The sequence below is a fragment of the Sylvia atricapilla genome, chromosome 7, assembly GCF_009819655.1.
Source record: "Sylvia atricapilla isolate bSylAtr1 chromosome 7, bSylAtr1.pri, whole genome shotgun sequence".
Taxonomy (NCBI): Eukaryota; Metazoa; Chordata; class Aves; order Passeriformes; family Sylviidae; genus Sylvia; species Sylvia atricapilla.
The window spans coordinates 26,957,948-27,228,170 of NC_089146.1; the positions used below are offsets into that span (position 1 = coordinate 26,957,948).

General features: G+C 43.5%; 4 protein-coding genes and 1 non-coding gene across 7 annotated transcripts; 2 read left to right on the top strand and 3 right to left on the bottom strand.

The window, feature by feature from the left end:
- Window positions 1–20,890: 20,890 nt before the first annotated feature.
- Window positions 20,891–192,267, bottom strand: CLASP1 (cytoplasmic linker associated protein 1). 2 transcript variants are annotated; one of them, XM_066323059.1, is made up of 39 exons: window positions 192,154–192,267; window positions 180,185–180,659; window positions 146,002–146,080; window positions 145,671–145,774; window positions 145,105–145,196; window positions 144,943–145,018; window positions 142,197–142,294; window positions 140,830–140,897; window positions 110,719–110,871; window positions 109,697–109,770; window positions 108,961–109,053; window positions 107,498–107,643; window positions 106,609–106,744; window positions 105,814–105,884; window positions 104,818–104,877; window positions 104,022–104,099; window positions 101,917–102,084; window positions 101,069–101,118; window positions 99,725–99,895; window positions 91,599–91,706; window positions 88,470–88,637; window positions 83,195–83,302; window positions 75,677–75,780; window positions 73,191–73,214; window positions 72,044–72,288; window positions 68,343–68,406; window positions 66,614–66,777; window positions 65,639–65,717; window positions 65,221–65,364; window positions 57,417–57,512; window positions 53,053–53,196; window positions 51,715–51,821; window positions 42,915–43,065; window positions 42,028–42,274; window positions 41,070–41,263; window positions 39,284–39,412; window positions 29,000–29,206; window positions 26,725–26,841; window positions 20,891–24,994 (listed from the first exon to the last, which is right to left on the bottom strand). In XM_066323059.1, the coding sequence occupies exons 2-39, from the start codon at window positions 180,377–180,379 to the stop codon at window positions 24,908–24,910; spliced, it is 4,599 nt and encodes a 1,532-aa protein (XP_066179156.1). In that variant the 5' UTR covers window positions 180,380–180,659; window positions 192,154–192,267; the 3' UTR covers window positions 20,891–24,907. The 2 variants fall into 2 exon arrangements, with proteins under 2 accessions (XP_066179156.1, XP_066179157.1); XM_066323060.1 differs by lacking the exons at window positions 57,417–57,512; window positions 73,191–73,214; window positions 83,195–83,302 and having other exon boundaries at window positions 41,070–41,260.
- Window positions 147,353–147,469, top strand: LOC136363896 (U4atac minor spliceosomal RNA). The gene has a single exon (XR_010744084.1). It is a non-coding gene; the product is annotated as a U4atac minor spliceosomal RNA (small nuclear RNA).
- Window positions 192,268–203,037: 10,770 nt separating the features above from the next.
- On the bottom strand, window positions 203,038–207,622 carry NIFK (nucleolar protein interacting with the FHA domain of MKI67). Its single transcript, XM_066323061.1, has 6 exons — window positions 207,434–207,622; window positions 207,231–207,356; window positions 206,444–206,552; window positions 205,588–205,799; window positions 204,823–204,903; window positions 203,038–203,622 (listed from the first exon to the last, which is right to left on the bottom strand). Exons 1-6 carry the CDS (start codon window positions 207,575–207,577, stop codon window positions 203,440–203,442), a joined length of 855 nt encoding a protein of 284 aa, XP_066179158.1. The 5' UTR covers window positions 207,578–207,622; the 3' UTR covers window positions 203,038–203,439.
- Window positions 207,623–207,703: 81 nt separating this feature from the next.
- TSN (translin) lies at window positions 207,704–214,762 on the top strand. 2 transcript variants are annotated; one of them, XM_066323062.1, is made up of 6 exons: window positions 207,704–208,014; window positions 208,094–208,187; window positions 211,122–211,218; window positions 212,029–212,144; window positions 212,773–212,852; window positions 213,208–214,762. In XM_066323062.1, the coding sequence occupies exons 1-6, from the start codon at window positions 207,949–207,951 to the stop codon at window positions 213,442–213,444; spliced, it is 690 nt and encodes a 229-aa protein (XP_066179159.1). In that variant the 5' UTR covers window positions 207,704–207,948; the 3' UTR covers window positions 213,445–214,762. The 2 variants fall into 2 exon arrangements, with proteins under 2 accessions (XP_066179159.1, XP_066179161.1); XM_066323064.1 differs by having other exon boundaries at window positions 207,750–207,954.
- A 7,161-nt stretch (window positions 214,763–221,923) lies between these two features.
- On the bottom strand, window positions 221,924–236,530 carry LOC136363652 (uncharacterized). The gene is made up of 7 exons (XM_066323065.1): window positions 236,444–236,530; window positions 233,065–234,794; window positions 227,203–227,377; window positions 226,278–226,482; window positions 225,226–225,848; window positions 224,151–224,296; window positions 221,924–223,332 (listed from the first exon to the last, which is right to left on the bottom strand). The coding sequence occupies exons 2-7, from the start codon at window positions 234,630–234,632 to the stop codon at window positions 222,537–222,539; spliced, it is 3,513 nt and encodes a 1,170-aa protein (XP_066179162.1). The 5' UTR covers window positions 234,633–234,794; window positions 236,444–236,530; the 3' UTR covers window positions 221,924–222,536.
- Between the last annotated feature and the right edge of the window lie 33,693 nt (window positions 236,531–270,223).

Genomic DNA, 270,223 nt, shown 5'->3' on the forward strand with positions numbered 1-270,223 from the left:
GTGTGAGGGGCCGGGGGTGTGAGGGCTGTGGGGTGTGAGGGCTGTGGGGTGTGAGGCCGTGGGGTGTGAGGAGCCTGTGGGGTGTGAGGGCTGTGGGGTGTGAGGCCGTGGGGTGTGAGGCCGTGGGGTGTGAGGGGCCGTGGGGTGTGAGGGGCTGTGGGGGTGAGGGGCTGGGGTGTTGAGGCCGCGGGGTGTGAGGGCTGTGGGGGGTGAGGCTGCGGGGTGTGAGGGCGGGGTGTGGGGGCTGTGGGGTGTGGGGACTGTGGGGTGTGAGGGGCTGTGGGGGTGTGAGGGGCTGTGGGGTGTGAGGGCCGTGGGGTGGAGGGGCCGGGGTGTGAGGGCTGTGGGTGGTGTGAGGGGGGGGGTGTGGGGGGCTGTGGGGTGTGAGGCCGTGGGGTGTGAGGGGCCGTGGGGTGTGAGGGCTGTGGGGTGTGAGGGCTGTGGGTGTGAGGGGCCGTGGGGTGTGAGGGGCCGTGGGATCTGGGGGGGGGGTGTGGGTGACCGCGGGGTGTAGGGGGCCGTGGGGTGTGAGGGGCTGCGGTGTGAGGGCTCTGTAATCCCCAGGCAATCCCGGCTCTGCTGGTGCTGCCTCCTGGCCTCTGAGCGTGCTTTAAACCGAGCCGCTTCCATCCGACGCCGGTGTGAGTGAAAGCCCTGCTCAGGTTCCTCTGAGGTCCTGTTTTCTTTAATGAGCGACAGCGGATGGCTTTAGCTCGGTGCTGTCTCTTACACTGTGGCCCTGTGCCTTTGTTAATGCGACCTTTTTTCAGGGTATTTTCCAACTGAGAGGAGCAAGAGGCAAATTTTGCCAGAGGAGGTGGATGGAGAACAGTGTCAGAGACTAAAACCACCCCTAGCCCATCTGAAAACCCCCTGTCTTTCTATCTCAACACCTCCACACAGTATGGACAAATCTGTTTCTTTTCCATCTCAAGTTGCAGATCCCTCTCCTCCTTCCTAACTGCTCTCAGGGCACCTCATGTGCCATGTTCCCACCAGTCCTTCTCTGGTCTGATATTTGGGGGGCAGAACAAAAGGGTAGAGGTCCTCTTTTGGTCTTTCGTATTGTCTAGTCACCAGCAGAAAAGGAAACGGACCCTTAATTGCTCTGAGTCATTAAATACCTTTCAGTCAGTTTTTCAGGAGAGGGCTTCCTCTCCCTGAGGTTCCGGTCAAATTTCAGCTGAGAAAAAGGCACTTTATTCAGGGTACTTGACAGCATTTACTGTCAGATTTCACCATCAGATGAGTTTTTTCAGACAGATGAATTTTCTCTTCTCCTGCCATGATTATAGAATATTGCTATTGTCATTGCATTTATAGATCATTGTTAGGTCAAGCCCAATAGAGTCAGATCCAATATAACTGTAGGCATTGTTTTTTGTATCTTGAGGTAAAGAACAAGGGTGCCTGAAAGGTAACTAAGAAGCTTTACAGAGATGTTGAGTCTAAAAGTTTTTAGGATGCACTGTTTATATCTGCTTGTCTCTGTTAATTTCAGAGTAAGAAAGGGCACAAAATCAATGTGACTTTAAGGTATCTCAGTTACTACACAGTTACAAGCACTGGTTCAAGCAAAGCAAAATGGCTGGAGTTATTTTTTTTTTTTACTCTTGAAAATATTTAGCTCTGCTCACACAACATCTGAGACCTTGATTAAGCAAAGGCTATAAATAGCTCTTGGACAGAGAAACAAGGCAAAGTTTGCTGAGCTGTCCAAGGACTTCTCTAAATAGTAAATATCCTTCCACAGTTTTAGTAATTCGCTGCACCTATGGGGGAAATATGAAGTCCAATGTAAAAGTAAATTGCCACATTGTAAAACAAGGATCCCATACAAAGGATCCCTTCAAATCTGGTGTGATGTATTTCTTTACTATCCTTCTAGAAAGTACATATGTTGGAGTGAAAATCACTTTAAAATAATCCAATCTTTTCCTCTCTTAGCCTGTTGATGAATGTAGAAAATAAGGTGAAATCTACTAATTAATTTACAGAGATTGTGGCAGCAGCAGCTCTGTCTTCTAAATGTTCTTGTCCTTCCCATTCCTTTCTAAGCCAAATCTGATGAAGAAAAGACTTCTTTGTTCCTTGTCTACCTCTCCTGAAAGAAATCCCAGCCATTTTCTGGTCTAACTGCTGCTCTTCCCCCAATGCAGAGTTTGTACCACAGCACCAAATACCTTCTCCACGCCTTCAGAACCCACCACATCAACAGGGCCAAATCATCCTCTGCTCACCCTCTGGGGCGCCCACCATCTGCTCTTCCTCTAATTTTAACACAACCCCTCAGTGAAGAAGTCTCTCCACCACAGCTTTCTCACCCAACCTCCCTTTACTCTCCTACTTCCTCCCAGATCAAAGTAATTCTTTGCTGTGCTGATTGCTTTTCATCTCTCATTTCAGATGCTTGTTCAATTTGCCATGGTAAAATACTCGATCATATGATTTAAAGGGATTGATTGAATATTACATTGGATGGATTTTTCTACTTGAGGTAATGCTATGAAGGGACCTTAGGGTACTTTTTGTGTTGGAAAAAGGGTATAAAAGGTATTTAAAAAACAAGTGTCTTTTGCTGTGGATGTTGTACCTGGAAACCCAAGTAGCTGTGTCAGTGAGTTCAGTCCAAAGTTCAGAACAGAAGGTCTGCTGCTTCGCTGTTCATTACAATCTTTTTAGCTAAGCACTGAGTGGGAAACATCTTTCATCAGCTTCGCTGGAGAGTCGAGAGGGTTGATCAGCTTTCAGCACCCTGGAACCAAACTAGTAGAATTTGCAGTGAAGTGACTGAGATACAGTTCACATATTCAGTTCCTTTTCTGCTCTGGAAAAGCCGTGTTCTCATTAGCCAAGGGGCTAAAGAGATGTGAGACTATAACACTGTAGAGATGGCCACTGTTAGATCTGTAAAGAAGTGAAATGCTTCACTTGCATGAAACTGGAAAGAAACAGGATATCTCTATACCTTATGACCTCCATCATAAATATCTGAGTTGCTTTGGGAAGTATAATGCGATGTTCTATATCAGTTTGGCAATTTTGTGTTCACAGAGCCCAGATAACTTAAAGGATCAAGGGTGAACATATATCATATCAAAGAGCTTCCAAAAGCTGCCATTAGTCATTATGGCATTAGTCAAGGTTATTCAGAGGATTACTCCACCTCCCTCCTCATGCACAGGCCATAGAATCTGGATGAACTGCAGAGATCTGAAATGAGCTGCAGAGACTTACTGAGATGGTCACCCAAGCACTAAATAGGACTCTTAGGAAAATAGTCAGCATGTGCCTTTGTGTTGCCTTTCTGTGTATTTTAGCTCACAGGTTTCCAGCCTTTGACTTGGGAATCCTTGGAGGAGTTACATGAAGGAGACTCTGCAAGATAGCAAATAAATGTGACTGGGCTGTGACTGGCTAAATTTGCTCAACTTTCTCTGGAAAACACTGAAGGCACCAGAAACTAGAAAGGACTGGAAACCTGAGGTTTTAATCAACTGCCAATATTATGAATGTAGAAAGGAACATCTTTTACACAGCCCTTATTGCTCTACATTTAAAAAAAACAACATTGCTTTTGCCTTTGACAGGGTTTTGGGAACTGCTTCCTACTCCAAGTACAGGCTTTCACAGGTAGCCCCCTGACCCTCAAGGCCTCCTCATCTACTCCATGCTGGTCTACTTTTCAGATGGAAATCAGCCTAGATGGGTTCCCATTGCCCCTCTACTGACAGAAGCTCTCAGCAGTGGCTACCAACAGGAGTATGAATGTAGTCATGGTGTTACAGCCAAGAAGGAGAGACACTGAATCAGAAAAACTGAGTATGAAACAAGGTCTTGAAAGTGTGCAGTATACTGACAGAAACACGGAGCTTATTTTGGTTTTACAAGAGGAAGATTAACAGGTGACTCAAACATAATCTATAAATACTCCATGGAAAATCAACAGTTCACAGAAAAATGCTCCTAAACCTCACAACAGAGATACAAGAGCCACACAATAAACACTGCAAGTTAATAAACTGAGGCTAGACTGCCCTGAATGTAATCAACCATGTGTGTAACTCCTAAACTTTGTGGTTACAAGCCACCTCCCTCCATCCCTGTTTCTAGATATAATTACGGACTAACTTTTTTTTCAGGAGAAAAAAAATAATATATATATATACTATATTTTAAAAAATGAACAGAAAGGAATAATTTAGGTCCTGTGGCCAGTTTGACAGAGGAGAGAAAGAAGCTCACCAGGACTCTTTCTATCTTTACAATCTCTGACGTCTCCTGCCAAGGCTTCAAACTGCCATCTTACTAAAGTCACCTCCGTGCTCTACCTCGTGAGCATGAAGCAATGTGTCCCCTTCCCTGACAGTCAAAGTGCCCCAATGCTCATATGTCGTGATGTGCTGTCAACACAATCATCCTGACACAATGAGAACCACATTAACTGAACTTAATAGCAAAACAAATATCAGGAAGAATACTGCACAGACAGGCTTATTTTCTTATTCAAGTCATTCATTAAAACTCTCACCATTTTCTTACTTATCAGAGGTCACCATCAAATTTCCAGCTGCCACTCATTTTCCAGGCACAACATAGCACTGATGTATCCACGAGTCTTTTTGCCACAGAAATCAAGGCTCATTTGCAAGCTCTCCCCAATGTCATATTAATCATTTTGACTGTCCTGATTTATCACCAGAATCAAAATTTTCTTTCTTCCTGGTGAACATTTCTGTTTAAAGTCATTTTGTTGTGGAAACAAAAAAAATATTTACACAATGAGGAAGATGGATGATTGGATGACAAAATAAGTGCTTTTTAAACGCTCATTATACATCTATTGGCATTGGCTGTCTCATTGTGGACTACAGGCTGCAATCGTCGGGACACACAGTAGCCGTGTTTACATTGCTGAAAGAGAGACCTCTGGAGCCAACAGCACAAGTAGGAAAGCAGCACGTGGCTTGAAAAAAATAAAAAAGGAAAAGAAAGAACAACAGCAGGAAAAAAAAAAAATCATGTACTCTTTGGCCAGCAGCAGACACTGACTCTGCAAACAGCTGTGCCCGGAACATGACGGGGTTAGTTATGGTCCCTCAGCCCGAGGTCACTGTCTGTGCTGTGCTCCTGTTCTGGCTGGAATGGCATGAACAAATCACACCCTCACACACACCAGGTGTGCAGAGCAGGGACCTTCACTGCCTGGTGCTTTGTGGAGAGCAGTGGTGGGAGGTGAAGCATAATCATTCAGAGCTGACAAACAGCCCAGCTCTGCTCACAGCTCTGCTGCCGAGGAAGCTTTGCTTCATAGCTGAAAAATAGTAGCTGGCCCAAAATATCTGTGATGGGCTGAGTGTATCCCACATCCTTCCACCAGCCTGGTCTGCCACCCTGTCCCAAACACTGGTGTCAGCACTTGTAGGGAGGGGAGAGCAGGGAAAGGAGAGGCCCGAGCCAGGCTGCAGCAGGAACTGACTGCTTCAGCCAGCTCTGCAAGGGTGGGTGTGGGGGAAAGCAGAAGAGGTGCCAGAAGATATCTTGTCCATAGATCCCACAGACCAAGGCCGTGTTCTCTCTACTCATGGAAGGCGAGTCCTAAAAGCCTGAACAAGAGGCAGAAGACTCCCTCTGGAGATTTGCAGGCACTACCAAACTGGGTGGGGTGATTGTCATACTGAGCACCACTGCTTTGATCGGGGGACCTTAGGAAACTTGAGGCCACGAGAAACCTCCCTGAGTTTTGCAGGGCCATGGAAAGCACTGCACCAAGCTGGAATAACCCCATGCATCAGTTCAGGCTGGGAACCAACTGACTGCAGAGCAGACCCTGCTGAGGAGGACCCTGGTGTTATCTTGAAAGATTAAGCACAAAACAACAGTTCCCCCTTGCCACAAATGAGACAAACCATTCGTCATAATGCATGAGATCAAGGAAAGCTATTGCCCCTTCTCCTTGGTGCTGGTGGAACTGCACCTGTTTGAGTCTCCTGTTCAAGATGGAAAATTTGGACAGGGTCCAGCAGGTGAACTGCTGAAACACTCAGGGCAAAGAGCACTTCTGTGAGGAGAGCTTGAAGGCATTAAGCTTGCTGGGTCTGAGGATGATGAGGTCAGACAGGTCCTAATAGCAGCCCACTATGCAAAGGCATTAAAAAAGGTGCGGAAGCCAAGCACTTCTCATTAGCAGCAGTGATCAAGGCAATGTCCACAGGCTGTCACTTGGAGATTAGACTGAGTATTAACAAAAACTTCTTCACCAGAGGACTGGAACAGGCTACCAGACAGGCTGTGGCATCTCCATCCTTGGAGGTGTTCAAGATGACAGCAGTAGAGCCATGGTTGATGCAATCCAGTGTAGGCTCCAGCCCTGTTTTCAGGTGGAGTTTAGATTAGAGACATTCAGAGGTCACTTCCCACCCACATTTGAACAAGTCTATGAAATCCTGCAAGAGGAACTATGGTCCTGACCAAGGTTTTTGGGTACATGCCCCACAATCCCCTTCCCACTCAAGGCAATGTCCAGGTCTTTACCACACATCATCCCCTAGCACATGTGGGATGTCTACAGCTTCCCACTGCCTGAAGAGACTCATGGTAAAAATGTCTGCTTGCTGCTCTACTGCATGTACTGTCCTGCCCCAGTGAGACTGCTGTGCAAGAGCCAGCTGAAAAGTGGTTATTTTTAACTGTAGAGGAAAGGCTTTATTATAATCTGGAGCTGGCAAAGTAACAGTGTCAAGTAGCCACATCCTCTCCAATGTAAACTCTTCAGACATGAAATAATTCCAGGATAATTATTAGACACAGTTGAGCATGTAGAAAGAAGTAAATGTTCCACCCCAGGGCATTTATCTGTTGTAGGACAGCATAAAGCATGAAATACATTACAGTCTTTCATTTCCCCTGGAACACTTTAGAGACATTTTAAATTCCTTGAGAGGAAAACAATTCAGGATCCCTCATGTGCTCAAAACACCTTTCAATAGTCCCTCAGAGAATGCTTTGTACCTCAGCAGAATCACAGCTTTCAGCTACTAGATCATAGTCCTTCACAAACACTATGTTTAAAAACTCAAACTACAAGAAAACATTGGCTATTATTATTATTATTATTATTATTATTGTTGTTGTTGTTGTTGTTGTTGTTGTTAATATATTGGTTCTTTGCTTCAACATAAAGCTTCCATCAAACAAGGTTTTTCTTATAGAAATACTCTAGTTAGATGATTCACACAACAAATCCATAACTGAGAAGAAGACAGACTGGAAAAGAGAGTGTGGTTTTCTTTTATTAGCTACATGTAGTCTGACTGTAATTATTCCCAACTGGAATATTTGTACATAAAAGCAATTTTGCAATGACAGTAATTTGTACAATTATTCTAATAACATGTTATTCCCTTAATTTTTATAAACAAATTCTAAGACTCTTTTTATTGTGTTTGCACAGCAATTCCCAAGTCAAATAATGAAGCCTCCCAAGTTCCCGCAAGGTAAGGTAAGGTGAGGTGAGTGGAGAGTGACCTCTACTGCTAGTTACAAATGCATTTATTTCCTCAATATTCCTATTTCCCCCAGGATATCCCAGATTTCCTGCTTATGCAAGGTATCATCTCTTGTCTCTGCAAGTCCTGTGGGGCAAGTTAATACATTTGTATTAATGAGTTAATACATTTCTATTAACTTCTTATGATGGCATAGAGTGTGGATGCCCCTTACACATGCAAATATCCCATCACCATTAGGTAATGAGCAAGTCATCTCACGTTACAGGAAACCTAAGGGCAAACTGACATCACCAAGACAGTGATGGATGTGTGAATAAATCCCAGGGTGATGAGTCCTAGTGTAGCTCTCCTTGGCAGCCATACAGCAGGACCAGGGAGAATCTCTTTCAAAGTGGGACATGCAGCACTGAAGTCTGTGATTTCACTTTCTTCTTACACATCCAGGGATAAGCTTAAGAATTGTATGACAAAAAGTAGTGGAGTTACAGGAATGTCAAAAAAAAGGGCATGTGGAAGAAGAATCACAGAAACACAAAATATCCTGAGTTGGAAGGGGTGCACAAGGATCATTGAGTCCAGTCCTATTCCTTTAGAGGACAGCCCAAGAATCACACCATGTGCCTGAGGACATTGTCCAAACACTTCTTGAGCTCTGCCAGGCTCAGTGTTGTGACCACTCCCCCGGGAAGCCTGTTCCAGTATCCAGTCACCCCCTGGGGGAAGAACCTTTTCCTATCAGGCAGTGGTTTAAGATACTGTTGTTTTCAAAATTTTTAAGACAAATCACCAATTTCAAGTCTCTTTAATACACAAATCATCTGCCCACTGAGGTACTCTTGTGCTGTGGATAAAGACTTCCCAGAGAGGAATGGGATAGCATCTGAGGGCATGAACAGTAACCTCACATAAGACAATCCCAATGACCAAAGCACAAAACGGCTACATCTTCACTTGCAAAAGCAGCTCGTGAGTTTGTTTTCACAGTGCAATAACTAACCTCACTGCACAGCTCTCCTGGGGGCCATTATTTTAGCTTTTCCCATGATGTAGTTGGCGGAGGTCAGCTGCAGTTCAGATGCACAGTATTCAGTACTGTTGGCTACAGCATGGCAAAAATGACCTGTTTCTTGCCTCCTCTAGGTCAGACTGTTGAACAGCAGTTGGACTAAAGAGACAACAGATACCAATTATATAATTAAAGCTCACTGTACCATGCAGAAATTGCTGTCTTCAGTAGGATTTTGTCTCAGGCTAGAAGCACTCCTGTATTTCATAGCAAAGACAAGTGCAGACTTTCAGAGTAAGTTTTTTCTATTGTTCTACTATAATCAATCAGTGCCAATTAACCAATATTTAGTTTCAGCTCAAGGAGGGAATGACAGAAGTAATTATGTCCTGAGACAGACATCCTATCAGGTTCTCCAAATCATTAACTGCCTCAGATGAATTGGCAATCAATCAACTGAGATTAAAAAGTCTAACACACAAACCATTATTGTTCCCCTGTCTAGAACCAGGATGACACAAAGTTACTACCCAACCTCTGCATATGTTCATATAAATGCAACCTTACCGTGTTCATACAACAGTTTTGCTGGTTCATCTCAGGACGCGGGTTACTCTGACACTGAAATTCAGTGTGGATTTGCTTTTAGCTGACCCTGAGCAGGGAATGGAATAACCACTCGTGATGTGTCTGTTTATAAGGCATCAGCTAAACAACTGTGTTACCACAGAATAACTCAATCAAGAACCTTGCACTGTAGATACGTGTTGCCCATTGTAAAAGAAATTTGTGGTCTTCAAGACAGGTTATTGTAGATAGAGTAAAGATGTGAAAAACAGAAATACTAGTGTGAAATTGGCCAAGGTTGTAGTAGTTTCAGTGTGCTCTGCCTCCTTATTGACTTAATATAAATATTTGTTTAGTATATGGTTCACAGCATGCTGAATTCCCTGGATTGTGCCAGTGAGATCCCATTGCTATAAACACTGAAGATGAATCAGATGAATCTGCAAACATCTGCTTTCATTTATCAAACAAGGTTAAGAAACTTGGTCACAATTTATAACATCTCTTGGGAAGGGTCTTTTCTTGACACAAACAGAAGTGAGGTGGCAACACTGAAAGGGAAGCTGAGTGCATCCAGCAATATCTAGCTCATAACACCTGGTGTGAGCAGTAGCAGTCATGGAGATTATTAATGGTGAGACAGCATTGTTATTTTTATGATAATGTAATAAACCCAAAGTGACATCATCTACTTAGTAGTGTTGTCAAGCAGTCATTTATATCCAATCATCATAGCTGCTTTTCAATAGTTTCCATTATTTGAAGTGGCTAGCACTTGGATTTTGCCTCCTGTGCTTTTTATCTTCAAAGCATAAAATAAATTATTCTGGAGTTTTTCTTCCCATGGGTTTCTTGTTTGGACTGTTCTAACCTTAGCAGTGATTCAAATTTTCAAGTTTTTAATCCAGCAATCCAAGCGTAAACTGCATTGAAGACCTGTCCAAGCCATTGGTGCCAGTGTACAGCATGAATTGGAATCCATGGGGAATTCCAAGCAAAAGGCCACATTGTGATAATATTTACAAAAGAGGAGGGATGGCCTCCTTGGGCAGCTTGTTAAGTGCCCGGATCTAGGAATCAAACAGTAGGTAACATGATGGTATGGGGAGATCTCTTGGTGGGTGGCATACCAGCTGTTATCCCAGCCTAGCACCAGTGGGTTGGGAACAATCAGACTATGACTTTTCAGGGAAAAGAAATGTGCTTTTAGTAAAGGTAACTTCTTGTCCTGCTGTCACCCCTGTGGTGGTCTGAGGCTTTGTTTCAGCCTGTGGACTGCCCTTTGCTGTAGATCATCCCTTGTTTGCTGGACCCAGCCTGACACTGTATCTCTGCCAGGTCCAGCCCAACACAGCTGGGCATGGATAAATATGGCCCGAGGAGTTTTCCTCTGCAGACCCTCACCTGTGGGGATTTACATGCCAGCAGCTGCAGATGCAGTCCCATGGCTCCTCCTGGATGCAGGGGTCATGCTGCTGCAGGCTTCAACCAGGGACCCAGAGACCCTGCAAGGGCCCAGGTTGCTCTTGGTGTCAGTTCCTCTCCAGTGGAAAGTGATTGTACTTCACAGGCCAGCTGGCCATAGATGTGACTTTTGGGGGATTCCCATCTCTACTGGAAACAAAAAAAAATGGTTGAAAACCATTGAACGACACAAATGCAAGAGCCTTCCAGTGGCCTTGAATGTGCTATTCATTGAGGTCGGAAGCTGCTATGGAATTTTTCAATACATGATTTAATCTGGGCAGCCTGAGCTCCAGAAGCAGAGGGAGGAAACCCTTCGAGTCTGGAGCCAGGGGCCCTCAGGCAAGGAAAGGGAACATTTTCAATGGCTTTTAGAGGACACATTGGCCAAGTCATGCATGTTCCAGCAGTTCACTGGCAGCACTATAAAGCTAGAAAAGAAATGTCAGGTGAGCTTTCTTAAAGGACAAAGATTGCTCCGTATTCTGGAGCATGCTAACATTTGGACATTTGTGGGTTTTAACTGCATCATGGTTGGAAGGCAACCTCTTCGCATAGGGATTTTTTGGCCACCCTAAACAGAGTTAGCAGCAGCTCCTCATAAGGCAGAAACCTGCTGTGGCATCCACTTTTTAGCAACTGAGTTGTCCCTGGTGGGTTCTGGGGTGACATAGCCTTGCCCTGAGAGCTGCACCGCCTCCCCATGCATTTCCACTGCAAGACACACTGTACCTCTCCTCTCACCTGTACCAGCAGGGCCAGGAGGTGAGCAGCTCCCTCTGGGAATTGTTCTTTCTTCAAGAGAGAAAAAATGCCTTTTTGTTGTCTTCAGTTTGCTTCTCAGATGGATCAGTCCCTGGATCTGAGTCCCAGTGCAGAGTGGTGGTGCCAGCACTATGTGGGGAGCAGAGAGGGAAAAAGCCAAGAGAGGGCTGGGGAAGGATTCTGCCCTCAGCCTAGTGAGGTATGAATACCACTGAGGGTATAGCATAGTCTCAGCTCCAAAGAGACCAGTGTCTAAACAGCTTTCCATGAACCAGTTCCACATCTTCCTGCCCTGATGGCATTCCTTCCCTCCTGACAAAGTTTGCTGACACTTTGTATACAGCATCTTCTCTATTCCAGTAAATCTGGAACCTTATTAATAAAGCAGACTCATTAATAAACAAACTCATGAGTCCTAACCTTCACTGTTTTGTTTCATTCCATTCAGTCCCAATAACCCAAGGGAAAGTGAAACACTAAAATATTCACTGACTGGTTCCTGAAGGGTGTGGGAGCAACTCTCAGTAGGGAGAAGTGACCCAGAGCTGGGGAGTACCTGAAGGACACAGACTGTCTCTCCTCACCCTGCTCTTCCTAGGCCCTCTGGTAAGTGTGTGTTGGGACAGAGTTTCAAGGGTGATGTCCTCAAATCAAAGGAACACCATCACCAAAGAGAGGCCTATTCAATTTTCTGTCCTTCAAATGCCAGTGGCCTTTTTGTGGGTGTCTTTGATTTTAGAGACTGGTCGAGGAATTTGTACTTCACACTCAATTGCAAATGCTTTCAAGGCAGAGAGCATTGCCAGCCCAAGAAACACAATCTTATCCCAAGGCCTTGAGAAACGGGGTGGTTGTTTTTAAGTGTCTTCCTCCATCACAAGCAGCTCTTTGTCAAGGGCACCCAAGGCTAATGAACAGTGATAAGAGGATCACATCCCCCGCTGCTGCAAATGGTCCTGCTGCTCCAAGGGTATCAGGCTCTAAAGGAAAAAACAGCTCACTGAAAGGCCTTGTGCAGGCAGGGCTGAGGCAGAGCTCCCTGCCCACGTACCCTGGGCACCAAGGGATGGCAGTGCTCATTTCAGGTTGCAAAGCTTGCATGCTGGCTTTAGTCCCAAGGGAAGTGGCACCACCCTACACAGGCAGGGACCATCAGTTGCATTTCCCATCTCGAGGCCAGTTAACCTTGGAGGGCCAAGGGGAGGGAAGGCTGCCCCTGGCAGAGGTGCCTTCTGCAGCATCCATGAGATGGGGGGGAACCTGGGACGTAAGGTTAGAAAACAAATCCTCACACTAACAGAGCTGAAGGCATGGTTGGGTAAAATTTAAATGTGTTTCAACAATAGAGGAAGTCCATGACTGAACATGTGTTTTAACTCCCTGCAGATATGTAATAGGTGTGGAGGGATCCTGGAAGTGCTGAGAAACAGCAAAAAAGCAGAATCTTACCATCCCCTTGATAACAGGAGCCATGAAGGAAGACGTGCCCTATGTCCCCAAAAGATTTCCCAGTGACTGTAGTTTTTTTTGCTAGTTTTTATTTCTGGATGCACAGTTTGCAAGGCCTTCTCCTGAAAGGGACCATTGGTGCACCATCCCAAGCCTCTGTTTCCCCACCTGCATATCCAGGGCAACTGGACTGTCACCACATGAGCACTGGGAAGATGGATTAGTTAATATTTGCTTAGTGCTCTGCAGATAGCACTATATAAGTCTAATTACATTTTATGCCCTCATGTGATAAGGATGTCATCTTGGATTAGAGGGGATTAGTTGTTAATGCCATTCCTGTACATACCGGTCCCCTCCAGGGCTTTGATTTCTGCTGAGAAGGTTATTCACTTTGCTTTCAAATCAGTAAGGTCCTCCTAGTTATGATAATTGTGGAAATCAAAGATTTTTGGTGGATGAAAACAAGACTTGGTGGATATCCGACCATGCTGTCAGCCAAGCATAGGTGTGTGCTCAGTGAATGATGGTGTGCACTCAGTGACTCTCCTGCTTTGGCATCCCTAAGCCTTTAACAAGGCCAGGAGAAGGGGGTTGAGGCTGTCCTCTCCCTCTGCACTGAGTTCCAAACACACCACCAAGTTATTAAGTACCAATCTAAGTTAATGTTTAGTGCTTGCCCAAAACGGTGATTGCCAAAAGCCAAAACAGAGCGAGAATACACATGCTGCTAATGACTGCAGGGAAAAATGCTACTGAGGACATTCCCACATCCTAGGAGTGCTGCCCTCCAGGGAGTGCTCTAGGCTGCAGACGTGTCCCAGAGGGATGCAAGAGGCCTCTGGGAGCCGGGCAACTCGCAGGAAGCTTGCATCCCTTCCCCACAGTGACCCTGATGGCTCCCAGGGGACTCTTCCTGGAGAGCCAAGGCCCTTTGCCCTGGTTGCAGAGGTATCACAGATTTAGCAGAGATCCCTTTCAAGGTTCCCTTTGCAGCACTCCCAGTCGCTCCAAGCATTATTTTGGAGGAGGCTGGATTTCGGCTTTTAGGTCAGAATGAAAAGGGCTGTCCTGTCTCCATGTCCCACTAGCAAGGGTTTGTCCCAGAGGAAACCCTGGATCCATTGCCTATCGCTGACCTCCCAGGAGGGTAGGAAACAGGTTCCTCTCAGCAGCAGAGGTTAAGGATACCACCTCCTGGCTCTCAGCCCCCAGCTGACAGGAGCAGTTTGGCTTACCAGCGTGATGAAGAAGCTCATTGGAAAGGAAAACCTCCAGGGACTTCTTAAAGCTGCATTAAACTTTCAGAGACAGATCCCACCATGGTCCTTTAGCAGGGACTATCTGCAGGAAGGTATAAAACAGAGAGATAATGGGAAGTGGTGAATAGCAAAAGGAGCCCTTGATGGGCTTCATGGGGAACACCCAGGGCAGTGCTAAGAGGGCACAGCTGAGTGAGGAAGAGGGTGGTCAAACCTTCAACCCCACTTCTGGGGAGCCTATGAGGGTTCAGATGAGCACAGTTTGGGCTGATGCTGCTGGGAACCAAACTGGGTCAGACTGGAGGTGCTTCTCCATCATCAATAGAATGCAAAAGCAACTGGAGCTTTCTGCTTACCTGGGCTGGCATTACAATGCAAATACCCACCTCCATTTGTTTCTTATTGTTGGCCAGAAGAGCTGGTCTTTTGCAAGACAGGGACTAAATTACTACCACTGTCCCTCTGGGTGGATGTTCTCCATCTTCCCAGGGCAAGGGATGCTGGGGTGCAGGTAGGGTGTGAGGAAAAAAATGTTAGTTTGGTGTCTGAAACCAGACATGTTCCATGGAGGACACTCCATGGCCCAAGAAGCACCAGGGACAGCTGCAAGGCAGAGTGCTGGGGGAACATGAGGCTAAAGATGTCACCAGGGTGCCCGGGCTTGGCACAGCCTGTCCAGAGCCTCAGCAGAGCCATCACCCTGGGAGCCCTGAGCATCACATTTCTTTGGCTGCCAAGACTAGCCTCCCTCCTGGCAGCTACTCCAAATGCAGGGCACAGGGCCAAACTGTTAGGGAAGCCAGCAGGATCCCTTAGCAATTTTATCAAACTCAGCTTTTTTTGGGAGAACACTTCCATTTCAGTGAGTCAGCAGCCTTGGAAAGTGTCTGTCTGTTGGTAGCAATGAAGCTCGAGGTGGGCACACAGGGAATGGCCCCTGGGACATGCACCTGGCCCAGCTGTGTGGACACTGCTCGGGAGGAGACATGCAATGAACTGTTCCTGGTTTTGGCCAATTCTCCCCAGTCTGTTCCTTGTCCATCAACAGAGAAGCTTGTGCAAGCTGAGCTTTCAGGTTTAAGTGGACTGACATGCAACAGGTCAAAACAACAGAAGGATTCTGTTCCTCACATGCTTGATCACATCATTCCTTTGCAAATTTAGGAAGCAAGTAACATGTATTACTCTGTTATGTTTTCCTCATCTGAATTTTTCTTGCTAAGCCCAAAATGTCTTGTCCTATCTAGAGAAGAGATTACCACCCCTGTGCATTTGCCTATTGCATATTTGAGGGCTGTTCTCATGTCTCCCTGAGCCCCCTTCTGTTGCCTGTTAATCCAACTCAGGTCAAGCTTGCTGGAAGTCATCATGTCCTTGCTAATCTCTGGCCTCTCTCCAACCTGCCCATGCCTTCCCCACCCCAGTGGGAAGCCAGCTTTTCTTCACAGACCTTCTCTGCAAACCCCCAGTCTGTTCTTCCAGCAAGTCCTCACAAGGATTTACAGCCTGTCTCTCAGCAGGGATGGAGCTGTTCTTGTTGTGGGAGAGATGGAGGAGATAGGGCAGGGGATGCAGGCCTGGAGCTACCCAGCAGATCTGAGCCTTGCAAAGAGACCAAAATGCTGTCAGCCCCCACTCCCTGCTCCCTCTCCACCAAGAAGAATTTTTCACCCAGGAGCTGAAACAGGTCTACCACATCAGCTTGCAGTACTTGAACATCAGCTTGCAGTACATCAGCTTGCAGTACTTGAACCAGGGCTTCACCTGTCCCAAAAGGGGATGGCTCTGAGGCAGCTCTGGAGGGGCAAGGCAGGGAGTCAAACTGGACTGGGCGCTCTGAGGACAAATCTGGATCCTGGAGTCCCTCCCAAGGCAGGGCGGGGCTTGGTTTATAACTTGTTTGTTTGTTGGTTTGTTTAGTGTGTGTGTTACCGAGGATGGGTTGGAGTAGGACTGACACACGAGTCCCATCGGGCAGGGCTCGGCTGCTCCTCTTCCTCTCCCAGCAGTGTCTGCAGGGCTGAACACTGTAGCAGTTGCAGATATCTCCTTGCAGGAAAAAGCAGGAAAAAACTGGCAGGGAGTGGAAACAAGTGGCAAGCAGATTAGAAACCCAGCTCCTATTTATAGATCGGCAGTCAAGAAACTGCCCCTGTGACAGGGCCATCCATTTAACCCTTCTGGTCCCAAGCACCAACCCACCCAGAGCCCACCCAGCCTGTGCCATGAGGGAGCATTTTGGCACAGGGGAAGAAGGACCCTGCACCTGTAGAGTGCAGGAGACAGGTCCAGGCACAATGGAACTTACAGGCATTACTCCTCAGCAAGGCAGTGAGGAGAGAGGCGGGCTTATGGTTTTAAGAAGCTGGGTCTCCAGGACAAGAAAAAAAAAGAATATCCCAAGTATCCTGCTGTATGGCAGACAGAGAGAGACAAAACTATTTCCAGAGGGAGGTAATGAACATGTTTTAGGAGCAGCTCCAATGTTTCCAGTCTTTTGTCTCCCCTGGGCTTTGGTAAGTTTGAAGGTAATGGGGGCCATTCCTTGGAGGGCCACAGTGTACCCCCAGCCCAGGAGTGATTGTGGGTGCTCACGGCAGGGCTGGGGCACCCTCAGGAGTGCACTGTGACCCCTGCTCCCTGCTGCTCTTCACCACGGCTCAGACACTTCACCAGCCCCCTGCCACATCTGCAGTGATTTGTTAAATGTATTCTGAAGCTCCCTCCTGGCTCCCTCCACTCTTCCTGCTGTCACTTATGGGTGTTTTATCCACTGCCATGGCAAGACTTTTCAGCTGTTCCTCCACTTGCTTGTGTCAATAGCTATTTTTACAAGATTGCTTTTCTTCTTAATTGATCTAAATCCTTTCCCTTAGCTTTCTTGTTAAAGGTGGATTTAAAGAAAAGGACTTCATTATCTCGGACATTTTTGAGTCATTATGAATTTCATCCCTCTCTTCATTAATTACTCATTACCCCTCAGCTCTGGAGGGCTGCTTTGTCCCTGATGTGTTTGTGAGCAGCTTCCCTGGCACCCTGTAATCCCCCCAGCCTCACGTTAGCTCGGTCTGGTTTACACTGCCTTCACCATCCCCTGCGCTGCCCGCTCTGCTCCACTCCCAAACAAGCTCCTGCCTTTTCCTTGTGCCCAGGACTGTCTCTGCCCAGCCCTGAGGCCCCAGATCCCTCAGGGTTTGTACCCCCTGAGCATCACCATGTGCATCCTGCCTGCCCCAAGAGACAAGCACCCACTCCCTCCGTCCCTGAGCTGTGCAGAGAGCAGTCCCTGGCTCCTGGTCAATGGGCTGGCACTTAACTCTGGGTGTAAATAGCTGGGTTTTCGAAAGCAGAGGCTTTACCGGGCCTGTTTCAGTACATGCCAAGTTATGACAAAGCAGCATGAAGAACGGAGTAATGCTGTGTAAGGGCCTTGGGATGAATATTTCCCAAGACTTTGGCTGCGGTCAGATGCCCATGAAATGTGAGTATCTCCTGTGCTGCAGTGGTCCAGGGGGCACAATGGCTGCAAGGGTGTCACTGCCCTCCCATCCTCCCAGCACAGCTGTGCTCAGTCGGGCACTCGAGTACTGAACCAGCCTTCTCCAGCCCATTTTACATGCACATACTGGCTGCAATCCCGTGTTGCCCACAAATAGATCCATGACTGGGGATCACAATGAGAGATGGCCTTTCTCTGGACCTATACAAGCACCCAAGCACCCAAGCACCCAACCTCTGAGAGACCTCCTCCATGCCAGTCTCATGCTTGGGTTGATTTCCATGCCCCTGCTGCTTCTCTAAAGCTTTGCAGGGCTTTTTCCTCTGCCCAGAGCAGGGGGTGGTGGTTTATGGTCTGCCCTCTCCCCCCTGAGGTCAGTGTTACATCCACTCCTGCCCTGAGCCTCTTCCCAGCAGGCTCCTTGCCAGGGCTGGAGTCTGGTTGCTGGGGTGGGCCCTTTCCATACTTCATGCAAAGTGTATGAAGTGTATGAAAAGGCAAAGCAGGAAAAATGGGTTGGGTTGGTGAAAGGCAGAGAGGGGTGTGCAATATTTCCTCAGAGAGGGTAAAGGAGGGTTGCACAAGTAAAGAGGTTAGGTTGCACAATCAGAAGCAGTGGAATTATTTAAGTTACTACCACTGATCAACTGAGCTGCACTTTCTCTGGGGGTTTAAACCAAAACATCTTATTCTTTAAGTGAAGAAAATTGAGGTAAGACACCAACCTGGTCCAGGACTCTGCTGACATGTCCTGAGTCACTCCTTGGCACATCCCTTATTGGGAGGGAAGGGGTCACAAAATCATTTGAGGGGGAATGCAGAAGGAAGAAGTAGCAGCTCAGATTCTTCAGGGCAGGGAAATGATTGAGAATGAGCTGTAAATGCTTCCAGCAAGTCTTCACACTTGCCAGGAATCTGCTACCTATCTGCAATGGCTGGCAGCAACTCCAGTCCTGCTCCATAGGGGTGAGCTCAGCAAAACCCTCTATACCAAGGATTACAGCCCCTTCTCATTCCCCATCTGTGAAGCAGTCATGTGGCTGAGGACAAGGAAATTAACCACAAAGAGGATACAAGGGACAGATATTTTCGGGTGGTCCAAGAAACGAACTCTTTTCTGTCAATGCTGTTTCATCCCAAAGAACACATGAAAATCCATAGAATCATTTAGGTTGGAAAATACCCCTAATGTCACCAAGCCCAGCTGTTAGCCAGCACTGTCAAGTCCACCATGAAACCATGTCCATAAGTGACATATCTACATCTTTTAAATACCTCCATAGATGGTGACTCAGCCACTTCCCTGGACAGCCTGTTCCAATGCCTGACAACACTTTCCATTATTTTTTTCCCCTAATATCTAATCTAAACCTTCTCTGGTGAAACCTGAGGCCCTTTTCCTATCATTTGTTACTTGGGAGAACACCTCACTACAGTCTCTTTCAGCTGGTTGTAGAGAGCTATAAGGTCTCTCCCTGAGCCTTTTTCTCCAAAGTAAGCACCCACAGCTTCCTCAGCCACTCCTTGTAGTATTCATGCTCCACACCCTTCCACAGCCCTATTTCCCTTCTTTGGACACGGTCCAGCACCTCAATGTCCTTCCTGTTGGGAGGGGCCCAAACCACAGCATTTGAGGTGCAGCCTGGGCAGTGCCCAGTACAGAGGGACAATCCCTGCCCTGGTCCTGCTGGCCACAATACTGCTGTCACTGGCCTCCTTGGCCACCTGGGCACAGCTGGCTCATGTTTAGTCCCTGTCAGCCAGCACCCCGGGGCTCTTTTCTGCTGGGCACCTTTCCAGCCACCTTGCCCCAGCCTGTGGCACTGCCGGCAGTTTTGTGATCCAAGGGCAGGATTTGACACTTCACCTTACTGATCCTCATACAACTGTCCCCAGACCATCGATCCAGCCTGTCCACATCCATGTGCAGAGCCTTCCTGGCATCCAGCAGCAACACTCCCGCCCAACTTGGCACTGTGTAAACTGACTGAGGGTGCATTTGATCTCTTCATCCAGATCATTGATAAAGACATGAAACAGAACTGCCCCCCAATACTGAGGAACACTGGTGACCAGCTGCCAATTGGATTTGACTCCATTCATCATAATTCTCCAGGCCTGGCCATCCAGTTTTAACCCAGCAAGGAGTACACCTGTCCAAGCCATGAGCAGCCCAGGAAGTGCTGTGGGAAATGGTGTCAAAGGCTTTACTCAGGTTCAGGTAGAAAACATGCACACCACTCCTCTCATCCACTCTGTGGGTCTCCTTGCCACAGAAGATCAGGTCAGTCAAACACGACCTGCCTTTCACAACCCGTGTTGGCTGGGTCTGGTCCCCTCACTGTCCTGTACACACCTTGTGATGGCACTCAGGAGCATCTGCTTCATGCGTTAAGTACCTCAGCCTTTCCCTCATCCTTTGTCACTGATGTTTCCTGTGCATCCAATAAAGGATGGGGATTCTCCCTCTGGCTGTTAATTGCTTATTGTCTTTTACAGCAGTAGCCAGATTAAGTTCTAGCTGGGATTCAGCCCCTCCAATTTTCTCCCTGCATAACCACACGGAAAGTGCTCTGGGAAGACGCCAGGGTCACTGGGCAGGATGGACCTTCCCTCCTACTGTTGTGACACACAGCAGAGTCAAAAAAGACCCTGTCACCACAGGGGCAAGATCTGCAGCAGGGAGTGCCATCACTGCCCCTTGCTCCCAGCCTCTGAATCTCAGTCCAGGAGGGTCCCTGGGCTGACACAGGGCAGGGCTTGGTGACAGCGAGGAGTGTCAGTGCTGGTGTCCATGTTCTGTGACACTCTCCATATATTCTTCTATGAATATTCACACCAAAAGCCTCCCCTACAAAATCTGAGCCTCTTGTGCACTCCTGGCTTCCTTGCTCCCAGCACAAAGTATTTGAGGAGCTTTTGCCTTGACCATCAAGGTAAAAATCATACCTCAGTGTAGAGCACAGCTTCACTACAGGTTTTTAAATTGTGATGAGGTATTATTCCCACAGGAAAACGCACAAGTGCTTGAGAGCTCAGGTTGCCCAGACAATTCAAGTTCTTTGTGATTTGGAACCTGGCCTGTACAGTTTGCAGCACTCCTTTACTTCCCCAAATGCTTCATCACCCAAATTTCTACAGCCATGTATTTTAAAACATCTGTAATTCTCCCCAAAGCCTCAGAATACAGGTATCTTTGATGCCCTTCCTCCTTGAGTTAGATTTTCACTTTGCACCACCATCAGCTTTCAAACACAATCGTGTCAAATAAGACCAAATCATTTACAAGCACAGGTTGGAGTAAGGAGCTGTGTTGGACAGTGAATTTCTTCGATGTTTATCCCCCAAGAAGAAACCCAACTTCCACTTATTCTAGGGCAAACTCAAAAGGTTTTATTTTAATTTTTTTTTTTAGCAAATTCTATCACGTAAATGTTAACAAAAAACATCTGTACAATTGCCATGATACACTCAAAAGTGAAACAAATAAGATATAAATACAGATATGGATGTAACATGACAAAAGCGGAAAAAATAGAAAAAAATACATGCGCATGAACACGGTGCCAACAAAGTCATTTCTCATGGCTGGCATTTTTCAGAGCGTTTTTTACTTCCCATTTAAAACATTGTTAGCAACGTCCTGCTGTGTACTACAAAGGTCTATTTTTCTGTCCCTTAATATGTAATATTATGCTTGATAAATAAAGGGGTGGGGAGAAAAGGTTTTGATGACAAAGATGCAAGTTACGTTACTTATACAGGTTATTGGTAAGCTAGTAATAAGCAATTAAAAAGACAGTCTTGTATTGTATTGTAATCCAGGCAAGCACACATAGTGTACCTTAAGAAAGCCACATGCCTCGGTATTTCTGAACTACATGAGAACTACAGTACGTAGACCTGTGGGGCAGATGGAGCCGGGATTTGCCCATGCCCACGGAGCACTGGTGCAGCCAATGGCAGAAAAAACATCCACATCTGAGATTTCAGCAACCTTGCAGCCAAGAGCTGCTGTCTGCTGAGAGTTTTCTCCCATTCAGATTTTTAAAGCATGGTGGGCAAAGAAAATACAATTCTTTTTCTTTTTTTTTTTTTTCCTTTTTTTTTTTAAGGTACGAAAAATTGAAGCCCTGCATAATGGGCAGCAAGAAAAAAAAAGGCAGCTGCAGTAGGTGGCTACTGCCAGGAGAAGGTGAACACAAGCTTCACCGGAGCAGTGAGGCACTGCAAGCACGCAGACCTTCCTCTGCAAGCGTGTGTGGACACTGTGATTTGTAGCCAGAGAGACCTTTATGCTTGCTGAAGAGAAAACAAGAAGATTGTACAGCTTGTTGAAGTCAAAAGTGGAGATCAGAGAGGTGACATTCAGAGCTAGCCCTTTGAGTACTTCAAAAGAAACACAAAAACTGGGTCATGTTCAACATACTAAACAAGCCTACTATGTACATTATCCTCGATGATTTATAAATACCTAAGCAGAATGCTCCTACTGTGTACAGGCAGAACACATCCTAGAGTACTCAAAGGATGGACAGTCCTCGACTCACACAATGAAATTAAGTAGCACATTAATGAGCATCTGTTGACAAACAGAACTGAATCTGATTGAGGAAGTAAGGCCTGATTCTACCCTTTGCAGCCCCGAGTGTGCCAGTGGCCTTGGGAAGCGCTGGCCGCAGGCGCCTTCTCAAGGACCAGCTTTGACCCCGACTGAGGTGTCAAGGACGGTACAGTGCGTTCACTCTCAGTGCATACCAACAGGATTTTACAAAACGTATAAAATCATTTGAGAAGGAATTAAATTCCTGGAGACTTGCTACAGTGCGCCATTCAATGGAAAGAAAAAAGAAAATCAAAACCAACAAACAGCAAATGATGATAGACCAAGCTCCATCACAGCTGGGAGGGACTAACACCACCTGGTCAGCTATGCTGACCTTCTGAATGCCAGAATTGGAACAGAAGATGCTGAGCTGAGATGGGGAGAAAGAAAGGCATAAATACTAAGCAGTTATGAGCAGAAATTAAAAACAAAAAAAACAACACCCCAAAAAAACTCTAGCTCGCTACTAAAAATTCAAACAGGACAGCGTAACTGCTGCCAACAAGTCAACTGAGTATTTCCTCAAAAGGAAAAATAAATTCATATTAAAATCAAATTTGAAGCATTCAAAAAAATTTAAAAGAGCATTCTAAAACGCAGTCAGAAAGATGTGGAGAAGAAATGGTCCACGGAAAGGCAGACACGAACCATGGAGCAGCCAATCCCCCTTTCAAGTGAGGATGGCTTTTCTGAGCCTGTGGGAAGACCCTGGGGGAATCTCACACCCCAGGAAAGCACATGGTTTCTCCTGCCACAGCATTATTGGGTTGGGAAAGATGAGGGAACTAGCTCTGCAGCCAGAAAAAGCCTGCACACGTAGGTACCAGGAGCAGGGTACCCAACCTCCCCTGCTTTCAGGGGAGCAGGGAAAGGGACCAACAAGCTTTGCAGCCCAGTGCCACATAGTCCCCCACTAGCCCAAATCCCTCCTGAGATGAGGACTGGGAGAAAAGCCGGCACCAGGTGTCAGCTCCCAGCTTAGCTCCTTAGGGATGGGGCTGAAACACACAGGGATAATTGATGAAAGGGAATTTACCTTCCCCTGCTACAGTAATGGAGTCTCATGTTTTCAGTATGCAGCCAAGGCGTCCTTTCAGCTCCCTGAAGGGGAGATGGAGGAATCTGGAGAGACTCCAGGGGCACTGAGAGCAGCCAGGGAACACACATCCATCACCCCAGCAGCAGCCATAAGATGCAGGTTCACCATTCTCTTGCGTCACTGGGGGCAACACCCCAGCTGTGATCCATGGCAGGTTTGGGGTGGGCATCTCCATCAGCCAGGATCCAGCCCAGGGGCAAACACAGCGTGTTAATTAGCAACCTGCTGCCTTCCCTGGTTACAGGCAGAGGCAGGGAGAGCTCCCCCTTTGCAAACAGAGGGGTCTCTGTTCAGGGAAGGGCAGTGCTCTGGAGTATTTGATTGCTGCTGGTTTGCCTCTGACCTGGTCTGTGTCATTGTCATTGGGCTGCAAAAGGACCTTCTCTGCTATACCCTCACCCAGAGCACCCTGCTGCCAGCAGTGCCCAGTGAGGGACCCCCACTCTTCTGAAACACAGAGCACTCACCAAGCCTGTGCGTGGAAATAGCCACAAAGGAGGCTTCTAAAGGCAGTTAACAGCACTGCAGGGTCTTCAGGAACAGGAGGGGCTGTGGCAGGCAACCAGCACTGTCCCAGCTGGCTCAGAGGTGCTTCCATGTGGTAGTTCTGTTCAGATTCAGATACCCTTTCTGTCCTCTGGGATGAACATTTTGCCCGAAGTGCAAAGGAGTCGTGGGGACAAAGCCAGCCAGCATTAATGGGTCAGTCAGAGCAGCAGATCAGCCCTTTGATGCTACAGATTTCAAGGAAAACAGCTAGCTCTGAAGTACAGCTCTGCCAGCTCCCACTGCCCACCCAGTGACACACTCAGAGCCTAACTCAATCCCACCCACCTAACTCCACTATCCTATTTGCAGACATCGGTCCCAGAACTGCGTCTTGGGATCCCTTTGGGGAGTAAAAGGTAACCTGGAGAGTCTTTTGAACATATGAAAGAGCCAAATGGGTTGAGAGGGGGGGAAGTATTTACAAAGTCAATGAAAAGAGCAAGAGCCCAGCTGTTATGCACAGCACAGCTGGCTGGAGAGCAGTTACAGAGAGATCAGCCCATCTGGGGTCTGTCAGAACTATGTACAAAACTCAGATGTTTAAAAAGAACCTACATTTTCATTACTCACTTGGTATCTCTCAGTACTAAAGCATCTGAGGCTGGAATCACAGCCACACCTGCAAAGATCTCCCCATGGAGAGCCCTGTAAGTTAGGCAAGCTGCAACAGGGAGTACAAAACAGGAACACAAGACTTGAAAGAAGAGAAGGACCCAGCCAGAATGGGTGGGGGGAGGGAGCAGGTAACTAGCACACAGAAACCAAAACTGGGTATGAACTAAACCAACAAGATTTGCTTGACTTTTACATGTGTCCAGGTTCTTGGACTCAGTGTTAGAATGCTAACCTAAACATATTTCTGAGATTTCAGCAGGCTATACAAATATGTTTAAGTATGGCTTTCTGATGTTCACTTTTAATCAAGACTGCGACACAGACCTTGCTTCCCTTTACATTCAATACCAGTAAGATTCTACAGAAAAGCTTTTAAGGGACTAAAATACTGATTGCAATAAATATCTGCATGGCCTCCTTAAGCTGATGGAGCGCGCCAGTGAAGAGTAGCAGAAAGGTCTCTGAGAGGCACCGTTGATTGCTTCTAAGTCTACACATATGTCCACAGATCTCCATTAACTGTGCGTTGAAACATCTGAAGAGGAGCTGCTGTTGCTGTTGGTGGTCTGTGCCCTCTTTATATACAAGTTTAGTAGCTTCATCTGAAAGAAAGAAAGAAACATCAGAGAAGATGCCAGAAAAAAACAGCTGACTGCCAATGTAAAAACTCACATTCTGTGGTGAGCTCATTTTGGGGTGAGCTGACACTGGGCACTCTGGAGGAAAAGCAAGAAAACTGACCACCTTTCAGAACAGAGACAAGAGGCTATGCCCAGTCCACTGAAGTTAGACAGACTTAATGGGATTTAGGAAAGCCTTTTGCATTTCACTTCATTGGCCATCAGTTCACAGACCTCAATCCTACAGCCAGGTCAGAGAAAGCAGAATTCCCACAGATGTCTGTAGGGCTGCAGGCACACTGGTGATCCAAGAGCCATGGGTCTCCCTCCCAGGAATCACCCTGAACTTTCCCTGTTTTATAAAATGTTCTTTTTCAATGACACTTTATCTTGACTAACAAGGTATATCTAGTGCACCTGCAGTTGTTATGACTAAATACTTCCCTTGCATGGATTTGTTTTCTTTTACCTCCTTGCCACCTTAACTCCAGATCCTGTAATGACTCATGTTTATATTTAACTTTAAACAGGCAGGCAGTCTGCATAAACCCAGAAGAATTACTTACATGTTTCTAGTAAGTGATGTGGTGGAGTATGTGTGTGGCACTGAGGATACTGGGAAAATAAAGCCTCTACAACATTTTATAGGGGCATTTCCTAACATCCCAAATATAAAGAGGTAAACCTCAGCACATGTAGGTGTTCCTTTGCAGAGGAATTTGGAAGCACAATTTTAATTTGTTTAGTGACAAGACAGAAATAAAATCCAAGTGTCTTTAGTCTCAGACTATTTTGGCCTATACCACACTTCCTTACCCATGAAAGAAATTATGGCTTCAAAACGACAGAATGAAGCACTCTGAACTAAGTAGCTATTCACATGCACAGATTTGTTTCAGAAACAAAAACCTCAGAATTCATCTTAAAATTGCACAGAAATCTTGGATATGAAGACTTGAAACAGCAGGAATAAAAGCTGTGGTGGCTTGTTGAGCAGCTCTGAAAAGCAACCAAACATCAACATAAAATTCTTGTCTGAATGATGGAGCTGAATTAAGAGCTTCATTTCACTTGCAGCATCAGGTCAGGATTTGAGTTTTGCAGCTAGTCTGACTTCACGGTATAAAGTCCTTTGAAGGGTCATTTGAGCTGTTGTCCCAGAAGGAAAGGGACACATGTGCCCTCCTATTAAGAGTGAAGCTTTACCTGCATTTCTACCAGCCCTAATCACAACTTGCTGCTGAGAGGACCTGCTCTCCCACCATCCCCATGCATTCCCATCACTCTCTGCACAAGGATGCCTGTGTGGCCACAGAGCAGACTGAAAGCTATTTAATTTGTATTGCAGATCTGGTTTCCAGCTAGAGCAGCCAGCTGATCCAGCTCACTGCACAATCACCTCTGGATGTAATGCCAAAGGAGCAAGGCAAATGTGGCTGGAGAAGGACCTGCTCAGAGGCAGCTGCAGTAACACAAGATCAAATGTATCACAAAATGTATCTCTGAACACCATTAAATTTTTCCAAGTGGGATTACAAATGCTCACACTGCTGATCAAGTGTGGTGCTGCTCCAGTGGCATTTGTCAGGGCAAGACAGGATTTAATAGGGAACTTGACCCAGAGCTACAGTGAAGCCACTGGTCTTGCTGCTGTTATAGCCGGCAGAATGGCTTGCACTACCCAAAACACCAGACACACATTGCTCCTGTACCTTGCTTCCTGTGAGTTGTGCGAGATGAGGTTTCAGTTCTTCTCCAATTACTGAATAAATAGCCACTAGGCAAAATACACTGGCTTTTCGGACACTGCTCTCCGTGTTATCATAACCCTGGAAATGAGAGAAAAAGGTCAGAAGACAAACAGCACTCCCCAACACCCTTCCTGAGCAATAAACTACAGAGCTGATGTACATTTTGTTAATGTGGTTGACCTAAAAGATCAATTAAAAAAACCTCCACTTAACATAACAGTTTGCAACTTGAATACTCCAAAGAGCAGGAGAATGCAATCACCCTATCTGTTCCTTTATAAAAATAACTTATTACTGTCATGTTGTAAGTTATTAATATCCAGTTATTTATAGCATCAGGTAACAACACACGGTTTTCTAAAATGAGCTCAGGACTCTATCAAATACACACGCTTCTGTGTCCAGTTCAGATGACCATGAACTATCCTGAACAGTCAGGACTCTTTGGAGGGCAGCTTACCTATCAAGTAGGAAATACCACAGGAAAGAACATGCTGAAAGACCCCTGTACATGTGCTGATCTCTGGCAGCTTGGGCAGAGCTCAAACTAGCCACCAGGTCACTCAGCAGCTATGGACACCAGTCCAAACTGAGGCAGAGATGCATCACTCAGCAGCCATTCCATCCCATGAGAAAGACAGACACACTTCAGCCTGTGGAATGCTGGCTCCTCCGGATGCAGGGTTACCTCTGCCAGGAAAGCCAGAGGAGGGATGCAGCAGAGCTGAGGCTGTTCCAGCTGCAGGGCTGAAGTAAAGCCCGAAATGACAGTCTGCAATCCCACAAAGCACTGAGCTAGGAAAGCAGACCTCAGTGAGCCCAGAGAAACACCAAGCTATTGAGCATCAAGGTGGAGAAAAGGCTGAGCCTCCTCATCCAGGACCAGGGCAAGCACCACAACTCTCCTCTGCCAAGCCCTGCTCTTCCATGCCCCATCTGTTCATGGAAAGCCTGCTCCAGGCTGTTCAGCTGCACACTTGTGCTCACACTGCTGCTGACACTCCTCGCCTCTTCACCCCTCTGCCAGGACCTCAGCATGGTAAAACAAGCACAAAGGTGATTCCCTCCACACACAGTCCTTCAGCCAGGATCCCAAAATACTTCCCAAATGTAAGGAGTAAATTCCTTCAGTCACTGAGTTTCTAAGGTAAGGAAATATCTCAGGCAAACTAGGCTCTGAAAGAAGAACCATTTAAAGACATGGAAGTAATTAAAGAAGACAAATAAAACTGCCTTTTTGAAGGCATGCGGCTCTCAGAGTTCCAATGCATCAAAGCTTCGCTGTTCAGATTGTTGTCTCCAACAATGATGGCTAAAACCATTTTACAACAAAAGTTTAGATCAATACAGAATTGTCCAATTCCCAGAAGCTGAGATTTAAGAATTACAAGAGCTGACACTACAAAGTTGGGATGAATGCTAGGATGCGTAAGGGGAATTTCTGACTTTGCTCTTGTCCTTCCAACATTTTATGCTCACAATGAGGCCTCTTTATCCCAGTTCTCCATGGAAGTCTTACCCACCCAAACACATCTCCTCCTTTCACTCTGACTGATCTGTTCCTGTCACAATCTCCCCTCAGTAAACATACACATTTTCTCTCCTGTTTCACTGCTACTTCACCTATTTCCTTCTTTTGCAGCCCCATCGCAGCACCGCCAGCTCCTTGTGCAGGGGACCAAAAGACAACACTGCTACAGCCCGTGCTCAAAGGTAAATCCACAGTGTACAACCAAGCCTTAGCACTGGTAAAAACACAGCTCCTCACCCAGCCAGAGACGGTTATGAAAAAGGCTGAATGAAGTCATCAAGTAGTTTGGCCCTAATTTATAGAGAAAAAAGGAAAGGAGCAACCTGCCTTCTGGATTCAAATTCAACTGCGAAATACCATCAAAGCATGGAACAATTCAGCAGAATTAAAGCGAAATTAAAGGGGACTACTAGATGTACAGAGACATTATTAAATGTGGCTAACTCCTATCCTCAGATTTATTACATGGCTGCTACTGGCTTATTTAGGAGTCAGAAAAAGGCATCCAGTTGTGGAACATACACATAAGAATCTGAGTTTTCCTTTCCTTCAAAAAAAAGGATCAAAAAAATTTATTTTATCAGAAATTAAATGGTTTAATTTACCAAAATCTGGCCCCAGAGGATCCCTCATTCTCCCTTAGGGCACAGATCTCACAAATTAATGGTGGCTTGTGCTCAGGAGCAGTGACATGGCATTCTGTACCTGTAACAACCCAGGAATGATATCGGGTAGGAGTTGATGCAAAGATTCCTTGGAAATCCTCTCGATGACTTTCGTTTGCATTTTGATGGCAGCTAAGTTAATTGGATAATCTGCAGTCTGAATGATGGGGCAAAGCACCTTGATGCACTGCTCAGGGTGGATGGAACTCGCCAGGGTGGAAGCAGCTTCTTCAGCAGCTCTGACGACCTGAAATGAAAGTAGAGCAAACCCCTATGTTAATGAGGTCACACTTGACAGCCAACACCGCTGGTGTGTGCGAGGAATGACTGCCAGGAAATGCTTGGGGATGTTCATTAACAGATCTGCAGGAGGCTCTGTCAAGGGGCAATGACTCTGACAATTCATATCCTCTGTCTCCAGGGACATCTTTGTTACAGCCCGTGGCAAGAAGTCCTTCCTGCCTAATGTAGTTAACTGTGTCAGAGTTGTGGCTAGTTTAAAAAAATGATCTGTCACCCAAGACACACAGGCACTCCCATCCCAGGAGGATGACATCTCTCCAGTCACTGGCAAAGAACCCAAACCCACCAGCTCCCACTTAGACAAAATGTATCTCGTTAACCATTACCAGCAATGGCCCTGCCGCAGCTTTCAGTGCACACCTCAGCGCTGAGAGCCCCGTGCCCGTGCTGAGACACCAGGGCAGCTGTGTGCTGCCCCTGCCCAGCTCAACTATGCTGCAGTCAAATCCAGGTCACAGACACAAACAGGCTTTAGGGAGTCCCTGACAGGCACCTCTGCTCACAGGACATCTAACCCATCAAGGCAGCACTTGGATCACCATACAAAATGGGAGGAAGAACAAGTGGAAACAGCAGCAGCACTCACCCTTTGCAACAAGCCCATACTGTAAAGCAGTCACACAAAGCAAGGACGATGCTAAATTCAACTCTACCATGAGAGAAAGCAGATTCATAACTTTCACTCTTCCCCAGGAGGTAGGACAGCTAGTTCAAAGAAGAAAGACCCAAATCTGGTCTCTCTTCCCAAGAGAATTTATTAATTTTACATTCTGCAGTAATTGGATAAAAAAGAACAGGATGGGAAGGCAGGTTTTCTTTTTTTCAAGTGTCTGTGCTAATTGCCAGGCAACAAAACGAAGCTTTCTCTTGGCTGCACTCTTCCTGGCCACAAATAACACACTCTTTGCTCTTCATGTTCTTGTTACTACACAAAAGATGGAGGATGTTTTTCCCCATCTTCTCTCATCTTCTCAGGGCTTACTTTAAAGGCCAGGTAAATCCTGAGTGGACAGAGATGTTCCCATGGGTAGACTTAAATCCAACACCTCAACTTTAAGAAGAAAGAAGCATTTACAAATCTGCATGCTTAGGATCTTGCAGCTAGTCCCAGGCAGTCCCTAACTGAGCTCAGGAACACTAAAGCACCTCTCTTTCCTGGCTGTGTGGGAGGCTCAGGTGCCCAGCACCAGTTCTCTACCTTCTCCTAAACTGAACTACCCAGAGTTGTCTGAAGTCAATACTTTGAATCCAACACTAGGAAATCTGTCTCAGGCAATCTGCAAAACAGCAAATAAATCAAACCACAGGTCTCCTGTCACTTAGACTGAAGCCATGGCTGCTGAATTCACCTCGTTCTCTGCCACATACTATGATGGCATCAAAATCAGGAATTTCTATTTGAATAAGGCAACCTATGGACAGATGTAGCTCTACCAAAGTCTCAAAAGAAGGTGAGTTTTCACTATTTTTAAGCAACTACTGTGGATAATGTATGAAACAAGGAGTAGTTGGAAGCTTATCTTAGTCCATGTACTAAAAAACACAAACCAGACGGGATCATCTCCACTCAGACAGCCTGCTTCAGCCAGTCACAGCATCATAGCCATGCTGCTAACATTTATCTTTCACTCATGCTGACAGCTACCTTCCTGAAACAGGAATGGCACAAGACACTTGTATTCCCAGGAAACAGCAGAACTCATCCACTTGGCTTTTAGCATTCTCTAAGGCAGATCCCACAGTGAATGTGATCTCAGACACTTCACACAGCACAAATATTGCACGCAGGCAAGATATGGGCAGGATGGTGAAGCAACCTCAGATTTTGGACTGCTTATGTACCAGTGGCCTATTTACAGAACTAAAGCTGCCCAAGTGCTCCATTTACTTCAGGCCTTTCTCCGCATTTAATTATAACATTAAAACATATTTCAAAATGAATGGAAATCCACAATGTGGTCAATATTTTAAAAAAATTCTTCCTTAAAGATCTGTGAAGGAGTAGCCATGCAGAACAGAATGCTTGCTTTACCACTTACAGCAAGTTTCCCCTCTTCCATTTATTTCTTTGCTAATTTTTCTTCAATTTCACACATGAGAAGCATGGAAGTTAATATTTTCCCATGTAAGTTAGTACTAGCTTAGGAGCCAGCACTGTGTGATTTTGTTGGGAAAGAAGAGAAACACCCAAGTACTCAAGGGAAACCTAATGCCAGGCTTTGACAGCACAGAGTGGAATTGCTGGAGAGGATTAAGTCAGGAGCTCCCAGAAGGTCTGTAAGGAATCCACTTCCTGGTACTGCAGCTTCTGATGTCTGCTTTCCACAAATGATGGAAAGCATGAACTTACAAAACTTACAAAGGGCCGTGATATTTTACCATCAGTTTAACTATTCACTAGCAAACCACCAGCTAAAAATCCCCAAATATTACTATCTGAACACAGGCCACTTGGGATTTTGTTCTTCAAACACTGTTGGGAAACATTTTCAGACACTCTCAGAAAGAAAAGCTTGCACATATATCACATACACTAAAAGAAAATTGTAAAAAAAAAGTTAAACCTTATATCCTCTTGGTATCTTTGATGAAAAAGCAACAATATTTTAGTATAAACCTATAGCTAGACTCGGATCTCAAACATATTACCATAAACAAAACAAAAAACAAAACAAAACAAACAAAAAAAAGAGTAGGCAAAAAATTTAATGAATATTCTATCTGGGTTTCAGCTCCATATCCTGTTTGCAAACAGTTTACTATGCCTATGAAGTTGAAGGTATGAAACAAGTGCATGAGACAAAAAGCCTATTAGCCAATTCCATGCACAAGGAGCATTAAAATACAGTGATAATTTTTCACAAAATAAGCGAGGGTTCAACAGCAACAAAGGTCACACATATTCTGCCCATCAAAAAGCGAGCAAGGAAAGTTGTGAAGGCACAGAAATTATTTATGTCCTGGACAGTCCTGCTTTCAGCACTGGTTCCCAGTTCTAGCACAGATGTGGCTACATTTAGGTAGTGGCTGGCTATTTCAAATCTCTTCTCCCTGCAGTGCCTTCCCCCTGAACACAGGAGGACACATGTCCAGCATGATAGGAGCTTGTAAATGTGCCAACACCAGGGAGACTTCCAAGCCTCCCACGAGCACATCCAGAGGACAATGCCTGCATCTCAGCCACACTTCAGCAAACCCCCTGTGTGTGTGATTAACTTTAATAACATGCTCAAGTCTCACTGGCATCAACAGGATTCCAGCATGTGCTAACATGCTTATTTGGATGAGAGCCTCTGCAGGCAACCAGCTCCTGGCTCCCTGGGGAAGCACTGGCAGGTGACAGGGCATAGGAAGGGGTAGGGCAATACCAGGGAGCCAAAGGGAAAAATCCATACCTGCTGGCACAGGAAGCCAAATTGCCACCATTTTGAAATGCAAGTACTAGCCCTGTTGTTCCTCCTGGCTTTGGCAAAAACAAAACATTCAGCCACCCAGACAGACTCTGCATCTCACAAGGGGCTCTCAGTATTTACCCAACTGGCTCAGAGTCCCACTCACCTGGCACTGCCAGAGAAATCAGCAGCATTTCCAAACAGAGGGAAATGCATTATCAAATGATACAACATACCAGGTCATTTGGCAACAAGAACATGCAATTGTAATAGTTTAGCAAAGACATCTTGCCAGGAGGCACAACGCTTGTGCCTTGCAAATTGTACATACCTTACAATATCAAAAAATCAAGCATCTTTTAACCAGGGGTTTAACCTGACCAGCAGAGTGAAACAACCTTAAAAGAGTGGGAGAAATTAATAAACAGGATCAAGGAACAGGTCCTCCTCCCAGCTTTGAAGGCAAGATCAGCAGATACACATCAGGAAGTGGCAGGAAAGGCTCGTACTAGCAGTGACACCAGAATAAGAAGTGTCTGTGTAATCTATCCTTTAAGCCCATGAAAATGAAAGGGTGCTGTTTGCTACGTGCTCAGACTGGGAAGCTTGCTGTCACAAGAGGATTAGAAGTTAGACAAGTTAACCAAAGGGAAAAATAAAAAAAAGCCAACACACACAGGGAGGCAGGCAGAACCACTCACATGGAAAGGCTTTAAGACAGCTGGAAGGGGGAAGAATATCCACAGGGAAGCATCACTGTATGCTTGCTTCTTGCTCATCAGTCAGGTAGGGTATCAAGGGAAGCAAGGTTTTTCTCTGAACAAATGTAATTATTCTTAGCAATCTCAGATATACAAAAGAAAAGTAGAAAAGACACCAAATGATGACAGCATCTGGAAGCAGCAGGTTCAAAAGGGTGGCTATGAAGCAACATGTGCTACAGAGAGCCTGCAGCTCTTTAAAAGCACAGACATTAAGCTGTGTGTAAGGTATGTCACAAACATGATTTTACCTCCCAGTAAAAGCTTAAGAGCAAACCATGGCTTGAACTGGATAGTTTGACATCATTCAACACAGGGCAGGTAGCCCTGGAATGCAGATCTAAGAGATAACTCAGCCTTAAAGCAGCAGGTTTTTCTCCTTTCTAAAGTCTTAACTTATGCTCTACACACTGGAGACTAGATTCAGTCTGACTTTTGCTGGCATAACATAAGCTCTGTGTGCTGGTGGGTTCCTTGAAAGACATCTGTGATGCATTAAGACCTTTCTAGTGAGTCTCAGGAAAGAGAAGTTTTTATACTTCCACCCAGTTTGCTTTAGGGAAGGAGCCATATTCATGCACAAAGCCAACAAGGTGTAGCACACAGAAAGCTGTTCACCTCTAGCAATGTCTTCCTTAATGCTACCAAGGAGTAAACTTCAAAGTAACAGGTCAGGCAGTCCCAGGAATATGCATGGGAATTGTTTCCCAATTACAGTGTGAGGGGATATGCTGACGTGCAGTATTAGTGTGATCGAGACTGTGACTGTGACAGATCCTTGCTTTTTAATAGAAAAGCACACTGGAATCATCAAAGTTCTACAAAAATTGCTGGACAAACTTTGGATGACAATTCCCACTGGTTTACCTGGTTCAGAGCTCACTGCAGCCACAGGATCCTGTTCACTTAAGACAGCCAGAACTCAGACTCCATTTCTTCCACCCAATTTCTTCTGCTCAGCTATTACACACACTCCATGCATTAACATGTTGCATGCTGCCTGACGGCTGCAGCAACCAGCTTAGGAGTTTTCATAGTTTCATTTCTGCTTTAAGGAGACACAAAGTACTGGCAAATAAGGAAAGAAAAATGTCCTGACTCCCCTAAGGCAGAACATTCCAGATACACAGGCTACCCAGGGCATCAGTGTAACCTGCAGGGATCTCAGCAAAGCAGCATCTGAGGCACCTGGATGAGAGCTTCCCATAGAAGCTTAAGCTGGAGTACTTCGCCCTGACTGCTAGTTACAGTGTCTCTGCATAAGGTGGTAGAGGATGAGGCAGTGCAAGCAAAACCCCTGAAAGTTTGTACACCATTGTGAAACAGGCAGAGCACCAGAGAAGTTTATTAAGCAGAAGAACAAGGTTTTGTTTTCAGGCTTACGAGGCACGTGGCTGTGCTTTTGAGCCAATTTTTGCCATCTAGAGGTGATTACTTAAACTCTGTATAATCTAAGCTGGAGGGGATGGAGGTTTACCAGTACCTAGTCAGGCAAACTCCCATCCCTGAAGGCTTTACAGTCTGATCCAGACAGGAACAATTATGGACTTGGTTTCAAAGGAGGAAGTGGACTCAGCAATGGGGAGTGCTAAGCAGATGAAAAAGCAGTGTGATTTTTATAAGGATTCAGAGATGAAGTAGATTAGACTGCTTCTCCGGGGCACTAAACATCTGAAATGTGTTGGGAAAAAGAAAATACACATAAATATATATTATGAAACATCAGTGACTGTCCAGTTGCAGCACTTGGTAGCTTCAGCATGGGCTAGGTAACAATTAATCTTCAAGACTATGATCATTTACTGCTTTTCTTTTTGCAGAAAACTACACAGACCATACCATCATCAGAGGATAGTTACAATGTATAAATGTCAGAGGCCAATCTAAAAGCACCTCGCCAAGATAATAAAAATCACCTACAGGTAATAGATAACTGATTTCTTCTTTTTCTCCCTCTTTTAGAGGGTTACAACAAAGAACATACAATAATGTACAAAAAGCATCCCAATTATATTTATGGACCTTCTGTATCATAACATACAAAAATTAGATATCTAAGATACAGCACAGGATCCTTTTCTTATACACAGAAAATACACATCAGTTAAGTCTATAGGTATTGAGCCAGAGACAGAAGCAGGGAATTAGCTAAGCTATTTTTCTTCTGCTGGTTTCCAAGATATTAAACTACTTCTGTTTTAAAATACTCAATAATAAGAAATTATCCTCATTTTGCTGGCATGTCATATCAGTGGTACTGGGTCAGCAAGCAGCATCTCTCCTTAGTTATGGGTGAGTAACTACACTGGAACAAATGAGTTAATATTAACTAATTGGCGACAGAAAGATAGTTCTCTTCCAAATAACTCCAAACAAAGACTGATAAAAATCAACAAGATTTAATATCATCCACAACTTCAATAACGTTCTAATGCTCTAAAAGTAAGTGAAAGGCATTTACATGTCAACCTCCCTACATGTTTCCAGTTATGACTGAAGCAGGCTTGACTCTTCACATCACCCCATTAAATCAACAGCATCGAACAGACTGTTGTGCTACAAACAGTATAAAAACAGGTCAAAGTTAAAAAATACAAACTAAACATGAATCTCAACCCAGAGCCATCTAGTCTGTAGCCTAGGGTTACATTAATTTCGACCTGCTATTGAGGTCTGTGCTTTGCCAATCTCCTGCATTTGCACTCACAACAAGGTGTGACTCAGCTCCAACTCCATGTACCAACTTTTCCTCTCCCATATCCCTGGGGGGAAATGTGGTGCTCTCAGCTGTGCTGCTCTGCTGATCCCAGACCTTGCTTTCAGCAACAGAAGGCAGATTTTTAGCCATGGCAGAGACCCAACTGCCTGCTTGCACTCAGAAAAACAGCAAATTATCCAGGCAACCCAAAATATCTAACTATGCTACCACTGCTTTGATACTTCCAACTATGTAATCTTGAATAAAATCATAGACCTTTTCTTGTTTAAAATAAAAAAGAAACTTTAACTAGATATCAGTACTCAGGTGGAGAGGGGATGATATTTGCTGGTTGCTGAATATGTTGTTTTTGTCCTTTTATATCTCCTGGCCATTCTGAACAACAGCAACATGGGAATTTGCATAGGCAAACAAACCTTCCTGATTTCCAAAGAACTGCCTCTTACTGTGACTTCTTGGATAGAGTACCCCTTAACAGTTCTCTTCAAATTCTCTTTCCTTGGTCACTTTAGATTGAGTTTCTGTGGGTCACATAGAATTGAAAATGTGAGCAGTAGCTGGGAGCAATTAGCAGTCCCTTTGCTAATTTCCCCCCTATGTGAAGGTGAAATTCAGGTAAGAAAGACTGAATATATACAGCTTGCTCAAAACAGACATTTTCTCCTAACTTATACAGCCTGCTGGACACCAAATTATCAAATCATAACCAAGGATCACTTCTGTCTTCTGCTACAAGGCAGAAGCAGCCCAGGAACATAACAAACTGGAGTGACATCTTATCAGGACATCACTGACACAAAGATTAACCCTTTTCCAACTAAATTATATACCAGCTTTTTTAAAAATAGTTCTGACAGTCTAGAGGAGGATTTGATTTTAGGTATTTTAAGGACAGTGCACCACTCCCTTTAATACTGCTCTGATGTAGTGAGAAAGAAAGCTGTGGAACAGACTGCTCAGAACTTCCTTTTCCTCTTCAGCAATCCTTTGAAAGTGCCCTTCACTCACAAACTGGTGAATCCTCATTTAATCTCCTGCCCGGTGGGACCCAGTCAAAGGGCAGCTCCTCCTCCCCTCCTGGAGAGAGCAGGGCTGCAGTGTCAGCAGTGGGAGTGAGCTGGAGGGTCACCACGGGAAGGGAATTTGTGACCTTCTGGCTCTAGGCTATGAGTTTGACCAGCTGAGCCATGCCCAAATGATCTCTCAGTTAATTTTTCACAGACTTAACAGAATCAGCAAGTCCCAACTACAGGTAAAACTACTTTGAGGGTATTCCCAGGTATATATTTAGCCTAGCTCATGTGGACACTCAAATGCAGGTACCTTTCTTAACTTCAGGAAGGCAGATATGCTTGAACTACTGACAGACTTTCCCGTGCTGCATCATGGCTCTGAGAGCCTAATTTACACAGGAATCAGAAAATACTCATACACAGAATGAAAAATCCAGAACCAGTGCCCCCACTTAATACAGCTGTGCACGTGCTGATGGCAAAACAGGAATATACCTGCAGTGTCCTGCTGTGACAGCTGTCACCCAAAGGTCCCACTGCTGCACCTGGTGTCTCATTATGAAGATGCTGTGTAAAACCGTGGCAATCAAAGCCACACAATGTGCAGCACAGCAGCTACTTGCTGAGCACAGTCCAGCTCAATTATTCTATAAGTAAGTGCCAGAACTCCCACCTCTCATTCCTGGTTTGAGCTAATCTTTCTCTGCTTTTCCCTGGGAGGCCTCTCATGCAAATCCTAAAGAACTTTTCCACATCGCAAGGAGACAGAGGTATAAAGCATGGTGTATTCAATATTGCTCTTGATTTCTGTAAAACCCATCAGTCCTACAAGGACAGTGAATTCTGAGGGGCATTAAAAACAGTGCTAGCGACAATCTGGAAAGGCCCTGCTAGAAACATTAGCTCTGGAGGAGTCTCAGCCAAAAAACACGAAGGGCACTGAGTGAAGGTGAGCTGAGAAGCATGCAAGCAGGAAAACTTGCCAATAAAAGGCACTCCTTCAGAACATAATGTTTTGTCTGACTGCTTTATCAGAAAATCAATTTACAACTGCTTCTTACTACTCTGAACTGAAAATGACAGGGGTGCAAAGGCTCTAAATCAAGGAGAGGAGGGCAGGCAGAGTAGGGCGGCCCTCATTCACTAAAACATTAAATATTTTCTACTTTGCATTTTAGAGAAATCCAGACTGTTATTTCCTTTCCCTGAGAGTGTTTTTTGTTTTGCTGTTTTGATTTTCAAACAGAACAGTTTCTGCTACCCACAGTTAAAATAACCTTGTGTCAGTCACCCAATGCTCTGGAGCAGTCTGGTCTATTTCAATAAACTTTTCAAGGCCAAATATGTTCAGAGACGCCTAAAACTGCTGATTTAGAATAATCCTGTTATTGAGAAGAATAAATGCTTTAGATTTCAAACCGAGGATTTTGGTAACAACATCATCACAAACTGATAAGAAAATTCTGGTAGCACTTTCCAACCTGGAAATCAATCTACAAAAAACTTTAATTGTAATTTGAATTGATCTACTTAAAATATTATCATGTCCCTTTATTCTTGCATTACTTCAGAATAGTTTCAGTTTTGTGTATGAGTTCTCTGACAAGCAGGAAAATGCAATTCACCCTTCTCTTTGCTTCGTCCTCTGCCACTGCAGCATTTGTCCAATTTCTCCTGTTACTCACCAGTTCTCAATTTTCCGGCATGGCCTAATTTCACCATTCAGTTTTCACACACAATTCTGCTTGAACATGGCCTTTGTGTTCTCCAGTACATTTTGTATTCTTACCTGTACACACAGAGGCAGCACGGTGCCCCCAGCATGCTCTAAAAAGTAATTAAACATGCACATTTTTCCCACCGTGTCTCAACCTCTCCCAGAACGAGCAGGGAAATTAACAAACAGTGGCATACCACTCCAGACAGCTCCAAGTCCACATAAACAGCTCTGACAGTCTCCACTTTTTCCCTCACTGTTCCAGCTTGTAAAAATCTTATCTCTTCATACTTGGGAGACTTAATACTATTTGCTCCACTGTCAAGATGGCTCAACATGTTTGCCTGTTAAGGCCCACAGGTCCTACATCTCTTCAGCAGGTCCATATTGCTTTCCCAGTAGCTGAGAGGCTCACTCACCTCCTTGTGGGAATCCTTATGTGCTTCCAGTGTTTTCATGATAGTCAACTCTGCGTAATTCTTAAACCTCGCTGGCTGGTTCCGCAGGATCTCCCTCAGGACTCGCAGCGCCAGGGCTCTGATCGAATGCTGTGTCAAGAAAAACAGACATTAGTAAAAGATCAGGAAAAGATTAGAAAAAGTTGCTTCTCAAAATCATAGTTTGAAGTGAATTCTCATGGCTCATCAGAAATTCACATAGCTCCCTATGCCACCAGCTCCAGTGGAGTGAGCAGTGGGATCAACGTAATAAAACTTCGAATTGGGCTCCTTGCTTGCTCTTGGTACAAAAAACCACATAAAAATGACTGTTCTCACATACATGAGAATCAGAATGACTACTTTTCTAAATTCCATATTCTTTTGGCAATGAAGTACAAATCTGCACTCATAGGAGAACATCTGCATTACACGAATCTACAAAGAAGGGCAAATCATGTATGTTTTGCCTTTCCTCTTTTGCTCAGCTTGGCAGATATCAAACTGGGCTCCATCCATGCCACAAAGCTGTTTCTCATGTACTAAAGCAGTAAAATTGACTCCTCCTATAACTCCTATGGAAATTACTTGCAAGGACTGAAGTTACTGTAGTCAACACTGACTATCTCTTCATCTTCCATATCAAAAGATCATGAAGAGATTTATAACACCTGTTTCAATTTCATAACTTACATTAAATTTTTGACCTGTGGCCACTCCAAATAGATTTCATTATTTCAGGAGAGGAATGCATACTTTATTTCATCCTCTGCCTTTAAAATATGTGCTTTGCTATTCATCTGCAAAACTCACATGTACTTAAGACAAAGTTGCCAGACCTCCTGATACTTGCGCGACGGTGCTATCATTAAACACATAGAACTAGAGCAGTCCATGAATCCTTAAACTATGAACAATGACTGAGAAAATGCCACCCACCTACTCTGCTTCAGAATTAACATTTCTGAGAGCATGAGATATATTTGACAAGGAGTGTAAGAAATACAATAGATTTTTGAATCAGATGAAACAAAAAAAAAAAGAACTGTGAGTGCTCTGACACCTCAATACTGTAGATGTTGTTCAGATGGAGTGTGGCTCTGATGTGAAGGTGCAGTGGGGTGTTGAGCCTTTACAAATATCATTATGCTGCAAGCTGAACAAATATCCCCAGATAGAAAAAAAGCCTACCTGTAAGTTACCACTGTAATCAACTACCAAACATAAAGCTGTGATAACACAGTTTTTTTAACATTTCAAAACAAGATCTCCTATAAAAGCAGCTTGTTCTTGGCAACATTTTTACAAGAGACAGAGACCCATCCCATAAGGTCTAATACCCTGGGTCTTTATACCACACAGAGGAAAAAATTTAATTTATTCTAGAATGCTTTTATTCTCCTTGCTGGGAATAAACTCCTAGCTATATTATACCTAAGAGTCTGTAACTTCATCCTAACTCTGAAGAGAGTAACTGAAGTCATGACAGTTTTTTACTAGACTAGAACTTCTTTTCTGATTCTAGTAATTTATTAGCTATTTATTAGTAACACTGGAGGGAGGAGGAAAAACTGGAGCATTTTGGAGATAACTTAAAACTCATCACTGAACAGAGTGAAAACTAAAGTAGAGTTGTCAACCTTCAAAAGAAAAAATGAGCACTGCAGTATCACTGATGAGTGGCAGGTTTCATTTAAACTGGTGTGCAGGAATTTTTACCCAAGATAAAGCAATGTACAGGAGAGTTAAGACAAAATCTACATCTCACATCTTTGTCTCCAAGCGTTTCCAGCAGCAAGAGCAGAATGGTTTTGAAATGTTCCTCCCAAACTCCAAGATTATCTTCCCTTGTGATCTTTAGCAATTCCAGGAGAGCTCCTTTCCGCTCCTCCACACGCTCGTTGTGGTTGGAGAGCTCTTTCAGAAGGTCAGCCACCAAATCCGAATGGTCAATGGGAACTTCTAGGACAAATGGCAGCAAATCATTTGGAGAAATGGGGAAAAGATCAAAGATGCCAAGACCGCTCACCCTCTACAGAGTAAGGTTCATGTATGTACCAAGGGGCTCCCAAAAAATGCATCAATTCCAGGCAGCCTCAGTCAAGCAGGCAACAGAATCTGACTAGCCCATAATTTAACCTGAGTTCACAGCATGGCTCATGCATCTGCACATGGGTTCTAACGAACCAGGAAGAGACAACAATTGGATTTCTTCCAGTTCCAACAATTACTTCTACAAGATGAGAACTGCCGTGGTTTTTCCCAGACATACACACCCAAAACCAGTGGTCACATGTATGACCTTTAGATTAAAATACAGTGACTCATCAGTGTACTGCAAAAGAATAAAGATGATGTGTAGCTGCAATTAAATGAAGTCAAACACTCAATAACAACAAGCTGTTGAGTGAGGCATCTCAGCCATGAAGAGGGGAAGGTCCCAAAGCAGTGTCCCTACAGATGGATGTGGATGCTTAACGGAGTAGCTTGCAGGAAACCTCACGCAAACAAGAATCGAAATCACAGTGTAACATTTTTTTCTCAATAGCCATGGACGAGGTTCTGCTGGGACATGAGAACAAAGGATATTTCATACCAAGCCTCAGATGCAAGCTAATACACAACACATGCACAGGCAGGCACGTATCTGAGGCACTACCCATACACAAATGCACCAGGAAAGGCAGCTCTCTGCCTGCAGTGTCACAAGGTGAGCTGATACGAACCATCCCGAAGCTGATCCATGTCGTCATCGAACACTGCTTCCTTCAGGGCAGTCTTGTCATAGGTGTTAATGGTGTCAGTGTAAGGATAGGGGTTGTACTCCCGAGCACGGGGCCCTGAAAAGGCGCGGGGAGGCTGAGTGTTCAGGAGGGAGGTTTTGTTATCCAGAGCCATCCTCCCGCCTTCCACAATGTCACTACTTCCACGGACATCACCACTAGGGAGAGCAAGGCCACCATCTCGAGACACCTGGGGGAATCAGAGAAAAAAAAGGTATGTTTGAAATTCTATGCAAACTGTAGCATTTTTGGAGTTCACCCACCAATACGAAAAGCCACAGAATTATTTACATGTATTATTTATAATACTTCAGTAAAACTTTGATTACTACCTCTTTCTTTCACACAACTACATCTGCTCAAAAATATCTCATGATCACAGTTTCTGTAACCACTCTTGCAACGTAAGATACCATATAAGCTGAATACTTGAAGTGATCACAGGTCCTAAGCCTGTGAGGGAGACCATCCATGCATTATAAGAACTAACATTTCCCATTACAGACCTGACTACACATATTCCATGGCAAAAGCCTTCACTGAGCCATGCTGAGCCTGAGGAACACTAGCACTGCTTCCATTCTTCATGGAATTACACAGAAGCCCCAATGAGCACATTTCACAGGAGGCCAGAGTTCAAAGGGAGCCAAGGGAAACAGTCAATGAAATCCCATAATTAAGGTACAAGAAGTTAACAACCAATAAGCAGAAGATGCCTGTAAGAATACAGCAGGAATAGTTGGATTTTCTACACTAGCAATCCACAGAGAGGTTCGATCACAATGACTTTAAAACTTCTATCTGAGGGCAATAATCAATGGAATACTTACAATGTCACAGTCTTTCTTTCCATCACGTTTGATTGGCTCATTCAGGTCCTCTTGACTACGGAAACTAAATTTCTCAATTGCTTCTGTGACTCCACGAAGAGAGCTGTAGATTTCATCAGAGTTTAGGTTCTCCGTGTCATAATCCAGCATACTAAAGACCAAACGTATATGAAATGTTACAAATGAAATTGGAATCCGCTTCTGACTGTTAACAAAAACAAGCTGGAGACAGACGGTTTGGAGTAACCTTTCTAACAGTGACTTGTAACACAACATGGATGGAATCAAAGCAGAGTTCAGGTCTGAGTTTCCCCTCAAATGGGGCTAAAACAAGGAGAACACATTGCTGTAAATGAAGGGAAAACAGATCCACTGTTTCTTACACTCAATAAGTGTGTAAGAGCCATAAGAGCTACTTTCTGTAAACCAAAAACCCTATCCCCAGTGTGGCAGTGGTGTAATTTAAGAAGGAAAATATCAATCACTATGAGAACTCAAAGGGTTGTGACAGCTGGTGGAAATGAAATCAGTGAAATTTAAGTTTAATAATATATGAAACTATGACAGATTTAAATGGAAAGGAAAATGTAACTTGACATTAACCTTAGTCTACCACAACCCATTTTAATTTATAAAGCAATAAAACCTAACACACTTGCACAGCGCCTTGATAAAAAAAGCATTTCAGTATTTGGCCTAGCTTTGGGAATTCTCTCACTCAAATCTGACACTTTCTTGCAGTCTATCTGTTCCTCAGAAATTTCTCAGCAACATAAATCCTCAAAAGTTTTGGGATTCCTTGAGGAGCTATCCAAAATTCAGTCCTATGATAAAATGCCTTGCATGCAAGAGGAGATGATATTACTAGATCTGGCAAAAAGAAGTTCCTACAACCTTCAAGAAAATAAAAAAGCATTATTGGCAGGGCTTTGCTCTATCTAGGAGAAGTTGAGTTTGCATGACAGTCACTAAATTAATAGATCCAGCAAGAGAGAACAATTTCTGGCAAAATCTTAGACCTCAGTAGAGCCAGAAGCAAATAGACTGAATCAGACATTTACATCAAGTTGTTTGTCAATAAATGAAAAGAAGTGGCTCCCTACAGTGGTGAATTACTATTTCATAACAATTTGGGAAGAATGACAGGATGGGCTTGGAGGCAGATGGCTGAATTGAGTTGTGTTCCTTTTCCATAAAAGAAAGATTCCCTATGAGGTGGGTGGGGGGAAAACCCAAACAAACAAATAAGAAAATCCCTTCTGAATTTTGGGTATACAACTGTTGTTTTCAGTGGAACCAAAAGTAAGATATTCAATATCTATTAAATATCTAGAACCACAGGGTTTTTTCTGGAAGAAACTTGGGAACTTTAGACAGAGGATAAGATTGGCTGCCCAATTCCTTTGGGATTAACACCCTGAAAATAGCCATAATCCCTGGCTCCCAAGCAACGTGTTCGCACTACACTCACACAAGCATCAACACCATATACTTTGGCAAAGAAACCAAAGAACAACTCCCCCAAAGAGTGTCTGGCAGGCCAGGGAGAATGAGAAATCACTTAACAGGCCAAGATCAGGAAACAAAAGCTGTTCATAAACCATACAGAAGTCAAAGTATTTAAGGTTTTTCAGACAGCTGAACAACAGTAATGCACTGTGATGGCTTTCCAGACAGAAGGCAAGGCAGTCCTTAGGTTCTTTAGAAGTACCAGTCAGGAATAGGAAAATCTTGGTTTCATACAATCTCAAAAATATATGTTTTGAACTCAAGCATGTTTAATTCATACATCTTAAAGGGTTTTTCTTGCAACGTTTAAGTGGGCAATGAAATCACCATTTGAAAAGGTACACATGTGACTGTACCTGTATACTCACACCAAGAGATGACATGACTTACCAAAGGTCATACAATTAAATCCATGGCAGAAAAACCAAGAAATCATCACAAATATAAAACTGACACTAAATCTGCTTAAATCATCACTTCTTTCCTCAGGGATGAATTTTGCCCCACACTGTTAGCAAAGAACAATCAGAATACAGACTCTTCAGTGCTAAAGGACAATGGCAACTTCCCAGAGCCATCAATCTGATGCACTTGTCAAAGCTCAAACCCACATTTTAATAAAAATGTAAAGAATCCAGTGATTTCGTATGTCAGGAGTAAGCCTGTGTAGGAGGTCACATTATGGCTGTGCTCTACATGAATGAAAATTTTACAATGTGAACACGTCTCTACTGACAGTACGTGTGCTGGAATACTTCACAGACAACACAATGGAGGGAATAAAAGTAAAATGGAACTACACTCACCTTTCAGGTTAAAAAAAAAAAAAAGGGCACAAAAGGGAAAAAAATTAGGACCCATGCAGAAAACTAGAGGAAAGGCACAGGATGAATAAGAAGTGAGTAGAGATGAGCAGTGTTTAGGGATGTCACAACATTATTTTCCATCTGCTGCACAAATCCAATGCAGCTGTCTATAAGTTTATGAAGACAAAATTTGGCAGTTTTCCAGTCTGGCATGAAATACATTTTACTTCCATAAACTGTTGTTCAGTTTCCAATCCAAACTATGTGTAAGTAATTCACAGTTTAGTGTCTTCAAGCAGCACACAGTAACTCATGTCCTTGCACTTTCAGGCTCTGGGCTAGAATGTATGTTACATTATTTCAAACCTTACTATCTGGTGCCAGATAAAAGAAGACAGAATAAACACTCTCAACTAGTTTTATCCCAAAAATCAACAGGGATTTCCTCCACAGATATCTCCACAGTGTCCTAGCAGAGTCAGAATATTCATTTAAAGCTTTTAATGCTGCAGGTATTCACAGAGGTACCTACTACTGAATTCTGCTTTCTCTCTCAGATGTCACAGATTCTCAAATTTTGAGCCCTCAAAGAAAAATGTCCATGCTTTTCTTTCAGTATCTTTTCATTAAGACCTTTTGCTTTAAGGAAAGACTATATATATCGTCCCTCCTTAGGCAATAGACATATCTAAGTCAGGAGAAACCACATTTACAAATGGTCTGTTGCCAGGGTTTAAACTTAAAAAAATATCCAAGGATTTTAAGAGAGACCTGACAAATTAAATTTGTATTCAGGTCATGTTTTTTACTTAAAACTAGCATACAGCTTTAGTCCAGTGTATTGATCCAAGAGCTGTATGCAGACTGGAACAAAATGTGAGGGCACAGGAGGAGGAACAGATATTGAAACTGCAATTGATAAACTCAAAATCTTACGGTAAGGTAAGGAAAATTTTAATTTCAATACTACAAATTCCCAAGATGTTCCACAATTACATTATACAAAGGAAGTTCTATGTGAAGACACTCCTGAGCTGTTTGTGTCCATCTGGAGGTACTCGAGTGACACGTGCATACTGCAGCCAAATTGAAAGATCCAGCCCCTGGTATTGTAACACAACCAGTGCCTGCCAAAAGTGCTCAGCAACTGTGTTCTGCATTGGAAACTGACTGTGAAGCATCTTCCCTGCCATCTCCTTGAATGGGTGCAAGAGTCTGAAAAATCCACTTCTTTTATCCCACTTGCATGCTGTATCTTCCTCAGCGAGCAAGTGGGTGCCCGTCACCCCTCTCTCTCTGAAAGCTTTCATCATCTCTTTTCCTTTTCCAGCCAAAGCCTCTGCAAGTCCCACATCTGAACAAATCCCGTTTGTGAAAGGTAAATAATACTGTGACACCTCAGACAAAGGTTTAACAGGTAGCTTGTTACCTGGGAGAGTAAGAGCGTCTGAAAGTCTTGTGGGAAGGAGCAGTGGGGATGGAGTTAGGCTGAGAAAGGGGAGGGGGGTGCTTCGACAGCCCATCTGCACTCCAACCCCAGAGCCGACTGCCGTGACCAGAGGAGAAATAAAAGAGAGAAAAAACAGAGAAAGGAGAGGGAGGAAAAAAAAAGAAACTATAATCTGAGTGGCTTAGTGCTGTCATGCTGCCTTGGAGAGAGAAAAAAATTAATAGAAACAAAATTAAACAATACTACTCCATTGAGCCTCAAGACTTTGTTTTGGCCTTTATTATTCATTTCCATTTTTATTCCTAACATAGTATGATTCACAAAAAATCCAGTCCCTGCTTGTACTAACCAGCAGATCTTACAAATGGATATAAACTCCATTTATAATGTTCTATGCAAATAATCCCTGACCACACATGTATTCAAACTCTAAGCAGGTATTTCTAAGCAACAGGATTTCTCTGGAAGAAAGGAAAATTGGAATTTATATTTTTATTAGACACCTGAAGGTACCTTGTAAAGCTTGTCTCCTGGTGCCTCTATAAAAGCCTGAAGTCAGGCCCTACACAATCAGAAAACCTTTGCAAGGCTTAATATCTGATCCTGTTTCACTGAACCCAAATATGCAGCAAGTGAAAGGCAGTCTGGAGTATAAATGTACCACGGGGACTTGGCCCAGGTGTCAGCAGACAAAGTTGGAAAGACTGGGTGAAGCCAGCCTCTGAGTTGATTCAGACTGCTCCTTAAACTTCATAGGCCTCTTTAAGTTATTGTATGACACTGTTCCTTTAGGTCATGACATCCATTCCTGTGTCAATTTGTCTAATCTCTGCTTTTGTTCTTTTTCCCATTATGGTACATGGATTTTCAAAATCACTCCTCAATGAGAACAGACGCTTGAGCTGGTGGAGTATTCACAACACCACTTTGTTTCTATTACATTTCAGCACATTGTCTTGGATAGCTGTATTTGTATATACGCAAGTGAAAGATACTTTCACATGAGAAGTGACAAACAAATCAAGAACTGCTCCAGAGCAAACAGCAGCAAAGCCAGTTAAAAAACTCCTCTGAAGAGTAGTGTCAAGAATTTCACTCATTAACCAGCAATCAAATCCCACAGCTATTACATGCCAGTATTATCAAGGAAATACCCCAGACTCCCAGACTGCTGATCAGAAGTCTCACAGCTCAGGTCTCACCTACCTGAACACAGGCCACCAAACAATGCAGGCTTGTCCTTGTTGTATAAAGTGGGTGGCTTATTTCAGTTCTGTTACCATGCCTTTGCTTGCTCAACTTAATACTAAAAGCATCAAATTTTGTTTTTAACAGTATTTTTTATTATCACTGAAACAGCAAGCATGTTTACACAGCCAGATAAAATTATAGCCTTTTATTCTGATGCATTTTCTCTAAAGATCTTTGAAGGACTAAATTTTTTTTTTTTTTTAATTTTGCATGATTTTTGTTAATTTGTTTTTAATAATCAAAACTAAGCACAAGCTTCTGGGCTACTAATAATGGCAGAAACTCACTCCAAATTTTCATTTGATATTCCTTCAATTACTCCTACAAAATTCTAGGTGAAAACTTCTAACCTGAATGGAACATTTAAGTTTGCAGAAGTCAATTTACCATTCAGAACAGTATTCTAACACCAAAGGACTTCACAACTTAGCATTTTCCTTTTTGTACTACAACATAATTTATTAAATCTCAGAAGATTTTCTCTGTCCAACACAAATTTGAGCCATTTATCTGTGCTTTGCTTAGGAAACATTCTGTGCTTTCAGTATGAAATCTGAGGGGTTTTTCCTATTATCTTCAGTCTTCCCAAGTGCCCTTTCCTGTTTTCTTTTTCAGAATGCACGTCTTTCTTCCATAACTCCTCTCACCAAAAACTAAAACTGTTAAAGGGGGATTAAAAAAAAAAAAAAAAAAAAAAAAAAAAAAAAAAAAAAAAAAGGCAGATACAAATGCAGAAGTAACTCATAGATGTAGTGGATATGTTATAGTGACCGTGAAGCAGAACTGGAAGGAATAAATGAAGGCAGGAGAAAGGACTCTGTCCATGACCCTGAAAGCATGCTACCCTCTTGAAGACTTCAGGGGATACTTAGGTCAACTGGATAGGCAAATCAGCTGTTTGCATAGTCCACTTCAACTACAACATTCAAAACCTATCCACAGAGCCCAAATACATGTACACATAAATACACACACACACACACAACTCCCAAAAAAATCAGTCATCTGGAATACATACATAATACAGTAAATCTGTATCAATGAAACCTCGCTGACTAATGTTGAGGATATTGCCCACAAACCATTAGTAATATGGGAGAGCAGCTATGCTTAGCAGCATTTTTGTGTACCTACAGGAACAACATCCTTTCTACACACATCCCAGCTCCAAAGACACGTATACCTCTGGATTTGACTCCAATCTGTGAATCAAGAAAAAAAATACAAGGAAACCAAAACCTTCAAAACCAAAGCTGGCATTAAGAACTGGACATAATCCTTCCACTGATACACTCAGGCTGCCTGTACAAGACATGGGCAGGGACAAGGTAAGCACGGCCTGCACACAGAGCACCCCAGGGGGCAATGGGAGTACAAAACCTGATTACAAACCTTTGGCAGCAAGCCCCATGAAAATGTAAAGCCAAGCCCACTTTTGGAGGAGAGCTACACAAAGAAACGGGGAATCTTTACCCTTTTACACTGCTACCAGAATGACTTGGGCGTGCTTATGTTCCAAGTTTGTAGAGAGAAAAGCAACATTTCACAGCAGCAAATGACAAGCACTTGAAATGGAAACATGACACTGAGGCACCTATACCAAAGAATGCAATACTGCAGCATACCCTATTTACCACAATCTGTCAGCACATCTTTCAAAGCCTCTTCTCAGAAAGAAGGACAACCAGAGCTAAATTCTCCCTTTAAGTCAGGACCATGCCCAAACTGTGCTACACAAGACATTTTCAAGAAGGATGCAGTCCATCAGAGAGCATCAGAAGCTACTGCCCCTGATTTGCAGTACTTGCCACTGCCTTTTCTACAAACGGCAAAAATCTGCAGCTACTGTTGCATCTCAGACAGCACTCACTACAGGAAAGTACAGCTTCTCCCTTCTAAATATTTTAAACAGATTTCATAGCAGCTTCCACCTTTACCTATCACTGAAGTGTAACTTTTAAACGTCACTCTTGAATAACAAAATCCAGCAAGGAAGCAGGACACACTTCTCAAAAAGACATCAAAATTTTTGATTAAACAACTCAAAAAACTCTACAGAAAATGGAAAGAATTATTGTTTTCTAAAGGAAATTCCTGGCCAATTGCATCCATGGCAGAATGCTCTGGAATTATATGCCCTCTCAAACTAGTCCTTGAGAACAAATCATATATGGAAAAAACCCCTTCAGTTTCTAAACCTAATATGCTAGAAAGCAACAGCAACAATTGTACACTGGATGCTTTAATCAATACTTTGATATATGCCTCCTGATATCAAGAGGTGAGAAGAAAGCAAAGACAAATAGAAAACAGTGAGTGAAGTGGCAATAAACAATTGTGTCCCAATGGCAAAACTCAAAAAGCATGATAAAAGGTTGTGGGATTATAAAATAAGTGCCACATGCAAACATGGCAACAAAACCACAACGTAACCACAGGGAGACACAGTTAATAATTTCCCATGACAGAAATCAGCAGGGCAACAATGCTCAAGCTAGTCAAAAAGGAAGCAACATCATTGGAACCGTTCCCCTGAAACTCTACCACTTAATTTCTTAATGAAACCTTTGTGGAAAAATCTCATAATAGGCAACTCAGCTTTGGCTTCCAAACTCTTGGTTTAGTTTTGAATTACAGCAGATTTAGAAGTCACAAAGATGTATTTAGATATCCAAAATTTTCTCAGGAAATCCCAATGATTCCTATGCTGCTGGAATTAATATAATTATTCATTAAACCCTAAAGGCCTATACTTTTCCTGACATACTGGAATTCACAGTCTAAGCATCCCTTCAGAGGAAGTTCTGCAGGTAACAAGGGTAAATCAACAGATTTCAATGTAAACTACTATACTGCACCATGAATTGCAGTCCTCACCCAACATGTTTGTTTACGTTTCTTCCACAACCTGTCATGAAGAGGACAGGCAGACAAGGGCAGCAGAATTTAAGCCTTTCCAGCATGAACCAGAGCTTGTCCAGGTAACTGCTTGCTACTTTCCTCCCATATTTCTATGGTCCCCACACATCCTGTTTACAATGTCATCTCTCCTGCTCTAAGTTTTAATGCTGCAAAACATCTGCATTTCCAGCAGCCAAGAGTCCATGTTGGCTGAATGCAAGATTTTGGAGTGGAACAATATATTCTAGGGAAGCACCTGCAGCTTCAGCAGAACACCTGGTTGCAATAGATATGCTGGCCAAAAGACCAGGCCACTGCTCTGCCTGGTGAGGAGCCACATGAGTAATCTGGGAGGTATTCAGCACTGAAACACAGTCATCACCTCTGCATGTCCTGCATCCTCACAAAGAATAAGAGGGGAACAGCAGACACAGCACTTCTCTCAGCAGCACAAACCCTGTATTATAGTCAGAAGAATTACTGATTACAAGTCCACGCCTAAAAAACAGTCACAATCTGAAACTTTTGTTCTGATAGTCATCACAGACTTTATGCAATGACATATGCAATCTCAACAGGATCTTATTTCCAATGCTGCCAATTAATACTACCTTTATTATCCACAAATGTAATTCTGAAGAAGGCCACAAAAGAAAACTAATATGATAAGAAAAGACATTAAGATTACACAGACAGTATGAGGACTGTAACACTGAAGTCAATCACCAGCCACCTATTATCATGTTCAAACACTGTTTCTCTGCAGAACTGTAAACTTATTGTCTTGTTTTTGCTTTCAAAGTGAGTCATACTCTGCAAACGCACATTCAGTGTTGAAATCCTTTAGTATTTTGCAAGGGGTTTAATTAGCCTGCCACATTACCTTGGAGACAGTCCACCATGGGAACAGTTGGTAGGTGAAGTTAAGGGGCTGGTTCTGCTGCTGGAGTGCCGGGAAGGAGTCCGACCAAGGGTATTGCTGGGGGAACCCTGACACAGAAGCAGGAAGACAAGGATTAGCAACGTGTTGCAATGCACAGGCAGGAGTACAGCAGGTCCAAACAGTGCCTCTGTTTGCTCTAGACAAGCTTACTGCAGTTCTGATTATGCCTCATGACCTTAAAATCTGCAGCCATGGTTCATGTAGTCATTAATATGCTCCTGAAGATAAAGAAAGTGTGTGTGCACTTCTCTACAACCCACAGTACCTGCAATTTAAATACACAACATACATGTCTGGCCTGCAAATATTGCCATAGAAATGGTTCATCAATCTAGACTCTCAAACAAGATTTGCAAGGCTCCAAAATATGCTGACCATTACCCTGGCAATTTAGTATTCTAATTACACAGCTATTTTCCACATTGTCTAAAGCATTCTGATTATGCTTGTTAAGAGCATAAGCAAGGAGTCTAACTTACCATTTTTCCACTGGCCTGCACAATCTTTTATACCACAGTAAAACGAGTAGAAATTGCTCTCAATTCTGACACTTTTCACGTAGAGTCAAAAGTATTACAGAATCCAGACCATTTGCCTGGAAGCCTAATGCTGCAGTTCTAGCTTACACTAAATTCTACTTAGTCCTGTGGAAATGCAAAGATAGGAGGGCTCAAATTCCAGAAAGTTCACAAGATTTCCACATTAAAAAGACAAAAATTTCCCTAATCCTCGCTGCTCTGGGAAGTGAATGAAATTTCCTATTTAAATCTACTAACATATTCCTTCGTTGAAATAAAAATATGTAAGAGCTTCATATAAAAGCAAAACATAAGGTAATAGGCATAGACTGAGGTGACCTTGTAGGTCACATTAAAGACCCTGCAAGCTTCTTAACAGATAGTGTAACTGCTATTAAATCGATCTCAGTAATAGTTTTAAGCCCAGAAAATCTGTGGTATCAGGATCTGTTTTAGCCAAACAGTCATTACTGGCAGGACTTTCAAAAGCACCACCAACTTGAAAGCACAAACCCCACCAACTTTAATGCACTTCTCAGTCATTTTTTAATCTCTTCTGGTTAGGACTATAATAAATTTTAAAATAACTGAGTTTTTTATTTTAATGGTCCCTATTAAAAGCAACATCAAACAAAGGCCTCTCTTGCCATGTTGCTTCAAGACAACAGTTACAGATAATTCAAACTGAACATCTGCAACAGCTTATCAATGAGCTGCTGTCTCTGGGGCTCTGCTGTTCACAAGGACAAGGGCCTCTCACCACACTGGTGTTACTGGAGTTCTTGAGGTGGTTGTGCAGGAGCTTGGTAGCACCATCCTGGAATGTTTTTGGCAAGGCACCAAGTAACATGGTAAACTCAGGAGTGTTCAATTCAAAGAGAGAAATCAGGACTATTTGTGCTGCCTGAAAAGAAGAAGAAAAAGACACCATCAGTTTTTGCTCTTTGAAAAGGGCATGCATTCTCTTGGTAGTGATCCTTACAGTAAACGTGTGTTTCATTCAAAAAGAAGACTCCTCTACCAGACAAACCTTTGAAATGTTCTTTGTGATAGATCATAACGAATTACTAACAGCAAAAGTTAGTTTTCATTCTTAAAGCTTAAATATATTTCTGCATTTATATCACTATTTTCCCAGATGTGTAGTGTACAGCTGTTTCACAGTTAGTGAGAAACTCTTACCGTTGTCCTGTCTAGCACATATTTCAACCGAACAAGTTACTGCAAAGATTTACTGAAAACAAATAAAACCAGAAGTTCAAACAAGTATGAAGACTCTAGGACTGCAATTTGTCATTCCCGTGCTTTTTATTTTATGTGAATGGGATGAGTTCTCTTCCCACCCAAACCTCTTCTCTTCCTAGAGATCTCAAGTTTGTTTCATCAGATAATCCACCTCTCCTTGTAAGTCTTGACCACTCAGGCTGTTTCAGCAATAAAAAACTCCATCTGAAGTGGAAGATTTATGAGGATGGTGACAACCATCATTCTCTCAACCATGGATAGGCTAAACCAGATTTCTGAAATTTAGGAGAGTAAGTGAAATCGAGGTACCACTGAAACAATTGATAATTCTACCATTCATTTTACTGGGCAGGGTTTGCTTTATGTGCCTCAGAGAACTCCTGCCAGGAACAAGGATCTCTCCCCTAACCATTAGCAAACATACAGCTCTGCAGATCCTGAGCTAAGACAATGGAATCAAATGGGAATGGAAGCAGAATAAATCACAGTGTGCAGACCTGAAAAGTAATTAACATCACGTGTTCTTAACTAGACCTCCCCAACAGCATCCAACCTGTGTGGACACATCCATTCTGTGGGCTTTTTCCCTGACTTTACTTTGAAAGTATACAAACATTGATAAGAAGAACAATAAAAATGAAGCAGTGATGAAGGACCTCTGACAGTGTGCAGCAGCACCTTCTCCAAGGGAGGGTGTGGCCATTGACACATCAACTTCCAGAATACGTATCTGGACACAAAGCAGTGGGTGGCTTGGGCTCACAGAGCTAAGCAGCAAAGCTACACATGCTCTTGGAAAAGCATACACATATGATTAGGAAGAGCAGACATTTGGGGTTGACCCTTGCAGCAACTTTCTAAAATCTCCTGAAAATGAAAAATAACTTTGGAAAGGGTACAAATGTAATTCCCTGCTGGGGGGATAAATGTACATTCACTGTTCTCATCACTTTAAAGAAGCATTTCTTAGTAAATAATGTGCTTCTGAAGTTGCCATAATTAATTGTCTCTACAATTCCCTGTGGAGTGGAATTCTTCACAGATGATGAACTTGGATACACAAGCACCCTTCATAGTGGAGGGGAATCACAGTACCTCATTGTTTCAGTGTGCAAATTGCAATTCAAGCTATACTGTTTCTTCTGCCATCAGCAGCAACTAGCACAGCTTTATATATAAAACCATTTTCCATCCATGAAAGTTTGGTAAGTATCATCCTTTTCATATCACCAACAAAGGAACCAAGGCCCACAACACTCAACAGGCTTCCAAGGATGGCAGCAAACAACAGGTCTTCAGACTTCATTCCAGATGGATCATGCTGCCTCTCCTGCCAAAACTCACTGACTTGAACAGAAACACAGTATGTGATTATTCACTCCATTCTAAAGATCTAAGGATGAAAGAAGTGGGGAGATAGTTTTCCCCATGGCTTTCTCAACTCCAACATCTACCTTCCTCTGACCTGAAGTTTTGGACAACTCTGCCATGAAGCCTGCCTGGTATCCAACAAGGAACTGTATTTCTGTCCATTTTGATCCAAGAACTTTTAAGCTTTCACCAACACAGTATTTTCTGTAATAAAAATATTACTGCACACAAGAGATCTCAGAACAAGGAACAGCAAGTTGAAGTGAATGCAAAGTGACAAGTCATGCCAACGTACATTCCTGCTGGTGAACGGCATGCGTACCCTCGATAGTTAAGAGTGGACATGCAGATCCTCTGTGTCAGAACAAGCAGGTCTCACATTCACCGAGATTAAAAAAACAAACCAACAAAACCAAAAAACACCCAAACCAAACCCCACAAAAATTCATCAACCAGGTTCACAGATTGAGAGATCGCTTAGAGATTAGAATATCTGCAATTATCAACTGGTAAGTCAGGAGCTGCCCAACAGAGATATTTGAGATGTGTCTCAGAGATCTGAGAGAAACCTTCAGCAAAGCTCCACCACAAGCACTAATAGCACAGACACTGTCTTACAGGACTAGCTGAGAGAAGTTTCAGGTCTCAGAGGTTATTACAGTTCTGTTCCACTTTTGCATTTTGGCTTTAATAAAAACAGAACTACATCCGCCATCCCTCTTTGCACAAAATACAGCTTGTCTTCAGGAGTGTCTGCCAGAATTCTGTTTACTCAGTGCTCTTCAGCAGCTTTCCTGTCACCTGTAAATAGTCACTGGGCTTTGAATTAAGTGCTTAAAAGTAGCTCCCAATGCTCACAATCTTCTGTGGCCTCAAAGAAAACAGACCTAGAGTTTATGTCTTTTGAAATAAAGCCAAGGACTACTACATCCTGAGAGTGGTACTCCAGTAAAGGTCTCAAAGGCAACACTGGAGTTACATGGGTAAAACCCGGTCTATGTTCTTTCTAAATTGTCCTCAGATATGCAACAGCACTTCTAGGTTTATTTCAGGCAAAAGTCATTATTTGAAAGTCTGCCCATAATTTCCTACTTAATATTTAATACACAAAGGTCTTGGTCCCTACCACCATAAGGTCAACGTTGTTACTTAATGGCCTGAAAAGCTGGAAGCTTCATATCACATTTGTAACGTGCTCTAAGTTTCACTCCTGCAATGCTTCTGACACAAGTGATTTTATTTCAGTAATGAAGAGCATCAGGAGCAGCATTTCCACATCTGTTCTAATAGTTAGATCTGGAAAAACTTCATAATACTCTAAGTTTCAATTATCTAGCACATTTTTACCTAATCAAATGACATCTTCTACAGATAATGTTTCTAAGAATTTTAAATCTGTGGATTTTCAGCTTGTGACAAACCAGAGACATTTTCATAATCTCTGAATTTCTGGACGTCTTCTGAAAATCTTGCTTCATTAGATTTCTGCCAGAATAAATAAATGTAACAAGCAACAAAAAACCTTATTTCTGTATACAATGTACAAACATTCACCATGCAACACTCATGCTTGATGATATTTAGTCTGAAGAAAGTCGTATCTGAATTCTCCCTTGTCTTTGTGTCCCTGTACCATTAGTACAGAACACTAATCCATCTCCTTCAGTGACATATAACGTAGACCCTACAGATTATCCAATCTTAATTAAGGCATTCTCTGCTGGCTTCAGCTGGAGAAACTCTAGTCACTTTAGAGCCTGACTGTGCGAGAGAGGGGGTCTGGCTCAGTGTCAGGTTCTTGAATCATTTGCAAAGGACTGCTTATGTAACTTTACTATTTTCCTTATCACAATGCAGTGAGAGATCAGATTCCACAAGCCGGTAGCAGCTCCAGAAGTTCCACGCTTAGGTCACTGCAATTCCTGCTGTCCAGCAGTGTCAACTGCTAAAGAGACACAAATGCTTCAGTAATATCTGAGTTTTGTTTTTACCTACATGGCGGATGATAATCAGATTTATCAAAATCTCTAACTTTTTCAACTTGGCTGAATTATAATAAAGTGTCTTTGAAATATTTTGGGCTTATTAGGCTAACAGATCAAGGCTAAGTAGAAAAATCCATTAATTTTAGAAATGAAATGTGGTCAGTGACCTACGGTTAATAAAAGTTCCTTATGATTGCTGTTGCTGCTGCTCCAGTGGACCAAGCAAAATAAACAGATAGCTACTTGAGCTACATGAAGGCAGCTTCCAAATTACTCAAACATCTATTGGTGATGGGCTTCCAACACTGGCAGCCCCATAAAAAAAAGGGACTTTGTACCCTGATCCTTTATGAGGAGCTACAATAAGAGAGTTAACACAAAAAAAACACAGCAAAGCCAGAAATTACTTCAGACAGACACACTTTTTTCAGGCTCCCAGTCCAGGTCTCTTTTCACAGCTAGACAGTTGAGTTGAGACTGCAAACACAATTAGTGTGATTAGTGCACAAGGCTTTCAGTCTACCTGTTTACATTTCTCTTCCAAGTTTCCTTCACCAGGCCCTGAGGAGGCTGTAGATGTCCTAGCTGGCAAATCCTCACCCACCCAACTATGCATCGTCTGGGTTTGACAAACAGGAAAGTTGGTATTATTCAAAGAAAACACAGATTTCAACTCAATCACCTGAACAATACACATGCTGTATTTTTCAAGAAGAATTTTGATAAACTTCTTGCTTCATTTCAAGTAACGGAAACTAAAAACCATTATTTGATGTCATCAGAAGAACATTCCTTTTGGCAGAGGGCAGCTGAAATTGAATTTAGAATTAAATCTGGCAACAGCTCTCAGGCTTACAGATCATCCCTTAGTTCTTCTACAAGGCTTTGCTTTGGCAACCTCCTGGTGGCCTCCACAACCACTTGAAAACCTCTGCTGAGGTGCAGAGCCTAGGCAGTGCTGAAATTATGGCACTTGCATCAGGCCAGCCAGGAACAGGGGAATAGGTGCATCTCCCCGCACCTGCCCTCACAGATACCTCTAAGTTCAGAGGAAGTTACAGTTAAAAACTTGCAAACTCCTGTCTCCAGTTCTGGACATCAGTCTGATGGACCAACACTGCCTATAAATACCTTTTATCATGTGATCAGTCTGGGGAAGACTGCCACTCACTAACGTCTACTTGCTTTTGACAAACATAATCATATTCTGAATGCATCACACACTTCACCATTCAAAGAAAAATGTGGGTTTTAATAACTTACAGCAGAATAGAACAGAGAAGCTCTCTCTCATGTCACTTTGAATTATACTAAACTGCAGATCAAACAGAGATCCACTGAGATCAAGGGGCAGCACTTGTGCGTTAGGCAGCTTGTATTAGCGCGCACTGGCACATGGCTTCAATTCTCCGGCGAGTAGCTGGTGTTAAGTGAGTTATTCACATCTACTGAGAGTTTGCAAGCTCTAAACAAGTGTTATTTCAGTGTACTTTCCAGCGGACAATTAAGTATTTGCTGGCATTGAACAAACAAAAAATCTACCAAACCAAACCTTCTGCTTGTTCCTTTTTCAGGCCTAGAATCAGATGAGCAAGAACATCCGCATTACAGACATGGCAATGTGAATCACAGTGGCTTTAGCAGTTTATACATTATCCAAAAACATTAACTTGAGTACAAGTTTTAAACACACAGTTTGCCCACTTGTATTAGCATATGCTGTTCATATCCACATCCTGAAAAGGAAGAATTTGTTTAACAGATTTAAATACAGAAACAGATTAAATCCATACTGCTATTCTGTTTTACACAGTACATACTTTATACATCACAAATGGCTTTTACAAGTCAGAAATGGTTGCATTACAAGTGCCAAAGGCATCTCAGAAAAGTGAAGACAAAAAAGATGCAGCACCAAACCACCACATGTTTGGAATATTGTTCTATAGCAGATTATGACTCATGTCTGCTGTTGTTTTGTGACCTGGGCACAGAAAGGACCACGGCAAAAATGTTCATTATTTCTTGACAGACATTACCCTAGAAATCAAATTTGATTTCTAGCCTACCCTGAGTAACTTTGCTCATAATAAAATAGCAGCTGTTGCAAAAACAGGTTTCAGAAGTAGAAACCTAAGTTACCTGTCATTAACAACTGAGAAACTTTACTTATAAACCTGGCAAGATAGAAGTCTGAATTCTCAGGCAAAATTTCCCACGTATAAACTAAGAAAGAAAAAGAGCTACTGAAGTCCTATGGTTTGTAGTGAAAACATGCACTTTAAACTGCATGGGTTTTTGAAGTGTTAGAGAAAGTATGGCAGAATTATCGGTCACACTGCAAACAGCTCTGCAATGCATCATGTAAACATCACCTCTAGACTTGATTTTCGAAATAGACACATCACCTATACCTGTGTAGGTGTGTGTGTGTTTATATAAACGGCATGTACACACAAACATATTGTGCACAGACACATAATGTAAGTGTGAGTATACACATTCTGTGAAGCCATTTCTTCTCTCATATTACCAAGCCCTAGCTTTTCTAGCAAACAGAGTATGTGCTTATATTTAAGCTGTTTTCAGCTCAGAGAATCCCAGAAGCCTGTATAAAGCAGACGGACTCTGTTTAAGGAAATCCACCCCAGCACTATGCTTCCAACAAGCACATCATGATTTTCTAGCCACTAACACTGGGGGAAAGCCACTTTCCTTACACTGCGTACACTAAAAACATTTCGGCTCTCATAGCTCTGTAGCATCAAATTCAAAACAAACAGAAAATGAGGAATACTGTTTTGGAAACACAGCTAGGACACAGAGATCCTTTTTGTTAGCCTTAAATCAAGTAAACACTAGAGTCCACCAGGTGCCATTTTTCATGTATTACACTATTTTTCCTAATACTGACTATGTTTAAATGCCTGATAGAAGTTCCTCTGGGCATTTACACTGAGTTTGATTATTTTTGGAATATTCTTTGGTTGAAAGGCTGATGCCAGCAATATGGACATAGTCCTATTTAAGATTCCATAAGCCTGAAATTAAATCATAATGCCTGGTGCTCTGGTAACTTGGCTCATCATGGAGTCCATGAGATGCACAAATCTGGTGTAGGAATAATACTGCAAGAGTGCTAGAGAAACCTCTGACCCAGAAAGGCAAGGGTCTGTGGTCTAAGAGTACCAAAATCTTTTGCCGTTCAAAAGTATTTCTGCAAATGTCCTCTTCACCACTGCTACTGTAACAGGCCATGACCAACAGTGTTTATTGGTCAACACCAGTACAAACAAGCAACGCCATTTCAGCTCACCAAGAGGTTCTGAGAGTGCTCTTAATGTGACACATCTGTCCCAGAACAGCTGAAATCAGACTGATGCTAAACGGATGATTAAAACTTCCAAGAGTTTTTAGAGGTCTCATGGCATCACCATGCAAAGGAGTCTAATTTTCTTTCCGCAAGTGTTTGCTCTCCTGTAACTCACTGGTCCTCCTACAGATATCACAGCAATAGTTTATCCAAAGTTGCTCGATCTAGGCTTCACTGACAGATAGGTTTTGCTTATCAAAGTGACAATATCAATATTTCTCAAGGAATGACCTTGAGGATTACTAGTTAAAGATGTAAATACATCTTCAATGCCTGCTTCAGTTTATGAAGTGTCTGTTGGCCTGCAGTTTTCTCTCTGAAATCTTCCTCATCTTCTTCATAATTCAGAAACTGTTTCGCAACCAGTTTAAGTAAAAAAAAAATCTGACCCCAAACTCATTTTCTTTGGAGATCTCTCGACTTCACCTGCAAACCAGTGGCAGCAATCCAAGGATTGCTTCCCCAAGGTACTCTCAGGAGGTCTTCATCTTCATGAAAATTAGAGCAAGACAAGCACCCTCCTGGGCTTTTTGATACAGTGCAACAGTACTCGTTTCCAACCAAAGCCCATCGAACTGTCTGTATTCAAGGGCAGCTTGCAGTGACAAGTAGGGCAGTTGAAAGAAAAAGTTTTCCCAGTTACCTAAGTGGAAGGCAGAACGTGATGTACACGTGACACAGGGCTGCCCATAACACAATACAATGCCTTCAAGCTTGTAAAATAAAACCATCATAGGAATGTTTCATCAACAGAGAAGCCAGTCAGGATATTTGGAACAAAGGAAAAAAACTTCTGCCTTGACATTAGTATTCCAAATACCAACCATACAGGTTATTCATCTTGTTATTTATCAGATCTTGGTATTTATCATTAAGACCAGAACTGGGCTGATTAATAAGATGGTAGGAATTGTCACTGGCCCTTCACCTCAGGAGGCCTCATTCCCCTTCAGCCTGTACAAGGTCCTCCTAAACACTAACATCCTGTGTGCCCTCACAGCTGATTCCACACCCAGAAATTCTGGGCATTCATGTTAAATAAAAGTTTCCATTCAGACAAGCCTTGGACATGAGGTTTTTGTAGGCTTTGGCCAAAGTCAAATGAGAAGTCTTATTCTAATTTCCATTCTCAAACTGATGGCTCTTTTCCAGGATCAAAGTATTTTCCCACACAGAGCCCATGCCTGTCATCCAAATTCAATCAGCCCTTTACCTACGTAAGGATTGCACAACAACTTTGCTGGCAATATTACAAACTTACAGTGTCCTCACAGACCAATCATCACAGTATTGGCATTCCCACTGTGTTCCTTTTCAGTGTGGTAATTAACTGGCTTTTGTAAAATAATTTCATCAAATCTTAAACAATTTCCAGAGGACAATCAGAATTAACATCCTGCACCAGCAGGAAGTAAATCAGTGAAGAGGATGGTCAAGTACCTGACACAAGGTTAGATGCTACTGCAGTTGAAATTACAGCTCTGTTATCTGAAATCCTGATCTGTGCCCTGCCCACTGATAAACTCTTCTTAGGGAGAAAGCCACGAGCTGGCTGCATGTGCAGGAATCACCAATAGGTGCTCTCCTCACACTGGAATCACTTCCCATCCAGGTGCCCACACAGCACTGCAGGACCTGCTCCCACCCTGTGGCTTTTGCTCAGCATGGAGGGCAAGTATCTTCACCTTTCTTCCAGCACTGCTTGCAGGAAGTAAGCATTAAGCTGAATGCAGAGTAAACACTCACAAATACTAACAATCTTTAAAATGAGACAAATATTTACCCATAACACACTGCGTATGACTTTAATTTAAATCTAAAGCTTGACAATAATTTTAACTGCACATAGTTCATGGCTACTATCAGCAGTTTAAATTGTTTCTGCCCTGAGAGGGAATCACAACATTTTGTCAATGCACACTTTAGTATCAATTGCATATTCCTCACAGTACATCATGTTTTCCTTGTGATAACAGAGCTTATGTTCAACTACACATGTCATTCCATACAGGACCACAAACTGTTTTATGAAAAACAGCACTTCTTTTGACTTTTTCTGATCTCACTAGCTATAAAACATGAGCTGTAGTTCAAGTCAAGTCAGATTGGTTAAGTGTGCTCATTAAGTGTGTTTAAAAGTTGTCAAAGAATACACAAAGTTATTAATAAAACTGTAGCATTCAGTCTGGAATGGTTTTTGGGCTAAATGGATTTTTTTGTTCTGTTTTTTCCCAGTGCCTTAACACTTTGTGGCTGAGACCTCCATGACCACCACACACAGTAAGTAGTAGTAATGGATAGACTGTCACTAACAAAAGGATAATCTCAATATAGACTGAAAATATAATCAACTTCCTGAACAGATGCCTTGACTGCCATTACAGGATCAGATCTGCATGACTAATTGCCACGTGCACACAGCAGCCACATGCTTTCCTCACTGACAGATATCACCAGTGTGAGGAAGTCTGCTTTATCTGCCTCTGCTCAAAGGTAAACCCCAGACAGAACAGCGCAGCCACCACACACAGATGTTACCTGCGTTACGGCAGAATTCAGTAATTAACACTTGGGTGAAGAGGATATTGGCTATGGGACTCCAGTTCTTGGGGGAAAGAGTCCCTGTCTCCACGGCTTCCTGAGCAGCAGCAGCACTGTTCCACTGAGTCAGCCCCAGTCATACCTGTAAACTGGACTGCACCACCCAGGAGCCCTCGGAACCACAAATGATGTGCACTTGTCACTTGCAGGAGCTGAGTTCATTGTGCTGGTAGTCTTAAGACCAGATTCTATTGAAAAACTACCTATTTTTACACTTTTTACAGGTCTCTTGTGGTATTTCAACCACCTGAAGACAAAACTGATTCTTCTCCTTCTCCCCAGTAATCTCCACTGCCGTCTCTGTTTTCAAGCTGTCACAGTGTTTACAGGGCATGGTCTGCTTTGCATTTCAAAAACCACAGATCTTGAAGGCCACCATAAAACCTTCCACAAAGGCAAAATCTTCTGATGCTAAAATGAATCACCTTGATATTAAAAAGGCACTACTTTTTTTCTCCCCCAAGTCATATTGCCAAAACACCATGGCAATACCTAATTGTGTTCTTTAGAACATTTCACCTGACTAGATTGGCTTTTGATAATCCAATTCACTATTGCATAATCAATTTATAAGTCTGTTAACTACAGTCGTGACAGAGATAATGGCAATGATTGCATATAAATTCACTGCTGCACTGTTTCTTCTAAAGCCTCTGGTTTGTACTATGCTCTTAATAAAATCATAGTACAGCAATGGTATGATGAAATAAAGATCACCTGTGCATTTGTTTTTAGTGGCTTAAATTAGCTTAACTGTAATAATTTATCTGAAAACTACTGGCACCAAAGGCAAATCCAAGTCACATGCAATCTTAATAAAATGAATTTTGGTTCAGTAATCTCTTGTCAGCCCCAAGGCACTTGCCCAAGTACTACTCAGGCAGAGTTTGCTGGAAGTTCTGCCAGAGCTGTGCAAGCCATTGGAACAGAGAGAAGGACGGACACCACACAGTGAGCACCTGCTCCCCCTAGCCCACAGGGAACAGCAAACATCCAATTTTTCAGCTGCAGCAGATACCTCTGCTTCCCTTTACACGCAGCAATGATGACCCCTAATGGTGGAATGTTTCTCCTGCTGAGCAATATGAAGAGATTTTGCTTTTCAATGCATCTTTCTATCTAAAATAATTACAATTTCCCCTCACAGCCCAGCAGCAAGTCAACTGCTTGAGATTCACCTGAACTGTAACACAGAAGCAGCATCAATTATTTCTGACTTTGGACACCGAAACATTAAAATGCAAATCCATATTCCACATCCAAGCCCAGAATTTAGAGTACCCCTATTTTCCTGAGGGAGACTATCTTAGAGAAGCAAGTTTCAGCTACAGTGCTGTGAATAATCCCTGCAGGAAGTCCTTAGAAAAGAGCATGCTCCTTTTTCCCTCAGAACCAATCACTCTATGTGAGCAGGCAAACAGCACATGCTCAAACAGCTTCTTTGTAGCCTTCTTTCAGCTGCTGGATAATGCTGCACACATGTGTGTGGCTGCACATTTGATACCCAGCAATCCTTTCATCAGAATAAAATAGAAGTAATTTTATTATTTCCAAAGTCATAAAATTGCATGTTATTCTAGTATTAAGTCAACATTTTACGTGCGTAGTGTTAAGTTCACATACAATTTTTACATCCTGGAATTATTAAATTTGCTGGGTTTTTTTTTAAATCCAACTACATCTCAAAGCCTTGACTCCTACTGGAAATAGAAGGTAAATTTAAATTGTGTTACAGATACAGTTTTATGCATGTGACTACATAAAACTAAGTCTTGCTTTTCTCTTGGGAGAGATGAGTATCACTACCTGTCCCATTTTAGCTTGCCTGACACTTGCACGCAAAGCAAGATTAAGAACAAGGTAACTATTACCCAGGCCTGACCTAATTGTGTCAGTTTTTTCCAGGTAGAGATAAACACACAGCACTTAAAAGAGAAGGGTTGAGAGCCCCTGGCAGCTTACTGATTTGTTTACTTTCTTTTAACAACATTATAACACTGAAGCTGTGCTAGCTTTCAGGCTACAAAGCACAAAGCCTTCACCTAAACAAAATACAAACCCAGAGATATTTCCAGAATGCTCAAGAAAAAGCACATTTTCAAATCATGACCTCTTTTTGTATAGTAATTGTAGTTAAAGTCACACAAGTACTTAGTAGGAAAAAAAATGAAGACGTGCTTCAGAATTGCGTGTGGACTGAATTGACAGTTTTGTTTGGACAGTTAGGTATGTAAAATCAGGGCTGAAGTTACACTCTAATGAACTTTTCACTACCTTTATGACAGGACTGTTTGGTTTTTTCTCCTTCCTGAAGAGCAACAATTACTGCAAATACTTCACTGTCCTGGCTTACCTTTCTCACATCTGAGCTCTTTGGTTCTGTAGTCCAAGTAATAATTCTAGATACAGCAAGTCTTGTCTCACTGGAGTTCACAAAGTCTGTTGGATCCATTTGTCTTGCCAAGGACTCAATATACTTCAGGATAGCAACTTTGACCTGAGAAATAAAAAGCGATTTGCGAAGCTCAGGAGTTGGCAAAGATGCATTTTCTTCACAGGAACAGATCCCACTAATGATCCCCCCAGACTTACATCACATGGTGAGGAGGAAGCATCCCTGGGACATGTCTCCAAGTTGCCAATATAATTTCTATATCATGCACATAATGCAACAATTACCTTCTCATGAGTTCTGTGCTTTATGGTATGCCTGACATGACAAGCTAAGACAAGCATGTTGTTGTTTTAGTGAAATAGCTTTTGATACTGACCTTCAGGTTTGGTGTCTGGGTCTGATCTACAATAAACCTCATCAAAATGTTAAATTGCTGATCAAATGGAAAAGAATCCCTGTCCAAAGGAAACAAAAGCAAAAATGTAATACAAGATAAACTAAATTAACTCAATACCTCAAAACTCACATAACAGATTTCAACATGCTTTTCTTCTTGGTAACTTTACCATCATTATGAGAAACTCTAAGCTTAAGGATTAGCAAGTTATTGACACAATACTGTAGAAAACTGCTAAATCAGTATCTTTACACACTGTTACTCTACTGTCTGTACAGTTTTCTCATGCCTGTCCATTTCATTTCAGACCCTGCTTTGTTCCCTTATCTCTAGTAGCAGCTTGGTTTATCTTGTCCTTAGGGTTCATACCTAGTTTTGATCCCTCTCCTTTTTTTCCCCACTATTTTCTCCTAGATTATTACTACTTTTTCTTTTCTTTTTTGAGTATCCTATTCCTAGAATGAGTTGAATTTTATTGTAATAGTGTCCTGTGCTGGACATCCTTTGAAAAGGACATGGAGTACAAATTTGGTGTGAGCACTGCAGTAGCATTCAAGGTTTTATCCTGAGGTGACTGTTACTTGTGTGTGAACAACATGAAAGAGATGCTGAACTTTGTGGTAAAGCACCTTTCATATTCTGAATACTCCCATTTTTTTGGTACCTGTCAATCAAAAAAAACTGATATCTGAGCACACACCCCACAAAACCCTAAAATTAATCAGTAATGCGTTTTTAATTTATGCTTTAAAATTTATGCTTTAAAGGTATTTATTTAGAAGAGAGACAGGCCTTTTTAATTCAATACCTGAAATATTGTGACATAACTTTGTTCTCCTTTATTCTTATATTCATCAAGACTGAGCCCTCAAAATACACTGTTGGATTTCTAAAATCACACCTTCCTGTAATCCCGAAACAACTTCCACAACATTTGCCATCTGAGTACTCTACCTGGTGACATCCAGAGCTTTTTGAACTTTTGCTTGCACAGACCCCAACAAATCTGCTCCCATTTTCTTTAGCAACTGAGTCAGGAGAACAAAAAGCCAATCCTGCAAGTCATCTTTATGAATGATGATGAAATCAACCAGGGTTTCCAGAAACATGCTGAAGACCTATAAACAAAACAAGTGTCAGAAAAAGTAATACAGTTCTTAAAAGAAAAATATTCAAAGGGAAAGGGGGGTTACAGTCTGAGTTTCAGGATGATTTTGTTATAAAAGTTTCATGAATGATTTTTAGTGACTACATTGCTCAGGAAAAAAAAAATAATCAGACAAGACATGTCTAAAATGTGTTGTATTAAAGTACCACAGGTAACGAATGAAGGAAGGGGGTAGAAAACACTTACTCTCTGTTGTGAATTCCACGGCAAAGCAGGCCATGCAACAAAACAAACCACTCGTTAGCACACAGAGTGATCGAGGATGCAGTTTCTCAACAGATAAAAGACACATTCATTGAAAGTTTATGTTTTCTTAAAACACCATCTCTTCTCAGCAGAGTTACTTAAAACATTATATACCTTGGATCAGATTCAGTCTCCTCAGTCAAGAAAGTAACTCTGTATGTTTATATACAGTTATATGAACAAAGCTATGTGTGTTTAACACCACAGCTACTGAGTTTTTATCAGTAATTCTATAACAGCAGCGAAGATGACAGATCACTGCTGCCACAAAGGACACACTGGAGCCCAGCATGCAATAAACTCCCACCTTACTCAGAAACTGGAAATATTTCGCAAACAAATAATTACGCCTCCATCCTTTCTACTACACATACCTTGGGGAACCAAAGCATTAAGAACTTACAGGCAGATACCACAAGCTTGGTGAGACCTGTGGCACAACTGGTCCACAGCATAATTAAGGCCAAAAATGCACTTTTTGAGCATGACCTGCGACAGGCTACTCTGCCTGCCCATGGAATTTCCACCTGGCAATCATTTATTAAAACTGGTTTACTAAGAGGTCTTGAAATACAAAGATTTATACAACTTATTCCTTCTCAAACTGCATTCAACCCAACTGCTGATGTTTTTATACTGCCATTACTGCTTTTCCTAAACTAGCAAAACTCAGAAAAGGGCATGAAATTCCCTATTCCTTTCTCTCTGCTCCCCCTTAGCTGCCCACAGAAATCCATAGTTCTGAACATGCCTATGGGCCATACCTCCCCATTCTGTGGCCCCCTTCTTCTTAAGAAATGTCTGTAAATTCATGCCACAGCCTTTAACTTCAATGGTTGGTGTTTTAAGGAAGGCAGAGTAGCTATATAAAGACCTTGATTATGAGATTCATAATAGTATCCCGGTGAGACACTTGCTCCCAGGTGTAGAAACCCCAGTGGCTCATGACCCCTCATGAACCATTCCTCCCTTTCCATCACCAAAAATACACACTAGAGAAGGGCATATCAAACTGAACTTCTGGCTCCAGGAGGTGACCTCTGACAGGCATTAAGCTGTTCCTCAAGGAAGCATGGAGTAACCAACTCTTGGCAATGTAAGAGAGACTGAGACACATCCCATCCTTGTAAAAAAAACTAAGGAGATTTTTAAATGCCAGTTTTCCCCGGCAGATGGCAGGGGTAGAAATACAAACCACTCATCTTGGAACAGTGTCAAATGTGCACATACAGTAATGTAGGAGAGTGAGCCAAGGCTTTGTGATCTTACCTTGCTGTGTGGGTCAGCAAACATGCGAGTAAATATTTCACACAGCCTTTTTAACTCGACTCGGCTAAAATACAGAAATAAAACACGACATTAATGCCAAAGTTTTAGATGCAGAAAAAAGAAAAGCAGCTAATAAATCACAGTAAGCTGTCAGCTTAATTCAGGGTGAGGCTGCACAGTTAAAGATCTAACCTTCTTTATTTAAATGTTACTTCAGTCACACTTCCGAAAACTTTGTATATCTAGGCAAAGCCTTTACTGGCACTTCAGTTTAACTGCTGGGATCACCTGTTTTACATTAAGAATCTAATAAACATTTATTTTTTAAAATCTTTAACCAGACAATTGTATTTTCTGCTGCTTTTATTTTCTTCTATATTCTGGATTCTAGAAGACAACTTAAATGTGCACATTTGCAACGCACTTAGTTTCTGTCTGGGTCAAGCTAGATGAATCACTGAATCATGCATTTTTTTTCACCTTAAGAATAGGTTTTTCAACTCTCCTTTGTGTCAAGGATTTCAAATTTTCAAGTAAGATTAGAACTTTCTGGTTACATACTAATCAAATCTCTTGGTCTAAATTCCTAGTTGCTTCAGTAGTATCAGTCTAGAATCAGAGATTATTAACAGATGAGAACTGACTCCAAAGCCTGACAGCAGGCAGGCATATTGAGCAGCAAAACACATAGAAATGGAAGGGACATTAACAAACAGCAACCTATTAAATCAGAAGATAATTACATCAAGGAACAATCTAAGTTCCTATTAGTAAGAGATTATTGGGTGCTCAGTAGTGCTCTTTTTATGGCACGGGGAAAAAAGAATGATGCATGAGATACTGAGTTGGAGTCAAAAGCAGAACTCTTTGTTGCCAAAGCTCTTATCTGCAATGTACTGAAAAGTCTTAGCTTTCCTGCAAGGCAAACTGGCAAAAAATACAGCAGCTCTTCTTGTTTATGGTGCAAACAAAAACAGAACAAGGCAGTTAAGTTACATTTCCTGCATACTATGGATGCAAATAGACATTTTTCACAATTACTATAAAACTAGAGCAACTAGAGAAATGAACACTGACTGCTCAGAGAAGAGTTACTGAAGATTTTGACTATAGGGAACGTATTTCTAGACCAACATTAATTCTACAATCCACCAACTTCTCTCTTTCTAAAAATAACCTACAAACAGACCAGAATAAGGCAGTAGTCTACAGATATTTTGTGTTAGATTGTTTCTAAGTAACACAGGACTTTTTTCCCCCAGTAAATCTATGCATGAAAGGCTGATTAAATTTTAAAAGGGCACAAAACCAATGGGTTTAAGAGTCTGGTAGAGAGGGAAAAGTCATTGTAACAACATCACAGTAAGCTGTCAGCTTAATTCAGGGTGAGGCTGCACAGGCTCAAAATGACTACAACACTCTCCTGACATCGTGCAGATTGCAGCTCTCTGAATGAATCCCTATTTATTACTCTAACAAATTTTCTTTCTGGACAAACATTATATAAAGTCAGCCCATATACGCGTGTCTGTTTCTAAAAGCCCACAGACCCAAACTAACACTGCAAGTACTAAACTGCAACAGGCAGTGGAAGAACATTTCCTTAAGGGACTCTTTTGCCTTGTTTTATTTAGAAGACCTTATGGGGAGCCCTTAAAAAAGTAGGCCACATGAAGCTGCATGAACTAAAGAGGATGGGTAAGTGCCATTCCACTTTGTATGCATGTCTCTGGATATGCAAAACCCAGCTAACACAGGATCAGCCATCTTTCAGTTCACAATACTAAAGAAAACCCAGCCACATCACCGCCTCTTGTTAACTGCTACACCACAAGAGAAGGTGTCAGGTTTAATTAGGAGACAGACCTGCCCCTTGGACTAATGACCTTGATGATGTTCTCAAGATGCCGTGGGAACAAGCAGGGTGATAAAATCTAATCATTAGAACAGGCACCAGATCAACTCTGAACCAAGGAGGAAGCAGATCAAAAGGAAACCAAAACGAAATACTGAGAACTAAACACAGTATCAAATTGAGAAAAAAAAAAAAAAAAAAAAAAAAAAACAACCAACACAACAACAACTGCACAGAGGTGTAGTTTCTGGGACAGATTTAAAAAGTATTCCGGATCAAAGCTAATGCAACTTGCTACCTTGAGGGACTGGTGACAGCACAGTTCAAACACTACAGCCAGCAGGGTTGAAAACAAGAGTTTAATTCCACCAATATTTGTGCTAAGATCTACTGACCTGGATAAACAGCCCATCACCAAAACTTTTCAGCACTTCCTCCCTTGCAACTATCTCCAGCAGCACTCCAACCTTGCTTAAAATCCTCACACACTTTTGTGGCGAAATCAAAATCTCACCCAACTTTTTCATACAACTAATGAGGTGCCACAGTTTTTTCAAGACAGTTTGTTAAAGAGAAAGAAAAAAGACAGCATACGTGGTGGAAGTATCTTTTAAGAGATTCAGAAATAGACCACATCAAAAAGCATCTCTGATCTAGACACTCTAACTACCCATTTTAAAAACCTGTAGCACTTCCCATGTAAGGCCTGTATCACATCATGTGAAGTGCTAGAATATTTTTATGATGGCAAGAAACCAGCTTTTCCAGGCCTGCTCTCAGTACACTTTCATTCAGACTGTTACCACGAACCATCAAATTGTTTTCAGCCAGTGTGAAGCCCTTTTAAATGGAAACAATTGCACAAACCCAAGTAAGGAATCTCTAAACAACCACTTAAAAACCCGGCTATAATTTAAGTACATACAATTCAGAACAGAAAAATAAAATTGTCACAGCTATTTGTAAATGTTACCTTCAAAGCAGCCAAGAGATAAACAGCTTGTTTCAAACACTTTCTCCACATACTAAGGATGAAATGTCTATGGCCTGAGAGCCAGTTGTCTAGTTAACATGATCTGTGGCCATAGGGAGTTTCCACATGACTACTGAATAATTCTGAGACCTACTGGATAATTCTAAAGCATCTTTTAAGGTGTGATGTGCCAAAGGTGTTTGAAGGGATGTTGCGGTTCTCAGTAAGGGAAAAAGGTCTCCCTCTCCCACCATACGCAGTTTCAGAGTTGGTACACATACTTCATCGCCCTAAGAAACTTTTCTTTACATTACACACTACACCACTTATAGGATACAAGTTTCTGATACAAAGTTTTTCAAGAGTTACAAACAGAATCTCTAATTACAACTAACACAGCCTTCATAAAGAGTCAAAGTACAGCCAACGCCAGCACTATCTGATCTCAGCTTTGAAACACGCACCCTGAGTCTTTTGAGAGTAAATGCAGCGTTTGCTTCACCAACTAAACTGCTATGGGAAAAAATGTTGAAGGTTCAAACAGACTAATTAATGTAAATATGGCACCACTCCTTGAGTATGTTTACAATAGCACCACTGTGGGAAATATCACTGTGCTGCAACAAGCACCTACCATTGGAGGTCTTCATGAGACAGACGAGGGCCAAGAGAAGACAGCCCTTTCTACATTACTGCCACATATTATACTGATGACACAGCAGAAACCTTTCCAAAAGTTAACTGCAATCCCACGTTGTGGAGACAGCCTTCACACCATGGAAGACACCACCTGTCTTGCTAAGGCAGGTACATAATACTGCCTTCTGGCTGTAGCCATCCCTAATGAATTACTGACACCAGAAAACAAGTCACCTCAGCGTCCGTTGGCTTTTCAGTAAATTCTGAAGACCTATGAGCCCTTCTTTCCTCTCAGACCAGTTGGAGCTGGCGCAGTGGTTCAGCACCTCAGCCACATCCTCGGTCTGCCGCAGGTAGTGTGGAATGCCGCCGTTCCTGGAGCCATAGGAGCGCTCCGAGCAAGCGCTGGATGCGTCACTGTTGGCATCATCGTCAGAGTACATCCCATAGGGCTCGTATCTTCTTCTCACTGGCTTTTTCTGGAAAAGGGCAAACTCAGACTTACCAAGTTATATACATTTACATCGGTGCCAAAAGAAAAACATTCTATTTGCAATCACTAAAAGGAAGATTAGTGCTACTGTTATAGTGACTGAGGTGTTTTAAAGACGTCACCATGCATTGCCTGCTTACCTCTTGCAGCAGAGCAAGACAGACCCTACTGATTTGAATGAGACTGACTGACTCAGGGGAAAAGGGTCTACCTTCCCCAGCATGATAATCATTTATTTATGCCAAGTAGAATTAAGTTACTGGTAATGAAATGAAATACAATATATGTTCTATTGGCAATAATGGTCAGTTCCATTGTTAAAGATACTATGATGATACAACTTGTACTTAAAAAAAAAATAAAGATAAGGAAGAAATAGCTGTGCTGGCATGCCCAGTTATTTTGGTATTGATACTGAAGTGACTCTAGAAATGCACTGGATACGGGAGATGGCAATTTCTCTCTTACTTTGGGCTAGGATTCTTTCTAGAGACTGATAAGGGAGTTGAGTACTCAAACCCACTCATCTACATAGCATGGCAGTAGAGGACCTAATTCCCTTGGTACATCTTTGATGGCCTTGGTCCTTACAGAAGGAATAGTAGCCTAATTATGGCAGGAAAAAAAAAATCTTAAATAAACCTTAAAAGAACAGGGTTGACAAGATAATGTGTCAAAAAAAGACCATTATATTCTGAAGCATTTGCTACAGAATCCCTTCCAGTGTCCAGTCCTGCACATCTTGGACTTGTGAAGCCAGCAGTTTTGCTTCCACTAGGACTGGAGGACTGAAGCATAGAAATTAACTCATGTGCATTATCATGGGCGTTAGCAACAGGGTGGGGAGAGTTGGAAAGTAGAAATAAAAAGTCAAGAAAGCACTAGTACCTTGCTCCTGGAGTCTCCTAACAGCTGTAGGCAGGAAAATATTGAAGGGTGGGAAAAAGCATAGAGAATTATGTCAGAAGCTTATGTAGGGTTTGTTTTTGCAACAAAAATGTATAGCAAATGTGTCTCAGCAAATTAAAAAAAATACAGTTTTTGCAAAATAAAAGTGGGTATAATAATGCCTGACTTTATCTCCTAACTGTTGCACTACTCATACTGGCTACAATTTCCCTTAGGGAGCTTGGAAGTGAGAATATCTGTTAAAAACGTTTTTAGGAACAGATCTATATTCAGCAGCTCTTTGCTTACTTTTCAGAAACCTGCAATGAAAGATACCAGAGATTTTGGTAGTGATTTCTCTTTCCCCACATATTACTAGCAGCGTTTCATTTTGGAGTCTTGCAAAGAAATTCTGATGTGAGGAAGCCACTATCTACAATACAGCACATTTAATCAACTTCACTTGCCAAGTTCTCTTTCAACCCACAGTTCTTACACACACTGTTTTGAAGATTAGCTTCTTTTAAGACCCCCTGGTTGGCACCACTGGCTTAAAGACCTTACTTAACAGCAAAGTTTCCATCACCCTTAGAGCTCTTCTGACAGACCCAAGCACTGACTCCCAGTATAGACACTGTGGGTTTAGGCCAAGTCCAGCTCAAACAGAAGCAGTGGATCCAGCTGGAATTGTACAAAGGGAGCAGAGGTCACAGAATGACCCACCATGTTTTGTTTCAATTGAGGATTTGGCTGAAGCCATCTTTGGAGAACTTCTTTTAATTTCTTACTACATGAAAAAGACAACTCTCCGAAAACAAGGTTACCGGGTAAAAGCTGGCATCACAACACTCTCTCAAAAGGAGCCTGCACAGGCTATGTAAATTGCCTGTTCCCAGAAGGCAATAAAGAGAAAACTGGGGTGGTGGGAAAGAAGGAATCAACAAGATTGTGGTGCATCTCCTGAAGTCGTACAAATTCATACTGATCAACCAAGCCAGCAGCACCAGCTAGTTTCCAGCTAGACTTAAGTATTTCCCTTTTAAGTGCTCAACCCTTCAAAATTTTAACATTTCAGTTTAATGTTAATAAACTTCAAAGCTGGAATATTTAAAAGAGCTCTCTGTAAATCTACTTGAAGATTAAGTCACACCCAAAGAAACAGTCAATTAAAACAATGTGACACTCTCCTCCCTTAAGAAACCTGTATTCAGCAGCTGCTCACATGCAGGGATAAACCCTGATTTCTTTATACAGGCAAACCATCATCTGTAATTATGTCCTGAACTGCTCTGATAGTAAATCTGAGGTGCTGTGAGCAGAAACTGGCTCACAAGCTGTTACATTTGGTAATAAAAATGCTCACTAGTGATTCAGCCCGCTAAATCTGAAAGTGTCATCCATTACATACTGCTCTACCTTTCTTTGTTCACACTTTCTTTGTTTTGAAAGGTAAATTATGTAAAAAGGGCCATTTTTCTAGAACTACTCTAATAGGTGCCATGAGCTGGGTGATAATCAGACATAAAAAGAAAAATGCTAGCCATCCTTGGGGAAAGTGAAGTAGGAAATGGAGAAAGGCCATCTACCACAAATACTGGCGACAGGGCTCATCCTCCTTAAAGGGCATCTGAGACTGATTCTGACTGATCTGTCTCAAGATACATCAGGAAAACCTTCCCTCGTTCAGGTCTAGACCTGGAGAAGACCCATGGGCACCCAGCTAGCACTGTACAATAATTTCCTCTGCCTCTACACATCGTCTCTCCCCCAGATATAAGAGGTACATACAAAGGCTTAGCATGTGCCTTCTAAAAAGCAGAAGACACTTTCTGTGTTCTAACCAAGAGATACCATTATACAATAAGATTAAACAGGACAGCAACATTTTTTAAAATGACCTAAAATTTACTAGGAATAGCAGTGTATGTTTGGAAGTACAAGCAGCAAACCAGACAAATACAATTCAACTTACACCGTAACTGCATGAGATGGCAGAGATTCCATGCAAGTCAAGTTACGAGCTCTCTGAGTATCTACCCAGGTGCAAATAACACAGGGCAGAAACTTGTTCTCGCTGAAATCTGATCAGGAATCGACACTAACAAAGAACCCTGTTTTTCTGACGAAATCTTCATGCAGGTAATAGGACTGATGGGAATCTCCAACCCCACGAGTGCTGAGCACCATCACAGTGCTGGGCACATCCTCTGACAGCCTAGTGCAAGGCAAACAGCTGATTCAACCCGTCCTGCAGCTGTAGCACAAAGCCACAGCACTCTGTCTGACAACAGCTGCAGAGAACTGACATGGAATAAGGAAAACCATAGTGCTGCCAGTATACCCGAAGTCAAAACAGCAAAAGGTAACTCTACACCATCAGACACTGGCACGGTCAGAATAATGCTATTTAGAAAGAGGAGAACATACGTACAGGTAACTTTAAGCCACTTTGCGGTGTTGGAAGCATTTTGTATTTTTCCTCTTACCAGTGCATCGGCCACGGCAGCCTCCAGATCTGTGCTGGTGCTCAGGACTCGCATGGCATTCACAGAAGCAGGCATCCTGCCTGGCTGTCCGAGTCCAAACCGGTCTGCACAAAAGACAACAGTGAAAGGGACTGTTAAATGAATTCACATTCATTCGGAATCCTAATCAGGTGCCCAAGTAGTTCTCCCCATGGACTCTGGGAACTCACAGTGCTTTTCCATTAACCGCCCTTTTACCCAGAGCTCCAGAGAGTCTGCCATTAGGGTAAGAAATAAACTATTGTTTGTTGGGCGTTGGAGGCAATTTTGGATCCTCAGGGCAACTTTTTATTTATTTAAAGCTAGGAAGCAGGGTATCTATTTTCTGTTTCTTTATACTCAGTTGTCTCAAAGTTTTATTTTAATGTCAGAGGCAGACATGCCCATCCCAATCTGGCACTCTCAGAAATCAAGAGAGGTTCTCATTAACTTCAGAGAGACAGAACTATGCCCAGTGTCAGAACATGTAAATACTTGAGCACTCATCTATCCTGCAGCCTTTTCTCTCAGGCAAGGATGTGAGACAAGCAGCACTACATTAGTCTATTTTATGTCTCAAGGCTTGATTAACCAGTAGAATATACCCCTACACCTCCACAGTCCAAAAATTAACTTAATAACTCACTTGTGAAGTGACTTCAGTTTCTGAGCAGACAATATAATCTTTTTTTCCCTTTGAATTTGATGGCAAAGCTCTCAATGGCATGCAAGCAATGGCACTGAGTCTAAAATGCCATTTACACTCCTAACAGTAATTATTTACTTCATCATTTGCCCAGTCTACCAAAAATGTTACTGAAGTTGGTGTCCTTAGCAAAGCCAACTTCAGAAAGGTCCACTAGCAGACGTATGACAAAATCAGTAACTTAAGTATCACAGGCCAGATTCTGGCAGCTGAGTCCTTCTAGAGAGGGGCAGATCAGAGAGCAGATACTGGGATCCTGGCTCTGGTCCATAAGCAGGAAGACTGGTTATGACATCCCAAGCGGGTTTTTTTGAGTGTGGGCTTGTGCTTGCTCATGGAGGACTTAGAATATCCCTCCTGGAACAGATATTACACCTCTGTCCCTTACCCACACATGCCAACAGGAGATTTGCCAGCAAATTCAGTGGTGCACACATCAAGCTGCAAGAACCCATTTAAGAGACCTTCAGCTGATCCACATCAAGCTGCAGGAGAGAGGGGTCAGGTCACACAGGTCTTTTAACAGTCCATCTATATTTAATTTAACAGTGGAAAATTTGATACTCCTTATCCAATTGGTGAACCAGATCGTGGATTTGCTCAAAACTGAGCCCAAATATGGTATTCAGCAGCTTAATGTGTTTTTGAGGAAAAGACTGCCTATCACAAAATTTCACTGTTTTTTCCTTTTTGAACCTACTGCACTATCTTTTAGGGACTAGCTCACACTGACATGCAAAATTTAAATCAGAGATTGAAGCTGACCAGTTCTATTGTCCTAATTACAAAGCTTTATTCAAGATTAAGCTACTGTGGGGAAATAGGGAAGATTTTTAAAATCCGAAGTATTTTGAAAAGAAAAAAAACCCCTGCAGACTAATATTTATTTCAAACAGAAGTGATATCTATCAAAATTTACTGTTTCTTAGAGTTATGTACCCAGACAAGACATTTCTGATTTACAACAAAAGCACGTTTTCTACAAAACACATTACAAGGGAAAAAAAATAAACAAACTTCTTAGAACTACTGCCAAAAAGTAATCAAATCATGACACTTCACAAAGAAATAAAAGTTGTATGTGTTATTACTATCCCCTTTTTTAATGCACTTGGGTTGAATAATCACTTCAAATATGAAGATGGAATAGTGCTTTATTCCTAAAACGGAAAAACCTGTGCACTCTTAACAGAAGCACAGAGATGATAATGCATTAGGTGTGATCAAAACTAAAGTAAGTACTACAGAGATAGAAACACTATAAAACTGTACAGATGACAAGGATTTTCATAAGTGTAGAGATCTGGTAGAGTACAAGGGCTGTAAATGCTGAGGTAAGTTCTGGATGTGGTTTTATACATAAAACCAACTCAATTACATTAATCAAGTGTTATTGAGATCAGAATTTGGCTTTAACTTTTGAAACTACACAGCATGAAAAATACCACTGTCATTTGTTTTCAAATAAATTTACTAGTACATTAGAAAAGGGAAGATAGTTGTTTCGGAGTTTTTTTTAAAATGAAGAACAAAATGACAAAGTAATTCAATTGTAGATCAGTTTAAATACCGAGCATAAAGAAACAAAATTGAGCTTTTTTTAACACATTAAGTACAGCGTGGCATGCTGGCTTCTATCTCCACAGCTATCAGGCATCTTCTGCACTACTTTGTTCAGTGATTTTTAAATTTGCAACACCCAAGTTACTCTGGGCTTTTCCCCAAGACACTGTTGCCATACTTGAGTGCAGAAATAAGACCACAGGAGAGACCTCAGTGTATCTGTGATGTGGGGCTGGGAACACACCTGGCTCCAGAAATAACCACTACAGCCAAGCCTGGTGTTACTGGGCAAGAAATCTGCAGATTATGCTCTGGCCACATTCCCTTGTCTCCCTTGCTAGATTAATGCACTATACTTGTTACAAACTTGGTGAAAATTTGCAACCATCAGTATTAATCCTATTTTGTCATTTCTCAGAAGATTTTGGCCTTCTGTAGTACACAGGTAACAATACAAAATTTGATCATGCTTTGTAACAAACCACAGGAGCCAAACATGAAGTGACTATCACAGGAAGCCAAAAGCAAACAAAGCTTGAATCTGTATTACAGCTGAGCTATTTTAAATATTTTTAATTATTTTGGTTAAATACAAATTCAAATTGTTATCTGGAAAATGCCAGTCAAATCAGCTTGCATCATTTCTGTTGAGTAACATGATAAGGGAAATGTTTTGAGACTTTTATTTATGTGATAGCCATTTAACCAGACTCATGAGCAACAGAGCATTTTTCACTCCCTATTTGAAGGGTGCTAATTAAATAGCTTTCAGTATAACAGATTCCTTACATGATTTTAGCCTCCAAGGAAACACTGAAGCCCTCATCGTCTACATTATTTTTGTCCTCACAATTAAGTCTCTGTTGTCCCAAAGCTAACAGCCCTCATTCAATTCTTTTTAAGATTCCCAGTAAAATATCCTTATTTCAAAAGGAATTAGGTGTTCTCCATAACTGCAAATCCAGTACAGGGGTGGGACAAAAGCAACTGGAATTCGCAAATTTTTCTCATTACATGTAACCATCACCTTATGCAAAGCCCAGTGAAATTAAGGGATTTTTTTTTTCTTTCAGAAACTTCCCTGTACTTTGGACAAGGCCTTCAGAATTACATGAAGGATGGATCAGGATGTGTTATGCTCCAAAGTTCATTTTGAAAGCTCATCAGATGCTTAATTTTTGCTGCTCTTGTGTATTTTGGAGGGTGTCCCACAAAGAACTTTAATTAACAGAGACAGGAGTCCATAATATTTAGTAATAAATGGGATGAAACCCATTGGGATCCTGTCCTAGGCTCTGGAAAGTGCTACACTGCTAAAGAGTAAACAGAATTTGCAAGTACTCTGCATCAGTCAGGATTTAACCCATGCTGCACAACTGATCCAATTTACAGGAGAATTGAGAAAGCCCTGGATCACCCTTTGTTTAAACACTGCTCACGATGTTCCTAAAATACACAAAATTAAAAACATCCACTAAATGAAACTCAAAACAAAAAGCCACGTTGAACAAAACCAGAACAGAAAGCCCCGCAGTGGTGAGAAGCACATGCCAAGTGCTGGCTGATGCACACGATGGCAAATGTTAAGATGGTGTAAAACAAGACTACGTATAAGAAGCGGATTCATGCAGTTAGCGCTTGTTCACCTGACTGCCCAACAGAATCAGCAGTGGAGAGAGCACTAGTGGACCTGGAATGACGTCGAGAAGCTGCAAGTAGAAGGAATGGCAACACCCACAGGATTAACACACATTGAACCCGAGACAGAAAATGCCACGATCCAAAGGGGATGCGTGTGACCGCTACCGGCAGAGGTGTTTCATAGTGACAGGGAATGGCGCTTATGTGGATGCGTAACAGGTACAGTGCAAGCCCCACAGCGACGCCTCCGCCTGTAGCTTCCCCCCTTCCCCTCGTGACCATTAACACGATGCATGACAAAACTCATTTGGAACAGTCCCAAAGTGGGCGCGGCTCAGCAAAAACACCCTGATGCGCATCAGTCACGTTCCAGACCTGCAGGTCTGGCAGGCGGCCGTCACGAGAACGTGGAGCACGTAACTACAGAGAAGGGTTTAGATGTGTCTGATCTAAACCCTCAAGTGAAGCCATGAGGAATGGTTACGAATTGTGCTTGCAGGTATTTTTCCACAACATTCTAGCCTAGGCATAATAAAACCAACGTTAACAAAGAGAATGCGTAACCACATAAGTAGAAAGAGTCATACAGGGAGGTCACCAACCACTGTAGAGGTCCTCGGGTTGGTTTCTTTTCCAAGTAAACACACATACACACATATTCAGGTGTTGCTACTTCCAAAGGTCTCCTGCTTTTAACAAATTTTGCATACATGTTTCTTGAACCTCAGTATGTACATGCAGAGCTACTGAGAATATGCACATCACACACCCATCTAGAATGACACATGTATACAAATTGTTAAAAGCAGTGGAGCGCACACAGTAGCAGAGGAGCGTAAGCCGAATATAGCTCTCACTTCAATTCCCAGTTGTTAGCAGCACATCAACCACAAAATGCCTTTGGAGAGGTTTTCAGTTCTTGGATTCAGCATACAAGTGAGTTCTTTAAGAAAGCAAATGAAAAATGGGCCCAGTCATTCCCAAATTACAGAATTTTTGTCTTTCTAAAGAAGTTTTCCCTAGGTCTAGCAATGACATGCTCACCAGCTCAAAGCAACTGACTCAAGAAACCGATTGTTCATTTAAGCAATTCATCACCACAGACTCACTGAAGGCCTTGTTGCTTTAACATCATAACTAGCACTGTCAAGAAACTGAAAAAATAAAGCAGAATCACCTTACAATACAAATAGGTTTTGTCAATTATGCACATAAGTGTGCAGCAGAAAAATTCTAAGTTTTCTGTTTCAGTCAAAGCATTCATAAACACAAATACTAATATAATGAAATAGGAATCAGCAACATGAGAAAAATAAAATTTCGTGGTTTTTTGACTTTGAGAGCTTCACTAAAAGCTATATGCAATGTGGTCTTCGGCCATTGAGAACACATGCATTTATTCAAGAGAACAATTCCAGTGACATTGTGAATAAACTCATGAAACATTTACATGATCAGTGCAGGATTATGGACTGAACCTCACAATTAAGGTTTGTAGGTCACAATTGCTTTCTCCTCTGTGCCCCTGTGGACACCACTGCAAGATCAAGGCCCAGGGAGAAAAAAAGAGTAACAAAAAATAATTTAAAGCCCACATCCCTGCAAAGAAGTTGAGTACAGATTCACTTCTGACTGTTTTTACTAACTTAGGAAGCAGGGTACACAGACATGCATACCTGCACTGCAGCCCCAAAACAAGCTGTAAAAACAATAGGATGTCAGTGCTGACACTGACCATAACACCATTAAATGCAAGAATCCTGCCATTCACATTTAGTTACTCTGACTATAATTCACAATTATACAAGTTAATCTTTATAAGCAAAACCAGACCAGGTGCAGCAGGATTATATTACTTTTGCATTATTGTAAGATTAACTGAGTTCTAAAAATACTGTAAGAGAACCACATCGTTTTGGCTTAAACTGACATATATAAATTTGAGATTAATTACACACCACATAATTAACAAGTTCATGAACATATTTGATCTTAAAGCATTTCAATGAAAACACAAGAAAAAGTGAATAGGGTAACAACTACATTGGGTTACTGTTGTTACATTGGTATTTCCTCCCCATGTAACCTTCATGACCTAATAACAATGTATTTCTAGAAATGCATTACTCTTCAGGTAATTAAAAATCATGAGCTAAAATGAGATTTCTCTTTCCTCACAATGAAAGTGTAACACACATCTCTAACTGAGATTTTATAGTAAGAGCTAGACTCAGCTCTGGTGGAAGTGCACAAAGCTCACACCAACCACTGGTTCTGATCCACTGCATTTGTTTTTCAGAACAAGGGTTCAAGACAGTGCTTTAACTACTGTATTTTCAACAAAATAAACAAAGCACAGCACACTGACATAGAACACTGACAAGTTAACACTGAAATCAAGCCTACTTATATATTTTGGCTGGAGGAAAAAAGTTTCATCCAAAATTGAAGCTAGGCAGGGTAATTATAAAAATAAGCTCCAATTGTGGATCTACCATAATTTTTCTAGGTCTGGTTTCATTTAATCAGTAAAAAGTTCATCTATTTGTCTTAAAGAGCTATGAACCAAGTTAGGAATCAAAGTTTAACTCCCTCCATTTTCACCAGAAGTTGAGATATTAAATGTAAAGATTATTTTATAACTCAATATAATGAAGTCGTTGAACCCAAAAGCTTCTCCAATATTGAAACTTGTGCTACATTCCATTTACACACTATATCATATAACTGTATTTTGTCACTATGTGCAAAACAGATACTGTAACGCCATTTTTCATTAAATTACTACATAAATGAAGAGGGCCTGGAGATCAACTCGATTTCATGTCTGAAATGGCAAGTTTTGATACAAGAAGCAATGTATTTGGTTGAATATATGATATGGTATTTGATCAGAAACATTAACTATCTTGCTGTATTCAACATTGTGCAGAAAAACTGCATTTAGTAAGTGTAATGAGATTTTCTATTTGTACTGTACACTTTAACTGCAGTTTAATGATGCTCCTTTAAAATCTCAAGTCTTTCCTTGGTTTTACACTGCCTGATAAAGTTCCCTACAAAACACATGCAACTTAATTGATGATTGACTGTCCTGTAAAACCTCTAAAAAAGAGAGCTGCTATCTGCACTGGAGGATTCAGGATAGAAATTTTATACTGTAACTGTATCTAGCTGTAAGAAAATCGAATCATGAATAATTGAGCCACTCAACAACAGGCTACGATGCTACAGAACTACTTCACTGTGACCTAGAAAATCCAGGCTTGCCCTCCCATAGATTTCCAACAGTGTTATTAAGCGAAGCACAGCAGCCCAATACAAGCTGATTCAATGAAACTAAAAATTGCAGAAGATCAAACTAAGCTATTTCCCTGCTAACAGTGAAATGCTGAGAACCAGAATTGAAGCATGCAGAAGAAAACAGAAGGGGGGAAAAAAGGGGGGCTGGAAAAAGGGAGTGTCAGGAATCCAGAGGACAGAAAAGAGCTCATTCCACCTAGCAGTGTCTTGAAAGGGCAATCACAACAAGGGGAAAAGGAAAAGAAAAAAAACTGATCCTTAAAGCTCCAATGCCTACGTGTACTCACCAAGTGGAGGGAAGCCCCGAGCAGGGCTTGTATCTCGACTGCTCTCACGGCTGGTATCACGACTGCACCCCTGACTCATGCTGGGTCGGGGGATACGACTGCTCCGTGCTAGCATGCAGCATGGAGAGTTTCAGAGAAGGTGAACAAGTTTAATGACGACAGAAAGCTCAAAGTCAAGTCACAGTTCTGTTAGTTATGGTAATTAGTACATTAGTAATTACAATTTGCAGCAGCCTGCTCAGACTCTTTACAAAACAACTACCTTACATGCTGAGCTGTGTTTGTGATGTGAAATTTCGGCAGCATTAATGTCTGGCTGACAGTCTGCTTTTTTCTTAAGCAATCCAAGTTTTGTTATTCAAGTAGAGCAGGAATCTTCAATCATTTAGGGAAGCTCTACTGTTGCAAAATAGATGAGGCTGAAAGAAACCCTTCCGGAATATTTCCTCCTTAATGCTAAAATAAACACTCTTCTGGAACAAAATATCAAACAAAAATTTCTTTAAGTAATCACAATACCAATATGATATTTTTACATAGATTTGCCTTTCACAAGGAGAGTTTTTTTTAACAAATATCCTAAGGAAACAGAAGGTGTACTGCACAGACTTGCAGAGATATCTTTCTCCAATGAAAGATACTGAGAAAAAACATTTAGAACCTGAATACCTGAAAGACAGGTTAAAAAGTGATTTGAATTTGAAGAGAGCAGTAGCTTCAAATATTTAATAGAAGCTAATTTCTGCTCCTCAGACACTTCTAGAAGCTTATCTGTATGGTTTTATGCACACAGTTTGAGACATGCGCACACTTCAGGGGAGCTTCAAACTATTTTCTTTACTTGGACAAAACCCTACATGCTTGCAGATGTTTGAGACCCTCCATGTTTTAAACTTTGCAGAAAGTTACTTAGTAAGCTTTATGCCTGATAAAGAATACAATATTTTCTTAGGGCAAAACTAGCAGTTGACTGTCAGGAGAATTCAGGGACAAGAGGGAGTTCCCTGGCTGTTCTGAAAAGGCAATAGCATATTCCAAGTGTTTAGGAATCGCCATTGAGGAATTTTCTCAGGCACAAAGTAAAACCTAACCTGACAACACAGCAGAGGTACATATGCATAATATGAACGTGCTAATACTTTGTATCCTCGTTTTTATAAAAATAATGTCATTTGCATGCTTCAGAATATATATATATATTCTTATAAATCTCTATTTGTTTGTATACAGAACTTAAATGCCTAGACTCAAGCTGAAGTTCCTCTACAGTGCTTCAGTGCTCTCACATACACTGGATATATTAGCATCCTTCAAGCAAAACAGTACAGAACAAAATAGAAACCTTCATACTTAGGCTTTAAAATTCAAATAGAGACTTCTGCCAGATTCTTGGTTTGTCAAATCCCTCCCAGTTTTGCAAAACCCAGTTCACATCTCTCCAATGACTTAATGGTTCTGATGGTTGACCTCTGATGTCAGACAATGCAAGATGAGCTATCCACCAAGCGGATTAGATCACCATAATGTCTAATGGTACTGAGTTAGATGGTCTTACAATAAATAAAACAGACTAAATTATAAGAACTGGATGAAATTAGAGTCCATGAGTACAATAATCCCATCTCAAATGTACAAGGGAAAAAGCTGACAGGTGAACTACAGGTCAAAGTCACACTAAAGTTTTCCACACAAATACTTGGTTTGAAATTGCAGATTCTCTAGAAGCAAACTTCTCATTCTTGGGTCTCATGCTTAGATGTAAATAATGGCAGCCTTCACATTGGGTTTGCACAAGCAGTCATTTCTCTTAAACAGAGAAGATCTGCCCATCTTTTCTATAATACAACCCTACTAAAGGCTCTTTAGAGAGGGAGAGATGTGAATTATCAAAAAATTAGTGGATGCACACAATAGATTTTCCTTCCATACCAGCTAACAGCAGCAGCATGAAGTATGAAGAAAATGCACTAACTGCATTGTCCTACACTAGTAGGACAGTACTACAGATGAAGCATAATACTGACTGCACAAACAGAACATTCAAAGCCAAACACTGGGTACTTCAGGATTAATGGTCAAATAAAAGGGTTGCATGTTACTGGATACAAAAGAAAAGCAAGAAAAATAAATGGAATGAAAAGAAGCGAAGGATGAGTCTGCTGTGGACTCCCAGGCACCTGCCTCACATTTTCACCATAACGTTGTGTAGAGAGGATTTTGTATCAGCTGCTCAGTCTATTTCCTTTTGACACTGCCAGCAGTAAAGGCCAGCAGTGTTGTCATTTAGCTAAGTCTCTCATACTGTGACAGCCTGTCTCTGCAGTGCAGGGAGCAAAAGCAAAGAAGACAGACCAAGTCTCAATTTGAGAATTTTCAACCCCCAAAAGCTGGACAGAAATCAAGTGAATGAGTAGCAAATGGATTAAGAGGAGTAGGCAGCATGAAAGTGGACAGTGTATCCACAGCCAGTTCTGCTGTGAGAAAGTCTAGGACAGGACAAGGATGGGTTGTTTTCAATAATATTCCAACTTTCTAATGCGTACTGTATGTCTAAGTTTTACCAATTTTATCTGGAGCAAGTCAGAGCACTTAGACATGGCTCACACCATTATTAAAACACACTATTTATTATTCCACTGGCATAAGACTGGCAGTCTTATGCCAGTGGAACTCAACAGATGCAAATATCACCAGAAGAACATGAAAGTGCCCCTGTTTACCAATCTACCACTTGGAAGAAACTGCTATTTCACTAGGGTGTGAATTTTAATGATCCTTAAGTGGAGACTAAAAATCAGCAGACGCTGTCTTACATCAATACCAGCATTTTAAAGAGCCTGAAATTCTGCCAAACAGCCAAAGGAAAGCTCTGCAGTGGGGAACACCCAGTCAAGGCAAGTCAAGAACTGCCTGCAGATTTCCAATAAATGTACACAGCATAACCCAAACAAAAGAGTGCTGCTGCATGAAACTCATAGGCAGCTGTGCTTGCTCCACTTTTTGGAGAATGGTTGTCTTTCAATCTCTTACTTCTTTCAGATCCAGCCGTGCCACATGATCTGCAGAGCATCCAACAGAATTAATCTCAGGCTGATAGTTTTCAACCTGTTTGAGCAGATGATCTCCTTCAAGGGGCCCAAAGAAACACTCAAGATTAAGTGGACTGCACTCCTCCTTCCCCAAGAGGATATAACCACTAGTAAAACTCACTGAGCGGGCAGCAGAGGCAAGCTTAAAACTGAAGTGTCACAAGCAGAGCCATACAGGTGACCACACAGGATCTCAGCACACTGCATGTGTGCCTCGTTGTGCTGCCTCTGGGGAAACAAAACCTTCTTCCATGTTCCCAGGGAAAGGAAGGAAAGGAATCTACTTCATGGATGCCTGCAGTCATCATGGAAATCAAAGCTAGCAGAAAGGTATTGATGCTAACAGGCATCCACATGCAGAGGGCTCTATTATTGCTACTGCGCCAGAAGGGCCTCAAAAACTCCAGGGGATGGTTTCTGTATTTGGAATCAAGGTGAGTGGGAGTCTAATTAATGAAATGAACAAACAAAATAAAATATCAAGGAAGGAAATACAGATACTGAAGCAACACAATAAGAAAGCATAAAATACTGTTAGCTACTATGTTACAAAGTAGTAAGTACAATGGAATAATAGAATATAGCTGACAGCTCAAAAGCCATCTCCATCTGGGTCACAGCTTTCAAAATCCAATAAATATGGATTATAAATAAATATGGATTATAAATAAATCAAATAAATACTGCAACTGAACAGTAAAGTGTCAGACACTCCTGTTCCCATAACACCTCAACCCAGGCTGGGTCCATCAACCTGGGGGGAATAGGTGAAAGCCACACATCTGACACATGTCAGAGCTCTCTCCCACTCTCAAAGAACAAGCACTGATTGTGTTCTCAGCGAAACGTTCATTATAGAAATGAGATATAAATTACACTTTCAAAAGAATTCAAGGCTCTTGTAATATACCTGAAAGCAGGCAACCCAAGAGTGAGGATTCTACACAAGGCAATTTCCCTTCAGGCACTCAAGAATGTTTCAAATCAGACCACACAGTATGATGATCAGCTTAAACATGTGTGATGCACCATCCACCATTCTTTGCTTCCTCCTAAAAAACAATGCTCTTCTACACAGTGATAGCAGAACAATTGCCTCTAGTATTTGGGAGGCACTTTACATTTTAAAAGCAATGACAGAAAAGCACAATGTATTTATACAGAGCCCATAACATAGACCAGACAAGAGAGTAACACTGAATTTGGAAAAGCAGTCACAATGAGTATGCAATATTTTTTATGAATCATAATGGCATAAACAGGTGCTTTAAACTCATTTCAGTAAACTGGAAAGAATGAATAAAACACTTCTTTATTAACAACCTCCTCTAAATAAAAATGCAGCTCAAATGTAAAATATAAAACTATTGCTAAGGCAATAGTTATAAATAAAATTTAATTGCCAACAATAAGGCCACAATTTCAACCAATTTCTATTGACTAGTAAAGTCTTTGGAGATAAAAAATAATTTAGTAACAGTATAATTTAAAATGCTCTTCTACATTAGCTTCAACCTTATAAAATAATTTCTATTAAAAAATGAAAATGTTCAGACAGCACACTGAATACTTTTTCACTTCAACTCAAAGATACCCAAAGTTTTATATTTTTGATATTTACTCACCTTACTTAAAAAAAGGTCTGCTTATAAATTTGAAATTAGAAACTATTACAGAATATTTACATAACAGTCACTGAGATGAGAGTATCAAAACCAGAACAATTAATCTATAAGTCTAAAATGTGTTCTAAGAACATGGCTCCAGGATATTAGCGATGAAAGAAGCAAACCATTTAAGATGCAAAATTTATAAAATAATCCAAGAAGTGCCTTTTGCCCTTGATTCCATGTGACTATAAGGATTGCTCAATTCATTTTAGGACAAAGCTTAAATGAGGTCTTTTTGCTGTGATGGTTATTCACAATTGTTCTTGCTTCCTGATCTAATAATACTGCTCATGTTGAATTTCAAACACGAAACACATCATGACATCTTTAGGCTTACTTTGAAACCATAAGCTCAACCTGGAAAATTGAAATTACTCTCCTATAAACCACAATCACATTAACTTGTCAGCTGAAAAAGTCAGGAGAATAACAGTAACATGAACAGTTTCCCAGTCAACAGGAAAGCCCCTCCTTCAAGCACGCCGGCCAGCCCATCACTGCAGTGACTGCTCTTACCTAGGCCTATTCTGTTGGGACTCGTCTCCCGACTGCATCCCTGGCTCCGAGGAATCTTGCTGCGCTTCTCTGAGGATGATGGCACTGCCTGGACTCTGGATGATCCACCGCTCAGGCCACCATAGGAGCTTCCTAAGAGCTTACCCGGAGAACTAGACCGGCTACCAGCTACAAGAGAACCAGAAATAAGGAAAAAACAATTAAAACCCCAGAAGATTTTAAACATGCTGACAGCAAAACTGGAACACAATCAGCTCTATTTAAGAATTTAATCCAAATCCCTCAGGAACCTAATAAGAGTGTTCCCTATAAGCTTTCAAGAAGACTGAGGAAAGCCTGTGGACAATGAACACTGACATCAGCAACCTTCTGCTGCCCATGGAGATCAAGCCCAAATCAGACACTGCAGTGTATGAATACCCAAGCTAGCTTTAGGAGAGCTTGTGGAGGTGCTGGGGCAGCCTTGCTGCAGTAGCAAGGGATTTCCAGGCTGCTTCACCTCCTCATAAAGCAACACCAACCAGGCTGTGTGAAGAGCTGTGCTGCAGTGCCCTGGCTTCTGGCACAGGTCACCTGCTGCAAAGCAGCTCAGGCAGCTTCGTGCTACAGTGCAGTGGTGGCATTGCTTTTCTGCAATGATTCAGTGAAGGAAAATAAAAACCTCATCACGTCTGAAGAGATCAGCACAAAAATAAGTAAATCCCATGAGCCTCAGAGTCATAGAGATGCCGGCTTACTTAGGTCTGGCTGGTTAAACCAAAGTTATTTATTTTTCAGATTATGAGAACTTTTAGCAAGTTGAACACTTGGCCTGTTTTATTTTTCCTTGTCTGTCTGAATAGACCATGTCAACTTTACATTTCTTCTAAGAAATGAGAGTCCCTAAAAATCTGCTATTGCCATTACTATTTTTGACATTAAATTTATTTGCTGGAACAGCAAGGAAAAGTATATTTGAAAGGGTTGCGAGATCATACTCAAGCAAGCTTACATTTTGAACCAATATTCATACTGATTTCTTTCTGAAATGCATCTACACATCTCACAAAAAATTCATTTCCAGATACTATTACAACTAGTAAGAGTTGAAGGCTGTTCTTCTGTCTTAATTTAAGAAGACGTACAACTCTATTAGTCTCACAAACAATACCACAGCACATACATAAAATTACTTGCCCCCTCCAATTCTTTGGCTAGAGCAATTCCAAACCAATCAAATATACTCCAATACTGTACATGGTGCTGGGTCCATTCTCCCCACCCCAAAGTGACAGCTGCCAGTCTTCCACACAGCACCACGACCTGAAAGTCATTTCACTGGTGTCAGCAGAGATGTACTAAAGGAACTGAGGGAAGATTTCAGCTCCTGGGGTTTCAGCTGCAGCAGTGAGCCAGCTTTCACATCAGAACGTAGGCTTACCATGTCTGATTAGTGGGAGAAAGCAAAATCACCTGCCATACACATTTTGATTTGTGACTTCAACAAAATGCTTTTAAAGTCTTACAGTTAGGAGGGAATGAGGAAAGCTAAAAGCTTAGCAGTTAAAAAATGTGAAGGAAATAACATGAAAAAGCAAGAAAGGGAAAACGTTTCTTACCACCAGCAGGATTAGCTGATCTGGATCCTTGATTATGAGGGCAGACCAAGGGACAGGCAAAAAGTGGATTAAAAGACAGCAAGACAATACAGCGTTCAGCATGCGGTTTGTGCTATACACAATACAGACAGCTTTATTTACAAACATGTCACTCCTAAAGCCTCTGCAGAATCAAGTGAGTTAATGTGCAGATGGCAACTAAACCTCCCACGGTTGACTGACTTCTCAGTAAAATGTCAACCAAGACACCAAGACCCAAGTTCTGCTCTAACTGCACCCCAACCCAGTCTGTGAAATGACAACATGGTTAGCCACCCTGTGGGCATGGAGAATTTGGTCCTGTGACTGACTCATTACATTTGAATGTGTAAATTATTCCATGAACATTTGGTTTAAGAATAAAGATCATATCTGGCTGGGCTAGGCTGGGAACTCAGCTAACTAGACCAATGCAACAGGTCCAGATATGACCATCCTAAATCTTCATAAGGCATGCTATAGAAAAATTAGGTAATCTTTGAAACCTTTAAAGAATAACTATTTTTTAAATACTTCTGATACTTGCCTCATCTGGTCTGATTATTTTTCACCAAACTAAGTTTAAGGAAAAAAGGACATTTCTGGCTTTGGATCAGTTCTAGCTTCAACACTGAAGAAATCAATTAACATTAGCATCCCAAAGCCCAAATGTATCCTTATGACCTCCATGTAAACATTTCCATATGACCTGATGCTCAGTATACTGTCTTTCTGCAGTTCTCCCAGTCTAACACAAGACTATAAATGGTTTTTTCATCCCTCCAGCATGACAGAGCAAAGCAATGAAAGAATGAACAGAGAAGGGCTTTCAAATAGGGGTACAAAGCAAGACAAGTCCTCAGAACAGACAGGTCCTTCCACAAACCCAATCTCCTATTCACAAAGCTGAAGGTCCTCATAACAGGGAGTTTCTCCCTCCTCCCAGTTCCTTTTTAAAATCTGAGTAACAAAATTCTCCTCAGACACACATGACAAATATGCAGCAGCACCATATGTGTGGCTCCTAGGAGAAAACCATGTCTTGCCAGGAAGCCAGAGAGTACAGACGTGTCATGTGAATCAAAGCAGAACCCTTTTTCCCATATCTACACAAAATAGGTAGTGTCCTATTTTTAACTGATGCCAAACCCCATTAATTTTAGACAGCTCACGTGTTCACACATACAGAAATAGAGTCACATAAGCAGGAGAGGCTTGGCAGGGCAAGCAGTCAGCTACAGGCACAGGGGGTGTCTCAGCAAGACACAGTGCCAGTTATTTAGAGCTACACATCACAGCGACATGAAATTCTGCTGCATAACTGGTAAAAAAAAGGCCACAACTGAGCACTCAGATTTGAGGCCCTGTCTGTCAGCAGGAGCACACACTGGCTAGGTGGGGATCCGTTTTATTACATGTCCAAAGTGAGCCCAATTCCTGAAGGTTCAATTTAAAAGAAACACATTAAAAACTCTTTGTTCTGCTCTCGGGAATAAAGCAAAGCAATTCTTACGTTGGGATTGGGAAACTACTTTAGCGCGGCTGCGGCCTCGAGTATCAGCAGGCGTTGAGGTGACACTTGTGGCACTGCCAGAGCTCTGTCTCCTGGTGCGAATTCGACCTGGAGGAATGCAAAGACAATCAGACTGTTAACACATTTCTTACAAAGGCAGCAGCAGTGTCTAACACACTATACACACAATTACCCGGGGTACAAAAGAAATTTATGGGGAGAGGCAACACATTTTATTAGGCTGGCTGAGATACAGGGGAGGGAGTGAAAACAGTCACAGTCCATAGTCCAAAAACTTCTTTGCTTTCTGTAAAGCTATCAGCCAGTTTAATTAAAAAATATTACCTCTGTAGCCTTTCCTCCTGTTCTACAGTAGCTTTTTTACAAAGGATCAACAACAAAAGTCTCCTACATGCAGTTTCCTGTATCAAATTATTACTTTCTGACAAGGTGATCACCCTTTCAGAGACAGGTGTGACAGTTGCCTTCCCAAATTCCATCGCTGTGATTTCTAACGAGCTGTCTGGTGCTTTATATCCTGCTCCACCTGCACAGGCTGGCATGCACTCCTGTGACACTCTGTCAATGCACTCTGACCACACTTTTATTTCAAGGCTCACAGGATTTTCCCTGCTGTTTACAGGTCCCTCATACTTATCCAGAGATCAGTGCAACTTTACTTGTAATGGAGAGCCCTATTTAACATCATCAGTTTTGAGGAAAACAGATTCTGTGTGCCTTCTCTTTATTTAAGCAGAGAATGGATATAAAGTCTCAAAGTGTTCTCGCTTCTTGTTCTGTCCTTTCCCAATGGAAAAGCCACAGAAATTTGAGCTAGGAAAGCTTACAGGGTCATCGGTTCATCCCCTTCCTGGGGCAGGCTTGTTTCCTACAGAATGTTCTTTCCAGTGCTAAGCTTCAATTATCTGTCTCCAGTTAATGGGAAAGAAATGATAATTAAGAGTAACACAAAGAAAGTCTCCATCAATACTTTTCAACACATCAGTTCTTAGCCAAATCTCAAGTTTTTTTTCTCAGGACTCATGCCAGTGCTATCCTGCATTCAGAGGATGACTTCAAGTTTCAGGCACAATAATGAAAGGAAAAAACCCACAGCAGGTGATAGAAGTCTAGACAGCTGCACCCATTGGTTATAGATACACATCTCCTGCCCTCTGTCTCCACCATAACCATATAGAGAAATAGGAACAGGGAGACACACACTTCCCACCCAAAAAAACCCACTTCACATAAGGCACACATGCAGGACAAGACAATGGCAAGCAGCCCAGACAGAGTGATTGGGAGCTGTGTTCCTCCTCTAAGCTCTCAAAATATTCATAACACTGTCTGAAAGCTTCTGCTAGACACAAAGCGACAAGGAGATGCCTAACTTTGAGAAGAAAGGGCAAATTTGTTTGCAAGGGAAAAAGCCTACAAGACAGCTCTACTTCCAGCCTCACCACCAGCACCTAGCTTTAAAACAGCTCAGTAGGCAAAGTACAGGTATGTACATTCAATCAACTGTTTATAGACGAGACATGGAAGCAACCATCAGCATAAAACTAGCAAAGCAAAAACCAAACTTTTTTTGCTCTGAGCACACTCATGTGGGTTCAACAGCAATAAAACTGGTTGATGTCTTCTTTACCACCAGCAAGGCTGCAGATTCCTCTGCTCTGGGGTGTTCTTGCCCGTTACACAGGGTCAGCCTGATGCACTGCCAGAGGCAGCTCTAGAGCTCTCTGCCAGCCAGATCCCACCCCATGACAGTTTGGCACAGCTACACACAGGTGAGCAGAGCCACTCTGTCACTTATGAGGTATGGACCCAAAGGACAGTCTCCAAGGCAGGTGGGCACGGGGAAGGTGGCAGGCAGACATCACATCATGCTCCTCTCAGAAGCCTCGAGGCTTCCGTTCATTTCTATCAGGAAGACATCACAGTAAGACAAGAATTTAAATCTGACTAGTCTTAGGAACCAGTAATGGAATTCATTTACATCCTTCCAGAAGGCCAATGGGAGGCCTTGGCATTGCAGGAAGTCCTAGGGGGAAATCAAGCTGAAATTCAACACAGTAACAAGCAGTACTGGAAGGCACATTTAGTGATGTGCATGGGCCGAGAATGGGTGAGAAGGCACTGATGTCTCCTCCTCTTAAATAAAGGCTACTTAAGATCCTCAAAATTTCCAGGATTTTTCTGCACCTACAAAAGCTTTTTTCTTTCCTGCGTCTTCATCAGTAGGTGACTAAGAATGGGAAAACTGGGATAAGAAGTGTGACTTTTCCAACTTAAGAAATATAACGCCTAAAATAATATATGAAGTGAAACTGAGATTAGCCTCTGAAACCAATTCTAGAGGCTTTAAAAAATAAAACAAATCTAATGCAAACTTCATTAACATATGATTATCAGCAGGTTTGGAAGAAGAGAACTCAGCCCTATTTTGAAACTCCTGAGGGCTGGTGGACAGATTCCTACCAATTTCAGCAGTATCTGAATGAACGAATTAATGCCCAGGAACAAAATTCTGATTCCTTTTGGACTGGTACATTTGCACACTGGTTTAGGCCTCCTTGGTGTAAGAGAGAACAGTGTGAGAGAAGCTGTTCTCCCACAGGAGGAAGAGAGTCCCAACACTGATACATTTTTTCCCATCCTTTAAAAAATGCTGACAGGCATTTGAACTAACGCTGCACTGGACCTGCACTATGCAAATGGATTTTTAGTATATATTATACCAAGTATAGCATGCATATATAGTAGTTAATCGATACAATACAAATGCGTCTTCTACATTCCCCCAGGAATTTTACTTGCAAACAAGAATCTGCAGTCACATCCAAGAGTTATTTGCACAAAGGACTATGTGTGTGGCTTTATCTCTATCATTCTAACCCAGACAGAAAAACTAATTCCAAGTAGGACTGGAAATAAAACATCAAATAAGTTATTTAGACTTTTTTGTTGCTCTTTAATTCAAGCAAACACCTCCCCTCCCAAAACTTCTTTCAAGTGGGTTTCCCTCCATATCTAGCTCAAACTACAGATGTAGCAATCCATATTTCATAACCATTATTTTTCTGATGCTTTTAAAAGGATTACTGCATCCTAACAACAACACAGCAAAGGAACAGATAAAGACTGCCCCAGCTAGTTTCCAAAAACCATTACAGTATTTCCATAAAAAAGCCCTTGATCTAAATTTGACATGTGACACACTGTTGTTGGTACAGAAAAGATTTTGAAAGACTCCATACAAAGGCATTGTGCTAAGAAACCATTTCTGGATTTTTAGGAGGTTTTGGTTTTATTTTTTGAAGTTGTCATTTTTACAACAATGGTTCATAATCAACCCTGAAATGTCTACCAAATGCATAAACCTAGAAAGATTATTTTGTTTGTTTGCGCGGTTTGGGTTTGTTTTTTTCAGAAAAGGAACAAATTAAGGAAGATTTTATGATAACACTTTTGCTTTACAAGAGGCTTCACCTGGCAGGTTGAGCCCTCTGGGTGGATACTGCAGCATCCCCTTCCTCAGTGCTCAGAACAGTCATAGGCTTTATGACACTCAGTCCGCATATCACACTGAAGAAAATGGTTTTCTCATAGTCTAGGAATGGTCTGTAACCATCCACAACTCACTTTAATCAATACCATGCTGTGAAGAGGGACACCTACAACCACACAATTTATACACGGACACACCGGGATGATGGTGGTCTCCCCAGGGATCAGGTTAATGCATTTAGGTTACCCAGCACCGTGATTTCTGCCCCACTTGGAGAAAAATATTCCTGAAAGAGCCTCTAGCCCGAGCTGTAACACTGCTAAATAACACACGGGAGATACACAGAGATCAACTTAAAATATGTTTTACAGATAATATTTAAAAAATGTTTTACAACCACCATCAGATGGTTTCCATGCACTCCTTCAACGCTACAAATTCCTGACTCTGCAGCATGATTTTTCCTGAGAGGCACTTGTTCCTTACTGGAAGCCATCAGGCTGTGCTGCCCCAGGGTTTTACATGAGATCTCCCTCCGAAGCAGAGGGCTCAGTGAACAGTGCCCTGCACAGAAGACCTGCACAAACCTCACTGGCATACAGACTCACCTACCTTTCCATAAGAAAGTGTATTTCTACAGCATTTGCCAGTTGTTGGGAGGTCACAGCTGAAAACCAAAGGCCTGATACTCAGCTCTCAGTTGGCATTCTTGCCACCAGCCTCACCTATTCCATCCTGCTCCTTTGTTTGAGCTGCCTGACTGCAAACCAAACCACGAGGAGAACCAAGGGCAAAGCAGATGGGATCTGCCAAGTCCACACAATGCTGGCTCCCAGCTGAGGGGAACCAGCAGAATTTTACAATGTAGCTACAGAAAGCCATGATGGGAACCAGACTGCAGATTTAATGTCAAGATGAACCACACAAAAAGACACAGGATTTTTTTCTTAAATTACTTACTGGTGACCTGCAAAAAACCAAAACAAACCACAGGAGCAGAACTGTAGATGACATTTCTGCTTCATGTTCATTTCCTTCTGTTTCCAGAGCAAGAGGATGTTTTTCTCTACCCTCTTAATTTTTACATTCATGTCAAGAATACAAAGTTTTATCTTCCCTGTAGTTCCTGACTCAATCTGCAAGATCACAGACTTGGCAGAAGACCTTACTCAGCTTCATTATTCAGTGAAGGACACAATCCTGAATAAAGGATTTTTTCCCTGAACTATTTCAAAGGAAAAAGATGAAGAGCTTCAAACAGTGATTAAACTCATCCTTGAAGACTCTGGCTATAGTGTACTCTGTAGCTTTAATTCTCCCTGATCCTCCTCCTAAAAAAATGAGAAAATCATAAAGCAAAAAGAAGGTCTAAGACTTGGTATTTAAAACTTAGGGGATAGCAAACTCACTTTCCGAAAGTTCATCTCAATCCTCCCTGCCCCAAGCAAATTGTTGGTTTCCATTACAGATTTTTACCAAAACCAATCTGCTCCTAATGTAACTGAATTGAAAACAGTAACCAAATAAAATCCCCACCCTTTTGCATTATGACAATAGAGTATTTAATAAACTAAAATAGAGGTATTATTCCACAGAACAGCTGTTTTAACAGGCCTCTGCAAACATTATTATAGCCAAGAAGAGAACTGAAAGCTGCATATGGTATTTCATATAAAACATTAAACCTTCAACATTTCAAATGTAGGCCAAATATAGATAGGTTTGAGAACTAAGATCAAAGAATTAAAAAAAAGGTCAACAATTAAAAAAAAAAAAAGAAGGAAAAAGATCAGTTATTACAACAACCTGGAATTTTCATCTAATTCATGACCAGTTTAGAAAAACAGGTCTCAGACCACCTTCATATTCCTTATCACTGACAGATCACAAAGCACCAATACTTCCTGCTCAAGATGCAGAGGTCAGCCCATCTCTCAACATTAAGTACCATTTCCAAAAATGGTACAGACCTTTTCTTCCAAATAATAGATCAATGCATCATTAATAGTAAGGAAAACAGATGTCACAACAGCACAGTGGCACTTCTCAGGCCACCACATCCAAATGCAAGCAGCCATCAAAGATACAAGCACAGTCCCATAAGACAGTAATAGATCCCTTGAAAAGAGACTCTCACTGGGAAAAAAAAAAAAAGCTTTGCTGGAGCATGTGGTACCTTCATTCTCTGTAGAAAACATTCTTGTTTTCAATTCCTGTCTACCTCAGAAAAAGTGATTTCCCAGTGATCTTTTTTTTGCTGAAGAAATAAGAAATAAAGAACAAGTTTTGACAATGAGCCAGAAAAACAGACTGGGATCCTTCCCAAACTAGCAGGCTCAGTGTTATGGTAAAAAGACCCCTTCCTTCAACTGTCTTTGGTGTAAGCCATCTCACTCAGATAGTTAACAATAAAAAGAGAAGGTCAGGTTTAAAGAGGTTGAACTAAATATTCCTTCCCTAGAGATCATTGTTTACTGTCCTCATTTTTCTGCCATGTGATCATCTAATTCAAATCTCTCACTACCCGGTCTCTTCCCGAAAGCATTTGGCAGTTGTGACCTGAGCTTTGGATGGAAAAACACAGCAAACCATTACACATCAAGGAGAAAAGAAATCACAAGCCTTGTGTTGTTTGGGAAGGTTTTTTGGGTTTTGTTGGGGTTTTTCTTTAGTCTATACACAGGTCACCTTCAACCAAAAGCAGTGCTTTAAATAGAGAAACTCACATAACAACTTAGTGACCAGAGCCACAAAAGCAGACTTATGTTACTAGCAGGGAGGAGCTCAAAGAGAAAGTGAAGAATACCCCATGGCATCAAAATGAGCAGGACAACCATGCAACACTTCATGCAGGTCACCAGTGAACATGGATGAGAACCAGGTAACACTGTGAGAACAGAGACCAGGGTAGGGTAGTACGACCGTGGACACACCTCAGTTACACAGAGAGACTGCTTACCCTCGGTTTTACTGGTAGTACCATCTTTAGGCAAATCAAAGAAAAGTAAGGACAGGGTTAATAGGGAAAAATCAGTAACATCAACAGAAGAGGGCACTATATATTAGCCACATAAATATGCAAAATTTTTTAATACAATTAAAGAAATTTAAAAAGTTGGACCAAGCAGCAAATCAAACCTTGATGTATCAGAAGAAAACACAGGTTTTCCCTTCTGCAAAAACCAACCTTTGCCCAACTCCATTTTCATTGTTTGCCTCATCATTTCTCTCATGGAAAAGTGCAGGTGATAAATGTCCCTACTATGTAAAAAGAAAGCAGGATCCTTCAGGAGCAGCCATGTTTACACCACTTAAGAGTGAATTTGCTACTTTTCTACTAGAGCCTGGTTAAAGAACAAGATTGACACTGGATCCAAGCTTGAAGGACCAAGTCAGTTTTAAGTAAATACTTCCTCCCTCTTCATTCTTCCTCATTACATAAGACTGTTTGAAGCCAATTTAGCCACCGAAGCCAGAGTGCAGCACAACTCAAAAGTGGCTGCATCTGTAAGCTCGCCATCATGTGATGAACTTCACATTCTGTAATTACACTTCCACTACAATGTATCTGCATCTTGAACCAAGTATGAACGATTTAAATCAGAGTGAGAATTCAGCTTCTGAACTGAATACAACCAATGCATCTAAGCCAAGGTAAAACATTTCAGATATGAAAGAAACTCGTCCGAAAAAGGAATCCATAAAAACCATTCCTATATAGTCCATCACTTTTTAACAGGTTAAAGAGCAAATGCCCTACATTAAAAGAAACTCCTCAACTGACTCAGTGAAGACAATGTATACAGCTTAAATCAAGAGCACAGACCCCTGAGTTTCTTCCCTGTTGTAAAGGTAAATTGATGACAAGTCTAGCATTAGATTAGTGTGAAATCACCAGAATGAGAAGTGAGCTCAGATGATCAGCTCTGCTCACAACCAAGATGAAGCTCAGCAAATAAGGTGTCATCACTGCCTTGCATTTCCTCCTCTGACTCCTTCGACGACAACTCCAGGAGAGAAAGATCCAATGCAAAGTTTGTTTTAAGAAACCCTGAGACACTTGAAGGCGATATACAATGCTCTGAGGGAATAATGTGACACGTGGCCATAATCCAAAGAGTCAGCATAAGGAACAGATACTTATATCCTGTCTGGTATGGCAAGGCTGATCTCCTCTTTGCTTCTCTATCTTTCTCCTTTGTGAAACAGAAAGGGAGCAAACTCAAGATGTACTACTCAAAGCATAAAACAATTAATAGAAAACCAGTTTCAGGGAAGGAGGGAAGGAAAAGAAGGAAAAGAGAGGAACACGTCAAAAGGAATTGGGTAGCACTGTCCTCAGCAACGTCCCAGAGCCATAATATGTTCTGCTTTTCCCCAGAAAGAAGAGTGAGACACAGATTATTACATAATTCAAAACTGTTGCTTCAAGTCCGTTCTGTTGCATTTTTTTTTCCCTAATCCCAAAGGGCAAGAGATCACACTCTGATCCGGGAGAGCTGGTAACTATCTCAGAGGTTCTTCTAGTCAGAGTTTATTATTCCAATAAAACTCCAAGGCACCTTCTGCTACTAAAGAACGCTAACTGCAAGAGTAGAACATGTAGATTTACCTAGTGATGCGTATGACCCTGGGGGCAAGGCTGCAGCAGAACTGAAGGGGGTGGATGCTCCAGAAGACGTCACTTTTGACTTGGCACTAGCTGCTGCATTCACATCGACGTCACTGCGGGATCGCTGCAGAGATCCTGGTGTTGACACAGATTTTGTACTTACTGTAGATGCTGCAGATGGGAGTGGGAGATCCAGAATAAAGCAGATTAATTTTTTGAGCTGTGTGCTTCAAAGAGCCTGACAAGCAGTTTAAAGTACTATTTTTAACACTCCCTGCTGGCACTGAAATTCTCAACTAAGAATGCTTTATCAGGGCGATGTGGGCTTCCCCACGCTGCCTGCAAAGATACTTCATCAATGCTGCCCTGATGCTATCTCTAAGAACTTTATCAAGTTCTAAAAGCCTAAATGATAAGATCAAAAAGGCTGCCAGGCCAGTAAAAAGAAATTTCTAACAGAGTCTAGATGGGAAAGTTCAACCACAGTACCCATCACTGGCGTGTGAGAGTTGCTGGCCAAAACAGACCTGCAGGTCCTTCAGTCCAGGTTCTAATAACTTCCTTCCCAACACCTCATCTTCTCATGAGGATCGTTGTTCCCATCATTTGTTGATGCTCACCCTCTTAAGCATGAAGCTTGACTACTCAGCTGCAAGCAAACATGCATTTGTGTGCATAGTCAAGTAGGTTACACAACAACATCTTTAATCAAAGGTCTCAGTAGGGTGTAGTTACAGATAAACCAGCCAGAACCCAACCTTGGTCAGGTATAAAGTGCAGCTTATCTTTGACCAACGAAGTTTGGTCTATTATATTTCATATTAAAATGTAATATTTAAATTATTGCATGCATTTACTTAGGACAGAAAAGCTGTATCTAAATATTCCATCTGACAAGAAAAACAGATTAATAATGAGATGGAATTTAACAATGTAGGAGTTCTCTGCAGACACCTCCAGTAAGCGCTGAAACCACAGAGAATAAATAACAAAAACTGTAAAACTGAAGGCACTATTAGACTATGTAGCTGCATGTCTTAGCATCAGCAGCAGTTTATTCAAGGCATAACAAAGCTAAACATGCCTTGGCTACAATTTTCAAGGCTTTTCAGGGTTCTCTTGAGGTGTAAGGAATTACTGATTTAATAACTTCTGTTTAAAGCATTATTTCATCAGCAGCTGATGCAAAGAATATGGTGTAAAAATCAAAAAGTAATTAAAATTTCTACATCCTGAGCTGCCATTTTAGGGAGCAGTAAACAGCAATCCAAGTTAGACTTTGCATATCACAATGTTACACTTCCTCAGCAACACCTGAGCACATTTTTCAGCTCTTGTTCTCACCTCTTGATGTTGTACTTCCAGTAGGACTTCTTTTGGCAGACAGTGGACGGCTGGAAGTTAATACAAACTCTTATTAAAATAAAACTTGTATTTCAGTCATCAAGAGCAGTACAATTCTGTTCCCTCAGTACACAATTAAGTTAGAAATTAGAAATCATTTATATTCAGGAATAAACTACCAAAGGCGGTTGTTTAGGAATAAATACAGCACCATCATGAAATTATTTATAAAAGCATTAAGAAATAAATTAGTATTCACATTATTTGTGCAAAAAGACATTTTAAAGAATACTTTTTGTAGATTTAAAAAGTTACACCAGTAAGTTATGGATATTTTATGGATATGTGAGATACACATCTTACGCTTAAATCACAGACATTTGGAGCATAAGTTGACTGTATATCTGAGAGTAGCTAAAATACTCAACATAAGAGTTACACATTGACTATGCAGTTACAAATCAAGTTTAATTTAGTATTTTTTTTTTCTTTTGTCTGGAAAGAGACAGACTTACACCCCTAGGATTAATGCTAAAGGCAGAACTTTAATCTAAGCACTGTTCTGAGCACCTGAAAGGAATAACTAATAGTATCTGCTGAGCACAAATGGCTTCCTAGAAAATTATTTATGGAATCAAGATAATGATTGTATTTTAGAGCCAGTACAGGGTTTTGTTATTCTTACAGTGTTAGATAAAAATAATAAATAAATCTATTATGGAGTAACCAAGTGTAGAGTCCAAATAATGACCAGATGAGACAAAGCAATGTGATGGCTCCCTTCAATTCAGTGGAGCTGTCTGTCAGCAATTGTTTAAATGGAGAGGAAGTGACCCAGAAAGCCTTACTTGAGACTCTCCTGGGAGCTGGAGGAGGAGCGATCCGACTGTGGCAAGGACACGATGCTGTCAGAGTTCTTCAAATGTGACTGCAGGGCCTTCTGGTAGGAAGACTCCAAGGTGTGGTACAAGTGCTCTGCCTCTCGGCTGAAGTGACTGTGGAAACCCCAGTAGCACCTGGAAATGACACACAGCACTGTGAACACATCCTTGGCGTGTTTTAGGGGGCTGTGGCACAAAGGCGCAGACAGAGCCCTTCTTGCTATTCCCATTAGTGGGCTCATTAGTCCAGTCTTTCAAGCACCTACTGCCCTGACACATTTAAGACAACCAGCTTTTTCAACCACTGTATTGCTCAAACAGCTGCACAAACGACAAAGCAGTGAAAGAATCATTTGGTGCATTTGCTGTAAAAACAGGAGTAGCCAACAAAGCTGTATTAGGGAAGAAATCCTCATCCGTCCAGCTGTACTGTACATGGGAGACTGCAGGCCCATCAAACTGATACTAGTTTGGGACTGGGTATGCAGTAGCTATTTCAAAAACATGCCAAAGGCAAAATACACATAAATGGGCCTGATTCAGGAAAGCACCAGCTGCTGTTTTCTTCCTCAAGTTTAGCAACAGCTCTCCAAGAATGCTGCAGAGACTTGTCTCTGTACCGAGTTGAGGCTGCTGCCTGTCTTTCTGAAAAAAAAAAAAAAAAAAAACCCAAAAAAAACAAACCCAAACCAAACCAAACCAAACAAAAAAAAAACAAAAACCCCAAAACCAACCAAACAAAGAAAAAACAAATAACAAGGAAAAGTAAAGAGATGATCACATAGACTTCAAATCAGTGCCATGATGCAAATAAAAAAGCATTTTAAGATGAGGGAAGAATTCCTCTATGGTCCAACCCTCCTGGCCGGTGGTTAACACCATTCACTCTTGGTGCATAAAGGAGATGAAGATTCTCAGTACTTTTCAGGGGACAACTAATGGGCAGTTTAAGAGTAAGATCATTAGCTCAAATGAATCAAGAATTGTTTGTGTGTGACAGCCAGTCCTCAGAGAAGCCACACGCATTCTCACATCACAAGAAGAAAACAAATTTCTGTCTCACAATCAGCCACACTGCTACTTAATAAACATGGGAAGAGAGAATTAAACATGCTCTCTGAAGTCCCCTGCCATTCTCCTTGCTGTCTATTCAGCTTAACTAGTCACCTGCTGTGAAGTCTCAGTGACTGCTGTAATTTTCAGTAATGGACATGCTGCCTTTCAAAAGGATTTAAGTAGTCCTACTGTGAAACACCACTGCTTAAAACACAGCATTTAGATTAATAAAATTTATTGTTCATTGTTTTCATGTTTTACACCATCCTCTTTCTGCAGAAAAATGTTCCTGTAGTGCTCTGTTCAGAAGAGCATGATCCTGGTACACCAGCATACTACTATGGGTAGGATCGTATTAATGGAAATGTGTAAACAACAGGATGTGCCCCAAAAGAATAAAATTAATGGCAAATATTAAAATTTCCTATAAATATACACAAAAGAAATTTCAATGTCATAAAATACTACCTTAATTTAGGACACCATCTGGCAGTGTACTAGCACAAGAACTTTTATTTCAAGAGTAGCAAATAGCAATAGAGTAGGATACTTCAGTGGGATGGGACCTGCAAGAAACATCTAGTCCAGCCACCTGACCAATTCAGAGCTGACCAAAGTTAAAGTCTCTTGTTAAGGACATTAGCCAAGTGCTCCAAAACAGGTCTGGGGCATTGACCATCTCTCTAGGAACCCTGTTCCAGCGTTCGACCCTTCCCTTGGTAGAGAAATGCTTCCTGATGTCCAGCCAGAACTTCCCCTGGCAGTGTTTTAAAGCATTCCCCAGGTGTCTATCACCAGATCGCAGGAAGAAAGAATCAGCACCTCCCTCTCTGTTTCTTCTCCTCAGGAAACTGTACCGAATGGTCACCCCTCAGCCCCTCTTTTTTCCACCAACTGGGACACCAGGAGAATGTATCTTGTCTGGATTTTTGTCTCAACCATGCAATATCACTGACTGACAAAACAGGGGCAAAGAAGTGGAGAAAGAAGAGACATCAACAACAGCTGCCACTTACTTTCTTGCCTCTATCCTGGCTTCAGAGTCTGCATCATGAATTCCCTTCTTTATTGTTTCAGCTAACACTGATATGTGTCTGAAATAAGAAAGAAAGTATTATCCAGCAGTTCAGAAAGATGTGCCACACTTATAAACAAATTACTAATTTGATTTTGCCTTGGTTTCTGAGAACAAACAGTTCACCACATCCTTTCATTTCCATCAGGGATCTTTTGTGACTTTTATTAGTTTGTTCTTACAAGTCAGTTTCATTTCATCCACACTGCTGTCTAGGAAACAGCAAGCAGCATTCTTCAGAGACCTGTACTTAGCTATCTAAACTGCCTGGATTCAAGAACAGTCTCCTAAGCCCTAAATAGTCTTGTGCCATCTAGGGCTAAGGAAATCGTGTCCCAGTCTCTCCTCACAATTACTTCAGCTGGTCACTGGTTTGAAGTAATGTAGAAGCCTCAGAAGCTCCTGATAAGACATGCAGCCGACTTCACCTCATCATCTCACTTCAGGGTGCAAAAGGAAAAACAAATTGTTGAACAAAAGTTATTGTGTTCAGGGATTTGCTCAGCCAGATTTTCCAAGGCTGGCACAGGAGACATACTCACCAAACTCTGACAGAACGACAGAACAAATTATGTATGTGCACAACACATGCTTATTTTGGGTGGCAAAAACATCTCTACTACAGCTACCTAATATAGTCTCTCCTAAATGATCCTTTCTCCAGAATGATACAGAAAATGATCTCCTTCTCCCCAAGTAAGTAGGAGAGAACAAAACCACTTGTATTCAGAACTTACCTTTCTAAGGAGTGCGTTTGCCACTCCTGCAACAGCAAGTCTAAAAACTCAAAGCAGCGCCTGAGAGGAGAGAGAAGAAATGCTGAGTTTAAGTCAACTGACTTTGCCATACCTGACTCTGAACAACATCTTTGCTTAGGAAACTTTTTGGGACATCAAAATTCAGTGCTGACCCAAATAAACATATCAACAGCTGTAAAAAACCCATTAATAAACAGTCTGAAGTATTAATTAGAGGCAGCTTGCTATAGAGAAGCTGAAGAGAGGGGCTGCCATAAAGCAATCCTGGAAGCTTCCTTTTTCATTAAACACGATACAGGAGATTGACACTGATATTCTGTACCTGTTAGTCCAGGCTTCACACAGAAACCTCACAGTTAGCCTCATGTGAGGGCAGACCTTTCCAACTTTAATCTCCCTTCCTCATTTTAAGAATCTTAAGGCACAAGTGTGCTGACGTGTTCAAGGTTTGTCACTAAATACAGCAACCATAAAGCTCTTCTTTTGGTTTACCTCGAAGAGAACCAGTTAATGTATACGGAGGAGGCAAGAGTCTCCCAGTGAGGTAGTGGACTGAAGCACTTGGATTTCAAGTGCAGACAGGACCATTAGACCATTCAGTCCAACTTCCCTTCCACATGATGTTTTCACTGATTTACTGGCTCAAAGAAAACAAGTCACTGTAACAGCCAGCAGTGGGGAATAGGAACGTGTGTGTAAAAATGCCAAAATAATATGTTGTTATAACAACATATAAGGACAACAATTAGTTTAAAAACCATTTGTCCTTGTGGAAAAATGCCTTTTCCTTTCTGCAGTGAGGCAGTGTTTACAGGTTAGCTGACTTTGAACTCAAATCATGGAGAAGAATGATATTCATGTTATAATAAGTAAGTGCGTTTTCAATCCTTTTAACAAATAGCAATAAATACATTCACATTTTCAGAAAGCACTCATTTCCTAGTAAAAAACAGTAAATGCAAACTAAATTCTCACCTTCTAACTGCAACAGACTTGGAGGTACAATTACTGGTTATGATGGGTATTAACCGAGGGATGTGCGTGTGCTGGAGAAAACAAACGAGAACAGGAAGAAATCTTTACACAACAGCTCCAGAGAATGAAAGACCATCTCCTTCAGCCTCCTGAACTCAGTATTCAGATCTTTATTGTTGCTCAATTCTTAAAAATAGAACCTCTAGAAAAAGGAACACTAACAGATACGGACAGATTTTTAATATTAAAAATATTTTACAATTTATCAGCTAAAATACCTTTAACAGATACTTGATTTTCTTCTATAATGACACACTCTAGTGAGTGAAGGAGCTGAAGACACTGCGGGAGGATCTAAACTGTCAGTGCTGACAACCTGAGAGACATCAGGCTACCTACAGCTTACACAGTGAATCACTAGGCAGAAGTCACCACTGTGAACTAACAGTTTTAAGAAACATGGACAGTCTGTGAGGTATTTTTGAGCGTAATTAAGAGGATGAGTCTGCTGCAAGGCTGGTCTAAAACCCTTTCAAAGAAAAATGTTTGCTCAGCTCTTAGAGGGATGGAAGTATCTTGCCCTGCAAAAAGAACCATTTCTCCTACTATTGTGGCAGAGCTTAACAAGCATCATCTGCACAAGGCTGCACAATATCTAAGACAGTCAAGCCCAGCACTATCAGAAAAGTAGATTAGGCACCTAATCTTATTTTCATTGCAGCAGCATTCATATTTCATCAGAAATGCTGCAGTGTTTGGAAATTATAACACTGTTCTCTTTTGATGCATACTTACTCGAATGATTAATCTAACTGCTACTACACCAGAAGTGGCCATGACTTTGGCACTATTTGGAATTAGATTAAAAATTGTTGGCATGATGGCTTCTGCCCCATGGTCAAACTTGTTTCCCAGAACTGATGACAAATGTCTGAAAAACAGAATGAAGTCATGCTGGTAAGTGAGCTGAAGACAAAGCGAGTCAGACTTGTACAGAACATCTGACATAAGCACATCTGACATCTCAATCTTTGCAACTGTCACGTCCTCTCCAACTCCAAAGGACAGATAACACCATGTTTCAAAAAACAGTTCCTTTCTTTTCCTTTCAAACTTGTGTCCTATATTCATCTGAACCCTGAGAAATAGTAAGGTCAGCATAAAATAAAGTAACTAGCACAGCTAAAAATTTATTATCAAACAAATGGGATCAAGGTGACAGAATATTTTTTGTTAGTTTATATTACAACTTCTCTGAAGCTCCCTATTTTGCCTTAATACATACATAATAAAAAAATCCATGTCAGAAACACTGCAGCACCCTTTTTCTTGAAGTATTTCACAAAGGATAGACTAACAGAAATAAAAACTAGCTCAATTCGAACCAGAACAAAATATCAACATTTTCAGCTTTATTGTTCAATGCTTCCCTACTTGTGCACGAAGGCATGGCTTGCTCATTCATTCTGTGTATCCCACACCACCATCGTTCAGTACCCAGGAACACGGCTTGGCAGGATTACAATTAGTGGCCTGCATGATGGGGTTTGAAACAGACGCAGAAAAATCTTGTTCTACCTTTAACTATACAGCACTAGCAGCACAAACTGCATCCTAATTGTGTTTTAACCAGTGCCTGATCCTTTTCTTCTACATTTCAAATACATGCAGAAAATAAACTTACCCCAATGTGATACAAGCCTCTCGTACAACTTGAGACCGCAGGTCTTTAGCAGATAATTTAAATGCTCCATCCAGAAGTCTTAAGTGTTGGAAGAAGTTATCATATTCTGCAGCTCCAGCCAAAAGTAAGGAGCGGATCTTTTTCAACTGTTAGGAGCATAAAAGAAATCAGCGACTGTTAATGAGCAGCAAATAGAGGCACAGTTATGTTCAGCACCAATACCTGGTTCCAGGTTTCTTGTGCAGTAATTCATCCACATGCACCTAGGAAGTTGATTCTTGATGTCCAAGTAATTTTATTATTTCCTACCTTATATTCAACCCATGGTTAGCTAACATACTATGTACAATAAGCTAAACACCCTTGCTAACTTACAGAAATCCAGAAGTGTTGCATACAGCTACTCAAATCATACAGTTAATAACCCAAACAATATTTTTTAAACCAAAAGGTATCTTAAACACTCCGCTTTGTTCCCTTATTTGCAGCAGCTTCTAATGTTTAGGTAGTCTCACAGCTGACCCTTGTGTTAAAAATATATCTAGACTTAAAGGGCATGGTTCACATTCAGGCCCGGGTAATACTGACACATATCCAGAATGTGTCTGTTGACCTCATTAAAACAGTTATCTGGCTCTAGCAGAAGTGGAACTCTGACCCTATCAAAATGGAAAATTTCCTATTAGCATTACAGTGACCACCATCTCATCCTACAGACAATCCTCTGACACCTTCACAGTCCCTCCCGTGCACCAATGCATCTGCACATGGCCTCGATTTCAGCTGCCTGTTACTCAGAAATAAAATTAACAGAAGTAAGCTGAATCAGCCCAGTCTGCCACTCAGATCTGGAATACAGGGTTTGACAGACATGGCAAAGCTGCTACACCAGTGATGAAAGTCTTCTGTGTAGACAAAACCATGCATCTACATCATGAAAACACAGCTCACCTCAGTAAATAATACTCAGTCTTGACATGCATATACCATCCAATTTTCCACTTCCACACCTCCCACAGTCATATTTGTTTATTCAAAACTTAAGTGTGTACATTCTTGCTGAATTATTTTACACCTCCCTTTGGCAGAAGTATAAATAAGTTCTCTGTAAGCAAAATAATTTTCTGCCTCATCAAGTTAGTTTTAAGATATTCTGAATGAGACTTGACATCTTGATTTTAAGCACCTGCTAGCAAATATATTTTTTTTTTAATTTTCAGTTCAACCTGATGCTGTCTCAACAGACGCCTGTATATCAAACAGCAATTTCCTTCACAAATGCGGCTTAAATTCAATCTCAAAGGTAACATTTCCCTCAAGGTTGGGGGAACATAACAGGAACATAACATCACTAAAACTACATTGCAGCCTTATTCTGAGGTTCTCCCAGTACCCTCAGTGGGTTAAGCTCAGTGTAGAAAAAGCTTGTATTAATAGAGATCCTATCTAAATTCACTACTTACCGCAGAAACTCTCTGTTCCCAGTCATGTTTATCATCTGATAGTATCTCTCTGATCTTGTTTATGGATTCCTCAAGATCCCGGCTGGAATAAATCTACAAATTGAAATACAAAGTAGCACCATAATGCAGGATTTACTCCATAAAATCAGATTGATCACTTGTCAATTACGTTCTTATGTCCTTGGCTCCTCAACGCTTAAATATCATGTGCTAGCCTTGGACACAACTGGCTTTGCATAATGCACAGAATTTACACCTACTTGCCTGCAACCAAAAAATATAAAATTATCACAAGGTTATCAAAGGATCATATTTCATTATTTTACTACAGTTTCACAATTTTAAACAGCATTCCTGCAGCTACTAGTGGCTATATTAGTCAAAACCTACAGAAGATCGTGAGTGGACACATGTGCTGTTCAGCTGTCCCAAATATGAAGCTCCAGTGAAGGAGAGATACATGATGCATCTCAGCAAACGTGCATGGTCCAGTTGTCACACTCACAACAGCAGTGATCCCTGAGATACAAGTCATCTTTATTGCTTTCAATTCCCAGAGGGTTTCACATAAACTACTGGCACACCCCAGCAGTTAAAACTTGCCTCCCTTCAGTTTCTAACCTGCTTCCCCTCCTAAAGATGTGCCAACGAAGCACAATTTGTCAGTGAGTAGCATGAGATCCTATCCACACCTTCTGCTTATAATACAGCATGGTTTAAAGGTAATTCAACTTACCTGAACTGTTGGGACATCTTCAAATGCCTTAATGAAGTCTTCTTCATCCACAGCACCTGCTCCCTCTTTGGCTGCTGACACACAAATGAAAAAGCCTTTTCAATCTTGTTATCAACAAGAGAATCAATTAAGGAACCACCAGCTATCAAGGCACTTAATCAGGAGAAAGTTCACTACCCATGCAGCCTGGGAGTGCTGCAGATGTAATGAAAGCAGAGGCAGGGAAATTCAATGCCGGGCACTGGTGAGACATTCATGGCATCCTTCAACTCATAGGCACAGAGGGCACATTAGGGAAGTCATTACAGTAGTCACTCAACAGTTAGGGGACACAGTCTGAAAGATGAAAGGGAATACTTACTTTAATTACATGGGAGACTTTATTTTAAAGGATTTAATCCCATCTATAATAGATGAAGGTGGAGATCTGACAGGTGCACAAACAGATGAATGATAAGGAAGATAAATAGTCTCTGGAATACTAATCAGATTAGAGACTGCCTGATAGAGGGAACTTTCTCCCTTTCCCTAGGACACATACAGAATTAGAGCTACATGCAGGATTATAGCTAAAATTCAGAGTGACTGCTCAGTTTTATTTCTGCACCTTCATTACCAGCAATGCCCAAAGGTCTTATAAGAAAACCAGTGTGTCAGGTTTAGACTGTAAGTGCTGAAGTTTGGCATGTAGCTATAGGCAGTCTCAGGTCAGAGAGAGTTAGAACTACAAAGGCAAAAATCTACACACTGGAGCACCAACCTGATTTACTCATAGCCCTCAGTGCACAACCACACAGGTGCAACCTCTCACAAAATGCAAAATAAATTATAGGGATGTGGGGATTGCCTGGAGATTCATCCTACCAGACTTTGGTTGCAGAACGCAGAGAATGCAGACATAATGACTGCATCAGGAAAAATTTTGGATTCTGGGGGCCAGCCTGGAAGTGCTTGCAAGAAGCTCAGTATGAACACTGTAAACACTTCACAGACACATCAATTCATATAGGCTATTGGCTTACTTGAAGACTTGGAGCCCAGAGCTGCAGAGCCAAGTCTGCGGGTAGTGCCCATCCCAACTCTGCGTGAGTTTGCAGGGGCCTTTGAAGATGTAGAGGAGCTGGCTGAGGAAGGTCTGTTCCCATCCACGGAGTCTTCATCATCAAAAATTTTATCTGCCAAAAAACCCACATTCAGCTGTAAGTCTAATGAAGCAAAGGGATGTCCTGAGGAACATGTCCGTATTACAGCAAACATGCTACACGTTTCCAGCCTGCTCTGCCAACCCTCCTCTCAGCAGTGTCCTCATGCTAGAAATCCAGTCAGTTGTGGAACGGCACCAGCTCACTGAACCCAATCCTTCGCTATTGCAGCCACTGTGTAATAAACCCTTTCAATGAACGCATTCAGATGAAAAGAACAAACTTCAAATCTACAGCAGAAAGACACAAGCCCCAGATAGTACTTGGGTTTTTGACAGTCTGCATCTCTCACATTTATGCCTCCAAGAGCTCCTTTGACATGGACTGTAGTGAAACTAAGACCACAAGCAACTGCAAGATCCAAGTGTGGAGGGCACCAGCAGCAGAGGCTGCCCTGTCCCGCCTGCCAACTGCCTGCACCAGGATAAACAGCATCACCCAGGAAAGTTCACATGGCAACATCCATGTTGTTGATGAGCCAAAGGCCATTAATCACAGACCCCATATGGAGCTACCAATCCCATTTAACTCTTTAAATTAACGGGGGAGATTCCTTACAAGGAAATACAAGAAGTTTCCTCAAATTCATAAAAACATAAATATAAGGTGCATGAAACCTTACAGAACCTTCTGTCTACATCCAACTTTAGCCTCTACCACCAAATGTGAATATAAATTAACTAAAAATGAATTACAGCTGCTTTGATTTTCAGTCAAGGTTACTTCAATTCCAAAGGACTGCTTATATTGCAGTTTTACACAGATTAGCTAATTCACTTGAAAAAACAGCCTTAGGTTGAAAGGTGACAAAGCAGCTGAGCATCTGATATAGATGGAACATGTAATTATTGAGGCCAGAAGGCCAGCTCAGCCCTCATCACTCAGCTTCTCCGCATGAACACTTCATTCATGATTTGAGACCTGCTTCATGTCTGTTCTTCTCCATCAGCCCAATATACACACCCACTCTCCACCAGATTAGCAACATTTCCTTCACAATTCTCACTTGGCAAAAAGTCAGGCAGGTGCTTCAATCCATCTCTGCTCAGGAAAGCATCTGGGAATGTCTAGTAACAAATACAAGCTCCTAGCTAGACACTAATGAGTGAAATTCAATACCAGCTGAGCGTTCTGAAAGTTTAAAAAAAAAACAAAAAAAAAAACAAAACAAAACAAACAAAAAAAAAAAACTTTATAACAGTATAGGCATACTCTATGGAAGGCAAAAGAACAGGAAGAAAAGCCTGTTTGTTCTCAGCTCAACCACCTTCAGTTTTCTCTGCCCTAAGTGGCACTGGCTTATTAGCAGCTGGCCACAGGACGATTGTCACAGGTCATCCAAAAACCTACACACCCCATTTTTGATATGCAGCAGTGCACATGATGCCATACTCCAATCACAACTCAATACTGACACCACAGGTGCACCAAAGCATCCAAAAAGTTAAAGAAGGCAGATATGGACATCTCTCCTCTTAATTCTGATGTTCAAGGTGCCTTAGAATATGTGAAAGGGCTAGGGAAAAGAGCAATTCTAAAGGAAAGGGGTAAAATAATAACTGGTAGTTGTGCTGTTGTTCAGGAAAAAGTGAACAAGGCAAAAGTGAACCTAAGAACTTGAACTTGGATAAATTTCAGGTCACACAGCTGAAGAAAATACAAGCCACAATTAGGATATGGGCTGTGTCTTTAACACGGTGCCTGAAGGCAGCCACGGAGATTGTGCTATCTCCCTACTGACACCAGTCTTGCTCTGACATATGTAATTCAAAAATAATTTGAAAAGAGCTCAGGGAACAATCATGAGAATGATTAAAGGATTAGAAAATATGGTTTTAATTCAATTAAGTGAAAATTCTTTGCAAGAGACTGTTTAGTCTAGCCAAATTCCTAATAAGTTGCTTGATTATATTCTGTGTTAACACAGCTACTGAAGATTTATTAACACAGTTTTCCAACGTGATTTATTAATATTGTTTCTCACATAACAGAAAAATATACAACAAGGCAACTGGCTGGAGGTTAAAAACAAATTAAAATCTGAGTTGCCTTTTTTTTTTTCCCCTCTTTTCCTTCCTGCTCCCCCCTCTGTTTTTTGCAATAATCACAGGGCTGACCCTCTGTGAGGTTAGGAGGTGCATCACCCAGTGAATTCTATCATAGGCAGTTCTTTAAAAAAAGACAAAATTGATTTTTTCTTTTTCCAAAACACACAGGCTAGTTGGAACAGGAATTATTTCAAAAACACTATTTGGTGTGAGTTGCACCAAGGTCAGGGCAGACCAAACTAAGCTTTAAAATTTATAATCTCTGAAGCCTCTAGGGCAAGGTTTAAGGGTTTCAGAAAGACCTGGATAGCCATTCAATCCAAAAACTTCAAAGTAAAACTTGTCCCAGTTGCACTTATTTCAAAAGCTCCTACATAAATATTTAGCAAATTATTATTTGTCATATGTGTATTAACAGCCAGGAGAAAGTCGGTCATATTCGAAACAAAAAGATACTTTTACTAGTGCATAACCTCTTTCATCAGGTAATAAAATTCTCCATCAGCTGCATTTCAGGCTATCTAGATGCAGCCGTAGTTAACTCATTTCCTCTTCTGTATGCATTTTTAAAGCCTCAGCCCTCTGAAAGGAGAAGAGGGTGTGGTTTGCTATTTCATATAATAAATCAAAACTCAAAAAAAAAATCCAGATGTCAAAAGGATTGCACTCTTGTAGCATTTTACTAACTAAACAGACTATAATTTTTTTTCTAAAACAGGCTTTTCTGAGCCCTAGGAAAAATACAACACCTCAAAAATCAAACCAACCCATCCACAGTTCTAGGGATGACTGGATTACAATCACATCTTCCTGTTTATTAAGTCTGCAAACTGAGCACTACATATTTATCAAACCGGAATATCCCTTCAATAACCCAACAACATTTTCTCATCTGAGCAGTGCGGAATGACAGCACCACATTCAGAACTGCACATCAAGTCTGCCAGCAGCACGTGTGCAGAACAGAAAGAGAAACAAAGAACAGAAAGGAACCTGCACACGGGAGTACAGAAAAGAATAGAAAACCAAGCTACTATATATCACTATTAAGAAAACCCTTTTTTTTTTTGCCACCCATTGATTCCTGCTCATAATAATCATTTGAACTGGGATAATATTTTTCAGCATATCTGCAAATGGCAAATTCAGCACGGTGCAACTCTCAGGACACCAGCTGAAGCGGAACCAGTGCCCTGTTTTAACATTAAATAACCACTGATATTCTCCCATCACAAGACACCCCCAGTGCTCTTTTATAAGGACCTTACAGTACTCTCTGTCCAAGACATGCCCTTCTAAAAGAGGCCTTTGTCTGCCCGCCACTCTGCTGTCTCAGAGACAGAGACAACAATCTGCTTTACATTTTTCAATTCCTTTACGTTATTTAAGAAGAGAAAATTACTTACAAGTACATATCCTCCTGCAAATAAGCTTCCTCAACATTCCTTCATATTTTCCATAGCGTGCCCAGATGTAAGAGTGCTTCACGGAGCGCCGCAGCTTTCAGTCCAGAACATAATCAATCATTGCCCCTCAGATTCATTAAGCATGCTGTCTTCACACGTGGATTTAAACAGCCATGGCCTCTATCCTCTCCCTACAGCTGCAGATCTGCACAATTCTTATCAACACACACTTCAGCCCGGGAAACTTCGGTTCACTTCTAGGGAGGAAATTCCTCACTAGCGAGGGGAACCCAGGACAAATAATCCGGGATGACGATGAGCTGAGTCTGCCCGGCTCGGCTGGCTTGCACTAGGAACCAGCCTGACTTTATCCCCTGGGAAGCGCTAACAGGAGCATCTCAACAGCTGTCATCATTTGTCCATGACGAATAAATTTAGTCATTATTCATTTTAAAATGTAACCCCTTCAGGTCTGGGCAAGGTGAAAAGTGGGGAGAAGAGGCTGCACTAGCTATTCATGAACCATGATAAACAAGGGCCAGCACTTCCTTGCCTGCACCACCTGGGACCTTTTAAAGCAGTGCCTCAAATGTCCTTTCCAATGAAAAAAGATGCTTTCCGGCTTTTAAAAGCTTTAGGATGTCAGATTCAAATCTTTTAGTTATTTGTCTGTAAGCTTTAGAGAAGACAGCTACTCTGTAGAGATGACAGACTGGGAAGAGACCTTCCCATCATACAAAGATGCCCCACTATGGTTTTCAGATGTGACTCTGTAAAGAACTGAACTTGTCCTGGGCCCACCGTGTCCATTCATCATCTGTTCCATTTCCAAGCATCAGAGCAGCTGAAATAGTGAGATGGGTACCCCTTGCATGAATCACCTGCATCACTCTCAGAAGAACCCCCCTTTTGGGCACAGATGAAAGTGGATGACACCAGAGTAACTTGCCTCCCCACCATTCCTATGGCACGCTCCAACCAGGAACAGACAGGTAGCTGTTAAAGCTGACAAACATTACAGCACTTCCGAATTCCAGGTTCAACCCCTACTAGGAGGGCAAAGCCCAGCTCCCTGAAGATCTGGGAGCCCTTTACAAGCCAAGAACACACACCAGCAAAACTAGTGATGCCAAAGAAAACAGGTGTGTTCCTCTTTACTCCTTTCTACCAGGCACAAGTCCATGAGCACTGGACCACATTTCTGAGAAAGACACCCCTCTGATATCTCAGCTGATACCCTCACCCCAGGGCAGCATCTGGCACCTCCATCTCCAGCTGTGACTTCTGCTGTCACCCTCTGTGGGTGTCCAACTGAGACAGCTTCAGCTGAGGTTAGATGCCTCTTCCCATTAGCACACACAAAACCCATGATGGCTTAGCTGCAATCCTGTCCAACTCCAACATAGGTACTGTAGAGGTTTCCCCAGGAAAATGAGTTTTAAACCCTCTAAAGCTGAAGTACTGTGTATACGCTCCTCAGCAGGATTAAGTGCTTAAAAACAAAGGAGTCACAGCTACAAGCAGAAGTACATGGGCACAGCAGATCATTAAGGTCTCCTGCTTGGCCATCTCTCAGTGTCCCAGCTGCTCTCCCCGGCCCCAGACACAGCTCCTCCTTCCCACTCTCCACACCAGGCAGTGTTTTGAGACTTTAAAATGCCACCCACTTGGGCTCAGTGACCTTGGTCAGCCCCCTCCCATGCCACCTGCCCCTCTCTCTCCCATCATATCCAGTTATCCAGGCTCACCCAGTCCCCAGCTCCAGTCCCAGCCCAGCCCTGCTCCTGCCTTCTGGCACTATGTGTTGAACCACCTCATCTCCTCCACAGCTGCCTTTGGAGTGGAGTCCCAATAACCTGACTTCAGCACGAACTGCTCCAGAGGCTGAACAATGACAAGGACCTATCGTTCAGTACCTTGGCATTTTTTTTTTTTTCTCTTATCTCACATGTCTCACTCTATTTGAACTAGAATCTCCATCATTATGGGTGGGAGTTTTTCTGAATAAGGTTTCAACATTGCAAATCTAGTCAATGTATTTGTGGCCATAATAAATACAATAAACAACATGGTTGCCATCAGTGAAAGGTAAGGTGGTGCTTAGAGACCCAGACCAAGAATGTCAAGCCAGGTAGGTGAAAAATGCTTTTATTTTAATTCTTATAACACCATGTGCTCTCTTTAATTTCAAATGCTTCAGTTTTCCTTCCTTAGACTCAAGCATGTAACTAAAGCAAGTTCAGAATATTCATGCCTGCCATCCCTCCATAAGCAGAACATTTAGGCAGTAGAAATCATTTGAAGAGCGCATTTCTGTTACTGAGGAATCCTCTATTTATTAAACCCATACCAGTACGATAAAATTAACTTTACCAAACCAGTATGAGGAAATTGTTGCACACTTTGCCCTGACCACATCCAACACCAGAGTAGGCAAACAAAATAACCATATGCAGAGTAAACTCCAACTTCAATCTGCCACTATAAGCAATAGCCCTGGCAACATTCAGAATCTGCTCTCAGGGACTGGCCTGGTAAGTCAAACAAAATCATCCTGCAGAAGACTCATCTGAAATCATGCAACTGATGAGGATTTAAGTTACTTTCCTGAGAGACATTAAAATTTTCAATCCTGGAACCAGATAACTCCAATTTAAGATATAGCGGGGATGATTGAGAACAGGAGCTTTAAAGACTTGAAAACAAGAGACAAATAAAAAGGATTTAATGAGCCTGTTTACCTCAAAACACAAGTTCTTAAACTATAACGTTGACAGTATTAATGCCATCACGTCAACAAGTCACAGCATATCCCCTCTAACAGCATCTATGAGCATTAGCATAACGAAGAACACAGCAAACTAAAGTTTTAAGAAACTTCTGTATGTGAAATTAACACACCTGGAAATGGGAGCTCTTAAGAGTTAGTGAAACTGTCACTTAGGCTGTTTTCAGCCATATGAAAGTTTTCATCAGTTTTAAGCAGATTTAGGGAAGAGGCGGTACAAATGTTACATTCCTACAAGCTTTATTAAATTAAATAGGAGACAACTTAATAACTATGATAGTGAGTGAAAGAGCACCAGCTCTAACAGCCAGAAGAATTCACAAAAGCATCAAAAAGTGAAATAAATTAATTAAGAGCTAGGATTTGCAAGCTTCACCAATTACTTTACTATAGTTCACACAGAGACCTAAACAAAAATCAAACACCCGTGTGCAAGGAGCTGTGCAGACACAGCCTTTACCCCGTACTGACTTTAAAAAAATTAAATACTGGAGAGACAGATGCAGACATGTACATAAGGCAAAATCAAAGTGGAGAAGAGACAGAGATAAGGATTTACTTTCCTCAAAGTAATCCTTGGAAATACAATATTCCCACAGTGCTTTTTCTAGCCAGCCACACAGACCTTCTGCCAGACCTCAAGAGCGCCAGGAAATCCACAGTGCATACCTTGGAAAAACACACCCACCCCCAAAGCCCATGCATTTACATGAAGTTTCAATTTAAAGAGCAAAAGCAGCTTTTCCCTGCCCTGCACTTACCCCTGTGGCTGCCCAGAGGCTCCTCATTATGCCTTGTGGGACACCCACCCTCCATTCACTGCCAGGCTGTCCATACATCTCCCCAGCCTTCAAAAGGGCTGTAACAGACTCCACACCAGGGTGTTGCTTCTGTGTCACTGCTGTGGCATTCCGTGCTGACTGTGCTTGGGGGTGCTGCCCCAGTTTTGTCCTAGACCCTTGCAAATACCCTTTATATTGCATTGCCTTATTACTCCCTCCTCACTGTGCTCTCATTAGCATTACCTTCAGAGATGAAAGACACAAAGTGGGTCCCTGAGCCCTAGAGATACCAAACAATGAGAAAGGCTGTTGATGCAGGATGGCTCAGGATCTTGTAGAGTGAGAAAACACCTTCTGACAGAACTATGGGAATCAGCCTTGTCTCAGCATCCTGTCACACCCGAACTGCAGATAAAACATACTACTTCCCACTTTAATATTAATCCTCTGTGCTGCACTGCAGTGGCAATGTAAAGATTTTGCCTCAACCTTACTGAAGTTTAATTATTCATGCAAATAATTATATAAAAGAAAGAGAATTATTCTGCCTTCATTCACAAGACAGAAAAATTCCATTCTACAGAGGCACAGGAACTCCCTCAGGCACCACTTCCATATGCACACATAGCAGGGATGTGTTAGGTTAAAGAGCAATCAATGAACCTTTCCCCTCTTTGCTCTCACCTCCATTTCTGCATTTGCTGGAAAACTTACAGCAACAGCCTGGACTCCCTGTGTTTGGAGCAAGCAAACGTCAGGATTCAGGCAGCAGACCACGTGGGCATCAGCATCACCCAGCTGCTGGTCATCCACACTACACCCAGCACCCCAGGCAACAGCCTCCTTTGCCAGGTCTGTGGTCAGCTCTGCAGATTATTCACTTTGAAAGTTATATAAACGTGACTACAAGGCAGAGCCATTCAACGAGAGCAGGAAGTATTTGTTGTCAGTGTGTGAGTAAACTGAAACAGAGCTGAGGGACACTGTCAAGGGCATTTAGAAGACTTCAGGGCATTGCCAGATAGATTAAAATCCATTCCTGAACAGTTTTTTTGTACTGATCCCTTTCTCGTTCTCCTACTAAAGATGCAAGTAGTGCCACAAATGTTTTCTTATTTTCCTGATTTTATCATCAAAACAGCTCTACGCATATTCAAAAAGGAACATTTGCAAATGGTTTGGGAAAAGTAGAAATCAAATCACAACATATTAGAAAAAAAAATTAATTTAGTTGCTCTTGGCAATTGCTTGAAGCTTAGTCACACCTGAAATTGAATTCTCTCTATTTCCCAGGGTTGGTGGTACAGGAAAACAGCAACCAAGATTAAACCAAGCTCCCAGGGAGACACCTGCTGGCGGTGGCCTGGGGCTTATTTGCCAAAACCCGAAGGAATAAGGAGATACCTGTGGAATCGATAGGTGATATTTTGTCTTACCTGGACTGCCTATACCCTATGTAATTTAATTAGCAGGCATACCAACAATCTGAAGCCTTGAAATGGACCAGCGAAGGGCAGGAGCCCTGTGTGCAGACAGGGCAGGTGACTCCAGCCCCACAGTCCAGGTCCAGATTTCCAGCCATTTGCACCATCTGCTGCCATGACATCACAGGGTGAGGCACTTCTCCAGCCTGCACTCCCCAATTGGCATTCCCTGCACAGATCCCTCTGCCTCCTCAGGCAATTATGACCAGTGCAGCTCACCTCCTTGCTGATGCCCCATCACCCATCATTGTCAACACAAGGAAATTGCAGTTTCTGCTGTTATCACTTATCACTTCTTGAAGGGCTGCTTATTCTCTACACACACATCACACTTAGGTGTAAAGCACTGACAACCAGCATGCAGAGTTGTGTTCAGAAGGAAAGAGCATCCTGGCGCTTTTAGGAACAAGTGGTGTCACAAGAAAAGGCAAAGGCATCTTTATTGCCTCCAGTTACACAGAGCACACTGAGGAGGGCAGAAATGCTGCAGATCCCACTTCCAGCCCCCACAGAACATCCTGCAAAGCCTGCTGATGCACACTAGTCCTGCAACAGAAAACTTCCTAGAGATACCTACAAGGAGATACAACTGCCAAGCTGCAGCCTTATTTCCTTTTGGGTTACGTCCCAGAGGATGGCTGCATTGGTGAAATTAAGCCAGTAAGCTCTGCTGGAGGGACCTGGGGAAGCTACAGAACCAGCCCTTTCCAGTACCTTCATTTAGGTTTATTTACAATCATTGACAGGGACATGTTGCCCAGAACCTCATATATTGCCCCTCCTGTGATATGGTGGGGCATCCTAAATGTTCCAAGCAGCTGCCTCTGAGCCAAGAACCAAAACAGGTGCAGTTATCCCAGAACAATGAAGGAAAGAACAAGGTTGTCAGCCCACAGCCTGTACAGCCACAGAAAACAGGAGCCTTCTGTCCCAAGACATTATCTGTCTGGTTAGAGGCTAATGCAAGAACATGGGTACACTGGCAAAAACTGTACAGTGTTAACACACATCACACATCAGTGACTCCCATCCAGAATGCCTGGTCTGATGCATAATTAATATACTTAAATTAGATGACCATTTAAAATACTGTCAAATGCTCAGTGAGAAATAATTATAAGAAAAAGATGTCTTACACGGAAGGTGGTTGAGACAAAAAAAAAAAAAAAAAAAACACAGAAGGAAAACTAAGGAGCAACTACTTCCCAGCCTACAAGCCTTTTGAGAAAGATTATCACTAGTAAAGCAGGCATGACCAGCATGGTAACCTGAAATTTCTACCATAAATAAATGCTTCATCTTTATAAAGATGCGTATTACCACAGACTGTGACTGACACACATCTACTACAGACACATACACAAGCAAAGTTTACAGATAAGTTTCATTTATTTAAGAATAATTCAAGGTTGAATTGTATAATCCAGGCTTTGCTCTATAGCCAGAAATGGTTACCAACCAGTGGTGTGAGATGCCTCTGAGATCCTGTCACAATGTCTACTATGTTAAAGAGCTGACTCTCTGATCTGCAGAGCATCCACTGCAGCTGTCAGCAAAGGAAAGGGATGGGGAAGCAGACTTGATGCTGATGCTCCTCTCGAGTACTCAGCAGCACTGCCTGCCTGCCACAGCACTTTCCTGATGCACTAAAAAGCACGAGTTTCTGCCAACTCCTAACTAATAAAAGTAGGACTTTGGAACTTTCTTGTCTCCCCACCACTTCAATTCAGCTCCCTGAGAGCAAGCAGAGCCTTTGAGAAACTGCATGCACACAGGATCTTACAAACCAGGCTTCAGCACCAGTACACCAGTGCCAACGTTTGCAGCCCATGTCAGCTTTTGCAATGTCTACACGAGCACATTCGATTACAACCAGAGCTCAGAGCAGCAACTCCTTAGAGCTGGTGAGAAATACCTAATCCCTACTCACACCACACTTATTTTGGCAAACACTGGCAGAGGGAAGCAATGGTTTCCTGACAATCAAGCCCATTTGATTTTTATCCCAAGTGTCTCAAAGAGAATAAACACAGCAAATGAAAAGCTAGCATTTCACTTCTCTCAGGATCATCATAGAAAAATCTTGTTGTTTAGAATGGATGTTCGCTGGCAATAACTAATAATACTACTCCTGCCCAGATTTGTGTATGATCTAGATACGATCAGTTCCACTTTTTCTGACACAGTGTAAACAAAGGCCAAGTACATATGAGGAAGCTGACTCCAGGTCATGCAGAAAAGTCAAAATTAGAGCACATGCCAGAAGATGTATCTGAGTATAGGATTTCCTTTATTTAATCACCATCACGTGAGGCTAAATTCTGTTTCCAGCTCTATACATTTGAGATGGAGGTGAATCCAAGAACAAGCAGAACTTTGCAGGATTTTTTTTTAAGTTGCTGTTATCTCAGATTTTATTCTATATGGTTTTAAAATGCGCATGGAGAGGTTTTAGTATGCCAATTAGTAGCTGATTTGACAGATACTTCAGGACAGCATATGGTATCCATGTGGTTGTCTAACAGAACCTAAAAAAATCAGACTGATACTTAATGCAGCTTCAACTATAAGCACAGTCTGAATGCCTGATTTACAGGGGGAAAGCTCAAATTCCTAAGATACATCCATTTCTTGGGCCTTCTTCACCCATCCATCAAAACCTCAATGTAAAAAAACCATGGGCTCAAGGAAAAAAGTCATGGGAAAAAAGCACCAAAACCAAAAAAATGTGTCACAACTTATAAAATATTAACAGTCAACAAGGCTTCTTTTTCCTGAACTTGTTTCGTCCACTCCCCAACACCTTTAAAACAAAAGGTAGACCTAGGTTCCTTCATCCACATTCTTCCCAATAAAGAATCATTATTAGGTATAGCAAACAGAGCAGCCAGACTCAGAGGGAGAAAAGCAGGTAAGAAGGTGGAGTCAAGACATTGCTGGAACTTTTATTCTTCTGTCATTAACTGCTTCAGCCTACTAAATTTGATATTCATATTTCAGAAGCAAGATGAAACCTCAGGCAAGCAGGGGAACTTTAATGTGGCACAAAGAAGAAAGCATCTTTCCTGAAGTGCTTGCAATATAAATAATGCAGTCACGGCACAGATAAAAATAATTAATATTATTCAGACTTTATAAAAAAAAAAAGCACAAGAAAGAGAAGTTAAAGAAATGCAAGTAGCGTGTGCTAATCAGTCTAACATAATCTTGCCCAACCCATTTTTATTTGGTCTCAAGACAGTGCTGCTGTTCACTTTCTCCCCATGGCTCAGCACCCTTTTTCAAACATCCTCAGGTCCCTGCACCTAGGTATAACTTAAGCCTGTCGTCCAGCCATCCAAAACCATCTGGACTTAATAATTCATTCTGATCATAGCTGATCATTTGACTTCTTCTGTAACCATCCTGTTTCCTTCCCACTGTGTGCATGGTAGCTGTTCTATCCAAGTAAGAATGATTGGAGAAATCAGTTTTCCCATATAAAGCCACATACTGCATCAAATAACAATGTGTCAGGATCAAATAGGAAATTCAAATTGAAAAAATGTGTTGTGGCAGATGAGTAAAATCTCGATTTGTCTGATCTGAACTCTATCAGTTTTCCCTGCTGCACCACTTGACTCTAACTCCAGACCATCTCATCCACAAGAAGAGCTAAACAAAGGGAGTAAGGGCAGACTAGTTTTGACCTTAATCTCTTAGTTTTAATCAATTTCATAACTTGGTAAGAGGTGGTGGAAGCTCTGAATAAACATGTACAAGCAAGCAGAAGATTTCCTCTGGTTCAAGGGCAAAGTCTGTCAAGTGAAAACGAAGGATGAATTCGCCTCAGGACTCAGACGCGCTATCAAATTATTGCTGCTTAACAAGTTATAAGACACCAGCTGAGCCAAAGTAACAGCCCTTGAGATGCTATTAAATTATGGCAAGTGTAAGGTAACACAATTCAACTTACCCCTAAAGAAAGAAAATTAAACCAAGTAGAGTCATTCACATTTACCAAAAAGAATATAAACACTAACCACAACCCAGCTAAACATCTTACTCTGGATCTACTCATTAAATACTTCACAAAACAAATACTGACCTAAATGGAGTTGGAGACATTAAAAACCAAAGAGGTTCCCATGTAAAAGCTGGGAACACTGCAGAAAAAGCCTAGCACAGCAATTTTCACCACTACCAGGGAAAAAAAGAAGTCAAAATCACTCATCTTTCCTTAGCACTGACATCTTCTCAGAGGTGATTCTGCCAGCTTAGAGATGCTGATGAGGAATAAGATCGAGACAAAATGCTGAGCACTGCTGTTGTAAGTCCTTTCTCATTCAGAAAAGTTACTGAAACCATCATCATCACAGTATACCAAAACCCAGCTGATTTCCATCTATATAGATTTCTGACTTCAGACAGACACACTTGCTGCCTCCATGCAAGACTTAAAGAAGCAAACAAGTCAAAACTAAAAAGAAAGCAATGCTTTATGAATACAAAGAACCCTTTTCTAAGCAGCTTGAGATGTCTCTTTTCCCTAAGGCAAATCTGGCTGGCACAGCGACTTTGTACATGTGTGACCCTGAAAGATCACTGCAATGATAATTCAAATGGACAAATTAGACAGCAGCTTCTTCCCCCTTGCACTGATTTGTCTGTGCTGTAGAGAGCTATGTCCCTTCATGTATGACATTTACACTTTAGTCTTAAACTGCAAGCTGTAAAGTGTAGTCCTTGAAAAGCTCAGCTCCTAGAAACAAGCTGTCCCCTTTTCAGCAGGCTGCTTATGATATAAACATAGAAGTCACCGGGAGAACCACAGGCCCTGCTACACCGTGTTTCTGCTCTGTTAAATTGTAAAGATAAGCCTAAATATACCTGTTGAGATGAACAGTTCCTACCCTTAGTTCAGTTCTAGGATATACAATTCACTCTAAAGCTTAAACTCAATAACCTTAAAACTTACGAGGATTCTCACTACTTGTCTGAAACACAGATTACCCAACAGGGACAAAAATCTAGGTAACCAGAGTACTTAGTATGATACTAGATGTACACTGCTCAAGTTAAAGTTTGGGAAGATGGAAACAGGCTCTCCAAAGTACAGAGGAGAAGTACAGATAAATTTCTACAACACACAGGGAAGGACAGACAGTGAGTAGAGAAGGGAATAGATAAATTCTTAAAAAACACACATAACAGGAATTAACACCGTGTTTGCTTTGTGAGCCATCCCAGGAACTGGTGCATATCATCTTCTTACTTGTCAGATCAACTCATATCATGCTCAAAAGCAAGAGTCAGGCATCCCTTTCAGTCCAGCAATTCATTTAAATACTTCCTAGTGACTGAAGCCATGATTCCTTATTCCTCATTAATATAAGGTCACTCTCCACAGTTTGATGTCAAAGTAAAATACTACTAAAACAGTACTAGCCCAAGAGATAATTTAAATGTCTGATATTCCCACTAAAAATCACTTCTCGAGTGGTATTTTGTAAGGTGCTAGACACAAGTTCAAAGCCTAGCATAACTATCTAGGGTGGTTCAAGGATGACCAATTTAGACCTTCCTCCTGTTGAGACATGTTATGGCATGTACTGTAATGCAAGAAGACTTTTAGGTTCACCTGCTCTCTGGGACTTAGAGGGCAGAAACTTTTGTATTCAGGGGGTGTGGGAGAACAGACAGAGAAATCAAGATTAAATGGATTTGTATCACTGTAATAGTCTACCAGCTAGAAACAGAAGAGAACACATGGGCAAACCAGCCAAACTGCAAAGCTGAACAGCACAACATTTCTGCCTAAATCTTAATCAGGAGTAACAACAGAAACTAATAGATTGCCTTAATCCTAAAAAGGCTTCTTTCAAGGTTGTTCAATTAAATAAAACAGGGATGAAGTCTGAGACATTTCTATTTTGGAAAGTCTGCAGCAGGTTCCCAGGTTGAGATAATGGTCTTCAAGTACTTATTAGGCCTTTTACAGTGCAGTAGCACTGATTGAATCTTTCCCTGAACCCAGGTTTACTGTAAGTGATAACCGGGAAGAAGAAATCTGTTTTCTAAGTTTGCTCTGAAGATACTGATCCCAAGACAAGTATCTGTAGCCATCAGGTCACTGAAGTGGCAAGAGCTGAGAGAAGGAAAGCTCTTTGAAGCACCTCTGAAATAAAGGGTACAATACAGCCTCACATTTGCATGATTTCTTATATACCCATTTTATTAAGTCTTTATTTTTAGACACTTTGTTGTCATCTTCCACTCACTCCACATACTTCTAAAGGAGAAAAGGCATGACTCAGCGAAGAGGAGGGGCAGAAGAGCATAATTTCTCTTTCACAAGAGGCAAAATGGATGATTTTTCTTTGTAAGAGTGAGCTCATCCAGTGAATCCCCTCCTGTCAGTCCTCACACAAATTACGATGCTCTGTAACACATCTGTGTACTGCGTGACAAAAAACAGTCTTATTTAAGGTATTAAGGTACCTTAATAAAGGTACCTTTATTAAAGTTATTAAAGGTATTTTGTCTCTCATGGGCTGTAAGGCGTGTAGACACACCTAGAATTTACATTCCAGAGCAGGACCAAAATAAAATAACACATGTCAAAGAATTTAAATGTTTTTAAATACATTTCATTTCATACACAGGAAGGAAGAACATTTTAAAAATGAGACTAAGTTGTTAAAAATGAAATGTGGGTTACAGAGTAAAATCTAACAAGGAAAACAATGGTTCTTCCACATCATTCATTTCACAGCTTCTCACTCACATATGCAAAGCAAAATACACTCATATTATATACAAATAAAATACATTTGGTGGTTTGTATTTATTAATTGTGTAGCAACATCAGGATTCCAGGTGAAACCAAGACCTTCCTTCTACCAAGTGAAAGAGACACTGAAACCAATCTTCAAATGATAACAACTAGTCCCAGACTTTATCTGAGAGTTTTATTTCTGAACCTTCAACTTTGGGGCTTTCACAGTGACTCACAGGTGTGCGAATACATTTGTCCCAAAGCACACTTGACTAAGACTCACTATTTCTACTTATTCATTCACAAGTAAATGATCTTGATGCACAAGTAAATTCTTTTAAAATTATAATACTGCTTAAGATTATCAGTCAGATTGCAGACTCTTATGCATTTGCTTTACATTTTCACAAATCAGAAGCAGGAGAGACCATGCATTACACTCCATGTAACAGAGTGTTAATGCTCACTTTGACAGGCAGGGTTGCTGTCTGTTGACACACCAAAAAATGCTCACAAATTCCATGACTTAAACACTATCAGGTATGAAAGTGATAATAGCACAGAGACGTGTGAAAGCAGAGGCAGATATGAGCACCAAATAAGCAAGTTTTTATTATTAGGTGTTTCCAGGCATTGCTCAGACTATCTGAAGAACCAGTATGAGCATTAAAAAAATTTGCAAGAACAGCTGACTATAACACAAAGAAAACAAGTGTATCAATAGTTGCACATCACAAAATGTCAAGCAGACCAAGTTGCACAAGAAAAAGCCATACAAATCTTTCTCCACCCACTCCAGTAATTTTTGGCAGACAATATAGGCTGCTGCTGCCTTGCTGTTTAACACAAATAACAGGGAATGCTCACAGGGCACTGCCATCTGTCAGCAGCTGTTACTGAAAACCAAACACAGGGGGCAAGTGAGCAGTTCGCAGCACCCCGCCTCCAGATGCAAACAAAATTCAGAAGAAATATGAATAAAGTGTAGGGGAAAATAATGTCTTATCAAATCCCTAAACCCAAATTCCATGCTCAGATGTACACAAACCTTCAGCATTTCTGGAGAAGGCAAGTACCAGTCACAGCTTCACCACTTCACTCTTTTCACAAGCAGGAGTGTTGCAGGTCCTGTATATTTGCAGGTACTACAGAAATAAAAGATCTCTGTCTAGACATGATTATTCTTCATATGTGGCCAACTGCTTTACCAGGAATCAGTTTATTCAGAAAGAAAAAATATTTGAGGCCTCCCAAAATGAGAGCAGGATCAGCTTGGTGCATGTGAAGCGTCCACCGTTCACCAGCTTGGGCCACCTGAATTGCTCATCTCCATGACAGATCACTTAGCTTAACTGCAAGTAGTAAGAATTATTATATTGTCCAGACTAGAACTGAATGTCTCAGTTACACAACAGCTCTTTACTATTCATACTGCTGAGGCAGCCTGCCGCCATCAGTGACCAGCAGCATCCTGGTTCACTGGATATAGTGCACATCCCATCAGATCCCTAGATGTGGTCAAACACTGAATCCATGCTTAAAAGCCACAAGTCAGCCAGGGAAAAAGGCTTTGAACCATTAGCCTGCATATTAACCAGCACTCAGGGCCTTTCAGTCCAGCTACACCACGTCAGTTGGGCTAAAAAGATAAAATTGCACTCACGCTGCCCCTCTGGTGAGAGTTTCTTGGCATGATTTAGTCTGAAGAGTCTGTGGAGGGATAAGAACTGCTTTGCCTTCCAGCACAATGGAGAGAAGAACCCATACATCTCTCATGGAATTAATGCATGCCCTACATGAACTTCTTGTTCATGTCTGATTCATCATGTCCCATGCTCACTTAGGCTCAACAGGTAACATGCATGGCCTCTTAACAACAAATGACTGAAAGGTCAACACACATCTTGCTAGAGTTAAAAACCCAAAAATGAACCACACCACAAACTAAAGATGGTGTCCAAACCTAGGAATTTCAACTTCCTAAATGAAAATTTCAAGTTCAAAGCACTGACAACAAATCAGCCTTAGGCCTGTCCAAGTCCCACTCCTGCAAACACACCACCACCATGCTGGCGAATCATCTGGCTCTCTTTAGCAACCATCTGTGCTTGCCTTCACTTAAAGAAGAATTAGCAAACAGAGGAGCTGGCACATGAGAAGCACAGCACGTAACAGACAACTATAGATTCACTTTAAGTTTTTGCTCAGAGACTGAGAGCAAGTAAGATGAGGGTTTTTTAACTGGAAGAGATGAATTTCAATAAAACCTTTACATAAGGATATCCATAAGAACTAAGTGCTTCAATGAGCATAATAAACTCAAACTGTTTGCCCTGCCTCTTTACTCATGCAAAGCTTCAAGGGTCCCCACTACATACTTCCTCCTCTTTAGAACCTGGAGACTGAACTGATGAAGTCTTCACTGAAAAGCAGAACCCAAAAGATGGGCTGGAGGAACTTCCAGTCCCTCTTTCTTAATAGTAATTTTGTGTTTCGTTTTTAAATACTTGAAACAGAGTCCTTCTAATTCATCTAGAAAGCTTCTCCCACAGACACAACCACTGACAATTCCTGCCTGGAACAGGGCTGCATTTATTGAGGTGATCTAGGTTAGTAATCTAGATTACATTTAAACCAGGCTAACGTAGCTTCCTTTTCCAAATGTTACAAGGAAAGAAGGTAAAAACCTTACTGAGATGAAGAAAATTAATTCAGACATCCTGAGTTACGAGAAATATTTTGGTTGTCTACGAAGAGAAGAGGAACACAGAGCTCTGTCTGCAAAACAAAACTTACCACTACAAGTTTCAGAAGCCTCCTAATAATAATATTTTGAAGAATGGCATACAGATTAAATGGAACAAAATACAGCTCACCTACTAATTTGCAGCAAACTGCTCCTCGCATAAGCAATTAGAATATAGCCACATTTAAATACCAAGCTTTAAATTCTTAATATTAAAATCAAAGAGCAATCTGCGTCTTAATGCTTCACTGAAAATGCCCATGTGCAACTTGACAGCCACATTGATGACAGACCAATAAACCAGAAGTGAAGCATTATCACCCATTCTAGCATAACACCAAATCAGCAGAGGATGTGCATTAAACGATACAGGCTGCCACTTATAGAAGTGCCCCTGTTGTGGCTTGGAGCCTTTTCATGCTGACATAAGGTTGTGTTGTTGGCTGAGGTCACATTCTCTTCTGCCTTTAGCCCAGTTACCACTGTTGATAAACTGAAGGGCTGAATAACAGACACAATCTCAAATGACACTGGCAAACCTTGCCTTCAGCTTACTGACAAACACAGCTAGAAAGTACTGAGTAAAAAAACACTGAATCAGTCTGAAGATCTTCCATAACTACTGCATCCTACAGGAGGAAAAGTGAAATAATGGGATAATTTAGGTTAAAAGGGACCTCTGAAGGTCAAGTAACCCAATCTCCTTCCAAAAGTAGGGCTGACAAAGTTGCATTGCTCAAGGCCACATCCAGACTCATTTTAAAAAACTCCACGGATGAAGATCCTCTGGGCAACCTCTTCCAGTGCTTCACTCACTATCTTAAAACAGACAAAAAATATAAACTCATGGGAAAAGCCCCCAAGCTGTACTCTCAGTGCCTCAAGTGTGTGGACTACTGGAACTTGCATAAAACCAACTGAAAACCTCTTGATGAAAAATATCTTACTTGTAATTCATAGGTTTTCCAGGATTAGTGGTCAATGCATTATAGGTATAGGAAAGTCAAGATCCCAGACCAAAATTTATAGAATGAGCTGCTCATCACAGCCTTTTACTGGCATTTGTCCTGTGTGTAGTTTCAGAGAAACCCCTTCCATGCCATGAGGGAGCAGAGATCACCTGCTTTCAAATACTGGTCAGACCATGAGTGGCCAAGGGTGCAGAGCACCATCACAGTTCAGGTACATTCTCAGCTCTAACTGAAGTTTTTGGGGCATTCAAAACATGGTGTTTCAGATGGCTCTGTGATCCCGCTTTCCTGGGAAGAAGCTGTGGAAATCTAACACGTTCACACTGGAGACTCTGAAGGGAACATTCTGCTGCAGCTGATGCAGGGCCTGGCATGGTTTATACAAAAGACACAGGCACAGTCCACCTCTGTCACAAAGCTCTGAGCCCCAGTATTCTGCCACCTCTCCCACACTTTCAGGGAGAGCGAACAGAGCTCCTTATAATGTGCTGCTACAAACAAGAAAGAGTTAGGACAAAAATAGGGACAAGACTTCTTTAGAGCCCATGATAATAAATAGGCTTCAGGGAGTGCCACGAAGGGAAGCAGCAAGCACAGAGCACAATGTGCATACAAAGACCCAATATACAGAGTCTTTGGAGAAATCCCACTGCAGTGAGACAAAATCTAGCACACACATCAAAAAGAAAAGAAAAGAAAACAAAAAAAGACATCTAAGGAAAGCACCAGAGACAAGTATGGAGCTTCCTAAGGGGGAGGGAGCAGAGAATAAGTTTCAGTGTGCTGGTGCATAAATATTTTGCCTGTAGAAGCTGGGGATCAGATCTTATTTAAGTCTCCAGTGAAAAAAAGCATAATTGTCCCTCCACATCACAGAAGCTCCATGTGATTGGAACCCTCTGCAGATTCAGCTCCTGCCCAGCACAGAGCTCAAACAGCAGGAGCATAAATCAGAGTTGAAGTACACGGGCAGAGCTGAAGTGTGCCCAGCCCTACCTCTCCAGGGCTGCCTCCAGGATTGTTCCTGATCCCAGCAGGAGCTGGGGGGAGTTCAGGGGAAGAAACATAAATGATGGAGAACAGAGTTAGACCCCATTCTTCACAAAGCAGCCCTAATTAGAAATGTCATGTCTCATTATGAGCCAGCGCTCCACTAGACAGGAGTCCCATTACTCAGAAGAGACCTATGTGGAAGACATGCATTTCTTAAAGACGTACACGTCTTTCCTCTACCCACACCACAGCCAATGGGAACAGTCTCACTCCATGGGGAAGGCAGCACCAATGCTGCCAACTGCATAAACACTAGCAGAAGCAGCGCCAACACTGTTTCATACCTAAAATTTTATCTCCTCCTTCCCTCGGGAAGGCTAGGAGCAGTCATGCCTAAAATACTCATAACAAGGCTTTTTACAACATGGTCTACCAGCAATTTACATAGAGGTCTCTGCATTTCCTATTGATATCATTAGAAAGAGTCCATTAGTACCAAAGGGAGCAGATCTGGAGTAAAAAAAGTAGTGTAAATGTCTCTCTTCTACCTCTGCATTCAAGCATTCATCTTCAATGAAGCCCAGATATGTCTCATAGTCCTTACACATCAACATCTGCATTTCATACCAAAAACATCCATGTAAAGCATGTAAAGGATTCTGTAGTGCACTGACAAGCTCTGACAGAATGCAGGTTAGGTATGTCACAGGAAATGGAACAGTTCTGGAAATAGGTTTTGCCCATTCTTGAAAAAAGCAGTTCAGGCAACACTTTACAGTGAATGAAGGTATTTCTCTCTTCCTCTTTAGTGCATTGTTTCTGACAAAATCCACCTGGCTTGACTCTGAAGGCCAACTGCAAAGCAGCAGCCATTTGCAGCTTTCCTCATGAAGATTTGTCTGCAGTGAGATCCCTGCAGGCTACACGTGGGGTGTAAAAACCTAGTCAGGATTATTCAGGGCTGTCTGCAGCTTTGGGGCTTCAGGGGAATAAAAAAAAAAAAAAAAAAAAAAAAAAAAAAAAAAAAAAAAAAAAAAAAAAAAAAAAAAAAAAAAGAGATACTCAAACTGCTTTGCACAATGCAACAAAAGGATTCTTTTGACAAAGCAGCAGGGCAGAATTAATTCCTTCAGCAGGCAGAAGAAACCCAGTCATTATGCAGTATTTGCCGTCTTAATACTACAAAAATAAGATGCATTTACTTTTTATAGCTCAGTTTTGTTCTATTTCACATCACTATATCTGTGCTACAAACAAAATACTTCAGCCAACCATAACAGAGGAAGAAGGCAGTGTAATGCCAGGGCTGAGTACAGACAATGCCTTCCCTGTACTTCTCTCTGAAGTAACAAACCAGCACTTGTCCACTCCTGCATTTTGAAAAAAAGCTCCTCTTCATGCCCCCAACTCACATGGCTCTGACGGCAGGTTTTGTTCTACCACTGCATGTAAAAACTGCACATGCCATATGTATTATTAAGTCCTCCTCAGAAATGGGCTCGGCAGTCTAATCTCATCCAGCCTGAAGTCAATGATCTGAAAAAGAGAAGTAACTAGGTACAAGAAGACCTTCAAGCCTCCAAGCATTTCGTCTCAGGTTCTTTAGAAATCAACCAGGTGCTCTTCAGTCTAGACACTTTTATAATAAAACTTCACGGCTATGGAAGCTGCAGCTACTGTGGTTACAATACACAAGGACGCGAATGTTATTTGTTGCTGGCAGGAGCACATGTTTCATGTACCCTAAAAGCCTATCCTGTATTTCACCAATTACCAAAGAGTGACTGCCATCGGCAGAGGCTGCTAATTACAGCAGCTAAACTCAGTCTGCTTGTTACATGTTCAACCTGAAAACGAATCTCATCAAATAAATGAGAGCAGCAGCACAGAATTCATCAAAGTGCTCCACAAGAGGTGCAAGAAATTTCATCTCTTCCCCAAGCACTCTGTGGCCACCACTGAGGCAGTTGATTAAGGACAGCAATTGAATTCTAACTGGGACAGTGATTCTATATAAAAACAGCCCAGAGCATTCATTTAAAAGTAGTTTAGTAGTAGACTACTCTCCAGCACCCAGCCAGCATACAGGAAGGGGAAAGAAAGACACCTAGTCCTCCATGTCAAGAATAATTTTTTAATTATTTTCACAGGAGCAGAAAGTTTGTGATACCTTCACTTGTGCTCTCTGAAATACTCTACTGTGTATCCCCAGCAAGTGTTGAAGTCAGTGTGTGTGAGACACAAATAGAATCCAAACAAACTTCACAAATCTCCACAGTGTACAACTATAGGATACTTTTTCTCCCACCAGATTGCCCTTTAGTGTGCCATATGATATTTGAATAGCTTGTACTCCCATCTCTTATTGCTGAGAATTAAAAGGCTGACATAAAATCACTGCTCTGTTCACAGTGATCAGTATGGGTGTGCATGGGCATATGTATGAACCATCCTACTGATAACCTTGCCCCTGGAAGATTCTGTGTACCATAAATGACAAAGCTAAGCAATCAAAACCACAAGATTTAGTTAGTCCTTTCATGTAAAAATGCCACTGGAGTTAATATTGCTCCAGCTTTGGCCACAAGCTCTTTCTGACATAACATCTACAAAAGAGAGCCAGCTGGGAAAAAGAGCACAGAAGATATCAAGAAACTGGTGCAAAGATTTCAAAGATAATGACCAATGCAAATTTAAGGCTTTGTTTTAGAGGTGAAATCAACCTGACACCAAAACACATGAAAGAATTTGACAGAAAAGACCACAGCGGAGAAAACAGCAAACTACTCAACATTCATGAACTGTGATCAGCTCTGCAGCTGTACCAGATGTTACTGCAGTTTCCATGGGAGAAAAGGGTGTAGCATTTTTTCATTCTAATTCTTTATGGACACTGGACTATAAATTCACCTTTGCCATGTGTTGAAAGTTGCATGTGTTCTCTGAGGCAACCACTGAGGTTGCTCAGATATACATGGTACTTTACCAATGGGGAAGACCAGAACAGACCCTGCACGAAGAAATTAATCTCCAGATGTGCAGGACATTCATGCACTTAACTTTCATGAGTAATAATGGAATGCTGCACGTTAATCTTCTACTCATGAAGCCCACCCTGAACAGCAGCATCTCATCCTTTAACTGTCCTCTCCTTCAGCATGCATTTTATGCACGTCTGTTAGTGATGTTGGCAGTAAAGTGGTTCTGCTTAATTACACCAAAGCTTTGCAAAAAGAGCATTTGTGTGTTCATACAAAACCATCAGGCTTAGGGGAGGTGACGAAACAACCAGAGTAATTCTGGTCTCCTTGCAATGAAATCCTGGATCAAGGTACTTTGGAGTCGATACAGAACTCACAATACACCAACAACTTGCACAGTTATTTTTCTTCTGACATTTGCTACTACTATAGTTCAGAAAACCAACAGTGACCTCGAGGTCAGACATTTCCCAACTGATAAAATCAGCTGGACCACTGCCCCAGGCTCTTCATTCCACCAGCTCATCTTTTAAAGCTGAGAAGTTCCCAGCATGATGAAATTATCATGCTTCACTGACAACAACAAATACATGCTTGTTTTCTGTAATAAACAGTGAAGTACATAAATTATTCACAATTCCAACTTTGGAAAAATCGTGGATTATTCTCAGCGCCTCTTTGGACCTGGACAGAAGGAGCCAGAGTGCAGAGGTCTCTCAGCTGTAGATGGTGACACTATCCACTGACAGGTGATGCAGTTCATGAGGAGAAGAACCAGCCCAGACAGGTTTCTGTATTAATTTCCTGGCACTGGAAAGCATTTAATGCTGGTGAACAAGGAACACCACACACATGCATCCACTGCTTCCTCTGAAAATACAAGCAGTAATTGCCTTGGAAAACAATGTTCCAACAGGACAAAACAAAGATCTGTCCATAGAAATGGCACATACTGTAGCATGCACTATTCATTCCACAGCATTCAATTTGCCCAGATTTCCACGTTCTGTTACAAAAAAAGCTGCCAATTGGCTCGCACCTTGAGACAGTAAATATCAATACAAACCCAAGGTCTATAAAACTTGGATACTGACCGACTCAGACTTCCTAACATTAGTCTACCACACCCACAGTACAGTAAGGATTTCAAAAAGACAACAGGTACACTGAATCGAGAGAAAAGGGGGAAGAAAGAAAATGCAGCTCTTGCAAAGATGGCTAACAGAAATAATCTCCTCTGAAAGCTCAGATGAAAAGCACAGGCTTCTTATGTACCAAAAAAAAATCCAATGTATGCATCCCTCCTGTAAATTAATTCTTCACAGGTGAACAGATACAGAGCTTCTCTGCCTTCCCATTTCACCTAGCCCCAATCCAGCCTCACCGACTACCACAGATACCCTGTTACAGAAATTCAGTAAAAACACAAAAATACATGTTTTTTAAAAGAGTGATGTCTCTGTTTGGCACATTCTTGGAACTGTGATGCAACACTAATTCAAAAGTACTCATAACCAATTTAAATAATCTTCCCAACTGATGCTGCAAAATAAAACAGTGAGGAACTGGAAGTCTCAAGGATCACTCAAAAGCAACACAGACCAGTAGGGGTTTTGAAAATTCATGTCCTACACCTCTCTCAACCTGTTCTGGTCCCTTATATAAGCACACCTTCTCTTTCTTCACCCCATCAAACAGTTCATTTATCGTATTTTATAGAATTTAAACTGAGCTTGATGACACCAGGCTACAGATGCTTGTAGAGCGTGTTTTTTAAGTTCCATTTTTACTGCAAGATTGCTTCAGTCTCTTCACACCGTTAAAAAGAAACAGCAGTCGATTACTCAGACATTAACAAATAAACCCATCCATCCCTGTGGTACATTCATTAGCACCTACCTTTCCCTGTAGTCATTCTCTGCAGTGCTGGGGAGCTGCTGGGGAAGGGCACTGTGCTCGGGAGCAGCCCCACGGCACACGTCTCTCAGAACATGTTTCTCAGCAACTTAATCGCCAGCAAACTCGCCACCCTCCTACACCACTTTGCTGTGTGACCTAGCAGACGATTGCCACCTCTCCTCCAAAATAAAAGCCTGTGCAGCGTGCAGCTGAGCTCCATGTGCCCCCTGTGCCTGCTTGCTCACAGCCCTCCCCTTCTACATTTGAGAATTTAAGCAATATGCTTATTTACAAAGCTGTTAGAAAGGGAGGAGAGCTCCTCTTGTCCATTTATACCTTCCACAAGGATGTACTATCAGTTAATGGTGGTTATTCAAGTATCACTCAGACATTACTGCTCTCTCAGCTCTCCCACAGGTGAAGAGGTATTTATTTGCGTTTTTCATGCCCTAAAAATGCTGAGTCAATTAAATCAATTTCACTTCGTATTTCAACTTGAGAACTGCATTGCTAGAAAGCAAGCCATAATGGCAATTTAATTGCACAAGGAGGCATGAATGCAAAAAAAAAGCACAGTGCAGCATTTACTGGCTCAAAATATCTGTTATCCTGGACAGTTGTCCCTCCTTCTCGTCTGCAATTCTGCTGCTTGCATGTGTGTTGACAAACAAATAATATTCCACCCTCGTATGCATGGCATCACTTGGCAAACGTGGGTGATTTTCTTTCATATAATAAATATCAAAATAGCTTCCAATGACTCAGCTTTATTACCAGCAAAACACAGGAATCTAAAATAGTTCCAGTTTTCATCTATTTAACTCCAAGTTCTCAACTTCACAGATGAATTCATTTAGTAAATAGCGTATTTATCTTACACACCCTCCCAAATATATAAGTAGCTCTACTGAAAAGGAGCATTGCTCCTTCTTCATAGGTTTTCAGTAACTGAAATTATCGCATCTTTTATTTTAGCACTGTTTTAATTAACTTGCTTACTCTTAGAACACACACTCATGCAGTCAGCTACCAAAATTGCATCCTCCCCTCACCTTACTCCACGCAAGCATCCGTGGGGGAGACATCTCAGCTCCAGAATTCTGGCTTTAAGATCTCCTGCTTTGCTTTCCCTCCAGCCTGAGAACACTACCACCTCCACCATCCCTAAATCTTTTTCTTCTGAGCCAAAAATTCAACATCAACAACAAAGTTCAATACCCTCCTTGCCCACAGGAATACCACCACATTATCCCTTCATGCACAAATATAAATGCATCTCCCAAAAATTTTGTGACCGACATAAAAGAAATGAAAGTTTACATCAAAGAATGTCATATTAGGATATCACAATGATCAAAAGCATAAAAAACACACTTTGAAACATTTTGGTCGCTTATAGCTTTGGTTTTGGTCATTGATCCCTATCAGTCTGTATTTTTCAGTAGACAATTTATTTTAATCTTAATCTGTACTGAAACTTGATTATAAACTCTTCTGGAGTCCAAGTCTGATTCAAAGTCAACTGAAATCCATGGAAAATCTGCAGAGTTTATGTTAAGGTCCTTCCAGATAATATCAAGGAAAATCATACAGCCTGAATTTCTTGGAATCTCTGTCCAATAGTCTCTTTGTATCATATCCAACTAAAGATCATCACACAATGCCACTCAAAGACAACAGCTGACTAGCTGGCAATTACTGGCTCTTTCATGCTGAAAATGTATTTGTCCCAGGGGAATAAGGCATCTGCATAATTAGCAAAAGCAGTTACACAGAAAATAATTAGCTTGCTGAAAGCCCAAAGGGGGAAAAACTATAATTTTTGCTTCAAGAGGCTGACTAATTATATGCCAAATAACAAAACAGAGATGCACTGAGAATCATCGAGAAATCCAGCATGGATTTTAACTTCCTATTCTAGCTATAAGGGCTGCTGGTAGCCTAGCAACAAGCAGCATACTCGGGCATGCCAAAACCTCCCCCGACTTAATGAAACACCTCAGATTACTATGCAAACCTCCCCCACCACACTATGCATTTAATTCTTGTGTTACTAAATGATAAAAACAAAGCCTAGCCAAAAAAACCCCATCAAACAATTCAAGATAAACAAGCACTAATGGACTACAGTATAGAAAGATAAGCAAAAACAAAACATGAATTATTTTCAGAGACTTGAAATTCACAGTCTGATCATAGTTGATTCATTAGATTTCTTCTTTGGGTTAAGAAAATGTCCTATTATTTTAAGCAATTTTTCTAGCAGTCTAGAAAAGATTTCTGTTCATTTGTGTCTTGGGAACCACTAGATATGAAACCTTTAACAAATTAGAGCAACTCACTAATCTCCAAAGTACTCCTGATACACCAATAGTGCTGCTGCAATTCCTTCCTTTTATTTGAATCCTCAGTGAACTGGTAGAGGAAACTGTTATCCCAAACAGTAGTCTCAGAACCAAGAGACCAGTTTTCACTGTGTTCCACCATTCTAAAAGCCCTAGCTGCTGTCCCAACTGCCCAGTACCACTGTGTTCTGCGATAAGAGAGGTCTGACAGTGACTTTGAAGTCTCGTAATTAGCACAACTCTGGTGCTCAGTTAGGAGTGACCTTTCAGCCAACAGCCTGCTCTTGGTTACCCACAAGAGAAGCACATTCACATAGTCACCTATCCAATCACTCTGCCAGATTCAAAGGGTTAACAAGACTGAGGTATTTCTACTATTTCCCGAGAAAGGCAAATCTTTTGCATGAGCAGTATCTATCACTATCCTCCCTGGTGACTCTGACAACTGCTGAAAGTGTCACCTTTGTTCAGAAAGTGTCAGGGACACAAGAAACCTGACAAATTTAGCTTGTCTTTAGGTCACAATAAACTTGTGACCGTGGGTGAAGATAAGCCTCTTTTTGCTGGCTTACACAATCTCAAAAAGATAAACTGAAAGTTGCACAGAGCTGTTGACACACGAGATAGGACGACCATGTAACACCGTATTTGTGCTGCGCTTGGAGGGCAAGGAAGAAGCAACAAACAAGCCTATGGCACTAAGGGAAACTGAACCCTCGCCTCAAACACACACAAAAGATATTAGTAAGTCATGTTATCATTACTAACTTCATGAATGAGAACGACTTTAATTCTGCAACCATAGACTTTCATTTCTAGGGAAGATGAAAAGGTTCTGGCAGAACAGTAGCAGATCCTAGGCTTTGCTCTCTTTGACCCTTAACACTCCTCCACTCTCCCTTTTCCCCTCAAGCTACTTTTTTGTCTCAATGTTCATACAGCAGATTCTACTGAGGAGAAATCCTACCACACGCACAGACTCCAGGGACTGCATCCTGCCACAGCACAAGCAAGAACAGTGAGACATCAGAAGATCAGGTTAAACAGAGTCAAGAACACAGGAGTACTTGCATTGGGAAGTACTGAAAGCCTATCCATGGAGTCAAGGACAGAAGATGGGGATCCTGAGGTCTCAGGATCTCTATGCACAAAGAGGATAAATCTTTCACTGCAACAGTGACAAAAGGGTATAAAAGAAAAAAATAATTTCCAATGAAGCCTAAAAGTAGAAGATCTGACACACACCAATTTAGGCATAGCAATGCATCTATCTAAGATCACAAGTCTGCCTCCTAGAAACATCAAACAAAAGCAATCTACATAGTACAGCGATGCATCAAATTGCTTTATCTTTTTTTGAAATCCCATTCTATTCCACTGCTAACAAGACAAAAATTCCACCTTAGCCTAGCCAAGCTGAAAGCAAGGAAGTTGAATCAGCAGTAAATCTGTTTCAGTTTGAGTAAGGGTTTCAGAGAAATCACCTGGAGGTTGGGAACATAAACAAATTTGCTACAGGATTAAATATTTACTTCCCCTCCCACCTGTTAAAAAAGAACAAGGACATTTGTTTCTCGGCTGCACTTTTTTTAGCCCTGTAAGCCACATTCACCTGGTACAGACAAAATACTCCCATGTTATGCAAAAGTGTCATTTTAACGCATTCCATCACAGAGAAACCTGTACCAGGTCTTCATCACTCCAAAATGTACAAGATAATACATCACATTTCTGAATAATCCAAACTATAATTTCAGGATTTTCAAATCAGTTAATTTTATTGTTTCTGCAGGGATGAAGTTTACTGTGCTGTAAAATGGTTATGGTAAGAAGAATGGTGTCCAGAGGTGAAAAAGGTATTTTTTTCCTATTTAAAAGAGAAAACACCTCTCTCCTCTCTTAACTTCCAAGACCATGGTGGGAATGACTAGGACATCATCTCCCCTGCTCCTGGCATTGCAGAGGGTGTAAGCTTGATAGGAACTCACAGTCCTGAACTCAGGTTTATCTACTCTACTCAACTGTCAGCAGAAACATGCATTTCCTCACCAGGAATTCTCACAAAAATCTATTGTTAAACAAGGAGTAATACCTATTAAAATTACTTCCTAGCTGGTAAGCTTATCTCTAAACACAGTAAGAAACACTTGTTATTACAGTAAGCAAAATACTAGACAAGACAGACAGAATTAAGGCTCTGATAAGGGTCCTTGGCTATTAGTCCTAAACATACAAAATATGCAAAATTAGTGTCCTGGTTTGGGACAGATTTGGGAGGAACTCCAGGACACTTAGGAACTGCAAAATACAAACAACATGAACTATAAACAGAACACTGCTGCATTATTGTGTACACTCTTTGTGCCTTTCAGGGCATTAAACTGAAACGGTAATTCTTCTCTGAAATTACTATTTAATTTAAATTATGAACAATTTACATGCACATGGACTTGAGAACATGAGATGCATTTCCCTAATGTAACTCAAGAGGAAAAGAAGATAGCTATAGCACCACCTTCTCTTCTCAAAACTTAGGCTTCCTTCTCCTTCTGATACTACAGGACAGAAAACTAAACGTCCATTTATACACAGTGCTTTTGCAACAAATATTTATGAACAATCACCCTACTTGCTTCCCCTAACAGAATGCCTGCTGTATACCCCTTTGAATGCTTCATCAACTGAAAACTGCTAAAAGGACCAAAAAGAGAATACAAGTACTTCTACTCACCAACTGAAGTCTGGACCATGTTTCCAGATTTTTGGACCTCATCGAATTTTGTAAAAATTACATTCAAGCTGTTGAAAGTTAAAGAAATACACAATGAAATTAAATTTTAGGAATACGAGAATCATAAAGTTGCTAGGGTTGGAAAAGACCTCTAAGACCATTGAGTTCAGCCTTTAACCCAGCACCACCATGTTTACTACTAAACCATGTCCTCAAATGCCACATCTTTTAAACATTTCCAGGGATGTGATTCCACCACTTCCCTGGACAACCAAATTCTAACATCTTATGATGCTATAAAACAGATTTGGCTTCCCCTCAGGTCATTGGGAGCACTGTCAAAAATGGCAGCCGAAAATGTCAATGCAATGAAGTTATTTTAAAATTTAAAAAACCAACATCAACACAGCTGAAAGGAAAACCTGACATAAAACTGAAAATACTTCATTCCTGAAGATGTGATATGGCTAACTGTAGATGCACTTTCAGTTTATCACCACTTTGTCTATCTTAACTATTTGCAGAAATACCACAGAACATACCTCTAAAAACCAACTTGAAACAACTTTTGTCTTTGGCCCTGACACCTTCCCATTTCTGTCACAGGTCTAGCAGAGCAGAAGATCCTTATCACATCTCATCATTCCTTCCCAGTGAATTTACTACTTTAGAGTACGTTGTGGGAGCAGATGTTTCCACTGGAGAAGAATGAGCAACAGTGCTGCCTCCACCTGCATGTCCCCCAACTCCAAAACCACCTCTTCCCTCTGAGCACTGACAAGCTGCAATCTACTCCACTCCATCTTCAGGTCTAACCATGCTCTGCCCTGAGATTTAGAGCAGCTTTCTAACACACCTGAAATGGCAGAAGCACAGGGACCTGGCTTTGTGTTAACATAGGTTTGGTTGCTTTTTGTTTGAGGTTTGGGTGGGGGGGTTTTGGGAGGGAGGGGGGCAGGAGAGGGAAGCTGCTTTTGTTTTAAATAAAATCTTAAAACTGATTATTTTGTTTGTGGGTTTTTGTTGTTCATGACAGCCTAAATTGCATAAACACAAGCTATTCTGAAGTGTCTCCTCTCTACATATGGAGAATACAGGAAAAATATTAATTTCCTTAATCTTAAATCAGTAAACTAAACATCTGTAATAATTTCTGTGGTTTTTCCAAAGATACTGTAGTATACTTGGCAAAGGTACAAGTTCTGAATTAAGTAAATCTGAGTGTTTATCAGATTAAAAAATAAAAATAAAAAATGAAACAGTGATCCCAGAAAAAGGTTCAATCATGAGTCTCCTGAAATTTTCTGAAGGAAGGTAATAAAAAGCAGCCCAAAAATAGTGAAGACCTAAGGACATTCTCAACTTACCGAGACTGGGGTAATCCTTTTTTACTGAGATCAGCCCTTACACGTTCACCAACGTGTCTGTAAATTTCCACAAGGCTGTTTATTGCTGCATCTCGAACCTGGACGTGAGAGATGAAAGAAATCAATCATCTTTACAATTTAAATTAATAAATCCCCAATAAGTCTGACCTTAGACAATTAAATTTGTGTATTTCTCAGCAACAACAGTTGCCACTAACACATGACCACGCAGTTCATGAAGCAGCTTCCAACCCTGCCTTTCACATGTTAACAAGTATCAGCAGGTAATTGAATTGAAAAGGGCAGTGAAGGTGTAAGATGAATGGTTTCATGCAGAAGGAGTTTGGCTGCCTTTGCCAAACTCCTCCCATTGTGTAAAATGTGTACATTTTCTGGATGAAAAAAGGATAAAGACACAAACAGACTTTATATTACTGGGATATTACAAAATAAACTGACTTTTAATGCTATCTTAGAAACTATGTTGATAGCAAAACAGGGAGGAAGGGAGGAGTTATCAAGCACCTGACTCACCATGAATTTTGCATATTTTCCAAAGTGATTTGCAAGAAATTGCTGAGCACATCCTTCCCTCCAGCCAACAGAGGAGACATAAATCTGATTAAAGTGTCACCTTTCTGTACTTAAACCCTTCCTCCACTAAAAACAGCAGGCAGAGAAGGTAAACAAACTATCTGCTCTGCCTACAAAAACACCTACAGAGCTGTGCACTTTTGCTTCTCAGAAGATGGCCCAGCAGCTACCCACAACCCTCCCCCCCCCTAGAACTAGACATGCAATAATATCCTGAGGACACTAGGATAAGCTAGAACTGCCTACAGGTGGGAGTCAAAGGGCAGGAACACATACCCTGCCTCCTAGCCAAGGAAAACCCTGACACCTGACTCACACCCACCTCACCCTGTTCTCCTGCTCTGCAGCCTTCCCACTCAGGTCACTGCCAGCCTCCAAACACCTCCTCCACTCCTGCCAGCCCTTACTCAGAGCTCTTGCCTCTCATCCTGTCCATCAGCTCGTGTGGCACCAATGCTGCTGGGCACAGCAGTCTGTGGGGGCTCTTTGGTGCCCCCAGTTTCTGACCCCAACCCAGCCTGTGCAGAGCAAGGACTGCCTCTGTGTGTACAGTTAGGCAGAGGCACAGCTGCAGGACTGTGTAAATCCCAAGGGGCAAGGCAAGGAGGACCCACCATCCTACTTGGTTAAGTCTACCACAGCAATAACAAAGCTTTAGTGATTTTATTTTTGAGAAAACGATGAAAGTTTAATTATTGTTGTCACACCAGATGCACATTGGGTTACTCAATCACATCAGCCGAAAACAAAAAAAGGACTGTTTCTGGAAAGGGCTCTAATGGAGCAGCTTCCACATCCACAACAAAAGAAAAAAATCTGGACTTGACCTGGAATTGTTTCTCCGTCCTCTCTCCAAGAGAGGGCAGCAGTGACCAAGCCCAGCAAGTCTCCCAGCACTCAGGAGGCACCAGCAGCACAGCAGCAGCTCCAGGGGAGCCCAAGACCAGCCCCTGCCCCAGGGAAGGCACTGTTTCACCCAGAGCCACTGTCACAGCCATTTTTGTCTGACCAGTTCAGGCACGGGCTTTCTGGGGGTGAGAAACCAGACCCAGGAGAAAGAGCTCAGCTTTGTTTCCCCCTGCAGTTGGATACAGGACAATGAGCTGTGCCATGCACAAGGAAGAGGCAGCATAGAGGGAAAATATCTCAGTGCCCTCACCAACTTTCCAATTCATTCAACAGTTCACCTATGGCTGGACCGAGGCACCTGCGTGTTTAACAAGTCCAATCCTAAACCCAGGATTTCCTTGGAGAGTAACAGCTTGCTTAGTCCCAGCTCAGAACTACAGAGGACTCTAATTTTTTAAATTTCTTGGAGTAATGGGTTAACCATCCTGCACTGGCACAAGCAGCAAGAGAAGGCTGCTTCACTCTCAGCTCTCCTCTTAGCAAGGGGATGCCCTCACAGCCACGGAAATATGGCCAGCCCCAGAGCAGATGTAAACCCATTCCCCAGCTGGACACCCCACACCTCCTTCCAGCTGAACGCCCTCTCCAGATCTGGATCACACATGTGCCACCTATACTGGCAGAGCAACCAACAGCCTTATTGAAAAACTGCTAGTACACATTACACAATGAGTTTGAACACTACTTCTCCATCTCCCTCTTCTCACTAACCCCACATACTTGCATCTAAATCCAAACAAGACAGAAAGCACTTAGGAGCAACAGATTTTATTCCACTTATATTTTCATCTGGGCTACACTGCTGGTTAAAGACCTTGGTACAAATTGTCTTCACTCCCATTCAGAAGCTGCCTGTACAACATCTGATAGTGCACATGGCCAGGCTGACTGGCCCCATTTGCCCTCCCTGCCCAGACTGGTTTCTCTCTGAAGGTGTGGGGTGCTGCACTGAGCCTAGAGGGATCTCTGCAGCCTCCCCTGTATTCAGGCTCCAAGGCACAGGAGTTCCCATAAAGGTTTCCCTCTTTTGTTCATCTCACCTGCAGATTCACAGTGTTCTGCTGAACCCTTGGAGTAACTGTTATGCTGCTTTGGACATACTTCAAATCATACCTCTCCAAAACCAGCTGAGGGTTCTGTGTGCACAGCATTGTTCAGAGCTCACCACCAGCAGCACAGTTAGCTCATTTAGCAACAAGGCAACCAGCACAACCTTTAGATGTGACTCACAGCAAAAGCTCACCTGGCTGTTTGGATCTCCAAGTAAGTTACATATATGTGGCACGATCTTACTTAGTGTTAAACTCTGAGCTCCAGATCTGGGAACAAAGAACAAAAAGCACCATTATGAATCACAGAGCAAGCTCATGGACACAACACAGGTTTGCAGAAGGCTCTGACTTACGCATTGAGTGTTGCAATAAGGCAGAGGCAAATCCCTTCTCTTGTCCGAAAATTCTTGTGTTTGAATCCTCCCAGCATCCTGTCCCACACATACTGCAGACAGGAAAGAGAAAAAATGAGATGGTGTAAGAAACAGATTCTGTCTTCCAGCAGACATATACCACATCACCTCTGGAGCTCAAATGTAAGCTTTACACCTATCCAAGCAACACAGGACAAAAAGGAGCAAGATAGTTTTAGATTTGACTAATTCTTTGCTTTGTGCTGACTTCACAGTAACTCCCCACTACCTAAAACAATACTCATAAAAAGCAAGTACTTTGCAAAAACCTAGAACAATAACTCTTGACATATATCCATGCCATCCTTGGGAAATCCACTGACATTCTCCCATGTGTATCCTGTTAGGCAATAGCCTTCCTAAGTGAAGCAAATATCTTATAACAAGGTGTAGGGAGATGAAGCCATTTCAGACAGAAAAATGGCAGAGAAAACCTTCTGAGAGAAAAAAGGTTTCTTTTTTTTACATAGCCAGTCACTCATGCTGTGGAAGGCTTTTCAACTTACCTGAGGGTTAGCAGCTTGTTCCATGATTTTCAGCAGCAAGGTCTGATCCTGCTCCCTCACTGAGTCCTTAGAATCTCCCAGCCTATCAAGTAAACTTGGCAGCACTAAGGAGAGAAACAGGAACATTCAATTCCCTCAGGAAAAAACAGTGGCAGAGCCCTTCTGCTCTCCCACCAAAGGCCAATGGAGGCACCGGCCCTGCTGCCCTTCAAGCAGAGTCTGAAAATCACCAAGAGTCTCCCAAATGCTCTCCTGGGAAGACAGCCCTGAGTCCAGCAGCCAGTGCAGGTGCCGGCAGAGTGACAGTGACACTCACACACAGACCCCTCACCTGTGCCAATCTGGGCCTTGAAGCGATCTTGCAGGCGGGACACCAGTGCAGAGATGATGTCAATCCCCAGAAGAACCACCTGCAAGCACAACACAGGCAAAGAATTAAGAGTGCACTGCAACTATGGTTGCTGCTCAGGGCTAAATTCATATGTAGAGATGTGCAAGGTACACAAACCATGTGCATAAACCACTTCAGCAATTGCTGTAACCAGCATTTCTAATTAATTTCAATTATTACAATTATAATTAGATAATTGTACACAATAAGAGTTGTTTAATTATTTACTGGTCGAAATTAAAACAAATATTTTTATGACATAATTGGAATTCCAAGAAAGACACGTAGTTTGAGAGCAGCTTCATGACAGGCTTCAGATCAGAAAATCTGCTCTGATTAATTCTGCTTACTTACCGAAAAAAGGTACATCACATACCAAATATACTGTGTAGCCGTTCTGTGAAAGACTTTGCACAATACTATAGATCATGATAATGCTGGTACAAGACATTTCTCCCCTAAGTTTGTGGATAAGCACTGAGGTTAATCACGCCTGGAAGTGTTAGGGACGGCCAGGCTTCTGAAGTGGTGCCACTGGGGCTGTTCCAACACCGCCCAGCTCGCTGCACACACACACAAGTGTACATATATAGGCATATCAAAACTCCCTCTACATATACACAAGTGTACATATATACACAAAGAACCAGGGCAGTGCTTATGGCCCCAAGCCTGCCAGAGGAGTGTTTGGACACGGCTCTCAGGCACATTGTTGGGGTTTTCCTATGCAAGAGCCAGAAACTGAAGTTTATGATCCTTGTGAGTCACTTCCAGCTCAGGATATCCTATGATACTGTCATGCATACATATATTTATACTCCCTGTACATTCACACAAGTGCGTATGTACACACGTATACAGCTGTACTCGTCGTACACACACAGCTGTCTGTACAAAGGCCTCTCTGCACTGCTGTTGCACACTGTCCCGCCCGCGTGTGCACGTACGGGGAGCAGATATCCCGCAGACTCGCGTTACCGGAGCGTTCCCCGGCCCGTGCCCTGCAGTGCCACGGCCTCTCGGCAGGGGGCGCGCTCCGTCGCCGCTGCCGCCGCGCGGCGGCCCCGCCCTCTATGCAAATCTGCGCCAGCCTCGCGCGGAGCACTCTGGGTAGCGGCGCCACCGAAGGGCTCAAACCGGGGTCGGAGCCGCCCGGGCGCGCCGGGCCCCGCGCGGTGCGCGCCCCCGAGCCGGGCGTCGGGCCGCGGGCGGGCCGGGGGCGCGCCGCCCCTCGCCGGGACCGAGGCGGGGTTCGCGCTCCCCGACCGGCGGCGCGCCGCAGCGGCCGCCAACCGTCCTTATCTGGGGGTTGCGCGGCTGCTCAATGAGCGTATGGCGAGAGCAGCCCTGCTAACGCCTTAAACAACACAGCAGCGCCCGCTCCGTGCGCGGCGCAATTTTTGGAACCTCGCCCCGCGGCGTGTGCGCGGCGCGTCCTCAACAACGCTCGCCCCGAGCCCGACCGGGCAGCCCACGGCACCTTGTGGGAGTTTTGCGGTGCCGCGAACTCCTGGCACCGCTCCCGCCGCCTGCCGGCGCCGCTGCCCGTCACGGCTCCCCTGCTCCGCCCCCTCCATGAGCGGCGCTGCTCCAGCGGAGCCCGGGCGGGGCGGGGCCGCGCTGCGCTGAGCCCCTCTCGGTACCCGCGCACCAGCGGCCAGCGCACAGCCCTCACAGGGATTCGGCTCCCTAACAGCCGGTGAACTGTGCGTGCTGTGGCAGGGCAAACAGCCTGCTACTCCATGCCAAATCTCCTGTGAAAAAACTCTTCCTAAATACAAACCACTGGATCCTAACTTCTCTCAACATGCTACTTCAACTTCTCCAAAGAGCTCCTGCAGTCTTCTCCCCTCACAGTAACAGACCCTCCAACACCGTTAATTTATAATTCACCATCATTTATTCATACACCGAAGGAGAATTTTCCTCGTGCTTTTATTAAGCTGTGTTTCGTTTTCACATTCATCTCGCACACTGGATTTAATCTACCATTGATAAATGCTCCGCCAGTTTCCCTAAGCCCTATCGGTGCCTCTGTCTGCCAGCTCACCGGGAGCCTCCCGGCTGGGCTACGGTAGCAGCGCCCCAGCAAGAGGGTGGGCTTCAGATCCTCATCAGTGGAGAGAGAGATGCTTTTAGGGAAAGTCAATGGAACCCTGAGTGCCAGTCACCATTCACAGCTCTCTGATCAGAGTCCCATCACGGCAGCATCCTGCGCAGAGATAAGTGTGCTGCCCGCAATTACAGAGATGTGCCCCAGGGATAAATTCGATCCCGGGAGAGGAAGGAATCCATCTCTTCTTCAAACTGCCCGCAAGCCAGGAAGAGTGAGGGGAACTCATCATTCAAATATGAAAGCAAACACATGCACAGTGCAAACATACCCTGCAGTTCACCCCCAGGATAAGGCCAGAAGGATGAGCTAAACCTTGCACGACTTTTTACTGTTGTCCTTATAAATTAGCACAATGATTGCAGTGGTACTTGGACACCTACTGAGGAAACAGCAACTGAGCTAAGTAGATGTTATTCCCGACTATGCTGGATTCATTTATCAAGCCCAATGTGACACCTGCCTCAGAAGGTCAGAGGCAGAAAGCAGAAATCATGTATGGATTGACAGAGTCAACAGATCGGCTACAGACAGATAACAGTCAACCGAGGGCATGGCTGGCAAATGAACAAAGAATTAATTGAATTCCAGCCCTGGCTGCACTGGACTGACTGCACTGAAGAGCCCACCCGTCCACTGCTGGAAAAGTTCCTGAAGCTCTGCCTGAATTAACACACACCAAGGTCCAGGAGGAACCTCAGGAGCAGTGACGGGCCCTGTCAGCAGCCACCCCACTGCTGTGATCCCAACACAGGCCTCTCCCCAGGAAATCTAAACTGGCAGGCACGGCTCCACACCAAGGCACAGGAAGGGCAGCTCTCCATCCGAAATTCCAGATAGTACTGCAATGCTGATAACTACAGAGCTATTCCAGGCCTTTACAGCAGCACAGATCTTTTAGACTCCTATTTACACAGGCCCCCAAAAGAGTAATCTCAGAATCAGTGACAGCCCTCAGCCTGGGGGTCTGCCTCTCTGTTCATCTGACTCCTGAGGTTCCCAAAGACAGTCAATAAAGCAAGTTGTGCCACCCAGTATTCAGCTCATTTGGCATCTGCTGCTGCTTTGTCTTGTCTCAGACTACTTTCTGTAGGCGCCAAGGGCTGTCAGCAAACTTTCTCCTGTCTCTCTCCAACTGCCAGGTCATCTCTCCCAGTAAAGAAGTCTCTTGTTGCATCTCCCTGGATGCAACACAGCCTTTCCCAATACAGAGAGTACTTTTTTCCAGAGGTCAATAAAAACAACTCAGTGCATCTGTCCTTTAATATCTGGGTGGTGTTGAAAGACTTGCAGGCAGCTCCCCATATCAGAAAGCAGACAGCCCACCATCATTGCTCCAGCAGTACATGATCACCAAGCATGGCAGACAAATCCATCCAGTTTAAAACAAGACACACCTAAACACACTTCCATAAAAGGGTAAAGAAGCTGCACAATCCAGTAACAGCTGATTGAGCACGAAGTTACCAGAGTGAATCAGCCTCAGGCTGCCCTGATGGCCTGGACAAACTGGGTGGGGAGAAGAGAGACAAGCCCTGTGGCTGCATGAACCTTCATCCCCCTCTTCGCAGGGAAACAGCAGTGGGCTGAGCATACATCCCCACTGCTGGCCTCCTGCTGAACCTTCCATACCTGGCAGCTTGGGACCTAAATGGGAATGCTGGAGAGATTCTACAGCAGCTGTGACAGCAGCTTGCTGCATGCTGCTTCAACATGCTGATTGCCACCACTGGTGACACAGCTTAGCTATTTCACTTTGAAGTCCGTCTGAGAGGTTTTTCTTGGATAAGGGATGGGAAATGGAATACAAGACTTCTAAATCTCGATATAAAAAAAAAATAATAATTCAACCAGAGGTTTTTTTAACAGTTTCTTAGATAATCTTTTGGATTCATAAGCAAAAACATGGAGAAGTGCTTGCATGCTTGGAGTAAATTTAATATACTTTCGAAAAAAGAAGGACACTTCAGATTACACACTGAGATGTCCAAGGCAAGTGCTGATGGCTCACTTCAATGCCAGTCTGATCAGTGCTGATCAGCCAGAGAGGGAGCAGTTCTAATTCCTTGTGACATGAAACATCTCCCACAACTGAACTGGGCACTTAAGACCAAGCTGAAGTTAGATGATATTGGCAAATTTAGTTTTGAAGTCAGGTATTTTGGGTCAGCAGCAGTAACTAAAGTCCTGTCAGAAACACGGAATCAGCTTCTGAAATGCTGACTGCTTTATCACACCTGCATATGACTATACATCCACTCTGGAATAGTCAATCTCCTTCTGCCATTCCAGGAGTTAACATTTCATTCTCCAAGGCAGCAGCACATCTGCACTGGAAGCATGAGTCCATCTTCCCAGCCCAACAATCCTCACACAGACGCTTAAGTTTTTGTACGACAATTTGCAAAAACAACACCAGTGAACAAAAAGGCAGCAACAGTAGCTGTTTTTACTGGTTTTACTGGCATGACTACAAGCTATGGTCAAAGAGCTAAATGGGGGAAAACTTTAAATACATATTCTTGGGTTCTTTCTCTAGATTGATGAGATATCATCCACTCTGTTGCAGACATCACCTTTAAAATCCTCAAATTCCCTAATGGAATTAGGTAAACTAAAACACCAATGAAAACACAAGCACTTGTAAAATAAGCAAAAATCTGGTTATTGAAAGTTCTTCATTTACAAGCCTGGCAACAGAAGAACAACTCATTTAAAATTGCATAGTTCTACAGTGAAATAAATTCCAGGAGAACTAAGGTCATTTAAATGTTGGGAGACATTAAGAAAAAGTTGTCAGAAATGATCACTACAGAGATATATTTTGACCACTACTGTTAGGACAAAAGGGCACCTTTCCTGTGCAAAAGCAAAAAATTCCTATAACTATCTTCTGAATCCAGTAAAAAAAACCCAACAAAAGCCCCTCAGTTGTCTCTTGATCTAAAAGCTACAGATTTGGTAGAACCCATGAGAAACTCAAAGCAATTTAAGGAGATGCACCACAGATCAAAAAGTTATCACTACAAAAATTCCACAAAGACAAACAGGGTGATGTTTAAAAGAACATGATCACCCTGAAATGCAGATATCTGCTTGCAGAAGAGCTGACAAGTAAGTCCTAAGTGAAAGAGCTGGTCCAAGTCAGCCCTCAATCACACTGCTCCCTACCCTGCCTCTGCTCAGGGGAACCGAAGGGGGAAGTTCCAAAGTACGTAATTCACCCTATTTTGCAAAGATTATAAGCTGGTCCTTGAGTGGTTGTGTATGTTGAGAAGAGGAGCAGTCACTGGACTCTCTCCAAAGGACATGGAGAGAAGCACAAGTTGCAGAGTCACTGCTGTACAGTACAGGAGGCTTTTCTACCCTGAGCAAGGTCAAAGCTACAGCACAGCAGGTAAATCACCACTGACACAAACTACAGTCTGCTAAGTCTCCAGGGAAGCAGCACTCATGGTAATACAACAGGAGACCTTGCAGCTGAAAGCAGAGTTAGAACTTCACATCTCAATTACCCAAACACTATTGGAAAAACAGCAGCAGCACCATTGTTTCAGAAAGGTGTTCCTGCTTATGCAGCACCTTACAGCTATGGCAGCACTCAGTACTTAGTGTCTTCACATGAAACAACATCAAAACAAAGCACCTGCACTACCAACTGCTATTGCCTTTGGTTCCTCATCACAAAGCAGTTAAATATCTTAGTCACAAACACTGCCATTATTCCTGCATTTCCACTGCCTTCAGCTGAGCATTTACACTTACAGCCAGGTTCTCAGCCAGGAAGGAAAAATTAATACAACTGTGAGCACTGATGAGAACTTGCCCTGGGACCAGCTTTGGATCAGGACCACTATTTCTGTGTAGCTTTGGTAACTAGTTGCATCTCAGAGCTCAAGGCATAATGAAGCCTCATACATTGAAGGCTATTACAGAAAAGCAAAAATAATATGGCAAGGAAAATAAAAAGACCGTTGCATTGTGCTGGTTTTTTTTTGTGGGTTGGTTTTTTTTGTTTGGTTTTTGTGTTTTTTTTGTTTGGGTTTTTTTGGGGGTGTTTTTTGTGGGGTTTTTTTTTTTTTTTTTAAGGAAAATGGAAAGCCTTTATTATGGCAACTAATCAATTGCCAGCACAGCAATGTGCCCTATTAACAGACCAGGCTGCTTTGCCTAATAACATTGCCTTCTCCTCCATTAGCAGCAGAAGGCTGCTAGTGCACAGAGCAAGTGAGAAATCATACTGGGGATCCGCCTGCAGGCAGAACCATATTAGCTGGAGCACCTCAAAAGCTCCTAGCACAGTAGCACTGACCCCAACTCCATCTCTAACACTACAGGAATAGAAAAGGTCAGCACATTTTGAAATTGGAACAGAACTGTTACTGAGGGTTTAGACAGCATCTGGAAAAAAACAAGGCAAGCACACAACCAGCAGATAATCACCGACAATCTTCTGCCCCCTTAGGGCTCACAAAGTTACTAACAACTGTGAGGATATTCAAATATCCAGATACACCCCTTGATCACTAGTTCCCAAGCTTCTGAACATCTGCACTTCCAGATTACACCATTCAACACCAGCTTTTATGAGGAACAGCAATACTACAATGCAACGATGACAGGATGCATGGACAGCCTCATGAGGAGGGCACCAAAGAGGTGCAGACACACCAAAGTCCCACCAGCTGCTGGGAATGTGAAAAAAGCTGGGGATCAATCAGGAAGGCAGAGCAGCTACTGTAGTGAGGAGTAAGCAGCAGCCAAATTGAGCAGGAAACTTAGTCAATGATGACAGCTCTTGCTAGATCACAGTTAATGAAGCTTTGTTCTTGCATTGTTTGGAAAGAAAGGAACACATGCAATTAAAAATGCAATAGCATTTTCAGTAGCCACAGTCTTTGTAACACTCTGGAAAACACCCTAAGACCCAGAGCTTTCACAGCACTTCCCACCCTGCACAGACAGACTGCCTGCTCAGCATGCACCACACAGTCCTACGCCTTCAAAATGTGTCTCCAGACACAATCAGCAACAGCTTAATGGTACACCAGTGAAGAACTCCATTGAGAAAAGAAGAAAGATTTACAGTGCCTTTGTTAGCCACAGAAAGACACAACAGCCCAAGAAAGTGAAGAGATGGGTATGAGTGCTAGGTAAAGAAAGGGGTGAGAGGTGGGAAATAGGAATTCCACAGCCAGAATCCTACTCATACTTTCTGACCCTTTCGGGAGAAAGCCCAGAGAATGACCTTTAAAGGCACAGGTTAAAACACTTTCCAGTCTCTCCTACACCAGTGAGAGGTGCAGCTGAGCTACATCTAACCCAGCATCTACAGCAGCCACAAGATCTAGCACAGCCCATACAGCGTGATGCTTCCCACAGCTTACTGTTCAATAAGGTCAGTGAAGACTGAGAGCTACTGCCGAAGCTGTTGACTACACCAGTTTCTTCTTTTGCCATTCTCTCTTACTCCCTCTCCAAGCTACTCTTAACAGCTGGTTTATAATTCATGTTGAACAACTTAAAGTGAAAACTTTCAGAGGCTTACCATCAGTGCTATGCTCCAGCTAAAACCAGGACCCTAGAAAAAACAGTGCCACAAGAACATGAAGGGGACAGTCCCAGTGCTGACCTGGCTCACCTGAGTGTGCCTATGCAGGTGGAACCAAACCTCACATCAGCAGATATGCACCAGTGCACATCTGCAAGCACCCTCTGCTTGAGCTGCTGTGTGATCCTGCAAGGGACAGGGACATCTGAGTGAAGGGGCACCACTGGCCAAAGCCTAGCACTCTGCAGACTTTCTTACACAGCTTTTGGCTCAGCAGCTTCAACCACTCTGCAGCCATGCATGCCTCTTGCAACTGTGTCTTAAATCCAGCTCTTAGCACAGTTCTTGATCAAGTCAGGCATCATTTTTAATATCTTTTAACTTTTGGCAGTTAGATCTCTTCCAAGACTTTGATCTATCTGGTCTAGGAAAGCAATGAAAAAAGATTCTGTCCCTGCCCATTTAAAAGCTAATTCTAGCTTAGAGGGTAATGCTTTCCACATGCTTCAGAACCAAACCCCACATGTCACGTAACACAAAGGAAACAGTAATTATTTAATGTTGATCTCCTTAACTCCTTTTGACCTGTGTGTCTTTCCCTTTGCCTTTTTGGCTGTCATCATTGAGATCTGGAGCAACAGCTGATGCATCACTGTGAGCTCTCACAAGAGAATAAAACATCTGTTTTCCTCCCTCAGACTGAAAACAGACGCCTTTTTAGTTGTGTCCAACAGATAGTCAATTATATGACAGCACAGCGAAGCACAATGCATCTAAATCAGGGCACACCCTCGGGCCACATGGGTGCCTGCCATGTGGTCAGGAACCCAAAAAGGCTTTGTAATGTCAGGCAGGCTATCTGCCCACAAGTATCCAGGGTCTGGGACACCTGCACATATCAAGGGCAGTTTTCTTGCCTTGGCAATGTCAGCAGAACTGCTCTGGAGCAAACAGCACATGCACCAAATGCTGTGCAGTCCCACTGCGGATCAGCTGTGTACTTGTGGCTTTTCTAATAAGCTGTCTGGAAAACCCAATTCCATACAAAAACCACTCCTCATCAACTGACTCACCTGACATTCCAGATCTGAAAGAGGTGATAGCAGCCACCATGGGACAGCTCTTCAACAAAACCTGCCTGGAGAGATTTGACTGGCCGCTGTAGTTGTGTTAGAAACTTACTGCTATGAAAAACTCCTGCAAGTGGCACCTGGGGAAGCCCAGCCACAGCAGAGTGAACAACCTGGCAATATCTGTTCAAAATTCAGCTTGGGACACGTGGGCTGACACTGGTAAGACAGCTCAAGCAGTGCCTGTTCCATGTCTGTTCCTGTGGCTGAAGCAACCTAGTCTCCAGATCTGTTCAACTGCAAGCATTTTACAGACCAAAAAACCTCCCGAAAAACAAAGAAACAAACAACCAAACCTCCACACCCCCCAACAAAACAAAAACAGAGAATAAAAACCCTCAGCCAAAGCAAAACAAACACCAAAAAAAAAAAAAATCGACCACAAACAAGGGAAAAGAAGGAAATTCTGCATCCTGCACTGCTTGAGGGAGCCAGCATTTTGCTAAGGGAAAAGAACAAGCCATCTGAGCAGCTGACAGCACAAGTGGAAAACCAATTGGAAAATTATAGGGACAAACCACATACATTTTGGCTTCTATATCCAGCTCTAGAAACACATTTAAACAAGTCAGGCAAATAACTCCTATCAATGCTCTAGTGCCACAGCTACACAAACAAGCATCCCTCGCGTTAAGAGGTTTCCACAAATTCTTGTGGATTAATAAAAGAAGGTATTAATTAAGTGTTCAACTAAATAATTAGTTCTTGGAATAATTATCTTAAACAGAAGTCTTTAGAACTGAAATCGATCAGAGGAGCAGAAGCTGTAAGTGTAACAAAAGAAGCCACTCAGGGTTCAGCACAGGTACACAAAGAGCTGATACCCTGGGGGAGCTCAGCCAGACCAGGGAGGTACCTCCCGGGCAGGATCTACTCACCTTTCACAACGCTTTTAATACATTTTTCTCCTTCACAACTCTTATCATTATTTTCAACGTAACAATGGCTAAGCTGGATCAAGTGCTTAAAATAATAATTTCTACCATGATTTTAGAAGACTGATGCCTTGTTTTGTAATTCTGTTATTTTCCCAGAGGTTTGTTCTGACTGGACACTTGCTTACAAGACCAGCCTTCTTGCTTTCTGCTGAACAGGATATACTATATATATTCATCAAGCAGTTATTAGCACAGTGTATCTCTATAAAATGCAGAAACTTAATTTAATATAACTCAGTAAAAGATTTTGTGCTCCAACATCACAAAACCTTGAAGCAACACTGAGGAGAAATTTTGCAGAAGAGTAAATGTAACCTGCAGAATTCACGTCACACTTCACCTCAGAGAAGAAAGGGAACAACCATTTTCTGAATGTTTCCATAAAGCAGGTTTTATGGAAGAAACATTGAAATAATTGCAATTTGCCAAGGAACATGCTATTGAGACTCACCTGTCCCCTATGGTCATCACACATACATTCAAAGGTAGATTTACTTACTTATTTTTGTCTCCAAGAGATTTTAAGGGAGGCATGATGGAAACTTCTAAAGCACAAATTAGATGCCAGCCCTAACTAAAATATGCATCAACCAGAGGGAACTACACCTCTAAAAATGTGCCCTCCAAGCCTTTGAAAACTCTTCATTCTACACCAGCTCATCTCTTTTTATTCATACAGGTTGGAAGTTAGTCTTCCTGCTCCTGTAACTTCAAAAATTATTTATTTTCTTTGAGACACATATTCCAAACTGAAACGTCACATTACTTTTATTTTTAGTTTTAAATAGAGTAACAACTTCCACAGAGATGGGAAAGCATGGTCACTCTTAGAACCCCAAAACCTGATGTCTTGTGAATTCTGAAACAAGACAGACAGAATGCTGGATGTCACAGAGTGCCATTGTTAACCTGACATGAAAAGCACACCGGACTTCCTCCTCCCATCCCAGGCAGCTTTACTGCACATGCCAAACAGATTAAAATGAAACAGTAACTCTTTACTTTTAGCATAAGAATGAGCTTCACCAATAAATTCAGGTGAGAAGTTATTTCCAAAGGCCGACTAGTTCAACATCATCTCCATCCCAGTGCTCAAATTACGTCAGTCAGGCCACATTTCTAAATAAAGTGCTTTGTTTTACTTGATTCTTAACATATAGGTCTTCAGCTGCAACTGACTTCAACTGTTCATTAAAACCTGCAACACTTTTCTATATTCTAGTTAGAAGCATCCTGTCAATCCGAAAACAGGTTTAATGAGCTTCTGTGTCGCCACCTGTAGGACCCTGCTGACAGACTGTGAAACAGAAAATTTTACTTTATTTTTGTAGGGGATTAGGTTTGTTCCTTTTTTACTCTAAAGAATTTTTTTTCCCCAGAAGTTACCAAGGAAACTACGTGTTGAATACTTTAGGACTACTTGACCAAAACAAAGAGGTGGCCAAAGCTCGGAGGGAGAGATAACGTGAGTTTTGGGGGCAGGTAGAGGATGGAGCTTGAGGCAGCTTCAGGCTTTATTTTTTTCTTTGGTGTTCGGGAAGAGAGGAGTCCACTGTTGCCAAAGGGGTCCAGTCCTGGGAAATCTACCATCATCTGCTCACCCTGGAATTCGGAGCTCCTCTGCCGCCCTGCGGGCTCTGGGCCAGCCCTGCCCTGCCGTCGGCTTTTTTCAGCACTGCTGCTCTTGCTGCAGTGTGACCCTGCACGTCCCTGTCCTGCCGGGACACCCTGCCATCACAGCCACCAGCCCGGGACTTTACACTGTTCCAGCTTGGCGCTCTGAGGATCCTGCAGGGGCGCTGAGACTAAACCGCCCTGGGTTTTTGTGAAGCAAAGCCCTCAAGGTTCTTGGTACTGTTCTTGTTATTAATGCTGTAGTTGTTGTTTTTGTTTTGTTCTACATACTCGTAAAGAACTGCTATTGCTATCCCTGAATCTTTGCCTAAAAGCCTCTACAAAAGAGCAAATTTGTAATTGGGAAAATGGGGGGTGTACACTCTCCATTCCAAGAGAAACTCCAGCTTCCCTGGCAGATACCTGTCTTCCCAAACTGAGACATTTTTTTTTAATCCTTCTCTACGTACAGTAAGTATAAGCCAGGCAACAATTTGTAGTCCCCAAAGACTCTTGGTACATTGGACCATGACAATCTCGGACTTCAACAGTGTTTCATGCACACTAATAAAGGATCTGCAAAATGGATCAGAGAGCAAGACACACACACACACATCAAATTCAAATACTGCCAGTCATAACAGGAATTCAGTTACTCTATTCAGCAAAGAAATGGCATTGGTTCATTTATCTAGAAGGTCTTAACTTGACATTATCTGGTAAAAGTATAAAAACTTCAAAGTCACACAGCAATAGGCTTCAATTACTATTTCTCTATCAGTCCGTCAGTGGCAAAGTGATTCAGGAAGGAGGAGGGATTGCTGCTGGCAGGTCACTTGCAGTCTATGGCACAGAGGCTATTTCAGCTGAATTGGAGATTGAGTTTCACAGATAGTAACTATGTCAGGCTGGAGAACATAATTTAGAGGATTTAAAATATGACAATGCCCAAGGATAACACAAAGAAACATAATATGCTTTCAGATAACACTGCTTGTAGTACAGGTTAGAGATCAAGTGGCTGCTTTTTCTTAAGAACAGACATTGTAAGAGAAGTCAAGCAGATAAGTTGCTAAGTATTCCACATAATCAACACCACAAACTGATTCAGAAGCAGATGCAGCTACAGTTATGCCTCTTCTTGTCCTTCATCCTTTTCCTCCTGTAAGCTAATAGCACTTTCCTGCACTATAGCAAGACAGGAAATACAAGGTAATGTTTTTCATGAGTTTTCATATCCTCATCTGGAACTACAGAGCAGTATTACTATCATAAACTTGTCACACTGAGCCCTAGCAGTACTGTATGTTGGAAAGAAGTATTATTTGGCTTCTTCATACACATCTGCCTGCAGTGTTGGGACTGCGCCAGCATGCAGTCCAGTAACAAATGTAGCTCAGTCTAAGATCTATTGATGCAGGAAAAAAAAACCATGCAGACCTACTCATATAAGCACATCACCATTTAAAGAGATTTCTCCACCATCTTTCAAAGAATTGGGGATTTGAGTGTGCACATGTACATTCTGTTCCTTGTCTCCGAATTCATACATCAAAAAAGATGCCACAACCACAAAGCAACAGGAAGACAAAGCACAGATTCTTTATTAAAGCTTTCTTTAAAAAAAAAAGTAATAAAACTTCAAGAGATATGCATCCCCTGCAGTGGTTTCTGCTGCATCTTGACATTTTCATCAACCAGAAGTGAGGAATTTGAATTAGCTGCTACAGGCCAGATTCTGACCCATCAGACTAGCACAGAACCAGAACCTTGAGCCAGCTGTCTACATTCACATTCTCTCCAGAAAAAGGACAGGGAATTCAGCCATCACTGAAAATTTCTCTCCTTTTGATGACTTAATTCGGAGTCACCTAAATTCTATTAGGTAGGGAAAAAACAATTTCAGAAACAGATTTTTAGCTACTAAGCTACTTCAGTCTACGGGGGAGATCACATGCTCTTTAAAGAGTTGCCCAGTTATGTGCTCACCTTACATGGGCTTTGATGGTTTGAGTGACTCATTAAATAATCCAAGATAGTGAAAACTTTATTTTGCAAGACAGGTTAATGCAGTTACATTATTTTTCCATAAAATTCTTCTTGATCACTTGATAATTAGGACTAGGAGTCAAGATACAGCAGCATTAACACTTCCCTTTTATCACTTCTCTCCAGCAAGAAATACAAGGTCCTAGGACAAATACCCATGGAAAGCAATCCCAAACTCCTCCTTAGGACTTAGGACTGCAAGAGACCTACCAGCAGCAAGAAGGTTTGAGAAGGCATGTAAGACCAATCAACATCAGCAGTGGTTTTATTGCTCCTTTCACCTGTACAAAGCAGCATGCAAGCAAACAGCACCCTTCCAGCCTCCACTGTCTCTGCAAGAACTTGAGAGACATTCTCTGACTTTACAGAAAGGAACTGGTGCATTCCCAGTTGACTCTAAGCATCACAAAACAGAGCTGTAGCAGAGGTGGGACAGGTCTCCCAAGTCTGCCCTCCAAAGCCTTTGGTCAGGGCCTCTTCCCCCACACAGGTGATGTGGGTCTGGCCACATTGAGCAAAGAGCAAGCCCCACTGCAGCTGTGCTCAGCAGGGAGCTGACAGACAGCTGTCCCTCCTCACCAAGTTAGAAAAGAGCAGCACAAGTCAAACCAGTTTTCTGCTCACAAAATAGCACCTCAAGAACTTTTTCTGAGGGAAGCCTAAAAGCCATTGCTTGCTTTTTTGCAAGTCCTCACTACAGCAACACGCTGCAGTGCAGCCACAGTGCATGTGAAAGGCACACTCTTTCTCAGGCTGCAAAGCTAACCAGGAATACAAAAAAGGGAGCTCCACTAAGCAATGGACAGGAAAGACTATGAGTATTAGACAGACACAGTCACATGCTACAGCACCATTAACACCACACATCACTTCTGCCATGTACATCAGATGACTGTAAGACACTGTAAGCATGGTGACCACCAAGGGAAACTACAGCCCAGCTGACTTGTACAGGACATTCCTGCTGCAGCCTCCAAGACAGTTTCTCTTCTCTGCTGTTGCTTTTTAGGCTGTACATGCAAGTTCATCCAGAGGAGACTGACTTGAATCCTCTGTCTCCACAGGCAAAATTCTCCATGCACAAAGATCAATACTACCTCTTCTACAGGTCCCCTTCCCAGAAATGCCCTTAGTTCATATAATCACATTCTTGATCATAGCTGAAGTTCCTAGTCAGAGTGACATATCAACATTGTGACCCACTTGTCTGCCACAGCAAGAAATCCTCACAACAGCATCTTCTTGGTATGACTCTAGCTGCACTCACCCCATCTGCCAGCGTGCTCTTTTCCCTGCCACATGCTGTGCCTTTCTAGAGATTACAAAAACTATCTCTTCCCACCACAATTCCTTTAAAGCTTCAGCCCACATCTCCCCCCAGCTCTTTGTTAATGACACTACTACAGAACTGGAGCTGGAAACCAGAGCAGCTGCCATAAGATAGCTAAAGATTCCTTTAGATCTCCGTTAAATAATGAAGATGTTACATTTCCAAGGGCATATGACCCCCTCAATGAAAAGGAGGTGTAAGCAAGGCCTTTACCTTTGAGCACGCCTACTTATAGGCAGAGAAGTGCTGTTCTTCTCTACCCTTCAATTATTTAGCACCGTTCTGGGATGAAGAGTGGTGTGCTCTCCTCTCAGAATCCCACCAGATCCAGCAGGACAAACAAAGCTCTGCCAACACACTGCAGAACAAGGCACAAACCACCAGCCTCATTTGGCACACGTTAACAATTGTAGTGAAAAACCACATTGAAGAGATTTTGCTAGCATGGACTTGAACAAAGGTGGTGATCATCATTTCCCATATCCTCCAGGAAAAGGATAAAGAGAAATCCTCTTAGATTAACTACAAAGAAAATTAAACATGCAGAGCAGAGGGGCACTGGAGCAGACTAATTCAGGAGACTGTGAAATCTTCAAAGGATGTATTTTAAGCATAGGTTGGATAAATATCTGACAGAAGACATCTGGGCACATTCATTTGTCTTTTGTGAACAATAAACTGGATTTGAATATTTCCTGAAGTCCCTGATATTACAATACTGACAAAGCCTCAAAAATTCCTCCTTGCCATTAGAAACACATTATCAGTAGTGTAAATTATTAGTTAGTAAGCATCCTTTATGAACAATAAAAGGCAGAGTGATAGACTTTTATTAGCAATCATCTGCAGAAATACACTACACGGGCTAATAAAAGTTACTCCCCAGGGTAAGGTTGACACCCTGGTTAATAAAACTCTCCAATACTGGCTTAAATCAAGATTAATGTACAGTCAATCATGAAGCATAAAAGGGCTATGCTGAACCTTAAGCTCCCTCTCCAACGTCTGAAATTCAAACCATATCCATCCTTTTTTACCCTGCAAGATCCTTAGAAAATTCTACACCAATTATGCCAACTTAAATGCACACAGAAATACAACTTCCTTCTTGACAAAACTTACTTTGAGCCTAGCTTTGAGAAATATGGACCATGTACATAATGAGATTTCTTGGAATAACATATTAGAGAAGGGCTCACTCAGAGAACATGAATGAGCTTTCTCCTCACTGCAAATGAGATACAAGTAAACGTTTGGATTCTACCATGCTGAGCTGCTCCAAGACCCAGTAAAAGTCCTCACACTATTCAACAGCAATCAATAGGTCTTAACAAACTTTTGGCTCTTCAAAACAACTTTCTAACTACCCATATACCTAACTTGACAAAACACACATGCTGGACACTGCATGAAAAGGAAACAAACTTTAGCATATTCAGTATGCTCTGTCTTGGGTTCTGTATCAGTATGACTCAGTTGTGCTGCTTTGCAAGACCTGCTATCAAAGCCAGAAAAACACACAGACCAGCCCCTTCCCAATTAAAACAAACTCATTTATGCCAAACTGAGTTAAACGTTGTAAAAAAAGTCTCCAGGCCACTCAAAGCAATTGAAAATTTACTTTAGGCTTGCAGCATTTTACTTATTAAGGAGAAGTTTAAACTAAATTGCATGAAACTGTGTCAAAACAGAAATTTGCACCATTTCCCAGACCACATGGAAATCGTCTTACCACCATATAGTTAAAAACCACCACATCATCTTTAGCTGTTGGCTCTGGAAGGGGCAAGAAACAAGCTGATCTTAAGTTAGACATCCTCCCCTAACCTCAGATGTCCTGACACCACCCCCATTTTCCAATCACTATAACGGGACAGTATCCTCAATTTAATAAGCACAAACACTTTCCCTAAAGAATGGCTAAGAGACTCTGGAGGAAGGGAAGACTTTACAAACTTGGACAATGTGTATGAATCCAAGTCCATAAGAGCCCAGTTCCTGCATGAAGCACAAGCCCTGCCCCTCCACTGACTCCAGCTGTGAGGTTCACAACTTGTGCTCCCAGGTCTTGCAAACAGACTCACTGCTCTTCATACAAGAGAGGATATTAAACAGACCAGGTTACCTGCAAATATAAACTGTATTTTAAAACCTTGGCTCAGGAGATTTTTTTTTTCTTCTGTGGGTAGCCTGAATACCATAAAGGCAGAGACCACCAAAACACATTAGTTACTACAGTCTAGTCTTACACATTAATGTGTAGAACTCATAGCACATTATTGCAATGCTTATTCATCCTAAAACCACAGGGAAAATACGACCTAGCTTGCAGTTAGGGCTTCCTAAAAATTCATATTCAGCCTCTGAAACTCTTCAACAATTTTCCTCTAGAGCTTTCCTCTGAACACAGATTAACAAAATGGGCAACCAGCTTCCAAGTGGGGCACTCTGCACTGCTGCTGCACTTCTCTTGCAGCCTTTAAGCAGAGCACAACCTCTTACAGGCAGGGAATGCATCTCCTTGCTGACTGCAAACACTTGCAAGCAGGAGAGAAAGAAGCCCAAAAACTCTGCTGGTGTCTGCAAGGTATCTAAAGTGTCATGAGCCACCTGCAATATACAGGGCTGCCATTCTGACTCTATACACAGAAGAGCTTGGTTGTGGTGCAGACCTGTGGGTTGCAAACCTGGCTTTTATCAGTACCACCTTTTACAGCCTTAGCACCCGTGGAGGGAGAAGGGTTTGCTGCAAGCTGAGTCAATAGCATCCTCTTCATTATTAACCACTCGCCACTATCACTCTCCTCTGACACCAAACAAAATCCACACATCTCCTTCACTGGGCAGATTGGGAGCAGTAGAGGTTGACAAGGATCTGCAAGAGAAGTTTTCTTCTTTCAAACCTAGACTATACAATATGCTTGGGAAGGGGAGAATGGCAAGGTTCTGCCCTCCAGTCATTTCCCAAGAGCTGAAAATACTGGAGGCACAATTGCAATTACCTGCTGCAGGAGCTGCCAGCTCAGCACCAACTAAGCCCTTCCCATGGCTCCCAAGTGAATTCACTGTGGTGGTTTGAGGAACTGGGCAAACAGACCAGACTCAGCAACTGAATCCTGTCAATGTACTTCTCTCTCCTTTAAACAACCTCCTTGAGACCTGGGGGAAGAAAGCACCATTAATCTGGAACGAGAAGCATCTGCATGTGGCATTAGCTAGAACACCTGCATACAGCAGCAAGAGAGAAAACACCTTTTCCCCTGGAGCTAATCCCTGCAAGGGCACCTGCTTTCCCAGCAAACCTTTACACCAGCAGAAACACAGTTCCCACTCGGTAATCACCATTCAGCAACCCAGACAGATGGTCTTTAACTTATAATTGTAATCTTCTGACACACACAAAACCCACCTGCAGTAGTTTAATCATGTTTTTACATGGAAGGGGCCAAAGCTGGCAAGCAACTCAGCTAGATTCTGATCCACACAGTGAGGAATCCTCAACAGGAATTGTGGAGCAGCCTCCATACTTTGGGGAATGACTTACAGCTTCATAGAAACATAAGGCAGAAGATGAAGAGCATGAAAATTATCCAGGGATTTCCTCTTCACTATGGAGTCACCTTGCCTGCCAGCCTATTTCAGTCATGCAGTCAGAGGACGTCTCCCTCCCACTATGCCTGGTACCAGGGAATTCCTAACCCTGGCTCTGTACCTCTCCCTGTGACAGCAGTGCACACCAGGTTCTGTGCTCAGTCACACCACAGCAGGCCAAGGAAGCTCCAGAGCAGTCTGGTAGCAAAAGCCTCAGATGGCCAGAGCTGTGGTGGGCAGAGCAACCCCCAGGGCCAAGCTACCTAATGCATGTGCTGGTGCAGCAACCAGGGGAGGGGGAACAGCTCCACATGAGCCTCTAGCAGTGCTGCAGTGAATACACTCAAATCTTGAGAGCAGTTTCCTTCCCATTCAGTGGGAAGAAGGGAGGCACTGCAAGCCCACTGCCAAACTTTCCCTGTAGTATTGCTTCACTACTTTATCTTTGAACTAGGAACCAAATACAATCTCTGCCTTAACAACTGGTGACTAAAGAACATAGCATCAATATTTAAACCAGTCAAACTCCCTTGACAGAAAGCAACACATTTATGCCATGTCTATTGTTCAGGCAGGTAGGAGCAGCAGGCTTCAATGACGGATTTTGTTAGTCTGAAAAGTAATTCCAGATACTTTCAGATGAAATGCACTACAGAATTTAAACATTTATATTAATCTCATTCTTCCAAAATAATTTTATTTTCTTTTGATCCAGCATCAAAGATTTTTGGGATATGTATATCATTAACTATGCCAATCAGAAAAGCGGTCAACTTCCAAACCAACTAATTACAGTATATGTAGCAAAAAACATGCACTAAATATTTCTAAATCAGATCTTGCAAGATCAGGGAAGAAGCAGGGAGGTTCCTCACAACAAGCAGGACTTTCAGGAAGTTCTGTACAGATTAGTTCTAGTGAAAGCTTTAGACATCAAGCATCAAACAGCATTATCTCTATTGAAGGAGTCCATGCTCCAACCGAAACACTCTGGACAAACACAGCCCCCACTGAAAGATGGCACCACACAAAGCATGGGCCACCACCACAGCCTGAGACCCACCAGGCCTAGAAAATTACAGACTGACACAAGGCTCAACTATCCACACTGGAGATCACTGACTGCCCACCACTAACAAAAGAGCATAAGGAAAGAGGGAATTTACAGCTCCCCAGGATCTGAACATTTATCTCCCTGTGATTCTCCCCTTTCGCAGACTCCTGGTGCATATGCACAAACTTGCTTCCAGCAGCAACTTGAAGCTCACAGCATTAAGGAGAAAATTAGCTGTGCAAGTCAAATAAAAGCACGTATGCCTCTTTTCAAGTTTCCTTTTAATCTTTTGATGCTAGATAAAAGGAAAAAAAAAAAAACAAGATTCATCTTACAGGTATGCAACTGTTCCAAAAATGAGCACTGAACAGCAGAGATTCAAAACAGGCACAAAGATGAAAACAATATCCATATGCAGGTTAAGCATGTCATCCACAAACACTGAACCTGTCAGTGAGAAAGAGAATGCTTGTGGCAAAGAACCTCTTTTAGCTCTATGTGGGTTCAATCCTTATCTCCTCCTCCCTGCCAGGCCTCAGAGGAGGATGCACCCTCAAGTTCTTGCAAGAATGTGGACACCACCACAGGTCCTGGGACAACCAAGTATCTGCTGATCAGCTTTTCCAAATACCTCGCTCTCAGCTCTTGTATTTGCTACAGAACAGTAATCTTTCAATAGAATGACACAACCCTCAACTCATCACCAGCATGAACCCAAGCAACCAATGTTCTGGACAAGGACAGCTCTGCTGACTGAAACCTTAATTCCAAAATCGCAATCCAGCTTGTAATCTTGGTTAGTCAGCTGCTCTCCTCAGACGCTTGTACCTAGAATGATTCTATTCAAGTCAAATGAGATTGCAGATTTCCCCCAAAATAACCAAGAGCAGATTTCATAAGGTCAAAACAAACGTTGTCTGGAAGCAGAAGGAGCCATCCTTCTCACACCACTGATCTAGGAAGTGCAAAGGAAACAGCAAGAACAAGAAAAGAGTTATTGAAAACAGCAATATCTGTCTAGCATCAAGCTACATTATTTTAAAGAATACAGGCAGCAAAAACTATGCTCCCTTTATCCTACATTATTTGCACCAGTAACAGACTTTTAGAGGCAGAAGGGCCTCATTAGATTAGTTACTGTGATATCCCTGTACCACAGTCCATGAAATCCCAAGCAGTTCTGCACAGAAACCAATTATTTTCTATGAATAAAGTATTTCTTCTGAAACAGTATTAAGGTTTAACCTGATTTAAGAGCTTCAAACCAAATAAAGGAAGAAAATCAGAACTAAGAATTCTGACTAACAAATTTTTTTTATTATAGACACAGACACTGCATACACCACAGTAAACTGCAGCAAAACATAAGCATTTTTGTCATCTGCCTAAAAAAGACTCCCCACCCCCAATTCACAGGCAATAGTTTTCAGCCTTCTGAAATATACAGTGATCTACGTACTTTCTAATAAGGATGTAGATCTCTGCAGAGCAAATGGAAGCCCACAGACAACAGCCTCACTTCCTTCGAGTTATCCTTTATAGCTCCCTGAACAATAAAGCAAGTTCCACATGGCTGAGAGCTCACAGCTCCAAAACTGGTGTGCTTTTGCAGAGTGCAAAGAAGCAGAGAGGGCTGGAGCTATTCCCATATTCACTCCTAGGGCAGTACAAAAAAAAAAAAAAAAACCAAACCAAAAAACAACTGTAATAGCCCAGGATTTTTTCCCCATTTTCTATTGTATAAGCTTTATACAAAATAGCACATTTAGAAGATGCCACATTCACACAATACCTAAGTAACTAGCACAGAAGCCAAAATTTCTGATATAAATTCACATAGAATCGACTATAAAAAGAACTATCAATGTGTTGTTACTTTAAAATCACTGAAACTATCACATGGAAATACAGCTTCAAAAGCTTCAAATAGTGGGAGTGGAAAATCATAAATTTCAAACACAAACTCTGACTTCCGTAACAAAAGACTAAACAAGATTAGTTCCCCCCCCATCACCCATTATTAAAGGTAAGCCTCAAAGGAATGTCTCCCAGAAAAAAATCTCCACAAGAAACAAAATTCAGTTCTAAATTAATCCTTATTAACATGCACACAAGTATCACAGGCATGTTATTAACAGCATTTGAAGAGCTAAAACTAAAAATAAACACACAGATCTTCCCCACATTAGAAGTGGTGTTCATCCAAAATTATGTCCCATCTCTGGAGAGCCTGCACATGGCACACTTCAGCAGTTGGGGTCAATCTGAGTTTCTCCAACTTTAGTGACAGCAGGATCTGGCCCTTAATTAAGTTCCAGACTTCCTATTGTCCCAACCCTACCACACCTTTCCTGACTAAAACAGGCAGTTTTTAGAGCATTTTTGTTCTAATTGTTCCTCAGCCAAGTTCAGCTGTAGAGCCATTTCCTAGCACACGCTCACTTTATCAGAACTGCTGCTCTCATTTATCTTAAGTGCCCTTCTGATCCCCAGAAAACAGCCCCCCAGTAACACATTTAATTTCCATCCTCCTAGTTTGAAGATGTCGGACTTCACTGGTGATAGCCATGAAGTAAACAGAACGAAGATAAACAGGCTCAGGGCATCTTCTTGACATCCCAGAAATTCTTGCTGGCTTAACTCCCACCCTGATGAACACCATCAAAGTCCTGCCCGTACCCTACTTTACAAAGACACACCAGAATCTCTCCTCCTGCTCTCTTCCTGTCAGACTGCCACATGAGAGTCACCATTGGATATCTTCCCACAAGGACAGCAGAGTCTATCCCACACTCCTCTTTCCCCACAGCAGCTCCTTTCTCCTCCAAGCTCCTGGCTCATGCACACCTTCAGATTCCCCAGAGGGCTTTATCCAAGTCTTCTGAACTAATGGCAGCTATCTGCACAACAGCTGGTTCTTTGAGACATGGACACTTGCACAGCTCCCCACTCTTTCTCACTCTGTGTATCACCCATCCAAAGCACTTTGACTGGAAACATGAAAACAGCAGGACCACCCAAGCGACCCTTTGTGCCAATGGACTAATACTGATGTTTGACCAGTGATCTTGGAATCATCATAAAACACACTCCTGCAAAACAATTGTGATAAATATGGATTCTAGTTAAAACACAGAAAACACCACATGGAGTATAAAGTACATATTCCAGCAATTCATCCTGGTTCTTCTGTCTAAATCAACTTTTCCTTCACCTTATTTCCCTCCTTTATGTTAGCTGAAAGAACTGGGAAGCCCATGGGACCCATGTGATCTAGACAACTTCACTACTACCTCACGAGAAACCTGCTTTCAACAGACCAAAAAGCCAGCAAGCCACCCTCACACCAGCTTTCACATGACTTAGTTTTGTAACAGAGCTACCACCTAGAAAAGTCACCAGCTCTCGTTCTTAAGTGTTAGTCCAGCTTCAGAACTCTGCTACAATTCTCATGCACTACTTCCTTCTGCAAACGGCCACCAGAAGATTTAGACATGCCTATCAGAGAGCCATCAATTAGCAGCAACCCCAGATACCTCACTGATAGCACAATGAAGAATCAACAGCTGAGAAAGGACCATACTAGTACCCAGTATTCAATTAAGATCTCTCCCTGACAGAAATCTGAAAGATACTTTTAGAGTTTACTAAGTCTCTAAGTTTGCAGTATTTCATGCAGACGTAAAATACTGCACATTCATCCCATCTGTATTAAACAGCCTGAAGTTCTCACATGGTTCTCAGCAGCTCAGTCTTCTGCTATTATATATCCTCTCTCTTCCACTTTTCCCAAATATAAGCCCCATTTGTATCACTGCTCCTGTAAGGGAATTATCTTACAGATACCTTTTTTTCATAAATGATCCTTCTTTTCACATCACCATCTCTCTCTAGCTGTTCTGCAAACTGAAGTTTCAGATCTCCACCTTCAAAGCACTGTCATTTGGTCCAAGATGTCAACTCCTGCCTTCCTATGCATCTGCAGTAGCAGTTCCTGTCACACCACCTCTAGGTGCAAAAAAAAGAAAGCACCTCTAGTGCTTTTCACAGCACTTTTCTCCACACATGCCCTCCTGCTTAGGAAACCTTCTCATTAACTTTTAGCAGGCTTATAGAACAGGAAATTCCGGAAGGAAACAGATGAAACTGCAAGGAAAGAATGGGACCTGACCAACATGAAGAAAGAAGCAGAGCTCTTTGAAGGCAACAAGAAAGTTCAGATCTTGATGGGGATTTGAAGCTAGTAGTCTTTCACAAGCAGATCTACTCACATAACTTACTCCAGCAACATTATGCAGGTAACAACTTCCCAAAGACCTAAAGGGAAAGAAAGTAGACAGGGCAGGCAAGAAAACCAGGAAAGCCACCCATACAGGCTAGAGCAGAAAGCTCTAGGTAGACAGACAAAATATTTCAACCTGTAAGAGCACACACCTCCTAAAACCCGTGTGGAGTTTGAGCCTTCCATGCCACATCCAGTCAGTGGGTGAGAAATTCCTTTTGGAGGTCAAGCAGTCCAGCCACGCACACAACAGCACACAAGGTACACAACTGCCTTCTCTAAGGGGTTAACTTACAAAAGTAGGAGTGTACTGCAAGTATTTGCTCAGCACTCCAAACAGATGAGAGCACACACAAACACACAGTTTATTGAGGAGTACTGGATTAAACAATTTGGTTCATGAGGACAGACTCCATCAGCTACAAGCAAACAGAATTCCCTCCAAAACTCAGATTCACTTTTTAGGCCAATAGGAAAGCTAAAGCTGTGTCTATTTACAGAACTATTACAGAAATTGGAGTATTAACAAGTCTGGCTCCATCAGACAACTCTGGTGATGGGTGTACAGCAGTAAAAGCCTGTAATGTCCAGCTCTGCACCACACTGAATGAGCGGCGACCCTTTGTTTAAGCTCCCAACAGTGAGACATGAAGTCCTCCCAAACTGTTAAAAGCAGACATTTGTTCCATGTCACTGCACAAGCGCTGATGCCTTCATTTGCTGCAGGATTTCCAATTAGACCCAACACAACTATGTCACTTGACATTAGTCAAATGGAGAGTCATGGCAATACAAGGCAAACTCACTGTCTTTTAATGGAAGTTCTAACAGACACAAAGAAAATTAGCACAAAGAGCTGATTCCTAATATACATTTCACAGTAAATACAGATACTACTCAGACAATATAATTTCATAACACACTGAATTGAAGCAACGTCATTTCCCTCTTGTTACTACCACGTTCTCAACTATCAGCTAACTTGTACAAACACTCTTAACACTGGCAAGGTGGTACCACCACAGTTCACCTCAGTGCTTCCACATCCCAAAGAAACCCTGTTAGACTTTGTGCTTGTCCTGCCTGTAGGAGCAGAGCTGCCACACAAAGGGCATAGCCAGGCTGGATGAGCCTTTGAGCACCCTGGTCTAGTGGCAGGGAGGCTGGAACCAGACGATGTTTAAGGTCCCTTCCAACCCAAGTCATTATGTGGTTCTAAATCAGAATGAGGCTCTACTGTGCAATTTTTGATCATTTCCACAAACTCCTCTCCAGGACGTTACTTTTGGTGATAAAAAAGCATTAGTACCCACAAAATTTTTTCTCACACTTAATGCAGATTCAATCCTACACAACTCTTTCCTCTGGCCAAAATCCCAGTCACACTATAAAAAAATTATCAGGCTCTCCATGGTCTGATAACTGCGAGTCTTTGCTCTGATTCTTGAATACTCAAATGTTGCTTTGTTTTAAAGTTCCATGTTTAGCACAAATTAAGAACTCAGTAGGTTTTGCCTAGTTAAAAAAAAAGAGAGAGAGATCTCATCTAGAAATAAATTATTTGTGGGAGGCAACATTCATTTGGAGAAATTCAGAGACTACATGTCTCCACTGTGTTCCCTCCTGCATTTAATGATATGGCCACAGACCAGACAACACACGGCATACAATTACATGAGGCAGCTTCATACAGACTCACACAAAGCACAGTTCCAGCCATCAGCTCTGAGCAAGGCAAGCTGACTGTGCTCAGGCTCAGTTAAGCTGTTATTGGTACCCTGGGAGACTCAGAATCACCACACAAAACTGCTGGCGTCACTGGCATCCCAGAAACATTTACACGGGAGTCAGTTCATGTAAGCACCTCTGACACCGGGACACTTAGCACTTACCAGCTAATAAATTCTACTAAAAAAACAAGAAACAAGTTTTAGGGCCTTGAAAGTATACAGTGGTATGGTGGATGAAACTAGAAGGTGAGTCCAGAGCCCCTTGCAACCTGATTACCCTGTGATCCTAAGAGCTGATCCAACTGCCATATAGCTAATGCTTCCTTCCTGTTCCAAAGTGCACCTGCTGAAAAAGGAGCGCTTCCAGAGCCAGAAATGCATATCTGAAACACAAAGATAACCCTGAAGCAGACTACCTAGTCCCATAGGCTGGTCTTCCAGAAAAAAACCCATAGGCGCACTTAATACTCAGAGCACACTGGAAAATATTTTAAAAAAGCATTATCAGGTATTTTTCAGTCCTGTTTTTAAGGAAGAGATCATTAATTTGTTGTTCTAACATTCATCTATTCTTTTTTCTCCCCAACTTCTTAATTCTTTAGCCAATTTCAGCAAACTTCAACCTAATATGGTAGGGAAAACAGGGATACCAAAGATTAAATGCATTTACAAATACAGTAACCAAAAGAGATCCCCCTAAAACACAGATCTCAGCATGATGAAAACCAAAGCGTGAGATACCAGCAAACCCACAAAGAAAAAGGCAAAGGAAATGAGGCTTCATATAACTTCCCTGCTTACAAAATTACTTAATTAAAACTAGACCAAGTCAGAGGCAACCAGAGTCCACTGACAGTGGGACTTTCAGTAGACAATTTTTTCATGTTGAAGTTCAAAGGGTGAGACAAGGATGGCTTTTAAGACAACTTCAAGGAATATCCCACAAAGAAGACATGGAAGAATGTGCATACTTTCAATGGAGAAGCTAACAGGTTGGTGCTGGTGGGAGGACCCTGGGGGCTGATGAATATTTCTTTCAGAATCAAGAGGATTCAAAAGGACAAAAAACTCCACTGAACAATTTAGAGACTAGCAAAAAAAGTCAAGGTCCCAGTAAATCCAGCACAGACACTAACTTTCCATTCAGGTCATGTCAGGGAAAGTGAGGATTCACTCCTACTCAGCCTGCTGCCTACTAAACATGAAGGGAGATGGGTCCCACACGCATATAAATGACTGCTAATTTTACTCCAGAGAGAGGTAACAAGCACAGTATGAACAGTCTCTGTAAGTCACTTTGGGATTTCTGAGGACCAAAACCAGTACACTGTTTGAAATATTTTATTTAAAGTGCTCAAGCAGTTTAAGGCACAGTAGCATATCTGTTCTACCACATAAAGGACTGAAACAAAATTGCCCTATCACTGTGCATAATCCTGTTACTCTACACTGTACATAAACGATTCAAAATCATCACAAGATCTATCCTAAAACCAAATATCTTGTCCATATCTATTAATCCCCAGGAGTTTTCCAATGTTCTTTCTGCAGGCAACTTTCATCTGACATGCAGCCTAAATTTACTCACAGCCACTTTATACCCATTCGTTCTTGTGCTAACCTTGCCCTTTAAGAGTTCTCCTCCCTGACGGTCACCCTCTGATGTATTTATAGACAGCAATCATACTCCCTGTCAGCCTTCATACTGTAAACTAAACAAGCCAAACCTCTTCGTCTCCTCTGGTTAGCCAGGCTCTCCAATACCCTAAACACCCCACTAGCCCTTCCCTGCACCTGTTCCAGCTTGAATTCCTTCCCTGCAGACAGGCAACTAGAACTGTACAACACATGCCACAGAAGGGCCCAATAAGGCACTCTACAATAGCATTAGTACACCCTTATCCCATGAAAATAAATCCCCAATAATCTGCCTTTTCCACCAATGCATCAGCTGTGACCCTTAGCCTGCAGTGAAGCAATACACACCAAGGTTTTCTGAGAGCTGGCTAACTCTGTTAGACCTCTGATAAACCCCGGTGACAAGCACTGAAGTGCTGCAAACGAAACACTACACCAGCATTAAAGGAATAGCTTTATCCTCTCAATTTAGTAACCACAATGGTTCAGTCTGTTGTGTGTTGAGCCAGACTCACAGTCCCAAACGAGAGCCTCTTGGCCTTGCCAATGCTGAGGCAGTCACTCTACCAAATATGCAAGTGAAAACATATCTAACAAAACAAAAATGTAACAAAAACACCCAAACAAACACACACAAAAAGCACCTCCATCAAAAAAACATACATCAAAAAAACCCACAACAAAACCATATGCACCCAAAAATTAAAAAAAAATAGCCCCTGACAACTTTTGTTAGTCCCAGCACTGAAGTCCATGGAGAACTGAATTTGGTCAGCGAACAAAACCAGGGAATCAAATCTCCACAAGCCAGAGAAATATGCAAGGAAGACTTTTACTTTGTATCCCATATTCCCATTTATTTCTCACCATCCACTATGGGCCACCAAGAGACAGGATATCGAGCTGCAGTTTAATTAAAACACCATGTAAGTGTTGCAATTAGACTGAGGCTGCTTTGGTGAAAACAAGAGAGAGGAAAAAGGTTGGAGAGGTTTTACTGAATGTCAAGGTCTTGGTTGCTTTAAAGCATCTCATTATGGTTTGTAAGGCTGCTGTTTTGCAGACACTTCTGGGACACCTGAGGACTCCACTCCAGGCTTCAACTACTTCTGAAACAAGTAACCCAAAGGAAATACATCCTGGTTTGCAAAAGGTACCTTTTTTCCTCAGGAATGGGGTTATTTTCCCCTCCACATCATTAATGAGCTTTGGATATTGAGCTCTAAAGCCAGTGAAAAAGAGGTTAGACCTTGAATGTACCACTATGGAAACAAACTTCTGTCCCAATTATTTCAACACTGTCTCTCCACTCTCCATGCTCCCTTGGGATCCTGTAGGTACTCATTATTTGTATTTGATTTGGTAATACTTTGGTAAACAGCTCACAGATACTGTTCTTTGGTACACTCAGGCTCACAAACCCTTAATGCAACCAGTAGCACATCCACTTTGTGCATAAAACAAGAAAAATATTAATGCTCCACTAGAGTTCTTCGCACTGCAGCCAGAAAAGGACAATCCTTCCTGCTACACCAGGCATTATTACCTTCTAAGCATGAAGAAAAAGCCACAGGAAAAATTTAAATGCTGACTTGCTAGAGCAGGTAATTTTTCCCTTGCCCTGAATCCAAAGGTCTGAAACTAGCACTGAATTTGATCTATTCCAGCTGCTACAATCTTCTATTCTGCACTGTACCCTCTGTGGCACCCTCCACACTGCTACCACAGAGGTAAGAGCTGCACCATAATCCAATCAACTTACCACAAAGAGCAGTTGAGTGTTGGGAAGGCAGGTCCAGCTACTAGACCCAGAGAAAAACAACTGATCGGCTGGACTGGGAATTAACATCAATGCCTACAGGAAACTGGATATCCTGGAGGCAAAACTCTGCTCTTCCATATGTTTAAAGCAGGAAAACCCACCTATTAGGAACATGTGTCAGCACAGAAGCCTAAAAAAAAGGACTGGGCACACTCCACAAATGCAGTTCAAACCAAATGAGTTTTCAGCCTTTCCTAAGGTAACTCTTTTCCCTACAAGGGAAGTCATCAATAGCAGTTTCTGCCCACAGTACCTTTTGCAAGGAATGGACTCTACTCTCAAGTCCAGATCTCAAGATCACTTTTCCTCCATAGTCCTTTTCTCATATCTTTTGTGTATCAGAACTTAATTAATTAATTCATTTTTATTAGCATTTTCAGCTTCATGGTAAAGAGGGATGAAAGTGTTAGATGAATGTATACTTTACTAATCTCCATGCACCCCCAGCAGCTCAAAACTCAGCAGCTAACAGCAGCTGCCTAGAAACCCTTTACAAATCTCTTTTTCTTCCACAGATGGTGAAGTCCTTTCCCTCTGTGCATTAAATACTCAACAAAACACACTCATGAAATTATCATATCAACCCATAACCATGCATGATAATTATGTCTTAAATCAGGATTTCTTCTACCGAATTTCAACCAAAATAAACATGGGATAGAGAACAAATGTATGCGTATAGTGAACAACCATTCATCAGCTTAAGTAACTCTAATGGATGTCACTTTAAACTAAGCCTGCACCATCTGTTCTACCCCTCAATTAGCAAGCAAAAAAAAATTATTCGATACACAGTTTAAGAAAGCCAGCTAATTTATGTAAGTTTTATTTCTCTTCAGCTCAGTGAAACATTCTCTTGTAATGCTTGATATTCAGAAACAGATCAGAATGGAAGGTTGCTTTCTCTAATGCTATTAGGAATTTTGTCAGGGGAAATAAAATATCTATGCAATATTTCACCATATCAAAAAAAACCTTGTTAACATCCTACATTTTACTTTAAAGAGCATGATGTCTCTCTCAGTACCTAAATCAGCTGGGAACTAAACAAATCAAATCCGAAGTGCTGAATACATGAAGACAAACAAAGCTCAGGACACAGCCCTGCCCTGACAGAGTCCACCAGCACAGCAGGAGGCTGTGGATGTGTCCTCAGACCCCGGGGTCTGTTAACCATGTCAGTTCCTAACTCTCCTCTCAGAGGCAAAACCCAGTCCTGCAGGCTGCTGGGCACAGAGCCTCACACAGACCTGGCAGCACCAGGACAAAGCGACCACTCCATGCAAGGTGAGATACTCTCCTTGGAAAGCAAACCCTGTCCAGTGAGAGCAGTGCAGTGCCAAAAAATCACTACTTGCAAAAGTGCGTGAAAAAAATACAAAGGAATTCATTCAATTCCTTACTGCAAATTCCATCCAGTTTCACTTCAAACTGGCCTCTCCTACACTCTGCAACACGTGAAAACTCTCAATAGAATCTCTCTTCAGTATGTTGGACCCCGACCTGCTTGAAGGTTCTGTCACAACCAATCTCCAATTCCCTCTTGGATGTTTATCTAAAAAAAACCCTGCAATAACAAGGGCTATTTCTGCTGGAAACCTCAACTTCACCAGCACAGGCAACACATCCTAGGGAAAAAAAAGGTGCAAAAGACCTCATCTCCCAATACTGTTGAAGAGAATCAGGCAAGAGAAGGTCACTGCCAAACACTCTCAGTTCACCTCTTGAATAGCAGGTTGGTTGAAAATTACTTCAAGATCCTGAACATATTACTTTACATTACACCTTCATTTGTATCACCGTTTGGGTACTTAGAAAGGCTCATCAGCCACAGATGAGCCAGGAGATCCTGTACACTTAACATCAGCATTACTAAATACTGCAGAAGCAGCTCAAACTGAGATGGCTCACCAAGGGATTACTGATGATTTCAGCTCTCTCCCCTTGCCATGGGATTGTGAACCTGAGAGGACATGCTGAAGCCCCTGACACTGCTGTGCTGTCTGCCCTCATGGTTTAAGACCGACAGTTCTGCACAGGCCTTAGTTATTGTTCAGAGATTCAAAGCTCAGCAAAATAACTCTCTTTTATGCTTAGCAGGGGAAGAAAAGGAGTCAAGCAGAACCACCATCCTGAAACAGCACAGACCAAGCAAACAAAGCACAAAATGAAGAAACAGAGCAGAGGCAGAATTCCTGTTTGACCTAAGCATCCTGCAATACCTTCCCCAGCCCAGCCTCACTGGTGTAATCCACAATTCCTAGTGCCCACACAAACACAGGCTGTCTGTTCCAAGCAGCTGTGCTCCAAAGAGGAGTAAGAGCTCTCAAAGAGAATTCATCCTTTCATTCTGCACCATTCTTATGTCTTTTACACGCCTGTAAGTACTGCTGAGAAAACTCGAGTTTGCAATGGCTGTTGGGTGCAGTTCAAGCACACTCCTGGCAAGCATAAAGGGCCAGCCACGCAAATGGCTTTGCACTGGACTTTGCTCTGAAGCCTTGTTTCATACAATCACCTTTATGTTTACTTGACTTGAAAAGCATCCTGAACTATCCAAGTGCCTTCTGCACCTAAGGCATCTGTCTGCTGCAAAGCAGGAACCAGTGACCAGGTCACAAGATGATTTGTTAGAGGAGTTTTAGAGTACTGAGTGCTATCAGAAGTATGTTAGGCATCACTATGTCTTACACATGCTGTTTATAACAGACTTGAGACAGCACCAACCAAAGAAATGCATTTCTGCCCTCCATCATTCTTTTTTCTCCTGAATCTCTTGAAAAAGAAGACTCCTTTGTCTGCAGTCATGGTGCTGAGATCAAGGACATGAAAAAATGGAAACAATGTACAGAAAACCAGCAAAGCCTAAAAAGGTCAATGATGGCCATGACATACACAGATCAGATTATGCAAATGATCTAGGAGATAGCCCAGAGATAGCTTGAGCCCTTCCTGTAAAGGTGCAATTTCATCATCAGTTCAAGCTCCTTTTAACCCAAACTAAAGTGGTTTTCCTCAGAGATGCCTCTTCTCTGGTTCATGGATGGTTCCTTGGTGGTAACATATAAGCACAAGTGTTTAGTTAGAGGAGTCCTAGACAGGCAGGAGCCATGAATCAACTGGACACTGTCCCAATATAATGGGTCTTGTTATCCACACTTGCTCTTATTCTGAAAGCACACACTTTATCACTGAAGAGTTAGGAAATTTCAAATCATGCAGATGATCTTAATCTTTGTTTTAAGCTGATACTTTTTCAAATGAAGAGACTGCGTTGAGAAGAGAAACAGACTACAAACATTTCAGCTTCAGACCGTTGCGCAGTTTAGCTCTCCAGATGGCTATCCTAGGGCAGTGATGCTTGCCCTTTCACTCCTAAAGTTGACACACTAATCCATGAACTGGATCAGATGACACCAACTCACTCCCCTGTGCTCTCTCACACCAGACAAAGCTGAGCTTCCAAACCCCTACTCCACAAGCAGTCTGAGAAAAAGGCAACAATAATGCAGATGCAGGCATTAAAACAAAATAAATAGATTGGCATAAGAGGGTGCACTAAGCCTTGGCTGGATCCTGAAGCAGACTCCACCACATCACTGACCTTCACATAGCCAGCTTGCCCCACTCTAAGGCTTCACATCTCCTATTATACTCATTCACTGAGAAAACACCCTCCAGACATCTGAGACATGTCTCTGTTATGCTTACTAGAACTTATTAATCACATCAAATGCTATCTATAGAACACACACATTAATGAACAGCCAGCTCAGCAGCATGAGTTCTGGAACAGAGTCACTGCAGTACAGAAGTGCCACCAGTTTGTTACTGGGAAATGAATACCACAGAGACCATTGTAAGTGTGTAGTTCAACAGACAAAAGACTGGGAAGACGAGCAAGTCATCTGAATAGAAATTCTGCAAAGTGTGATGTTGGGATTGCAAAGCACTGCACAGCTCTGTGATCCACATCACTCCATGAAATCCACGCAAACGGCACATTTTGTAACAATTTCAATTTTATTGTGCTCGGGTTACTCTTCCACTACGAACCATGGAAGTTTGTAAGAGAAAGCCACTTAGCAAGAAAAGGGGCAATAGTAATACATAATACTCTCAGAAAATTATATGTACACTCCTTGTTCACAACAGCAAGCTAAAAATTTCTTCATGTGTTCCACCAGAACAGATCCCCTGTTGAGACCATATTAGATTTGGTGAAAGTTTTTAGTGTTTGTGTTTTGCTTTGTTTTTTTTTTTCCCTACGTGCCAAACAGCTTCTACAACAAAATGTTGTTGACAAAATGAAAAGAAAAAAATGCAGTTGTGCAAAACACTCTGCAATGTCACAACCACTTCTCAATCAAAATTTCAGTTAAAAATAATTTTAATTAAGTAGGCTGAGCTCCAGAGCACTTAGAACCTATACAGCCAGTCCCTCCTTCACTTCTACAGGTGTGAACTCCAGTACAACCCCCAGTTAAACATCTTTAGGCTCAGTTCTGTAGGAACTTTCACTCTGAGATTCCCCTAGCACTTGTCAAAAAGGAACATTATTACATCTCATACAATAGTACTCTATTAGACTTTTCAGAGAGCCTCATGAACAGACCAGGACGGGAGTTTTCCAAGTCACAACTGAGAATCCCTCCCCACTCCCACAGTACCTGGCTGTGGTAGGACTTCCTCATTAAACCTGAAGGAAAATGAAGTAACATGACAGGGATAACAAGGCAGTGGACTTCCATGTCCTCCTACCAACTCATCTCAACGCTATCAAATTCAACAGAAGACATATACACACATTATCTTTTTTGAGCTAAGTATAATTGATCTACTGTGTTGTCCACAGGAAACAGCAAAAGAAGTCTAGCAAGATTTAATGACAGTGAAAGCAAATGCACTTTATATATGTTTTTTCCAGTTTGGTAAACTTTTTTAGTACGGCAGGAAATCATGAACATTGCTAAACTATTGGGACGATCAAAGCTTGCCATCAGCTAACAAAGTACACACAGAAACCAGGATATCACAAACTATGAAGACCAAATGTAAACACACTTGTGCTTGAAACACCATTCACTGAATTTTTACTGCCTCGAGTCCTCAATATCATAGCAGCTATCAACTACTAAGATATGGAACAACAATCATTGATTCAGTCTAATTACCAGCTTACAGAACAGTATAATAGAATGTCTGCTATACAGCTTTCATCAAGTAGCACTTGACATCGAAACTTCTGACAGTAATCCCATTCCACACGACAAAGTCTTACCTTATAATTGCTGGAATTGACCCAAGAAGTGGCCAGTCCATCAACCATTTTATCCAGCATAGTCTGATCATGTTCAAGATCAGCTGACTTCTGTTTATCTGAGAAATAATCTATCAATTCCTGGCCAACCTGAAGTCTTTTTCCAACGTCCTTCTGCAGCACCTGCGCTAAGCAGTACTCCATACTGGGCTCCATAGTGTCTCAGAAATACAGCACCAGCCAGAAAGCCAGAGGGCAGCAGGGCCAAAAACTCCCTCTACAAATGGACACAGGAGGTCGCCTCTTTCTTCGATGAAGGTTACTGAGGGCCTGGGTTTCAAAGATGCAATTCTGAGAATGGCAACAATGCACCATGTGTGTGTGGACAGCAGCTGGCAGGATATTAAAAGTCCAATTTAAATAACTAGTAATAGATGAAGCAATGAGCAGCGCCGTACAGTTGAGTCTGCAATAAATCCCAATTCAGCAGTCCATTCTGAAAGAAATGAAAAAGAACAGTATTACAGGTTAAATTAAGACTGGAGAAAAGAAAAAAGTATTGAAAGCATGTCACAAAATAGGTTATTCATATACAGCTGCAAAGCTGTGTAACTCAGATCCTAGCAGCATTGGTCTATTTTAAGGAATCAAACAAGGTAGGTCAGGACAAAAACCTTATCCTTTACAATAGCAGTTACCCACTGGTTCCCTGCATGTTTTAGTGACAGACAGTAAATTTGTGGCTTAAAGTAACAGCTGATTAATAATCAGTATTATTGCAACTGCCACCATCCACCCGAAAAGGTGGGGACAAAATCCTTAAGCAGGTCACCAGGAAAACCTATCTACTTTAACTGAAAGCAGGAAGAGGTCTGGATCCTGTTTTGACTGTTGGCCTTCTGCATTCAATGTCATCAGCTGGTCAGCAAGATAAAGAACTAACACAGGCCTCCAGGAATGTAAAATCATCAGTTTTCAAAAACTAGGTGCTCAAGCTGTTTTCAGGATGAATTCTGTTACATCCCAACTACACATGTCCAGGCAACAGCACTCACTGGCACACTCTAAATGCATTTCTGACAACCAAGGCCACACACAAGGAAGGTCAGGCCAGACTCTGCTGCCACTCAGAGGCACAGCATCACCTCAGAAGCTTTTGCCTTACGCAAAAAAAAAACCAAAAAAACAAAAAACCACCAAACAAAAAAACCCTGTATGTTTGGTCTCTGGTTATGTCCTTGAACCCTAGGAACCCTCCTGTCCCTTCATTAGGGACTTTTTTGTCCCTCATCTGCATCCAAACTAATCCCTCCAGGCACCCAGGGAACAGACTAAGGGCCTGTCCTCCACCTTCCCACAGACCAGGGCTCCTGGCATCACCACAGTGCTTCCTGAAGCACTCCCTCATCACAGGTCAGCTCTTTTAGCAAGTGGGTGATAAAACCCCAGGGTGTCTTTTTGTTTCCTGGCTAATAATACCCAAAGCTAGAAATCTGCCCTACTTTTTCCACCAACATGAGGAAAACAGGTCAAACTCAGAGTAAGGGACGAGGTTGTGCAGCAGATACCTGGTTCAATAAACAGCTGGAAGGAAGCTGGAGGCACAAGTTCCCTAATTGGAACCACTGGGCCAGCAAATCTAAATACCTTCTGTTTGAGCAAATAAGGCCTTCACAAAGGTCTTAATAAAGCAAAGTGGACAGCAGGTGAGATGCACGCAAGAACCCCAGCCTGGAAACAAAAGCACCCTTTGCACAGCAGCCAATTCAGTTCATTACCTCACCCTTATCTTCCTTGGCCACATCTTACTACCACCAAGCACAGCATGTAGATTCAGCTCAGAGGGCTTAAGGCTCCCTAACCCTACAAATATTGCCACACATGTCCCAGCTTCCCACACTGGTTGTGCAGGAGTCACCAGAGTGCAGGTCCCTCCATTCCAGGCAGCCAGTTCAAATCCCTGCTGGCTGATGGGCATCAAAACTGGTTCTGAAAACCAATGGTCTCACCTCTACCAACTGCTAGGCAAATCCTACTCTCAGCCAGAAGGGATTGCCCATGTTTGTACACTAAGCTCTCTCCTTGTCAGCAAAACCTCATCCCTAGAGCACCAAGGAAGCCTTGGCTGCTACTGCACACACAGCATTTCAAGATACGAGTTACTGCCGTGACTGATTACTGCCCATGATCCCTACCCCAATCTAAACCATCTCAAGGACACACAAAACTCCCACCATTTGAAGTCACCTCAGGAGGGATTTGATCTTAAATTCTAAAATTGTCAACACCCCTTCCAGTCAGTACTCTTAACACCCTTTTCCTTTCTCAAAGAAAGTTCCAAACTAGAAGGAAGCATTGCCTTTTTTATTGCAGTTTCTACTGATGCTACAGTTTCTCGCTTGGTCAATTTAGCACCAAACCTGAAAGAAGCATTCTGAGCTTTCCCATCCTCAACCAGAATGGTTCATGACATGGCACTCACTCCCACGGCAGCACAGGCACAAAACCAGAGCCACTTCCACAATTGTACAAGCACAGCAGATGCTTTCATCCAGGTCTCCCTGTCTGCAGCTTTGAATACTGGCCCCTGCCCTGCCCTCCAGCACAGGCTGGTCTTGCTCTTTGCTGCAGACATTCCACTTAAGAGAGACAGTCTTACACACAGCAGTGTCTATCCAGTGCAAGGATTTTCACGTAGTAGGGAAGCACTTCCCTGGACACCTTACTGGCATGGAACTACTGGAGAAGGGACAGGGAACTGGCATCAAACTGCTACCACACTCTAGCTGAAACCCTTCAAGTTAGCTCAGGAGTTTGTTTCTGGACTCCGGAAGCTGCACACATGTTCAAAAGGGGACTCTTCTGTTAAACTGGGTAGATAGTGAAGAAAGTCTAACTGCTTTTAAAATGGAAATGTAGAACTTGCTTGAACTTGAAAATTCACATTACAGAAGGGTGTGAATGAGGGCTAGTTACCACAGAATAGCCATTTTTTATTAACATCACACAGAGGCAAGTCCCAACACATCCAGAAACCATCAGCTGGCCATACTGCCATGAAAAACAAGCATTCAAAGTTTCAGGTCTGTCTTCTATGTGGTTTTCATTAAAGAGTTTATAAGTCTCTGCCTACAAGCACAGAAACAGTCTTTAAAACAAACTAACATAAATTTCTCTGCACTTTCCTTGCTTTTTAAACACATGAAGGAAGGCATAGAATAAAAATCATGGTGCAGTACAGAAGAACAAATTTGTGTCACAACCTCGAAGACTGTAGTCTAAAGAAGATGCAGTATACATTATGGCCCTGCTATCAAATGCATTCATGGAAGAAGAGCCAGAAACATCTTTGAATCCTGGGGAAAACAGTAATAGGAAGCCAAAAGGAAAAGCTCAACGTGGCTTACATCTACTAGCTAACAAGCATTTAAGTAGCATTTTTCTAAAAAAAACTCCAAAGCTATCCTACGCGTTAGGAAGTCTATTGACTCCCCTCTTCCCAAAAGGAGGAAGTGGAAAAAACATCACCTGAGAAAAACAAGGCCCAAGCTGACAAAAAAACTAACATGCCAGACAAAGAAGCATATGGCTGCCGCATCCCATCAAGTCTGCAATCATCTGGACAGATGTTCCCCACCTAAGTTTTGATAAACACAAAGCCACAGTCTCAGCCCTAGTGGTCTACTTCTATTCCTGTACTTTTTGGGTAGCCAGTGTTACCAGATATAAACAACTTTGGATGGGGATGTTAAGTACAACCTCTTCCCACAGACGAACAGTGATGCAGAACTCAAAATTAATAATTCAGTGGCACAGGTCCTATGTTTGGAGCCCCTCCAAGTTTTGAGAAGGGTTGCCAGTATAAGCTCCAGAGCAAGGGTTTTCTCCAATCCTCCTCCAATCCTCTTCTCCAAGAAGAGACAGGCTGGTTTCAACATGTAGACAAAATAATCCAAGGGAAAAAGCTACCCCAATTCTGTCATTGAGAAAAAGTTCTTTGTTTCACTAATAAGCCATCCAAACTATGTGCTGCATAACACCCAAATTTTCCATCAACAGCTATCCAGCAGAAAGCCACTGCACAAAGGTTTATGTTTAATGCCACCTTGGAGCTCACTATTATGAATTTAAAAAGGAAAGCTGACAAACCCAAACGGCCGAAAGTTACTCAGCTTAGATACTACCATCATAACAGCATAAAAGCTGATACAATTCATAGTAAAGCAACTGGCTCAACACATAGAATAAATTAATCCAAACAGTAAGAAGAAAATACTTGTTAGCTGTGGCAGTATTAAACCTAAGTCGATGACTTTTTTTCAGCACTAAGGAGAACATCACTGACCTCAGGCTAAGTGAAAGTGCATAATTTGCAATTCTCAAGTAAGACTTTATCTCAGGATAACTTCACAGGAAATTTTGAATCTTCTTCCACTTGCAAGGAAGAGAACCTGAAGCACATAAAAGTGCACTATCACTCTCTTGGTGTCCTGCCTTTCCTTGGGAGTTCTTCCAATATAACTATTTGACTTCCAAAATTACGTTCCGCTCTCTACTGCTCTAGACATCAGGTTATCATCTTTGTCATGTTTCACTGTCATCTTCGTTTGCCAAAAAGTCAGTGCAGCCCACAACCTCCCCAGACAACTGCTCCAGACACAAGCATGCAGAGACAAGCCTTTCGCTGCCACTCACCATCACTGGCAAGAGCCAGCACCACTCAATAACCAGTTCTTTCCAGTCATCTTCCTGAAGGTCTCTCAACATCCAGCCACTGAGCTTGATTTGTAACCACCCTGTAAACACGACCACGCTCCTTTGGTGCCTTTTTTTTTGTGTACATGGTTAGCTGTAGCCCAACAGAAATAACACAGCAGCACAACTGTACCAACAATTGTGCTCCTTCTTTGCAAAGTCTCAGGACTTAATTGCACAGTTACTTCAGCTTAAAATTAGTTCAAGGTATATTCGACAGACTTCTGTCAACAACAGACCTCTGATCCTTCACGAGAACTCCACCCTAGCCAAATGGAGTAATTTTTTCAAATATAAAAACAACCAGACATCCAACCTGCAGCTGGTCACCACTTCTGCAAGGTGGGCAGCATATACACATAACTAACTTGGTTTGCCAGCCAAGCCCCCTTGGGCAAGAAATTCAGAGCTATTAGAACAGCACTAGGAAACCATGTGCTGCAAAGACTAAGTGGAGATCTCATCAGCAAGGCAGTGTCAAATTGCAGCTCTGCAGGGTGGAAGTTCTCAGCCCTCTGTCCACTTCTCTATTTTTGCTTCCACCAGTACAGCCATACCCTCCCCAGAGGGGACTGGTGTCAAGCCTCTACAAAGAGTATTACTATCACTAAGCAATCAATCAAATCTACTCTTCCCTTGGGTGTGCAAGCAGCCGTGAACAAAGCAGCTCAAAGTGTTCCTCCTCATTCCAGCTCTGAGAGAAGGAGGTGGCAAGTATAACATCAAGTGTCCTACTTGAAGAAGAAAGCAACATTCTTCTGGAGCCAAAGGGAATGTGTAAGAAACACCCACCAAGCAACTGACAGATGGGCTCTCTCCATTGTTCACCTGTATCCATAAGAAGGCAATAATGTTTCTTTAGTGCCAGGGAATATTACACAATCACAGTGATTGTTTTTAATCAGTAATTAGTGTTGCCCTGTACTTGAGCCTTCCCCTAATCCAAAGATGGTATCTTAGATTTCCAGACTGACAACTCATGCTTTTCTAATTAGCTGGCGGGGCAGCCCCGCGCTTATCTCCCTGTACCAAGTGTCTGTGGCAGCACTTGATGCACTCCTTCCACACCCCATCCTACCCCATCCAGTAACTTTTAACTGTCCTCGGACAGTGCCATGCCGCCACTTCTCAGTCCAACCCTGCTGATGGGCAAAGCACTGCTAGGTGGATGCAGTTTCTTTTCAAAGGTGGATTTCTTTGTCTAGTTTACTAGTGTAAACTAGTGCTGCAAGCATTTCATCCTCAGAAAAGCCAGGTCTGGCTGAAAGCTCGCTAGGACTCTGCTAAATATTGACTGGTCTTCAAACTTGTCTGGAGTCTGTTAAGGGGTTCGTGTTCACAAGTACAGACAGTAACCAACCTACGGCAGGGCACAACTCCACTGTCATCAGGAAAACGGGAGCAGATTTCTAGAATGAAGATAGCTGGAAGATTTCCAGGGCTTAAGCTATGGCCTTCTCCCTCATATACAATCCTCCTAGGCCAGACGCTGGCTGTGAAAGTTGCATTACCTAGCCTGAGTAAGATAAGAGATAAGCTTCAGATAACAGAAATTCTTATGCCTGCATTAAAGGTTTACATTTCTGCCTGGGTAACTGAACACCTCACACAAAGCTACCGATTTCAGGCAGTGCAACAATCTTCAAAAAAATCCCCTCAGTAACGAAGCTGCAGCAAATCAAGGCCACTCACAGATCACCCCAATGTGACTCCAATACCCTACACTAATGAAGCCACTTTGCAGAGTGGGAGTAACCCTTCCAGAGTAGGGTGGAAAATGTGATGAGCTTTAACATCTTTTGTTTTCCTAACACAACCCCTCTCTGAAATTAGTTTGGTTTTAACTTTGTCTGAGACCAAGGACAAGTCTAGAACGAGCTTTCAAGGTCTCCTTCCTTTTTAACAGTTTGAGTGCCAAGATGCAGCTCAAAATCCTACGAAGGCAGGAGCTGCTCTGTACAGACTCCCTCTTGTAGACATCTCAGTTCATGGTTCCAAAGAAATGTACTGCAAGCAACTTATTAGGGGCCTATGGGACCAGTGGGGAGGAAGGGACACATAACTATCATCGTGACACTGAATTCTGTGAATAGCACTCGAGTTTTGGGTTTATGCGTATGAAAATATCCTCCCTGTCCCTCACTCTAGAGATCTAACCTTATCTCAGAGCCTGCAGACTGCAGCTGTGACACTGTGGGACCCTGGCACACAAACCACACAGCACTGGCTCTACAACTTCCAGCTTGGCTCTGCAAGGTGACTCAGTCAATGGTGCACAAGGTTCCCCCCAGGAGCTGTGGTGGCATCCCAGAATGGAAGTGGCATCAGCCCCCTTTCTACAGCAACTAGGAGAGTAGGACAAAATTTTCCAGTCACATCTTAACCCCCTCCTCCACAATCCAACAGCAATATTGGATCATCTGGAAAAAACAAGGGAAGAATAGACTTTCACCTGTAGCCTTGTGGGTAAAATGCTTAGCAAGGTTTGGAAGTAGAACACTGAGAATTAGAGCAGTGACCCATCATCACTTGCAGTTTGCTGGCAGGACAAGTGGCTTCACAGAACATCTGAATCTTGTAACCTCTCTTTGCATTGTGATTGATGAAGTCCCTCGGGCTAAGATTACTAATTTAGGCAGTCCTGAAGATGGAAAGCATCTGCTTTGTGTACATCACTTGAAGAAAAAAGTAGTATAACACCACCTTCCAGGCAGGTGTAGGGTAGGAATTCAGTGCCTTCCCCAGAATCAATCTAAAGCAAGTCTCCAGAGGCAGTGGTAACTGAGGCTGAGATAACCCCTATCCGTAACACTGATACCATCACATGCTGGTATAAGATCCAAGTAACTGAATTTTAAAGAGAGTAATGGGTTTGACGTAAATTTCTTACCCCAGTACTCAAGGACCTTGCTATTCCTATTGATAAATAACTGGCCAGTGACACAGAAGTCAGTTTTTGTGTAAAAGTCCAAGCCAGAAATACCCTGGAAGGAAGTACTTGAGAGACAAGTGCTTATAGTAAAATGACAGGTTGGAACAGGAAAATAATACAGAAGATCAAACCTTGGGTGCAAGCCCTCAAGGGACACTGGCTGTGGGATGCAACAGCAGCAGTTAACAAGTCAACAGGTTTAGAAAAAGGTTATTTTCTTGGTCTCTCTTCAGGCTTCCCAGCTAATACCCATTTCTCTTCCACAATTCTAAGCACAAGTTTTTTGCACGGCAAAACAGGGGTCTTTGCCTACCCCTGTTTTCCCGGGCTGCCATGGAAACTCTCGGCCAAGGAGAGGAGAACCCAGCAGCAGCAGCAGGATTTCAACTGCTGACAGGCAGCAGGGGGGTGTAGAAGCCAGCACCTAGAAGCAGCTCAGCTCCAGGTACGGGAAGGAGGGCTACCCTCTACACTCAGGCATAAGCAGATTCTACTCAGCCTGGCACTTGCACAGAAGCAGATGGACAAGGAAATCCTTCAGCACAGAGAGCAGAAAGCCACCACAGCACTTTAAGATATATAAAACAGTGGGTGGAGGAAACACAGGACAAGGAGAAGCAGAAGGAGGTTTTATTTGACAGTTCCATTAATTGGGCTGAACTCTAGTAACAGTTGAGGGAAGTTCTGGCCTATGAAACCACCTGCATGTAACAGGCAGAGACGCACCTGCAGTTCCTCCCTTCTGCTCAGCAGCACTTCGAAACACCTGTCAAAATCTGACTTTATTTTGATCAGATCTCCGCCTCAGCAAATTACTGTTGGTTCAACTTGGCTTTCTGAAATATCTTGGAATCTAAAGTATCTACACTCAAAAGGTAAAGAAAGAGCCACAGACTAAGCCTGAAATACTGAAACACTGCATCAGGGGCTGGCCTGATTCGGCTGTTTAGTCTGTATCCTGCTGGCAGTGGAAACAAATTAGAGATTTTTACATCTTCCCACTCACAATAAACTAATGATGATGACGCTTCTCTAATAATTAATTTTGTGGCTGCTGCTTGGCATACTTGTTTCTGGATGCAGAATCGACATCTCCCTCATTGCAGAGCCAAATATGCAGAGATTTGATTAAAGGGGAGAACAGGAACCCAGATGAACTCAAACACTAACCATGAACTCAAACACTAACCATGAACTGAGATCAAATTTCTTGGGGAGCACCTGCAACCTCTCGGACAAAACCCATTTGTTGCCCTTCTACAACTTGAACAGCTACAACTCCATACAGCTCATTTGGGTTTTGTGGTGCAGCTTTTTTTCCAGGTGTAAGAGTGCTAATGCTGCCTAAGAGAAGAGAAAGTGAACTCTCCCATGTATGACAGAGCCAGACACCAGTGCAGTGCAGAATGCCAAGGAACATGCATGTGCTCAGCTCCTCAGCACCCCACAGTGCAAAGCTCATAACCAGCTCACATCATGCTTTCACACAGCTTTGAGAACCAGTAGCAGGTTGATCCAATGGACAAGATCCAAACCACTGAATGAGCTCTAAAGAAACACTTTAATGCAAGCTTCAACACTCTACAGTGTGACAGAAATGGAGGAACTGAGCAAAGCACAACATCAAACAGCAAGGTAAAGCTAAAGCTGCACATCACTGTCACATGAACCTTCCTTGATAGGAAAGAAGCAAGCCCCTTCCCTCACAGTCAGACTGCTTAGAATTTACTCAAGTCACAGTCTGAAGAAATTAATAGACACGGACAGTCTATTTTATTCACTCAGGAGACAGACCTTTCTACACTTGCCAGCATTTTCTCCACTGCACTGGCAGTCACTGCTCCAAGGTGTGCTGGCACTGTCAGAATCCAGGAGAAGCTTCAATTACAACTGCCAGCCAAGGAGGCGCGAACAGCAGCAAGCCCCATCCAGGCACACCAACAAGATTTCCAGCCCTAGTCTAGGCAAGGCCTGAGATAATGAGACGCTGAGGGTGACACATGAGCCTGATCCAAAGTCATCTGAGGCCAGAAGGGACCTGTAATGGCAGTCCACAAGCTTCAAAGCCAGATTGCTCTCACAGAAATACACGTGTATGCTGAAATTGTGAGGTACATGCAGGGAACTACTTTATCCATCTGAACATTTTGTGTCCAGCCTCTTGAAATGTCTTCTAACCTGCTCCTGACACAAAGGTTTTGAGGGCTCCTCTGAAGAGGACACCTTGCCCCCATCCTCCTCTGTGATGTTGTAAACCACTACAGGAGTGGCCAGACCTGCTGTCAACTCTCATCCTCTTAACATCCAACAGCCCTGACCAAACTGCCTGGTGGATAGAGAAAGATTGATTAATATGGGAGAAACAGAAAGTTCACTTCAGTTTGATTTTTGCTATTTAAATACATGGTTTTCTTAATACCTAAGTTGTAGCATAGATTCAAGATTCCTATAGAAGTTCAAAGATGCCTGGAGGACCAACTAATTCAATCATAGGCACTCTCTGCAGCTGTACTTCTGGGGAACATCTCTAGCAGAGAAACATTTCCACCTTCAAAATCTGCTCTATCACTTTTAACACCACTTGTTATCAGCTAAGTGAAGCAAGATGGAAGTGTATAATGCCATAGCATTTGTCTTCTTGAAACAAAGTTTTGAAGCTGCCTGACAAATTGTTAGGACTTCACAGGAATGTTGCAGACACCAGTATGAAAAAAAAAATCTATTTATGTTGGCAACAATTAAAAAAAATTAAGCAGGTGGGACTATGAAATACAGAGAGAATCACCCATGGAGACATGTCATTCCTCTGTCCCTCTCGTAACTTCCAGGCTTCATTCCCACTGACAGGGTTCAACAGAGAAAACAAGCAAAGGCTCAACTTTGCCAAGCTCAGGAATGCAGTACAAAGGCTTGCTCCACACAGCAAGCTGTGTTGCCAAGACAAGGAAGACCCTGAATATGACAGTACTGCAATTTCATTCTGCACTTGGGTGTAGTCCTTTAATCGAGAGAAAGCTGACTCCTATTGCAAGTTCTCAAACATATCCCTTTTCCAGCTGCAAACCTCTTAAATCCAATTCACAATCCTTCACGGAAACAAATACTTGCACTTCCAATACCTTTCTGAGAACTATCTAAACACTACTGATCTAAATGACAGGTCTGTGTCTCCAGGTATCAAGCGACAATACTTTGATTTGTCTTCAGCGGTGCCAAGGGAGCATCAAGAGGAGCACAGAACAAAGATATAACTGCTCAAAAGATGCAGAGAAATGGGCTACACTGCTCAGCAGCAAACTGGACTAAGACACATTTGTCTCTGATGCTGGCACAAGTGCTGGGCTGGAGACCACATCCCTGCTCCATTAACCCTGGCTTGGCACATGCTGCTTTACTCAACCCTAGTCTCCTTTACTAAACACTGACTTATGAAGTAAGTCCACATGGGGCGGAGAGATCTACTGGTCAGAACAACCCACACACCTGAGGAGCCTCTGTGCCACTCCACCACAGGCTTCCCAGACAACCCTGAGCCTGTCATCCTGCCTCAGTTCCCCACATCCTTCTCCAGCGGCTGTGCAGCGTATCGGGGAAGGAGGCAGCCTTTCCCTTCCTCATCAGTATCTTGAGACATATTACATTTAAACTACCTTAAGCAGAGCCCACACAGGCCTGTAACACGCACAATTACATTTTATTTACTCCGATCCAGTATCACTCTGAAGCATCTCCGCAGGATTTGTCTAATGACGAACCCACCCCTTTGCACAAACTCATAGTTCTGGCCCAACTTCCATTAAAAATGCTGCCAGAAATAAACGAAGGAGAGCACGGCACGTGCACAAAGGGGCCAAGCACAAGGGCTGAACCCACCCAAACCACACGATGCTTTCGGGAGGCAGCAGCCTCCAGCGTTAGCAAAGCCCGGCGCCGCTCGCTGAGCGCGGCACGGCCGCACCTCCCTCCTTCCGCCGAGCCGTCTGTCCCAGTGGGGACCCTCTCCGGGAGCCCCTGCCCGGACACGGCCCCGGCCCCGCCGCTACTCGGCGGCCCCAGGGCGGGGGGCCGAGGGGCGGCCCCGCGCCAGGCCCGGCAGCCCCCGCGGCCCCGGGCCGCCCTCCCCTGCCCTTCGCCGGACCGCGCCGCCGGGAGAGCCGGCACCGCGCCGCTCCCGGCCGGTGCCGCGGACGGGTCGGCCCCGCCCCGAGCCGCGCTCCCCGCGGTCACCCGGCGGCAGCGGCACCGCACACAAAGCCCCCCGGCCGCGCTTCTCCCCGCGGCCTCCCCGCGGTGCGGGCGGTACCTGCGGGGCGGGGGCCGGGCGGACGCGCTCCCTTCTCCCTCTCGCGTCTCCCTCCCTCAGTGCCGGCGGCGGCGGCGCCCGCTCCGCTCCATGGCCGCGCGCGCGCCCCGCTGACCACGGGAAGAATGGGGGATCCAACGCGCACGCGCCGCCCGCCCCGCCCCGCCCCGCGCGCCGGCGCGGCGCCGCCCTGCGGCCGCTGGTACTGCGGTGAGGTCAGCGCGCGCCGTGCGCATGCGCGGGGGCCGTTACAGCGCGCCCCGTCGCCATGGCTACCGCGCCCGCCGGGAGCGTGTTCCCGGGAATGCCGCTCGTGTTCCCGGGAATGCCGCGGCTCCGTCCCCGCTGACCGCCCTCCCGTTACTGCCGCGCCCCCGGCTGCTGCTCCCACCGGGGGCAGGCCGAAACGCTTTGAGAGGAATCCCCCAGGCTGCGCGCCGAGAGCGTGAGGGCTCGGTGCTGTGACCGCGCACTGCCCTCCTTCGGGGAGTCCCCAGGGAGGAACTGCTCCACAGAGCCCCTGAGTGCGTCAGGATGGAGCGCTCCAAGCTCCCTGCTCCAGCAGGGCCATCGCAATGCGCACGGCACAGCACTGGGCCGTGACAGCTCTGCGATGAGGGAAACTCCGCTTTGTCTCTGTCCAGTGCGCCGTCACTGCGCACTAAAAAAGTTCTTCCTCGTGTTCGGGTAAATTCCTGTGCATCAGTTTCTGCCCATTGCCTGTTCTGTTGCTGGGCACCACTGAACAGAGCCTGGATCCATCCTCTTGACATCTCCCTTTAGATATTTACACACATGGATGAGGTCCCCTCTGTCACCTCAAGGCCAAAGCCCAAATTCTCTCAGCCTTTTCTCATGCCAGAGATGCTCTAGTCTCTTAATCATCTTTGTTGCCCTCCCCTAGACCCACTCCATGTCTGTTTTGTGCAACCTTAATTAAAAAGCTGCATTTAAAAGCAACTAAATCTTTCTCCTTCATGGAAAAATTCGCAGTACTCCCACTCTGTACTGGGAGAGATTGGGAGATAAATGCCAATTTATCTCCCAATAAGATAAAGAGCAGAAGCTTTTTACCAAGATGAATTTGACCATCTTGTTCCCTGGGCTTTTCTCTTGTTGGCTGTGGGGAATGAACTTTGGTGCCCCCTCAAACCACCGCAGTCCTTGTCCTGTGCACTGCAGAAGGCAGCTGACCTCTGTAACACTGCAGTTCCCACCCAGTCTGAGCCATCAAACATGGGAGAGCTGTATGTGGAACAGATGATTGATTTTCATTCATACCTTCGTGAAATAATAATGCCCTTCTCCTTGGCTCACAGCTCTGGCACAGCAATGACTTTTGGCAAGCCCCCTCCAAATAATCCTAGACTTTCCAGTTTGTTCTTTTTTGCCATCAGGTTGCAGAGTAATACCTAACTGCTGCTTTGGGCGAAGCCATCAGTATAGGCTGAGTGTAGTCTGGAACAGGCTGCACAGATGTCAAGAGAAAGCTGGGGATATTAGTGCTTAAAAGGATGCCAGCTCTGAGTGAACTGAAAGCAGGTGATTACAAACCAGCTTTAGAAATTACCGTGGTTCTCACCCCAGGCAGTAGCTAATCTCCTGAGAGCCCTGAGTGGCTAAGCACTACCCACAGCAGAGACACAACAGCCCTGCTTCAGCACAGCCCATGTGCGAGTGTTTTCCCTCCCTGGTTGGGCAGTTCTACAAACAGGACTCCTCCAGTGGTTTGCCCTTCTCCTGTCTTGCAGTCTCCCAACAGCAGCTGAGGACAGAGATCATGGGTGCATTTATAAAGGACCAATCATTCTACTTCATCTGGATCCGCTGGAACTACAGGCAAAATTCTCTCAGAGAGTCTAGATAGCTCCCTCTATGTTCTCAAAATACCTTCACAAAATACCTTGCTCATTTTGAGCAAGAAAATGAGATAAAAACTGAATAGTAGTAAGTTAAGTGAATTTTGATAAGCAGTATTTAGTTTAGTGTTAGTAAGAAATCAATAATTTTGTATGACACATTTATTATTTATTGTGTATCACACATTTGCTGTGAATTTATTCTCTTCAGTACTACAATAAAGAGGCATTTACTTTGGAAATCTCCCAAAACTGCCTTCTGATATAATTATATGTTTGCCCTTTTTTCCACAGATTCTTACTTTTGGTGATTCTACATTCACTGTTAGGCAGCCTAAAGCTTTGTAAAGAAATGCTGAGAAATGCAGCTGGCATAGGTTAAAGTATTTTTTTCTCCCCTCTTAGGCAAAACTTGGACAGAAAATATGGCTTTTTTTCTCTTTTGTTGCAGGACTTCGGGGGACAACAACTGCACAAAACTTAGAAGCTTCCTTGTTGTGCAACTGACAGATTGTGGACATGGCCTTTATGTGTTTTCTTCACAGTTTTATTTTAAAGCAGGCAAAGCCTGCAGAGAAATAAATTTGTCACATAATCAGCTCTAATATCTGGATTTTTTTTTTTTTTTGCCGTTACTACATGATTGTTTCCTTGCTCCCTGCAGAGACTTTCAGAACAGCTTATGCCTATATTCAAGACGACCAAGTTGTTCCACGAGCAGCAGCACTAATGATGCCTGGTTTCTCACAGGTCTGTGGTCTTTGTCCCTCTAATCCGCCCTTCCCTCTCAGCAGTCCTACCTCCCTTTGTGTGTCCTGTGCCACTCCCCTCCAGGGGGACACGGGCGGTGGGGTTAGTCCAGGGCCGTATCCCTGCGCAGTGGAAGGGCAGCCTTCCATCACAAGGGACCACACCACGCCCGAGCTCCCTCCTGCCTTCCCCTGAGGCCAGTGATGATTATTTCTCTCCTCCACGTCTCATGAAACTTGAGATTGTTTCTTCCCCCCTAAACACTGAGAAAGAAAAAGCAGGGGGTTAGCCTGACAGCTGAATGGAAACAGACAGACAGACTGGTCACATAAGCCCTGTTTTCATTAGGAAAAGACGTCCAAAATACATCGTAGTCTGCAGGTTTTCTTCCAACTTTTAAAAAGTAGGAGGTGAAAGCCCTGTTCTGATTCTCACCCTTTAGATTTCTTAACATTAATCTCAGTATTCTTTAATTCTGCTCTCGATTCCACGGCACAGCCCTTCAGCTTTCCCAGGGCCATCACTCTGCATTAGTTCTGGCACACGTGTGACAGACCTGCACAGCCATCATCTGTGACAGCTCCCAATGGAAACCCACCGTGAAGGCACGGCAGGATAGCCCAGGGGCAACCAGATCTAAGCTTCTGGATGGAATCCAGTCTGCAGGGATAACTCAGCTTCTCCAAAGTTATGGTTAGGTAACAACTGTGCTATTGCTAAGGAGTCCTTGGGGGATCATCCTGGGGTGCAGGGAGGACTGTCTAAATGGAGAAAATTCAAGTAACCACTGGAGGAGTTGCTACCATCACATGAGACTACTTGACCAGCAGTCATTTGGCAGTACCTCTATTCATAACATACCTTAAAAAAAGGTACTTTTTAGTATGCTCTCATTTCTGAAAGATCTTCATTTACTTACCTGTCTCCAAAACAAGAGACCAGTGCAGCGGAAAAGTCTCCTGAGAGGAGGATACCGTTCCCAGTGAAGGATGGGAATGAACTCTAATCAGTCCACCTGCAAACTACACTGTTCCCTGCTTGTTGAGAAAGATCTGGTTGGACACAAGGAGCTGTGTGCTTATACACATGCAAAACAAAGCACAACCTATCTGCAAGGTGAAAAAAAGACAAACTTATGGACATCTGCAGCAAGGACACAGAAAGCTCCAAGTAAGGGCAAAGGAAAGTCAGAAAGCTTTTTAAAATAAAGAAATGTAAGGATAGTCCAGCTTTCAATTACCAGCACTGTTCTTTCAAATCAAAACACATCAATAAAACCAGTGGGAAGCAGATGGATGGACTGGCTCCATTTCAGCAGAAACACTGACTATACCTGAATGACCTGCTCTTCCCCTTTCCTTCAGGGCACTTTTGCACAACATCTGCTCAGGAATCTGAAAGCCTGGTGCTTCAAGGAGAAATGTTTTTATTTATGAATGACAGTATGATGATGTGGCTGCCCATAACAGCAGAGGACAGCAGTGTCAAAGCCTGGCTGTCCCTGGGTTGCTTTCCTAATGTTGAGCACACTGCTATGCAGACTTAGCCACATTTCCTTTATGTCCTTTCCCAACTTGACTACTTGCATGGCTAAGGGGGAGGACAACTTCACTTGACTTCATGCAGCAATGGATCTCCCTCTGCCATCTCCTGGCACGCACATCTCCTGCACACATCACCTGCACAGCCTCGTGCCATGCTGAGGAGAAGGCTGGACTGCTGCTGGCACAAATACCATGGGCCAACATGAGGTGAAGTCCAAGTACCCAACTTCTGGGTGCTGCTGATCCCACTCTGGCACAGGTCCCCTCGCCTGTGACTCACCTCTCCTACTCCTCACTTACCTGGAAACAGGGAATAAACTCCTCGTCCATACTGCATGAGAACAACACTTGAGACAGGGAAAGAACAAGTACTTCAGAGCAACATGAAGTTTCATAATTCCTTGTTCTTTACTTTGCACATGACAGTTGTCACAGCCCCAAATTTGAGCACTTTCAGCTCACACAATGTGCTCCTGCGCCGCTATCTTTAATTGGCACTTTCCTGCCAAGCCTCAGCGTTTTGCATCGGACTTTTTCCACGTGAGAATTGCCACGAACAAAGCATCCCACTGACCCACTTAACTCCCACGTGAAGGCACATGAAGCTTCGCTTCAGTCACCAAACAGAAAAGAAAACACAAGAGCAGAAGGTTTTGATTAAAGGGAAATAAGCAAATGGCTTCAAGGCCCATTGTGTGCACATGGGCTCATCCGCTTGTGTTCACTCCTTGCAGACATTTGGCCACCCAAGGAGAAACATCCTGCACAAAGCAGGTAGTCCTCAGGCAGTGTGAATGGGGCTGGATTCGAGATTTCCCGTTGGCAGGAAGGTCCTATGAGCCATGCGACATCCCCACAGGCTTCTTCCCCTGACCTGGAGTGACTGCCTCCAGGAAGGCAGGGAATGGCTCATTCTCTCTGACCAAACATCAAGGAAGGTACCAATTAGTGTTAATTGTGGCATCCTTTGTTTTGTGACCAGAGCCTGAGCTGAACCCCCCAAAACTGAACACAGGCTACCAGCAACAGTTCTCCATGCTTTCTGAACTGTGCTAGATTTAATGCAGCAGCCTGGAAGATCAGCTCTGGTCTTACCAAGGCCCCAGATCTTATATTTGCATCAGAGACTGCATGTTTCCTGGCTGCCCTCAGGCCTCTGGGAAGCCACATTTACAGGTCAAACTTACAAGAGTCCTATTCTGTCTTGCATTTAACTTTATATTAAACAGCATTTCATCCCCCTTTCCACTTCCCTCATTGTTTCCCATTTACACTGTTTCCAATGGATTTACCTCTTCCTGTGCTTGTTCTCTGTAGCCATCTGCTGATATTATTTTATCTTTTTTCCACCATCCAAACACAATTATGTTCATATCTCTTTTTTGTTTGTGGGGTTTTTTTTTTGTTTTTTTTTTGGTTTTTTTGGTTTTTTTTAAATACTTGCACATCACACGTGCACATACCTTACCAGCATGGCTTCTTTCAATATTTGAAAAACATTTCCTTTTATCCCCACTCAAATATTAAGCCAACTGGAAAGTGACACATCAAGGTTAGGAATGCAGTCTGCTCCTGACAAGGAAAAAGTGCTGAGCTTTGCAATGGAGGCTAAGTGGATTAAGATCCTTTTTAAAGATTAGGTCACCCTTCACCCCAAATGCAGATTTCTACTGAAATTAATGGAAGCTCTTACAGAATGCAATGGGAGGGCTGACACTGAATGGCAACACAGCAAACATACACTGGCAGCCTGGCCAAACCCAAGTGTCCAAACCACCAACTCCAAATGAGTCTTAAATATCAACGGGTTGACTCTGTACTATATATTAATAGGCAGGATTTCATCTTGTAAAATTATGAGCTGATGGGGGAAAAAAGATGAGGCAGTAGTTCCCAGGATAAAAAACTTAGGCTGTGATTCATCTGATGGGGCTGCACTGACATTACACCAAGAGACACATTTGCCTTAGGAGGATCCATACTGTCTCTGGAACTAGTCCTTTGCACTTGCAGAGCTCCTGCCAGACCACTCATGAAGCTCCAGCAGTTCCAAACCTGGAATTTGTTTTTAAGGATACAATTCAATAGAACACACTTTAAGCATTGCCCTGTTAATAAACCACAAACAGCATGTCTTTGTGTGAGATAGCTGAAGGAAAACTTCATAGATTTGTCTTACATTTCCTCACTTCTGGGCAGATGAACCCAGCCCTCTTCTAGCAGACAGACCTGCAAATGCACCCCAGTACTTGAAAATCACACAAGAGCCCTTCCTGCTCTCACATCCACAGAAATAAAAATACTGCAGGTGATGAAGCAGCTTTGCTGCTGCTGCTGCACAGCTGGCACAGACCCTGCTCACTCCCCACTGCCTTGTGAGAAACAGTAACTGAGCAAGCACAGCAGAGGCAAGTCCTGCCTTCACCCTCAAAATGCTGCAGTGCTCTCAGCCTTACAAAACCACCCTGACAGAAGTAACTCTACTTCCCTGCTTGTTTAAAAAAACTACACAAGCAAACTGGGAGTTTGTGCAAACCCTTGTGGGAAACTGGCAGCAGTGCCTCACTGCAGACAGAGCAAGCAGCCCAATTTCCACATCTGCACCTGCTCACTAAGGCTCCTCTCAGTTAGCACTGGAAAAACACACAGAAAAAGACACCCCTTTCCAAAATCACTATCACAACAATGAGATTTGTTCCTCTCCTTCCTGTTCTTTAAAACAACAAGTTTCAAATCCAGGCTGAGCTCCAGATACATGTTGATGTATCAAACGGACAGACAGGGAAAGGAAGCGCCCCCAGTGCCTATGGCTCACTGCAGACCCCACCTCTCTGTCAAACTCCTGCAGAGTTAGTCCTCACAGTTCTGCCTCTCTTCAACACGTTTGAGGACTATCATAAACCAGCATTTTCTTTCCTGGTCAGAGCCAAGACTTCTGTAGGAGCTTCTCTGTAGCTTTTCCTTTCCCAGCACAGGAGAACCACATGGTTACTGGCCATGGACGCACAGGTGTGTAACTACTCCAAGCCTCTCAGGACAGCCAAGATCTCTGTTCATGCCATATGTTTAATTAATGCTGGGTGTCAGAAGTGATGAGAAGCTGTGCTGCACCCTGCATGGAAGAAAGTGTTTCACTTTAGGAATTCTCACTCACACAGTTAACCATTTCCTCAGCTTGCTCTGACAGCTGCTCTCTTGGGCAGGGAGGGATGTGCTTGCATTAGCAGTGCCAGCAGCAGCCTGACACACAAAATGGTCTCCCCACAATTCCAGCAGCACCCTGGGGTGGTCCCCAGCATACCTTTGGCTAAGAAGTGCAGATTATTGCTGCCTAGAGTTAGACATTTCAAAAATCTGAGGGTTAGATGGAAAACTCAGGAAAAAAGGATGTGTTTGAACAGCATCTTGGACAATGACGGAGTCTGGTCCAAGAGGATTTGTGGATATTCCTGGAAAACATGTAATGCAGATCACTTTCCCTGTCCTCCTGTTCCCTGCTCACCCAGCTTTCACCTGCAGCACCCAGCCCAGGGCAGGGATGTGCACAGCACCTCACACAGTACAGCCCACCCCAGCTAGCTGCATCACACTGCAAGTGAGAGCCAAACTCCCCAGCACTCTGAAGGGAAAGCTGGGAGAGGGGAATTTGCTGGAGCTCCCCTCTTCCTCACTGGCTACTTGGGAGAGGAGAGCATGTCACCCCTCAGAGCCATGCCTAAGTTCTCCCTTGCACCATGACCCATTGGCAGACAGGTTTTAGCCTTGCTCCCTGGAGCTGCAGCCATTTCCAAAGCCAGGTATGAAAGCAAAGAGGCTTGGTGCTGGCAAGAGCAAGTGTCACTTGCCCAGCCTGCTCTCCTCCTTCACTTGGCTCCTGAGCAAGCACCAGCACTTGGGCTGTGATGGCAGCACACTCCTTATGCTCTGTGCAGCCTGGGCATTGCACAGCACATCCAACAGGCAAAACAAGTAGGGAAACATAAAACTGCATCTTTAATTTTGAGCAGTCTAACCCCGCCCATTCACCAGTATCTTTGTCTAGAGAGGTGAGCATTGGCTTCATCATTCCTTTCTCCCCTGTATCTTGCAGCCAATTCTGTTTTTGTCCCCCACTCTCCCTACCCCTCATTCTTCTTTTACTTCCAGTATTTCATGTGCCAGGAAATTGTGAACACTCTTAGACCCTGCTCCCTCCTGCAAAACAGAGAAATTGTAATAAATAAGTGTAAATTAGCAGGCTTGGCTAGCACCTAAGTTTATCAAGCTTGAAAACAGTAATACATATGTGAGTGTTCAGCAAAACACCTCCACAACATCATTCATAACTGAAAGGCAGAGCACTTGCAAGTCATGCCTAGAAACCACAGCCCCAACACTCCTAGCATCCCAGTCAAAACAACTTGGAGCCTGGCCTAAAATCAGTGGCCAGGAGGTTTGTGTTTGTGCAAGATGAACAAACAAATTACTGGAGAATGAGAAATAAAAATCAGTGCAGGTCCGGGGGTATAACTCATGACACAGCACATCTGTCCACTTGCTATGGAAACTATGTTTGGCAAGTATCAGGTGTCTGAATTTCTGCTTACGTACATCTCCCTGGACAGCAGTGTATTAATAACACAGGCAGCCTAAAAACAGAAACTATCACCAAGAAAAACTGCCCTTCTGCTCAGAATTCCCTGCTGTAGCCTGGGTATTGTGCTTTCCTCAAACAACACAGAATTTTGCTTCCTTGCTTTTCAGAGTTGCCCTCTAAGTTGATCTCAATTGGAGGAAGATGAACAAACAAAAGGAAGGGAAAGGAAAATTATAGCAGGAAGCAACCCTTATTGTAAGCAGTTTTCTTGAACGTCTTCCCATCAAGGCTCACATTGCTGCATGACTCCAGAAAGCCAGCAGCAGCCAGGGGTTTACCTTAAGGACACAAACCTTTCCAAGAGACCTCCAGAAGCCAAATCCCTCATGCAGGGGACATGCAGGAGCTCATGCAGCCAGACAGAATGGCCCCAGCACTGCAAGCAGCATGAGAAGCCACTGAGTCAAAGACAGAAAAAAGAAGCAAGTGGACACAGGCAGGGACAGAACATTGGGCACAGAGAGGAGCACAGCAACAGAAGCAGAGGGGGAAGAAAGCAACTCCAGGCTCAAAATGCAGGCCAAGACACTGGAATAGGAAACACAGGAATGGAGATGCTCAGGCTTTGGGGAAGGTGGAGCTACACCAGAGGTTACTTTGGATAGATTAAGTTTTCTAAAGAGCGGCTTTAACTCGGCAGCCTAGGAAGGAGCACTTGTGGCAGCACAGAAACGGGCATTTTTGGCTAAGATCAGTGTCAGGTTTCTCATGTGCTCTCAAGCCGTGTTAGAGACGCGTGAGTCACACCAGTGCAGCCACTCACTGCTCGCTGCCTGGAGAGACGGCTTTCCTTACAAACGCTTTTCCTTACAGGCGTCGTTTCCCAGGAACCCTTGTGCTGCAGCACGGCCACACAGCTGAGTCGTGCTGCCCCCCGGTGTCAGGAGATTCAGTTCCCATCAGGAGAAACGCAGCCACATTTCTAGTTCATCCTGACCCAACAGCCATCTTTATGTGCCCAACACAGAGTCAGGAACATGGACTTCAAAAGAGAACTGTCTATTTTGGGCACATGCATTTTGTGTCTTTTCTGCTGCTCTCCTGCTGCATGATGTTCAGGTAGAAGTTTTTCAGGAACTGCTCATCAGATATGAACAGATAAGCAATTTCTGCCAACCCTTGTGGTCATGTGTATCTCAAACCTCAACTGAGCATGTATTTCCCACAGGTTTGGAGTGTAAGCACTGCCTGTTTCTCATCAAACAATGCACAGGGAAGAAAGCCTGCAGATGTACAGAGAGCAGCATTTCCATTAAAAGGCACAGACTGTCCGTGACCACTGGGCTGGTGAAGGGACTCCCCTGGCCTGCTCAGGGTGGCAAGCACTCAGTATGAAGATGCACTCATCCAAGTGGCTTCCTCAACAAAGAATGATCTAATCTGAGTCACCTAGACAATGTCATTATGACCCTACGATTATTCCAAGGACCAGGTCAGATAGATCAGAATCAGCAAGATCAACGGTTTAGATTAATTTTTCTCTGCCAGGACTTCAACTCTTAAAACAGCCAAGAAATTAGTGCCAGCCACCTACCTAGCCAGTTATTATCACTTGGGCTTTCCTCTAAAATCTTCTGACGAGCCTCACCGGCAGCCAACAGCATTAGAGTCTTTAAGACAACAAAAGATGAAGGCTAAGTATGTGCACAGAACCCGAACTGGGATTTCTACAGATCTCACACTTGCATTAAAATCCAAATTCTGACTGCACAATCAAACTGCCTGTTCAAGGAGGACTAGATATCTGCCATCTGCAATGACAAGCTAGTTGGAACAAGAACGAATCTTAATGTATTCCAAAAGGCTACACTTAATTCTCTGAACCCATACTACTGCTGACAAAACCCTGCCTTTGCACTCCTGGTTATTACAATATTTTAATGTGTTATCACCCCTTGGAGCAGAAGATACCCTTGTTTCATGCAAGCAGTGAAACTAAAATGCAATGACAAAGGACAACAGAACTGCCAGCAGAACTCAGACTGCTCTCATTATTGGTGCATTTTTTTGAGAGCCACAATCGGTGCAAATATATGAGAACTTACACCAAACACAGACATTCAGATAAACACAAGAACCATTACCAATAGCCAAGAAAGTTGAAAAATGGTAATTTTTTTAATAACCTGTCATTAATTATAAATTTGAAGTACAGTTGTTTGCATTAGCAAGCTCTGAATGGACAGCCTCACATTTTCTTTCCAAACAGGGAGTTCCAGCCATGAGTTACAAAATTAACTGATGATTTTGGACTACTGTAGCTGTGTCACAGCACAGGCACTTGTGAGCACAAAGTCAAGAATACCTTCACAGGCAGAGAAGATCATAGGTTCCTTGATGGCTAAACCAGAGGGACAGGATTTGTGAACAGAGTCCTTGCCTAAGAAAAACTGAATCAGTCTAGGCAGGATGAACCAAGCCAGGGCAGCAGGTACAGTAGAAACTCTACCTCAATAGTTTTTAAGTTGAGAAAAATACGGCTACAGCCACAAAAATTTTAACTCTGTTTCTGTTTCTTCAGCTTTGGTCTTTGCCTTGGCTGCTTCTTTGGACTCTGTGCAGTGTTCTTAACACTGGCAGAGGGAAACTTGAGAGTTATTTCATTGTCCTCTGCGTCATCATCCATCTGAGCAGCTTTCCGGCGCTCAAGCACTGCTGGAGTACAGACTGGAGTAGGATCCTGAAGAGATCAGAAAAACAGGATTCACTGCAAAGCCATCTGCCAGAAATAGGTGCCACTGCCTCTGTGGTACCACAAGACACCTCAGCCCGGCTCTCCTTCAGAAAATTATTTTCATTTTATAACTAGCTACTTTTGTAGACATTATTTCTTTCGACAGAAGTGTCACCTTCAAAGAAGTGATTTAATTTCAATTTGCCTTTCACATACACATTTTCTATCGTGTTGTTACACACATTTGCTTTCTAAACTATGTATTTCCTGACTCAAAGCATCACAAAAATCAAGTGGAAGAGAATCAGGGCAACAGGGCGGGCAGTGAGGGAGCATATTTGAGACTGGCATACAGAAATGCCACACTGAAGTTTACAGCAGAGCTGAAACATCCCAGCTTTGTTACCTCAGAAGCCCTCAGAACTCAGTTGAGAGAATGTATTAGTTATCCTGTCTTCCTCACAACAGCCCTGCCCCAATTATCACAAGTAAACCCAGTAATAATAAAAATCTCCGAACACACACATCCCCCAACTCACAACAATGATGAAACAGAACTGAAATGTTAACGCCTTACAGATTGTTTAGACTGTCACTATCTCAAATCTCAGTCCTGATGACATGAACTTCCCTTTCATCCTACTGCTACTTTTCCTGGCATTTGTTTACAAAACACCAAATACCATGCCTGGAGAGCATGGGGCAGGAGTACCAGGATGGAAATGGGGACAGACAGCACCAGACTGTATTAACAGTTCAACTCCCTTTTTATCAGAACAGGCTGGCATTGAAACATGGTCCAACAGAAGGATCCCACCAAGGAGATCATGTCATCCCAGTGTAAAGCACGGTGCAGGGGATGTACAGGTGCCTGGCCCCAGCACCCTGCACTACCACAGCCTCAAGTGAGTGCTGGCCAGCAAGGCTGACAGCAGACACAGCAAGGGACAGGCACTGCTGCTTACAGCGTGCTGAGCAGAAGCCTTTGCTGATGAATACTCTCACACGAGAGGGAACCACGAGGATTCAATCACCCTGCCCCGTTCAAGAGTGTTAATACAGCTCAAAGGGGCCACTTCTGGAACAAACATCTCTCAAGCAAACACTGTCAAGGTTTTTGTGTGTTGAAATCAGTATAAAGGTGCCATGTGAAGACTTCAAACACCCGCCCCAGTATGAACGTGGTACTGGACTGGTCCATCTTACCTGGCTGCTCAAAGAAACGTTCAGTTTTGATTTCTTGGATGTTTTCATTTTTTTTCTCTCTTTGCAAAGTGGTTGTGCAGCCTAGGAAACAAGATAGATCAGGTGGATCACTATACACTTGTGTGAAGATGCAGTCATTTAACGGTACACAGATTTCTTTGTTTCTTAGCTACAAAATCTTTGCTACAGCAAACAGGTTTCAAGTAATAAATTGACTGACACAGAGGGGATCTCATTTGAACAAAAACACCCAAAGCAACACAAGAAAAGGTGAAAAGGTGCTCCAGTGCACTTTAAAACATTCCACATGTAAGAGCATTAATTGCTTACAACTCAAGTACTTGACCCAAGCACTCTGCAGAGGAAGAACATGCAGTGGCTGTGGATGCAAGTTCTGGTCTTGGGACCTGCCTTCAAACCCCCAACCTGCGAAAGCCTCTCACAGGGCTCAGCAAAACCCCTCTGCTTTTTTGGTGATCCGCACTCCAGTATTAAACCACAGAATATCCAACTGCTTGTACCAACACAAGAAAAGGAACATCTCCCCTTTGCTGTTATCTATTCACTTCTCTACAAGCAAACACACAGGCACACGGAGTGCAGCCCAGCAACAGCACCATGCTGAATTCCTTGAGCTTCTGTACAGCTCCTAACACACGTGAGCCTCCCTGGGGCTGCAGCTCTTCTGCCAGTTCCACACCAAACACGACTTCCATGTATTCAGCACAACCCTAGAAACACTCACGGGAAAGATGCCAGACTTACAAATCCTGGGAAGTCATACTGGAGCCCCTTTTCAGCCAGCTTTTTCTGCAGCAGCCTCTCCTTCCGCAGCAGGCGCTTGGTCATCCGCGCCTTCTCCAGCAGGGAGCGGATCCTGTTGTAGCGCCGCACGGCCGGCTGGGACGGCCTCCGGAAGATCCTGTCACAGTCCTTGAACAGGTTTTCATGCACCTTCTCGGGAGGCACGAACTGACCTGCACCAAACACAGGGCACGGGGTGACAGCGCAGCTCCCCTGCCTGCCAAGGGCACTCACACAGCACAGCTCGTGGCTACAACACCGCGCTGAGACAGCGACTGGGGACACACGGAAAAGGTCACTGCATCCTCAGCCAGTATGAGAAATCGATGGATGGATAGATAGATGAAACACTTTTAACAGTTTCACCCAGAAAGAGAAAATTGTTTTACAACATGTAACTGATAATCCTTTACAAAGCTTTACTTTTACAATGACTGAGAAACTCAGTGATTTCATCAATCTTTTACTCAGGAAAACTCTTATGTCAAACCTTACAGACAACAACTGCAGCAGTTACAAATGCCAAGAAGTTTCCATATAAAAGGAACTATCTCTACAGTAAACCAAACCTTTCCCTGACATTTTACAAAATCATTAAGAGCAATACCAGCCCAGAGAAAAAAAAACAGTACTAGTGACCAAAAGCCTGCTGAGCACATTCTTTACACAGGATAAAAAGCTCAGCCCCACAGAAAATACTTTGGGATAAAACTTCACTAAAAAACCCTAATATTCCAGGCACAGTCAAACAGGATAACTGAAATAACTACAAGTTTCCCTTCCATACTAGAGGACTTACACTGCAGCTTATACTTACACTTCAGCAGTCTCTCAGAAAACAAGTAGTTATTCATTGTGTCTGCAACAATCTTGGCCACATCATCAGACTCAAACTCCATAAATGCATAGCCTTTGCTGCCTCCAGTCTGTGAGTGACAAGAGAGAAACATGAAACAGTGCTTTGGTATCTGAAAGGCTCTATTAAAATTATTTTATTCACCCAAAGTCATAGCCCATTCTCAGCTAACCATAACTAATTTCACGAAGTTCATTGAAATTGTGAAAAGCATCAGATTTAGTTCAAAATTGGTATGACGTTATTTGTAAAATATTGTCATATGACATATTTGCACACAAAACAAACTGCTCACATGCATCTACTTGCTAAAACAACAAAGCTGCCCTGCACTGCTGCTGCCCTGCTGTTTCACGCTTACACAGTAGACTTACGATGTGACAGCAAACCGAGAAGTGAGAAGAAATTAGATTTATTGAACACAAAACAACAATCAAGTTAAAACAGACTGGTGGCACTTCAGGTGTACCTTGAGCTAGTGCACTCCAGCATTTGCCACTGGAGTGAATTTACTTAGGGAAAAAAAGGACCACAAGAGCCGTGGCGCGGCCGCCTCGCAGTCGAAGACAGCCCCGGGCCCCGCCGCGTCCCGCGTGGGGCTCCCAGGGCCTCAGGGCGCTGCGGCCGCTGCGCGTTGCCTCGCTGGGCAAGGGGGAGCCCCAGAGGTGACGGAGACTGCCCGGCCCGGCTTCGGGCACCGGCTGCGAGCGCTCCGCCACACCACGGTACTGCACAGGCCGCTCCTCACCTTCTTACTCCTGGAGAGCCGCAGCCGCGTCACCTTCCCGAACTGCCCGAAGTACTCGCGGAGCTGCGGCTCGCAGAGGCCCCGCGGGAGATGCCCCACGAACACCACGCCCGGCGTCAGCTCCTCCTGCGGGCACAGAGAGACCGTCTCAGCCCGGGCCGGGACTCGCCGGGCCCCCCGCCCCGCCAGGCCGCACCGCTCACCTTGACCGTCCGCTTGCTACGGGCCCGCTGCACCTTCTGCTGGAACTGGCGCTGCAGGCGCGGCTCCAGCGCCAGCAGCGGCGCCGCCTTCACAGCCGTAGCAGACGCAGGCACCTCGGCCGCCATGGCCGCCTCCGCCGCCATGCTGCCTCCGCGCGGCCGCCGGAAACGCGTCACTGCCCTCGCGGCGGCGCCGCGCGGCCAGACGCCGTCTCCCAGCAACGGGGCCGACGGGCCCTCGCGCGGCCCCACCGGGCCCGGGCCCCGCACCGGGAGGGCGGCCTGAGACACGGACACCGCCGGCGCCACAAATTCACCCCTGGGAGAGACCACCCGCCCCACCCCGAGGCGATCAGCACTCTCTGGGCACCCTGCCAGCTCCTCCTCCGTGCATTGCTGGCTGCTCCGGCCGCTCAGGCGGTGCGCGGGCAGCCCGGCGCGGCGCGGTCAGGCGGAGCGGGAGGCAGCCTTGCGCCGGCGGCGCGGAAGGCCCGTGGGCGGGAAGCGGCGGCACCATGTCGGTGAGCGAGATGTTCGCGGCGCTGCAGGGAGCGCTCGGCCAGGACCAGGACATCCGAGAGGTGCCGGGGCGGGCGGGACGGGCACGGACACGGGAGGGGACGGGGCGGTGCCTCGGCTGACGGCGCGCTGTGCCCGCAGGAGATCCGGAAGGAGGTGCAGGCGCTGGAGCAGACGGCGCGGGAGATCCTGACGCTGCTGCAGGGCGTGCACCAGGGGCCCGGCTTCCAGCACAGTGAGTCCCGCGCCGCCGGCCCGGGCAGCGGCGAACAGCCGGGGGGCGGGACTGCCCCTCGGAGCACGCAGGGCCCTGTACCGGGGCACCTTTCAAAGTTCCAGTCTCTCCCGGGACCTTCAGCCTGGGGGTCCCGGAGGTTGCTGGGAACAGGAGGCCGCAGCTGGGAGGTTTCAAGCCAGAATAGTAAAGCTGCCATTCAGCATTATGGAACAGCGTTCTGTCCCTTTCCCCCCTTCCTAGCGTGGTGCTTTTCTGTCTCGGTGCAGAGGAGTGTATTCTTTTCCTGGTCTTCACGTCCTGGGCTGCTGAGTTGGCTCTTAGGTCCTTAAGCCCTGTAAGTGGCTTGCACATAGACTGTGCTATCATCACTTGCTGGGTCTTTCTATCAGCGTCCCCATCCCATCTCTTCACCCCGCACCCCGAAAAGCTGTGGTCCTGAGCGCTGAGGGGGTATTCAGGATGGACTGGGATGTTGGGGAACACACTTCGATTCTCTGTGTATAAAACCTGCTTAACATAGCAAAATATAAAATGAATCTGCAAAGCCTGAAACAGCAGAACCTGCCCTTGATATCTGTTTGAGTGACAGCAGGAATAGTTCTGCAGCTTGGGAGGGAGCTTTGGGTTGTTGTCAGCCTGGTTCCAGGCTGAGGAGGTGTTGGACAGAATGTTTCTGGGCCAGCCCATTTCCTCCAGGCCACGAGAGCAGCTCTGCAGGCCCAGGAGTCAGATCTGCTCTTTATGCCCCCTCATTTCTCAGCTTACTGGTGAAACTACTGGGATAAACTTAACTATGTCCCTTAAGAGCTGTGTGTTTTTCCAGTCAATTAATACCTTGTGAGAAGAAACAACCATTCCGACTTCACTGGAAACTCTTGAGAGGAATTTGTGCAAGTCACCCTATGAAGGGAAATAGCACCAGCCTCCCCAGGTGCTGTTTTACTTCCTTGCAGAGCTGACTGGTTGTTTTCAGCCAGGTGAGGTTCCCCAGCACGCTGGGGCTGGAGGCCTGGGGTTCCTCTGGCCTTGGAGAGGGTCTGTGCTCAGCAATGAGCAGCACCTGAGGTTTGACCTGTGCATGCAACTTTCCCAGTTCTGCCTGCTGGGAAACCCAGCAGTGCTGGAAAGCAGAGCTGCTGAGTGGTTATTTGCACAAGCAGATGCTCAGTTCTCTAACCTGGGAAAATCCACAGTCATTGTGTGGGTAACAACTTCAGAGTCATTTTGCAACATTTAATTGTAGAGGCCCATGTTCAATTCAGTGTATTTTCACTTGATTTTTAATTCCTAGACAGAGCTGGTCCTTGAGGAGTCTGAGAAGAGATTTGGAATAGTTAAAGAAAAAAAACAAACAACAAAACCAGCTAAAAAAATGCAAACCAACAACAACAAAAAAACCAACACCCAAACTAAAAAAAAAACACAAACAAACAAAAAACCAATCAGACAAAAAAATCCAAAGCCTCATCTTACAATTCTTGCAAAAATAATGAGTTCATGCTTAATAGGTCAAGAGTTAACTCGTGATAACAGACCTGTGAATTTGTCACCAAATTCAGCTCTGTTAGTAAAATCATGGGATAGTTGGGAGTTTGATGGAGGACAGCTTCCTCTACGACCAGTGGCTTTTAAAATGTCATCTTGCACAGGCTTCTTTGGCTGCTTGTCCCAAATGGAGTTGGGGAAAGGCCAGGCAGGGCAGTGCGTGCTGCATGCTGCTCTTGTCTGATACCAGTCAGGGTGACACCTGAGGATGTGCAAGGGTAGTCAGAATTTGGGGATTGTGTGTGTCACTGGGCATTGTCTGAGCCTTTGCAGTAAGGGTTGTTTATTTTTGTCACAGGTGCCTTTGTCACAGTCCAAATGTGAATGTGTTCCTTACTCTGTTCCCCCAGCCACGTGATGCTTACAGAACTGAGGCAACCCTGCAGCTCTTAGTGAGCTTCACACAGTTCTTGTATCCTGGCTGCCACGTGGAGCACTCCCACATTCTGCTTTCTGAAGTTTTTAATTTTTTTGCATGTCATTCTCCTCTTTTTTTTTTTTTTTTTTTTTTTTTTTTTTTTTTTTTTTAAGCAGAAATGATGTGTTATTAACTGAAGCTTTATAATCACACTTATGTGACTCCTAGTAGGTGTTTGGTCAAAACCATCACAGCTTTCACATTTAGCTTCTGTGAATAACCCTGGCTTCTGTACACGAAGATACAGGAGGCTGATCTTTGGCCTTTTTTTGGCGGTGAGCAGGACGTGTGGGAGGGCTGCAGGGAGGTTGTGGTTTGAGCCCTTGTGTCGGTCTGGAGCTGCAGGTGCAGCGGGGCTGTAACTCTGCCGGCAAACGGGAGGTGGCAGTGGCTGCTGCAGGAACAAGAGATGGTTTCTCTGCAGAGCTGTAACACACTGGGCAGGCTGGAACCCAGACTCTTCAAATACATCGTAAAAAGCAGGAAATGCAGTTTCCTGAAGGGATGTTGCACCTCATGTAACCAAATTCTGATGGACTCGAAAAAATAGGACAGTATTTTAATACAGAGAAAAAAAAAAGTTCTTCAGCTCTTCCTTTGACTGTGAGAGTTGTCTGGCAGCAGTGTCTGGTGAGTGTGTGCTTCCTTTGGGGCCAGCTGCTGTCTGCACTGCTGTTCCATTGCTTGGGATCTGGCTGTTGCTGGGACATCTTGGCTCAAGTTCAAAGGCCCAGAGCAGATCAGACAGCCTGGAATTCCAGAGTCTTTCTGCTTTACCTCTGTGGCTCATGGTGTCACCAGGAATACTTCTCAGATTGATTCCAAGTGTCAGTAGCCTATCTCAGACAAGAAAGAAGCATAAACAGCGCTGTCTACATTGGAAACTCTGTTTACAGACTTCTGTTGCCTGTCAAATATCCATTTCCTGAGTGTATTCATTCCCATAAGCTGTGCTGTTTCTTTTGCAGTTCCAAAGAAGTGTCAGAAGGCTCGTGAGCACTTTGGTACAGTGAGGACACAGATGGAGTCTCTGAAAACCAAGTTTCCTGCTGATCAGTATTACAGGTGTGCAAGATCATACACAGCCAGACATATATATATATGGGAATTGTTTGGGCATTTTGGCATCATTGCTTTGGAATAATGATGTAAAGACTTACAGGCTGAATGCTTCTTTCTCTTTGAAAAGTAAATCATGGTAGACAAATGTGAGTTTTTTATCAGCATAGATAAAAATGCTTTTGCCCAAACACCATAATTTTTTTACTAAAAATACTCAGTATAGAATTATTTCTCTAGAAACTTTCTTAAAAAAAGGAAATGGGAAGGTTAAGAAGTTGATGTTCTGCTGGAGCTGCCCTTGTATCTGGGAGCAGGGCATTTGCTGCTCCATTAATTTCAGTTAAGTTGTTCGGTTTGGGGCATTTCTGGAAGCAGAGCTCTAAATCTGTCATGAAATGGCTGTTTGGTTCTGCAGACACTAAATGAAGTTGTCACCTTTGTGTTCTGTTGCTGCCAGAAGGGGACAGTGCCTGGCAAGAACGTTTCAAAGAACAAGAATCTTGTCAGCTCAGATCTGCTGAGGCAGGGTGGCAGGGAAAGCCCTGGCTGTCTGTGGGCAGCACAGCCTGGAAAAGTGTGGGAGCTGAGGAGGTGTGTGACAGGGGCAAGCAAATGTCAGCAGCCAGTGTGGCTGTGGAGTTCTGGAGTACCAAGGAGATGTCTTTTAGCTGGTGCCATTTTGATAAACCGAAAATACTGCAAAGTGCGTGTGTTAAGGCAGCAATACAACACACACATAATGTGTGGTTGTTGCCTAACACTCCAGTGATAAACATTAATTATTAATACCTTGACCTGGTGTTTCTTCTGCAGGTTTCATGAGCACTGGAGGTTTGTGCTGCAGCGGCTGGTGTTCCTGGCAGCATTCGTAGTCTACTTGGAGTCAGAAACATTAGTGACCCGAGAAGCTGTTGCAGAAATACTTGGGAGTAAGTTAATGTTGTAACTGAAGAGAAAAAGCTTGTGACCTTAGACATTGTAGCTTCCAGAGGTACAGGGAAATGGCAGAACTTCATTTCTTCCTGAGAAATCAGTTCCAGAGCTTACCTGGTATTTGATTTCATTATATAAACAACAAATTCTCAGAAGACAGAAATCAGCAGACCTAATGTTAACAAAAATATTTATTCATTAATAAGTTCTTCATCAATGAAGGTAATTCCTTCAAAGTGTGTAAATGCACCAAAAGAACAACACAAAGATGAGGGCTTGTTTCTTTAACTTCTTGGTTTTGGTATTTAAAAAGTGTGTAAAATAGATTCACTTCTTTGCCATAAAAGAATTTTATCTTCACAGAGCAAAAGATTTGGAAAAAAGCAAGGAAAACACATCCTGTGTATAGCTGTAAATCAGTTAGCCTGTTGGATGTACAAGATGCTGAATCAAGAACTGAGAGTCTGTAATTACATCACATACAGGAAAAAGCTAGCTTTTATTTTGTAATAATATTTCATAAATTTGATATTTCAAATTAGCACCAGTAAACAAATTCAATTTAAGGTGGCTGGGTTTGTTCATGCTCAGCACTGCCTCATCCCTGCTCTGTTTTTGTCTCAGTTGAAGCTGATCGAGAACGGGGCTTTCACCTGGACATTGAAGATTATCTTTCTGGTGTATTAACTCTGGCCAGTGAGCTGGTAAGAAAGATATTCATGCATGTATTTGGGTCGAAACTGTACTTGAAAACAGAAGTAAGGCATTTTTTAGCTTTCCCAAGTTGTTCCTGGAGGTTATGATACACAACACCTTGATCTGAACTTGTAGCAAGATGCTTCTCTGCGTGTTCCTCAGTGATGCTTTTAAGATTTAAACTCATCATTTGATTGAAAATCCAGAGCTATGGTCAGTAAAAAGGTAGATCTAAGTACAAATAATCTGACTACTTGGAATGTAAGTGCTTCATTTGGTACAGTAGCTGATGGGGACTGTGATGTGGTGTGGTGTGATGTGGGTGGGTGCTGTGCTGACGTTCTTTGGTGTCTCGTCTGGCAGGCCAGGCTGGCAGTGAACAGTGTCACAGCTGGGGACTATTCTCGCCCTCTCCGCATCTCAGCCTTTATCAATGAGCTGGATTCTGGCTTCCGCCTCCTCAACCTGAAGAACGACTCCCTGAGGAAACGCTACGATGGCCTGAAATACGATGTCAAGAAAATCGAGGAGGTGGTTTATGACTTGTCCATCAGAGGACTCAATAAGGAGGCAACAGTTGGTGCAGGCGGGGAGAAGTGAAGGGTGCTCGTTTGAGCAGCATCATCAATTACCTCAGATGGTTGCCAATTTAGGAAGTACCTAGAGAAGCCTTCCTACAGTAGTTTAGAAGAACTGCAGCTCAAAGCTGCTCTCTATTTTCTTACAAAAGGTGTAGTACAGGTGTTAGATGTTTTGTAAAATCTTGTCTAGAATAGGACAGTAGACTCTGTTTCCAGTGGAATTCCGCTGTCAAACACACGGTGCCGTTCTCTGCACAGCAGCAATAGTAGTCAGTAACTCCCATGAGCTGAGATTCCCATTAGTTCTGTAGTGTTGCTTTCCTGCTCTGTCAGAGAAGTGCTGTGGCTGTCTCTGCTCACACCCCCTCAGAAGTGTGTGCACGGCACGCAGCTCAGTGCAGACACATGGGATCTTTTAAGAAAAAAAGTGTGTAAATACCAACTTTTTTTTAAGACCTTTTTTTTCCCTTTTTGTTTCTTAAATTTTCACCTATGTAAGTTGAACAAATTTGCATAACTGTTTATGAATCAGATCTCTTTTTTAATGGTTTCTGTTAATGTACTCCCTGTAATTAAGGAATTAGTGAAAATACTCCTGAGAATTCCTCTATTGGAACTGGTGTCTTGCACCCCAGCATATCTCTCTCTCTCATTTTTTTTTCTTTCCACTAAGATTTCAGTTACCGGGGAGAGCAAGGTTTTCTTAGATACCTGGTTTCTCTGATATTTGTTTTACTGGCATGAGTAAATGCAGAGTTTTAAATGATTATTTGCCTTGAGAACCCAGTGTAACCAATTTTTATGTTTTTTTTTTAACTTCCAAGTTTTCTGAATATAGAAATGTAAACTGATAAACTGTAGGTGGTGTCCTAGTTGTAACAACCTGTACAGGCCACCAACTGTACCTGTGTCCTGGGATTAAAAAAAACCAAACCACCATAAAACTATAGCTTGTGTAGTAAAACGTTTGTATCTCCAGACATGGGGAAGTTACTGCTTTCAGGTAAGTATGTAAGATGTTTGCAAACACCAACAGCCTCTTTCATGTCTGTAAGTGGACAGACTCATGCCTCCCCATGTGCTTGTTCTCTGGTCCTAGATGACTTTGAGTTTTGCCATCTCCTGCTTTTGGTGGTGCAGGAGGGTTATGGAGAACAGCTAATTTAGGAGGATGAGGAAGATTCAGAGGATAAATGGGAACGGTGAAGTTTCTGTGGAGTTTGTTAGTGTTTTGGTTTCTTAGTGCAGATTTACTGCTGAGTCAGAGGGTTGTTTTGTTTACCGGGAAAAAATGGTTTCGTGGTTATTTTGGCCAATAAAAGCCACTTGGTACCTCTGCCTGTTGTCTAATCATCTGCTCTTACTTGCTTCCCTTGCTGAGAGCCTCTTTTGGAATACCAGCATTTAAGTTCATCCTTCAGTTGTCCTTGGACAGTAATGAAGTTCCTCCCCTTGGCTGTAGTTGTTCAGTGGCACACTTCTAAACACTGCCAAGTGCAAAGTCAAGCTGCAAACAGATTTCATAGGCTTTTTTTTAAATATTTTTTTAATGTCAAGCGATTTCACCAAGTAAAATAGGAGAGCTATGGAGTTTATCCTTACCAATCCAAGAGGTGGCAAGATTATCTTAACAGCATCTCATAGTCCTTCATATTTGTCCTCATCGTTTGTAACTTATGTCACTTAACACAGGGAGATGGCAACATCCCCCTTTCACAGCTGAAGAAAATGAGGGTGTGACTTCCTGAGCCCTACGGCAATTAACAGCTTTCAAAGTATTTCTTTGTTCTTGCCTGTGCCAGTGTTTGCTCATTTCTCGACTTAATGCTGTGGCAGTAGGAGGAAGGAAGGAGCTTAAGCCAGTTTTACTGCCCAAACCAGAGATGGGGGTGGTAAACCAACATCCTAAGGCTGTGCAGACACAGCTGTGCACTTTAAGGTCACGCAGGAAATTCATGGGAGCAAGGAATAGAGAAAGGTTTCCTGAGCATCAGTTTGGTGTGTCTTAGGTTAGAGGATTCCTGGCATGTGGGCCTGGGATGTGAGGCCATGTGGCAGGGCAGCTGCTGGTTAAGGCTTTGTGCTGACTTGTGTCCCAGGTGCTCCGGTTGCATTTGGTCATGCAGTAGGTCTGCTTCCTGACATGGGATCCTGTGTGCCAATGCAGCTGTTCACTAGATCCAGATCTGCAGCTCTTGCTGGTGGCTTCTGAGAGCTGGTGGAGATGAAGCAGTGCTGTGCCACAGGTGCAGGTACCATGGGAGGGACAACTGGAAGAGCAAGGCTCTTACTTAGGGCATACAGAGGTGCAAAGTGTGAGATCCTTCTGCCTAAGGCTCTGCAAAGAGCAGGTTCCCAAGAAAGAGACGCTCAGTATTGTGTACTTGGAGGGCATTTAGCAAACACCTCATTCTTTCCTGTTCTAGGTCTTAGGGGAGCCTAGCATCGTCCTCTGGAAAAGCAAGAGCCTCTGTTTTCAAGAGCCAGGCTACACAGCCCATTCCCAGCCTGGGTCTAGAGAAGGGAAAAGAAAACCGCTAACTTTCTCCCTAGGCAGCAGCAGGGGAAGATGGAGATGCTTTTTGAGCTTCCTCTGCACTGCACTAGCCTGTAGGATCTTCTGACAAGGAATCTGTACATTACTCTGATCCTAAATGATAAGTTATGTTCCTGTCACAGAGCTCGGAGAAGAGGGAAGAAGGGAAAACCCAGAAGGACTTGAGTAGGGCCGGGGGAGCAGGGAATGGCAGTGAACTGCAGAAGCTTGATGGTTCATGGTGAATCAGATGCACTTGAACTCTGAACAAGTGACTCCTGCTGGCGCTGAATGGCCTGTGCAGCGTTGCTGGCAGCTGGGAGGGGAGTGAGTCAGCGCAGGAGCACTGGAGAGTCTGACTCAACACCCAGCACGGCTGTTCCCTGAGCCACTTCAGCCTCAAGTGTGTTCCTGGGAGTGCTCTCGAACCGTCTTTGTATTCACTAACTTGTTTGTTTGGATTTTTCCCGTCTTGATGTAATTTCTGTGGGTTTTCTTTATTTCAGTAAAAAAGGGTACTTTAATAGTTGATTAATGGCTCTTTATTTATAGCCCTGCCTGTTGAAGCCCAGCAGCTCAATGAAAGTGCTGACCTGGAACAGTTTGGGAAGCGGGGGTGAGCAGGACGCTCAATAGACCTTGGGGCTGGCTCTTGAACTGCGCTCTGCCCGCTGGAATTGATTAACTGCAGCCAGCCCAGCCACCTCTTTAAAATGGCACTTGAGGACACGTTATCACCTCCAGACTGCCCTTTCCTGGTGCCAGCAAACCTCTTTGTGCAGTGGGCTGGATCAAGGAACTTGATTTTTCAGCAGTGTTTGCTCCTGACCTGGTGCATCACACAGTCCCCCCTCCATGCTGTGCCAGTGTGTTGGAGGGAGACTTCTTCCTCTCCCTGCAGTGCCAGCTTTCAGTATTCTCTGAGCTGTAACACTGTAAATGGTTTGATTTTTTTCTTGCAGTAATTTAACTGCTTCCTGTTTTGAGAGGATTGCCAAGGATTTTCTCTCTGAATAAATAATATGCCTTCATTTCACTGCAAAGTGAGTGAGCTACAGAGCCTCACCCAGGGTTTTCAGCCAGCAAGGTCATTGCACACCAAGGCAATTAAAGGGAGCAGAAAGTGAATGTGGATGATGCTGGGGGTCTGTGTGTGGATCGTGACCCGTCACCCACCTGCAGTCCATCTTCTCTTCTTGAAGAACCGTCACTGGATGCAGGGCTGCAGCTCTGCTAAAAAGTGTAGGGTTTGTTCAGAGTCTCCTTCCTGCTTAATTCATGAAGTGCTGTGAAATGAGTGTTTGGATTTCAAAAGGAAGACTCAACATTTCAATTCAAAGGAATTTAGAAGGAAGACCCCCTATCTGTTTTGTATCTTTCTGTCTGTGTGTTGTGGGTCAGGCATGAGTTAGGTAAGATGGGTATCTCCTTGCAGGCTTCACTGCCTGTTTATTGTCACTTCAAACTGGCACTTCAGGTTTGCACTGGTTGGTCAGCACTGGGGGCTTGCCCTGCCCAAGGAGAACACGGCTGTCTAAAAACCAGCCCTTGCTTGAAAGAAGGAATAAACCCCTTGTCTGAGTGCTTGTTCATGTGCACATTCACACTCTGGGTGTACAAACATCTAACCTGGGGAAAATATAAGAGCCTGAGCTCTGCAAAGTGCTGTTCCCCCCTGGAAATCTTCCCAGGGATGTGACGGGCACTGCAAGGGAAGTTCCTGTCCTAGGAAGGAAGGGTTCCAACCTGAGCCTCCACTGCAAACAAATAATTTGCCTGATTCCATGTAGAGAACTTTCCCTGAGAGGGCTGTTTGCAGACTGGGTCTTCTCAATTGAGAAAAGCTGAGATTATTTCTCAAGGATGCAAAGCCTGCACTGGAGGAGATCACACTGGGGCAGGATTTGAGCTGTAAAGTTGCAAATTATTATTATTATGTTAATCCTTGCTAATGGATCTAGAGCCTAATGCTATATTTTCAGCTCTTTCCAGCTGTGTAACTGGTCCCAGTCAAGTCTGGGCAGTGACCAGTGCTGGAGGATGCTCTGCCTGTGTTCTGATTGCCCCAAGGCGTTCTTTCATCTCTGCTGAAAAATAGGAGCTCTCTTCCTATCACTCAACCTTTCCATCATGAAGGTTTCCCTTAGGGGATCACCTTCAGCTTCCCAGGGGAGGTGTATTCTTTTCTAACGAGTGCCCTTAGGGCTTGCCTGGAGTTCTCTGACTGTACAGTGTTACTGTAAAAACTTCCTTTTTTCTTCATTGCTTGAACCCGTGTCTGGTCAGATTGCTCCTCTGCAGCAGCATGTGAGAAATAAGGCAGTTCCTTTGTCTGCCTGATCAGTAAAACATTTTGCTCCTTCATACTCCACTGTAGGGACAGGTCACTCAATAATGACAGTGAGAGCTTTGAATATTTATCTATCTCTGTGAGGACAGCTTCCTCAGACACTTTCAGTTCCAGGTTTTTCCAGTTTCAAGACAGAGAATGTCAGCCTAGTTCAGCTAAATCTCACCCAGTTCCCCAGCATGCTCATCACAAAATGAGCGTTACTACAGCTGCCTCATCCATGAACCCCGAAGGGATCTTTGACAGGGTGCTAGAAGATTTAAATTTTCTTTTTCCCTCTGAACAAGGCAGGGGCAAGCAAGACAGTGCAAGATTCACCAGAATCTCCTGCTGAGGAAAAAAGTATTTTGGGGACTTGTCCTGCATTATAAATTCACATGGAGTAAAGTCAGGAGATCTGAGGTGATCTCAGGGCTTTTTTCAGGATTTGGGGTATGCTGAGGTCAATCTCAGTCTCCAATGACAACTGCTTGCTGCCAGACCAAAGCTGGTTCTCCCTCTCAGATGTGTTCTTGATCAAATAGAGGAGACTCACACTGAGCACCCCTTCCCCATCTGCACTTCTGTTAAGGACAACCAGGAAAGTACAAGGACACCATAAAGGAGAGGATCTCTACTGACAAAAGCTGAAGTATTTGCTGTTCATCTCCATGTGTTTTCTTCAGGCTTTCCCATCCAGCCTCGTGACTCATAAAGGAGCTGTTCCTTCTTTCCTTGGGACCTGAGCTCATAGAGGGCTCTAAATCCAGTGTTTTGTCATCTTTTGTGTCTGCCTTCAGAGCTCAAAACTGCATGGACTCTAAAAATAAAGACTGTCTTTTGTTGTTTTCCTGATAAATAACTAGTAAGGCTTATAATAAATTCTTTTTAAAGGTCATTTATGAGTTCTGATAAATCAAGGGAGTAACCAGCTTTCTCTTTTTCCCCCTGACAAGGGGTACTTCCAGAAAGGTCTGCTTGTACTGCCTGGGTAAGTCCACTGGGCAGGAGTCTTGAAAAGTAATCTTAGTATTGTCAGTCATGACAATGAGAGGCATAAAAATATTACAGAGACCTACGATGGCCAGCATGGAACAAATAATTGCTTTCTTGGCTTGCAGACAACCCCATTCCAAGTACCCTGGGTTATAATAGCATTTTGTCAGTTTGTTAATCAGAAATGGAAAAATACAGAACGACTAATCTCCATGGCTGCCAAGTGAGATGTGTACATGTGATACTGAAAGACCTGGAACTTCCCAGGAGAGGGATTGTCTAGTTCAGAAGGGAGCCTGAGGATTATGGAAATCTACTGCCTTGTCAGTGTACTGACACTCTTGCCCTTCCCTGTGCTGCTTCACCCCACAGCTCAGGCACTCACATGGCCACAGGGATTGTTCCCTGCTCGTGCCCCCTTTCAACACCTGTCACTTACAGGCAAATGAGCAGCCGCACACACTGGGTACATAAAAGGAGCGCGTGTATGAAGCACAACCCCTGTCCAGTCTGACAGGTTCAGCAATCCTACTGTTGCTTCTCATAGCTGTCCCAGATCAAAGGGCTTGTACTTACTGTTCTTTGGCCACAGGTTTTTTAAAACAGGGCTACAGCACCAAGTACACGTCCTGCTCATATACTCAATACCCGGTGATTATTCATGGACCTTCTTCTGGGGAGAGTTTGGTTCACAGGAAATAGGCCATGATTACAGGAGCCTGGCAGGCAGGTGCTTCCTGTGATACCTAGAAAAACCCTGAATCTGACAAATTGAACAATCAGCCAAACATAAGATTGATGCTAAATATTAGACCTTTTACGTACACTTATTGTTCTCTAACCTTTTTGAACAGCCAGGCTGGCTGAAGGTATCTTGATTTAAAGATATGACTGTACAAATGGTCCACTGATGGTTTCGAGCATGAACTGATGTGGAGAAAATCACTGTGCTGGAAAGTAATTGAAAACTTTCCAGCAAGTAGCAGCTTTGTGTGGCTGTGAAAGCCACTTGCTGTTTGGATAAATTGGGCGGTTATTGTACTTATGCCTTCTCTTGTCAGAGGTGACCCAAAGAAATGAAGAGAAGGTGGCTGTGCCATTGTGGTCTTGGGAGAGAAGACAAAGGTGCTACAAGCTGTTAGATTTTGCATGTGAGGTGAATGGGGCTTGAAGGCTCATAGATGAGATCTGTCATGACAACATAAGAGAAATCTTCCTCCAGCAGTGCTCTGCTCAGGCATCTGTCTCTGTGAAAAACAAATGGCAAACTAAAAGCAATGCCTCGTGCTCTTCACTGGCTGCTCAGTGCATATTTTGAGGGAACAGTTTATTGTCTAGTGATTTAGAAAGACCTGGACAGAATTCCAGCTCACCTGAGGGAGCCAGGCTGCTGCCCTGGCAATCACTCAGACAGCTATTGCTTGCTACAGAGCTCAGCTGTGTGTGGGCATGCTCATGTTGTGGGTACCCTCCACATGATGCACATCTTCCCATTTCCTCAAGGACAAGATGAAGCACTAAATGCTGGATGGTATAAGAGAAAATACAGCCAGTAAGCAAGCACATGTGAGTGATGTCTGCCACAGTGCCCAGAGCAGTGCAACAAGCCTTGGCAGCTGTGGCCAGAGGACAAAGCACTGGGCACAGTCTGAGGCTTGCTCAGATGCTGGGTCAGTGGTGACTTTACAAAACTAGGGCTACCTTTGTGGAGATGGCTTCTGTCTGCCTTCATTGGTGACCTTTGATGCTGGTTGATCTCTGGAGAAATACACAAATGTGCTTGTGTGAATCCTCCTGTGAAATAAAAGCCTGTAACAAAGATATTTTGTTGGTAGTGAATAATACTGATTGGTTTTGTCTTTACCCTGTGGCCCTGAAAGAACATTTACAGGTTGTCCTCCCAGATCCATGGGCCAAAATTTAGGCTCCTTTAATTCAGCCTCCAGGTTGAAATCTGGCCTTTGCTGTGTAAGTCACAGTGTGACATTTTGCAAAGCAGCAGTCAGTGTTAATGTCAGGCTGAAAAGGTTAAACCCTGTTTGCCTTTTTACCATTGTTCAGCTTTGAGTCACTTCCCTTCTGGGCAACTGAGAGAGGCTGGACCTTATGGGGCAGTTATTTGTGGCCTCAGTTTTGGCTCCAGAGCAAGAGGGTTTGTGCCAGTCTGTTGCTGCCTAGTGAGAATTTGAGCAGCAGGTTTGTACCATTTACCCAGTCTCATTTGGAGTAGCCCTGAATTCTGTTCAGAGGATCCACAGGGCAGACAGAGGCACATGGCTCATCTGAATGCCACCCATATTAAATGAAATGCATACTCCAGAATACTAATATTAAAAAAATACCCACCTAAAGTAGTTGAAACATAATTATTAAAACATTTTATGTTACTCTACAATACAATGTAAATTGTTCCTTTCAATTAAATTTTGAAATACACTAGATTACATAATTTAAATAATTGCAAACTCTTAAATTCACTATTAGTGGTAACAGAGCTGTATTTACATATATTTCTGAGACATTTCAGATGCAGCTTTGTGTTCCAGTCCCTAAGTCAGTTAAATAACAGACTCTCACTGGGGGTCTGCTGCTCTTCCACAGGTTCTACACATATGTGGGGTTTATGTGTTTGCTCTTTTCTTTTTCTTTTTCTTTTATTTTTTTTTCTGTATGCATGCAGCTGAATCTGAGCAAATTGATACCTACTTGATTTGGATTAAAGATGAAAGGCCTTTCTTTTTAAACAAGTGTTGTGACTGAATATACAGAGGTGAATAATTAACACAGTCCTTAGTAGTGGTGGAAAACATGATTTTTTCCAGCCTTTATCCTCTGTTGCATAATACTGCACCTAATTTTGCTGAGTACCCAGACTTTACCTAATGCTGATGAAATATAGTCAATAGTGGAAACCTCTCTCATTGTCAAGACTGGCTTTCAACACAATCCATGCAACGGCAAGCATCATACATCATTCTCCCGCAGTGCAACATTAACAAGTTAACTTATTATCCTTCTGTGATCTCCTCAAGAGGAGCCCATCTCTGTATGTACATGAGCCACAAACTATTGTGAGTCCAGAGGCTAGAGACCAGCACCAGGCTATGGTGTTTGCTTCCAGTGCTAGTCCCCAAGAGTCTTTGGGGACCAGGCTCCTCCCTGTGTTGTCCATGGAACAAGCTCAGGCCACTGGGGCTCTTGATGGTCTTTGCTTGTGGCACTGATCAAGCCAAGCCTGCCCGTGCAGGACTCAGGGCCTGGTGTGAGGAGTGCTGATCATGATGTTGGGCAGCGCGTTCCGCCGCTTCTTCCAGGAGCCCAGCTCCCTGGAGTAGCGCCTGATCTGCCTGAACCAGTGGTGAGTCCGTGCCCGGTCGCTGTCCCGGAACACAAATGCCTCCCGCCTGATCTCAATGAGTTCGAAGGTGTCGTCGCAGTCGGGATCAGTGGAGACGATGCAATTACTCAGCCTCAAGGGCTCCCTGAGCAAATGGAACTTCCCGTTGTTTTTGTCCCTGATGAGAACCAGCACCGCATCCTTCACAGGCCCTGGCTCAGCTGAATCCAGGCTGGACTCGGACACACGCTTTATGTTCACCAGGAGGAGGACCTGCATGTTCTGGAACTTCAGGGTCTTGCTGCCTTTCTTCACCCACTGGCCATCGGGGGGCTGGGCCAGCTGCAGAGACCCCTCCATCACAAACCGCGTTTCCTCCCGCAGCCAACCAACAGTTTTGAGAGCAGTTTCTCTCATCTCGATGTTGATGACTTCCCTCTTCTTCTTGCTGTCCTGGCGAAAGGATCGGAGGGTCCACGTGTTCCCCTCCTGCTTGGTTTTCATGTTGATGTGCTCCAGGTGGGACTCGATGCGGCTCTTGGCCTCCCGCAGGCTGCCGTGGTCTGGGTGGTACTCGGTGGTGGCCTTGATGATTCTGCTGAGCAGCAGGGGGTACTTGGTGACCCTTTGCAAAGGGGCCATCAGGAACGACCTCAAGTTCATCCGCCGCAGCGCTGTGTTGTCATTCTGGGAGACATTGAGGAATATTCTGCAGGGATTTAAGAAGACAGGATGAAACAGTGGTTGTTCTGCTGGCAGATGCTGCAATCCTAAATGCAAATGAACAGCATGGTGCTGACAGCTGCTGGGCATTGCAGCCCCCCCATTTTTAGCAACCTTGTGAATTCCATCTTATTAAAGACTAACAACCATTTCTGCAGCTGTGCTCAGCTGTGGAACCCTAATGAGGTGCCTGGGACACTTGCACATAACATCCTAACAGTCTTTTATTAAATCATAAAATAGCAAGAGTGTGATCTTTCTCTGGTACCCACTGACGTAAACATGAGGCAGATACATCAGTTTGTATCAGACTGCATTAATTTGTAATGCCTTTCATCATTAGATTACAAAGCATATTAAACAAGAATTTGGCTGAGCAGTAGAAAGAGAAATGACTTGCCTGACATTGCCCAATAGATCAAGGCTAGTAATGGGAACCAAATTCAAGTCATATGTGCCACAAAGTGGTTTTCTGCAGTGGAAATCCAACCTGGACTCTAGCACGGGGACTGAGAGCTGATCTCAGCTGAGTATCATTTGGTGACAGTTCAGTGCAGTGGTCACAGGGCAGATATTGCTAGCACAAAACACAGAGTACAGCTGGGGACCAACTGGTTGCCTTAGTTGCCAAGGTCCGAATATTTTTTGAGAATAAATTACTGTCTTCACCCCAAGAGGGAGCAGTGATAACTGAAGAACATTAGCATCAAACTTTGACCTAGATGGGTTGGGAAAGGCTTCACTGTCAGTGTGCTGCCTTTCTGTCCTCAAAGCCTGGATGAATATATTCATCCCCTTTCTCACCTGAGCAACTCCTTCTCCTTCTCCAGAGCGTTGAGCATATTCACAGAGGAGGACTGCTGAAGACAGTATGTCTGAAAGGCTGGCAGCATGTTTACAAATTCCAGGAATATTTCTCCGATGCACACAGTCATCAGGTCATCATCCCCCTGCAAGTATGCAATAGAGCCTTGGTCAGCTCAGGAGAGGCACAGCCACAGGGCCTGCCTTCAGTCCTATCAGCATGAACTGCTGCAGCATCTGCTGAGCACCAGAACAAAGGTGCAGCTGGGCTCAGCCTGCCCGGTCAAAAGGCAGCTCCTGCAGGTCTGGGGGGAATCAGTGCCTGGGAAGGGGAAGGAAAGCTGGTCTAACTGCTTGCTCTTCCACATTCAAAGAGCTGTCTGCCTTCCTCCTGTGGGCTCAGCCAGCTCATCAGAGCAAGGGACTGAAGGCCAGCGCAAGACTCTTAGCCAACAGCGTGTATTCTGGCCTCACAGTCTTATTTCTATTTCTCTGCCCTCTGACCACCATGCTGGTGGGGCAGGAAAGCTCCTTGTGAAAGGCAGGGTGAGTAAGTAGAAGAAGCCATACACAGCAGTAGAGCAGGGAGCAGCCTGCACTGCCTGGCCCCACAGACAGCCTAGAGCCAAGCTGCAGTAAACTGCAAGCCAAGGCCAACACAGCCAAGCCAGCATGAAGCCAGCCAGCTCAGGGCTGCAAGAGTACAGCCTGAGAGACAGAAACCTGAGCTCTGTGCCCCTATGGTTGCATTCTTACCAGCATCCAAGCCAACTGGCCTAAAAACTAACTTTGGTAAGGGGACCATTAAGACCATTTATCCCATTTAATGGGATAAATGAGCAAGACTGCTGATGTGGCATCACCACAGCATAGTGAGTACAATACCTGTGACCTGGCACAGAGCTACTGAAATCAGAATAGCTGAGAGAGCAAGCGACTAGATAGCTGATAGCTGACCATAACCCATGAGTCCTACCTCCCGTTCCTCTGCTCTACCTGTGATGCTCCCCCTAACACAAAACCTATTCGAGTCTGCCTGGTCCAGCTCCTTTAGAGGGCAGAGGCAGCATCATACCTGCTCAAAGGCCTGATCAATCTCTTCTTGAAGTATCTCCAGGAAGCTCTCATTGAGGTCAATGAGCTCCTGGATGTTGCTGAAGATGCACTGGAGCTGCTCCTGGCTCAGCAGCCCAGCCACCTGCATGGGGAGGTAGAACTCCTCTTTGATGATGCGCAGGTCCTCTCCGTAGCTGGCCTCTGTGTTGACAAACTCCAGCACAGACTCCTTGCGCTCTGTCCTGCGCTTGCAGCACTTCTCGCAGAGATCAGCCCGCCTCTGGTTGCAGTTCTGCACATCTGTCTCCACCGGGAGGTCCCTTTCTCCACAGTCAGTGCAGGGACGGTGAGCCTCCCAGGCCTGCAGGGAGCTCAGCATTTCAGAGGCCCTATTCCTCCACTTTCTGGCTGGCATCTGGCCAATGCCACTGTCTGCCCTCTCCACATCCGCTGACTTGGTCCGGGTGGCCTCAGTGGGATCCAAGTCATCCCGGGCATCATTCACCCCCACAATCCCGCTGTCTGTGCTCAGACTGCTGACGTTGCTCCAGTGATGTCTGGAGCGCAGGGAGCTCCGTGGGGTGCGTCGGGTCTCATCAAAGCTGCCACCATGGCCAAGGTTGGCTTTTGCTACCACTGGACCTGAGAACAGACACAAACTGTTACAGGCACTGCCAGCTGCACAGAGCTCACCCAAGGAACTCATGCTGGCACAGCTATGAATGACAGGAACCCTGGGGGGACAGGCTGGTTCTGGTGAAGCAGGGCTGTGAGCTGCCTCCCCACCCTGTTTTGCTGCTGAGACTGGTGCAAGTCAGAAGTGAATGGCTCACAGGTGAAGTCTGGGATCTGTCATCTCTGCACTGCCCTTACCTGTGAACTCATTTGGGCTGCCAATTCTCCTGCCATCTACCACTCAGGGACAGAGCAGAGTAGATCCTGATTTCCTGCACACCTGGGTGCAACCCAGGATGCTTCCCTCCCCTGCTTTGTAGAGTTACTCCACATTTTCAGCAGCACAGCAGGGCCCAGCATCTGGCCCATGAGCCCCTGAGTGTGCAGTGTGTGTACCATAGTCTCGCTCCTGCCGGCGCTTCTGCGCGTGCTGCCGCGCTGCAGCCGCGATCTTCAGCTCCAGCTGCTTCCTCTTCACCGAGTCTGTCGGCATCGGGTCACTGAAGTGTGGCCGCAGCCGGCACTCCCGCTGGGCCTTGGCACCATCCGTGCTCTCATGGACAATGTCGGAGCTGGACCGGCGACAGGCAGGACTGGGGATCTGCAAGAAAGGCAAGAAAGGGTTTGGAGCGAGGCTGAGGTCAAAGCGTCACCTGGTTTTGCAGACACTGGACTTCAGTTGCCAAAGGAGAGAAAAGGAAACTCATCAGCAATGGGATCGTAAATGTAGCTCTGATACATGATGATTAAGAAATCTGTCCCCGTGAGTCTCTCTGTCTTGCTCAGCCCTAACAAGTAAGGACCCCTCTCCTTTTGCTGTTGTATAGCTTTGAGTACAGCAGCTCTGAGGTGGCTGGATCACGGCTGTCAAATAACCATGAAGAAGTCAACAGCATAGCCCTGGCTTATGGGTCTGTGCTCAGGGACCTGAGCTCGCTTGCAGCTGCTCTGCAAAGGTTTCAGCATTGCAGGGTCAGGAAGTCCAGCCTCTGTGCCCCACTTGCACCAGCAGCTTGCCCAAGGGAGCACTAGCAGGGAATCTGTCTGAACCCCCAGACACACTGGAAGCCATGAAGGGGTTATTGCTGAACCCCCTGCGTGAAATGCAGCGGCACATAGGCAGGAGCAAAATCTCACTCCTGTTTTATTGAGTGTAATTAAAAAGCTTCTGATGCTTCTTAGAGTTTAATCAATCATGTGAGTTGGCACCAGATTGCCTTCTCCCAGCCTGCCCAGTTCCTACAATGCAGGGATCCTTCAGAGCTTCTAACAAGGAAAAAATCATAAACACATGCATGAGAGGGGAATTCCTCTCCCTTACATTCCCTGCAGGTGGAGTGTCACTGGATGTCTCATTGCTTGGCTTGTCCTCCCAGGTCTCTGTTGCCATGGACATCACTGTGGGCTGCTGGCCGTTCTCCAGAGGTGGGAGATCAGCTTCCCTTAGATCACACTGCCCCTTGGAGGGGGATTTGGCAGCAGTCTCAGCATTGCAGCTGCAAGGGAAGAAGCAGACTCCATTCAACATCACATATGCAGTTCTCCTGCTGTTCCTGACACAGATGAGACGGAGCAACAAGCCCAGGTTCAAACAATGATCTGCAACAGTTCAGGGAAAGTGCAGGCAGGGATCATGACTGGTCAGCATGGACGACAGTGCTTGTGTTTCAGGGGCGCTAAGCACTGCTCAGTTAAGACAGTGCAAACTGGGTAGCTGCACTCATGCCAACATCAGTCTGGGTTATCAAATGTCGTCTGCTCACAGGGCATTTTCGTGTCCATAAAACATGAGGTGCTCCATAGGGACCAGAAACACTCCTTTCTAAGTAGGCCACATCCATATTTGCTACTATTTAAGGAGATGCTGCCAACACAGAAACTATATTGCTCATCTGGAAGAAAATCACCTGCTATAAACCATAATACTTTAAAGGGATTAGAGGATTAAAGGAGTATTCCCTCTGTTTTTCATCTCATTTGATCCCAAGCCCACTGAAGTCACTGGAAAGATACTATCTGTTTTCAGTGAACTCAGGATCAGGTCTTTTGGTGCACTTGAGACCTGAAAAGACTGGCAGTGTCTGTTGCTCTCACTTGGCAGTTCTGGGATGCCCTCATTCATGGCTGTCCGGTGCTAACAAGGGCCTGGCCTGGCTGGTACAGGCAGCCTGTCCAACACCACATTCCCCTCTCTGTAGACAGCATCACTCTCCAGACAGACACAGTCTGGTGCAAAACCACTGACTTGACAGAGTAGTTGACAGGCTGTCATTTGTGATACTATTTGTGATACATTTTTTTTAACAGACTCTCTAAGACATGTTATTTACACGCATAATGAAGCCTGTTGGGAAGAATATTATTATTTTTTTTTTTTATTTTGGGTTTACTTAATTTTTATGAACTTGGATTCCTTTAAAAAGAAAAGTTGTGAGGACTGAATATGGATGCTTGTATATACAGGAAGCCAGTGTCTGGAACATATTTCAGGTTCTGCATATATTTTATGCTTAACAAAAATCTCCTATGAGAAAAATCTGCTTCTTCTTAAAGGCTTCACTTGTGAACTTATGCTGGTAGGTCACACTGCTAATGTGCAATTCCAACAGTGTCAACTACAAGCAAACACATGAGACAGATGGGCATTCTCCTTGCAGTGAATGACAGTTGGCTCCAATAACAAACCATCAGCCAATACTAAAATCACTGAAGAGGAAACAAGAGTCCCAGAACACAAACTGGCTCTGTTGTCAGGCCAAAAAACTTGGTTTGCATCTCTCCGGCTGATGCTTTTCATCTTCCTCCATTTATGTTTCCAGGTCCCCACTGACACAGCCAGTTAAAAAGGGTTTAGCTGTGATACGCGGCAACAGCAACAATGCCAACAGCAGGCTCCTGGCATTTGCTTTCTGCTGTCCCCCTTTAGGTCTCCACTCCCCAGCCTGTAGAAGGGGGACACCAACATCACTGCTGGCATAGAGTGGTCTGTAGCACTTACAAGGTGACAGTAGGAGCAGCACAAGCACACAGCAAGGCTGCAGTCCCACCGTGGTACTGGCCTGGCCTGGTCTGGCTTGAGAGGTTCCTGTCTCCTTCCTCCCTCCTGTCCCCAGCCATGCTTGGGGTACCACCCCTTAAGTGTGTATAACTATCTGGGTAGCTATGATCTAAAATCAGTCTTGAAATTATATGGGTTTAAAAAGCCCCTCTCACATATTCTCAGATAATTTCATCCATGTTTCATTGAGCTGTGTAAAGTACAAACAGATCAGCTGGGCAACCCATGGGAAGGAAGACACAGGTTAAGGATCAACTCTTGAAGAGGATGTGCCACTGCCAAAAACAACCCTCTCCAAAAGCTGCTCCTGCTCAAACAGCTCCTGGTTAAATAACACAGAAAAGGGACTATGCTGGGGCACAGAGAGGCAATGGGATGCATCCAAGGTTAGTAGCAGAGCTTGTAATTGGAATATTATCTTCTTGATCATACCATCTCCCACTATACAGAACATACTCTCAAGAGAGATGCTGAGCTTTCATTTGTCATTTTCACAGTACTTCAAGATCATCTGCTTAAATATGGGAAGCACTCCAGAGTATTGCTGCTCCTCTAAGTGAAGCTGACAGCAGCTCTCTGCTGATAGGGTCTACAGACCAGATGCCACCACTTATTGTGGTTTCCATAGCCCAAAATGAATATTTAAAAAAAAAAATCTCCAGACATGATCTGCAGTGGGAATAAGAGCCAATACTACTCAGAGAGCTTAGCTAAGGAAACATGACTGAAGATTGAGAAATTCAACCCTCCCCATGGCTGGTCAGCTGGAGGTAAGAAAGGCAATGATGCAGAGCCCACATTGTGTGAAAAGAGATTTCTTCATCCCTGGTTTGACTGTCCTACTTCTTGTTATGATTAGATCCCTCCTGCTTGATGGTCTTGGGGCAAGTGCTACTCCACACACCATAAGATCAGAGTGTGATATCAGGGGGATGTAGGCAGAACAGGGAGGATACAAACAGTTTTGTGGAACTACATCTTAGGGCTGCTCCTTTAACCTTTGCCTCTGGCTTAGGAGGAGTAGGGGATATTGCCAAGAAAACAGGATATTGCCCCTTCTCTAGTGCCCTCCTCCTGGCAGAGATCTGTGCTGCCAACAGGTTCACACCATTGCCTGCTCAAGCAAGTCAAGTCCCCTCTGCCCTCATAGAGCAGGGCAGAAGTGGGGACTCCAGCATCTTTCCTTCTGTTGGATTAAATCACTTCTTGGGACAGGAGTTTGTGCCTGGGGTTGGTGACAGTTTTTCCTGTTCTCCCCAAGAGAGGTGATTCACTTAAGCCAACACAGGGAGGACCAGTTCTTTTTGAATGTGTTTTTAAACCTCTGGCCATCAACTCTGAATTTCATGGAAGTGGAGGTACTGGGGATGGTGTATAACTGGAAATGCATCTGCTTTCCTTCACTGTCTCTATGGGCCTCTTAACGGTTTTATGATTGTCTCAGCCAGCAGTTCTCAGCCCTTCCCACATGTTCTTGACTCTTTCTGACTAATGGAAACATTTTTGTGCATGCCTTCCCTGCTGTCACCTGCCTTCCTGACTTGGAGTCCTCTGCTAGGGAAAGTTGGTATTGTACATTGTACTCACTATCCTCTTGTCATCCCACATACAGCCCATTAGTCTTCTCAGGAAACCTCATTTCCTTGGCTAAATCATGCAGCCGTCTGTTGTCACCATGCTCCTAATTTCATAGACACAAACCTGAGGTATTTGCATGTCCTTATCCTGAAAATTCCCCACTTAAGCAATTTCAGAAAGTGGACTATATACTGAAAAGCTTACAGGATTTTCACCTAGATAGCAACATCCCTTCCTAGCCAGGACTACAACCTAAGTTAAAGGTATCCAGTGACTCACAAGGGGGCTAAAGCCACCACAATTATGAAATTGACAATCAAATCTTCACTGACAAAATATTAAGTCAATTGAATGAATCTTCAGTAATTAACAATGAATTACTATGGAAACTGCTAACTCACAGACAAAACTGCTTTGTAAAACTGACACAGAGAAGCACTAGAAAGAGAAGACAATTTTAGCTATTTTACTCTGTGATGCTCCATCAAAACATCTCTATCAGAAGTTTGCTGAGCTGAGTATCTGTGGAAATGGGACCAAATACCCAGCTTTCAGCTAATTTCATTTGAGTGAGACTTAGAAAGAATGTGGCCTGGATACCAGCAATCATAATTTAGCACCCAAAATGAAGACAAAAATCTCCCACCTCTGCAGTGAAAATTAGCTGGAGTAGTGAATATTCAGTACATTACACTCTCTTGTGTGAAAATGATGGAAAAATGGTAAATTTCTAAACAAAGGAAACTGGAGTTTTCCAATAAACCAGGGCTTTGGCAATAGCAATTACCATTAATTGTTTTTACTCTGGAAAATAATAAGGCCAGTGTATAGAATTTCACATATAAAACTACCTCTCTAACAGTGGAACCATTATCATTCACATTTTTAGATCAACTGTCATTTTGGTGTTAATAAAAGATGCTTCATAGATTTTAACACAGCCAACTAGTGAGACTGAACACATTCACAGAAACAAAAACCACTGTGGATATTAAAAGCACAGAAGCCACACACAAAAGCCCTGGGGAGGAAGTGTTTGGAGGCTGGGAGAGAAGTGGGAAGGAAGATCATATGCACTCTTCATTTCCTGTACTTTGCTCTGCATGCAGCTTGGGTTCCAGATACCAGTGAAATCATTGATCTGCAAAGAGACAGCTGTTCTTACACCCTTACTGCTTGTGCCATTCTGTGTATTTCATTTCACATTCATGACAAAAATAGCCTAATCCATTAAAATGGTTGCATCCCATAACATTCTCATCTATCTCTTCACTGGGTTTTCATACTGTAGAAGAAAAGCACAAAGGCTGGGCTGGACAGCTGAGGGAAGCACTGAGGGCTCTGACACCACCTACTTTCCTTTGGCTTATAAAGTTATAAGAAGTATTTTTTATGTCACTGTGGCGTCAGTTCTACTTGAGTTCTTTCAGATGACTCTCATTCCCATGCAGAAGTCACTATTATCTCCTCTGAAACCAGAGTCCAGTCTCAGCCCGTGCATTCCAGAAATAAAAAGGCAGCATACAAGGTTGATGTCCTGGCATTTCACACATCCATCTGTGGATTGCAGAAGCAGCCAGGAACCAAGTCTAATGCAATTCTTGGCAAATCCAACCATGAACGCCAAGTGCATGGAAACAAACCACTCTACCAACACTTACTCTTCCTTTCCCCATCAGCTTCATCCTGTGATAAGACAACGATAACTTCTCCAAATTTTTAGCTTCTAGAACTTTGCTGATCCCTACTGTGTCACCCAGCACAGAAAGGAATCCCCATTTCTTTGGCAGGAGGGAGGTAACAGGACTGCAGTGTCCAAAACTAGGATAGAGAAAGCAGTTGTTGTGAACATCTTACCCAGAGAAGGGGAAAAACCCTGGATGGAGAAGGAGGAAGTACAGAAGTATTTTCTCTGGCTGCCTACATGGGGATGGCAGAAGGACAGTATTTACAAGTACTTTCACTCACTGCCTGTGCAGGTCTCCAAGATGGGGTTAAAGACTCAGAGCAGCCATCTTGCCCTTGTGTGCCTGTTCACTATATACAGCCAGCAAGCGAAAGCTCTTGCTGCTGCATATCACACTATCTAAAGTCATGTCCTGCACTGGTGGGACAGACTCTACATCTTTCTTCAAAGGAATCACATCAGTACTTTGTATCCTTTGGCTGTCTTCTACTTTAAACAGATGCTAAAGAAAAAAAAAAAACAAAAAAAAAAAAAAAAAAAGACATGTTGACAATTTAATACAGGAATAGAATGGGTGGGAAACTGGGTGTCAGAACTACTAATGGCTGTTGTCTTTACAGGATTAAGGTGCACAAAAAGGCAAAGCCTAGATGAAAATACTTTTTGATGTTTAATCCTCTGCAAGGTGGAACTTAAGCTGAACAGCTTTAAAGACGTGTCCATGTGATTATCAGAGACTCCAAGATGAAAGGCTCTGTCAACAGCACATTTATGCTACAGGAATTAAATGTACATATCAGAAGAAAGACCAGATCATTAACAAGGAAACTGCTTTCAGGTGACCCCACGGAGCATGTTACCTTTTCTTAATAAGTTCCAAGGCTGAACCTATGAATTCATCCTTCATTTTTTGTAGCTTAGCTCCATAGCTGGATAAGTCTGTGGCTTCTAACAGCAGCGATGAACAGCAAGAGGACTGGGCTTCAGAAGGCAGCGACTGCCCTTCAAGGTGGAGGACATCATTTAATTGTCTTGTCTCTCCTTTCTGCTGCTCATCACTGAAGATCTCCTGCCCAGCACTGTGTATTGCTCCTGCCTGTAGAGGTGATCGTGGAATAGGACTGGAGCAAATAGGGGCTGGTGATGTATCTGGGATGCAGGTCTGGAAGGTTCTGTCCTTCACCTCAGGACTGCTCATCTTGAAACCATCCCATGTGGCTGGGTTTTGGGAAAAGCCAGCAGAGGTGTGGTTTTCATGAAATACATCATCATCCTCCTCCGCTGTGATGGCAGGTTCATTCACAGCTTTGGTCTCTAAAGCCTCTGGACAAACATTCTTACTGTTTTCCTCCTTCAGTGTCTGGTTTGCAGGCAGACCCTTTTTCAAGCAATCTGCTGGCCCACTGCTGCTGCCAGATGAATTTCCCTCCTTACTTCTCATTTGCTTGAACTCCTCAAAGGTCGGTATGTAGAGCTTCCCTTTGCAGCGGCCTTTCTTGCTCTGTCCCAATGTGACTTTGCCATCTGTTTCCCCACTGTACTGTTCTACAGTCTCTGCTGTTCTGGATTTGCTCATCTCATGGCTTTCCCCAGCATGCTGCAGGGGCAAACTGGGGGAGCTATTCTGCCTTCGGAGCTGAAGCCTCCTTTGAGCTTCCTGCTTGATGTCTTCTGGACTGATGATGGTGTGTGCAAAGCACAGCCTCTGCCCTGCTGTGAGGCTGTGCCTGAGAGCACTGTGTTCCACCAGAACTGTGCAGCAGTTCACAGCACAGCTGTTTTTGCCCTGCTGGCACACCTGGCATTCAAAGCACTCCTGGGCCATCAGCTCAGGCAGGGCCACCTGTGGGCGCACAGGCTTACAGGGCTCTGCCACCTTACTGCTGTGCAGCCTCAGCTTCTCCTTCAGCTCTTTTCTGGCATCCCCGTGTAGGGATCTTTCCTCTGTGGAAGGGAAGAGCCACTGAGGCACTTTGGCAAAAGGAGGGAGGAGAACATTCTGTGTGGATCGGGATGTCCGTTTAGCATGGAGAGAAAGGTTCCTCAGAGAGTCTGACGTGCTCTGTACTGGGGCCACATCCACACAGCCTTCTGTCCACTGATTGGTGCCTCTATAGCGAAAGATGATCTCGTTATCCAGGCTCCGGCAGTGAGAATACAGCCCACAGTCAGCAACTGTTTCCCAGTGTAGGTTTTCCACACTCCGATACATCCGGTTTTCCACAGGACTGGCCAAAGGTGCCTTGCCTGTGTGGCAGGCAAGAGTGTGGAAGTCCCCAGAAAAAATATGAGTGTCTAGGTTCTTTAGTGGATGCATGCTGCTAACTGAAAAATCCTTTAAGCCATGTTGTGCACAGAGCTGATTATTTTGGCAGCTCGAGATCACCCAGCAGTGTTCCTGTCTCTCATCAACACTGATGTATGTCATAGCAAATGCACATGGAGGCTCTAGGACAGTGGCGTCTAGGGGGAGAGGAGGGAGCTGGGGTGTCGCTTAGATGCCAGTCAATGTCCACAGACAGCAAAGTGTGCTGCTGGGCACACACATAAAAGAGCTCTCACATGGGTGGAGTCGCCATGCGTAGAACACCTGTGAATGGAAGGAAAGATGAGTTACTGAAGCAGCCTGGTGCTGACTTGCAGGATGCAGCAGCAGGTCTGCTTCCAGGGTATGCAGAATCCAACACCAACAGCTTGTGTAGGAGCAGAGCAGCGTAACTGGCGATGAGCCATGGGGCTTGGGGCAGGGAACCTTTTCCTTCTCCAGCCAAGCCAACAGTGGCCTTACACTACCTGTCTGAATTTGGAGAAGTTCATCCTACCTACCCTCAGCAATTCTCTCACAACAACAATGCTCAACTCCAGAGACAAATGCTCAGGAGTACTTGCTGCAGGCTCAGCTTACTTACACAGCAGCACTAAGGAGATGGCAGGTTTACAAGAAATAGTGAGGTCCTTTCCCTCAAATAGGGTGCAGACAAGAGTGTATGAGTTAAGGGGGATGCTGGGCCTGGGAAAGGATGACATAACTGTGGTCTCCTTGAAGACTCAAGTAGCATGGAGGAAGAAGGCTGACAGTCTGCCTGACAGTCATATTACAGTCCCTTATTGCTCTGATTCACCCTTCACAAGGAAGATACATATAGTTTATTGACTGCATATGGTAGCCAGGCATTGCCAAGGCCTTTCCAGTGCAGAGACAAAGGTACCTTACAGTCTTTCACAAATGCACCCTCCTGACTCCTTAGCCACAGGTTCAAATGATCATTCTCCCATGACAGTTCAGTGGAGGCCCTAAAGAGAAAGCTGTGCTTTTCGAGGCTCCTCCTATGAGCTGTGTTCAGCACTATAAGGCCCAGGGAATCTAAGTGACTAAATCACATGTTCAGAGTGGAGGATTATGTCTCTAAACTCCAGTTTGGGCCAGTAGGATGATGACTAAGTGACTAAGTCCTTGCTGGAAGTGGATGGAGCCTACTTACACTGATTGGAGAGACTCAAGATTTCTTTTAGGGATTTAGGACACATGGGCTTGCCAGCAGTCACATAAAACATCAGTGTCTGCTACAGCCTAGTCCACTCCCTTCCTTGGCAATCAGAGGCAAAGGGAATGAGTGAGTGTCATATATAAAGGAGAGTAAGACTGGGCAGGGGATGTGGGGTTAGCCTAAGATTCGTAAGGGCAAGATAGAGCTGGGATGGTGGGGCACGAGTCTTTAATAATAAGCCAGGCAAGAACCAACCAGGTTGAACACAAAGGAAGAGGTCTTGGTAGAGCAAGACATAACCAGTAACAGTCCAGACTGTTTGTTCTGTAGTGCAGCTGGATTCCCCACATGTGGCAAACTATTCAGGGAGCACACCCACCTTGATCAGGAGGGGAATGAAGAGGCTTGTTACTCTCTGAAGGCTAAGACACCACAGGCACCTAGCCATGTGATGCACCAACAGACATCTATCTGAGGGGAAGTCTGAGGTATGGTATTGCCTGGAAGCCAATCTTGCTAACACACTGTGAGCTTGATTCATTCCTTGCTTAGAGTGGCTCAAATTAGCATATTTTCCCCACATTAATGAAACTATGTCTAATCTCATCCCAGAGAGGGAAGGCAGAACTGCTCCTGTGGTTCACCACTGAATGAAGAACATAATTTCCATCCTTCATAATTGCTAAAAATAAAAATTAAAACTAGCTCTCAAAATGTGGCTGTCCCCCAAGATGTCACAGGCACTTCTCACCCGGTCTTCTCATGGTGGGGCTGGAGTTCCCCCTTCTTCACGGCTCTGGAGGAGCCCACAGGTGACAGCAGAGAAACGTGAGGATCAGGATTTCTGTGCTCAGAGGTTCTAACATAATCTGTCAAGAAAGAGAGAATTATATGATGTGAAAGCCAGTCACTGAGCAGAGAGCATGGCTCCTGGTAGTGCCGAAGGGCTCCTGTGATAAAATGCTGTTAATAAAGGATGCCATGCCCTGTCAGGTTGGTCTGTGATCAGGTCACAGCCACAGGACTAAAAGCCACCATGTACTTTTGGCACTGTGCTTTCAGAACAAGAAGAAAGAGAAAACAGCCCTTGCTGCAGTGAGAGCAGAGAATAAAGCTGCCCTTGCCCAAGGCACAGAATTACACAAAGCAGGGCCTGAAGAGAAAGCAAGGCCCATGTGAGGTGGGATCCTGGGCTGGACACTGGCTTGGCAGGCTCTGCATGTGACAGCAAGGGGGCCAGAGAAGAACGTGCATAGGCAGGGGCAGAAGCAGTCAGGAAAAGAGCAAGGAAGCAGAGGCATAGAAACAACAGGGTGGGATCTCGTGGGTGCAGCATTCACCAAGAGATGGGCAGCACTGAGAAGACAATTGATTTTTGCCCTCATGATTCCCTTTAGGTGGAAGTTCACTGTCAGGGCTCATAGACCTGACCCCTCTATGGGCTGCAGGCCAGCCACAGTGATGCCAGGCATGGGAGGTCAGGGGCCACTCTGTCCCTGCCTGCTCAAGTGCACAGCACAGGCCATGCAGCAGGGTTTACACCCCTCCATTTATCAGGGGAATGCCTCAAACCCTCCAGCAGGTGAGGGTACCCCCTCTGCACTGCAGAACAGCACAAGTCCATTCCTTCGGTAGCCGTGGAAGGTGCCAATGCTCTCAAGCACTGCCAGGCTGCTACTGCTTTGTCTGGGCAGGATTTTCCAGCAAATGTGCATGAGATGGCAAAAGTCACTTTCAGGCAAGGAGCAGCTGGAATAAAACTTCCTGTGGGCACAGTGGGGCAGGCAGAGTTAGGGACAGAGAGCAAGAGCCAGAGGCAGGTTTGCAGAGCAGAGGAGCCAGAGAAGACAGAGAACAACCAGAGCTGGCTGTGAGACAGCAGGGGACAGAGACTTTCCAGAGGAGGCTGAGCAAAGTTTGCTAACATGTAGACAAGAACCAAAATTACCGGATTAAGTGCAGAAAGATGGGAATTTTGTTTCCAGATAATTTATTTTAATATTTGTCACCCATCGGGGGTGAATTTTTTCTCTGAATAGCAATTTTTTTTTGTTTGTTTAAACACTTCTGACACAGGAAGTCCCTCTGATACTTCCAGGAGAGCTCAGGGCAAAGGTCCACATGGATGTAGCCCATAGGTGGGTGTGCAAGGGGGTCTGGTGCTCTGGCTGGAGTGACAGGGAGCCTCAGAAATCAGTGAGTTCTGTTTCCCCAAACACCTGCAGGGCAGCTGTGGAGATCTTGTAACCGCCAGCTCAGGCAGCAGCACCTTTCTTCCCTTTCACTCCACTCTTGGAAGGTCACCTCTTTCCAACTGAATTCTTGTGATCCTGCCCATTCCCCCATGTCACCACCCTGAGGGCTGTGCACAGCATGTCAGGCAACCAAGCTTAATTTCACTGAGCACCCTAGGCAGCTGCTGCCCGAGTCATGACCTGGACAGGGGACTGGCTGAGACACAGCCTCCTTCCCCTACAGCTCAGGGATGCTTGGAGCAGGAGAAAAACAGTGATCTCTCTAAAACACCAGGTAATTTGTCCCTGGTTTGTAACCAGGAAACAGAGTGTTTCCCCCTCCTTCCCCTGTTCTTGTGCTCCATGGCACACAGCAACTACATCATAGTTTCAGCTCAGATGCCTGCATTTGTCAGGTAATTGACACCCCATGATATAAAACATGTGCTTACACACTCAGCTACCAAGTAACACGGGCACAAGCCTGTCCTGGCAGTCTGCTGGAGAAGAGCACAAGATGGAGACAGAAAAAAAACCCCAAAACAAGTTAAAATGCTTCTAGTTGATAAGCTAGATGACCTCTGAGCACATACTTGCAGTCCCATGGTACAGAGTATTTACCTGCAGTCTTTTATAGTTACCAACAAAGAAACACTGGGAACCGCAGCAATTTCAAAGTTTGTCTACCCACCACCTCAGAGCTGTAAGTATATGCTACAGCAGGTGATTCCAGGTTTTGACTAGCAAAGGTCAATGAAGTGTGGGAGGGAGGGAGGGAGGGAAGGAAGGAAGGAAGGAAGGAAGGAAGGAAGGAAGGAAGGAAGGAAATGCTGATTTCTTACATGGTGACCCAACTCTGGGTCCTAATTTACCCTCTTCTAAAGGTACACAGCAGCCCTAATGTATCCTCTGCTCTCCTACAGTTACACCAAGCACTGAGTTGCCTATTCTTTGTCACTCCCCAGTGTGTGAGCACTGTGGATTGGTGCTACGCTTCTTCGTTTACCCACCAGGGTACTTCCAGGCAGTGCTGTCCACACTTATTCAAAGCTCAGGCTTTATTCTAGACCAGCAGTTCTCCAGGCCAGTGGTCACTTATTCCAGGCCAAATAGCAAAGCAGAATTTAGTGTTGGCTGCTACTGCAGCATATCATTGCTCCTCAATCACACTGTCTGTGAAACATTTGCCTGTTCCCTGGTTCAGGGACTGAAAAGCTTCTAGTGGTTAGGAGCCTCATGCCTTAAGTGAGCATAAGACTAAGGGCAATGTGTGCTCAGCTTATTTTCTACCATGTGATTCTGTTTAATCAACTTCTCCACTACTCTGATAAGTGCCTGCTTGGAGGCTTGCCACAAACCTTAATTTTCCTGTAAAATCCCCCCCAAAACTTTATTTCTCAAGGATTAAAGCTTGAAGGATAAATTACTCCTTCCCAAACACATCAGAACCGTTCTGCCTGGCTGACCTTCCCAGCAAAGCACGAGATAAAGTGTCAGGAGGATGAAGCAGGCAGGCACAGGATAAGTAGCTCATTGCTGATGAAAAACACTGTGGAGAAGACCAGACATGTTCAAGGACTCCAGGAGCATCAGGACAAGGGATCACAGAGCCTCACAAGGCCTCAGGAAAAGAGGCCACCAAATCTGGCAGGGCTGAGTACGTTTACTGGTGCTGCTTTGCAGAGTTTCCTGCAGCCCGATTTACTCTATGGACTTATCAAACATGGACATTTGTTCCATGAAATGGTGGAGAACAGCTTGCTATTGTCTGGCATCTCCTGCTTGATCAGAGACATCAAGTGAGACTGGTACATTTTCCACTTTCCACTTTTACAACATTTCAGTCACAAGCAAATGAGCTTCTGAGTCATGGCCATCGCACTGAACTCCTGCTTTCAAGGGAGGGAAATAACTGCAGATCCTTACTCCATCTTGAAATAAGAGATGACACTAACCTTCAGATTTTATTCTAATGTCTCTGCATTAGGTTTTGCAAATTGCAGCACTGAAGAGAGGTTAGTTTATCCTGGACTAAAATCTCCCTTTTATTTAAGAGATCCAGCCAGCTAGAGGGATGTGAACAGCACATTTCAAAGAGCTATACAAAGGATTTTAGCAAGCTATTTTACTGCTGTGAGTTCTGTGCTATTTGATACAGCAAACCTCATGGTCACAGCAGGATCTGCTTACTGCCACGTCATGCACATCACTTCAGCTGCTTAGCAGAACACCAGCAGTCTCAAGGGAAAGAATGCCAGATGTGGGGGTTTTTTTCATATTAAAGGTAAACAAGAAAAAGAAAGGTGCCTTAGCTGTATTTGCTTTCTTGGCTGTTCTCTTAACCAGCACTGTGCTGCAGAAACTGGCTGATGAAGAAAAGGTGACTGTAGTTAAATTTCTTGAGGGTTTTTTTTGTCTTTTGTAGCAGCTGAAACAGGAACAGCTTATATAGTGTCTGTTAATTGCAGCAGGAAAAGTACAGTCACAGTAGTTCTCTAAACCAATAAAGGTTCCTAGGTTTCTTTCTCCTTCCTAGGTTAAACAGCTAATCATAACTTTCCCTGAGTTTACAGTATTATCACTGCTTTCATTGTCCTCTGCATGGCATAAATCAGGACTGCTAACAAGAGGAACAACTGCCAGATTGATTTCAAAACCAGGTAATAAAGGGAAAACAATAACCTTCATAGTTTGCTCACTGATTTATAGTCTGTGTTCTCACCTTAAGCATTAGCAAGAACCACAAACTCTCAGAGCCAGCTTGGCATGGGGAACCCCTGAAGACACAGTACAGCCCAGGGTCAAGAGGTTGCTGAGAGCACAGGCAATGGTATTAAATTCTGCTGTGTTATGAGCTGCTTGCTTCACCATGTGATATTGTCTAGCCATTTTCCTCCCTTCACATCTCTTTTCCTAATCCTTTTTGTGATTTTTTTGTCCTGCTTCTCCAAGTCTTCCTCCATCCCACTGCATTCAATACGACACAACGCAACAACTTGTTGTTAACAACTTGTCCAGAAAAACTGCTCTTGGCCATGGTCAGGGCTGGCTGGTCAGAGCAGCCCAAAGGGCACACATGTGCGAGCCAGATGTGTCACAGAATAATCTATCCACAGTATCTGTTGATCACCATAGGAACATCCTGCTAAGGATCAGCACAGTTCCAACAGGGAGAGTGTAGGAATCACCATAACTTCATGTGAATTTCTATTTGGGCCAGATTGGCTCCAAAATAGTCTTGAGGCAGTGGAAAAGCTACTCTCAAAATTTTATCGACTCACTTAAGTATTCTTGGCTCCTTTTCTGTAGGATTTTTAAGCTGTTTGGGAACTATTTTTATTGACATAAAAGGTTTCACCTGAGAAGCCCTACTGCTCCACACACTTGTGCACTTTGCAGCAGTGCCTTTGATGAATTTTTCTGGCTGCTCTCAGTCTGAGCAACTTCTTCTTGAGTCCCAGCATAGTTTTCCCCTGGTGTTCCTCTTTCAAAAAGTCTGTGATGAGATGATGCTTCCAGCCTACCTCCAAGGGCAGGCATTCCAGCACACTGATTTCAGGTAGCATGCTTGCAAGGTGACTTGTGTTGCCTCTTGATTCCTTGCTTTGGGAAAGAGTATCTCCTTTTGTCTCACCTCTGCACCACTCAATCTCTTGGGCAACATTGCTCCAATAGTCCTACTGATGATGCAGCAGAGGGACTGGAGCTTCAGAGGATTAATTCAGAGGATTCATCTTGCAGCAAAGGAAGGCTGAGTAGGTTGATTTTGTAACAGCTGCTCCTGGAGACACCAGTGTGACACTCCCATCAAGTGTCCTAGCTGAAGTTGTTTGTCATCATCAGCTGTGAAGCATCCCAAGAGATGGCAGCACCCACCATCTGCCAAGCTTTCAAGGACTCAACACCGCGGCTGACCACAAAGCTCCTTTGGATGACTCCCTCTCAGGAGGAAGCAAGTTCCATTTGCAATGAAGTCCTCTCAAGGGACAGATCATCCACAGCACCTATGACCCTGCAGGGTACATCTGATTGACAGATGCTGCCCTTGTCTGTAACACTGTGAGCGACTCTGCTCCCCTCTTACAGCTGGAGAAGGAGTCCACAGGATTATAACCAAGCAGAAATAATGCTCAGGCTTGAGTTAGCTGATATTCAGCTAACTGAAACCAGGTGGTTTCCCCTGATCTGTGTGGACACAGGCAAGCATGCCCAGGCCTTTGGGTCATGCAGAGCAGATCTTGCCCACCACCCACCTTGGTCCTGGCATACACACACAGCATTCATTATTGGCCTTATGAGGAACAGACATGATCTGAGCACAGGTTCTGACCTTGCTCCATACCTGGCAAAGACACAGGCAGTTCTCAGAGGCAAACCTGAGCCAGGGAAATCTACCCATCCCCCTGAGATCTGGGAATTAAAAAGCCATATGTCAGCTCACTTTACAACCTGGCACCTTCACTTCTCCTTCAAACCCCCGCTCTGCACAGGAATAACACCAGCACTAACTGCAGAAAAGGGTTCCAATATGGCTACAAGTGAATTTGTTATATCTTGGGAAGTGGGGAGAAGAAAAGGTTAAGGCTGTGACTTGAAGCTCAGTCCCAGCAAAGGGTTCAACATCAGTTGTGACTTCACAGTGCCAGCTCTAGACCATTCTCCTCTGGATCCCTGCCAAAGGTGTGCCCCAGCTCAGCCCTGCTACACTCCGTCAATAACTCACACACCTTTGTGAGGCAGCCCAGTACTGCCAGCCCAGTCCTCTGCCTCCAGCTGTGGTCAGCAGCACATCCTTTTGGAAAGAGCAACACAGATGGAGCATGTCTGCAGCTGAAAAATGATGAGGTGGGGAACTACACCTCAGATCATCTAAAACTGTCTTCATCCTCTCTGCATGTGTTTGAGGAAGGCAGAAGGGACAGTGCAAAAAAAGCAAGGCACAATGGGTCAGTTGAATATGAGAACTGACAGGGAAAAGTAGATCAAGCCAGTAGCAGGAAAAGGCTGGCTGCTCCCTTCCTCTTGCAGCATGTAAGGAAGATCAACAGAGCTTCACATAAGCTGAATGTTGTCATCTTTTGTGTATCGAAGACTGGCATTTCAACTCCTAATTTTCATTCACTTTCTGGCAAGAAAGAGGTAAAAAGCCAAGTCACACTTAATGGGAAAAATAAAATCAAGTCATTTTTTAATTATCATCATTTAACTCATGAATTTAACTCATGAATTTATCTCATGTTTTGCAGAGCCTGAATAATGATGCTGGATTTCTTTCAGGGTGGATATACTCCTGGCTGAACTAGGAATGCATGACCATCAGGGCACACCAAAACATAGCACTTCTCATGCTCTGTTACATTGCTTCCACCAGTCCCAGAAGGACAACAGAAAACCAGAGCCCTATGCAGCTGGCTCCCTCAGGGTGGTCGAAGGTATTTCTTCTTCCTTCTTCTAAGATTGTTCTGAGAATCTCAGCCTAATCCTTAAAATGCATAGGGCACAGGAAAGAAATCACACCCTAATTCTAACAATAAGCTGTACACTGAAGGCGCTTACTCCCTTCTTGTACTAGGAAAACGTTTTTTGCAGCACAGCCACAAATGTTAAATTTTGAGTGCAGTAGTGGCTTACTGCATCAGTCTTTCTAACCAGGCAATATGAACCTTGGCTCCCATCTCACTAGTGGGCAAAGAAGCCCCAAAACTTAATTCTGTGGATCTCAGTTCATTAACTTAGCACTGGAAGCCACTCCAGCACTACCTAAAGCTTAGGGTAGGTGGATGAGCAGAGCTCTTCCATGCCAGCAACACATGTGAGATTGGAAAGAGATCTGGGGGAGAGGAAGGAGGTGTTGAGGACAATGAGGGAGATATATGATCTCATCCTACACCTTGCTTGGTTACATCCCAAAGCTGTCAGGCACTGTGTCATACTGCTGGCAGAGGCAGGTTTGCCATGAGGAAATGTGGATGACAGCAGCACCAGTAGTCCTGGCCGGGTGTGGATGGCAGTAACACTTGCTCCTTTGGCTCTGGAGGCACTCAGCAATGCTTCTACAGAAAACCAGGCAGAACTGGGCCTGTCACCTGTCTCAGTTGAGAGATGTATCCTCAGAAGGTCCAGCACTGCATGTTACCCACTAGGAGTCAGTGGGAGTCCTAAGAGGGAGCTGGTGCAGCTGGCCAGGCTCCACCTCTACATCAGTCCCAAGGAACATCACAAGCTCTTCCCTACCCACCAAAGAGAATTTATTTTCTTCTTTTTTTAAGATTTACCCATGGGCCTCTCTAAACAATCCCCTCCCTTTAAGATGCTGATGCTTTTCAGCTGATTAAACTGTAGACCAGACCATGAGCTGTATGTAAACCAGTATTGCTTGTCAATGCTAATTTACACCTGCTGAGAATTTCCCTTCCTTCACCATTTAGCAGAATTATATGACATGTCTTTTATCTCTCTTCACAGTTTAGCCTGCCATTCCCCTCCCCTGGCCCCCAAGCCTCCCACTTTGCTCTGAACTCCCTGGAGGTTTACAGGATAAGTTGCTTATTTGCAATGTAAAGTGTCTCTCAGAATCACATCCCCGTGCAAACAAACCCAGGAGAGGCACATTTATCCCTACTTGTGCAACAAATCCAGCCCCATCTTTTCCTGGCAGCAGTTCCCTAAGCACACACTGCACAGCACTTGCTAAGGGCAGAAATATGTCCCTTATTGCCATTACACAATGCAGGACTCCTCTGGGGAGATGCAGAGGATGGAGAATGAAAGGATTGATTCCACAGAGACCCTGAGCTCTTTCCTTTCTCATTGAAACTGATGGTGATGGCTTGCCATCCAGATCGACACCCTGTGGATTCTGACTATCAATAGGCAGGATACCATTAATGACTGCTTGTTGCTATGGTGATATTGATGGATAGTTCTTGGTGTTGGTGGGAATCCTGGGAAAGCTAGCAAAAAAAAAAAAAAAAAAAAAAAAAACGAGAGAGAGAGGGAGAGAGAAACAGTGGGTCAACAAAATGTGAGTTTGCCCACAAACGGGAAGTTATGTGACATACTTGATGAATTCATGAATTCAGGGGCACTTCACACCTCTTGCCTCCTCCTGCCTCCTACAAGAACAGCAGGGTGTTCTCCAGAGCCAGGGTAAACCAGCTCACAGCATGGCTCTGGTGCAGAGGTGCAGTGCTGCAAATGGATTTCATTACTAGGCATTACTTTTGCAGCTTCACCCTGGCAATTCATTTCACATACAGAGTCAAAATCTTGGCTCCAGTGAAATCACTTGGACCTGTGCCAGTGGGCAGAGAGCCAGGATTTCCCCCAGCTCTCAGGATGCCTTATCGCAAGTGACAATTTCATTCAGCTGCCTCAATAGCCACTGGGAAGCCCTGGCCTCTCCAGAGCTGTTTCAAGGATGGAAAAGCCACTGTTGCAGTTTTTTGCTCTATTTCGCTGAGGCTCAGTGCTGTGCTCTCTTTGAAGGTGGTGTCATGGGCTCTCTCTCAGCTTCCTACTTTGCAATGCGCAGTTTAGAGCAACCTTTCATGCCAACCGAGTGACCACTGGAAATGACAGGCTGGGCTCCAGTCACAATTGGGTCTTTTCACTTTGCACAAGTGTTCTTGGGATTTGGGCACAGGAGCCATCTTCTGAAAATAACATTTCTCTCTGACCTTGCTTTCTCTGGGAAAATCATTCCTACTTCAGGTTGGTGGCACATTAATGAAGAAGTGATAAAACTCCAGTAGAACTGCCTCTTTCTACAGATGCTACTTATCTAAGCCCACCAAGGAGTGCACAAACTGCAAGATATCTTGTTTTGGGGGAGATTTTAGTATGATTAGCAAATTCCAGAGTATGCTTTTTGTCTTAGCAAAGACTCTTATCTTTTCTACTTTGTTTTATGTCTAGGACTACATACAAATTTACTAAGGAACCTTTCATTCCTAACAGTAGTGTCACTCCATGTATCACTCCATCACCTGAGGGGCACTCTTAATCCAGAAAATTTTTATTCGTTTAGATGTGTTTTCACAGAAGAATATCCACAGGGGAGCATTATCTATAGCAATACCATTATATAGATAGTTTTGCCAGTAAATGCCTCAGTGCAGAACAGATCCAATGGATGTGTCAGCTTTTCTCTCTATTTGTATGTTCAGATTCTTTGCCTCCATGTGAACTTAGGAACTGAAACAAAACTACCCTGCCCCTCTCTTTTGCATATTTTGATATCCCTAGTTCTAATGGCCTACAGAGTCTGAAAGCACTTTACATCAGGAACAGATCCCAAGACAAAAAATCAGTTCCTTTCTCTACATTACATGTAGCTGTTCATCAAATTTACTGGGGCAACCTCCTAAGCACATGGAGGCTGGACCAGCACTGACAGAGGGTCTCTCCTGTATAGAAACCCTTTGATCAGACTGTCGGCATTATTTATTTGCTTTTGTTTCATATTCTTAAATGCTCCAGTAAGTTATTTTTCACAGTTGATTATCAAAGGCAAAGGCTGCCCTTTCAAGTTGGATTTGCACCTCTTCCCTTGCCTCCATTTCAATTAGCTATGGAAATTACTTGGATTTTCTTTTTCTATCTCCTCTTGCCTGCCTGTCTACATGAGAGGCTTTGTGAACACTGATGGCTGGAGAAAACTCCAGTTGATGTCTTCTCTGGAGGAAATGTTGTGACTTGCAATTAGCACATCTAAGTGCTCTGCTTGACCTACAGCCGGCCAGGATGGAGAGCACAGACCCAGCTGCAGTATCCTGCCTTTTCCCCAGCTAGGAGAAAGGGGATGGTGGAATGTGAGTGCTATGGATGGAAGAAAAGAGGTACCACCACAAACCAGTATGGACAGATGAGGACAGGAACTTGTTTACTGCACTGGGAGACAGAAGGTGATAGGAACATAAAAGCTTCTTGAAATAGGTGGTTTACTGCACTGGGAGACAGAAGGTGATAGGAACATAAAAGCTTCTTGAAATAGGATCTCTGCCCATGAGGAAGTGCTGTTCTGCTGCATTTGCAGCTATTACTGTTCTGCAAACAATTCTGTGACTGCAGAGACACAATAGGCAGTGAACTTTCCCAGAGCAGCTGAGGGCTGAGCAGAAGTAGCATTTGGACTAGGCTGGAGCTCTGGGTTCCTCCACTTGGAGGTGCATGGATAAATGTCTTTAGGCACAAATCGCAGCACATTGGGAGGAGCACACATTCACAGGGCAGCTTTCCAAGTGTGGTTTGTGCCCTTAGCAGCTGGTCACCAAAGGTTTCTCAGATCACAATATCAAGACTTAAAAACACATCAGATATGTTCAAGACAGGAGAATTCACTCTGGGTTGTATTTGACACCAGCTGGGCATTAACAGCCAGGTGATCTCACAGAAACAGGATTTGGAGAGATCAGCCCGGAGGCAGTACAGATCCATGGGATTTCTCACCACACACAAGTCTCCCCTAGACACATTGTGCCATACAAGGTTTACTGGAGATGTTTTAAAGTCACCATTAAGAAACAATTTCTAAGACTGATTAATACCAACTCATATACTCTTGGGATGTTCCTAACCACATCTATATATTCTAATTAATCAACATTGCCATGGGACTCTTTCTTTTTGGTTTTCTGCCAGACCCTACACTATAGTGAAAGCTGATGGAAGAGGAGGCAGGGTATGCTCCTTTGTTTAAAGGTAGCTGTAAGAAAATGTTTCTGTTTGCTCAGATGTACTGGATACTTTGTGCAAGCTCCATCTTCATGCAGTGCAGGTTTGCAACTGCACATGTAACATGGTGAAGAAATGCAGCAATTTTGCAGCTCTTCCTAAAAGAGTGAGTGAGAAGGACAGTGAATCAGATTCTTTCTCCATGTGCTGCTGGTGCTGAATACTGGCTACATCATACAGACCCCATGACATTAAGTGTGATGAAGACCCACCCTGGATCTAGAATCACAGGGCACTCCCATATCATTTCTTACACCAGTAAATTGCTGCAGAGTCTGAAGCTGGCAATTCCCAACCAGCTCTGGGTTCTCATAGCCTGAGCTAAGTATCATTACTTCCATGCCATTTTGCAAAATATTCCAAGAACCTAATGAAGGTCACTACATTCTTGTTAACCATCATTTTTTTCACAACTGGGAAAAAATAAGACACAGATCATAGTAGCTGATGAGAGTTCTTGCATGCACATGTATTTTACCAAAGTAGTGCAGAAAATTGAACCAAGAGCATCCATGCAGAGCTGCAGGAAACCAGCCAGGTTCTTTTTTAATAACACACTATTGATACAACTTCATAACACCTATCAAAAGAGAGGAAACATTGTCCATGCAGACATCTAATCCCTCACGGGAAACAGACAGGAATCCTTTGTAAACACCTTTTTTAAGGAGTACTCTGAGAAGATACAGTGGAGATGCTGCAGCCAACACAGTGGTCAGAGTTTCATGCAACACAGAATCTCAGAAAAGAATTTAACCTCAATTTCAAAAGTACTGTCCATCCACAATTCCTGCATGTATCTATAACACCTCAGAAAGTTTAATTACCACTCAAGAAATGGAAGACTAAATGAGCTATATGACATTTCCCACCCCAGACCCTGTAGGTCAGCATTATTTAAGACAACTGGGAGCTTGAAAAGTTAAACATTAGTGTTGGCAGATGAACAGATGGATGGATTGCTGCCAAAATAATCCATCTTCCCACTTGCCTCCATAGGACTGGGTGACATTCAAAGCGAACTACTTCCCTATGCAAAGAGAAATGCACGTGATGCAATGAGTAGGCTTTAAAAAGGACTCATCATCTGGCAGGACCAGAGGCAAAATGCTTTATGGCTGCTGTCTAATGTGCAGGTGAGGCTGTAAAAAAGAGGCATCAGGCTGTGACAGAAGAGGGGACTGTAGTGACCACAGTGGATTAGCTGTAAGATAACCTCTTAGTAAGTTGTAAAAATCTGTCAGGATGCTGTCATTTTTTCTTTGTACTTAAGAGGTCTAAATCTAATTAACATTTTAATCAGAGCAGATAAAATTGCGGAATTATCATCAAAGGGGATGCCTTATCTACAGCTTCATGAAAACTTTCCATCTCTGCTCAACTTGGATTGTTTTTTTTCTTGAGGCTCTACGAGTAAAGTCCCCAAACACTGAAAAATAAAAAAAGAGTAAAGTAGAAGATGGTTTAATACAGCCAGTTACTGTGCAGATATCAGCTCATCTGATGCCAGATGGGACTCAGTCCAGAACTTTCAGATCCAGCTCAAATACCTGTTTCCTGAGCACAGGGGAAGTTCCTGCTCCCTGACTGGGGCAGGCACAACAGGAGGAGCTGTGACACACTGTGCCAGCATGAATTGTGTCACTCTCCCGGACCGAGGGCACCGAAGCCCACAAACTCCCACATACCCAGGACTTACTGGTTTTCTGCAAGGATTCAAAAAAAGTAAAACAATCTCCACATCTACTAGCTATAGCAGGCTGTTCTGCCAGCTATTATAGTACAACATAACTTTTCTAAATTGATCCAAATAACTCTGACATTTACCTTTGAACCCACAGGAACCCAAGGAATAAAGGTTGCTGTCTCTGACTGGTCTACAGTATAGCCCAGATCAGACTCTATGTTGTGGTTTGTTTGTTTTTTTTTAACAATAGCTGAAGTCTTCAACATTTTCTACATGTGCTGGCAAACATTAGTACTGTTGACAAAATCAGCCAGCACAAGCAAGTGCAGAAAACCGCACAAATTCCAACCAAGATCTGAATCTGGGACTCCAGATAATGAAGCTTCCTGATTAACGCACTGGTGCATCTGCTTCACTGAACTTGCCTGTGTAATTTGAACCAAAAACCCCACTCATTTCCATTTACTATTGCCCATATGCCACCTCTAAATATATTTGCAAATTAGCATTTATGCAACGTTCAGTACAAAATCCATATGGCTCCATTCAGCAAGCAGCACCAAGGATAAGTTGCAAACTGAGTCTGGAGATGAAGCTTCTAAAGATTTCTTTCTAAGCACCATGCAATATTTGCTGTAGATAGACAGTGGTGGAAGAGTTGTCACAACCTGCTCCAGATGGACCACATTTTCTTTCCTGCATGAAGCTAAAATGGATTTCCTTTCTATGAGATGTCTCCTAGTGATCCCTCTGGAACAGAATTTAGGTAGCAGAGCAGATCGCAGCTTAGGCTGAGGAGTGTTGTACAGCTGCCTCTAATTATCTTGACCAGCCTCATCTGGGACTTCCACCCTTGTTCCTGCCACCCAGTGGCCTGGGAGCTGCATTTAAGTCCATACCCTGGTTGTTACTTGGCTTTTACTGTGTGTGTGCTTGTTCTGACCTGCTTAGCTTTACTTCTTGGGTGACATCAGAGCTGTGCTGGAACTACAGATTTCTCTGAGTCCTCTTGGAAAAAAAAAAGATCCAACCATGAGACCCGCTCTCCCCTTCCCATTTAGGTGCAGTGGGACTGTGCCCCTTTTCCAAGGTTCCTGTCTCAAGCTACCCTGTTGTGTAGCTCACCTTCCTTTCTAGAGATGTCCATCCTTACTTGCTTCCTTAAAATGAGTTTTCCAAACCCTTGAAATTGATATTATCCACAGCAAATAGAAAAAACAAATGTTCCCATGGAATGAGCAAGTAGAAAATCAAGAGTTTTTGAAGCTGCCCTGCAGTGACCACAGCCAGGTGACCTTCCAGGATGTAGGAGCAAAGCAACTCAAGCCTGTCACACTTGGCCTTCTGACTAGAATAGGGATCATCTGAATGTTAACAATTTGCTGTAACATATAAAGGGTAAATATAGGTTGGCTGTCACTGCCTGAACCGCAGGAATAAAATGTGGCAGCCAATTAACTTCTTCTACTTCAACCATCAAGACTCTAAGACCATTAAACTTTCCCATGCACTGAAAGGAAAAGGTTCCATGTCTCTAAGAGACTGCAACCAGAGAAGTAAGACAGGGGCCTTGTGCTGCTGTTGTTCTTAGCCTTTTAGATGATGGGTTCTTAACTCCACAAATTGTTGTATCCCTTGTGGACACATGCTGTGTTAGAGTTAATCTTGACAGATAGCAAGGAATTGATCACAGAAATAAAACATAACTGGTTGCTTAGTTACCAATGATCATGACACAGTTACATTTGCTGTGTGCAAACAGAGCCCAGTGCAAACCAATTACCCCTCATTACAACTCTAAAATGTCAGCTTCAGTGAGCTGAAAACAGAGCCAGGTAATAAAGGGAAATTTGAGTAGAAAAATTCAAATTATAATTGGGAGCTTTTTTTACCCCCTAAATGTTCAAATAGCCATAATCCTGTGGCTGAGGAAAGTAAATATATTGGTTTGAAAAAAATCGGATTCTTGTTTATTGAGAAAGTGAAAACAAGCATGTTATGTGTGTAAACACTGGGAAAGTAGAAAGTTGTAAATAAAAATGACAAGGAAAGAATTGCACAAAACTGACTGGGGGAAAAAGCCATAGGGAGAATTAAAGAGCTTCAGAATTAATGATGGTATAAAGGAGCTGAAATACTTTTGATCCAAAAAACAGTATGGTGTAACTCCAGAAATGAAGTGGGGGGTGTGATGATCAGGGGGAACGGCTTACGCACGGGAAACAGCCCTATGTCTGTGTGAGGCAGACTTGAGGAGCCAGCAGGTACAATGGTTGCAGGATCTGCAGACATCCCTCCCACTTCTTGAAACACAGATATATGGCTATTGCTATTTAATACACTGTGAGAAGCCACCCTCATACTTCTCAAAATTAGGTGTTATTCTTTTATGGTCTATTAATAAATCTCTCATAATTGTGACCTTCCTTTAGCAAGGTCTGTCTTCATCTATCAATCAAACTGAACTTTGGTGCCATCTCTGTGGATAAAATGCTGTGCGTGGATGCCTCACCAGCAACACATTCATGAGAAGATGCACCACAGAGGTGCTGCAGGTTAGATACTCATGGACTAATTCATGAACTGAATTTATCACTAGGACTGTAAACAATTCATTCTTAGCATTGCTTGTGTCCAGCCTCTCTCCTCCTCAGCAGTTCATTTTCCCCCTCCTAAAATACATGATAATAAATGCACCTGTGGAAATTTCTGCCTTCCTTGCAAGTGCTGTAAAGTGCAGCTATCTGGTCATGTCCTCAAGACAATGTAAGTTCTCTGAATACAGGAATACTCAGAGCTGGATGCAGCCACAGTAGAAAAGGCTTTGAGCTGAATGCTCTGATTCTCTCCAGTAAAAACTGCATGTCTTGTGTACAGGAGGGATAAGAACCGTAAGTGCTAAATCGTCTACTAGACCTGGGCTGCAGAAATACCCCACCCTGTGTGACCTGCAGTTTATAGAGCAGAAAAAAAAGACCCATTTCCTCCTTTCTCACCTCTTTATGCAGTACAGCACAATGTAATAAAAATAAATTCTACAGGGGACAAAGAGCACCTTTTCCCCTTTGACTCCATTATGAAATCTGTTCCTATGTGGCCAGGAGAAAAGCAAAAAACAGACTGAGCAATTTTGAGGTTGATAATGAACAGAGAAAAGTGTGTTCCTGTCTATTCAAGAGATATACAAAAAGTGCTACAAGCTCTTCAGTGTCAGGAAGTATTTTCTGTTTTTGAGTTTGAGCAGAAGTTCAGTGAAAGACACTTTACAACAGTCACCAGCTCAGCTCAGGGTTGGCTGTGGGAACTATTGCTCTGAAGAATTTTATCTGCAGCCTGGATGGGATGTCTGCAGTGTAGGAGAGATGCTGCTTGTGTTTACATTAATAAGTTGTATATGCATTTATAGTTGTGTGGGGCAATGTGTGCATGTGCTACATTGATGGCTGATCCACACAGCTGCTTCCTAAATGGGATTGATTCACAACATCACAGTGTGCCTGCTCTTGAGAAATATCAGAGATGTAGGAACAATTCCATGAGAGTGAGTCTGTGTGAAAGATGGGAAGCTGAGATGACCTCTCAGCTGCTGTGGTGTCCAGGCCATCTGCCTGAAGGGCGACACTCTGCTTTGGGGGTCAGCATGTAGCAGCTGAGTCTGTTTCTGTAGAGGGAAAACCATCTTCCCTGTGCAAAGACAGAGCTTTGTGATCTCTTGAGAGATGGGGCAGTTCTGTTGTCTCTTCTGCTACCCCAAGTTAGTACTATCTGCTGCTAATCCCTTGGTCACTATCAAGGCCCACAGGTATGAAAACTTGGACCAAATGAAAAAGGCCCCAAGAAATAATGGGCTTACCTCATCATATCCCAGCTGGCAGCACTGCTGAGAACATGGTGGAAAACTTGATTTATTAAAATTGATGAAGGAACTGGCTAGTCTTGAATAATTCATTACATATCAGCTGCTGCTGAGGTAATAGGAGCCCAGCAAGATCCTCTTTAGCACTGCACAGCGCCTAAAATCTTTAAATCAGATGAAGTCAAAGACTGGGTAGCTAAAGACTGAAGGGCTTTCTCCATGTGAAGTGAGAGGCCCTGGTTCCTGGTGCTGAGGCTATCCAGCTGTGAAAATCACCCACATCTCTCCAATGGAAGCTAGCCTGCTAATATCACTGATATTTGCCAGGGCATGAAATATTCTGCCTCAGCCATCAACTTCTGCAGAATATAATGGCTCCATTTTTCACAATTCTTACTGGAGTCAGGTTTAGTTTTCAATATTCACCACAAGCTAGGGATGTCTGAGGGTGTTGGCTTGCTTTTCTGATCATTATGCTCGAAAATAAATCAGCCTGGTACACTAAGAAGTAGGCACTACTATTTGAGTACACAGATCCTGAGGTGCAATCTCTGCTGCTGCTCAGGGCTTTTGTCAGCACCAGCAGAATCCAATTACCCACAGCCTGGGCAGTGGCCGGGTTGGATTTTGGAAGCATGTCAGAAGCCCTGGAACAGAATCCTGCTAACTTAATCTGGTGCCACTTGATGAACCAAGAGCTCTTTTTCAACTCCACTGATATCAATGATAAAACCTTTGATAAACATGTAAAGCAGCAGCAAAATAAGGGACTGTAATAAGATGGCTAATACTCCTCTTCCTTTATGTTCTCCTGCATAGGTATGAATGAACATACTCCTGGTTCCCAGCTGCTGGTATGAGGTCTCCACTATCCACAGCTATAGACCCTCCCTGAAGTCCATTGCTTTCTCTCTTTCCAGCTGGTGATGATGGAAACTGGCCTCACAGCCAATACTATACTCAGCTCCAGCTTTGGTTTGCCTTGCCTTCCTTTGTCCCCCACCAGCTACCTAGGAATCTGTGAGGTGCTGATGCTACAACACCTCTAGATCATTAAGACAGCTGGACACAAGACAGCCTTTGACTTAAGATCCTAATGAATACAGAGATTGTGATGTCTTGTTGATTTCCTCAGGCCAGATTTTACTTCCAGGTGCCATTCCTGCTTCAACCAGGGTAGATGATTTTAGCCAGGCCTCAAGTGTCTGAAGTATGTTGATAAAGGTACTCTGATGTATCATGAGACATTTGACATAGCACCAGAAGACTGTTGGTTTCCTCCCCTCTCCAAAAATACTGCATCAATCACTTGTGGAAGTGTTTTAAAAATTAAAGCCAACTTGCTCTTGCCTTGAAATGAAGGCAGCACTTTCTCTTCCTGCTTTCTGTTAATAGCCTTTCTGCAGGAGGTCACAGGACACTGATTTACACTCCTGAGCTTTTTGTGGACATAGGTTAAGATCATTTGGAGAAGCCACAAACTGAAGTTACAACTTCTCACCCTGAAGTGCGTGAATGAAGCAAATACTGTAACTCTCACAGCTGCACAGTGGGAGATGCTGTGAACAAACTGTAACTTGGTAACATGTGACTCATGTCTAGTCCCTGATCTCCTGAGACAACACACTCCAATTTTTGTGTTTCAGCTCTATTACCTGTAAGAGGCCAAAATAAAGCTACCTTCCAGAATCTGGAAAAACTCTCCTGGCAGTTTCTGAGAATCAAGGAAAGTCAGGTGAGGTTTCCTAAAACTGAAGTGTAATTATTTGAAATTAACTTAATTCTGAGACCTGTGCTCAAGTATAAGAGCTCCAAGCCCCTGTCTGAGCACAAGCTGGCCTGGACCAGGGACATGTGCCCTGAAGGACACTGTGCCTTCCCCTCTAAAGTGGCAAAGAAATGCAGGTATGTGGGCAAGGACATGACCCATACAGGCCTCTACCCACCACCAGCATAACTGTGTGTGTGGTTCTGTCTTTGCAGCTGCTTTTGATCTTTTATCATTGTTTTCTTTTCCTTCTTTCTCACTTTTTTTTTTTTTTTTTTTAAACAGTCATCTGGTCTCTTCTTGAAAAGGGCACCTGACAGTGCAGTGATGATGCACAATTGCCTTGGGAGCTGGTTTAGGAGGCATGGTGCCCCTCTGACCTGCCAGACAACAGCAATTGCTATGTGGCTTCCTCTGCTTTGTTCCTGCAGGAGACCAGCTGGTATTTATAGCATTTTCTCTAAGCAAGGCATCATCCCTGCGCTACACTCAGGTAAGAGTACTTCAGGGAATTCCCACTGGGAGGTGAGAGTAAAGAATTTTATTATTAGAAAAAACCAAGCCAACAACAAAAAATACAAAATCACAAATCCTGGAGGAAATGCCATTTTCTTTTCAAATAATTCTGTGAGGTAGAGACTGCAAGAGAAGTAGGGAAGCAAGAGTTTTACCCATTCCAATACAATCCCCTTTTTTCCGAAAGATATTAAAAGACCATTTCAGTGCAAACCCTTCTGAGGAAGGGTAGAAGCTGAAGCCTGGCCAAACATACACCTGATTTTAGCTGGGATAAAGTTCATTTCCCAGCCTAAACACTGAAAAAAAGTTACAGAAGGGCACAAAGCAACCTACTTCTTATTCCAGGCAGAAAGGAAGGCAAATAATATAAATCAAGAGTAGGAAAACCTAGATGTTTTTCCTAAGTTTGTTGTTTTGGGGTTTTTAACCTAAGAGATAAAAAATAGATGAAATTGAGCTGGCTAGAATTTTGGGGACACTGGAGTAGCTGAGCTGGGATCACAAAAGAGTTTGTAAATTGCCTGAAGAGACACATTTGTTTGTCTAGGATACAAGAGAGCAAAAGGGCCTTTCTCCCAGTTCTGCCCTTGGGGTGGTGGGCTGAAGGCAAACTCTGCCACTGATGGCCCAGCTAAGTGTGAAACCTGGCTTTGTCTCTACAGCAAAAAGAAAAAGAAATGTTAAATGCTTTTTTATTTTCTCTAAGGATGTGGTGGAACTAAGCCAAAAATGTGTATTTTTACTGCTCTGCCTAAGGCAGCATAAGCACCTTCTCTGGTGAATCACTAGGCCCCAAAGCTTTTGCTCCTCCGAAATGAATGCCAAGCATCCTGGGGAAATGCTACCAGGTACAAGGACATGGTGACACTGCTGGGCTAATGCATGACAGGTGTCCATGGCTGAGGGTCTGCAGGATTCTGCCCTAAACTCTGTAGGATGATAACATTTGGTATCTGACTTTTCACTGTGCCCCAATTCACCTCAATTTTTCTGTTTGATGCTATTTTCTGATCTTCTATAAAGCATTTTCCAAATACTTTGCCCAGTATCTTCCATGAAGCTGGTGAGAGAAGATCCTCATTGCTCAGGGGCCCATATAAGCAGGATGTTGGCAGGTAGGTGCACACGATATCTTTGGAGATCAAAGAAAACAGAAGATTGCTGCCACCATGCTTCTATGGACAAATTACACACAGAAAAGTTTGGAAATGCATCTTCTGCAAGATGGAGATAAAGGGCAAACCCACTCAGATAAATTTGAAGCTTCCTTTGCAGTTATAACAGCCATGTTGACATGCACTAGGTTAAGACCAGACTCAACTGTTTTGATGTTAATTGCCTGGTTGCTTTAACTGGATATAGGCTTCTAAATCCTGAAGTCAGCTGTGTGATACAACCAACTGATATTTACCTCTTCACTGCTTTATTTTGCCTAGTGGTGCAGGGTCAGTGCACATGTTCCTGTGCATTAGAGTTGTCCACAGAACTGGTGGATTATTTTGCAAGAGAAACAAGTAACATCTTACACCTGAAGGGACTGTTCAGACTTTAATTTCAGGCAAAGCTCCTCTGCCCTAGGTTCACTTTCTGCTCCAAGGCACTGATAACCATCACCAGCAACCAGAGAATAATCACTGATCTGTGGACTACTCATTGGCAGTGCCATGACTGCATTTGGACAACCAATGGCCTCTGATCGGTGCTGTGACACTCATGCAATGCAGTCAGTGTTCCTCTGGATTTGCTGAGGGGCAGAGACGTCTCATGCTCTAAGGAGACACAGAGTTAGATTACCACAAAGTAGTGTTTTGGGCACAGCTTAGGATGAAGAAGCTTTCTAAGATGAGCCTTGGAACACCAGGCTTCCTGCTGCAGTCTCTGCCAATGGGCTGGCACACAGAGGGATGCAGGACTGCTGAGTCCAACTTCTGTCTTCTTTGAATCTCTCCTATCCAAGGTGATGTAGGATAGGAACACCATGGGGGGCAGAAGACACTAACTACTGCTACTAAGCACTGCACTGCCCCGTGAGCTGACTCAGATAGGAGGAGCACCAGATCTGCAGCCAGGCCCAGAAAACCACCAGCTGCTGGGAGCAGCAGGTTGTGTGGTGCAGAGATAGCAGGTGGCTCCTGGCTGGGGCTGGTCACACACTTGCACCAATCCACTGGCACACCCAGCTTGGCTCCACTGAGCCAGGGGTGTCACTGAGCCTGTGGAGCAAATTCCTGCTAATGAGATTGCAGATCATCTTGCACTCATCCCTGTCACAAGCAGCAAGACACTGTCAGCCTTCTGATCTCAACCTCTGGTAGGGTTTTGTACTAAGAGAACACAGGCTCAGTTTCTCATCCATTATAACTTCAGTGACATAAGAGGAGAGGAAAAAAGACATTAAATACTCTGCATCAAGGAGTGCTGGGGTTTTTTCCAAATAAAGTGGAGGAGGATCCCTCAGTAGGGTGTAGTCCCACACAAGCAGCTTTGCTGTCAGGTTGCCTCATTGGGAGGAAGGCTATGAGGATAAGCAATCTTCCTGCTGCTCCATGCTCCCACAACTACCTTGTGGCCATCAGTCATGATGCTGGCATGGAGACAGGAGGCTGCCCACTGCCAAAGGCTTCCTGGACAGCTGTGTGCTTGAAGGAGCACTCCTGGAAGACACCTCTAACTGCAGCTCTCCTCTCCTTGCAGGACAGTTCCCGTCGGTGAGAACCATCCCTGTATGTTGGGCCTAGGAGTAGGCTCATCTGCACTAAATGACCACTAATCTGTCCTCACAGCAAACAGAAAGGCAGCTGGGAGACCTGGACTTTGCATACAGAGAAGCAGTACCATAGGCTAGTGTTTACCCTCATTTACATGGATGTAAACAACCTGCTCAGAAGCAAGCAAGGATACCTGATTTTGGCTACTGCCAGTGTGAGGAGGATACTGTATGAGGTAAACAGCTACCAGGAGAAGCTACAGTGAAATCAGCCCACCCCTCTTCAAGCCATTTACCACAACACGAGGCAGGGTGAATCAATAATATGTATCGAGCTGGGAAAGTTAATCTGCATCCAGAGCATCATAACAAATTAAAAGGAAATAAAATCAGTACAATTCCACTGGCTCTCATTACTATCACAGTGGAGAGTAATTAAAATCTATGGGGCGAATTCAACGCTGTAGGAACTCTCCTGAAGCCAAAAGCACTGTAAAAGGACATTGCTTTTTCCAGATGCTATGTATTTCCAATGGCAGCAGGAATGGCAAAATGGGCAGAGAGGATAGGACAAGGTAAGGGCAGAACCTCTTTAGAAGCCAGGGATACTTGCTCTTCCTCATGCGGGGTCATGCTGGACACCTGCTGCTTTGGTGCTTGGTGAAGTGCTGACTTTCAAAAGCTCCAGGCATTAATATATGGGGCTCCCACTCAAAGACTTCCCAAGCCAATACACAACTGCCATTCATCTGCTCTGGCCGTCACCTCATCCTGCCTGTTCCCTGCTCCCCTGCATTATCCTGCTGCCTTTGTGTGCACGCCTCTCTCCTCCTAAGCACAGCTGCCCCTGCTACACGCTCCCTTAGGTGCTAAAGAAATGTCTTTTACTGCCACAGAGCACCTCCAGCTATCCTGTTGCTTGGTAAGACTCTCAACCCATCTTTCTGTGCTTTCCTATCAACTCCTTATCCTTTGACCCACACACATCCCTGATGAAGAGGCTGAAGGAGGACTATTATGTGCCCCAAAGCCATAGCCACAGCTCTGCTCCAGTCCTGTGTTAATTATGAGCTGGAGCTGTGCTATAAGGAAGGAATTCAACTTGAAGCAGCATTCACTGCCCAAACTTTGATACCTGTGCAAGGTGCTACTGCCCCACAGCCAAGGTGCTGTCGTTACTCAGTTGAGCACCTGATTCCCATTGAGTGGAAGGAGATGTGTGAAAGACATCCCTCATCACTGCACACAGGACTGTGTCCAGCTACCCAGAACTGCAGCATGAGGCAGCAGTGCAGCCACCACACTGGCACCCAGAGAGGCAACAGGTGGTGACAGCCAGTGACGTGGGGCTGCAAATGCAAAGTTTGGCTCACAGGGCTTAGGAGCTGGAAACTGCTATTAACAGAGGGAGGTATTGGATGGAACAAATCAATCTGGGCAAGTCCTATAGATGGTGTTGTAGCAAAAGATTTCATCTCAGCGTGCTTGTCCAGCTTTCACCTTTATGAATCTCTTATCTCCTGTCACCCCATCCTCTGCATGGTTTCCACCTACAGAAGCTATGCCAATGTCAGCAGGATGAAGACACAGCTACTAAATACCACATGTGGCAAACACCAGTCTCCACACATACAGTGCTGCTGAGGGCTCTTCCACATGGACATGTTTACCATATAATACTTACGGTAATATACAGAGATAATGCAAAGTGGATTGTTAATACTGTTTTACCAATTGGTGCACTACGGTCCTGCAGGTGGAACCAGGGACTAAGAGTTGTATTTCCAGACACACCATGATCTTGTTCACTGTCTGGAAAAGTGGAGGTCTCACTTGACCTGGCCTTACCTCAGTATACCTTTCAAAAGTTTAACCACTTATCCACATCTGTAACCATGTTCGGATTCACCAATGAACAGCACAAAAGCCTCATTCTCAAATGTCTTCAGCACCTTGAAAGTCACAGCCATATTATCACAGAATATGCTTCAACATTTCACCAAAAACAGGTGCTCACATCTTTTAAAACAATCCAGCAAGGAAAGCAAACAGAAATCTGCCCCTTAATAAGAAACCATCTAGTGGCTAACCTCCCTCGTTTTTCTAATTTCCATCTGAAAACAGCAGACCTTCTCTCCAGATATTGAAATCGCATCTGCCTTTCCTATTACAACAACTTTGAGTTGATTTGTATGACATTTACATATTCTACAAAGGGATTGCTCTTTACAGTATAACTGGAGTTTTGATCTGAATATTACTTCACTCAAAAGGGACTGCTCTGACAGTCTTTATAGGAGGTGAGATACAGGTAAGAAGAATGGCTTTTAGGCAAAGAGGAAATAAAGATTCTGACATTCATCCCTCTGGATAGGCCAGGGGGAGCAGGGATCTTCTTCCTATGGAGGTCAAAAGCCATCCTATTAAAAAAAAAAATCTAAGGTATGCACTAATGCATGCTGCACTGTTGTAAGGATAAACAGGATTGCTGATGTGGTTGTGGGCTATGCTAGTGCCTGCAGCTGCTTCTGGCTGGGTTAGCTCTGTTTTATGGATTTACGTCATGCTACTGCTGTAATGAAGAAAAGCCTGAGGAGTGTGCTGAGAGCCAGAATAAAAAGTGTTGCAGAGTTATTGCTCCACTGTCTGCATGTGACCAGAATTATTGCAGCACTGTGTAGACAAGCAATGACTGTCTCCCTTGGGAACATGGCTCTGTGGTACCCAGGTAAGAACCCAGGATAAAGGGCAGATCACTGAGAGAGAGGACTGGCTGTTGAGTTAGCAGACCTGGTTCTCAGAGCCAGGAATGAGACATTGATTCTTCCTGTACCTGTTGGAAGGTGTTCTGAAACTCCAGTGGCAGATCAAACAAGCAAGCTATGCACCTTAATCTTTAAAAGCTGATCAGCTCAGAGGCTGCTTATCAGTACAAAGGAGTCCATGGCCTACTCATTACTCTTTCAAAAGCAGATTTTCTTTTTTGTTCCTTTTTTCTCCTGTGGCTTTGGCTGATGATTGTTTTCAGTGATACTGAGCTTTTAGGGAAGCTGAAGTACTGTGTTGTGAGGCCTCCCCACTGCAGGTACGGCTTCTGGAATCATAAAGCACCAATCTCCAAAGCTGTATCTAGCCCTTATATAGGAGGAGAAGTGCCACACTGGGGCTTACTGACAGGTTATCTTGTGTTGTGGAAACCTGAGCCCTGATTGTCCACAGAGAACAGAGCTGTTACAACAGCTGTGGTAAAAAATGGGGCACATCAGTGCAAAACAGTTAAGTACTGCAAACCAGGACTCCTGAGGGAGTGCTCTCATCTGCTTGTAACTGAGAGGTCTCAGTTCAGGCCTGAGGGTTTTTTTTCAGGTTAAACTACCACAGCACAGATTAGCAGTGAAACTCTATCGATCCTTTACGAGAAGCAGTTACCTCCCCGGTTCTTACAAGGCACTTTCTTGGAAAGGGTCTTTCAAGACAGACCTCCTATTGGAAGGAGCTGCTTCTGTCTACTCCTGCAAGCAGGCTGGAAGGATCAGCCACACCACCACGAATGACAGCAGTATTTCAGCACAGAGCTGACTGATAATATCCAGGCACTGATACGCTGTTGGTCAAGGAGACTCAGCTTAAATCCAGTACCAGCCATGGCTAGTGGTAATTCTGCTCCAGCCAAACTCAGAGCAGTGGGTCAGTCTCTAGACCTCTCTGCAAGGTGCATTTATTGAGAAAGATGTAAAGATCTTTCTGGAGATGTAAAGATCCCTAAGATAAGCAAGGACTTGAGTAGAGGGAATGGTAGGCAAGTTGTCCATTCAACAAGCTAGGAAGCCAGCAAATAAATCTGACACAACAGCTCCAACAGGCTGTGACACTAGAAACTAAAGTGTATCACTTCTGTGCTAGGTCTGAATGGAGCTGTCTCTGCTCAGTGTCAGAGGGTCTTTAATTCACTTTTTCCTTGGGGAAGAACCTTGCATGAAAAGTTCAGCTGTGTGTAGTCTGAGTCTTGTGAATCACTTGATTGTGGTCAAAGCCACTGTCATCTTTCAGTTGCTAACTGGCTTCCCAAACATGCCTACAGAAACAGTAGGATTGCTGTGTGGTAAACAAATTACTTTTGACAGGAGACTGCCAGCATTGCTCCCAGACGCCAGGGAAGCCACAAGATGGGCTGCACAGTGTCTGACTGGAGCAGTTCTGGCATTGCATCCACAGCTAGTGCAGTGTCAGGCTGCTTCTGCAAGCACTGACAAAGAACCGAGCCTACAAACTCCCATTACCATCTGCTGAAGCTTCATATCCCAAAGGGAAAGTGGATTTTTGCTTACACGTATCTTTAAGCATTTCAACAGCAGAGAAGGCAAGGGCGTAGACACTCTCTCTAGCTAAAACCACAAAGCCATGTTTTTCCTTTATAAGAAAAAAATTACTGCTGCCCCTTGACTTCCCATCTAGGACAGGGTTTCTTTCAAAAGCTTTAGAACCTTTAGCTGCTTTCTGGAGATAAATCCTTAGGACAGGTACCATTGAGTTCCTAAACAATTAATTTCTAGAATGTGAAGATACTGTTCCAAAAGGTCTGCAAAGGACCCTGAGTTGCCACAGGCCATGAGATGTTACATGGCGAAGTGAATATCAGCAGGCAGTGGAGATTTTTTCTTCTCCTTGTGCTTCACCTTGAAGCAGCTGTTAGCAAAGCCAGAAAACTCCTCTGCCCCTTGGTGTATTTTAATACAGCCTTGGCAAAGGGACTGCAGTCTGTCAGCTCATGAATATGGGAATTGCCTAATTCTCCAGCTATTCTTATTACCTCAGCCTGAGGATCCCAGCTTTCCATAACTAATTCCTGAAACCACAGACTTTCCACTGTCCTTTCTGTCCTTGAGCAGCAAATTGCTCCTCCTCATGTAGCTGATGCTGCTGCCTGCTGTGGTGCCACCACTTTTCCCAGGGCCCTTTCCTAGCAGGGATGGCACTGTGGACAAGGTTACTGACCCCTGCACTCCCACACAGTTCCTGGAGATACTCACCCTTTGTTGCTGTAACTTACAGGAGGATGTCTGGAAAATAACAAATGCTGCACAGCCCTGTGCAGTGGCTCAGGCTGGATGAACAGCTCTGAAGCCTGGGCAGTGGCCCGGCAGCTGTAATGCAATCTGTCCCTGGCAGCAGAGATCTCTCACCCTGTTTCTACAAACTGCAGAGCTCCCTGACTCCCTCCACATCCTACCTTGTCTGTGACTCCCACAAAGACTCAGGATTTGTGGTGCCTCCCACCTGTCACTTCATTTTTCACTCATTGTCACATACATTCTCAGTCCACCTTCCCCCTCTGTGCTCATGTACCTGTTTTCTACCTCTTTGTTATTTTTCCTTATCTCACTTTTCCTTATCTCCTGCCAGACCTGTCCATCCTCCCAAGACTCAGAGCTAAAGCTGTTCCTGTGCTGGAAGGTGATAATGGCTGCCAGGAACCAGCTGTGATGGCCGCTGCAAACTGAAGAACAGATGGAAGCTGAGACTGGGCTAATTATGAAGCAAGGACTGCAAAACCTGTGGACATGCTGGCCAGAGGTGCCCAGTTGATTCCCAGAGACAAATGGGTGCGTATTTTGAATGCTGGCAGGTGACACAGGAACAGGAAACTCATCGAGCTGTGGACATCTTTCCAATCCTGGCTATGGAGTGCTGCATGTGATGCCTCTTCATCTCACTAACACCCACGACTGCTGCTGCCAAGCTGCTCTGGACAAGGAGAATGTGCTCACTGCAGTGGCAGCTGAAGAAATCTCCAGGCTGTCTCCAAGGGCTACATTCTTGCAGAGCAGGGGCAGGTTAAAGCTTCTGTCATAGGCCAAGAAGCAGCTACAGCAGCACAGGGTGTACTGCAACAGGATCATGGCAAGGTGAAAAAAACCTGTTACAATCTTCCTGTTTCTTTTGTGAAACAGGATTTTTTTCCCAAAACACCTGCCAAACCAAAAGGATAACTGCATCAGTGGAAAATAAAAAACTCGGTTATGTCCTCTAGCAGTTATTTTCTTAGTTCCAAATTGGCCCATTTAAAAGCTGCAGAAGAAATCACCTTTGAAGTCCATGGTTTTGTAATCAGAACCTCCCTTTCAATTAGTCATGTTATAGGGCTGTAAACACAATAATTCCATCAATACTATAAAATAGTCATGTTGCATTTGTATTAACACAAATGTGTGCTGATGTGCCATAGAGCTAATCTGATATGACAGTAATTGGCTGATGCCCAGCTATGGAGGCCCTGGAGCTATGCTTGCTGCCTCTCCTCTAAAAAACTGTCCTCTGAAACACTGGAAAGGAAACCAACTGTGATGTCATATTTTGCCTGCCATCAATCAGCAATGCTTCTTGCACCTGCAGCACTGAGGTATTTGAAGTCGGGGGTAATTTTTTTGGCTGGGGGAGCTGTATTTGAAGTGGAACTTGATCTCCTACAAACTTAAATATTAAGAAACTGGGATTTCCAGACTATCTTGTTAGACTAAATCAGACTCAGCAAGCACGCAATGGATAATAAACTCAGAAAATCCATAAAAGCATTCTTTTCCCTTTCCTCTGTGACTGCTGGGAGCTGTTCATCATCACCTAGTCTGCAGTAGGCTTTTCTTACACAGATGAAGCTTAAGGAGCTTAAAACTTTACAAATGCTTTGGGGCTACTGCTGTTATCCTGTACAGAGCTCTACAGACAGAGGCAAGCCTTAAATCTGAGACTACAGCTGAGGGTCTCTGGTTAAAGGCCTTAAAGGAGATCAATATAAGCAACGCATAAGGATGTGAACTCAGTTTCAAACACAGTCCATCTCCTGTCTGGGCCATGAAAGCAAGTGGACAGGCTCAAAAACCAAGGTAGGATCAGGAGTCTTCACAGCTACAGTCACAACAGGAAACACTCATTTTGCTTTTGAAAATATACCCATAGTGAAGAGAGACAATATCTCTTTTTGAGGGAAGCTACCAAAGAAACCACAGCAAACACCCACAGCAAACATGCTTTGCTGTCTGGCTGCACAATGCCTTGCCTAACACATCCTTGTTCATGATAGAGCTCTTGGGTTCTACCTCAGTACAAATAAGAGAGACTTGTTTTACTCAGAAACCATTATTCTCAACAGTATGGCACTAAAGGCACATATGCAAAAGCAGTATCTCAAAATCTGAGAGCGTCCATGGCTGACAGTGCCCAAAACATCTCATGGAGCAGCCAGTGAAATTAGGACAAAATTTTTTAAAGTAAGGTGGGGAAGAGCACCTTAAATAGGGGATTTGCAATCTGTACTTAGGTTCTGGATTTTACTTAAATCTTTCTAGGTCTCTATCTGCTCCTTCATCTGTAAAATGGGATCAATAAAACCTCCCCAGATTCGCAGCAGTGCTCCCAGTCTTAATTGACGTCTGTGAAGCATTTTGAGAACCACAAGTGAAAGAAACCATTACCAAGCCCTCAGGCCTTACTATAATACCAACAAACAAGTCGAGTTGTTTATAATGCTTTTCAGTGCAACAATGACTAGGAAATGAGGAAAGGCTAAAGTGTAGATGCACCCAGTGCTGCTTTGCTGCAGTGTAAATGTAAATGGTAGAAGCAGATTTTACAGATTTTCCTTCAGGGAATTCTGTTTTCAATAATGCAATAAAACTTCTACGTCTATGGATTCAAACAGATGCCCTTGCTAGCACCTCAGGTATCAAAGCCTATTATGAATTTGGGAGAATGCGTCTTGGAGTTGAAATCACATGGAAATTAATCAAGAAATGACTCACTGGGACCTCGCAGATTTAAAGAGCCAAGTGCTGCCCAGCCACCCCTTCCCAATGACTGAACTCAGCCTAATACCGTACCAGCACACGATATCCCGCCTTGCACAGGACCAAAAGCGCCCGGGCATCTCCAAGGCTCTATCCTGCCGACTGCAAAGCTCCCTGTCCCTGCGGCTGCAGCTTTTAGGAGCCGAGAGCAGCGGCCGGGCTGGCCCGGAGCAGCGCACGGGCAGAGCGCTCCGGCCCGTGCTGCGCCAGCCGAGCCCCCGCCGCCGGCCAGGAGCGAGTGCGGGACCCGGCAGCGAGCAGGTGTCAGCCGGGGCAGCTGTGGAAGGGCTGGGGAAGCGCGTGTATCCTCCCGCGCCCGTTCTCCCCTCTAGGCGCCGAGCTGCCGGTAGGACCCGAGGGGCTCCGCCGGACCCGGGAAGAGAGACCTAGCGCACAGATAAATCATAAAGCGCTCCTTGAGCGGTCCCGCAGCCCTCCCCGCCGCGCAGCCATTTGCCTTTGTTGCAGCCCCGCGCCCGCAAGGTGCGGCGGGGCCGGGGCTGAGGATGAAGAAGGAGCTCGCTGCCCGCTCGCTCTCCCATCACAGCAGGGCGGCGGGGACACGTCCTGCGGGACTGGCTGCCGAGAGGGACCCGCCCGCACCTACCTACCTGCGGAGCCCGCCCGGGACGCGTCGCCCTCCGCCTTTGTTGTGCATGCCCGCCCGGCAGCGCCGAGCCGCGGGTCGGCTCCGGCCCGGCCCCTCGGCGCCCGCCGCTCGCAGGCCCGGCTTAGCCCGTCGCCACGGCAACGGCGGGCGCGGCTCGGGCGAGGTACCGGCCTCAGGGCCCCGCCCCGAGCGGGCTGAGGGGACAGCGCGGGGGGTCCCCGGAGGGCCCCGCCCCGAGCGCTGCTGAGGGCAGAGAGCGGGGCGTCCCCGCGGTGCTGAGGGGACAGAGCGGGGCGTCCCCGCGCACCCTCGGCTTTAGGGCGCTCGTCTCTCGGCGCCCGCCCTTCTCCCCAGCCCTGCGCCCCTCCTTCCCCAGAGTGCCGGGCAGTTCCGAGCGGGACTGAGGTTAACCCTCGGCTTCCTCTTACGGTGCTTGGGATCCCTCATTTTCCATATCCGGTAGCTTTTCTTTAGACTGGCCACCTCGGGAGCCCCTATCTCCGGTCACAGATCGCCACGTTCTTTTGTCCTACAGCAAGCACGGCTCTGGTGACTCTCCTGACTATCTTCCTGCATCACCATCCTCCACAGGCTCTTACACGTGACGGGCAGTCTCTGGAAAGAGGGGAGCTGCTGTGAGAATAAAGCCAAGGCAGTGGTAACGCCTCCATCTATCCCTGTTCCTGGGCACAGGAACGAATTGTATCCTGCATTTACAACTATTTTAATTGACCATTCATTTAGGGATAACCATGGCAGCTTGAACCTCTTCCCTTTGAGTCAGTAAGGACTTGGCAAATGGATAGTTATGCTGATTGTTTCTCGGATTAAGTGCCGCAGCTCATTGGCTCTATCATGTGATGCTAGATTGAGCTGGGTCCTGTTACCAGACTTATACATGTGTGCGAGTGTTCATCTCGTTCTGAACAGGCAGGTTCTGGACTGGGGAGACACGTTAAAAGGAGGGCCCCTAATCAGAATTGTTCACATTCATGAGTTTTGTTAAGTGATCCAGCCTAAGTAAAGGCATTGTTTCTGTTTGAGGACATTAACTAGAGAAGAACTAAATTCTGCTGAGAAAAGTTGATTGTGGAGAGAGATAAATAGCATAGCAACCTTGAACTCTTTCTGTGTGTTCAACACCTGATTATACAAATATGTTTTTTCTTTCTGGGGTCTGTCAAATTCCTATTTAACCTTAGTAGAACACAATTTCAGTGGCACTGGGGTCACGGCATCCTCCACTGAAGGCTCTTAAATTATAAAAAAAACCAAATGAAACCTCTTCAATAAGCCTCATGAGTCAGAGGAAAAGACAAAATGTGCTCAAGGTTACAGAGCTGTTCTCTGGCACAACTGGGAAAAACTGCCAGAGCTGTGGTGTCCTTTCCTTGGTCTTCACCTGCCAGGCTTTGCCATTCTGTCCCAAGAAGGCACGGAGGGTAAACTCAGCCTTGCCTTCAGGAAGAGCAGGGGAGTGGGGACAGGAGGCAGCTGTCCTTTAGTTCCCAATGGTCAATCTGGGCCCATATATTGCTCAGTAAACAATCTTGTTCTTAAAGGGTTTCTCACTGGATACATGGACGCTTGGGGGATCACCTGGTGTTCCAGTGCTGTAAAGAAGGATAAGGAGAACTTGGAGACCTACTATGGTGGTCTTTGCAGCTGCCCCTGCAACAAGCTGTTTCCTTTTTCAATGCATGCTAATTTATAAATAGACCTGATTCCACTACTTAGAGAAAGCTTTTGTCTCTCCTTGTACTCGATATATATGATACTCTGCAGTGGAGAGCAGATGTTTGTACCAGATTCTGCTCCCATGGAAATGGGCAGTAGAAGACTCAGAGGCGAGGGGTGAAAAAGCATCAGGGTTATCTCGTCCTCTGCTCAGAGCTCCTGTTACAGCCAGTCTGAAAGGCCAGGAGACGCCCTTGGATTTGGCACCATAGTCTCAAGTGTATGCCTGTGTCTCTGCTGGAGATGAACATCCTGTTGTTTGCAGAGTCCAGTTACAGCTAAAGCTAAAAAAAAGTATCTGTCTGCATAAACAGGAATTTTCCTCAATTGCAGGAGCCAGCAGAGGACACTGCTTTGTCTCTGTCTCTGAAAGGGCTGAGTAATGTTTTGTTTGTTTCTTTTGTTCTTTTTGCTGCCTTCATCCAGCTCCATGACTTTGGTGGCGCCTTTGGCAGAAGACCAGTTGCCATTGCTTCCATTTTATCCATATCCACCGGAGGATTTTGTTTTCCAGATTGTTTGCTGCTGCTGAAGCCATAGCAATAATGCTCCTGTATAGCTTTACTTAAGGGAGGGAAGAAACAAAACCACATGACAAATGGGTCCAATTTATCACAGCAACAGAAACCTGCAATTCAGCTCAATCGCCCCCACAGGCCAGCTTAGACAGCATCAATATTTAATGACCTGAGAGCCACTGCCTTCACAGCTCGGGCTCCACCTCTGCCCCTCGCCTTGTCGCAGGTACCCTCCAGGAATGTCACCCCACCAGTGTGGAGAGCACATCTAGAATTCCTCTGGGTGAGCAGGGTCTGTCTTCAGCCTGCCAAGTCAAGCCTGCTTACTACCCAAAGGGGCACAGTCCAGAACTGCTGGGTAGGACCAAACTCTGCCCCATTTTTTCTGCCTGGCTGGATCACCCATGTAAACACCTTGGGTTTTACCATAAGAACAGAGGTTTCTGCATCAAAATAGTTTGGGTCAGAGGCTGCACAGCCATGGGGATGATGATGTGCACAGAGGACTGAGGCATTTAGAAAGGAAAACCTGGCTTGCTGCAGTTCATCTGGAGATTCTGGGCCATTTCCAGTGCCAGAGCTTGGCTGCTGAGAGATAGCTTCCATCCCCTGGAGCACTTGGTGACTGCCCCTAGACCCTCTGCTCTTGTAGTTGTAGGGTACCTGTTTTGTTATAAGCATGGCTTAAAATGAATACAGCAGAGCTGTGCAGAATAATATGTAACTCAACAGATACCTGCAAGTGCCCTAACAAATACTTAATGGATTGTTCCATCAATTAACTGTCCAAGAAAGGAATTGTGAGCCAATTCAGTGCATTCCAAATCACAGCTCTGTGAAAAAAAAAAAAGTTTACATAGAGCACAGCTCTTCCTCCTGGCAGCCATCCAGTTATTAATTTCCATGTATCAGCTGCATCTGAATGGGCTTGGTCTTCCGCCCACTGTTTCTATTTATTTGTTTTCCATTCATCTCTACTAAAATTAAGACTCAAAGCCATCCAGAGAGAATGGAAAACAAACATGCTGAACCAATACTGCTTCCTACATACAACCAGCAGAAACCACTGCACTTTTTCCTCCTTTGCAGTGAGGCAAGATCTAATTTTTAAGATCTCTGGCCTTTCACCTGAAAAATAGCACAAGTAGCTATGGCATTAGCACAGTCTTGAATTCTTGTTCAGACACATCACTAGGCAGCACCCTTCAGCTCTTGGCTGTAGGTGCTCCAGGTTACAGTGACTGCAGACACCCTGTGCTGGAGATATTTCTGGATGAAACAACTTCTGCGTGGTTTAAGCGCTGATGGTCCAGATGATT

What these genes read in the sequence shown, in the direction of transcription:
- LOC136363652 (XM_066323065.1), bottom strand. Translation starts at nt 234,632, where the DNA reads ATGACATACATCAGTGTTGATGAGAGACAGGAACACTGCTGGGTGATC. An exon ending in CCGGCAGGAGCGAGACTATG is followed by an intron (nt 225,849 to 226,277) that starts GTACACACACTG and finishes GTCTGTTCTCAG; the next exon opens with GTCCAGTGGTAGCAAAAGCC. An exon ending in TTGATCAGGCCTTTGAGCAG is followed by an intron (nt 224,297 to 225,225) that starts GTATGATGCTGC and finishes GCATACTTGCAG; the next exon opens with GGGGATGATGACCTGATGAC.
- NIFK (XM_066323061.1), bottom strand. Translation starts at nt 207,577, where the DNA reads ATGGCGGCGGAGGCGGCCATGGCGGCCGAGGTGCCTGCGTCTGCTACG. An exon ending in GTAGCAAGCGGACGGTCAAG is followed by an intron (nt 207,357 to 207,433) that starts GTGAGCGGTGCG and finishes CTGTGCCCGCAG; the next exon opens with GAGGAGCTGACGCCGGGCGT. An exon ending in AGTATGACTTCCCAGGATTT is followed by an intron (nt 204,904 to 205,587) that starts GTAAGTCTGGCA and finishes CTTGTTTCCTAG; the next exon opens with GCTGCACAACCACTTTGCAA.
- CLASP1 (XM_066323059.1), bottom strand. Translation starts at nt 180,379, where the DNA reads ATGGAGCCCAGTATGGAGTACTGCTTAGCGCAGGTGCTGCAGAAGGAC. An exon ending in CAAACGCACTCCTTAGAAAG is followed by an intron (nt 104,100 to 104,817) that starts GTAAGTTCTGAA and finishes TTCTTATTTCAG; the next exon opens with ACACATATCAGTGTTAGCTG. An exon ending in AAACGCTTGGAGACAAAGAT is followed by an intron (nt 39,413 to 41,069) that starts GTGAGATGTAGA and finishes TTCTTGACACAG; the next exon opens with CATTCGATCAGAGCCCTGGC.
- TSN (XM_066323062.1), top strand. Translation starts at nt 207,949, where the DNA reads ATGTCGGTGAGCGAGATGTTCGCGGCGCTGCAGGGAGCGCTCGGCCAG. An exon ending in GGGGCCCGGCTTCCAGCACA is followed by an intron (nt 208,188 to 211,121) that starts GTGAGTCCCGCG and finishes TTTCTTTTGCAG; the next exon opens with TTCCAAAGAAGTGTCAGAAG. An exon ending in TAACTCTGGCCAGTGAGCTG is followed by an intron (nt 212,853 to 213,207) that starts GTAAGAAAGATA and finishes CTCGTCTGGCAG; the next exon opens with GCCAGGCTGGCAGTGAACAG.